The sequence below is a fragment of the Panthera leo genome, chromosome B3 (assembly GCF_018350215.1).
Source record: "Panthera leo isolate Ple1 chromosome B3, P.leo_Ple1_pat1.1, whole genome shotgun sequence".
NCBI lineage: Eukaryota > Metazoa > Chordata > Mammalia > Carnivora > Felidae > Panthera > Panthera leo.
Window position 1 is genome coordinate 121,220,428 of NC_056684.1, and position 243,793 is coordinate 121,464,220.

General features: G+C 49.6%; 6 protein-coding genes and 2 long non-coding RNA genes across 30 annotated transcripts; 4 read left to right on the forward strand and 4 right to left on the reverse strand.

Annotated features, from left to right (window-relative positions):
* Window positions 1-2,461: 2,461 nt before the first annotated feature.
* Window positions 2,462-6,208, reverse strand: LOC122222975. 2 transcript variants are annotated; one of them, XR_006203967.1, is made up of 4 exons: window positions 5,955-6,208; window positions 4,675-4,792; window positions 3,709-4,065; window positions 2,462-2,671 (listed from the first exon to the last, which is right to left on the reverse strand). It is a non-coding gene; the product is annotated as an uncharacterized LOC122222975 (long non-coding RNA). The 2 variants fall into 2 exon arrangements; XR_006203966.1 differs by lacking the exon at window positions 2,462-2,671 and having other exon boundaries at window positions 2,855-4,065.
* Window positions 6,209-25,540: 19,332 nt separating this feature from the next.
* Window positions 25,541-45,933, forward strand: CIPC (CLOCK interacting pacemaker). 3 transcript variants are annotated; one of them, XM_042943891.1, is made up of 4 exons: window positions 25,543-26,216; window positions 32,820-33,009; window positions 38,531-38,700; window positions 42,256-45,933. In XM_042943891.1, the coding sequence occupies exons 2-4, from the start codon at window positions 32,874-32,876 to the stop codon at window positions 43,147-43,149; spliced, it is 1,200 nt and encodes a 399-aa protein (XP_042799825.1). In that variant the 5' UTR covers window positions 25,543-26,216; window positions 32,820-32,873; the 3' UTR covers window positions 43,150-45,933. The 3 variants fall into 3 exon arrangements, with proteins under 3 accessions (XP_042799827.1, XP_042799825.1, XP_042799826.1); XM_042943892.1 differs by lacking the exon at window positions 25,543-26,216 and adding an exon at window positions 30,746-30,871; XM_042943893.1 differs by lacking the exon at window positions 32,820-33,009 and having other exon boundaries at window positions 25,541-26,216.
* Window positions 45,934-55,427: 9,494 nt separating this feature from the next.
* LOC122222979 lies at window positions 55,428-66,635 on the forward strand. 2 transcript variants are annotated; one of them, XR_006203968.1, is made up of 5 exons: window positions 55,428-55,530; window positions 56,570-56,777; window positions 62,440-62,927; window positions 64,761-65,749; window positions 66,220-66,635. It is a non-coding gene; the product is annotated as an uncharacterized LOC122222979 (long non-coding RNA). The 2 variants fall into 2 exon arrangements; XR_006203969.1 differs by having other exon boundaries at window positions 56,573-56,777.
* ZDHHC22 (zinc finger DHHC-type palmitoyltransferase 22) lies at window positions 62,839-70,733 on the reverse strand. Of its 2 annotated transcripts, XM_042943895.1 has the most exons (4): window positions 69,914-69,969; window positions 69,432-69,488; window positions 68,028-68,567; window positions 62,839-63,104 (listed from the first exon to the last, which is right to left on the reverse strand). In XM_042943895.1, exons 3-4 carry the CDS (start codon window positions 68,551-68,553, stop codon window positions 62,839-62,841), a joined length of 792 nt encoding a protein of 263 aa, XP_042799829.1. In that variant the 5' UTR covers window positions 68,554-68,567; window positions 69,432-69,488; window positions 69,914-69,969. The 2 variants fall into 2 exon arrangements, with proteins under 2 accessions (XP_042799829.1, XP_042799828.1); XM_042943894.1 differs by lacking the exons at window positions 69,432-69,488; window positions 69,914-69,969 and adding an exon at window positions 70,497-70,733.
* A 28,165-nt stretch (window positions 70,734-98,898) lies between these two features.
* TMEM63C (transmembrane protein 63C) lies at window positions 98,899-173,732 on the forward strand. Of its 11 annotated transcripts, none has more exons than XR_006203970.1 (28): window positions 98,927-99,065; window positions 118,099-118,225; window positions 118,559-118,631; window positions 119,112-119,255; window positions 133,039-133,101; window positions 138,320-138,481; window positions 139,018-139,097; window positions 139,514-139,595; window positions 144,366-144,403; window positions 148,709-148,851; window positions 150,242-150,290; window positions 152,264-152,372; window positions 154,346-154,419; window positions 155,043-155,123; window positions 155,236-155,359; window positions 156,099-156,232; window positions 157,670-157,792; window positions 158,187-158,340; window positions 159,538-159,644; window positions 160,617-160,703; window positions 161,269-161,334; window positions 163,275-163,437; window positions 163,680-163,785; window positions 164,191-164,358; window positions 166,374-166,483; window positions 167,848-167,916; window positions 168,093-168,334; window positions 170,744-170,832. XR_006203970.1 is itself a non-coding variant. In XM_042943899.1 (28 exons), exons 6-28 carry the CDS (start codon window positions 138,332-138,334, stop codon window positions 173,712-173,714), a joined length of 2,484 nt encoding a protein of 827 aa, XP_042799833.1. In that variant the 5' UTR covers window positions 98,927-99,065; window positions 118,099-118,225; window positions 118,559-118,636; window positions 119,112-119,255; window positions 133,039-133,101; window positions 138,320-138,331; the 3' UTR covers window positions 173,715-173,732. The 11 variants fall into 11 exon arrangements, 9 of the variants coding, with proteins under 9 accessions (XP_042799838.1, XP_042799833.1, XP_042799831.1 ...); XR_006203971.1 differs by having other exon boundaries at window positions 170,741-170,828; XM_042943899.1 differs by lacking the exon at window positions 168,093-168,334 and adding an exon at window positions 173,568-173,732 and having other exon boundaries at window positions 118,559-118,636; window positions 170,744-170,863.
* A 6,754-nt stretch (window positions 173,733-180,486) lies between these two features.
* NGB (neuroglobin) lies at window positions 180,487-185,900 on the reverse strand. Its single transcript, XM_042940679.1, has 4 exons — window positions 185,691-185,900; window positions 184,212-184,323; window positions 183,077-183,196; window positions 180,487-181,663 (listed from the first exon to the last, which is right to left on the reverse strand). Exons 1-4 carry the CDS (start codon window positions 185,777-185,779, stop codon window positions 181,529-181,531), a joined length of 456 nt encoding a protein of 151 aa, XP_042796613.1. The 5' UTR covers window positions 185,780-185,900; the 3' UTR covers window positions 180,487-181,528.
* A 3,436-nt stretch (window positions 185,901-189,336) lies between these two features.
* POMT2 (protein O-mannosyltransferase 2) lies at window positions 189,337-233,295 on the reverse strand. Of its 5 annotated transcripts, XM_042943909.1 has the most exons (23): window positions 231,659-231,707; window positions 230,658-230,783; window positions 229,457-229,520; window positions 227,238-227,322; window positions 221,605-221,709; window positions 219,488-219,596; window positions 217,647-217,755; window positions 215,560-215,719; window positions 214,132-214,238; window positions 213,155-213,237; window positions 210,256-210,365; window positions 205,860-205,926; window positions 203,231-203,303; window positions 201,418-201,496; window positions 199,911-200,062; window positions 198,887-198,978; window positions 197,708-197,784; window positions 194,734-194,805; window positions 194,365-194,424; window positions 194,173-194,278; window positions 192,957-193,097; window positions 192,690-192,804; window positions 189,337-191,850 (listed from the first exon to the last, which is right to left on the reverse strand). In XM_042943909.1, exons 4-23 carry the CDS (start codon window positions 227,295-227,297, stop codon window positions 191,745-191,747), a joined length of 1,983 nt encoding a protein of 660 aa, XP_042799843.1. In that variant the 5' UTR covers window positions 227,298-227,322; window positions 229,457-229,520; window positions 230,658-230,783; window positions 231,659-231,707; the 3' UTR covers window positions 189,337-191,744. The 5 variants fall into 5 exon arrangements, with proteins under 5 accessions (XP_042799843.1, XP_042799842.1, XP_042799841.1 ...); XM_042943908.1 differs by lacking the exons at window positions 229,457-229,520; window positions 230,658-230,783; window positions 231,659-231,707 and adding an exon at window positions 232,703-233,295 and having other exon boundaries at window positions 203,231-203,300; XM_042943907.1 differs by lacking the exons at window positions 229,457-229,520; window positions 230,658-230,783; window positions 231,659-231,707 and adding an exon at window positions 232,703-233,295.
* GSTZ1 (glutathione S-transferase zeta 1) lies at window positions 232,951-243,396 on the forward strand. Of its 4 annotated transcripts, XM_042943916.1 has the most exons (10): window positions 232,951-233,028; window positions 233,321-233,416; window positions 236,437-236,488; window positions 238,378-238,445; window positions 238,920-239,000; window positions 239,363-239,488; window positions 240,587-240,665; window positions 241,198-241,250; window positions 241,693-241,742; window positions 242,548-243,396. In XM_042943916.1, exons 4-10 carry the CDS (start codon window positions 238,407-238,409, stop codon window positions 242,672-242,674), a joined length of 555 nt encoding a protein of 184 aa, XP_042799850.1. In that variant the 5' UTR covers window positions 232,951-233,028; window positions 233,321-233,416; window positions 236,437-236,488; window positions 238,378-238,406; the 3' UTR covers window positions 242,675-243,396. The 4 variants fall into 4 exon arrangements, with proteins under 4 accessions (XP_042799850.1, XP_042799847.1, XP_042799849.1 ...); XM_042943913.1 differs by lacking the exon at window positions 232,951-233,028 and having other exon boundaries at window positions 233,327-233,438; XM_042943915.1 differs by lacking the exon at window positions 232,951-233,028 and having other exon boundaries at window positions 233,350-234,417.
* Window positions 243,397-243,793: the final 397 nt, after the last annotated feature.

A 243,793-nucleotide genomic window follows, 5' to 3' on the forward strand; every position in this document is an offset into this window, starting at 1 on the left:
CTCTCTGCCCTCCCTGGGTGGAGTCCCACAAACCTGACAGCGAGTTATGGGAGGTCACAGCTTTGGAGAAAGATAGGGAGCAAGAAACAGAGCGTTTTAAAACGTGTCTCTGTTATTTCCCTTCTTGGCCTCCATCATCTCCCCACCTGGCATATGAACTTGTTCTTCCCTTACACGGCTCTGAGAAAAGCACCATATGGCAGTTCATCAGGCCCATGGGCTAGTTTCCATCCAGCCTGCTCGGATTTCCGCCCAGGCTTGGGTCTACAGGATGACCTACCCTTCACGAGGCCCATGGAGGAAGAGAGACAGTAAAAGTGAAGACATACAGAGCATGAACCAGCAGCCGGGAGTTGTTCTGAGTACTGGCTTGTGGTGATGCTGGCAAAAACCCTCGCCGCTATCACCATCCCCATTTCACAGAGGAAGACACTGACGTGTGGAGATGTTCAGAGACATCCTTAGGTCGCATGGCTAGTGATGGCAGAGCTGGGATCTGAGCCATACTAGCCATCAGATTTTGCTGATTTGCTCTCATGGAAAAACCCAATCTTGGCTAAAAGGTTTTGGCAGGTAGGGGTGAGAGTTTAGAAGAAGGGGTCCTGCCCATGTGTCCAGGAGAGGGGATGCCAGAGGAAAGACTGGTAAATCCATGAGGTGGGCAAAGCCCGGCCTGCCCCACCTCCGATGGAGCAGGGTCTGAGCTAGGTAAGTGAAGCCAGCACAAGCCAGGAGGATCCCTGGAAGCAACCCCCTTGAGCTGGGTAGGGAGGTTCCAGGAGCCCTCAGGAGACCCTGGAGGCCGGTTTCCCCTTGGGCTCCTGGCCCAGCCTAGGTCCTTACCCCTGGCTCCCTCCATCACTGTTTTCTCTGCTCTCCAGGAGTGAGTGCCAAGCACACCCTCCTTGAAGCCTGCTGAGCCGTGAGGCTGCACCGAGGTGTGGTGGGACCAGAGGGACCTGGACGCAGATCTTAACCCCGTGTTTGCTGTGTGGCCGTGTGGCCAAGCAACACCCACCCCTGTGTCTGTGGGCCTCATCTACGGGTGGTGTGGTGAAAAGGTGTGAATGAGCTAAGTGTCGAGAACCTAGGTAGGCTCCTGGCACAGAACAGGTGCGTGATCCATGTGTCCTGCCCTCATCCCCTGTGCTTCCTTCAAGAACAGGAGGGAGGAAGCAAAGCCTTCTGGGCTTGGGGGCTGGGCCTACAAGTAGGCCAGGTGGACATACAGGGCCTGGCTTGACACTCGCCCCCCCACCCCCCAGAAAAAGGGGCTTTATTTGACACAGCTCTACCCTCCTAGCCCCCTCAGCCTTGTTGGGTTCCTTCCCATGTGTTTCCCCTGCTGCACATCTGCAGAGAAGGGCCTTCACATCCCCACGGGCTGTGTCTGCAGTGTCTCCTGGAAAACATGACCCCCACTGGACTTGGGTCAGAGGTCCAGGACAGATGTCGGGCTCCTGTCCGTCCCCTCCAGTGTCCCGGGGGCCTTTTGATGGGAGTCCAGGCAGTGCCCAGGTCTCCTGCCCAGGATTTCCCCTTTGAGAGGAAAAGCTGAGGGACCTTGGAGGGACTCACTGTCCCAAAGAGGATGGTAAGGAACAGGAATTTGGTGGAGGCTGTGGTGTATGAGTGAGTTAGGCAAGCAGCACACAGAAAAGGAGGACACTTTTCTTTACACTACCCTTTTTGCTTTCCATAAAAAAAAAAAAAAAAGGGAATACAGAGGTAAAGAAAGAAAAAAGTGAAAAGTTCCTTTTATTCCCATCTCTCATCAATTATCACTGCTTTCCCTGGCAGTGACCTGTATTAGCAGTTTGCTGTGTGTCATCACAGGCTTTTACTAAGCATTTACACACACGCGCAGGTACATCCATGCACGCATGTGCAGGGTGCCAGGATCTTTGTGTTTTTTTTTTTGCTTTTACGCAAATACTCTCCTGTTGACCATATTGCTCTGCAATTTTCTCCCCATAACAGTATATCCTGGACATCTTCTCATGTCAACATACACGGGGCATCCTTGTTGGTTGTTTTTTAAAAGCGTCTGCGTAATATTGCCTGAATGGATGTAACACAGCCGATTCAATCCTACCCTTTCCACTCACACCCTCACTCAGGGTCCCCATTGCCCGCCCAACTCTGGGAAGCAGGAGTCAAAAGGATTTTATGGTAAATAGTGCCTCTGCACAATCCCAAGGGATGCCCTTCACATTCAGAATGTGGCAGCTCCTCCCATCTCGCATGAACAGATAAGGCGGCTCCAATTTTTTTCCACGCAAACAATTCTGTAGCCAGCAACCTTGCCCATGCCTCTTGGTGCACGTGTGTGAACAGTTCTCTGGGCGTTGCTACCTCAAGGTGGAGTGAGTGGGCAGAAGTGCAGGCGTCCTACATTTGACAGACCCTGCCATGATGTGTGTCTGTGTGTGTGTGTGTGGGGGGGGGGGGTCGCTTACAGCTCCTATGCCCCGCTCGGCCGCACCAGTCCCCCAGCACATATCCATCATGTGGCTGCTGGCCGGCCAGCCGCTTCCAGGAAATCAATTGCAAAGACAGGCGATTGTCATCAGCTTGAACACTGGAGGCCATCCAGGGAGTAGATTCAATTGTAGGAGAAAATCATACTGGGCTCAAGACCGCTTGTAATGGAGACCCCTTGGTGACCTTTCTGGAGAAGTTAAAAGAACACAGGCAGACACACTCTCACTCTTGATCATCTACCACCAACCCAACTGCTGAGAGCACAGCCCTCTGCCCTTGGAGAACCTGCTCCTCATTAGTAGCCATACGGGAAAGGGACAGGGGTTGGTGGGGGGGGGGGGGGGGTGCTGGTCCAGGGCCCAGGCTGCCGGTGTGCAGGCAAGGCCAGCGGGGCACCTGCTCCCCGGGAGGGTGGACCCAGTTGACCATCAGGTCCCTAGTTGCTCAAGGTCACAGTACCCGCCCCCTTCTGCTCACTGGAGAGGTGGTCTGGCAGCCAGGCAGCGATCCTCCAATGACCACGCCCTCTCCGCCTATTCCCTTCGCCAGGGTCCTCCTGCTGAATACAACCCTCTCTCCCTCACCTGCACAAACACAGGTGCAGACATCATGACCTCTGTTCTTATTATCCAGGCTGAGAACCATGACCTGCACCCCCACCCCCACCCCGGGGACCTTTTCAAGGACAGTATCAGGGAGGGAGGTGCGATATGGACAAATCCAACATATTCCTCAAGTGGAAGGGTGACCAGAGCCTTTACCTGATTTCAGAGGAGCTATGATTATAAGCCCTCACTCTCCAACCCCCGGCCCCATTACTTCCTCTCTAGATCCCAACTACCCACACCCACACCTGGCCCTACACAAAAAAACTCAGCCATAGCTGTGGACTTGGGGAAATACACATTCATCTTCTATGTGCAGCTGTCCCCCAGCTCTCCAGGCCCACTTACCTAATAATGATCAAAATAACTCTGGCTACCATCAATTGAGTACATGCAGTGCAATTTGCCAAGTGCTTTACATGTATCATCTGACTTCATTTTCACAAACTTGATATGTGCCGCTATGATTTACAGGTGCAAAAATGGAGGCTCAGAGAGGTTAAGTAACTTGATCCAGATCACACAGCTGGTTGTACCAGAGCCAGGATTGGTAGCCAGGTCCTTGTCAGACTCCAGAGACTATGGGCTTAGCCACTGTGCAACCTTGGCTCCCACATACCGCACTTGTACCTCTCTCTCCATGTGGCCTTGCCCTCTGTTCGTCCCCGCCTCATCCGCTGGTATTCTCCTGTGTCAGGGGCCAAAGGGGTCAAGATCATCAGGGTTCTGTTGGGAAGGCATGTCCTTATTCTGCAACAGCTCTGTGCCTTGCTAGACTTTAACCTTCCCCAGCCGCCCAAGGACCGATGTCCAGTCCCAAGCCCGGTGCAGGCACCCAGGTCATTTTCGCTGCTGACAAAAGACAGAATGATGGGGGCAAGTCCCAACCACTAGTTTAATACCGCAGAGCCCATAACATCCATGCAAATTAAATATACTTATCTGCTGGCCTGAAAAGATGTCCTAGTATATTTTTCTGTTAAAAAAGACAAGAAAGCAGGTTTTATTTATTTATTTTAAAAGTTTATTTATTTTGAGAGAGAGAGAGCAAGAGAGCGAGCGAGCACGGGGGAGGGGCAGAGAGGGAGAGGAAGAGAGAGAATCCCAAGCAGGCTCCGTGCCGTCAGCGCAGAGCCCAATGCAGAGCTCAATCTCACAAAGTGAGATCATGACCTGAGCCGAAGTCAAGAGTCGCACGTTCCACAGACTGAGCCAGCCAGGAGCCCAAGATGGCAGGTTTTAAAGCAACATACAGCAAGAAAACATTTTATTGATGAAACAAAAGTATTCTCTGTGATCTAAGCATAGAAACGGGCTATTTGCCAAGATGTTAACAGATGATTTGTCTTCTCTTGGCTTATCTGTGTTTTCTATTTTTTTTTTTTCAATGAACATGTATTATTCACATGATTTTAAAAAGCAATAAAAATAAACCAATCCCGGGCCGATTGTACTTCTCCCTGTCCCTGTCCCTACCTCCAACAGTTCTGAAAAAACAAAAAACAAAACACCACACTTCCTAGTCCTGGGTCTTCCCTTCCTTCCCATCATTTCCACATCTCAGTAAAAGTGGGGTTGGCCCTACCTGCTCCAGGTAGACCAAGGGGAGGTGTGAAGGCTGCACCCCTCGACCGCCCCGATGATGTGATGCCTCAGTCCAAATGCACAGTGGTCGAGGCCGTCTTCCCTCTCTCCTGCTGACCCTGCACGGAGGAGAAAATGCTCTACTTTCTATTACGTGTTTGCTTCCCAGGCTGAGCCAACTTCCCTGAGGCCAAGGACCTCAGAGGCAATGCCTTCTGGGTCCTGCAGATTGGAGCCCCAGGGCAAATAGCTCCAGAGGCAGAGAGGGAATTCTGGCAAAATGAAGAGAGAGGGGAAGGAAATCACAGAGCTTGCGATCATCAGAAAAGAAAGAGCAGTGCCTCAGGATGGGGCTAGGATGGCCCCTTCCAGAAGGCTACGAGGAAATGAGGAAGGATGGGAATGGAGCTTCCTGAGCATCTATTACTATGACTACGACCACTGTACACGCAACGGACCCTCCACAGACAATGCTCTCGCCCTCACCCCTCAGAGCAGCCTTCCCTTTGTACAAGTGGGCTGTGACCTTTTTGTTTTTAGTGTTTGTAATGTTTAATTATTTTTGAGAGAGAGAGACAGAGAGACAGAGAGCGAGCAGGGGAGGGGCAGAGACAGAGGGAGACATAACGAAGCAGGCTCCAGGCTCCGAGCTGTCAGCACAGAGCCTGATGCGGGGTTGGAACTCCCGAGTCGCGAGATCACCACCTGAGCTGAAGTCGGAAGCTTAGCTTAGCTGACTGAACCACCCAGGCGCCCCCGGGCTATAACTCCTTGCATCTCTGGTGCTTCACTTCCAGTCAGAGCTCCTAAAAATGATTCTGGATGGAGAAATTTGTGTTGGCCGACACCATCCCCACCCCTGCCAAGAGCCTTAAAGACCCCTCTGCTCGGAGCCAGCATTTTCCTGAGGGGCTGGCTCTGTGAGCACCTGCCTTAAGGATGAATTGCTAATTCCATTGTTCCTGCCATTAAAATAGCAGAAATCAGAAGGCAGCCTAGAGGGCCCTGAGAGCTGGCCTAGGGCTCAAGGGAGAGGAGCAGAGGCCCTTCCATGTCACCCTGAACCCCCATCTTCAAATCACATTCCCTAAGGTGGCCGTCCCTCGAGACCCAGAAACCAGGCTCCTGTTCCCACCGAGCCTCTTGCACACACAGGACAGGTGTGGGGTCGGCACACCTAGCTGGGAGGCGGGAGGCCCTGGTAATCTACTAGCTCTGTACCTCACCCCCTGGGTCACCTGGGCCAAGTCACTCCTGGCCACCACACACCCTTCTACTCACAGTGTGTTGCGGTGTCAAGAAGGGTTCAAAGGGTGTTGCCGAAGATCGCTCAGCCCCTCGTAACGTCTTTTCCCTGAACGGGAGTCTGCTGTTGAGTTCCCAGCCCTGAACAGCTTGGTGTGGCTGCAGGTAGTCGAAGTGTGATTGTTAGCGACATCCTGTGGACATGATGGGTAACTGCACTCACCTGGATGGAAGCCACAGGTGACGTCCAGCTTTCCTCCTTAGGTGGAGAGGAGCCGATCGCAGTTAATCACACTCATCACCTTACACAGGGAGCTGTCTTGGAGCTGGAAAAGAATCCCTCCAAAAAGCAGAAAACAGCCTTCCAGCCACAAATTTCCATCAGCCTCCAGCTTTATATCTGTTTCACTTAAATTCGTCCCTTTTCGAATATCACCCTGCTAGAAGAGTCTCATGGCCATGGGGGGTGGGAGGGGGGACAGTCACATCAATAATAATATCAAAGGAAGAAAAACGTCGTGGGCTGCTTACTCTTGCCATGGAATTCACGCATTATCTCATCTAACCGTCCCAACAACCCAAGGAGGTACGAGCTCTTATCCCTGTCTTTCAGATGGGGAATCAGCAGCTAGGAGCATAAGAGGAAGCTAGGTTGCAAACTGGGCAGTCTGGCCTTAGACTCCTTCTTTTTTTTTAATTTATTTTTTTAACATTTATCTATTATTGAGAGACAGAGAGAGACAGACTCTGAGCAGGGGAGGGGCAGAGAGAGAGGGAGACACAGAATCTGAAGCAGGCTCCAGGCTCCAAGCTGTCAGCAAAGAGCCCGATGCGGGGCTCGAACCCACAGACCGTGAGATCATGACCTGAGCCGAAGTCGGACGCCCAACCGACTGAGCCACCCAGGCTCCCCTAGACTCCTTCTCTTTAACCACCACTCTGTGCAACCTCACTGCCCTGTGTCTACCCACCACGGTAAACCCTCGAGGCTGGAAAAAGTCCCAGTTCCTAGGGTCCTGGCTTTAATCCTCAGACTGAATGCCTCTTAGTCACCCTCTGGGGTAGTGAGAGGCAAGTGGGACATTATCCCCAACTGCCAACTGTGGGTCATAAGTCCTTGCCTTAGAGGGTGCTGTGAAGATTAGGGGAATCACTTGCTGTTGAGTAGCAGCTACAGAAATGGTGGTTATCCTTATCTGCAAGGTATGCAAGTTGACCTTGGGAGGGACCAGCCTGGAAGGTTTCTGTAGGTGGCAAAAACTGACTAAATCTCTCTAGAAAATAGCAGTAAGGAAGGCTAGGACTGGGAAGGGCCAGCCTTCTCACCCTTAGGCTTTTCAGAGGGAGTGGCCGATGTGTCATGGTTCAAAGGATCCCCAAAGGGAGGGACTTAGCTAAGTTGGCAGAGCAGAAACAAGATCCTGGGACTTTGGGCTCCCATCTTTCCACAGAGACACCATTATCCAAAGAACAGTGTCCCCGGCAGGATTTGAGTCTCTGCCTCCGAGGATCTGCAGAGACCCTGGTGCCACGAAACCAGCCTCCGTGCTGTTTAAGAAACACAACTCCAAGACCCCAAGTGGGGAGTCGAGATGCCAGCTCCAGCTCTACCTCCCACCACTCTGTGGCCCCTTGAACTTAGTGCTCTTCCTGTCTTCGAAGGATCTTACTGCTCAAGGCTTCCCCTCTTAAGGCCTCCATGTCCCCTCTTCCCCCTGGCTCTGCAGATGAGTGCAGTCTTTCTTGCCCATACCCGTCTACCAGCAGAGGTATGGCCATCATGGCAGCTGGCCGTGAACAGACTGTTCACACCTATAGCCCCAGCCCCTAACACAGTGCCTAGCGCATGGAAGGTGCTCACTGGTAAATGAGTAATTGGGACACCTAACCACAGATGGCCTGGGAGCCCGTTGCTGGAAATGTCCCTGAAGAGAATGGCACTGGGGTCCCTGACCGTTCCAAGTGATGTATGAGGATTCCACAGAGCACCTCTTCCTGTTTGAGGTTATACCGAAGCCCCAATATATAGATATCAGTGTTAGTTATCTATTGCTGCATAACAGATTACTTCAATGATCCGCAGCTCATATAATAATAAACGCTTAACACCTCACAGTTTCTGTGAGCCAGGGACTAGGGAATGGCTTAATGTTCTGGCTCCATGTTTCTTGAGAAGCAGCAAATGTCAGCAAATGTCAGCTAGGTTGCAGTCATCTGAAGGCCTGGCTGAGGCTGTAGGACCTGGTTCTAAGGCCTCTCACTTGCGTGGCGGCAAGTTGGTGCTGGCTGTGGACGGGAGGCCTTGGTTCCTTGCCCTGCGGACCTCTCCGGAGGTCTGCTTGAGTAACCTCGTGACCTGGCAACCGGCTTCCCTTGGGATGAGTGATTCAAGAGAGATCAAGGAAGAAATCACAATGTCTTTTATGACTGTATTAGGTTCTTAGGGCTGTTGTAACAAAGTAACACAAACAGGGTGGCTTAGCACAACAGATATCCACTCTCTCACGATTCTGGAAGCCAGAAGCTGAGGTCAAGGTGTCGGCAGGAAACACAATCCAAGACCAGAAGTGGGGAGTCTGGATCCTAGTTCTAGTCCTCCCACCAAAGGATCTAGGGGAGAATCCTTTCTTGTCTCTTCCAGTTTCTGGTGGCCCCAGGTGTTCCTTGGCTTGTAGCCTTGGCATAACTCCAAATTCTTCCTCTGTCCTCACATGGCCTCTTCCCTGTGTCCGTCTGCTCTGTGTCTCTCTTCCTATAAGTCATTGGATTTAGGGCCTGTCCTAATCCATTATGCCCTTGATTATACCTGTAAAGACTCTTCCCAACTAAGGTCACATTCACAGGTACTGGGGGGTTAAGGCTTCAACGTATCCTCATAGGATACACAATGAAGCCCACACAACGACCTAGCCTCGGAAGTCACATACCATCGTGTTTGTCATAGCAAATGGTTACAAGGGTCAGCCCTGTTCAGGAGGGAGGAGCCCACACAAGGTGAGAAAATCAGGAGGTGAGGACAACTGGGGGCCATCTCAGAGGCTGGCTACTGCAATGTCAGATAGCAGACGGAGGAGCAGACACACGCCTTATGCAGTATTTACAAAGGAAACAATGGAGACCCAGCTGCACAGCACTCGGGCCCCTCAGCCTATCAAGGATATGAAAAGGGCCAGAGTATAGAGAACAGCAGGGTTTGGAAATAGAAACCTTCCCAAAGAGTAAAGCTATCCTGTGAGTTCCACCCTCAACAAGGTGGGGGCCCTACCACCTTCACCTCAAGCCTCATGATGGGGGCTCCCACAAAGCCCTTCAGAGCTACGGGCCCCCACGGGTCTGTGCCCACAGGATGCATTGTACTGGGATTGGGGCAGGGGCCCTGTGAGTGCTTTCCAGGGACCAGATGCAGGCTGTGGGGGAAGAGGTCCAGCATGGGGCCATTTTAAGCCCCATAGCACCTCCTAAAGGGGCAAAGGGATCTCAGCAGGGAGAAGTTGGAGGGGGATGCTGGACTCCCCAGGGGGCTGAAGACGGAGTCACAAGTGGTTTACCTGTAAGGGAGATGCAGATCGGGACCCTCAGGAGAGAGCCTCAGAGATGGGAACCCCTGAAGAATCTGGGAGATGCCCCAGCCAACAGCTTTTACCATCTGCTGGGCCCACAGGGCTGGCAAATCTGCAGTCAGATAAGAATTGCCCTTTTCCTCTGTTCTCACTTCTTCCCCCAACAATCCCTCCCACTTAGACCTTGGAAGCCATCAGCAAGGAAGGAGAGGCAGTCAGGTGAGAAAACAGACAAAATTCTGCCACAGACCAGTCCCTGAAGGCCAGCAGTCCAGACTACAGACCTTAGAGCAGGAGGAGGAAGATGTTTTTCTCTGAAGGGAGGCAAGTGTCATATCTATGACAGATGAGTTTTTTTGTTTTAAGATTTTATTTTCTAAGTAACCTCTACACCCTACGTGGGGCTGGAACTCACAAGATAAGGTGTCACCACCCTGAGATAAGCACTCTCCACTGACTGAGCCAGCCAAGTGCTTTTAGTCTCTAAATGGATTGTGGAATGACCTTACCTGAGGCTGAACAGAGGGGACGTGCCTCCCTTGCTGAACAGTTCACGTGGACCAGGGAGAGGCCAAAATGGAGTGACATTTTGATTACACCCACATTCGAGGGATTGGTTTCACTGAACTCAAACTTTCTCGAGGGAAGTTGGGTCTTCCGTTCCCTACCCTCCACCCCCAACCGCAGAGCCCTGACCCACAGAGAGGGTCCTGGAGAAAATTCCATCTCCACTTTTGTCCATAAGTGAAGAATGTTTACTGCTTTTTTTCCCCTTCTTATCTGTCTGGAAGTGACACCAAGAAAAAAAAAAGAAGGGACTCCTTGTCCCCAGCCAAACACCCACACCCTCCGAATTCTTCACCCTGTGTTGGCCTGACTTCACCCTGGAGGGGGAGGCAAGGCATGAGGTCTGCAGGCTGCGTGCTGGAGGAAAGGTTCCTGGGAGGATACAGCTCCGCCTGGAAACAAAAGCTGTTTTTCGAAAGCTTTGTGCAGTCAACTAAGTGGGGGAGGGGTCTGGGCAAAGCCAGGCTGAACATCTGGGGGGAAAGTTCCTCTAAAAAAATATCTAAATTCCCAGGGTTGTTGGAGCTGTGATTTGATCAGTGCTTGAAGGGTCTTATTTGTTATTACTGGCGGGGGCGGGGGGAATAAAGTTGCCTCTGAGCCCCCCTCTCTCACTGTCCTTGCAGCAAGGGTGGGTGGCTCTGTCCCTTTATAGGAGGCAGGCTTGTAAAGAAGGGTGAGCCCTGGAGAGAGACACCCGGACCAGGCAGCAGCTGGGGGTCTGTGAAGAGTCCGGGGGTCTTCAGAGCATTGGTCTGCTGATCAGACACCCACTAGGAAGCTCTTAGAAAGGACCCCGCTGAGCAGAGGCGTGGGCTGCAATGCAAGTGGGGATGTGAGCCTGGAAGAAAAGGCATTCCACAATCAGGGCTTCTGGAAAAGCCCCCCTTCCCCAGCATAGAGGATTCAGAGAGGAGAGATCCCCGGTTCTATTTCAGTAAAAAAGCATTTACCCTGCAGGCTAAGGATAACAGCGGTATTTCAGACCTAAACAAGTCTCATTTTTCAGTCTGTTGGAGAGAGGGCTCCTAACACTCTTTAAAAGATGCTAGGCCTTAAATAAAATCTGTCACAGGCCACCCATTTCTCTCTCCTGGGTGCCAAGAAGCAGTCTTAACCCCCACCAGGCAATGGCTGCCCTCTTTGGATCAGTTTCCCAAAGAGCTTAATCATGAATAAGTTGCTGTCACTTCGCCTGGAGCTAACGAGCCCTGGAGGGTCTCAGGGTGAGGCCTTCCCTGGTGAGAACACAGCTCTTTCTGGGAGCTCACTTTCCCGAGTATGTTTGGACTGGGGAGTCCCTTCAGAGTGTCTGAACTCTGCATGGGGTTAGCGGGGCTTCTCAACTTGAGCACTGATGACACTTGGGGCTGGATGCTTCTTTGTTGTGGGGGCTGCCCTGTGCATTGTAGGATGTTTAGGATGTACCCTCCAGCCACAAGAAGCCGGTAGCATCCCTTCCTTCCCCTTCCCCCTCACTTTGACAATCAAACCCACCTCTGGACATTGCCCAATGTTCCTGGGGACAAAACCATTCCTGACCGAGAACCACTGGCTGAAAGCCAGCTCCAGAGATTCAGGGAAGAGGCAGGCTGCATACAGCCCAAGAGAATTTTCACTCTACATACAAAAGACCAAGTCTTCATGGTCCTTGTATCAGGACTCTTTCAGTTGCACTAAGTGACAGAATATTCAACTCAAAATGACTTAAAAGGGGGGGGGGGGGTGGAGGTCATCTCTTGTAACTGAGAAGACCAGGGACTTAGGCATAGTACTGGCTTAAGCGTAATCTGACCCAGGAACTCAAACAATCTATTGGGACTTGGTTTTATCTTTACCTCCTGACTTTGCTCTTCTGAATATTCTCTTCTCATGTGGGCAAGATGGCCACCCGTGCTTCAATCCTGTATGTTCCCAGTTTGAGATTTGTGGAGGAAAAAATGCCAAGTAGTTTTCTTTCTGTATTCCCAGCCAAAGTCCCATTGTACTTCATTGCTCTGATTTGGTCGTGGGTCCATCGCCAAGCAGTACACAATAGCTGGGGAATGTGATGACCTAATTGGTCAGGCTGTAATCACATGACCCCCTCTGGATCTAGGGGTGGAGTCAGCTCTGTGTGCAGGACATCCAAGACGGAAACGTGGGGGTTCCCAATAGGAGAATCAGGGTACAACTACCAGAGGACAGGTGAAAGGATTTGTGATGGCAAAAGGCAACAGATAGGTAGCAGCCTTTATACTAAAAAGAAGCTCATTGTTGGTAAATACATCAAGTTGAGAGTTAACAGTGTAAGGAGGATGTTGCTGAATGGCAGTACAAAGCTTGTGCCACAGTTGTCTGAATCAACTTCCAGGTGACAAACAAAAGCTTTCTTACACGTCTCTAGGACAAAGTAGCAACTGACATGGTTCATTCAAATGGGTTCTTAGGGCACCTGGGTGGCTCAGTCGGTTAAGCCTCCAACTTTGGCTCAGGTTATGATCTCACAGCTCGTGGGTTCAAGACCTGCGTCGGGCTCTGTGCGTGCTTCAGATTCTGTGTCTCCCTCCCTCTCTGCCCCTCCCCTGCTCACGTTCTGTCTCTCTCTCTCTCTCTCTCTCCCAAAAATAAAGATTAAACAAAATTTTTTTAAATGGGTTCTTAAAATGGAGACTATTAGAGTTTCACCAAGATTCTTCCTCCCTTTCTTCCATAGTAACCCATTTGTAGTTGGGCCCATAGCTGCCCAGCTGGGGACAGCATTTCCTGGCTTCCCTTGCAGCTAGGTGTGACCATGTGATTAAGTTTGCACTATCTGAATAGAAGGGACTATCAGACCTATGCTTGAAGATAGTGGGCTTGCCTCACTGACACTCTTTCCCCTTCCCTTAACCCAGAACATGAACTTGCCTGAGACCCAGCTTTGACCATGCAAGTGAGAAGGACGCCCTAGGGGCTGAGAGAGGGAAATGAAAGGTACCTGGATCCCTGAACCACCATGTGGAGCAGAGCCCCCTTCCAGCCCGGAATGAAGACTACCCCAAGTGAGAAAAAAGTTGCTGTCTTTTCTAAGCCACTGAATTATTGCATTTCACCTATTTTGTGATCAAGTTTTTTTCATATTCTAATAATTCTGAAATTCATTGTGTCACTGGCCATACAGCAGTGCTCCTCCGGGACCACCTTAAGTCAGGCCCCAGGAAAATATTTTCATGGGGGCTCCTGTCTATACAAAAAATGAACTAAAATCAGTGCATTACAAAATGCATAAGTCCATATGCAGTATAGCGATTTATCAATGATTTAGAATAATGGGTAGAGAATACCTGCTTGTGTATTTATTGTCCAACCAGTGCACATGAAGGTTCCTCATGGCCAGGCACCATCGCTTCGTGCTGAGATCCAGAAACCATCTCTTCATAATTTCCTATCCACCACTATGAGAAAACAACGGCAATGTATCATTACGTTGATTAAACACTGGGTACCTAATATTACCTTTTAAGAACACTTGTATCCACGCTCTATTTCAGCCTTTACCTGCCTCTGTCACATACTATTGATTTTTTAATGTTTATTGAGGCTTCCTCTCCCTTCTAGAAATTGCATATTGTGTAGAAGTGACGTTTTGTGTTCATTAGATAGAAATCCTATGAGTTTCTGGTCCCAGACACCCTCATTGACTTGAACAAGTAACAGTGGTAACAGAACTTTTGGTTTTGAACTTAGAAAATACTTAGACCACAAGAGCCAGTTTCTACAATTTCTTTCACCATATGAAGAAGATATAAAGTGAGTTGCTGACTTGTTTTCCAGACTTTGGGTAGGATCCAATGCAGAGGAATCATGTTTTCCAAGGCAACAGCCTGAGGGTCAAGTGCCTGCAGCCACCAACCCTTGTGCCTCAGTCCTGGAGACTGCTGTGCCAGAGTGCCTGCACACACCCACCTGCAGTTGGGCAGTCCTCCCCAACCACACCTCTACCCCCTAGCCCCTACTCCCTACCCCGTATAGTGCTCTGGGTACTCCAGGTGGTGGCCCTTAGGTCCACAACATCCAGTGGGACAGGGCCAATGAGTGGCCTGGGCATCAAGGAGGAAGAGGATGAGAAGAGCCTGGGAGGGATGGGGTGCAAAAGAGGAGAGGTACAGTATGACTAGCTAGCAGACTAGCTAGGGTGGGGGGGATGATGCCCCCCATCGGGCCAAGAACTTCACCTTGGGGACTGCTGAGAGACCATGAGCTAGGGGGACAGCAAGGTAGCCATGGGTGAGTGAGCAACAGGCCATAAGATGTGCAGGATAAATATTATACAGAAACAGCAAAAGTGGAGCGTAGGTGGCTCAGTCAGTTAAGCATCCAACTCTGGATTCTGGCACAGGTCACAATCTCACGGTTAGTGAGATTGAGCCCCGCCTCAGGTGCTCAGAGCAGAGCCTGCTTGAGATCCTCTCTCTGCCCCTCCCATGCTCTCTCTCTCTCTCTCTCAAAAATAAATAAATAAATTTTAAAAAAGAAAAGAAACAGCAAAAGAGACAAGTTTCTAAGTGAGAAATGGCAGCCTGTCAACAGACCCTTTATATCACAATTAATTTAAGGCCAATCTTAAAAAAAAAAAAAAAAAAAGCTACTCCATCTGCTACTGTAACTCCAATCATCATCCAATACACAGCGCTTCAAAGCTCTCCCTCTTAGATGGATCCAGCCCAAAGTTTGGGAGATGGGCAAGGGCTGCCTAAACTGAGGGCAGCCTTTGCTGCTGGGGTTGGATCTTTGGTGGAGCCAATCGCACCACCAAACCTTCTTAATGCCAAAGTCATGACCATTTAGTGACACCCGCTGGACTTTCCAAGGATAGGAAAGATAACATGCCTTTTGTTGTCATATTTTTGTGCCAATGGTGAGTGGGTTGCGGGCAGGAGTAGGAGCCCTGCTTTTCCTGGTTTCAGCAGTGCTGTTGTTTGTCACTCCCTGCATATGAAGGGTCCTTCTGGTAAGATCAAGAAAGTGCCAGCATCAAACTTGAAGAAAGAGTGTCCATGGCTTGGAAAAAATCCCAGACATAATAATGAAACACTCTTTTAAGATATGCTGCATCACGAGTGCTCTTGGTATGAAGAATGATATTGTTGGGGAAAACAGCAATGATTCTGAGATGAGCAGAGGTTCAGAAGAGTTGGCCTCCAATGGAAAAGGGGATTTGGTTGATGCTAGATGTCAGTGAGCACATCCACATCCACCAAGTCACTGTCATTCCCATTTTCTCTGGTTCTAGAACTGGCTTCATCAGAATGAATTTGCCACTGTAACTAAGGATAAGGTGGCACGTCAGGATGTGTTCTGTCAGTTCCAGGGCTCATATTTATGCTGGAGACACAAGGCAGCATGATGTCCGGGCACAGAACCACTCCCAAGAAAGACTCCGCCAGCCTACGAAAACCACATTGACGTGACTGAGCCGCTGTGATTTCTTCCAGCTCTCCCTTTAGGGAATAACAGACACATTATAGTTTGCAAAGCACTTTTATTTACATTTATTTTATCCCATTCCATTTTCACGACCCTGGAAAGGAGGGCAGACATCATCATTGCTCCATTCTATAAATGAGAAATAGAAGCTCAGAGAGGTAAAGGGACTTTCTCAGGGGACCCTAGCTTGTAAGTGACAGGGCCTGGATTCAAGTGAGATCTTTAGTGCCATACCTTGGGCTCTGTCCGCTGCACAGTAAGGTCTACTTTTAGGGCAATCCCATTGCTATTTTTGTTTTTTTCGATATCTAGATCTAAATACATTTGGCCCTTGAACTATGAGGGGGCTGGAGTGCCGACCCCTGCACAGAGATCAAGTATAACTTTTGACTACCCCCAAATTTAACTAGTAATAGCAATACCATTGACTGGAAGCTTTACCAATAACAAATTGTTGATTAACATATTTTATATGTTGTATGTATTATATACAGGATTCATACAATAAAGTAAGCTAGAGAAGAGAAAATGTTATTAAGAAAATCTTAAGGAAGAGAAAATACATTAATAGTACTCTACTGTATTTATCCAAAAAATCTGCGTGTAAATGGATTCATGCAGGGGTGCCTGGCTGGAGCAGTTGGCATGGGATTCTTGATCTCGGGGTTGTAATTTCAAGCCCACATTGTGTGTAGAGATTACTTTAAAAAATATAATCTTAAATCAATAAATGAAATAAACAAATAAATAAAAGGACTCATGCATTCCAAACCGGTGTTGTTCAAGGGTCAACCATAGTTTGTTCTGTGTTCACTTTTGAGAAGTGGAGGAGAAAGATGATGGTATGGATGCTTCTTGGGAGTCTACAGAGAAAATTCTTATAAAGAACCCTAACTAACAATACAATGCTAAAGTTTGAACTGTAACCATTGCTAATTTCTCTTAAAATGGCATTCTCACAGATTGCCCATGAGATGGGAGTTTATCATGCATTGTACCCCTTATGGAAATAAGAGGTGCCTTTAAGAAGGGGGTGAAAAGTCTTTACCTCATTTTCAAATTATACAAGAAACCAATACTCTTGAGTTTTATTAATTATGGGATGGAGTTTACAGAATACCACCAACAGCCCCCTCAAGTATTAGTATGTTTGCATCGATTGGCACACTTTTGTTATTTTTTATTAAAATAGAAAAGTTTTGAGTTTTCTTTTTTGAAGGCTTTTTTTAATTTTTGAGACAGAGTGCAAGCAGGAGAGGGGCAGAGAGAGGGGGGCAGAGGATCCAAAGCAGGCTCATGCTAACAGCAGCGATTCTGATGTGGGGCTTGAACTCACAAACTGCGAGATCATGACCTGAGCTGAAGTCAGGCACTCAGCTGAGTCACCCAGGTGCCCCAGACGCTTATTTGTTTTGTTTTGTTTCGTTTTGTGTGAGTTGGTTAGTTTGGGTGAGGAGCTCCCTGTGGAGAAAGAGCAAGGAAGGAACTGATGAACTGTCAACCCCCATCTTGGCCATCTTGGCCTGAGAGATTCCTTTCCAGCCCCAGTGAGGATGAGGTTGGGTGAAAGAGGAGTAATCAAGTAAGACTTTGAGCAACTGAACATACAAACAGTTTTGCTTTGGGACACAGGTAACAAAGTACAGCCAATCAGCAAGAAGGTCATTTGTTCCCCAGTGTTCCATCCTGCCCTCCACTTTGGCAAGTTGGTGACTTGGGAGAGAAGGCTGTGCCCAGCAGGTGACTTGGGAGAGAAGGCTGTGCCCAGCACGAGTGACCATTATAAAAACACTGTTCTCATAGGGGACACACATGCGGATGAGGTACCCTTTTGTAAGGGGTTGTGAAGAGTAGACCACCAATGGGGAGGTTGCAATGGGAGAGCATCATGGATCTGCCATGAACCAGATCCCTCAGGGGCATCAAATCACTGAGGGTGAGTTAGTAGGAGGAGGGGACCAGGAGAAAGTTCTATAGGCCTTCAAGAGGGCTCAGAACTAAGGAAATTTATGTCTGGATGTCAATATGACAACCCACAGGCTGGTGAAGGCTGGTGGTGGGATGTTGTAAACACTGGACTTTATTCTTCTAGTATGTCATTCAACCTCAAAAATTCTGTCTTTAGTGAAGATGCCCTGAAACATGTTTACAGTGCAGACTCTTCCAAGTGCAATTATTTGGGGCACACATCTCCATAGCTGATTGCCCTGTCTCCCCCCACCTTTCCAGGAAGCACCCTAATAGGGGGGCACCTCTCAGAAACTCTTCCCCGGGGTAGCAGCTGGAGAAGTCAAGCTGCAGGGTTTGGGGTAGGAGGAAAATAGGTTTTGTCCTGTATTAAGGTAGAGTACCAGAGATGATTTACTAAAGGCTTCTGACTGACTAGGTTACTAGGCAATGATTTTTGCTATTTCAACTGACATTGGAATGAGAGGCAATACAGGGTATAAACTGCAGGGGAAAGGATTTAGATCAGAGCAATAAAGGATTTCCTAACATCAAAGGGACACAGACGCTCTCCTCTTGGCCCATTCCTAAAGGTAAGTAGAGAGACCTCCCTGGTCCGCCAGCCTCCCGGGTCTAGTTGAAGGGTTAGACACATCTCTTCCTGAACTCCCACTCTCTACCTGAACTCACTGCTCTTCTGTCTCTGTTCCCAGTCCTCATTATAGCACCTAACAGAACCGACTGGTGACCCGCTCAGGGGTAGAAACTGTGTTATTCTTTACCATGTCCCTGACCCTTAGGAGACACACAGCACATGGTAAATGTTGGTTGGTTTGATCATAAGTGAAGAGCTGCCTTGGGTCAATATGCTCATGCTCAGTAGAATGGTGGGTGTTAGCCCTTCTGGAGTTTCATCTGCAGAGCAGGCCAGCAGGAACTACCGAGAAGACGAGAAGACGTGTGAGGATAAAATCAAGAACAAGAAGGCAAACATCAATACAGTGTCTCCTTTTGTCTGCTCCTCCTCTCCCTTCTGCCCCCTTTCTTCTGCCTGCCGTCGGATCTGGAAGCAAAGGTCAGATGCTCTGTGTGAACACAAGAGGTCTGGGTGATTTCTTGAGAATGGCAAAAGATCCGAGGGAACTAGATGGTGGAGACGATGAGTGAGACACCAGTCCCGCACTGGATCTGGGGAAGGCGAGCACAGAAACCACAGTGTGCTAACAGAAGGTGGTGGAGGAGAACGCTGGTGCCACAGCCCAGCTGCCCTCAAAGGCTTCCTCTTTTCTTTGTGGATTCCAGATGGAGTCCACTCAGGAGGGGCAGCTAATGAGGGTGCACAGGGTGTGCACCAAAGCCGTCAGGAACAGTTCCTTCACGCCAGGCCCTGGTACCTTCTTGAGGAAGATGCGAAACCAATCCACCAAGCAAACCAACTCAAGGGAAAGGGGCTGGTCAAACCCCAGGCTCTGTCTAGCAACCATCTTTCCGGTGGGAAAGAACTTCGCTCGAGTGATCAAAAGACTCCCTGATGCAAGATATGGAACATTCTAAAGTCCCTCCTTAAGTGGACAGAGGCTGATGGCACTGCTGCAAACTAGACAAAGAAAGGCAAGGGGCTTCTTTTAAACTGGAATGTGCAGAATAGAGGTGGGAAGGCTGTGAGCATCTCAGCAGCAATTATGCAGAAAGACCGCGGTACAGACGCAGGGCAGCGCCGCGCCAGCCGACAACACTGGTGGTGTCACATCCAACACGAGCTGGGTAAGAGCTGCTAATTACTGAGATGCCAATAAGAGTGAGGTCTTAAAAGTGATTTTGAACTGATTGCAGCTTTTTGAACGGATCGTCGCTATAAGCTATAAAGGAAGGAATCTAAATAAAAGTGAAAAATCCTTTGATCAAACACAAAGGAACCCTTCCAAATAAAAATACCTTTATTTTTCATACACATCATAGCTGTCTGTTTCACACGTGTAAACAACAGATTTATACACATCTACTAAACACAGACGTTCCCTGAGACAGGGCCCACACTTGTTCTTCCTTATAACTCTTTATAGTATCTGGTATAGTATCCTGTATATAGAGGATGCTTACTGAATTGAATTTAATCGAAGCAATTGCTATGTTAACAGTTTGATTAGATGACTGTCACTCTATAAAATGAGTACTAGGGTGAAGCAATACAAAAGGCCATTTTAATAACCTTAAATCCAGGAAAACATGCCTATTTTTCTGGAGGCCCCAAAGAAATATGCAAATACAGTCATTCTTGAAAGCCAACCACTCTACATTCCACAACAGAGACCATGTTGATTGTGCTGAGTTGCTAGGCAACCACTTGGCAATTCCGTGTGTAACAGAGATGAACCTGTCATCTGCTTTCTTGGCTATATGTGACATGAGGAGACAACAGGTAAAGGACAGCCAAGAACACCTGCACCTGGATGACATAATCACTCCTGAAGTCTGATGACACGAGAAAATCCCCATGCCCTGTCAGAAAGTGCTGGAGGGAGAATTTCGTTAAACTATCAGCACAAGACATTCTGGTGAATTTTCTTGGGTTTACCCTGTGGGTTACCCTCTTATCCCTGTCCACAAAGCAGGAGACCAAAAGCACTGCGGTTCTGCGTGTGGATGGCTGTCAATTCAGTCAAGGCTCCAGATCAGCATGTCCTGTAACTCCAGCTGGGATGAGATTTTACCAGATAAAAGCAGTCTTTTAAGTCTTAAAATGGGACACTCAACATCTCAAAGAAACCAAAGTTCTGGGTGAATAAACTACACTTTTTTATACCTGAAGAAAATGCTCTTGGTAATTTCTTTGTCTGGATGTGACTTCCCAGACATTTTAGGCAAATGAGTTGCCTTGTAAAGACTTCACTCCACTGTAGGTATTGACATCATTATCTTTGAAATAGGCTGAAAACCCAATGAAGCCCTGGAGAATGAATAAGAAATGCCTCAAAGCTTCTCTGGCATTAAGAAAAATGGAAATCAAATTTAAATGCCACTTCAAATTTGGAAGGCCAAGAGTACTCATCTTTTTCATGTGAAGTTTCAAAAGGACCACCTCCTAGATTAAAAAAAAAAAAAAAAGAATATTTGTCCACTCCCAACTCCCACAAATATATTTGAAACTTCTTGAGAAACTGTTTGCTTTTCAGTCGCCTGTTTAGATTGAATTTTAAGATCTTTGACTCTGGGATCAGGCAATCAGTTGGAGAGAGAAGAGATTCTGAATTGAGATAAAATCAACCAGGTAGTTTTGAAGAACAGCTGGGTAAGCCTTCAACCCAACATCTGGTGCCCATTTATCCAACCTGTTGTGATACTGACTTAAACAAGCCCAGCCGGCCAACCCTGTGGAGTAAAACACCAGCCGTGCGCATCCAGTGCCTGAAGGAGTGGTGGTGTGTGAGGTTCTGGGCTTGTCTCGGTCTGCAAAGTAAAGACACTACATGGGTCATCTCCACTGACTACTGAGTCTTATGAGGTTCTCCGTGGAATTCCAATTAAAACCAGCCATTCCAATAGAGCTCAGTCAAACCTCAGGCAGGATTCAAGGGTATTCTTGTGCAAATGCCCAGAACAGAAAAGACCTCCAATGACTGGGGAGGGGGTTGGGGGAGTACAGTAGGAACATTGAAGGCTCTGGAATTTCTTTGCCAGAATTACTAAGCGTGGAGCAGAACATACCAGCAACAACCTTCACTCCACCTTTCAACAAGCCCCAGTGACACATACAGTTGTGTGCAAGAGGCCTGGAGGTGGGGCAGAGCAGAGCATGTCAGGGAACTGACAAGAGATCTCCAGTCTGTTCTTGCACCAGTGGCCACCTAAGTGACTCACTTCCCTGGCTGGTAGAGTCTTCCTTTTCTAGATTCTGGTCAGTGACGTGTGAGCGCACTGTTAAATTTTCAGGCATCTGGGGGTCCCACTGAAGACAACTCGTTTGAATACTTAATATGTAGTGTTTTTTGCTTTTTGGGAGAAAAACATTAGATGTAATCTCTTCCCTGAAGGAGCTTAGACTCCAGTGGGGAAGAGATAGGTACCCAAGAAATTACAGTGCAAACCAGTCTTGACCAAGTCCTGAGAGACAGCAAGCGTTTAATCTGGGGAATAACTACTACTGTCTGTGTCGAGCTGCTCCTGATCTTGGGCTTTGTAGCCAGCTTCCTATTACTGAAGTGTCAGGTTCCACTAAAAGCCTCAGCTCCAACTGGCTTTCTGCTATGGTGGCCTGTGTGCCCTGCCTTTTGGCAATCCCGTGCCGGGGAACACAGCTGGGATCCGAGGGCTATTTACAGAAGGGAGGAGAGCTGATAAGGCAAGATAGGAGATGTGGCCAAGGAGAACCTACAAGTTAAAAATCAAATGGTTCCACACAAAGGGGGAAATTGAACGGCTTTCTGGGCCATCTAGCAAAAGAGAAGCTGTGAGTGTTAAGTCAAAAACTTCACATTCAGTGGGGGGGAAGAGGACACTTTTAAAATATTTCCACTAAAAGGATCCTAGATAGGAGATCTAATAGGTAAAAGGCAACTGCTGAGGGGTTTGGAAACATGTGGTTTGAAATCTGCATGACCTCCCACCCCCACCCCACACCAAATACCTGTACCACGTGCAGAGTAGAGGACCAGATGGAGGTGTTTTCTGCAAAGCTCGCCTCTGTGGTGGCCAGTCTCCATTCCTGGCATCCTTTCCCACACAAGTGCCTTCTGGCTCCCCACTGGCCTCCCCACAGCAGGAAAGGGTGTGGCGGTACCGCTTCCACATTGACATGGAGCCGTTCTAGCAGGATGGCTAAAAGCAAGGACACAGGAATTCAAATCCTGCTCCGCTACTTACTACTAGGGACCTGGGCAAGTGACATGGCCTCTTTACCATAGTTTCCTCCTCTGTAAAACGAGAATAATAATACCGTAACGGTCCATGGGACTCTGGGGATTAAATTAGTAAATCTAGGCAAAACACTTAAGACAGTGTCTGGCAAATAGTAAGCACTCTGTGTTAGCAGTTGTGAAAAACTCTGTCTTGGTTTCTAGAGTATTTGCATGTTGAGCAATTTTACTTAAAGGAATTTCAGGTACCAGCCAGAAGATGGACAGCTATTTGGGAGGGGCTTCCATTGCCCCTGAAATCAAACCTGTGTCTGTGTATCAACGTCCTGATTGTAACCAAAATGTTATCCATTGTTGTTCCCACTCTTCCAGATAGCCCCTAAGAACATGAGCCCAAAACCAGCCTGGCTGATGGGGGCCTAGTCACCTGACTGCTAAGAAAAAAAGGAGTCTGCATCCCTCTCTCACCCACTTCTGCCCCTGCCAGCCTGGGAACTCTGGATCCCTCTGCCCATGCACAGGCTGGAGCCCCCGACCTCTTCTCTTACTGACTCACGGCTCTGGGTCTCCGCAACATACACACGCCTACCATCCCAGCAAATCCTCTTATAACACTGAAGTGGCCAGCGCTAATAATGCTAGATTCAGACTAGAGGGTAACTACTTTACAGATGGCCAGACTAAGGTTTGGAAAAATAAAATAGATGGTTCTCAAACGCTAGTCCTTGGGATGATGTTTTCACTGATCCTCAGCAAATTCTGAAAAGTAAGAATCATGCAATGAATTCTTCATAAGGTAGAAATTATTTAGTTTTTAAATCATGAGATTATGGCCTATCTTCCTTCCTGTATATATGTGGGGGAAAATGTTAAAATGCCCTTCTTTTATAAAATGATATTGACAGGAGCTGGGATTTGAAACTCGATCTATTGAATACTTTCACTGCTATTACACCATTTTAATTACTTTAAAATAGGTTTAAACGAACTTTAATTTTATTTACTAAAAAAAAATTTTTTAAGTTTATTTTTGAGAGACCAAGCATGAGTCGGGGAGGGGCACAGAGAGAGAGGGAGACACAGAATCCAAAGCAGGCTCCAGGCTCTGAGCTGTCAGCACAGAGCCCGACGTGGGGCTCGAACTCACGAACCGCGAGATCATGACCTGAGCTGAAGTCAGACGCTTAACCGACTGGGCCCCTCAGGCACGCTCGAACTTTAATTTTAAATTCAACCTTAAATATTAAAATACGTATTAAAAACTATTTATAAATATTTTAAGTTATATGCCATACTGAATACTTGAAAATATCTTCAAATGAAACTCAGCACAAGGTTGGCTCTTCATGGCATCCTTATGGGATGTGGGACTCAAAAGGCAAGCCCTCACGTGGACGGGGGAGTAACATCTTAATGAAGCAGTCTGGGTCAAAGTGCAGCCTCTGCCTCCAGACTGGCACTCTGTGACAGGAGAAAGGATAAGAAGCCAGTTTGTGAAGCCTTTGAGTGTACCATTTAAGGGAGCAGGACTCCCCCTGCTGGCAGCAGTGGTGACAAAATGAGTCTTGAACTACAGCTGGCACTGAGGACTCCAATTGGAAAGGACTTTACTGCAAGAAGAAACCGTGCTTTGAAACCCCCTCTCTGTCCCAGGAACCTAAACTCACATTTAGGCTCACCTATCAGCAAAGATTAAAGAACTCATGGCACTAGAAAATTATCAACAAAGATGCTATAAACCCTGGTGAATTAACAAAGTCAGGCAATTTTTTTGCATTGGTTTGGCTATATAAAAATATTACCCATTTTCATGAACGGCTTATTTTGTATGACTTTATAGAACAACACTCAATGAAAATTAAGTCTGTCAGTAAATTGGTCTAATTCATTTGGTTCCATTAGCAAACGTGTCTTTGAAGTTCAAGTCATTGATACAGCATGGATGTCTGCTCATAAGATAGGTAAAATCAGAGAAGTCTGGTTTACTTGCACCTTTGGAGGACTAAAATTATCCTCATGCTTTGGCTTATTTCATTTATTCTCTTTTGCCCGGTATGCCTTATGCCCTCATCTACTTCCATTATTGTAAATCCAACTTTTATCTGTCCTTCTTAAAGCTTTACCTCCGGCTCTCTTCCTCCTCTGACAACAAACAAAAAGCTGAGGGTTTTTTTTTTCCTCCCTTGATTTTATTAATTAGATTCTATTCCAAATCCTTTGGCATTGATCACATTCTCATATAATTACGGCATGTCTCCCCCATATCAGATTCTAAGCTATCTGAAGACAAAGGATGTTTTATTCCGCCCCCAAAGAAGCAATATAGCTAATGGTTAAGATCTTGGACTTAGTAGTTTGTGTCATCATGAGCATAAACCTCAGTGCCCTCATCTATCAACTGCAAATACCAGCACCGACCTTATAAATTTGCAGAAGCATCATAAGAGAATGCATGTAAGGCTGGCTGGCTCTTAATTACTTGATAATTGGTAACTATTGTTTCCACTCCCTCCATCCTCTAAACAAAAGCTTTACATGCTGTAGTCATTCGATTATTATTTGTTGATGGGGCTTATGCTAACAAACACATTCATATGTAAACATGCATTAGCATGAACTGTGTCTAGAGGACTAACGTGATTAACCATGACCTAGCAGTGCTTACAAAGGCTTGGATTACCAACACAGGGCGATTTCCCCGTCCCGGGATCTAGATCAGCGGCGCTGAATACAACTTTCTGTAATGCTGGCAATGAGGTATAATCTGCGCTGTCCAATGAGGTAGCCATTCGTTACATGTGGCCATTGGCGGTTTGAAATGTGGCTAGCTTAATGTCCCCTAGTCATTAGTGGCTACCCTAGCGGACAGCTCTAGAACTTGCCTCCACCTGTCTCTTTAAATTCACCTGAGAAGGAATGTTTTTCTTTCTTTCTTTTGAGAATGATTTTTTTTTTTCTAATTAGTAACCCTCACTGATCTGACGCAAGAGAACCGATCCCAACCCCCCTCCCCCTTTTTTTTTCTTTAGGTGTTACACGTGTGCTCATTGTGGCACTTCACCAAAAGCTGGCAGGAGAGCCTGTACCCATATACAACCCGGGAGCTCGGACAGTAGCACCAGACAAAGGGACTCAGACGTCAAATGACATGAAACCATCCAACAGAAATACTGATTGCGTCCCTGCCTCGTGGAAGCCTGTCTCTGGAGGGAGACTGGAACGCTAGCCAACCGCCGCGGCAGGCGTGGCAAAAACGTGAGCAGCGCGCGCGCGCGGCTCTCAGACACGCCTCCGCCGGGCCCAGACGTCTGCAAGGGTGGCAACCCCTCCTCCCACGCCTGACGCCACCGCCTCCGCCTCACGTGCACGTCACCCGGCGGGTCCCGGTCCCCAACCCTAAGGGTGTCCCCGCGTACACACCGGGAGAGCCAGTTCCCCCTGGCCAATCTCCACCGGCTCCCACAGGAGAATCACGCCACCTGCCGTCTGCTAGAAGCCCGCCCACCCGCCGCTCCTCCAAACCCCGCCTCAAAGCAGTGCCCCCGCGGCTCCTCGTTCAAGGTCCCCTGTACAAGATGGCGGCGAACGCGCAGAATCAACCATAGAGACGCCCGCCTTCCTCGGAGAGCGCGCAGGCCTCTTAGGGACGTCCGCGGCCCTCGGAGAGGGGTGCCGGCCTCGCCTTCCCGCGAAGGGCCCTTCTAGGAGTACCGCCGACAGTCTCCATGGTGCCGGGTCCTCCGAGCCGAGTCACGTGGCTGGAGAATTCAGCCGAGGAGGCGCGGGGAGGAGAAATGGGCGGGAGGTGGAGGGGTAGCTTGAGACTGGGCGACGACGGGGTTGTCATGGAGCCGCGGGGCCGGGCTCGCGCATGCGCCACCTGACCCGCGGGTCCGGTCGTGGAGAGGCGACCTCGGCCCTAGGTGAGAGAGGGAGGGCTGGGCTCGGGGGCAGAGGGTTTGCGCGGGGTGCGTGGGGAGAGGAGGCAGGAGTAGGAGAGAGAGAAGGGGAGCGACGTAGGCAAGAGAGAGCACCCGGACTTTCAGGGGACTGGAGGGCCAAATGGTGGGAGCGGGAGGCGGTGCGGCTGTTCCGCTTATAGTTGGTGCTTTTGCTGCGAGGGGCGAAGCTGCATGGGAGAGGGGATCGCAGGTGCCTAGAGGCTGTGTGTGGGGAGAGGGTTTGTGTGGGGAACGAGTTGGGTACGCACTCAGGAAGGGTGGGCCCCCGTCTAACCCTGCTGAGAGTCTGGGCAGCGGGCGGAGAGCCTGCAGGCCTGCAGAGCTGTGAGCAGAGGGGCAGGGAATGGGCAGGTGAGTGGGCGCGAGGCTGGTGAGCCGGTGAGAGTCCTGGGCCTCCAGTTTGGGGGTGGACACAGTGCCCGGTCCTGGGCCTGGGACGCAGGTGTGCTGTCACCCACTTGGCTGGTTATTTCCCCTGGGTGGCCAGCTTGCCAGGTATGGTGCCAGGGGGTGGGGAGGTAGAGGAGAAGGTGGGTGTTGCCAAGTAAGAAGTTAGTGGGTGGGTTTCGGGGAGCGCTGATCCAGGCCCAGGGCACAGGCCGCAGCCAGACTCCGTGTTATTGCCCAAGTCCTGGCAGTATGCATTGCCTGGGCGTTTGCCCTGGGAGCCTGGTGGTATGCCAGTCACAGCACAGTCCTAGGGTCTGCCCAGTTCTGCCCTGCTGAGCTGGCAGGCTGTTGGATGCCTGGAGGGTGCTTCTGCTGTCTGGCACAGATGCAGCGTGGGCTGGTGCGAATGGGGAGGTGGGCACTGTTACTGTGAACCCTTCTGGAAGCAGGGGATTTGGAGAAATTCTCTAATCTCATCTCCTCTTTGAAGGAGGAGATGGAGTGAGCCATATCTGGTTCCAAACAGAGGACATTGTATGGAATTGGGGTTCAGGATCTTTGACATAAATTTGCAGCCAAGTTGGAGAATGGAAATGGATGCCAAGGGGAAAATGAATATTTGAGATTTAGGTAGATGGGTTGGTCCCCCACAGCCCCCTGTTAAAACACATAGACATTTCCCCAGAATGGTATCTTTGGAGACCAAAAGAAAACAAACCTCAAAAGAAAAGCTAGTAATGTATTTATAATTCTAACTGGGATTACTCATGATTTTGGGGGTGGTAAGGTCTTAGTTTTCTATGGCCTTGTCCTTTTTTGTATTTAAGCCTCTGGGCTTTCACCTCACACCTCTGTCCATGCACGCATGCTATGCACGTGACACATTTTAAAGGGAACTTGAGCTCTTGGGAAAGTTGCCAGGTGTCTATAAAAGGAAAGTCCCGAGAGCAGCATTTCAAATCCTTGTAAACATTGGGTCTCCTTTTTATCATAAGCCTAAATCTCCATAAAGATTGTTTGTGGATTAGACAACCTTTTAATTTGGTTGGTGGATTTTTTCCTAAGGCTTCACCTTAGAATAAGGAAGTTGGGTCTGGAAGGTAGGTCTTGAGGTGACCACGGTGTTTGGAGATGCACAGTCTTGACCTTCATTCAAGCTGTTCAGGTATTTCAGTGACAGCTAAGCTGCTAGGCTGTCCGCAAGACTCAGCAGGATGGAAGGTTTGTTGGAATGTTTTATTCTGTTGAGTACCTCACACATTAATGGGAGGGGGGTGGGGCTGAAGTTGCAAAGATGAAAAAAACAACTCTTGAGGTTGAGGAGACAAATAACTAGACTCCAATGTAAGAGGTATAAAAATAGAAGTGCTATGGCACACTTGTTAGAGTTTTATCTTATACACCTATTTATATCAATTTATGTATTTTATCGATTCACTTTCCCTTATGAGTTTTATGTGTACTATTCTGTCTGGGAACTATTTGGATAATATGTTACATACGCAGTTACCAAAGGTTCGATTAGGGTCCATTCTGAGAATCTGGGGAACTTAGGTTGGAGTCCTTTCAGTGCGGAGTCCGGCACGTGAGGATCTCAGATGTTTGTAAAGCAGCATTCGTGGTTTCCAGTCAGTGCCAGGAAGCAGGGGACGGCATGGTGGGTAAGGGCTTAGTAACCTATTTTTGACTGCTAGTCAGCTTATGAACACCTGACTTTGTGGTAAAATAATATTGAGGAGGAAAAAGAATCTTAAGGTTTTCAGACTGCCATTTGCATGGCCCTGGGTTTGACAACAGCGGTAGTAAATGCCATTACTCTGTGTTCTTCTCTCCTGCTGAGGGCCTCGTGGTGCTGTGTATGAGTGGGTCTGTTGTTCACTGGCTAATTGATGTCCCTGGTGCCACTCTCAGGAAGGAAGTAACGTTTCCTCGCAGAGAAGAGAGGTCAAGGTGGGATGATGTAACCTTTCATTGTCCATCCCGCTTGAACTTTCCTAAGACCCTAAGGCAGAACATTACTTAGGGCAGAGGCTTTCATACTTTTAGTCACTTTCACATCCAAAGTAGTCAATGGCTATTCTTTTTGGTTTTTTAAGTTTATTTATTGATTTTGAGAGAGAGAGCAAAGTGCACACATGTGCACAAACTGGAGAAGGGTAGGAGGGGCGGGGGAGAGAGAGAAACCCAAACAGTCTTCATGCTGTCAGCACCGAGCCCAACTCCGGGCTTGATCTCACAGACCATGAGATCATGACCTGAGCTGAGATCAAGAGTTGGATGCTTAACCGACTGAGCCACCCCAGCACCCCTCAATTTGCTATTCTAAAGTGGATTATGCGTTATTTCCAACGACCACTCATTCTCTAAGACTTAGTATTTTTGCATCTGTTCTCTTTTAACCTATTTCAACATTTGTGTTTTGATTCCACAATTAGTATTGTCCTGCACATTTCCAATGAGCCAGAAAATTCCTATGTATCTTTTTTTTTTAATGTTTATTTTTGAGACAGAGACAGAGCATGAGCAGGGGAGGAGCAGAGAGAGGGAGACACAGAATCCAAAGTAGGCTCCAGTCTCTAAGCTGTCAGCACAGAGCCCAATGTGGGGCTCGAACTAAAGAATCAGGAGATCATGACCTGAGCTGAAGTCAGACACTTAACCTACTGAGCCACCCAGGTGCCCCTCCTGTGTATCTTCTGTAGCTGTATTGGCTACACTTTAATAATAGTCATTTTTTTTTTTTCATTGTCGAAAGGATTGTAGACTAAATTGGGATGCTTTATCTAAAATACCTGGGGTCGCCTGGGTGGCTCAGTCAAGGTCTCCTGGTCGTAGGACCAGGCCCCAAATTGGGCTCTGCGCTGGGCATGGAACCTGCTTGGGATTCTCCCTCTTTCTGCTCCTAACCAGCTCTTGCGCACGCCCTGTAATAATAAGTAAGAAAGTAAGTCAGGCCTGAATAAGTGATTGCCCATCCACAAGCTATATCTACTTCCCTTTTGAAGAAGCTTCCTATTCACTTTTGGATGGTATTATTTCAGGGAAAAGAAACTGCACATTTGTTGGGTTCCATACAAAAGGATCCTGATTTAATTAGAAATACAGTTTTACATTTTGGTTTACTTTTTAAACTGGATTATTCATGCTGTCAAATTTCATAGCCACCCAATAGAGACATTGCTTTGCAAGATGGTGCTATGCGAGATGGGCGGGGGCCATTGTCTTATCTTTTATGTTCATAGGACTTAACTTGGGACCTGTGGAAGAGTGCTTAGTTTGACATGGGTTGAATGGGGAAGCCAGTCCCTTTACATGAGTTAGCTATGGTACAAAATACTTTTTACTTGTAGTCGTGTTTAAAATTCAGCCTCATTCAGGGGTGCCTGGATGGCTCAGTCGATTAAGAGTCCTGACTCTTGATTTTGGTTCAGGTCACGATCTCAGGGTTCATGAGATCTACCCCTTCACTGGGCTCCGAGCTGACAGCATAGAGCTTGCTTGGGATTCTCTCTCTCTCTCTCTCTGCCTCTCAGAGTCTCTTTCTCTCAAAAATAAATACATAAACTTAAAAACAATTTTTTTAAATAAAATTTAGTCTCGTTCAGATGTGTTCCCTTCAGTCCACTCTGTATGCAAAAGTATGAGCAAGAGGGTTGCTCAAGGATGCTTGTAAATACGTTTGTTTTTAATTTTTATCCTGAATCGCTCCTCTGCTTCTTCACTAGATCCTCTGCTAGAGAAGCATTCAGGCCTGGCGTTTCGGGGTATTCCAGATACGGTGCCCTTTGGCATGGAGCTTGTGTCTCTCTCCACTCAGAAGGGCAAATGGACTGTGAATTAAAACTTCACCAGGGGCGCCTGGGTGGCTCAGTGGGTTGAGGGTCCGACTTCAGCTCAGGTCACGATCTCACAGCCCGTGAGTTCGAGCCCCGCATCGGGCTCTGGGCTGATGGCTCAGAGCCTGGAGCCTGCTTCTGATTCTGTGTCTCCCTCTCTCTCTGCCCCTCCCCCGTTCATGCTCTGTCTCTCTCTGTCCCAAAAATAAATAAACGTTAAAAAAAAAAAAAAATTAAAAAAAAAAAAAAAAACTTCACCAGGCATTGTTTCCATCTCTTTCATGCTGCAGTAACGAAATACCACAGACTGGGTAGCTTTTAAACAACAAAGACGTATTTCTCACAGTTCTAGAGGCTCGAAGTCCAAGATCAGGGTGCCGGCACACTCAGGTGAGGGCCCTCTTCCGGGTCACAGTCTGTTTCACTGTCCTCATGTGGTGGAAGGGGAAAGGGATCTCTCCGGAGCCTCCTTTATAATCCCATTCGTGAGTGTCCACCTCCATGATGTAAGCAGCTCCCAAAGGCCCTGCCTCCTAATACCATCCTCTTTGGGGGTCAGAGTTGCAACATAGGAATTCTGGGGGGACACAAACATTCAGACCATAGCACCTCCCCAGTTTTCATTGTTATTGTCGTTTTCCCCATTCTCTTTATCCCTGAAGTATCCTTTGTGTATTCCTCTCGTGCCATCCTCACCCCTGCCATTCTGTGGGGACTCGGACAGCCTTGTTAAAATATCTGGAATGTTCCCAGCCTCTGCCAGCCCTTTGAAGGGCTCATTTGTCTCATTCTTTGCACTGTTAGCCAAGTTCTAGGTCTGCTGTGGACCAGTTGTGTGTCAGTGGGGCAAGCGTAGGCTTCTTCAGCTTTTCGGGGCTCCTACTTGTGCATGTGACAGCCCACCCGGCATCTCCACCTGGATGGCCCACAGCCACTACTCTATGTGACCAAGACTGGAACAGCCTAGCCACCCCACCCAATCTCTTTCGTGCTCTTCTTGGGCTGCTTAGCTTAGGAAGTGGTACCACCATCTACACCCCCAACATGCAGTCACCAAGCCCCAAGTCTTACTCCCGCATACGTCTCCGGTCTGTTCACTTCTCTCCATTTCCATTGCCACCACTTTAATCCACCTGGCTACCGGGGCAGTATCCGAATGACCTCAGCACCTCTCTTGCCTCTCTCCATTTGAATCTCAGTTCAGCATCCAAAATGCTTTTAAGATGCTGACCTGATCATGGGTCATAAGGCACTGCCTGTCTGGCCCTCACCAATCCGTCGAGGCACAAGTGCATGGCCTTCAACCTTCCCCCCCCCCACCCCCCCCATTCACTGTGCTCTGGCCTCCCTGGCCTCTCAACTCTTTGAATGTGTCAGACTCTTTGCACCTTTAGGGCATTCTCACTTCTACACCCCACCCAGCCCCCTTTCCCTGGCTTCTCCAGATCCTGGGCTACATGTCACTTCCTCAGGAAAGCCTTCTTTTGCCCAGTCCCCTCAGACTGTCAGCCCCTCCCTTTCATAGCTGTTATCAAATAGTAATTAAGTAATTGTAGAATTGGTTGATTAATGTCTGGCTGGCTATTTAGACCGCAAGCTCCAGGAAGGTAGAGACCATGTCTGTTCTATTCACTTTGTACTGGTCCTAGCCCAATGCCTGCTTCATAGTGGGCACCTGACAAGTATTTCTAAACGACTGAGTGTAACTTAGCTGAGCCTCACCTTCCTTCTCTGTAAAATGGAATAGCAACCGAGGAGGACATTAACAGCAATAATGTCGTGTGTGGACTTGTGTAGAATCGAAGCACAGTTATATATGATCTTACTTTTGTGCAGAAAAGTTCTTGTATGTAGCTTGTATGAGGAGCTGTGTTTACTCTGTTTAGTACCTCACCCAAAGAAGTGAAAGGTTCATTTGAGCAACTGTGTTACGGGAGGTGGCAGTCCAGAGCCCGCCAGTGCACGCTGGGAAAGCAAGCCTTGTCCGAGGTGGGCATTACCTCTCCTCACTCCCTCAGGGAGCAGGGGGAGTTGCCCCTTCCAAAAAGCCTAATCAAGTGTGCCTTTGTTCGCAGTTTACAAAGCTTCCACTGAGTGTGGTTTGTGTGCCCTGAATTCGTAATGGAATTTGAGGACAGGAGAGGACAGTGAACCTTCTTTTGGGTGGAAATCGTTCTAGTGTTTAGCAGACTTGAAGCCTTTGTAAGCTGAGACCTCTGGGAAAATACAGAGGAAGTGGGCGAGGCCAGTGTTCTTTGCCCTTCCTTTCCTCACCGTTTGGATCACCTGTTTCAGCTCTCCAGGCAGTGTCTTCTTATGTAATTGTTGTGTCTCACAGGGCAATCCAGATGAAAGACAGGACTTGATGAATCCACTTCTAGCCCGGTAAAACATGGAGAGGAAAAACCCACCCAGAGAGAGCCCCAGAAGACTCTCGGCCAAACTGGGCAAAGGCACAGAGATGAAGAAAGTGGCTCGTCAGCACAGCATGGCAGCTGCTGAGTCAGATAAGGACTCTGGATTTTCAGGTTAAAAATACCTTATTCCTTCCACATTGTGATGAATGATTTGCCTGAAAAACGCCCTCCCTAGAACTCATTTGTGTGATAAAGGTGGGAAGCTTTCATGTACAAGATAAATAACTCTCTGATCTCTTAAAATGGTAATTCTGGTGCCACCTGGTGGGCCACTTACCCAGCAGAGTCACTGGGGTTAGTTCTGAAGGAATGATCTGACATCTTTTTCCAGTGCAGACTCTCAACTTTAAACCTTACATTTCCAGCCGTTGCAAAGTTAGTGGGAAAAAAATATTTAAATACTGGCAATTCTGTTGTCTGAGCTCCTTTTTCATAGGAACAGCTACATTGCTGGGAAAAAAGTACTGCTGCATGCTGTCTCCATGTAGCAAACGAAACAGGAGTAGTATGTGATTTAAGACAGCTGTTTTTACCAAGAAAGTAATTTGCTGTGTTTAAAAACATTTCCCCGCCACAACCCATCCCTGCCAGTACCTGTGCGTTTGTATTTGGGCTTGGAGAGCCTCAGTTCCAAACTTGAGAATCTACTAGAGACAAGAAAGTAGAACGGTTTTCCTCATTAGTTTGTTTCAAACCTTATCTGAAAGGGCTAGCTGCATATGCAGTGAATCATTTAATTTTGTGCCCGGCACTTCTGTTTCCACATTTGAGTGTTTCAGTGACTTCAGTATGGCTCTGGGGTCAACATTTTTGGTCCAGAGGATGCAGAGAGATGAAGCCAGGGGATTCTGGCTGGGTCAGCATCCTGAGAGCAGAGCCCTCCCGAGAGGAAGATTTATGTTATCCAGCTTCACAGAGACTTATCAATCCATCTTGTTGATTTATTAATTTATAGTGAGAAATGCAGCTGTTAGGAAAATTAGAACTCTCTCATCCCTAGAGGGGTATGTTTTCTGCCTGTAGGCATGCTGCACGAGAAGCCAAATTATAAATAGACAGTTGCTCAGAGAGGAACAGAGCACCAGCCGATCGAAGGACTAGAATAGGGACAGTCCAGTGAAGGGAGGGCCAGCTTATAGCCCTTTGGGTTTTTCTTCTCTCTCAGCATTGTTTCCCAAGCTTGACTCATCACAAGGCTCATCTGAGGTTCTTGTTAAAAATACCAGTCACCACCACCCAGGTATATACTAATTCCCCTGAGGTAATCAATTGCTGAAGGAATTTCATCAGTGTTATTTATTTAATTAGCAGCATGCCTTCTCAGACTCACAAGGGGATCGGTGTACCTCCTGAGTAATGATAATGACGTTAACATTTATATAGAATTTACCATAGAAGTTCTATATAACCAATGGCTGGCCCTGATGAATAATGTTTGCCAGTCTCCATGATGTATGTACTCTCACCAGGACCAATTAATTTCAGGCTACTAATAAGATGTTACTGAATGTGGGGATGGGAGGATTTGGGGAACTAGAAAAGATGTATACCACCAGTCCTTATGAGCCGGTAAGAACCAGCTGCAGCCCATCGCTGCATAGATCACAGTTCACGTACAATAAATCATAATAACTATCCTGTGAGAAAGTATTATGTTCTCCATTTTACAGATGAGGAAACTGAGGCATAGAAAGATTACATAATTTTCAGGATCGTGCAACTGGTCAGTGGTAGAGCTGGGATTTGAATCCAGGGACATGTGTTTCCAGAGGCCCTACCTTTTGACACCATTGCCCAGTATTCTGGAAAGCTCTGGTGAAATTCTTTAGGTCAGTGTCAGCCAAATCCACCTCATTTATCATTTATTCACTCAGTGATTGATTAGGAGTAGTCAGTAATGGGGAATACACTTTGGCTGGGATGCTCACAGTTGCGACACTGGAATGCAAATATTCTGTGTGGGGACTAAAATAAACCTACATTTGGTGTGACTAACACGCTGCTGTGTGATAAAGTTGTACTTCCATAGGACAGTCAGAAGGTTCCGTTGCTTTGGCATTCCATATGTACTGAGCTTTGGCCAAAGCTGCTGATCAGGGAATGGGCTAAGCTTACGGTGGAAGTTTGGGTGGGCTCCTGGAAATGTGTGTAGTTCCTGTTATCTGGATGGTAAGAATATTGTCCTGTATTAAGCTGAGGTTACTCCAGCCAGACTTCTGTTGGTTAGGATAATGTATGAGTTTGCTAGGACTGCCACAACAGAGTGTCATAAATTGGGCGGCTCAGAAAACAAATTTATTGTCTCACAGTTCTGGAGGGGAGAAGTCCAAGATCATGGTTCCTAGTGGACAGGGTTCATTTTCTCGGGGCTGTGAGAGAGGAAAAAAAAAAAAAAAATACTGATCACCAGACCCCTCTCCTGGAGATTGTGATAGCAAGGGTCTGGGGGAGGGCCTTCAGGAAAGGTGGATTTTATTTTATTTTTTTACAAGTGTTTCTGGTGATTTCTGTGATCAGACTGGTTTGGGAAACATCGTAGGCCTAATACCTCTTACTTTTATTATCATGTTTGTTTTTCGTCCTTTTTTCTTACTGTGAAGGTAATGCATGCTCATTGAGGAAGCTTAGAAATTTAGGAACATGTAAAGAAGAAACGAAACATTCTCCATAATCCTATCACCTATTATTCCCAATATGTTGACATTTCAGGATACCGTTCGACAACCTCAACCTCGTCAGGCCGGTTGTTCGGTAGTATGTCCCAAAGTCTGGGGCATAGTTTTTCTGATAGTTTCCTTATTGTCTATGTAGAAGTGCTTTCAGAAGCATTGAGTTGTTCAGATACAAGATGATATTAAAAATAATCTAACTCATTATGCCCCCGAAAATGGCCCCAGTGGATGCCTCTGGCCGCTCCTGGGCCAGGTGCCAGTGAGTTAGTTCAAGGAGTTATTGTTCCAGTTACCTGGGAGTGTGATGTGATTTGTAAAACCAAGGTAGTTTTTCCCATTGTAATTATTTTTCCATATTTAATTATTCCCATTTTAGTTATTTCCCCAACTTTGTATTTTGAAAAACTTCAAATCTACACAAAAGTGAGTGTCACAAATGTCTTTCATTCAGATCCACTGAGTGATACCATTTTGCCATATTGCTCTCTCTATACACAAGCACACCTCTTTATACACACACATAAATATATATATAATATAATCTAAACGTGCATGTGTAAAAAATGTATTTATGTACTGAACTATTTGAAAGTAAGTCGCAAACACTTGACCCTTTGTCCGTAACTACTTAAGTACAAATCTCCAAAAAGAATAACCTGTATAATTATAATATCATTGTCGTAACCGAGAATTTTCACCTTGATGTAGTTATTAATGAGCTATAGTCCATATTCAGATTTTCCCCATTGTCTCAATAATGTCCTTTGTTTGTCTTTTTGTGTATTTGTTGGTTTTGGATCCAGGATGCAGTTGAGGATTGGGCATTTCATTTAGTTGTCCTTTTTAGTCTTATATAGTCTAGAACAGCTTTCTCATCTTGCCTTGTCTTTTTTTTCCTTCCCTTCTTTCCTTTGTTTTTTTAATCACAGTGACATTTTTTTCAAGTTTATTTTATTTATTTGAGAGAGAACATGAGCAGGGGAGGGGCAGAGAGAGAGGGAGTGAGAGAATCCCAAGCAGGCTCTCAGTGCAGAGCCTGACGCGGGGCTCAAACCCACGAACTGTGAAATCATACCCTGAGCCAAAGTCGGACTCAACCAACTGAGTCACCCAGGCGCTACAATGACAGTGACATTTTTTAATGAGATAGCCTGTTGTTTTGTAGAATGTCTCACTCTCTGGATTTTTCTGGTGTTTTCCCCATTATTTGAATCAGGATAAACATTTCCTTTTTACCAGAGTACTACATTTTTGATGTTACATCCTTCCCATCGCAACACATGATGAGACTCCTAAATTTGTCTTATTCTTGATGAAGCCCTGGCTGATCACTTGTTTAAGGTAGTGTGTAAGCCTGTACCAGATTTCTCTATCGTAAAAGTATCCTTTTCTCTTTGTAATTAGAATGTAATTTATGGGATGATACTTGGAGACTGTGTGACTCTCCTGTGTCCCCAAAACTCTTGACCAGTGGTTTTTGCAACCACCACTGATTATCCTTAGCTGAATCAGTTACTACATTTGTGGCTTAAAAAGGGTGATCTGATTTTATCGTTCCTTGTACATTTTATTAGCTGACACTCTTCTGTAAAGAAGAGTTTGTCCTCCTTTTTTGAGTATCGCTATGGATACTTGGAATTCTTTTGTAATTCAGTCTGTCAATCCTATATGATTGTTCTTTTTGATACTCAAGTTGTCCCAAGTTTGGCCAGTGGAAGCTCCTTCTTGATCGTTCCTGTGTCTTTTTGACTTGACCGCATTTATGTTTGAACATTTCCTTGCTTTTGGGGACAATAAGACGTCCAGGCTCATCTTGTACTTTTTACTGCCAAAGACTTGAATTGAACTCACCTGTGACATTTAGAAACCAAGATCCATCCACTAGGTATGCATTTTGCTTCTGAGGTCCTTTGTTTCTGGCCATGGTTCTTAACTAGAGGCACACGTTTGGATTACTTGTGCTTTGTGAAAATCCACTTCCTGGGCACCAGATAAATCAGTTCAGCAGATTGAGGGGAGGACCCCGACATCTGTAAATTCTAAAAAGCATCACGAGAGATTCTGATTAAATGCAAGTGTTGACAGTTACACTCATTTAAATTATAGTCACATTTCGGTCCTGCCTCATCCAAATTACTCTGAGATTCTTGATGAGCATTTAGTGTATTCCCAGACTCCTCACTAGCAGGGTTATAGCAATCTCTTGGTTTACTCTAGCAGGTAGCTAATTAAGTCTTTTTTGTATGGATTTCCCGTAGGGCAGCCTTATCTTCTTTACCGTAGAGAGCAGTGTCTTTCTATCACCGGTTGTGCAGGGTCCCTAGGAGGCACACTCAGCATGCATTTAGGACACCCACAAGAGAGGTGCTTAACTGGGTGGAGGTGGGTAACAAAGACACATTTCAAATTTCAGCTCTGATGAGCTTACCCAGAAGTGTACAATTAGAAAACTTAGGCTGGAGCTGTTTACATTTCAGCATGGATGTAAGTTTGGAGGTTTACAGGTTCATTTTGTTTTTATTATTGTAACTCTATTTTGTGGTGCCCAGAGCCTCTAAAGGTCTTAATCCTGCCCCAGGTCACGCATGTACTCCGTTCCCCTTTCAGCAACAGATGCTTGAAGGTAATGCTCTCACTCTGAAGCCTTCAACCCATTTCTCCTGTGGTGGTGATGCTTACTTTCACATACACCCTAACTGATGCAAGCTCTGGTCTGTAACAGAGTTAGAAGGAAGCCTGCTGTCCTAGGGCAGGGATTCTTAATCTTTGGGGATAGGAGGGATAATTGTGGATTCCATTGAGAATACAATGAAAGCTAAAGACCCATTCAGAAAAATTCGCAAAAACTTCTATCACAAATGTTCTATTCCATTTCAAGAAGTCTGTTGACTCCTTTGAAGGTCTGCTTAAGAGCCCCTCACCTAGATCCTAAGTGAACTGACCACTCTTCTGCCCACCAGATGGGAGCTCAGAATGTCTGAGCTCGGCAGAGCAGATGGAATCCGAGGACATGCTGAGCGCCTTAGGCTGGGGCCGGGAAGACAGGCCAAGGCAGAACTCCAAGACTGCAGGCAGTGCCTTCCCTGCACTGTCCCCGATGGTTGTCATGAAGAACGTGCTGGTCAAACAGGTGAGGGGGACTACTATCTCCTGCCGTCTCTGCACGGGAATGTTCCCGAGCTTCCTGCGTGCCCTGCCTCTCCCTATCTGCCCAAGAGAGATTTTAGAAGTAGACCGCCAGTGCCACACCAATGCACACTTCTGTCCTGGGGAGACGATGTTTCCTTTCAACTGCTGACAGTGTTTTCCACAGGACCACAGCAGTCATGACACGTGTTCCCATTTTCCAGATGGCAGGCCTACTTCATTTCTATATTCCTAGTTTGTCCAAAAGGACCCCAGCTTTCTTTAGTCACAGATAAAGGAATGAAGCAGAAATGTCATCACTTTCTTAATGTTTTCTTTATTTTTGAGACAGAGAGAGACAGAGCATGAGCAGGGGAGGGGCAGAGAGAGAGGGAGACACAGAATCTGAAGCAGGCTCCAGGCTCCGAGCTGTCAGCACAGAGACCGACATGGGGCTAGAACTCACAGACCGTGAGATCATGACCTGAGCCGAAGTCGGACGCTCAACTGACTGAGCCACCCAGGCACCCCTGTCGTCACTTTCCTGGTGCATTCTAACGTTTGACAGAAGTGAGGGTAGCAACAAAAGAATCTCTTTTTAATTTGAATTGCCCCTGAATTGAGGAATGAAAGGTGTATTTATTTGTTTGAGAAGTAGAGGCGATTTCCATGTTCTCCCAAAGCCATGTCATTAGTGAGAAAGCAGCTCTTTGGTTTGGGTATGGCCATCCCAGCAGCCTCCACACAGCATTGTTGTGGCATTGAAAAATACCCTGCTTTGGGCTTTATTATATAACTATGCATATTGTGTGATTATTGTCTGGCTATGAAAGAAGAGAAGATTTAGATGACAATGTAAGCTAAGACCCAGTGTTTGAAAGAGAGAATTCAATCATCTGAATTTTGTTAAAGAACATTTAACCTTACCCTCCTTTGCTCTAAAACATACCAGTTCTCGCATGGGACCATTCGTTGATGAGGCTGCTTGAGTTTGAAATCTGGCTTTGTGTTGTGGACCTTCCCACCTTAGGAAGAAGAACATGGCTAGAGCCTCACAGGAAACCCTAAGATCTTAACTGTTTACCTAGTAGTTGTTACAGAGGAACACAAACTGATTTTCAACAAGGCAACCTAGTGACTCTGGGAAAATAATTTGAAGATTTTTACTTGGCAGATCGTATCTCAGCTGGAAGCATAGTTCCCCTTACTGAAATGAAGAGAGAAAATAAAGACATGACATGGAGCCCAAATGAGACTGTCCAGGCCCCACCAGTGCCGCCTGCTTCTCAGGGCTTCCTTTCTCTGGGGCTCTTTTTCTCCCTGCCTTCCTCTCCTGTTCCCTTAGCCCTTTCTGCTGTGTCTGTGTTTATACGCCTTCTTTGTTGTAGGCGAGGCTGGCAGCTCCCGGAGCTGAGAACAGCCCACGGGTGAGGAGTGAGTAGGCTTTTCCGGCAGAGCTGCATTCTTCAGGACAAAGACCTCCGGGATGGCTGCTGGGCTGGATCAGGAGATTGGAGGCCCAGGAGGCAGGCTGACCTAGTGGAGTAGTCTAGGAGTTTTGTTTTGTTGTTTTTTCGTACGTGCTAGAATCTGGCACATTCTAAAATTAAAATAATTATACGCTTAAAAAAAAAATCTCCTCATATTGCATAATGTCTTGATTATTGCTGCTTGCTTTTAGGTATTTTTCTTTTGAGGGTCTGATTCCATTTCTGCCGCTGGCCCATGTGATCTTGCACGTAATTACTCAACCACCGTGGACTTCAGTTTGCTCATCTTTAACGTGGAGGCTTTATGTGAAATGTGCTGAGATCCTATCCAAGCTGAAAATCTTGTCCTGTGTTTCCTCAGATGATTTCAACGTGAATAATACATTGTAAAATCTGAGAATTAGGACAAATGAGCTACGTATCTATTAGGGCAGGGGGCATACAGCAGCGGTAAGAGCCGTCCACTGAAATCATCTTGGGAAAGCAATGAGTTAGATCTTGTCTGGATCCATTTGCCTTGTGGGGCTATTCTTAGGGCACGAGTGACTAGCGGGATAGCCTGAAGTTTTGCTTCTGACTGGGCTAGGCTGACCTCTACTTCAGAAGACCCCTAATTTTGGATCTCTGACAGGGAAGTGTGGCTGCTGGGCCTAGCATTGCTTACAGATACTCCCGGCTATGTTTGAACACCAAGTGGGCCCCAGAATGGGCTCTCCGGGTAATCCTAGCCTTTGTACAAATGAACTATAGTTGAATTTGGCCTCAAGTTCCTAGCCAGGCATCCAAGAAGCTGAAATGTGTGCAAAATGGTGGGCAGATGTGGGAAGACAGTCCATAGCTTTCTTCAGATAACTCAAATGACCTCACCAGGGATAAGAACCTTTGTCGGGTTCTCTCTCTTCCTAGCCTCGTCGCCACTCCTATCTTTGGGACCAAGTTGGAAGTAGACTGGCTTTTGAATATTAGAGACGAGTAGCCATGCCCTTCTTTAATAGGCTTCCATCCAGATCAGTACTTGAAGAATAAAAGTGTATGATTGAGGAGTAACATAACAAAAGCAGAGTAGAGAATGGTTAGGCTGGGTTTTAGAGTCAGACCCAGGATGGAATCCTAGCTCCGTCACTTAGTAGCTTGGAGGCTTAAAGCAAGCCGTTTCCACTTTCTGAGCTTCCATTTCTTATTTATGAAAGGAGACAGTAAGGACCACATAGGTTGTTAGGGAGATTAAATGGAAGCACCCCCAGAAACCATCACAGACAGTGCCAACCCCTAGTAAGTACCAAGTAAGCACTGTTCGCTTGAGTGGCTTTCTGGTTGCTGGGGCATCGCTGACTTCAAAAGCAGGGGCCCTGACAACGTGTAACTTTCTAATCAAAAGTCGGTTTCAGGGGGCGCCTGGGTGGCTCAGTCCGTTGGGCGTCCAACTTCAGCTCAGGTCACGATCTCGCGGTCCGTGAGTTCAAGCCCCGTGTCGGGCTCTGGGCTGATAGCTCAGAGCCTGGAGCCTGCTTCTGATTCTGTGTCTTCCTCTCTCTCTGCCCCTCCCCCGTTCATGCTCTGTCTCTCTCTGTCCCAAAAATAAATAAACATTAAAAAAAAAAAAAAGTTTAAAAAAAAGTCGGTTTCAGGTAGAAGAGGTTCCAGGTATAACCAAATGAAGACAGACTTTGGCGTGAAGACACATTTGTAGGCTTGAGACTAGCACACTTCAACTTACGCCAGGCAGTTGTACTCGCCCATATTTTAATTGCCTCAGTTGTGCCCTTAACCATGTCATGGCTTCACCTACCTACAATTTCTTTTTCTCAGTGATAGCACTTGAATAAAAACCGGTATTTCCTTCAGTGTTCCCGTAAGTAGGCTTAAAAAACAACAGCCCAGTGATACCAGACTCAGATGGATTTTCCAGCCACTTTTCCAGTCGGGTTCTCTAGAAGGGCTGCCCCCCCCCCCCCCCCCATGTGAGGAAGCCCTGTAGTTGAAATCGTTACAAGCATCCGGCAGAAGGCCGCAGCTCCTCTCCTTTCGGCGGGTCACAGTAGCGTGCCGCTCTTTTCCTTTGTTTTCAGGGCGGCAGCTCGTCCCAGCTCCAGTCGTGGACCGTCCAGCCCTCCTTCGAAGTGATCTCGGCTCAGCCACAGCTGCTGTTCCTCCATCCGCCCGCGCCCGCTCCCGTCAGCCCATGTCACGCCGGCGAGAAAAAGTCGGACTCCAGGAACTACTTGCCCATTCTAAATTCTTACACCAAAATAGCCCCCCACCCGGGCAAAAGGGGCCTTTCCCTCAGCCCGGAAGAAAGAAGGGAAAACGGGGTGCAGAAGAAAGTCTGCACGGAGAGACTTGGGCCGAGCTTGTCTTCCAGTGAGCCCACCAAGCCTGGTGCCGCGCCACCAGGGCCCCCCGCACCGGCACCCCCAGGCGCCAAGCTCGCCGCGGACTCCGCCCCGCAGGGTGTGCCCTCCCTGGTGGCAGGCGGGAGCCCACAGACTCTTCAGCCCGTGTCCAGCAGCCACGTGGCCAAAGCCCCCAGCCTGACCTTTGCCTCCCCCGCCAGCCCCGTCTGCGCGTCAGACAGCACTCTGCACGGCCTGGAGAGCAGCTCCCCGCTGTCGCCGCTGTCAGCCAGCTACGGCTCGCCTCTGTGGGCCGCGGAGCACCTGTGCCGCAGCCCCGACCTCTTCGCGGAGCAGCGGCGGAGCAAGCACAGGCGCTTCCAGAATACCCTGGTGGTCCTGCACAAGTCCGGGCTGCTGGAGATCACTCTGAAAACCAAGGAGTTGATTCGTCAGAACCAGGCGACTCAGGCGGAGCTAGACCAGCTGAAGGAGCAGACCCAGCTGTTTATAGAGGCCACCAAGAGCAGGGCTCCTCAGGCCTGGGCCAAGCTGCAGGCATCGTTAACATCGGGCTCTAGTCGTGCAGGCAGCGACCCAGAAGCGTTCTCTGACCACCCAGACATGTAACACAGGAGGCGTATTTCCCTGTTACTTGAGCGGTTCTTTTTAACTCTTGCGGTTTCTACTCCTGTTTCCCAGAGCTTATGTAAGAGCTTTTCCTTCTAAACTTAAACCGTCTGGCAGTTCACTTACGAAGCCACATGCCAGGACCTGGCTGTCTTAACCTGTGGTCTGTGCACAGTTTACACACGTCTCCGTTCTTCTGAGGACCTCGGATGCGGAGTGTCCTCGAGTCCTCCTTAACTTAGCCTGCAGGCTGGTAGATGGGTCACGGGGCAAAGCGGGCGAGCTGGTTGTGTGGGGCTCTTCTGGCTGCCACCTCCCACCATCCCACTCACTCACTGTGATCAAGGGCACAGTGACAGGGATGAGTCCACAGAGTGACATCTGTCAAACCAGGGAGTAGGTGACATAAGGATCCCTTTGTGGATCTCCTCATGGATATCTTATGCACAGAGAAAAATACGAGGTGTGCTCATGTTCCACAAGGCATCGTGCCACTTGGGTGAAAACTAAAATGCCATGGGCACAGGTTGGGCCGAGGGTGTAGGCGCTTAATCATGTGAAGCTTTGTCTTCCTCAACTGGAAAGTCAAGGGGAGAGAAGGGTAGCACCATTGAACTCTTACACTTTAGTTCCAAGCCAGATTTCTCTTCACTTAAACTGGTAGGCAAAATACTTCAGATTTTTAAAGTATGGAATAGATTCGGTACCATCTGGAATTATAATTGCTGAATTGCTTTTTTTTTTCTTTTTTCTTTTTCTTTTTTTTTTTTTTTGACTTAGACTCTGAAGAAAGTAGACATGGCCAGCATCTCTTGATTGGGAGCTGGAAGATTCTGGAAATTTGTGCTTCCCCCACCCCCTCTTTTGAAACAGTGCAACCTGTTGTATGTATGAAAATCTCCAAGGTAGCTTCGTGGTTCCTAAGAATGGATGTAAGTTAACCCCTCTGCTGCCACTTTTTCTTTTTCCTTTTGTTTTTGTCAAACAGGAAAGAAATGATTACTAAGCTTGGTAAACTTTGAATTAAAACCATCCTGAGGTCATGACACAGAAGTCCCCAAAATATTGGAGACCATTCTTCGTACCGATTTTATTTTCATACCCAAAGTTTTCGTTTGTCGCCTGTCACAGTGACGTGGAGCGATGTGGGGCGGAGTCTTCTGTGGTGCCTACGTGCATTAGATATCGGCAGCAAAGCCAGAGGTGTGGTGTTGGTTATTTGAAGTTCATCTAGAAATGGAGGGTGTGATAAGAATTTCCAGATGATCCCGATTCTTTCGGCTTCGTGCTAAAGGTAAATGGGATTTCTAAGTAGTAGCATTTCAGGCTTTTTATCCTTTCATCTAAAAATGTTGAAAAATCTTGAAATTTTGAAATTTGAAATCTTGAAATTTGAAATGTTGAAAAATCATCTTGAAAAATCTATGTACAAATTATCTTAAGAAGAAGTTCTGTATGACCAGCTTCGTCTTTTCTGCACTAAAATGTTCTTGAAGTTTTACCAAGGCCAGAAGCTAATGCTCAGATTTACCTGGTAGTTGTTAACTGTAACATAGTTTTGAAATGACAAGACTTCAGATTGCCCACACTTTGTTGTCCACCATGTATGATTTACATATGGCTGACCAATTTAGAAATAGCTTGGTGAAATCTCTACACTCTCCTGATCCAGTGCAGAATTATTACCTGCCATTTACTTCCTGAAAAAGAGTTTCAAAATCCCAGCAAATGTGTCTTTAAGCAGACCCTCGGCTCCTTTGAATATTCTCCTCTTGGCCCACTCCCTTTGCCTCCCCTGAATCTGTGCTACTACGACAGCCCTGCTCTGCGCACCATGCTAGGAAGCTTCCTTTTTGGCAGAATATGTTGGCAGCAAAGCTAGAGAGACAGGTGGATTCAGAAAAGCCTGGGCACCAGTCATGAGTCTTACTGAGTGTCAAAAATCTGAACATACTTGCTGAGAACCAAATTTATTCCATCAGAAAAACCCTCTGTGGAGCTATAAGCCTCTTGGACTCTTCTTCCTAGATCAGGGTTTGCATTTCCCTTCCTGTTATGGTAAAAGATGATGAGAGCCATCATCGATCTGCACTGCTGAGTGGCAGGGCGAAGCAGCACCTCCCCGGCTCTTCTCTGATCGTGTGACTTAGTGTTGGAAGTCGCTCTAGGCTGTTAGCATGGGTGTTCCTTCCCTCGTGGAGCTGTAAGCAGATGAAGCCAAATAGGGAAGCTAGTTCTTGGAAGAAGAAGTCCGTTGAGGCTCCCAGACGTTTGGGGCCAGGAGCCAGATCGGCAAATGGAGGAACCTCGGAGTAGACCAGAAAGATCTCCATTGGTTGCACACGGCTGTAAGTAGGAATGGTCTTAGAGAGCATGCTTTGATCTGGTATGAACTACTGTGGCAGGGCTGCTGGCTTCTGAAGGCGAGAAGCAATTCTTAGTTCAGACCAACCCTTAAAGAGAACTTTTGGCAGATTTTTTGGCCATGTTGAAACACATCTAGAAAAAGCTGCTGGTTGAATTGGCTATGGGAATGGAGTTTAATAACATTTGTAATTTATTACAGTCGTTGCTTTTTATTGATTATAGTATTGTCTGACTTTACTATGAGTCCTTCAACAGAAAAGTAACCCTTGTGCATATATTGAAGTGTTTTTCCTGCTATGAATTCTTTAGGGTAGAGATTTATTTACCAAATGTGAATTCTTTTGAGGAAGTATGAAGTTTTGTAGAAATCGACTGTGAAATGTCAGAGAAAAATAAAAGTCACTTACTTGAAAACTATCCGGCCTTTTTGCTTTATAACTGCTTAAAAAATACTAAGCGAAATCTAGAGTAAGTGCATTTGACCCTTGAATAACATGGGTTTGAACTGACCCGCTTACCCACGGATTTCTTTCGATAAGTACAGTACCGTGCTGCAAATGTCACTTCCTTGTGGTTTTAATAACACTTCCTTCCCTCTAGCATACTTAATTGTAAGAATACAGTATATAATACATATAACACATAAAATAGGTGTGAATCGACTCTATTACTGGGAAGGCTTCTGGTCAACAGTAGGCTTTTAGTATTTAAGTTTTGGGGGATGCGCGGATTTTCAACTGCGGGGGGGTCGGCACCCCTCAGCCCCATGTTGTTCAAGGCTCAACTGTATTTGAATTAAGTTTCAAACATATGTACTCCTGTCATTTGGGAATGTTGGGATCAGATACTGAACCGGTGTGAACTTAAAAGGAAATGAAGGCGATCTTAATGCATATGAAAGTCCCATGTTACCTGGCATCTTAGAAGTTTATGTTGGGTGGGTTGGGAGGAGTAAGAGGAGAATACAGTCCAGTGGTTTCTTTCTTCCTTTTTAATGTTTGTTTTTAAGAGAGAGAGTGTGAGTGGGGGTGGAGCAGAGAGCGAGGGAGACACAGAATCTGAAGCAGGCTCCAGGCTCTGAGCTGTCAGCACAGAGCCTGACACGGGGCTGGAACCCACGAACCGTGAGATCATGACCTGAGCCGAAGTCGGATGCTTAACCAACTGAGCCACCCAGGCACCCCTCCTTCTTCTGATCTGACACTTTCACAAATGTCAAAACTACAGTTGCCTGCTGGGATAAACTAAAACCACATGAAATGAAGTTCTTCCTACAACAGAAGTCCTTAGCAAGTACAACTCCAGGCCTCCCTCTGTGCTTCTTAGAGTTCATTCCTAACGCTCGGCTCCTCCCTGTTCCCCAAGGCCAGTCAAGCCGTCCCTCCCCAGATTTTTAAGACGCTGCAAAACTACGAGCTTATCCTCATGTAAAGGCCTAGAGGGTTGATGCCAGAGTCTAATTCTTAGAGCATTATTTCTGTCCTACACAATTTTCTAAGTAACTTTAAAATATACAGCTATACGACCCTTTAAATGAAATGTCAAGATGGCTAGAGGAGGCCCCTCCTGAAACTGACAGCCATCCTTGCATCTGAGTGGCACTGAGAGAGGCAGACCACACACAGTGGATCTCAGGAGGCTAAGGTAAGTGAGGTTATTTGAGTTTGTGGCCCTGGTCCCTTGGCCTGATTCCTGTACAGGGAAATATCTGTCCACCTAGGACATCTGTTTGGTCCACCTTGTGGATGGCATCACGGTAGATTGTAGCCCAGTGTGATGGGGTCTAAAGACCTGCATGCAACTGTCCCCTCTGTTACTCATCAGCTGGGTGGCTTTGGGTAAGTCACTAAGCCTCTCTAGATGTCACTCCTGGCTGAATAATAAAGAATTGTAACTACTAGTTCTCCATGGTTCTTCCCAGCCCTCACCAGTCGAAAGATCTCTAGCTGTTATAGGTGAGCCATAAAATTAACAGATTTTTAAAAACCTGGGGTGCCTACAAAGTAGCTCCCTAGTGCTCTGATAAGATGACTTTATAAAGTGTTCCGTCAGATTTTTAACTTCCGTGTGGCTCTAAGAGAAGCATTTTGCTGGTCTGCCTTGGTTTTGCCTTTCTTATGATTGCCTGGTTGCAGCTAAAATGGATTCACTACTTCCCATATAAAAGCCTGCTCTCAGAGATTACGAGCCCCATAGCAGAGTTGTTTGGGGTTAAATCAAATCACCGCCTTCCTAGTCAGTCATCTGCAAACGGCTCCTTCCTTTCGTCTCTAATGAAGGATAACTCATATATTTTGGAGGGCATGTCAATTAGCTTTTATTTCAGTACAGATTTCTCTCTCCCCAACCAGGGAAGATGTTTCTGTGAGTGTTATAAGGAGTGTCTGAGGTTGACTTAACATTGTTTTTAAGGTAATAGTCATAGACCATGTAAATGAGGTGGTACTTGATGAGGACTTTATTCTGTTCCCAGCCTCCTGGGTATCACTTGCATCTGCGTGGAAGAGGGGTGGAGATGAGGTCCTCCTGGAGGCAGCCCGATCAGAAGGGCAGGAGGAAGAGGCAGTAGGAAGCAGCCTTTATCTCTGCTACCTCAGTTTCCTTTATCATAGGAGGGTGTGATCTTGCTGTTCACTTGGCATCCCAAGATGTTGGTGAGGTGCAAAACAGTGCGTCTCTAAAGTGTTTTGAGATCGCAACACAGAGCCAGGCAGCGTCCTGCAACTCGAACCCATCAGCAGAATGCAAGTGAGGGCATTACACCCTTACGAGTTGTCATTTGCTTGGAATAATTATGACTGTCTTTTACCAAAGTCTCACTTCCAACTAATGGGAAGACAGCAAATATCAACCCAGCCTTTGACTGGCTTCCCGGAAGGAGATATTCTGTGGGTCCCTGGCGTCCTGCGACCACTACTCCGGCCTTTTCCACTCAGAATTCCTGCCTCGTTCTTAGAGCACGTGGCTTTCCTCCCTCTCTCTCGGAAGGACAGTTATGCAAACCGTTAGAGAATTGCTTGGAAGAACAGTCTGTATGGTTCCTGCCTCAAATTACAGCAGCTGGAGGAGATGAGCAAGAAAGAGAAAAGCCTGTGGAGCAGGAAGTTAACGCAGCGAGTGGGCGGAAGCCGTTAGGAAAGGAAGGGACTGAAAATTGGAAGCAGGATCCCGAGGCCAGCCCGCGTGAGGGCCCAGGCAGCTTGGAAGATTAGGGTTTGGAGCCGGGCCTTCCTAGTGGCTTGAGAGCAGGAGTGAAAATAGCTGCCTTTAGTTTTCCTAAAGACTCTATCTAAGGAACTGCAGTGGCTTGGAGGAGGGGCTCGCTACTTCCGGTGGAAGTCTAACAGGCGGCCGACTGTTCCGGCAACCCTCCCCCCACCAAAAGCCTTGACCGCTGGGGGGCAGACAGGAGCACTTGGCCTGGAGCCTGCCCTCCATTTGGGGTTAAGAGCACGGCAGCTGCTGGGTGTGAGGCTGAGAAACCAAGAGCTGCTGCTACCTGTAGATGGCAAAACGGGAACCACCCCTACGACAGCCAGGTTGCAATCACCCGTCTTTACCCATCCCATGTACAAATGCATAATCTGTTGCAAAGTCAAGGGAAGAGAAGACATTTAAAGATGCCCACAAATAAAAAACCTGCACCCTCAGCGGGCCCTGCATCATATTTAACAAATGCGGGAAGGCCTGGTTCCGGAGGCCTAGCGGTCCTCTAGCCAGTGTTTAATTCCTGCTCCCCTCTGTTCTTCAGCAAGGCTCTGGGCTTCTTATTACTGAGCTGCTCAGGAAATGCAAATGAGTGTTCACTTAAGCAAAACACACAGAGGAAAGGCAGTGAACCGCCAAAACAAACAGCCCAGGATGCCCACAGCTGACGGGGAAGCTAAGGCAGCGTTTAGACGTGGGGTTTTCACTGACGGTTTTCACGCTCCAGCAGGCCCGAGAAGGGCCAGAATAACTTGAAGGTGAAAACCCTTTTTTTTAAAAGCCTTTCAGTTGATCCTTGTCTACTCAAGATATATTTGGAAGTTTGTGCTTCACAGTCTATGCTGCTTTCATTCTTGAAGCATTTTCCAAGCATCAGTTACACTGTGAAGCCTTTAGCTACTAAGTTGCTAATGTTGCTGGTTGTACCAGTCAGGTTGGGCCATGGTGACAGGTCTGGCTTCCTGGCCCCCGCCAACTGCAGGACTGGGGGCATTGTGGGAGCTCACACTCAATGGTAAATGCCTGCCATGCTGATGTTTTGGTTTTGATTTTGGTTTTTGAGAGGAAAAGGGCTCTGGGACCCTGAGGCTCAGAAGTGAGCAGGCCCCTGACATCACAGGTCCGCCCTAGAGGCAGGTCCCACTTTGGGGACCTTTAAAAATCCTCAAACCTGGGGTCTTCACTACTTGATTTGTCACTCCTGCTCCTCCCTCCCCTCAAATTTGTATTTTTCTCAAACCCTGATCATTTCTGCTTCTTGTGAAAGTTTTAATGATTCCTGAAGCTTACCTGATGTAGACATTGTCGTGGTTACTTCAGAGTAACAAATACATAAAGTTGTCAGCACGTTTATGTCCCAGGAACTGACCTAGTTGTGGGTGGTAAACAAAACAGGCATCATCTCTGCTGATATTCTAGTGGGAGGGTAGCAATGACCATCAATTAAGTCCATCCACCCTTTGTTGGTTTGGGTCTCACTAGGTCTTATGGATCCAAAGTTGGGTGTGTAAATCTGGGCAAGGTGATATGTCCTACTCACTTCTACTTTTATTTTAAAGATTAACATTTTGATAACCTGGGGGTTTATCATCCTTCGATTAGGGCAAGGAAGGGTCCTTAACATTAAGCTACTAACTGAGAACAGAAGTGTTGATACAGGCACAATATATTAGTTAAGTCCACCCCAACACCCGCCCAGGCACACTAGGAGAGAGTTCTCACAAGTGGATTATCTGTTTGGTGACTCACCTTCAGACTTTTTGTTTTTTAATTAAAGTATAATTGACATACAATATACTGTTAGTTTCAGGTTTAATCATAGTGATTTGATATTTTTATACATTATGAAATGATCCCCACAACAAGTCTAGTTACCATCTGTCACCACATTCCCAGATTTTTGAGCTCACCCACAATAGCACCTGCGTCCGCATTCTCACTGCATTCTCGCAGCTGCGGCCGGCAGGAACATTCACGTGACCCCAAGCGTGAGCACTTTCTGAGGTTCTGTACCATAGGCACCTCACTTGCCTCACCCTAGTCCCGGCCCTGGCAGCACCAAACACTTACGAGGGCCCAGGGCCCACAGAAAGGCACATGAGGTCCCGGCCCTGGAGCCCTCAGAGCTGAGCCAGGAGATGTGACTCACCGGGAAAGCAGCGACACTGGGTAGTGTGGCCTGGTGCCCAAGGCCACCTACAGACCAGAGCTGCAGGAGCTCTCCGAGGCCTGAAAAGGAACTCTAGGGGAGTTGAGATTTGAGCCCAGTCGAGGCATATGGTGCAGTTTAGATTAGCTGAGAGGAAGGGGCCAGCATTTTTGGCAAAGGAAAGAGACTGAGTAGAGGCATCATATCATGGTGGGATGGAAATATCATAGCTCTGGGTCTGGATCCCGTTGGTTTCTGTATGATCCTAGCAAGTTGGATGACTTCTGTGGGCTTCGTTTCCTCATTTGTTAGGTTACTATCTACTCTCAAAGATTATTATGCCATAATGTATAAAGTATCTAGTCCAGTGGCCCCACATGGTGGGTGCTCAATAAACAGTACTCATAAGATTGTTACTATAGGTGAAACGTGAAGCTCCAGGAGTGAGGATAGGGCCAGCTGAGCCCGCCTTGGTTCAAGGTCAGTCTTTCACTTTGCACAAGGAGTAGCAGCAGACCAGGCCAGCTCCCTGCCTGCTCCCACACCCTGCTGCACCCAGAACAGAGCCCCTCCTGAAGTACACACCCTGCAGAGTACTTGGCAAACACATTCTCCCCAGCCTGTCCCAAGCCTCACCCTTGTTCAGGGCTACACAGTCAGGGGGTGGGGAGCTCTAGAGGAATCTGGAGTATTGATTGTCGGCCCCACCCTCACCGGGAGCCTCCATTTCATACCTGGCCCAGCTTCCTGGCTGGTGACTCTGCCTCCAGGCTCAAGTACAGTCCACCTTCCATGCTGCATCAGGTGAACTTCTGTAAAGCCCCACTTGCTCGCACTGCTGCCCTCCTCAGGCACCCCACTGCAGCGGCTCTCTGGCCTTGGCTGCACAGTGACAGCCTCTCGGGAGCTTTTAAAATCCAGATGCCAAGGCCACACCCCAGACGAATCCTAGTAGAGTCTCCAGGAGGTAGGACTTCCCCCTTTCCCACCCCCATCAGTAATTTTTTCAAGCTCCTCAGGTGACTGCACATGTGCAGACCAGGCTGGAATGAACTAGCAGGGACTCCCTATCACGGGACTGATATTGGGCTCGGGGCTGGTGGGGAGGAGGGACTAGTGCCGGTGCCAAGGAGGGGCTCTGTTCTGGGTGCAGCAGGGCGGGGGAGGCAGGCTGGGAGCCGTGCTGGTTTGCTGCTCACTGTCCCTAAGGACAAAGTGAACGGCTGACCTTGAACCCAGACCATCTCAGCTGGCCCTCTCCTCCTGGTGCGATCAGTAAGTGATCAGAAGCAGCGCCATCCCCTGGGAGCCTGTCAGAGCGCGGAATCATAGGCCCAGCTGACTCCGAACCCGCGTTTTCACCCGATCCCCAGGTGATTCCCGCACACTGGCAAATTTGAGAAGCACTGGCACCAGTTTTGACTAGATGCTCACAGTGGTCCGAGTGTGGTGCCAGGTGTTTTACACACACGGTGTCATTTCATCTTCCCAGCCTCTCAGCTGTTAGCACCGGCTCTGACAACCAAGAAAACACCTACCATTCATTCAGCAAATCCTCACTGAGTGCCTACTATGAGAGAAGCGTCATGATAGGGATTGGGGATCAAAACCCGGTGTTCCCCTGCTGGAGAAGAACTCAGAGGCCAATGGGGTGTGATGTCAGTGTCATGACTTACCAGCTGTGTGTTCCTGGGCGACTTCCTGGGCCTGTCTGAGGAATTGCACCCGGGAGGGGGCGGGATGCGGACAAGGCTGCCCGGTCCTCGAACTCTGTGACTCCATTTCCCTGGATGAGTCTCGGGTCAGACCACTATTAGCACGGGACCCAAATCTCGCCCTTTTGCGCCCGCGAAGCCCTGTGTGGCTCGGCGAGGCAAGACACCCAGCAGCCCTTTCAGTCCCGGGTTTGGTTCTCCCAGGTCCTCTCCGCGCCCACCTTTGCCGCGCGCGGGAGCGCGGGCGCCTGGATAACAGGGCTGTGGCCCGGCGGCGCCCCCTTCCGGCGGAGCCGGGCCACCGCAGCGGGTGCCGGGACGCCAGGCGCCGGGTAAGCCGGGCGGGAGAGGCGGCTGAGGCCCCGCCCCGCGCGGCCGAGTCCCACCTGCTGTGGTCCCGGCGCACGTGGGGGTCTGGGGAATCGGTTTAGGCGTTTCGTGTTCCTCAGAGTGCACCACTGTTTCCTGTAATTTAATTTTCTTTCTTGAAAGCGTTGCTAATTAAATTCTTTCTCCGGCGAGCCGCGCGTCCCCTCCCCTGTTCCTCTGTTGATTAAACTATCCCGCAGCAGCGCAGTCATTCTCTGCCTGGGCTGCGGGTGCTCAGGTGGAGGGACCTCGATGGCCGCTCACCTGGCTGCCCCCTCGGCGGGCGTCCCTCCTCGGGTCTCCTGGCTCCCTTTCCACCTGGACCATGCGAGCAATCTTTGTAGCCTGAATAAAAGCGGGCACAGCCCTTCCCCTGCCACTGGTGACCTCTGCTGGCTGGGAATCCATCAAAATCAACTTCATGTTATTTCACGTTCCCTGTCCTCTCATCTCTGAATCCTACCCCTCACTGCTTTTTTCTCTGCAGCACTATTCCTACCTTCTCCCCCACCGTCCACAGCACAAAATGCTAAGCAGTTTTGCCAGGCTGCCCAGAGACCTGGGAAGGTCATACAGCGTATGGCGTAGGGCCTAGGTGGGACTAGAACTTGGCTCTCCTGAAGCTTAATCTCTCAAGAGTCACAAATCAGAAACCTCCAGGTGCCAAACAGGCAAGGGAAGAGTGTGGGGTTGCCCTCTGTGGGGTAGTGGGGAGGGGTGGGGTCTGTGGCAAAGCAGAGTGGCTTGCCCTTTCCGGAGTCATTCAAACATCATGCCCCGCTGAAGGCCAAGAGTGTCCAATTCTTGGTTAAGTCTAAGAGGGAGTCCAGTGTCTGAGGATGGCAGTGACTTGCCCAGGGTTACAGGGACTCAGCAGCAGCAGCAGTGGGCACTCTGGACTCAGTGTGGTCATCTTTCTAAGATACCACTTCCTAGGTGGGGATGTGCAGCCCCTGCTCAGTTCTGCCCACTGAGGCCTAGTTCCTACTGCTCCTCCTCTCCCACGCTGCAGAGAAATGTCCCAGGACTGCACCCTCCCTCTGCTCATGGGGGCCCCCTGTCCCTCAGAGTATGGGGGGATGCCATGCTCCCCTACTCTCTATCTGAAATCCCTTATGCACACCGCTCCTGGCCTAATTCTCAACTAGCTGTCAGGCAGAGGAAGAAGGCAGCTCAGGCAAATCCCAGAATTTGCAAGGAGGAGTTTGGGGGACCAATGCTATTTTTAAGGAGATATTACTGGTGGGAATTTCAGGCATCACAAGCAGGCCAGAAAGGGGGCATTTGGGGACAGGGACTCTGGGAAGAAGCCCACACATGGGACTGCCTCCTCCCCAGAAGGCCTCACGGCTGGTTCTCTGTTGCTCTCAGCTCAGGGTTCCAGGTCAGTGCCCTGCTCCCTGCCAGCAGAGCTTTGTGCTAATGCTGCTTAAATTGGGGGAGGGGCATTAACACGTGATCCCACTTCACCAGCCATCGCTATGGCCCCTCCAGAGGCCTCTCTTCTCCCATATGTCATAGATGAGCTTTGGCAGATGTTTTTCTCCTCGGAGCCTGCTCCATTTTGGGGTCTTTGGTGGCCCCCATGCCCTGGTCTCCAGGGGGTGGGTGTAGAGACAAGCCAGCTGTGCTCAGGCCTCTGGCAGTGTCTGGTCCCCTCCTGCGGGCACCCTGACACTGCCTGGGAAGGCAGCAGCCCAGAAACAGCTCAGGCCTTTTTTTTTCCCTGGTTAGACATCATCCTTGTGACCTGGGGTAGGGTCCCCAGCCGGGACTGTCTTCAGACGTCCACAATTAGCCTCTGGAAGAAGCTGCTTCATCCTGGGCAACTTGCCCATAATCATCAGCCTGGGAAGGACCAGATACATCCCAAGGATCCCAGGGTCCTGAAGCCAGCCTGTTTGCTCCCGCAGTCACCTTAAGCAGCTACTGTGAGCTCTGTGAAGGCAGAGGCTGTGCCTAATTCCTTTCTCTGTACCCACCAGGGCCTACTGAATACCAGGTGCTGAATAACAGTAGGTTAAATGAATAAATTGATCAATGAATTAATGAATGAAAACTTGACTGTTACTTGTCAGCAGGGAGTTTATTGGATGTCTACAATAGTCCACAATACAAAGACAGTCTGGTGTCTGGGTTCACAAGATTAACTCAGGAGCAGACAGCCTGAGTTCGAATCCCAGCTCTGCCACTTACCAGCTGCATGGCTTTGGGAAGCTTATATAACTTCTCTGGGCCTCAGTTTCTTTACCTAGAAAATAGGGGTAATAAAAAAGCATACCTCGAGGGGTTGCTATGAGGAATAAGTAGTTACTATAGGTAAAGTGTGTATGACAAGGGCCTATTCACATAGTGAATGTTCAGCAAATGTTGGTCATTATTACTCATTGTGACTCATGCATCAACAATGGTGTCAGTGCTGTATACTATATGCTAGGTGCTAGGGGAAACCAGAGAATTCCACCATTGCCATTCCTGCCCTCCAAGGTTCAGCTGGGGGACAAAACCCATACAGGAGGGACAACTTCCCTGGACCAGTCAGGGCTAACGGAAGAAACATGCGGGGGCCACTAGGTGATGGTGTGGGGAGAGGGCAGTGCAGAGGGCCATGAAAGGAACATGGGCCTCGCCAGTCAGGATGAGAGGATTGTACATCATGAAAGGTCGCCCCTCTTCCTGAGCCCCTGGTAGCCATCTTAGTAGAAATGACTTCCTTCTAACCCCCTTGCTGAAGTTCTATGGGAAGGAAAGAGTGATGGGGAGTTCTTCCCAGAGGCTCTTCTTTGAGCCCAAGTGTCTCTGATGTCCCCAGTTTGAGTTCTCCAACAGCTTTGGACTGAACCATGGGGAAACAAACGTGACCCTCTGCCTTTGGTCTCTAATGTGGAGGATCATGCTGATCATTAGAAAAAAAGTAGACATCAGTTTGTACTTGACTCACCCAAGCAGGACAGCCTGTAAGAAGCGATCAGAGGGAAGAGGCAGGTCCATGGGGAACGTGGCCTGAAGAGTAAACTCTGACTGTGACCACAGGATGCTTACTCATGCCCTATCACTCCTAATGGAGACTCACAACTCCCAGGAATCATCTGGCATTCCAGCCCCTGCACAGTCCCTTCTACTTGTACTCCTACCTGCAGCCCTGCTTTCCTGTCTGGCAACTCCTAATCATCCTGTATAAATTTGACATTGCCTCCTCTGGGAAGTCTTCCAGTCTACCCGCCGAGAGGGTGCTCTCCTCCTCCTGTGGCACCCTGTCCTCCCTCATAACTGTCCGCAGTTGGTCCTCGTCCCTTTGGTCTTCCCGGGGTCAGGTAATAGGTCTCATTAATCTTTGCATTCCTGGTTCTTGGCATCATTCCTGGCATGGAGTCGGCATCAATGAATGCCTGAGGAATGAATGGAGGAGCTGGGCCAGCACTACCCACAGAGAGAGGAATGAGGACAGAAGCAGAAACCAACATCAGGAACTATCCCAGACCCCCCAACCCCACCAACAGGCTCACCCTGGTTGGTGACCAGGTCCAAGGTTCTGCCTTATCTCCAAAGCATCTCAGATAAGGCAGGAGCAATGCATCCTAGCTCCCTACTCATCCCCTCCCTTTCCCCCCAGCAGGAGGAGCTGCCTTCCAAGCATCCTTGAGAGCATGCCCAGAGGAGGGAGATGTGGGGAGCAGTGAGGCCAGTTGCAGGATTCTGAGTACAGAGAGGAGCCAGGAGGACCAAATTCATGAAGTGACAAGACAACCATGATCCTGGGAAAGGAGACTGGCTAAAAAGTGGCTGCTGGGACCTAAGGATTGGTTTCTTCATTATAGCAGGTGGGGGCTCAGGTTGCTTCAAGGACTCGTGACCTCTATTGCCGCAGGCAGATGGTTTCTCCCAGCTTTGGCAGCCAGAAGGTTGTGCTGCATGGCACGATGTGCAGATTGCCATGAATCTCTTCCTCCAGCGCAAGGTTACGGAGTGGTTAGTTAAGAACAATAGCATCAATCACCAACAGATGGGCCATTGACAGAGGCAAGTGATCCCCATTACCTTGAATCCCAGGGTCATGATCTTCTCTGCTCCTGATGGCCTTTCATTTGAGGTCACCTTGACCATTCTGTCTTCACCTTCAGGATCATCTTGGGCCTTCTCCCCAGGACCCCTCCATTCATGCTCCATGTCGGTGAAATGGCTCTGATACTTTCCCTTCCTTACCAGCCCACAGCCAGTATTCCCACCCAAACCCTGGTTATGTCACCCTCAGCTCATAGCAAATGCCTCCTCTTGAGTCCCTCCACCATCTCCACTTCTGGTCTACCCACCAAAGCCCTACTTTCTGAAATATATTTCTAATCATGTAGTTCCCTTGCTCACAACTTTCAATGGTTCCCCTGTCAACTTTGGTCCAGATCTCTTAGCTTGCCATTCAAGGCCCCCTCTGCTCAGATCTCCAATCCCAGATTTTTTTTAATGTACATCCAAGTTAGTTAGCATATATAGTGCAACAATGATTTCAGGAGCAGATTCCTGAATGCCCCTTACCCATTTAGCCCATCACCCCTCCCAAAACCCCTCCAGCAACCTTCTGCTTGTTCTCTATAATTAAGAGTCTCTTACGTTTTGTCCCTCTCCCTGTTTTATATATTTTTGCTTCCTTTCCCTTATGTTCATCTGTTTTGTATCTTAAATTCCTCATATGAGTGAAGTCATATGATTTTTGTCTTTCTCTAATTTCACTTAGCATAATACTCTCTAGTTCCATCCATGTAGTTGCAAATGGCAAGATTTCGTTCTTTTTGATTGCCGAGTAATACTCCGTTGTATATATATATACCACATCTTCTTTATCCATTCATCTGTCGATGGACATTTGGGCTTTTTCCATACTTTGGCTATTGTCAATAGCGCTGCTATAAACATTGGGGTGCATGTGCCTCTTTGAAACAGCACGCCTGTATCCCTTGGATAAATACCTAATAGTGCAATTGCTGGGCATAGGATAGTGCTATATTTAATTTTTTGAGGAACCTCCATACTGTTTTCCAGAGTGGCTGCACCAGTTTGCATTCCCACCAGCAGTGCAAAAGAGATCTTCTTTCTCCGCATCCTCGCCAATATCTGTTGTTGCCTGAGTTGTTAATGTTAGCTATTCTGACAGTTGTGAGGCGGTATCTCATTGTGGTTTTGTTTTGTATTTCACTGATAATGAGTGATGTTGAGCATTTTTTCATGTGTCTGTTAGGCATCTGGATGTCTTCTTTGGGGAAGTGTCTATTCATGTCTTTTGCCCATTTCTTCCCTAGATTGTTTTTTGGGTGTTGAGTTTGATAAGTTCTTTATGGATTTTGGATACTAACCCTTTATCTGATATGTCAGTTGCAAATATCTTATCCCATTCCCTGGTTGCCTTTTAGTTTTGCTGATTGTTTCCTTTGCTGTACAGAAGATTTTTATCTTGATGAGGTCCCAGTAGTTCATTTTTGCTTTTGTTTCCCTTGCCTCTGGACACGTGTTGAGTAAGATATTGCTGTGGCCAAGGTCAAAGAGGTTTTTGCCTGCTTTCTCCTGGAGGATTTTGATCATTTCCTGTCTTATGTTTAGGGATTTCATCCATTTTGAGTTTCTTTTTGTGTATGGTGTAAGAAAGTGGTCCAGGTCCATTTTCCTGCATGTCGCTGTCCAGTTTTCCCAGCACCATTTGCTGAAGAGACTGTCTCTGTTCCATTGGATATTCTTTCCTGCTTTGTCAAAGATTAGTTGGCCATACATTTTGTGGGTCCATTTATGGGTTCTCTATTCTGTTCCATTGATCTGAGTCTCTGTTCTTGTGTCAGTACCATACTGTCTTGATGATTACAGCTTTGTAATACAGCTTGGGATTGTGATGCCTCCAGCTTTGGTTTTCTTTTTCAAGATTGCTTTGGCTATTCGGGGTCTTTTCTGGTTCCATACAAATTTTAGGATTGTTTGTTCTAGTTCTGTGAAGAATGCTGGTATTATTTTGATAAGGATTTCTCAACTCCCAGATTTAATTCCACCTGCTTCTCCATGATGGCCGCTATGCTCACCATCCCATGATCACTCCAGGGCTCCAGGCCAGTTCCCTTTTCCTGGAAAGCCTTCTTATCCATGTCTGCCTTCTCAAATCTCATCCATTCCTCCAAGCTCTGCACACATGGAAGCTCCCTGGTCCCTACAGCTGGACATGCTCTCTTCCTCTTCTGGGGCTTCCCAGCAACCTCTCCCAGGATGTGAACCCCTGGAGGACAGTGTTGTCTCATCTGTCTTCCAGCCCCACAGTGTGCACAGCAAAGAAGAGATGTGGAGTGAGCAAATGAGCACAAAATCTAAGCATTCATTTAGTCAATATTTACTGAGCACCTACTATATGCCTAGCCCCTGCTAGGCATTTAGGATACAATGGTGAAAAGGCAGGTGTGTCTGCCCCATGGAGTGTAGACAGCCCATGCTCTACAATGTGCCGAAGATTAGTCACAGCTCCATTCATCCCCTCCCCACCCCACCGCCGGCATATCTTGGGTCTGCCTTTTTGGTTGCTCGTTGGCATGTGTCCAGGGAACACAGACCTATATACAACACTGGCCTAGGCTGAAGGCTCTTCAACAGCCCAAGAAGAACTAACACTTTGTAGTTGTGCCTCTACTAGTCCAGGCCTGCTCATCTTTAGGATGCATCAGAGGTCATGCCCATTCATCTGCTCAGGGACCACTCCCTCCCTGCAGGGCTTAACCCACTCTCAGCTGCCCTCAGGACTGGGCAGCCTGAAGTCTTCAAGTTTTGTAGGGGCTGAGAGGTCAGGGGGCCCTGTCTGATCCTCAGGGGGCAGTCAGCTCTACCTGTGATGGAGGATCAAGTGGCTTCTCCTCTTCATTCTCTCCCCACCTGTCCTCTGACATGGGAAGGAGTGGGAGGAGGAAGAGGAAGGTTCCTACGTTACACATTCTACCCCTGGCCCCCATGGGTCCATGATCCCAGCACATAGACCTGCTACCAACAAGGGGTGGTATCCACACATTTACCAGCCACACAGCACAAACCCTGACCAGTCACAAAGGACACTGACTGATGGGTTGGAATAAACTCCTGAGGGTTCCATGCAGGTAACAGGCATTGCCCTTTTCATTGCTGGATTTTGAAGCTAGCCAGGAGTCCAGGGGAGGAGCAGGAGCAGCTGGGGCAGCAGGAGTGGGTTCTCAGGGAGTCTGGACAATGGTTACTTACCTACTAGAACAGAAGTATTTTTAATACTTACCTTAAATATTTCAACAGCTTGTTTGACTGTGTTGGTGCATTCCAGCCTTGCCTGCCCTGCTACCAACCACAGTGCCCGTGTGATCACATCAAATCCAATTTAACACCACATGTTTTATTGATGCTCTTCATCAACAATACAGGGACATGTGTACAAATGCTACTCAAGTCCCACACCTGGTAACCCCCCCCCCCCGTCACCACCCACTGACCAATTGGCCAGAAGCCGACTCCTGCAGGTCTCCCTTTTAGTTCCTCTCCCCATGTCAAGTCTCACAGTGCTGAGCCTCCAGGAGGCTGGGAATGGCATGGCTAGCTTCCAAGCTTGAGCTCTGCAGTCAGGGAAGAGCCAAGGTCTGGATTTCCCAAGGAATCTCTTCCCTTCCACTCCCACTTTTTCAGTATGGCCAGAAGTAGGGGGTGAAGATGCTCCCCAATGATTCCTTCATCCAGCCAGCCCGGGCTCCTCTTCAGCCTTCTCTGCAATATCCTTCCCCTCCAAGTGACCTGCCCTGCTGACACCAAGATGGCAGAGTAACCATTTTCCAAGGGGTGGGATTCAGTGGGTGGGGGCAGGGACAAGATGCCCCTGATGGCAGAGATTTTATTGTCTTGCTCATCATTTTTGTTTGTTTCAAGTTTTTATTTAAATTCCAGTTAGTTAACATATAGTGTAATATTAGTTTCAGGAGTAGAATCTAGTGATTCATCACTTACATATAACACCCAGTGCTCATTACAACGAGTGTGCCTTGTTCATCATTGTATACCGGTGCCCGGAAGAGACTTGGCACAGAGTTGGCACTCAAGAAATATATGTAGGATGCATGAATGAATGAAAATGGGAGGGAGTGTGAGCCAGTGGTGCCATTACTACATTAGCCCTGTAGGGGGCATGAAGGCAGGACCAAGGTAAAGTGCTCCTGAGCTCTGCTCAAGAACTCATAGTGTTGTGTGACAATGCTTGGGGTGCCTGTGGCCGCCAGCTGGACACTGTAGGGCGTGGGCTTCAGCTCTGCTGCCTGCACGGGTGGTAGACTGGCCTTGGGATCCAGTCAGAAGGGGCATTTGTGTTGTCCCCACTCCCAAATATGCCCCAGAGGTTCGATCTTCTGGGCCCCAGAACACAGAGCAGTGCCCCCATCCAGAGCCAATTAGATAACCAAGGCTGGCCTCACAACTGCCTGACCTTCCAGCCTTGCTCTCCCGCTACGGCCCCTACCTGCCCCTGACACTGCTCCATCTCCCTTTCCTCAAATGCCAACCCCCTCGGCTAGCATTAACACCCAGTCTGTCCTGTCTCACCAGAGACCCCTCCTCAGTGGCAAAGTAGGGTCCTGAAGGTTTGCATTATGATTTTCAGACCCTTCCATGCCTTCTTCCTGCTTCGTGAAAGCAAATACTTCACAGGCATCTCTACAGGTCTTGCCTCTGGACCTGGCAGTCACAAAGAGGACATTAGACTCTTGGGGGTGGGAAAGGATCTTCCCTTTCCTGACCCTGTGCAGAAATTCTTTCCACAGCATGCCTGCCAGATGACTGACCAGTCCCTGCTGGAATACCTCCAGTGGGACACTCTTTACTTCCCCAGGCAGCTTTTCAAATACTGAACAGCTTTAGATGCTAGAATGTCCTTCAGAAATGAGCCCCTCATTTGCCCCTCTCATTCTCATCTCCCAAATATCCCAGTGCCCAACCTCTGTGTGACCTCTCTCCTCCTCTCCTCTAAGCATTTTCTAATTTCACAACACTCCTCACCACCACCCCCCCACACACACACACATGCACACATCCCCTTCTGTATAGTCATGCAACCACATGCTTCTCCCACTTATCAGTATTTCTCCTTTCCTTCTTCCTTCTTTCTTGCCTTCCCAACATCTAACAAAGACCCCAAAGACTAGACATCAGAGGGAAAGCTACAAGAGTGCCAAGGAAAGGAAGCATCAAGGCAGGTCCCAGACTGGGCTGGGGTGGACATATGGGGCAAGATGGAAAGACACAGCACCTAGAAAATCCAGGCTATTGGCTGCTGTCTCCCAGAGAAAAGGTTTTGCAACTTGGGGGTGGGGCAGTAAGCTCCTGAGTTTCCCTTCCACTGCTCACAAATCCACAGAGAGAATAAGAACACACCCCTCCTTTTTCAACCTCCCTAGCAGTTGGCAGAGCTGACTTGGCTATCTCTCACACATGGTAATTTTAAACATTTTTGCCTACCTCTAGGTCCTGGGAGCATCATACCAACAGCAAGAATCCACTCTCCATCCTAACATGGGTCTGAGAGGAAGAGCTCTAGCCAATAGCAGTGATGACATGAGACATGGGAGAGAGTGGATGAGCCCGGCAGAGGGGGAAAGCAGGGGCTCCAAGGGGGAAGGAACAAAAGCAGAGCCCTCCTAGCAGTTGTCTGGCTCTTGGGAGCCTAGCAATGCCTGAGTGGCCATTTTTCCTTCTAGCCACAATCCACCAGCCAACGCTGTTCTCTATATGTCACAGACCAGGGATGGATGCTAGGACCTTACTGGCTCAAGGTTGTATTGGGTCATGGGCGGAGACAAGAGTGCCACGGTCTTATGTTCAGGAGGAGTTAAGACACACACACAGAAATGATGGGAATGCCTGCTATTTGTCACGCTGCTTGGAGCTCTCACCTCCAACATTGAACATGGGGACCAGCAGGCCCAGCAACCACCTCTTCCCGAAGACCTCCTGTAAGTTCTTGCGCCAGGGCCGGGCCCTCACCGCCACCCCCTTCCGCACCTGGTGGCGGGTTTGCCCCCTCAGGATCAACAGCAGCTGATGGCAGCAGAAGCCCGCGCAGGCCAGGCCGATAGCAAACCAGAGGTAGAGCATGAGGATGACGAACATTTCAGAACCGAGGACAGCTCCTGCAGGGGGGAGGGGAAAGACCAGAATCGCTTTACACCCAGGCCACGTACTGAACTGCGATCCATGCAGGCGCTTTCCACTAGGGAAGGAGGGAGATTAATGAGACTGAAGCTATATGCTGTAGCAATCTCAGCGCTGCAGCGAGGGAAGGAAGGATGAACTAGTTGCCCTAACTTTTTCTTAGTGCCCACGGCTCCTGAAGTGAGAGGGGAGAACTGGGGGACGTGGGGGAGAAGAGAAGGTAGCTTCTTCTCCTGGCAGTGCCTAGATGCCACCATTTCCTTAGAGTCAGAGATGCCGTCTTGCTCTACCTTCTCTTTGTGATCTGGAAACAGGGAGAAGGTGTTTTTTCAGGAGCAGAGGGGGGTGAGCTGAGGATGCAAGGGAGGGAGCTGGCTCCTGGGCAGTTGCCTTGACTGCAGCCCCATCTCCCTACAGAACTGGGAACACTGGCGGGGAGGACTCTGGAAAATGACAGCATGATGGAGAACAGGGCCTAGTCATCAAGAAGAAGTCACAAGCTCCAAGGGCAGTGCAGAGCGCTGACTTAGAAAATAATTCAAGTCATTAATGTTAACAAGAGGACAGTATGGCCACGAGAACATTTGGCCAGAGCTGTCAGCCAGGGCCTGCTAAGGCTGGAAGAGGCCCCCAAGATCATCAGTCTAGCTCCCTGCCTTGGGCAGGACCTCTCCAAACCCCTCCAAACTAGCATTCTCTATCATTGGTTTTAAACATCCACTGAATAAGAGATCCCACACTCTTCGTCAGAACTGGGGTGGTCAATCTATGCTAAGTTTGACTCTCCCGGCTCTGTGGCCTTGTATAAATTATCTAATCTCTCCAAGTTACAGTTTGCTCATATGTAAAATGGGCATAATAACAATGACTCCATAAGGTTGCGTGATTCAGGGAAATGGTGTACAAAGTGACCAGCATTCTGGTTCACACTCAGTGCAATGCTCCCTGATGAGGGTCATTTATAGATGAGGAGACTACATCCAAGAAGGGCTCACATTTAACTCCCAAGACCAGCCAGCTTTCTCCTTCTTTCCAGGGCTTTGAGTCCTGGATGGGCTGCAGCTTTGGCAGCCATGGTAGAGACACCTACCTTGACCAGCCTAGCAGCTAGGGCATGGGGTCCAGGAGAGAACTCAAAAGCCCTCCTCAGCCCCTCTCTCCCTGCAGTGCAAGCCAACCTCCACCCCTTCCAATGAGATGAGGGTGCCTGTTCCAGAGACCCCACCTTACAATCTATTCAGCCTCTGCAAATCTCAACCATATCCTTCTTCTCCAGCATTCCCCTGGCTCCAACCCACCTCTTCCCTGGTTTCCCCAGTCCTCAGTTTCCAGACCTCTGAGGGTTGGGCTTTTAAAATTTGTCCAGTCTGAGCAGCGGTGGACTCCACAGCCAGGAGGATGTGGGCCAGATTCAGGTTTGCTCATTAACAGCCTCATCTTGCCCTCAGCCCTAGGAGATTTGAAAGGTTTCTCCTTGCAAAGTTGGAGACAAATAAGTCCAGCTGCCCAGGGGATGGAGAGCTCACTCTAGCTGGCATTTGGAGCAGCCCCTCAGCTGGCATGGGGCGGCAGTGGGACAGGGCTTACATAGGGCTGTTCCATCCCTCTGACCCACTTCTTCCTTGTCAGCACAGGTTAGCTCAGGCAGCCACGTGCAGGATGCAGGATCCCGGGACCATGGTGCCCTCCAGGCTCCAGGAATGCTGACAGGCAAAGATGGCCCTCCAGCTGTGATGTGAGAACATCAGAGCTGTCAAGTGCAGGGCCTGCCTTGCAACTCAGCCGCAAGGATAAGCCTGAGTTGATGGAAGCTGTTTTCCATAGGCTTTTTTCTGGCACTAAATCAAGACATGCGGAAAAGACCTCGTGGCCTTTTTCTGGCCCCTTGCAGCAGCTACAAAAGGCTATTCTGGGGATCTGCTTTCTCTTGAAGTGTTTGAAGTTGCTCAGCCTAGCTGCCTCAGCTCCTCTGAATTATTTAATAATAGTTCTTCTTTTAGAAAATCACAGAATTTTCCTAAAGGGCCTGATTGGTCACACCATCCAATCTTTCCATCTCTGCTTCCTACCAAGCATCTATAACACCTTTGACAGATCATCACCCAGCATCTTTAATAGACAGCCAGGGACAAGAACCTCTTTTCCACCCAAAGTAGCTCGTTCATCAAGAAGCAGCTCCAGAGGCAGTGTGGTGCAGTGGAAAGAGTATGAGCTCTGGAGGCTAGCAGCTCTGAGTCCAAATCTGGGGTTGGAGTCACACTCGTGTGGTTTGGAAGCAACTTAACCTTGCTGAGCTTTTGGCTCCTGAGCCTTTAAAATGGATGTGATAATCCACATACTATGTGTTCAGCAAATGCTAGTCCCCCTTCCCTTCTACTGGACTTTCTGGTGGCACCAACCACGCTGGCACACTTATCCCAATGACACAGGTCAGATGGTGTCATCTCCATTTCCCAGATAAGAGGACTGAGACTCAGAGGGCTGACACAACCTGTACCAACCCCCTGAAGCCCAAAGAAAGGACAACTTCCAAAATTGAACTGGCTAGTCTCCCACCTCCTTGGCATAAGCTGAGGGCCAACACTCCCAGCCATGCTGTGCTCTTGTGGCAGATCTGACTCAGGTCGGTACCACAGTTGTGGACAGCTCAATCTATTAAACAGCTTATCCCCTCCTCTTCCCTCCTGTCCACCTGCCCTCCTGAGCAGATGAGAGAGGGTGTGCCCGCAACCATTCAGGTTGAGAATAGAAGGAGAAGACATAGGAAGGGAGACACTGATGGGGTCAGGTGCATGCGTGGGCGGGGAGGGAGAAGGCCTGGTGAGGGGGAAGAAGGAAGGTCAGCAAAGGAGGACGATGGGTGGGACGGGAGAGTTGGAGATTAGAAACCTTGGCCCCCTTTTCCCAGTGGGTATGGGGAGGAGGTAAAAAGCGGTGCTGCAACAAGGATCTGGGCCCCAAGGTAGTCACCGACTGGCTTTGTTCTCCCCCAGATCAAAGTAAGAGCCCCTCTTCCCTTCTATCCTGTCTCCCAAACCTAGCACATATGGACAGGCCTCAAGCCCAGGCTTATCTCAAATCAAACCATTTCAGGATCCTCCCTTTGGAACCATTCATTCTGATGTGATGATGCTACTTGGAAAAGAAAGTGTAATCAGGCTCTCTGGCTCTCCTCATCCCTCCACCTGTCTGTGCTCACACTCCACCCCCTAGCCCGCCCACCTCCCCTCCCCCGGTCTGGTTATTTTGGTCCCAGCAGCCTCCTAGGCCGGTGCCAAGATCCAGAAGGCCCCAGAGTTCCAAGTTCTGGGCCGAATTCAGCCACCAGCCCTCAAGGCAACCCCACAGCTGTGGCCTTCCTGAGTTTCTGAGTTCCCACCACCCAAGGACACAACAGTTCTGCTCCTGTGAAGGACCGGGCTGCAGACCCAACAAAGACCAAAATGGTGGCTTCCCCCAGAATGGAGCAGAACTTTTATGAAGGTCCAGCCCAGGTACATCAAACTAAACTTGGGATCTCAATGGATGTAGCTGCAATGTCTGTCTTTGTCCCTGAAAGGCCAATGGTGTGCGAGATTCCCCGTGCTGCTGGGGGTTGTTTAAACACCTGAGCAGGGGTGGGGGCGGGGCAGAGGCTGCTAGTCAGTAATAGTAAGATCCTGGGCAAGCCATTCAATCCCATATGAGCCTAAGTTTCTTCATCTGGGAGGTGGAGATAACAATCTCAGACACACACATGCATGCATGCTAGCAACTGTAAGAAACAAGTCAGCTGAAGTCAAAGGCCAGGGTAGGGATGGAAATGAGGTAGGGGCGAATTTCAAGGCCAGGTAAACTGCCAGGAGCCAGGTCCCTCTGTGCCAGGAATCATGGAGCTCTCCTTGGGGGCACACTATAGAAAGTACAGTCCCCACCAGGGTGCTCAAGAGAGTGCTGGTGTGAAGGCCCACATGCCTGGCTCCTGCAAGCGTGAGAGTCTCCCTGGAGGGTCAAATCGCACGCCAGTGCCACAGCACTGTGATGTGAAGGTGGAGCCATTAACCACGGCTGCATCTCTAACCAGGGTGGCCCTGCTCTGCGCCATCTGCAGGCTAGAGAACAGCCTGGTGGGGACAAATTTAGTGGGCAGGAGGGTAGGGCTTACCCTTCTGCGGGGGCTGGCCTGGCACCCTGGTCAGTCTCACTGTGGTTGGTTGGCGAGACCTTTGGAAGGCAAAATCCTTGGGGGAATGTGTGAACAGGACTGGAGTCCAGGCAGAGGAAGGTCATAGCATGGGTGTACCTCACAAACTGCATGGAGGGATGGCCAGCACCCAGCCCTGTCTGGCACAGAGCAAGTGTACTGCCTGGATTGCCACACAATTCTATGAGCAAATAGTGGCAAACAAGGAGGAGATGATGAATGAGGATGGGTGGGGGGCGGCGGTTGGAGAGGGAGGTGGCCGGGTAAAATACAGTATGCCCAGTTAACCTGAATTTCGGCTACATAACAGAATATTTCTTTATGTATTTCTTTATTTATAGAGAGAGCATGAGCAGGGGAGAGGAGCAGAGAGAGAGAGAGAGAGAGAGAGAGAGAGATTGAGAATCCACAATCAGCACAGAGCCCAACTCGGGGCTCGATCCCACGATCCTGGGATCGTGACCTAAGCCAAGATCAAGAGTCGGATGCTTGACCAACTGAATCACCTAGGCACCCCGTTAACAGAATTTTAAAAATAATATAAGTATGCCCTATGTAATATTTAGGACATACTTATATTAAAAGAGTTATGCATTGTTTATCTGCAGTTACAATTTAACTGGGCATCCTGTATTTTTCTTTACTAAATCTGGCAAACTTGGGGTTGGGGTGGAGGGTCCCTATGTAGGGCACAACCTGCCTGCCAAGGCCCACTCACCGGAGAAGAACTGGCTGATGGAGGTGGGAAGGAGCGTGAGGAAGGCCAGGGGGTGGGCGAAGGAGATGGAAAGGACTGCTGAGATGTAGGCCACCCCGGCCACCATGGAGTAGAGGCAGGCAAGGGAGGTGTAGAGGCAGAACAAGACGAAGTTGCGCATGTTCCTGCCGCCGATGCAGTTGCCGGTGAAGAAACAGTGATGATCGTGCCTCAGGGTGACTCTGGCGCACACGCGGCAGAAGTGGGTGCTGGGCGGGGGGCACGGGGCCCTCCTGGTCGAGGGCCCCTGGCAGGCATCCAGGTCGTCCGGGGAGTTCTGGATGACCAGGACGTAATTGCCCAGGGCATTGGTTGAGAGGAACAGGAAGAGCGCCCCGTGGAGCAGCGCGGGAGAGAAGAGCCAGGCGGCGGAGGGGTCCTGGCGCATGCTGGGCAGGAAGAGGAAGAGCTGCAGCACGAAGGTCACCAGGGAGATGCACAGGAAGTAGGCGGGGGCCACCACGTTGAGCAGCCTCAGGGCCAGCATCCTCGATTACATTCCTAAGGGGCCCAGGGTGAGAGGAAGACTTACTGCAGTGTCCAGGGGGCGCGGTTGGTCGCTCCCGCCCCACTGAAACCCAAGCTCCCCACCCCTGTCCCTTGGATCACGCCTCCTCTCTTCCCCAATCCGAGCCCAAGCAGGTGTCAAACCCCAAGACCCAACTGGCCTCTGGGGGTCAGGCCCTATCTCCCAGTGCCCGCTTGGTTTTTGAGCAACCTCTGAGGCTCTAGAACCCTGGAATCAGGCACAACGAGGCAGTCTGGGGGGTAGGGGGTGGGGGGAATGAAGGGCGTGGGGCCAGCGCTCCGCTCCTTTATGGCAGTGGAAATGAGCCCAGGTTTGGGATTTCTCCTCCAGACTCCCTTGGAGGAGAAAGCAAAGAATTTGGAGTGGGGCAAAGAGAAATGACCTGTTGGAAGTCCTGCTTTACCTCCTTTTCTCTGACCCTCTGGCCACCCCCCTCCCCCAATGTTGGGCAATACTCAGGGACCACACCCCTAACCTAAGGCTCCTTGGAGGTATGTGTGCTTATAGGTCTGTGATGTGTGTGTGTGTGTGTGTGTGTGTGTGTGTGTGTGTGTGTGTTGTGTGTGTGTGTGTGTGTGTGTGTGTGTGTGTGTGTGTGTGTGGTGGTCGTGGTGTGGTGAGTGTGTGTGTATATGTGGGGGGCATTCCTTGTGCATGACTCTGTCCGTGTAATCTGTGTGTGCCTGGGTATCTGTGTTTGTGTATGTATATATCTGTGTATCACACACGCAGCCGCTGCCACCTGGCTTTTAGAAAAAAAATCAATTAAAACAATCAATACATTCACACACGCGCTCAGGCACCAGGTGAGGTGAAGGGGGGAGCAGTCGGAATACCTGTGTCAGCCGATCCTGGTCAGCCCATCTCCCCGACGCTGGCTGCCCTGGCTATTTCTTTGCAAAGAGCGTTTTCATTTGAAGCGACGAAATTAAAATCCCCCTTCGCGCCCTCCCCCCACCCTCCTGAAGCGAGAACCCAAACAACCCCGATGGCGCCGAAACCCTTTCGATGCCAACAAGCCCGCCCTGGGCGAAGGAGTGGATGTTTGGCCAGCCTTTTCGGCGGATCTACCCCCTGCTGCCGAACACCCCCACCTCATTCCCCACTCTACCCTGACCCCCAAAGCCCTGGTTCTTGCCCAGCTTCGGAAGCCACCGGGAAATAGGATTCCCGGCGCCCGAGAGAACTTTTCCAGGGGCTAAGGAGCCGGCGAGCCCTAGGCGCAGGAAAAGTTCTGGGAAGGCGGCTGCACCCAGGATGGGCAAATGCCACGAGGCCTCCGTCCAGGCTGTCCCGTCCGGATTGGGCGATCGATCACCTTGGAGTCCCCTTTGCAGGTGCCAGTGCCCCCGGGGACCTGCGGCCGCTACCGGGAGCGCGAGCCAATCTCCTCGACAGGAACTCAGCCCGGAGCAAGCCCGGGGGTGGTCGCTAGAGGCCGGGCACCGCCCCCACCCAGGCGCCCCCGGGGGCTGCGGCGGCGCTGCCCACCCCAGAGAGCCCTCGGCTCCGGTCTCCGGCGAAGCAAGTGTCTTCCCCACGCCGGTCGCCAGGGGGGCGCGGGAGCAGCCTCCAGATGCGCCGCGGCGCCTGGCAGGCGGATAGGGGCTGGGGGAGCGAGGGGCGCTCGGCCGGCGGCCCCCGCGCCCTGCACCTGATCAGGGAGCGCGGAGACCGCCCGGGCGGTCCGGGGGCGCGGGGAGCTGTCCGCTCCGCACTGGCGGCCGCCTCGCCCGCGGCGGAGGGCGGCACGGCCGGGAGCCCTAGCGAGGCTGGCGGCGCGGGCGGCCGCCGGCGTCTCGGCCACCGCCTCCTGGACGCCGGGGAAGCCGCCCCCCGCGCCGCCGCCGCCGCCGCCGCCGCCGCCGCACCGCCGCAGAGGGGTGGGGAAATGAACTCACCGAGCTCGGGTCGCGGACAAGAGGAGCCCCGGACGCCGGCTCTCACGCTCCCCGAGGCTGCAAAGTTGTGGGCTCGGCCCCGCTGGCTCGCAGCCTCCTCACGCTTCGCTTCGGGGACTGGGCAGGTAGCGGGGACGTGGGGAGGAGGGAGCGGGCAGCTGCCGTCCTCCCACTTGGGCGCCAGCGAGTGGGGGCCAGGAGGCGGCGGGGATGGCAGCTGGGCACCCCTCAACCCCGCCACCCCTCCCTCCCCTCCTGGGGGCGGCGCTCTGGCCACCCCTCTCAGCATCGTAGACTTGCCCCCCCCCCCCTTTTCCCCTGGAGTGGGCTGGGGCGCTCTGCCGGACTTCAGCCACCAACTGGGGGGATCTGGATTCAGCGCTGATGTGGATGTGTTAGCCATCATCTGCTCCTTCCTTCCCTGCTCCCCACTCTCTCGGAAGGAGGGAGGCCTGGGGGGGGGGGGTGTTGAGAGCTCAGTTTGCCAGGGGCAACACCCATAATGATCCACGTTGTTGTGTACAGAGGCGTTGAGAGCCCCAACTCTGGAGCCTGTCTGCCTGGGTCTGAATATCCCCCATCCACGGCCGTGTGATCTTCACATTCCAGTTTCCTCATCTGTAAAACAGAGATGTGAGGATTATGTGACAATATATGTAAAGCCGTTAAACAGGGCCTGCCCGTGGCAAGCTCTATTTGAGTATTAGTTCATAATTACTGCCACTGTTTACTGGGCTCTTGTTACGTACCAGACACTGTGCTAAGCCTTTAGCATAAGACAGCTTTGTTAATCCTCAGCAGAAGTTCAGTCATCCCCATTGTGCGGATGAGGAGGTTGAGGCACAGAGAAGCTAAGTCACACACCCAAGGTCATACAGCGGAGAAGTGACAGAGCCTGGGTTCGAACTAATGCATATGCCTTCAGCCTCTAGACACCCGGAATCACCCTGAGACCCAGGGGGAGCTCTCATTTGGGAGAAGGGAGGACAGCAGAAGGTTTTATCCGGACCAGAAGCTCATGCCTAGAGCCCCACCCCTTGCCCCCTGTTCCTATGTCCTTCCTCTTCCTGACTCTACTATTCTGAGGTGGGTACTGAGAGGCACCAAGAGGGTGGGGACACCTGGCCCCGTGCATTTCAGTAGGGATGAGGAGGAAGCAGAGAAAGCTTTAGATACACTGCAGGCATAATGGTGTCACCACTACCCCAATTTCCTGGGCTGTCATAGCTCACTCATCTGGCCTATTCCTCTCCTCTGGGTGAAGGCTAAATTAATAAATAAATGTTTATTGCTTTCTCATCTGGTTGATTAATACAAGGGCAATCCCTCAAAACGAGGACCGTATGTTTATCAGCTCGGCCTATAGTTTTGAATCAGCAGACACCGTTTTCTCTGTGTTTTATCAGTATACATCAAAATAAAAAGGGGGCCAGGAAACCTTTTTATATTCTGAAGGGGTCTTACATGTAAGCAAAAGCATAGCTTGCTTGGTCTCTGAGAATCTGGTAGCCCTGTGACTCTGGGGGCTACAGGGCAGACACAGAGAAGCACAAATAGCCTTTTTCCCTTTAGAGCTGCTTTGTGTAGAGATCATGGCTGTCTGGGCCCTCTTTGTAAGCTCTGCTGGCCCCCGCCACTGGCTGGGGAGGGAGGGAGGCCGGAGTGCTGGGTTTGGGTTATATTGATTGAAGATCTCCATTCCTTAAATACCTTGAGAGTCGCGCAGTATTTCTAATTTTATTTTGCATATGGGTGTGTGGTGGGAAGGTGTGCGTCTGGATTTGCGTGTGTGTGTGTGTGTGTGTGTGTGTGTGTGTGTGTGTGGAGGAAGGGAGAGAGAGAAGATGTCAGTGGGGGAAGGGAGCACTCAGCCAGGAAAGAGTCTGGCTGTGGAAACGCAGATGGGCAAGAACAATTACTTGTGTAGAAATATAGTTTATCAACAGGAGAAGACATTAAAGCTTCAGATCTCCAGCTAGCATCTCCTCAGTGCCCCCCACCTTAGTGAACTGAGTAAGAGGACGTACAGCCAAATGTTATTTTGTTTTTCTAAAATTGGTGCTTATCCCTGACAAAATCAGTAGGGAAGCCAATTTGAAAACCTCACCTCGATTCTGGACCCATCGGAATTAAGCAGACCAAGAATGAACAACTTTACTGCTACTTCCCAGCTGTGGGACCTTGAGCAGGTCACTTAACCCCTCTGTTCTCAGTCTTCTCACCCATAAAATGGGATGAAGATGTTACCTCGTGGTGATGATCAAATGGAATAATGTAATTTAAGCACTTCTGTCCTGGCAGGAGATTGGACAGTGTTAGCTTCTTCTCTTCCTATCTCTCTTCTGGGCCCTTATCTCTACCCACCAGAATATCTTGCCTTTCCAGCTAAAATGAGAGCTCTCTATATTGGAAATGTTTTGGGGTCTCTTCCATGTCTCCTAAAATGGTTATTTGCCTCGCAGAGACACTGAGTAAAAGTGTACTGACTGATGAGTTGATACTGGTCTCTCTCTGAGAGGAAAAGCTGTGTTCCAAGGTCTTTGGAATATCTGCTAAGGACACAGACGCCATTGATCTTGCGTCCTGCCACTACCCACGGCCCCCCCCCCCCAACTATGGTCTCATCGTCCATAAACAGCATCAGAAAATAATTTATAAACTACACTCTCCATTGCCCTTGTCATATATTCTTAGAGTTAAGCTATGACTATATCTGCGGGCGGGCCCAAGGGAGCGGGAACAAGACAGGCATCTGATAGCTGCCGACCACTTTCCCAGAAATACGTGCCATAAATCTTGCTATTTGGTGCTATTATTTGAATAAAATGAATTCCCTCCCAAGTGGCTATCTTCCATTTTGCCTCAACATGTTGTGTACCCAGAGAGGAACTCTGTGCAGCAAGCGGCATCTCCCCTGGGTTGGGAACCCCACACACGTGTGTATCTGGCCCTATAACTCCCAGCTGTTTGGGATGGAAAACATTCCAAGATGCAAGGGGCCACAAAGAAGGAGGCCGTGGGGATTTTCTTTCATTCTCATACCCTTATATCATATTGATTAGGGTGAAGATAAACTGGGGTCTTAAGGTTAACTGGTACCCTGAAATTAAGATTTTAATAGACATCTTCAGACAGGATGTTTTTTGCTGCAGATAGCAAGTCATAGCCAGGGGCAACCACAAAGTGCTCCCCGAGTCTCAGAAGGCTTAGTGAGACACCATCCCTGCCTGCCTGGATCCAAAAAGCATATAAGGGTCATCTTTGTCTTATCAAACCCAATACATGGAATTTGGATTATCACAGAATTTCTATTTGGAGGGGGTAAGGTTCTTGGCTGACGATGTCTTCATTTTAGCAATAACACGTTACTTTGATGTAGTAAAGTGCTTTGCAGGTTGTAAAGTACATCCACAAAATTAAAATTTTATTCTATGAGTCTCTCAACAGCCCTGTAAGCTAGCTGGGACAAAAATTATTAAGCCCATTTTTCTTAGGAGGAAACTGAGTTCAGAGACTTGCTCCGTGTTAATTTGCAAGCCTTGCCTATGTTTGATTTAAAATGTAACTCAACATGCAAGAATCTCACTAATACTCAACTTTTTTGGAACATCTCAAGTGCATAAAGGAAGCAGGTATATGACACAGTCCTTCAGAATAAAAGACCTGAATGATCTTCCTTTACGTGAGATATTTATATAAAGCTACATAAATAAAATAAGGCAAAGTAAGCCCTCAGCACATTAATCAAATGTTCTCAAGCATTCTGCTGTTTGTGGTGCTGGAGAGCGTGTATGGAATTAGGAGCCTTGATGCTCTTCGGCAAAGCCTACGTGTCAAGGTGAGAACAGCAGGTCTGAATGTCACCCTTGGGGTGACGGGCAGCCCCGGCAGTCTCCCTGGTGATTGATGCATAAGAGTGGAATTCTTGGCTTGGCTTGACAGCACCTCCTTTAGAGTGTTCAGGCGGTGGAAAAACAAATGTGATCTTTTACCAATTAGGCATGGTTTCCGGGTCCTGGTAGGGAGGCCTGTGCCTGTGGGCCAGTGTGCAGCTTAGCCAAGGTGGTGGCAGCAGGATTGATTGGTGCTTTGGTCTCAAAGTGTGCAGGAGGTGGGGGGCGGGGAGCGGAGTGGAGGGGGAGGAAGAGGGGGCATAGGCAGGGAAAAGAGGAGGTGGGCAGAGAGCAGAGGGGAGAAGAAAAAGAGAGGAAAGGAGAGGGGCTGAGGGAGAGCACACTCATTTGTCTGACACAACCTCAGTATGTCTTCATGATGGAGGACGCTCAGGGGCGCGGGGGGGGGGGGGAGATCCGCTGTCTCCATGGAGAGCGCTGCGAGGCCAGGTGTCCAGGATGGGAGGGAATGAGGCTGAAGGCTGACATCTCAATCAGAGGAGGAGGGAGGTGAGACCAGGAGAGGCACTGCAGTGCCCTTGGCTGCTTGTAAGACTCTCGATATGTTGTAATGGTTGTAGAGAAGCGGGCAGCCCAGACCTCACACCCCTGAACCCCTCTGCCTCCGTCTCCCCCAGTGCTCCAGCAGAGATGGCCCAGGGCCCAGGGCCCAGGAGAGAGGCAGTGTGGTGTGATTGGAAAAAAAAACAAAAAACAACCATGACCATTTGGTGTGAGCTTTCCGTGTCCACTGGCCTTGGCCTAAATCCCTGTGTTCCTATTTACTTGCTGTGTGATCTTGAGCACCTTCCTTAGCCTCTCTGAGCCTCAAATTCTCTGTCCGTTCTTAACTTGCATTTTGTCATCAATTTTACATGACAAAGATGCCAACTCAATAGGCCCTGGGCTTTCTACTTAAATAATCCAACTACCGAATCATCTTGCATGCTTCCTAACACTACTGCCTCTGCGATGATCTTGTTTGTGTGTTTCTTTACTTGTTTACTGTTTGTTTCTTTTCATCTGATAGACTATAAACCCCTTAGGGCAGGGACTTACCCATTAGCTTTGCCTCTGTAGCTAGGACCCAGCACAGAGCCTGGCACACAGTAGGTACTCAGTAAATATTGGAATAAATAAGAGACAGTCTGGGGGACAAAAAGCATGAGGGACTGACATGGGGTGTAAAAAATACCTTGATTGTGGTGATAGTTACAGGACTATATGTTTACCAAAACTTATAGAACTGTACCTGTCAAAAGGGTGGATGTTACTATATGTAATTATACCCTTAATATCTGATCTTTATTTTCATTTATTTATTTTTATCTTAGAGAGAGTGTGTGTGGGGGGTGGGCAGTGAGAGGGACAGAGAGAGAAAGAGAGAGAGAGAGAATGCCAAGCAGGCTCCATACTCAGCACAGAGCCCGATGCGGAACTCTGTCCCACAACCCTGGGATCGTGACCTGAGCCAAAATCAAGAGTCGGACATTCAACTGGCTGGGCCACCCATGTGCCCCCTGACTTTAAAAAATAAACTATAGGGAGCAATGGATCAACAGAATTCAACTAATAAAGACTCATTTTTACTGACACTCATTACGTGTCAGGCTGAGAGGGGGCCAAGTGCCTTTGCATTGGTTAACTCATTAAATCCTTGCAACAACTCTGCCTCACGGAAGTCTGACTCTACGTATTTTGTAGAGGGGAAATGGAGACTCAGAGTGGTTACAAGATTTGCCAAGATTGCAAAGCTCGCTGGCGGCAGAAATGAAATCCAGGTCACGTGACTCCAATGCCCAAGTCTCACCCAATGGGGTTTCTTCTGTCTCTCACCCCTAAACCCTCACACTGACAGAAATACAGAGGCTGTTTTCCTTATGGCAGAGTCACATATTATGCTGATGTTTACGATGTTCATCTCTTACGCTTTCGCATGAATTAGCCAGTCAAAATCTTTTCTTAGTGAAACAGGGCGTAGAGAGAATGGGCTTTTGTCTGGAGATCAGGATTGGGGTGGGATGTGGCATAGAGTTAATACAAACAGGCCTGCAGGAGGGCGTGGGAGGGTCTGATGGGACCAGAAGATAAAAGGGAACCAAAGGAGAGGGTGTCCAGAAGAGCGGTGAGAAGACAGTCTCTGGGGTCCGATGATCTGGGTTCAGATTTCAGTTCCACTAGTCACCTGTGCAACCTTGAGCAAGTCAGTTGACCTTTCAGTGTCTCAGGTTCCTGATCTGTAAAACAGGGTGAATTGTAATTCCCACCTCATAGGGTTGCCATGCAGATTAAACAAGATAACATCTGCAAAGCACTTACGATAGTGGCTGGCATAGTAAGTATGAAACAAGTGATAGCCATTGTACCTGATCTTAATTAATTAAACACTGGTGTAAGCCAGGATGGAAGTTCACTTCAGTCTCACATAAATGAAGTTTAAAGGAGCCAGTCCAAGGCTGCTATGGACATTTCATGATCATGTGGGACCCAGATTCTTTCTCTTGTGTTGCCCTGTCATCCTGATGTCCGCTCCTGCCTCATGGCCCAGGATGGGCCAGCCATCATGTCCATATTCCAGCCAGCAAGAAGGAGACAAAGAGAAAGGACATACCCCTCTCCTCAAGGACATTTCCTGGAAGTTAGAATACATCTACTTACCTCTCACCAGCCAGGACTTAGTCACGTGGTCACACCTAGCTACAGGTACCTATGTAACCAGCTAACATTTCTGAGTTGTACTGATAAAGAGGAAAAGGAAAATTAATTTTGGGGCCAACTTTTGAAAAGTTCTGAGGGTAAAGCTGAAGAGCATATTTTGACCAGACACTAAGCTCAAAGCCAGATTTCGTCTTCTACTATGGAAAAGTTTAGACACATCAAGTTGTCTGTCCCCCAAGTCCCAGGACAGAAGCAAGAGTTTCCTGGCACTTTCGGTCACTTAAAGATTCCTGTTTCCCGGGGCCCCTGGGTGACTCAGTCGGTTGAGTGTCTTACTTCGCCTCAGGTCCTGAGCTCATGGTTCATGGGTTCGGTTTGTAGGTTTGAGCCCCCCATCGGGCTCACTACTGTCAGCGCGGAGCCTGCTTTGGATCTTCTGTCCCCCCTCTCCTTCTCCCTCCCTGCTCACTCTCTCTCTCTCTCTCTTTCAAAAATAATAAATACATTTTTAAAAAGATTCCAGTTTCTCATTGGTCAAATGGGGCTACGACCTCTGCCTTTTCCCACTCTCCCACTGACCCTTGCCTTCCTCTGGGCATTTCTCCTCATAGAAACAAGCCCAGGAAAAGCAGCTCCAGCCTGGCAAAGGCTTGACCTCAAATGAACATAGACAATGGGTGCTACAGGCAGCTATGGTCAGTGTCCTAGGCCATCTGGCCAGCTCAGCAAGCAGGACATCTGGCCCTGATGATACAGAGAGAGACAGAAAGGATGTACTTTAAATATTTTTTTATTTAAAAAAAAACCATATGAGTGGGGTGCCTGGGGTTAAGCGTCTGACTCTTGGTTTTGGCTCAGGTCATGATCTCACATGCGTGGGATCAAGTCCCATATCGGGCTCTGTGCTGACAGAACTGATTCTGCTTGGGATTTTCTCTCTCTCCTTCTCTCTCTGACCTTCCACCACCCACAAGCACACGCTCTCCCTCTCTCTCAAAATAAATAAGTAGACTTAAACAAAAAACCTATGAGTAACATTTTTTGCATGAAAATTTGAAGTTGTAATTAAAAATAAGTCAGAAATCCTTTGATCCTAAACCTAAAGATAATGATCATTAATATTCTGTATGTGCCTTTCAATCTTCTATTTATTCAGATTTTTTTCCTTTTAATTATAAATTTGGGCTCACATCTTCATCCTCTTTTATAACCAGCATTTAAAATTCCACCATAGTGGGGCACCTGGATGGCTCAGTTGGTTAGGCGTCTGACTCTTGGTTTCAGCTCAGCCATGATCTCAGGTTTTGAGTTTGAGCCCCACGTCAGCCTCTGTGCTAATGGCATAGAGCCTGCTTGGGATTGTCTCTCTCTTCCTCGCTCTCTGTCCCTCATCTGCTCATGCTGTCACTGTCTCAGAATAAATAAATAAACTTTAAAAATAAATAAAATTCCACAGTAGTAAGACAATCTTCCCATGTTGATAAACACACTTCTCCCACATCATTTTTAACAGACAGCTTGATTGCTTCTCTTACAGAAGGGACACAGTTTAGTAGGGATACACCAAAATTTGGCTTTGAACTTAGTGTCTCGTCAAAATATACTCTTCAGCTTCAGCTTCAGTCTTGGTCTTTGAAAGGCTGAATAGCTCAAGTTCAGACTTCAGTGTCATTTCTGAGTTCCCTAGACTTGTGTACGATTCATGATCCCGTGACCATATTACATAATCTTTGTATCCAAGAAACATAATAACCTCTGTTATACACACATGGCATGTCATTTGGATTTACTGTTAATAATTAGTTTCAAATGTAGATAACCTTCCACATGTGGCTTGTAATGAATATCTTCTTTTATGCTTTATTTGTTGAAATCCTATCAGCCAGCTAAAGCTTAAATGTGTATTTATTATTACAAGGGTGAAATGCTGTATTGCTTATGACAGTTATAAACACTGTCCCTTTTATGTTAAAATTTTCCCAGCGTTAAATATAGAAGGAAACATTGAAAACTGATACAAATATTGAGATGCATGCCCGCCAGATGCTTTCAGAAGATACTTTTTTGGGGCAACAACAATAAAACATTAAAGTAATAATATGAAGCAGATAATGGAAATTAGATTATATAATAGTTCTAATCTTTGTAGAATTGCTTGGGATGCTAGCATTTGTAACACTGAACAAAATAATCTTTACAAATGTCAATTTTTTAGTTACTGTATTCTAGTTAGGCCATAAGGCTTTGGTAAAAAAGCCCAGTTGTGGATATCTTTACAATTCGTCTTGTAAAGATAAACTAAAAGATATCTGTAAAGATAAAAACAGGATGTCAACCAACCTCCCAATTTCATAAGGAAGAAAGCCTCTATCACATGTAACAATATCCATGGTGAATCATATTTGACCCAATGTGGAGAGGAATATAAAGACTTTGAAGAGAAGAAGAAATTATTGGAAAAAGTGAGGATCCCACTCCTTCACCATCATCAGTCAAAAAGAAGCTTTGATTTATGAACACAAACATGTCTATAAGATACAGCGTAGGAGCAAGCCAGCAACTACTGGTACAAGGGGACAATTGTGCCTGCCCTGTCGTGTTAAACTGCACAGCGTTGACAGTGCAATTCATCAATAATGAAGTTATCATCAGGAACAGTCTCCGATAAAATTTTAGACGTACTCCTTTATCGAAAATATTTGCCCCATGAAGGCGATCGTAGGCATTGGCCTAGACTTCGGCTGAATACTGATCTTAACACTCGGCCACTTGGCATCCAGCCAAAATGTGTCTTGAGCGCATCTCTAACTTCAGATTACTTCCGGTTTCTCACTATTATTAGCAACATTGCAATGAGTGTCCTAGCACAAACAACTCCATGGGGCTCTATGATTATTTCTTTGGCTGGGTTCCTAGTAGTAGAGTGGCTGGATCAAAAGGATCCCTATTGCCAAACTACCTTCCAGAAAGTTTGCACCAACTTGCCTCCCGCAAGAGGAGGGGAGTAGGGAGAGATCGTATCCTGGCTCCTCATCAGCTACGGCACCTGCATTTTCAACCTCCCGCAGCGGTTGGCAGTTGGGTGGTTGAGAGTAGCATCCTTCAGACGGCTCCAAACCCTTCTGGACCCCATCATTGTGATTACAGCTGTAATTCATTTTGTGTTTATCTTCTCTCTGGCATTATGGTAGACTCCTTGGGTGCCTTTTTGGACTTTTTTGGGTCACAACGATCACGAAAAGTAAATGTTGCTGGCCTAAATTTATAGATAAGGAAACTGAAGCTCAAGGGTTGGGTGGCCCTGCTCCTAACCCTGATGGAAGTTTCCAGAAGCCTGACGAAGCAATACTCTGAAAGCCTTCTCTTGTAGGTAAATGAAGCCTAGAAGGTCCGATCCCCATGACGCCAGCTATTCAACCCCAGGGGAACTAGAGCAGTCCCCAAGTCCTCCTAGCTGTATCCATTTCCGGCCAGGGTTTGAATGTGGAAGAAAGGTGAAAGCCAGTGCTTACTGAACCCTGCCTCTGCTCTGGGCTTGGCTGTGTGCTAGGCACTTTACATGGATTCACGTCCAGGGCTTCTTGGTGGTTGCTGAAGGAAACTGTGTCCGAGTGTCTGCCCTCCCCAAGTGAGCTGCCCGCCTGCCTGGTGTGTGTGTGTGTGTGTGTGTGTGTGTGTGTGTGTGTGTGATAACAGACTAACAGCACCAGGAGCAGGTCAAGATTATTGGCCACGGAGTCCTCCACCACAACAGGTTGGCAGCTGACCACTTGGGGGGACGGGGTAAAAAGAGTGACCACGTGCCAAGGACTTGCTATACATTATCTCATGTAGGTTTCAAACTGCCTGGTGAGATAGGATCCACATCTTATGCAGGTGGAACCAGAGGCTTAGGAAATGTTCCAGAGCTCACAGCTAGTAAATGGTGAAGGACCCAAATAATCCAGGATAGATGCACATACTTTCTCTGATCCAGACAGGAAAACATACTTCGATACATTTCTATAACCCTTGTAAGAGCCTGAAGCCTTGAGAAAGAAACAAGGAGCCTTCAGAATCCCCCCAGGAGCAGGAAGGCTGTTGTTCTGAGGCCTTGCGGAGGAAGAATGTACTGTCCCCGAGCTGAGGGGGACGCACGAGGGTAGACAGCCTTGGGCAGGTGCTGCAAGCGACCTTCTAGCCTGAAGCAGAACTGCCTGGGCTGCGTGGGTGGTGGCAGAGGAGTGTTGTCCTTGCACGTGAGGACCTGCCTCCTCCTTCCTTCCCTTTTCCACTTCTGGAACCCAGGAACTGAGACCTGAAAGCCTAGAGGCCTGAAAGCCTAGAGGAAGGAGCCAGCCTGCTGTCCTCACTGGCATCCTTCAGCAGAGACACACACAGCACCTGTGGGCAGCCAGACCCCAGAGTCAAACAGATCTGGGTCTGATCTGATTCAGTCACTCTCCAGTTACGTGACCCTGAGAAAGTTACTTGCTCTCTGAGGCTCAATTTAAATCACAGAATGTGGGCAGAGTCATCGTTCCTCATCAGTGGCTATAAGACTGAGTGAGCAAAGGCTCCCACCCCATTGCTGCCTCAGTCAGAAGCCAGCCCCCGACTCTCTCTAGTCCCCACCTATGCAAGGAGCCTGTCCTGGGCAGCGTCCTGGGACCCCTGGAGCTCCGAGGACCCACCTGGGTGGGTGGGTCCAGATCCTATCCAAAGTCTTGTAGACTGCACACTCACTCTAACCTTCAGACTAACCACAGCATGTGCTGTGGCCCCACCTGGAACACACTTCCTGACCCTGTGTCTGCCTTATTGTGCTCACACTTTATGCTTCACATAGCTTCATGCTTCTCCAGGAAACCTCCCCTAAGCCTCCAAGTCCAGCTGACACATGTCCTACCACCATATCGTACCAAGTTTTAATGGCCTGGTTGATTGTCTTCCATTGGACTGTGAGCTCAGGAAGAGCAGGGACTAGCTTCTGCCTATGTTGTACCCGCAGTGCCCAGTGGATAGATGCTCAGGGTAGATGTTCAGGACATGTGCACAGAATAGCAGAATTGAACAGAGGATGAATGGATGCTTACACGGTTCTGGATGGAGTACCTGTGGGAGAGAGACCACTATAGACTCTCTGAACCAGGGCCTCCCAAACAGGAAAGAAGAGGCCAGGACTTGAACTATCATGGTAGCAGTGACCCTGTCTTTTATTCTTTCCGGCAAAAGAAGATACATCTAAGTTCTCTCTGTCCAGTTGTTCAGGTTCTGTACTTTACAATTCCGGGGGCACATTTTTCACATTTCATAGATCTGTGTGGCTATTGCAACAATTTTCCAGCAGATGGCAGTAAAGTATCTTAAATTAAGGGTGCTTTTTGCTGTTTGTGCAAATGCACTGTTTGGGCTATCTGTGGTGCTGGGTGCAGCTGTCTCCTGTCCCTCCAATCTGCTGAGAAACTGCCTGACACCCTTTCCCAGCCTTGTCCCTCCTCCTCTTCGCTTCAATGTTTTACAAAACCACACCCAGGACCTCAGCTTTGGCCTGAGAACTTCAGCAGAACTTCTGATATTAGAGTCAGAAATCCCACCTGCACCCGTCGCTCCAGAGAAGGTAATGTTCGTGATTGGAAACCTTGGGCTCAAGTCCCAGCTGCTGTATTTCCTAGTGAGTGATCTGGGGCAAGTGACCTTGCGGTTCTGGGACCTAGCTTTCTCTTCGGCACAGAATGCAGTAACATCCCTGCCCCTGAGGCTGTGAAGAACAAACACTACCCTGAACGTGCCCACACTTCACCACCGGTAACGCACCTCTGCCCAGGAGTATCCTGCATTGATAAAACGCTGGACTCTTCACACTACCCTGGGAGGATATATTGGGGCGGGGGTGTGTCACAAGCCACGTGACTCCTGTCTTGTCACTCTCCCCCCACAGGGTCGTCTTCTCCTAGGGAATCCCTTTCCCAGCCTCCAGCACCAATCCATCACCCTTCAGGGGCTTTGGCCACCACTGCAGTCTCCGCTCCAAACTCCTTAGTAGAGTCACAGTCAGTAGGCCAGTGAACAAATATTTATTGAGCACCTACTATGGGCCGGGCTCTGTGCAAGTCTCTACCCTCTACTCCCTTACGGTCGCATGACGGGCAATAAAATTAGTATAGTTGCCATCTTGTTCCTGAGTCATCAGACCCCATCCCATTCCTCTGGGACTCTAAGAAGAAAGAATTCTTGCCCAGTCTCACCTGTCTAGTTCTCAGGCCACGTAATGACTGGGTTCTGTAAATACCATTTTGGCCCCAACCACCACAAGTCTCCTCCGAGGTCCAGACCAAGAGAGGCTCAGCTGGGGTTTTCCGTGCCCTTCTCATACTGGGGCAAGGTTTGGGAAGCAGCAAACAAACTCACCATGGGTTTCACCTCAGTTTGGTCTGGCTGTGAAGAGACAAGAAACCCAAAGTAGTTGTGGCCTAGACGAGATAGACACTCATTGCTCTCATGTGCAAATGAAGTCTAGAGGCAGGCAGTCCAGAGCTAACATGGCCATTGTACAGTGTCAGGAAGGACTCAAGCTCTTTCCAGTACCCTGTTCTGTCATCTGTCAGGGGTAGTCCTCACAGTGGAGGTAGCATTTCAGGGCTGGCAAAGCCCTTCCTTTATGATATCAGGACTCAGGCCCCTTCTATAACATTTCCCTACCATTTGTAGCATGCAGCTCCCACTTCATGGTCTAAAATGGCTGCTTGAACTCCAGCCATCAAGTCAACATTCCACCAGCAGGAATTAGGAAAGACAAGTGAGCAAGGACATGCCCTCTCTGCCTAAGGACACTCCCTGGAACTTATTCATGATACTTCCATTTATTTCCCATTAGTTAGAACTGAGTCACATGATCGGATCTAGATGCAAAGAAGGCTAGGAAATAGTCCTTATTTCAGATGTGTTCAATTCCTAAGGGAGAAAAAGAGCATGGTTATTGAGGAACCCTAAGAATTCTCTAGCACATCTTACCTGTGAAGTACCAATTCCTGCCTACAGGAGGTCCCTGGCATAGATTAACCAGGACAATAACTCAACAACCATAAGATCACAGAACAAGAATAATGGAAAGACAGTAACGACGTAACTTCCTCTCTGTGTGTAAATACCATTTACATATCCCTGTTGCCAACATTCAGCACCGCAAACCCCCAGCTCTCAGCTGCCCAGTCCTGTTCCTGCAGGTTCAGCTTTAGCATCCCTTCCCCCACCCCTGAGACAAACCCTCCCATGCACCCGACACTGCCCCTCCTCCCTCCCTAGAGTGGAGTTTGGCTGAAGAGAAGGTGTGGGGCGCAGTGACGGGGAGGCCCTGTGACAGCACAGGAGCGGTGGCGGTTGCCTTGGTGAGCTGGGCAGAGGTTTTTAGAATGCTGCTAAATGTGTTTTCCTGACCTGCCACCGCCTACTCTTTCTGGCTTAGGAGAACTTCTTGGGAGCTGAGGCCCCCTGGTCCCACCTTGTTATCTCCCCCTGCCACCCTTTTGAAATATTCATTTGCCCGTTGACTACCTCTTCCCTTAAGAAGGGGCTCTCAAGCCCTCAGACGCCCCAGGGCGAGGAATGAGGAAGGGGACAGTAACAGTTTTCCCTGCACCCTCATGCCAGCCCTGTGCCTTAGGAGCCTCATCCCCATTTGAGAGATCCAACCTCTGGGCCCGAGGGCCGCAAGGCAGTGGCCCCGGTCAGCCCGCTCACGGTGGAAGCACTGAGACTAGAGCCAGCTCTGTGACTCCCAAGCCACTGCATCTTCGTGAGTTATGCGTCCCAGGTAGGGTTCTGATGGCGGAATTTTAAGCAGACTGTCAGATGTGTTTGCTGTACTGACTGTCCCCTCCAGCTCTTCAGGGAGAAGTCTGAAGCAAGGAGAGAAAATATGACCCAGCTGGGAATGTTGGCAAAAAGCCACGGGCCCGGCCTGTGGTTTGAGCGGTCACGGGACACAGATTGCTGTGGGCACCCCTGCCTGCTCCCCTTGCCTGTCTGCCCCACGCTCCCCGGGCATCTTGCCCACACCCTGATCCCTGATGTCCAGGGACACTGGCTCTGCCCCCTCTTCAATCCCTCCAGGCCCAGAAAAATCACCCCTCCGCTCAGCAAAGGAGGCCGCATCCACATACCCTTGCATTCAGCTCCCTGTTCCTCCCCGCAGGCTGGTCATCCTCCCTCCCTGCATCTCAGTCCCAGGGCTGCTGGGTCAGGGAAGTGCCTGGAACTTTCCAGAAGGCCGTAGAGGGGAGGGTACTCTCTCGCCTCCCCCAGAGCCAACTCTGCAGAGTCTGCACATGGAGGCCCGTCCTCGTGGCCCGCTTCTCTATCGGCACAGTTTGTGCAGCACTCCCTCCCGGAGGGGGCAGGGGGTGAGGCTGTTAGGGGTGGAGGCCATCTCAGCCCACATCCTGGAAAACCCACTTGGGACCAGGAGTTGGATGTTCTTGTTTGGGAGTTGGATGTTCTTGTTTGTTTGTTTTATTTTATTTTAAAATTTTATTTTTAAGTAATCTCTAGACCCAGTGTGGGGCTGAAACTCACAATCCCCAAATCAAGAGTCACATGCTCCACTGATTGAGCCAGCCAGGCTCCCCAAGAGCTAGATGTCCTGCTAGTTTATCTGCATAGCCCCGCTCCCACAAATACACTCTTACTCGTGCACACAAGCATGCTTGTACTCCAACATTCACAAACAGACCTGCACACACACACACGTGCACGGGACCCTTAGTTTAAATTCTTCTAAGACAGTACACTCTTGGGTGTCAGAGTCTGAGCTCTGAAGTCACATACGAAGTTTGCTTTTATATACTGCATTGTGGTTTTTAAACAATGACTTCTCATTTTCAGAGGGCAATATACGAAATTGGAACCACACATAGATGTAATAAGGAAGGGTCTTCCTCCCCCTCACTGTTCCCAGTCTCTTGCTCCCCTCCCCAGAGACAGCCATTGTCACCACTTCTTTGTGTCGCCTTCCAGAGCTCGTTCGCAGATGAGAGTCTATAAGGCTGCTCACTCACACGCGGGCGCACACACACACACACACACACACAGGGGAGCCCACGGGCGCACTGCTTTGCACTCTGCTTTATTTTGTTTATGCAAATGCACCACTTGGGCCACGCCGGGTGCATCTGTCTACCAGCCCTCCAAGCTGCCAAGTTGCCAGTTGCCCAGCACCCTTTGCCAGCCCGATTGCTGTACCTGGTGATTGCTCACGTTTAAGGCCACACAGAGCACCTCAGCCTTTTTAATGGGGGCATGGTGTCCCATCATGCAGATACACCATGATTTATTTGATGCGCCCTACTGGGTGAGCATGAATTGTTTCCAGCTGTTACCCACAGTTTTTTTTTAAGTTTATTTATTTTGAGAGAGAGGGAGAGAGAACGAGCAGAGGAGGAACAGAGAGAGGGAGAAAGAGAGAATCCCAAGCAGGCTCCATGCTGTCAGCAGGGAGCCTGATGTGGGGCTCCAACTCACAAACGGCGAGATCATGACCTGAGCCAAAAACAAGAGTTGGACGCTTAACTGACTGAGCCGCCCGGGCGCCCCTCTTTTTTCTACATATTTATTTATTTAAGTACTCTCTACACCCAATGTGGGGCTCAAACTCACAACCCCAAGATCAAGAGTCTCACGCTCTTTCACTTGAGCCAGTCAGGTGTCTCTGTTACCTACAGGGTACGGTTCTTTAGTGAGTGCCTGCCTGTACAATTCAGCCCGCGTGGGTGTGTGTATCCTTCAGAACTGGGTAGGAAGGAGGGACCCAGCCTCTTGTACTTCACTTTCTGAATCCATAGGTGACAATAGTTAGAACACCGGCCTCACCACGTGAAGACCAAATGAAATCAGCATGCTGAATGCCTAGCACAGCATCTGGCTCAGGGACCCAGACGTGTTAGCTCCTGAGGAGGGGAGAGGAGAGGGTAGGAATGGGGTGAGTAGGGGCCAGCTGCCCCCCAGGAGGCTGCCCAGTGCCTCTCCTCAAGGCCACCAAGTTAGATGGCAGTGGGCGTCAGCCTGGGAAGTCCCCTGCCCTGATGATGGGGTGGGGATGGTCAGGGAGATTCATACCTAGGGTGCCACAGGGAGAAGTAGGGGGCAGGAAGCCATGAGTGGCTGGGGGCCCAGCTACTGCCTTGGAGCCAGAGTGAGGGGCAGGCCTGGCTTTCCTGCTGAGTCATTCCCACTGGAGCTTTGGAGGAGGGGGCAGGCCTGCTTCCAGAGAGAGTGAGAGAGAGAGAGAGAGAGAGAGAGAGAGAGAGCTCTATCGTGGTGAGAGCTCTCAGGCACACACACACACACACACACACACACACACGCACACACCCCTCCCGGCTTAGAAAAAGGAACCCCTCCCAGCAGAGAGAGGCTTTGTTCCTCACAAGATGTAAAAGCCAAGGAGACAAAGGAAAGGCAGCTCCCAGGGCCTCTGTCCCTCAGCAGCCATTTCTCCACCCCTCTCTCTGTCCTCACCCCATTTCTACCAGCTTTCTCCTCCATCCAACCCACCCCTGCCCCTAGGGTGACTAGCCATCCTGGATGGCCCAGGATGAGGGACAAGTTGATCCCCCGACTTGTCCATCTCATTTCCCCTCCTCATCTTGCACCTGTCCCCTGGCCCCGGGGTTACCTGTAAATCGCACCTCACAGAGGGTAGAAGCCTTCCTGCCTCTGAGGTGGTGTTCTGATGTAACAGGCCTTTATGAGACTTGTCCCACACTGTGGGGGACAGAAGTGAATGAGGCTGGGGTCCCGGGTCCAGAGGGACTCACACTGCGAGGGTGAGGAGGCTAAGGTTGGAGTCCTGCCCCCAGAGCCAGCACCTGCTGGGCCCTGGGGGGCGGGGCAGCCTGTGAGAAGCAGGGTCTGGCTCGGAGGGTGGGCTGGTTGGAAGACCTAATGCTTCCTTCCATTGAAAGTGACTCTTTGTCTTAGTACAAAATCCCCAAACCCAACTGTGGTCTAACACCTAGCTCTATACCCTTCCAGACATATTGCTATTCATGTGCACCTGGTTTATGGAAAAGCCTGAAGCTGACAGGATCCAAACAGGAAATGTGTCTGCTTTGTCTCTCTAACCACAGCCTTCAACCTGATTTGCTAAATCTTTTCTGGCCCTGAACAATATTCCAGGCAGATTCCTAGTTTTCTGATCAGACTTCCTGTTTGTTTGTTTAATTATTAAAAGCCCAGGCTAATCCAGTCCAATTTAGAAATTAAGCATCAGGGCACCTGGGTGACTCAGTTGGTTAACCATCTGACTTTGACTCAGGTCATGATCTCATTCATGGTTCATGAGTTTGAGTCCCACATCAGACTGTTTGCTGTCAGCAGGGAGCCTGCTTCCGATCTTCTCTCTCTCTCTCTCTCTCTCTCTCTCTCTCTACCCCTCCCCCACTTGTGCTTTTTCTCTCTCTCTCAAAAATAAATAAACATTAAAAAATTAAAAATTAAACACCATATGCAAATCTAGGGTGATTCTCCTCCCCTGCCCCCATCAGAAGGCTTTTACCTCCAGGGTCTGGGGTTGGGATGTGATGGGGGGGGGGTGGGGGGATGAGAGCTGGAGAGGGGCGCAGTCACAGGTCTTGTTTTCTTGGCCAACACTCCCTGATGACCAGTGCTTCCTGGGGACAGGCTTCCAAGTGGGGTGCAGCTGAGTTGTCTGGGGAGAGGCCCCTCTGCCTGGACTTTTTCCAACACACCCTGTCATCTTTAGCCCCTGGAGGCTCACCACTAGAATTCCTCCCCAGCTACACCTCCCACAGGAAACTCCTGCACCTTTGCCTGGCCAGATGGAGGCATGTGGGGTGGGGGGTGGGGTGCCCTGCACTGCCCCCAGCTCTGCTCTGCTTCTCTGTCCATTCTTCTTCCCAGGAGGCTATGGGTGGGTACCCAGCTGAGGCATGGGGTGCCAGTCCTCCCGTCACAGGTACCCTACTCGGGGAGTGATCTCTAGCAGACCCCCTGCACTCCCAGAAAGTAGAAGGGGAACCCCTGGAGCACTCCTGCCCCAGTCTGGGGTCACGTGACTTGTGCAGTCACACAGAGTCCCAGGACCATCAGTGCCCCCCATGCTTGGTCTAATGCTCTGCTGTCTTGAAATTCTTAGTAACTTTCAAACAAGGAGCCACTCAATTACGTCAAGAATTAGGGAGCTGGTCCCACCTGGGACTGAGGGCTCAGACCATCCTCATCTGTTGGCAGAAAGAGGGAGGAACGGAGGCTCTGGTTGGAGTAGCAGGGCTGGTTCTGGAGCCTGTAAATGCCTGGGGAGTGCCACATGCCTCCCTGCTTTCCCCCTCTCCTGGGAGTGAGGGAGCCTGTCCGTGCCAGCCCCACTCCCCACCCCCCATCCCACCCTCCATTCGGTCTCCAGTCATCATCTCCCAAGCAAATAGGATCTGAACTAATCAACATCCTGTTAGGGATACAAGCATCCTTCCACATCACACACTACCCAAATCAGGAATTGAATAGATTCAGATTAAGTGCCTTTTTTTTTTTCACAACAGTGAAATCATGTTGCATATATTGTTTTATAGCCTGCTTTTTTTCACTTAACAACACACTGTAAATACGGAGAAAATTTTCGTCTACCATCTAATCTCCAGCATCTGTTTTAGTTAAATATTGCTGTGCAACAAACCACCAAAAACCCAGTGGCTCAAATCAACCACGGTTTATTGTTTCTCATTACCCTACAGGTTGCCCAGGTCCTCCCCACCATCCACGAGAAACACAGAGTCTAGAGAGAGAAAAACTCTGGTCCAGAGTTGGCTGAGCCACTTCCTGCTTGTGTGACCTTGGCCAAGTTACTGAACCTTAGGTTCCTCATCCATAAAGTGTTCTAGATGAGAACCGTGATGTCTCCCTTACCTGAGATATTTTGAGGATCAAACGAGAACTGTGAAGAATGGGATCTGCCACGTAGGGTCAGCAGGAAGATTAAGAAGTCTACCAAAGGTTAGCTGCTATGTAGGCTAGTGAGGGAATTGCTGGGGCAGGGAGGGAGCGGGGTCCCCAGCCCATCAGACCGAGAGGCACAGAAGAAAGGGAGGATTCTGCAAGGACTAGAAGCATCTGAAAGGCTGCAGTGAACAGAGCTAACAGTATGAAGCATTGCTCAGCCAAAGAGGAAATGAAATCTGGGGGAAAGAGTCGCCTTACCACAGCATAAAGGCTCTCATGTGTTAGCCATATTTTCTGCATTCTAATAATATGCTGGTAATAAAGTCAGGAGTAAAATATACTAGAAAGCAAGTAGTGCCAGCCTCGAGGCACCAGAGTCAACAAATGACCCACGGGTGCCCACCGCCTCTATCCCTGCTCACTCCATCATGGGACCCCCTTCGGCTGCTTCAGGAAAGAGAGAGCTGAGGCAGAGAACCAAATGCATCTCGGAGGGACAGGAGAAACAGTGCCAGGGAGCCAAAATCTAGACCCCAATGTTTTCTGTGCCCCAATATCTTATTTCAACGCTTTCATTACACTTTCAGAGATTTTAACACATACAGATTCATGTCTTTGGGCTCTTTTAAAATCTGGTAATATTTAAAACAAACAAATATAGAGAATAGCACAACAAAAACCCCATGTTCCTGTCACCAGTTTAAGAGACAAAACATGCCAATACAGTTAAACTTGCCCTGGTGTGTTCTTCCCGTCTCCTTTCCCCACCTTCTTCTCGTGGCAAGGGGGTGGGGGGGGGTGGGGGGGACCACTATTCTATTATGTCCTTGCACTCTTTACTTTTTCAAATACACAAATAAATCCAAAGGAAAGGATAAGTTGCTTTATAAAGATTTGAGTTCCAGTTAAAGGCCTACAGGTTTGGATGACTTCTGGAGAGGCTGCAGGAGAAGCAGAGAGAGAAAAAAAAAGTCTGAAAAAAAAAGGAACAGAATGTCAGTAACCTGTGACTATACCAACTGGAATAATAGATATGTAATTAGACTCTGGGGGCTGGGCAGAAACACATTTGAAAACATAATGGCTGAAATTTTTCCAAATTTGATGAAAAATCTAAGCCCATAGGTCTGAAAAGCTGAATCAATGCCAAGCACGAAGAGAATCACACCAAGGCACAGTATCTTTAAGTTGCTGAAAATCAATGATAAAAAAGATTTAAAATTTTTTTTTATTTCAGAGAGACAGAGTGGGGGGGGGCGGGTAGAGGGGCAGAGGAAGAGAGAAAGAGAGAGAGGGAGAGAGTCTTAACCAGTTTCCACGCTCAGTACAGAGCCTGACACAGGGGCTTGATCCCAAAACCTTGGGATCATGACCTGAGCCAAAATCAAGAGTGAGATACTCAACAGACTGAGTCATTCAAGCACCCCTGAAAAATATTTTTTAAGGAGCCAGGGGAGGGGGGAGGGACATTATACACAAAGGAAAATATAAAAATAATCTCTGACTTTTCATTAGAAATAATACAAGTCAGCAGACTATGGAATTAAATCTTTAAGACTTATTCATTTTTTAATTAATTAACCAATTAAAGTTTTTAAAAAAATTTTTTTAATGTTTATTTATTTTTGAGAGAAAGAGAGACAGAGTGTGAGTGGGGGAGGGGCAGAGAGAGAGAGGGAGACACAGAATCCAAAGCAGGATCCAGGCTCTGAGCTGTCAGCACAGAGCCCTACGAGGGGCTCAAACCCACAAACTGTGAGATCATGACCTGAGCCGAAGTCGGACACTTAACCGACTGAGCCACCCAAGCACCCCTAAAGTGTATTTATTTATTTATTTATTTGGAGAGAGAGAGAGAGAGCACAAGTAGGGGAGGGGCAGAGGGCAAGGGAGAGAGAGAATCCCAAGCAGGCTCCACACTGTCAGCATGGAGTCCAATGCCCTACTGGAACTCATGAACTGTGAGATCATGACCTGAGCCAAAATCAAGAGTTGGACACTTAACTGACTGAGCCACCCTGACGCCCCTAAATCTTTAAGATTTAATTGAATGGAACAAAAAACTGTCAACCCAGAATTCTGTAGCCAGTGATAACGCTGAGGGAATTCATTGACGGCAGGCATGTTGAAGGCTTGAGGGAAATGATACCAGGTAGAGAAACTCAGATCCCCACAGAGAAATAAATGGAAAGAAATAAATACCAGACATGGTAAAAGTAAGAGATGTTTCCCCCTCATTAAAAAATTTATGTAAAAGAAAAATAAGAGTTTATGTAAAGCAAAAAAAGTAGCAGAGTACTATAGAGTTTATAACATATGTAGAAGTAAAATGTATGACAAAAAACACAAAGGACAAGAGAAGAGAAGGAGCTATAGTGTTGTAATTTTCTTCTGTAATCTGTGAAGTGGTATAATATTATTTGAAGGTAGACTGTGAGAAATTAAAGATGCATATTGCAAACTTTAGAGCAAACACTAAAAAAAAGAGAGAGGAATAATTATTAAGCCAACAAAAATAAAATGGACTCTTGGGGCGCCTGGGTGGCTCAGTTGGCTAAGCCTCTGACTTCAGCTCAGGTCTTCATCTCACAGTTTGTGGGCTCAAGCCCCACATCAGGCCCGGTGCTGACAACTCAGGGCCTGGAGCCTGCTTCAGATTCTGTGTCTCCTTCTCTCTTTGCCCTTCCCCTGCTCATGCTCTGTCTCTCTCTCCCTCAAAAATAAACATTAAAAAATTTTTTTAAATTAAAAATAAAATGGACTCTTAAACAATATTCAATCCAAAGGAAGGCAGGAAAGGAGGAAAAAACCCAAAGAACTCATGGTACGAATAGAAAGAAATAGCAAGATGGTAGACTTAAACCCCACCACGTAAACAATGATATTAAAAGTAAATGGAATGCATGGATGAACTTTGAAAATATTACGCTAAGTAAAAGAAGCCAGTCTTGAAAGACCACGTATTGGATGATTCCATTTATATGAAAGGCAAAGAATAGGCATATCTATGAATACAGAAAGTAGTTTAGTAGTTTCCTAGGGCTGAGGGAGGGATGGTGAGGGGAATGGAAATGACTGCTAGCTGACATGAGATTTCTTTTTGGCATAACAGAAATGTTCTACGATCAGATTGTGGTGATGATTGCACAATTCCGTGAAGATAGTAAAAACCATTGAATTGTACACTTTTTAAAAACTGAAGTGTAATTGATATGTGATGTTACATTCATTTCGGGCACACAAAATCTACTGGTTATGCTGTGCTCACTAGTGTAGCAACTGTCTGTCACCACACAACACTATCACAATACCACTGACTACATTCCCAGTGCTGTACCTTTTATCCCTATGACTTATTCATTCCGTAACTGGAAGCTTGGACCTCCCACTCCCTTTCACCCATTCTGCCCATCTCCCCACCTCCCTCCCCTCTGGCAATCATCAGTTTTTTCTATTTATGGGTCTGTTTCTGCTGTTTGTTTGTTTGTTTGTTTATTCATGTTTTATTTTTTAGATTCCACATATAAGTGAAATCATATAGTATTTGTCTTTCCCTGTCTGACTTCTTTTCCTCAGCATAATGCCTCAAGTTTCAGCCACATTGTTGCAAATGGCAGGGTTTCCTCATTTTTACATCTAAATAATATTCTATTGTGTGTGTGTATGTGTGTGTATTCCATTGTGTGTATACACATATACACATATATGTGTATATATATACAAATGTGTGTATATATATGTATATACATATATATATGTATATATATTTTCTTTATCCATTCATCTGTCAATGGACACACACTTAGGTTGTTTTCACGTTTTGGCTACTGTAAATAATGATGCTATGAACATGGGGGTGCAGATATCTTTTCAAGTGTTTTCATTTCCTTTGGATATATTCCCAGAAGTGAAATTGCTGGATCATATGGTAGTTCTATTTTTAATTTTTGAGGATCCTTCATACTGTTTCCCATAGCAGCTGTACTAGTTTACAATCCCACCAACAATGCACAAGGATTCCCTTTTCTGTTGGAAGTTTTTTGATTACTGATTCAATCACTTTACTTGTTATTGGCCAATTCATATTTTCTACTTGAGTCAGTTTTGCTAGATTGCGTGTCTAGGAATTTATCCATTTCATCTAAACTACCTAGTTTGTTGGCATATATTTGTTCACAATATTCTCTTATAATCCTTTATCTCTGTAGGGTCAGTAGTAATGTCCCCACAACTTTTTTTTTTAATTTTAGTAATTTGGGTCTTTTCTTTCTGTTCAGGCTAGCTAAAGGTTTGTCAACTTTGTTGATCATTTTCTAGCACTATTTTTTGGTTTTGTTGATTCTCTGTTGTTTTGCTACTGTCTATTTCATTTATCTCCACTCCAACCTTTATTGTTCCCTTCTTTCTACTTTCTTTGAGTTCATTTACTTTTCTATTTCTAGTCTCTTAAGTTGGAAGTATAAGTTATTGGTTAGAGATCTTTGTTCTTTTTTAATGGAGGCACTTACAGGTATAAATTTCCCTTTGAGCATTGCTTTCACCACATCTTAAGATGTAGTAGTTGTATTTTCATTTTTATTCATCTCCAATCATTTTTTAAATTTCCTTTGAGATTTCTTATTTGACCCGTTGTTTATTTAAGGGTGTATTGTTTAATTTCCATGTTTTTGAGTTTTCCAGATTTCTTTGTTATTGATTTGTGTAATTTTATCCCACTGTAATCAGAGAACATATTTTGCATAATTTCATTCTTTTTAAATATTGAGACTTGTTTTGTGGCCTAACTTATGGTCTATACTGGAGAATGTTGCATGTGCACTTGAGCAGTATGTGCATTCTGCTGTTGTTGGGTGGAGTGTTCCATAGTTGTCTCTTAGGTCTAGCTTGCTTATAGCGTTGTTCAAGTCTACTGTATCCTCACTGATCTGCATCTAGTTGCTGTAGCCATTATCAAAATTGGCATTATTGTCAAACTGTTTATTTCCCCCAATCTTGTCAGTTTTTTCTTCATATATTTTGGGGATTCTGTTGCTAGGTGCATATATGTTTACAATTTTTATATCTTCTTGAGAGAGTGACCTTTTTATATATTATTACTGTATATTTATATATATAATTTTTATTTTCATTATTATATAATGTCATTTTTCATCTCTTCTAACAATTTTGTCTTAAAGTCTATTTTTTCTGATATTAGTATAGCCACTCCAGCTCTCTTTGGTTACTGTTTGCATGGAATATCTTTTTTCATCCTTTTAATTTCAACCTCTTTGTGTTTTTGAATCTAAAGTGAGTCTCTTGTGAGCATATACTTGGATATTTCTTTTTATTTTTTTGAACATTTACTTATTTTTGAGAGAGAGAGAGCGTGTGCGTGCACAAGCAGGGGAGGGGCAGAGAGAGAGAGAGAGAAAGGGAGACAAAGGATCTGAAGTGGGCTTGTGCTGACAGCAGAGAGCCTGATGCAGGACTCAAACTCATGAACCAGGAGATCAGGACCTGAGCTGAAGTCGGATGTTTAACTGATTGAGCCACCCAGGTCCCCCAGATATTTCTTTTTAATTCATTCTCCCAGTCTCTGCCTTTTGGTTGGAGAGTTTAATCCACTTACATTTGAAGTAATTACTGATAAGGTAGGACATACTTCCATTAATTTGCTATTTATTTTCTGTATGCCTTATGCTCTTTTTATTTTCTCCATTATCATTTTTGTGTTAGACATTTATTTTCATTTTAATTTCTTTGTCATTTTTATTATCATATATTTTTGAGTTATTTTCTTAGTGGTTGCTCTGAGGATTAAAATTAGCATCTTAATTTAGAATAATCTAGCTCAGATTAGTTTCAATAGTATGCAAAAAGCTTTGCCCCATATAGCTCTGTACCCACTTTTATGTTGCTATTGTCACAAATTACATCTTTATATATTATGTACCTATTGACATAGATTTCCAATTTTTGTTTTATGTAGTTGTCTTTTAAATCAAATAAGAAAGAAAGGAGCTACATAAACCAATAGCACATTAATACTGACTTTTATATTTACCTGTGCAGTTACATTTACCAGTGTTTTTTATTTCTTCATGTGAAATTGAATTACTATCTACTGTCCTTCCATTTCATCCTGAAGGATTTCCTTTAGCATTTATTAAAGGGCAAGTGTACTAATGGTGAGCTATATCAGTTTTTGTTTATCTGGAAACGTCTTATTTCTCCTTCATTCTCGAAGGATAATTTTGCTGGATAGAGAATCTATTGATTGACAGTTCTTTTCTTTCAGCACTGTAAATGTGTGATCCCACTGCCTTCTGGCCTCCATGGTTTCCAACAGTAAATCAGCTATTAATCTTCTCAAGCCTTCCTTGTACATGATGTGCTGCTTCTCTCTTGTTGTTTTCAAAATTCTTTTGTCTTTCAACAGCTTAATTATAACATGCCTTGGTGTGGATCTCTTTGAGTTCATCCTGTCTGTACTTCATTGAATTTCTTGGATGTGTAGATTGTTTTTCATCAGATTTGAGAAGTATGGAGCCATTATCTCTCCAAATTTTCTTTCTATGCACCCTCCCCCCCCCCCTTTTCTTCTGGCTCTCCCATCATGCACACCTTAGTATTCTTGATTGTGTACCACAGGCCTTTTAGGGTCTATTCATTTTTCTTTTTCTTTTTTATTTGAGGGAGAGAGAGAGCATGAGCAGGGGAGAGCGGGGAGAGGGAGAGAGAATCTAAAGCAGGCTCCATGCTCAGCACAGAGCCCGATGTGGGGCTTGATCCCATAAACCTGATCATGACCTGAGCCAAAATCAAGGGTCAAATGCTCAACTAACTGAGCCACCCAGGTGCCCCTATTCATTTTTCTTTATTCTACCCAGACTGGATAATCTCAGTTGACCTATCTTTAGATTTGCTGATTCTTTCTTTTATCTGCTCATATCTCCTGTTGAGCCTGTCTAGTAAATTTTTCATTTTAGTTATTGTACTTTTCAACTGCAGAATTTCTATTTGGACTTTAAAAAAATTTTTTTTCTCTTTTTTATAATTTCTATCTCTTTTTTTTGTGACACATCATTCTCATGGCTTCCTTTACTCTTTGAGCATATTTTAATTGGTCAGCTTAAAATCTTTTGAGGGAAGTTCCATGTCTGGGCTTCCTCAGCAACAATTTCTATCAACCATTTCTTTTCTTGTATGTGGGCCATACCTTTTTGTTTCTTTTTTTTTTAATTTTTTAAATGTTTATTTATTTTTGAGAGACAGAACATGAGTGGGGGAGGGGTAGAGAGAGAGGGAGACACAGAATCTGAAGCAGGTTCGAGGCTCTGAGTTATCCACACAAAGCCCAACACAGGGCTCCAACCCACAAAACTGTGGGTTCAGATCATGACCTGAGCTTTGGCTCTGGTGCTTAACCAACTGAACCACCCAGGTGCCCCATACCTTTTTGTTTCTTTTCATGCCTCATAATTTTTTTGTTGAAAACTAGACATTTTGAATATTATAATGTGGCACATCTGGGAATTAGAGGCTTTCTCTCTCCAGGGTTGTGTTGTTGCTGGTTGATGTAGAAGTTGTTTGCCTAATGTCTTTTCTGAACTAATTTTGCAAAATCTATATTTTTTGTTTTCCGTGGCCACTGAAGTCTCTATTCCAGTAGCTTTGTGGTAAGCTAGTGATTTGATGGAGGTTTATTTAAACATCTGGAATAACAACAACAACAAGAAAAAACATCTCCCAGTCTTTGGAGATGGACTCTATGTTTGTGTTGGGGCAATCCTTCAAAACTCAGCCAGGCAGTTTACAACTCTGTTTTGCCTTTTATTTTCTGCTTGCACAGAGACACAAGGGCAGCCAACGGTGAGAGTTCAGTGCATACTATACAGTAATAATGAATAAACTACAACTTCATGCTAAAACATGGAGATATGTTAAGAGAAGCCCAGTGTAAAGTATATAGAGACTCTGATTCCATTAATGTTCACTTAAAAAACAGACCAAACCAGGGCACCTGAGTGGCTCAGTTGGCTAAGCTTTGGACCCTTGATTTGGGCTCAGGTCATGATCTCACGGTTTTGTGGGTTGGAGCCCTGTGTCGGGGCTTCGCACTGACAGCTGACAGCACTTCCAGCCCGTTTTGGGATCCTCCTTTGCTCTCTGCCCCTCCCCCGCTTGCACTCTGTTTCTCTCAAAATAAATAAACTTAAAAAAAAAAAAAGACAGACTAAACCAAACTATATGGATTGGAGATGGCAAAAGTGAAAAAAAAAGAAAACAGGATTGCCATTAAGGTCAGGATAGGGTTGGTTATCTCTGGATGGAGGTCTGATGGAGGCAGAAGGAGCGTGATTGGGAAGCAACACAGAGAAATGTCTTGTGATAATGTCGTATTTCTTGATTTGGGTAGTGGTTACACAATTTTGCTTTACGATTAATCATTATAGTGCTCATTTGTATATTATATATATACGTTTTTGTATGTGTATTATATTTCATGAAGTTAATAAAGGCTATAAAACAACAAAAAAAAGGGCTCATATACTGAAAAAGATGCCAACTCCCAGTGGAATGGATATAACAGAGTTGATTTCAAGAACCTCGAAATGAAGAGGGGATCCTCTCTCTGTAGCCCAGAAAAAATAGGAAAGCCATATTTCCATCCTGCGAGGATCCACCTGGATGGTCTTTAGCCTTAATATCAATATGAAGACTCAACTATTCTTATTGACCTAATCTTGCAGGGCCTCAGCCAGACTCAAGACAGAATTGAGGTGAATCTGCACAGGCTTCCAACACTCAGATCTGACTGGTCATGCTCAAGCTTATTTCAATTCTAGAGACCCCTCCCTCTCAAATGCCTCCAGAGTTCCAGCACAACAGAGGTGCTTCCTTTGTGACATCATCAACATCTGCCTCTGACCGGGCCGCCAGAAGTTTCTAATATTGGTAATTGGTAGTGGCTGTTGGTGGTGGATGAAAGTGACCTCCCACCCGTCATGAATTTCCCGTCATGAATTTCCCCTCTTCCGGGAGAGAAGTACTAGTAAAAGAGGCTGCTACTAGCTAAGAGCATCTACCTGGTGGGGCGTTGGTGAGTGGGGCTCCAGCCCGAGGCTGAGGGGAGGGGAGGGCAGGGAGGCCAGGCTGTGCCAGCACAGGGGAGGCCTAGATTCTCTGCTATGGAGGGCCAAATTGTTGTTGGGACCTGGCTTCTCTATTCTGGCCCCACCAACCTGGGGAATGCCAGCTTCCAATGAGGGGTTTTTGCTATGTTTCTGGACTGCAGTCTGAGACCTTATTTTATCTTGAAATCTACAACCTTATGTCTGGATAGATGGAAGACACTGGGAAAATAGTTTTCCCCAGTGCTTCTCTGCCTTCTGCACAGGAAAGCAAATTCCTTTCTCTTCAGAAAAGCAGATTAGAGTGTGTGACAGAAACCCAAGTTCCAAAAATGGACTCACATTCTCGGAGAGCTTTGATTTGGTCCTTGGGGACAGGGGATACCCTAGAGTATCTTGATTATCACTTACAGTGTGAATAGTGATGTGGTTCTGCCTTAAAATGAGTTTACATTCTGGGTCCTATAGCAAAATCTGTGGAGTCTCGTGCCCATCACCTCTGGACCCGCTGCCCCCCGCCCCTGCTTACTCCCTCATAGTCTTATCTAGCACCCAGCAGTCTTAAACTCACACCAGGCCTGGGGTGATGGGGACTCTAGTGTAGCTTTCCTGCCTTGAAGCCTAAAACCAGTAGAGTCAAACTTATGAAAAACAGGCAGTGAGCACACCTAGATGACTCTTTCCTGGGTCTCCCACCTTTTTCCTGTCATTTCGAGTTTTCCTGAACATCTCATCTGGGCAGTGCAGAAAGGCCATGAACAGTTGTGTAGGTTGTGTAGTTGTGTTTGTTTTTAGCAATTACATTCAATTCTGCCATTGAAGTCCTTGTGCATGTAGGCCTTTATCAGGGGAATGTTTCTGATGCAATGATCTCTAGACAACAGTGGGGAGGTCCCAGAGTCACCATGAGTCCATAACACTCTGGTGAGGGCTATGTGCTTGGACCCCTTCATGAGAATGGTGAAGGACCTCAGGAAATGTCACTGATTAATAATCCAAATCAGTAAGACCTTGCTAAGCTCGGGGATATAAGATAAGATAACACAGACTTCACCCCCATTGCCATTAAGAAGTATTTATTGAGTCAGGGCACTGTGCTAGATACTAGGAATAAAAAGAAAAAAAAGATATAATCTGACCTATAATCTAGTGGGAGAGAATGTAAGTATCAAAAATCAAAATTCCTGCTTTCTGACTCTTAAAGAAAATTATCATTTTAGATGGCTGAATTTTCTGGATGCTGAAGGTTCCAACCATTAAGCATATATTTTATTTTATGTTAATCATTTTTTATTAGAAATACTTTCTAGGGGCACCTGGGTGGCTCAGTTGGTTAAGCATCTGACTTCGGCTCAGATTGTGATCTCATGGTTCATGAGTTTGAGCCCACATCAGGCTCTTTGCTGTCGGTGTGGGGCCCACTTAAGATCCTCTGTCCCTCTCTCTCTGCCCCTCCCCTGCTTTCTCTCTCAAAAATACATAAACATTAAAAATAAAAAAAAATACTTTCTAAATAGACCGTTGCTTCCATTTTAAAATAAAATATTTGCTCAGAATTAATCTTCCCTAATGATTCAGCACATTTCCAACACTACCCTATAATACAAGGATGTCCCCAAGCCTCTTGGAGCAACCCTGAACTAAATGACTTTGTTTCACAGTTGTTCTATGTCCTCTTACTCTTGCTTTCACTGTGCTTGCTTTTTTATGAGTCCTTTCTTCTTCCTGCCCCTCCGCTGTGGGCTTGAAAATCAGGAGACTAGGTTTATCAGTTAAGCTATTGGTTCAGCTGTTGTCACAGAGACAACAGTCTCTGTGGTCAGCAGTCCAGGGCTCTTCTCTTCCGGGTCATCATGAAACAGGTTCTTAGTGTCTGATTGACTGACCAACCCTAGGATGTTGCTCTTGTCAGCTTCATCAAAGCTGCCCCCCCACCACCACCTCCATCCCCACGCCCATGGCCCAGTCTACGCAAGGGGAAAGAGGAAGCTGGGAGCAGGCAGCCTCCTTTTAAGAATGTCCAGAAGTGAAACAAAGCACATTCACTCATATCCCATTGGCTAGAACTTAGTCCCATTGCTGCTCCTGGCTGCAAGGGAGGCTGGGATATGTAGTCTCTGGCAGGGGAGCCATGAATGCAAGTTTTAATCTTGAAAGCTCTAGTGCTAAAAGGAAATGGGAAGGAGAGATTATAAGGGGGCCCTTGGCAGTCTCTGCTACACTGGGTCTGTTAAAATTGTGTGTAGAGTAAATGTAGGTGGGCTCTCACTGAAGATACAAGGTGCTCTTCTGCACAGAGAGCACCCAATGTTGACAGTTTGATGGTTCCAACCCCAACTGTTTGGGTTGCTCAGAGGCCCTTGGTTTCTTTGCTGTTGTTCTGGATTATGTCCCCAGACAAGATCCTGGAGGTTAACAAAGCAATCATAAAGACAATAGCATAACAGTTATTGTCTTTCAGGGAGCACCTACCTCAATCCACATGAGAGCATGAAAAATGTTCTCAGCATCCACGGTTTGGAAACACCTCTCCTTCAAACGCCTCCCAAATCCACAAAGTCTCAGCTATTCATTCTTATCCACCTTTACTGAGTACCTTCTACTGGCTTGACACTCATCTAGGAGGTTGGTGTTCAATTGGTTAGGACATTGGGGTCATCTCTTTGATTGTGTCACACACAGGCCATGTGGCATTTTCCTGGGTCCTCCTTCCTCCTCTTTGCGGGTATATCCGTGATGCCTTCCAGGTCTTGGGTCTTATCAGTCTTATCCCTTGCTTCTGCTCAAAAACTTTCCATAGCTCCCTTTGGCCTAAGTAAAGTCCAAACTTCTGTGCCTTGTCTTGGAGGTCTTTGAAGACCTGCTTCCAGCCTTCCATTCTGGCCTCAGCTCCCACCAGAGGGCATGTCCAGGGTCAAGCTCATCTAGGGAGGCTGGTTGCACCGATTCTGTGTGGGTAGCACCTTGGTGAAGGGGTTGGAGAGCTGAAACAGCTCTTGGTCTGGGCTAGAATACCCACAACTCCGTTTCCTCACAGGACACTTGGTCCAGGATGCCTGGGAATTTCAGTGTAGGCTCTTCCCTTCTTTTCATCTGGGTCTTTCTGACACTGACTCAGGTCTTCTGTATGTGAAAAACTGAGTTAAGCACCTTCCAGGCACTTTATACTCCTAGCCACTCTATGGGAGTAGGTACTATTATGGGGCTCCTTTGATTTGTGTCCGGGCACCTCTCTGACAGATGGGGAAGTTAATCTCAGCGTGGTTAAGTGACTTACACAAGGTCACAGAGAGAGTAAGAGACAAAGCTCAGCTCTGAACTAAGGTTCAACTGGGTCTGAAAACCATGTTTTTTCCCACTTAACACAGGACCTTTCTAAAGGAACAGCTATTAGCCTCATTACACAAGATGCTTAGTCCTTCCACCCTGGGGTCAAGACACTAGTTCTGTGATGAGGAAGCAGAGAAAAGAGAGGGCAGGCTTTTCTCTCTGCACCAGCACCATAACAATGGCAACAACTACTACTCTTCACTGAGCACGTGTTTTGTACACAATATCTCATGTCGTCCGCACAACCAGCCTTTAAGGTTATTATTATTTCCCTCATTTTATATATGTAGACAGTGATGCTCAGAGAGGTTAAGCCCCATATTTAGATTCAAATCCAGGAATCTAGGCCTCTTCAACACTGCTCTTGGATTTATCGGGGTTATCTTTGTTCCCACCAGCCCTTATCCTAGGAGCGGTACCAGAAGTGTTAGGGCCAGAGAGGCCTTAGACTCCCGCTAGCCCAGCCCTCTCAGGATTACAGATGAGAGGGGAAAACAAAGTCAGAGGGACTGAGTGAGCTACCCAAGGTCACACAGCACACTAACCGCTGGGCCTAGGCCTGGACCCTAGCCCCTGATGCCCTGTTGACACTGCACAGTAGACGTCCCAAAGCCTTCCTGTCCCATAAATGAAAAACGGATGAATGAGTGAGTGAAGAAATGGATAGATGTTGAGAGAATCTGTCTAGTGGCTCACTTTGGATTTTCACAGGGTGGCTGGGTAAGAAGAAGCAAGTTGTGAGGTGGGGAGTAGGTGCGTGGCTGGGAAGGACATAACCAAGGTGCACCAGTCTGGGAGGGGGCCATTGTGCAGCGTGTTAGGGGTAACCAGTCCATGGAAGCACAGCTACCCTCCCTCCAGCATCCCTCCAGCCTTGTACTCAACTGCTTCCTCTATGGCCTTCTCCGCCTGTTGCCAACAAGTCCTACCAAGCAATATCTTAGTGTCATAAAACTGGGGAGAGTCCCTTTCAGAGACTGTTCCGCAGCCCTCCTCACCCATTAGCTATTGCACTGAAAGCACCCATAACGGCTAATGTCTATTAAGTTAATGTGCCTGAGCCCCTGCCTGGGCAAGTGAGGGCCGCGTTCACTATTACCCCTCACTCTGTATACCGATCTTTAGGGATTCAAACACTGGTATCTGCCTCCAGGCCCCCTAAGCAGTTGTCTCCAGCAGAGTAGCCAGGACTTGAATGAAACTGGAGACATGCAGGACTGTGGCTCGAACACACTGGAAATGACCCAGCACATTCCTTTTGGGTCTCCTAGGCAGGGCTGTGGCCAATTTGTAGACCTCTCCTTTGCTGGGGAAGGAGGCAGAACTGGGTACCAGGCACTGGGCGCCAGGAGCTGGTCCCTGGGCGGGGCAGAACCCTGCTACCTTTGTGTGGCTGTGCATCTTTTCTGGCTTTGGCTGGCATCCGTGGGGAGGGGAACAAGCCTCGGAGGAGAGCCTGGAGTGGCGGTGAGGCTGTAGGGTGGGCCGAGAGCAGCGAGACGGCTGCCGGCTGCCGAGGCCCAGGGCAACAGAGGGTGCTGGAGCCATTGCAGCAAGGGACCAGCAGCCTTGTGCGTTTGCAATGGTAATTTGCAGATGGTTCCTGGTAGCTACAGGGTCTCTGAGGCGGAGCCTGGAGCTTCGTATAAGATAATCCAGCCTGGGTTCCCCCGTGGGTCAGAGCAGTCTTGGGGCGGAGCCAAGGTTGGCTCCTGCCGGGGAGGAGCCGGGATGCCGCTCCCGCGGTGATGCAGAGGGGAATTTGCTGACAGTCCCTTGCCAGGTGGGGCTGGCTTCACCAGGCCCGCGACGAGGACCGGCTGGCTGTCTCCTCCCAGGTAAGGAGCGTGTTGCCTGTCACCGTGTCCCGGCGGCCGGTGCACCCTGCCTGGGGCTGGGTCGTGACGCCCAGGGCGCAGATGCGGTGAGCACGCGGGTGGTACGAGCCAGGAGTGCTCCGGCCGGGAGAAGGGGCGCAGAATCCGGGTCCTGGACAGGGGAGGGGGTGGGGAGGGACTGCTTGCCCTCAGCTTTCCGGGACCTCGGACTGGGAGGGGTGGGGGTGGGGGAGACTGCGCCACACACCCTTGCCATGCAGGCTGTCTGCCGGCCTGGACCCAGGGAAAGGTGGAATGAGCCGCGTATCCGGGAGGGCCGTGGCTTGGTCGACCATCTTCACTGGGTTGGGGGGAGGGTGGGGCAGGAGGCACCCCCCCCCCTCCCCCGCCGCCGCCGCCGCCGCCTGCATTACGGCCAGGTGGGGTTGCCTCTCTGGATCACCCCCACCCAGGGATTCCCCGGGGCTGTGCCGCCCACTGGCTGGGCTGGGAGCGGTGTGCTCTTCCCCCGCAGTCTACTTCACCGTTATGAGTTATGACAGCGTCACTGCTGCGCGGCCTGGTGGAGGTCTCATTCAGTGCTGGTGGGCTGGGCTCCTGGGCCCGGGGATAGAGGGTGCCACCTTATATTCTTCCAAGGAAAGGTTCTTGCCTCCATCCTTATCTTGGCCTGGAGAGAGGAGCTTCGGATTTGGACGATGGACCTGGGGAAACTGAGGCCTGGGGTGCTGTGGCTTCACCAAGGTCACTTAGCAGGTCCTACAGCTGGCCTGCCAGGCACTGCCTTGATCTGATGTCCTCTGGAGGGGCAGGGGCCAGTCTTGCTCTCTAGTTCTCTGGTCCAATTTGGGGAGCACCGCCCCACCCCAGCGCCCCCCTTGCCCCATCCCTGAGAATGGAGGAGGTTGCAACTTCTGTATGGGGCTTGGGGTGTTCTGGGTGTGAACAGCGCAGGGATAAGAATTGTCCGGGGACGGGAGAAAATTACTCCCAAAAAAAACGTTCATCTGAGCAGATCGAACTGTTGGTCTCTACTATCCTCGTGGGTTCAGGGAGAGGAGAGTTGGCTTCTGGGAGAGGAAGGCCCGAGGGGGCAACCCAGTTCCGGCTTTAGTCTCTGTACCAGCCTTGATGAAAACCTGCACGTTCCCAGGCCACAGTGGGAAGGACAGGGGATGAAGAGATGGACTTTTTCTCCTTTGATGGCCTGTGTCTCACTGGAGAAGAGGCCGGGGAACCATGTTGGTAAGATGGCCTTCTCCCTACACCGCCCTCTGTGGTGTAGCATCCCACCCTTGGCCTCTCCCCAGCTCCTGTCCCCGGGAGAAATGGATGGGCTGCTGTTGGATCTGTGGCTCTTGGAGGTGAGCTTTTCCTGAATTCACCTTGTCTTCCTTCCGCCTGAGGCAGATGACTTTCTCTGGGGGAAAACTGAGGTAGGGGGAGAGCTGTGTTTTATTTCAGAGCTGGAGCCAGCCAGCGCCATGGTGCAGGTGAGGAAACCGAGGCACAGAGGGTGCAGCGAGTTGCTCCAGGTCTCTCACCTACACGCAGGTCTCTTACTCCCTGGCCCACCCTGGGGCTGTGGATGAGGCCCCTTGCTCTCTCCTCTGGTCCCCCAGCCCCCAGCCCTGGTAGGGTGAGGCTGTGAGTACCTCCTAAGGGGTGAAGGGGGGTGTCAGGGAGAGGGGACAGCTTCAGCACTTTCTCCTTTACGAGATGTTTTCAAGTTACTTGGAAAAGAAGCAGCTAGAAGAGCCAAAGTCACTTGGTTGCCTTCCCATCGTGCCCCCACAGGAAAGACACCATTTCTCTGGGCCTCTGGAGCCAAGTGCAGCTATCCCGCCTGCCCTGGTACCAGCAGCCGTGGTCGCCCCCGGGAGATGACCCGTGGGGCCAGTGCCTTCAGTTACTTCTCATCACAGGAAGGGAGTTTCTGCTCAACCCAGCCTTATTCTGAGTGAAAGGGAGTTACCTTGTGCCTAGCTCATGAGTTGCTGCTCTTCGGATACACTATCTGAGCACAGGACCCCTGAAGCTGGCCCCTGGTGATTCTGCCTTGGGCTACCTGATGATGAATCGCCAGCAATCCCTGGGACGACCTGTGGGAAGCGATGATGTTCCCAGTAAACCGAATCAGAACTAGCTGTCCATGGGGTGATGGTACAATACCAGAGAGAGAAGAGGACCCGCCATGCATCTGGATGCTCCGAGGGTCCTTTCCAGCCCTTTACCAGGAGGAAGGCCACTGCTCCATAGTCCTGGGAAGCTGGTGGTTTGTCCTTCCTGGTTAGCAGGGGCAGGCTGCAGAGAGGTTCCTGGCTCACGGCAGAAGAACCACCAGCAGAGGAGCATGGCACCTGGTTCTGGACCAGAGTCCCTGTTGGCTGGCGCTCTGCCCTTGGTTTTCCTACCTGACAACTGGGCATGAAAACACCTTCCCCAGTTGGGTGGGAGGGCTCTGGAAACATGTCAAGCATTTATTACAGATGGGCGGTGTTATTCCTGGAGTCTGTGGTGTAGATTGGAGCTATCTGTTTCCAGCCCCTGTGGGGAAAACGTGGCTGTTTCCTCTGTGGAGGGCACCCTCTCCCCCGTGGCCAGTCGAAGCCACCCTTCTAAGGCCTGGAAGGCAGGCCATCCCTCCCCAACGTACCTCAAGTTGTGTTTTGGCCCTTGAAGGCTCCATTCCCCTTCCTCGACTGCCTGTGCTATTTAACAGGATTCCCACACACTAAAATGCTGGTGACTGGTAGCACAGTGGACCTTGCTGCCGGCCGGTATCTTCCCCACTGACTCTCACATCCCAGAGACTCTCAGCTCTGCTTCCTCCTGGGAAGCAGCTGGTGGAAGAACTGTGGAGATAATAGGCATAAGAGCTCTTTGCACACAGCGTCCAGGGTGCGAGAGTCCACGGGGGGCCTTCAGGGCCTTGGGCAGGCTCGCTCTGGGACCCGCCGTAATGAAAGCACTCTGAGGAAGTGAGATCAGCAGCTTTTAGTGCACTGTGTTGCCTGTGGCAGGGGCCCGTGTCCTCTCCTCCCCTCTCTCCTGGGAGAGACTGGTTTTCCTGGCTTACTCACACGCCAGCACGGGTGGTGTGGACCGGACTCCTTGTTCTTGCCATGAGTTGGCGGGTGGAACTGGTGCAAAATAGGGTCCCAGGGGGAGCTGAGATGAGAACCCGGACAGCTCATGAGGTACCGTGTGTGTCCTTGTTCTAGATCTGTCTAGACGGCCATGGGCAAACCAAGGGTGGCCCTTCAGAAGAGCACCCGTTGGCCAGAGCTCTGTGTCCCGTGTTTCTAGGGAACGGAATGCAACCGAGCCTCCATGTTCCTTCCCAGCACCCTGTGGCTGGTACTGAAGCATGCAGAGGCAGGGTTGGGCGGGGGTGGAGGGGATGCCCACTTTCACCTCCTGCCTGCTCCTGGTGATTCGTCATGTTCCGAAAGGGAACTGAAGCCTGGACCCGCTTGCAAAACCAGGATCCAAGTGTCCTGGGATCCCACTGTCTGCTTTTCCCACCCTTTCACTCTGCTGTCTTGCATGAACACCCTCAAGACGGGGTCGGAAGAGCTGGGCTGGGGGTGGCTGAGGTAGGGCATGGCCCTGTGCCTGCAGACCCCTGTTCATGCCAAGCCAGGGCTCTGGCATCCAGAGGACCAGGGGCAGAGGGGCCAGGCCAGCCTCCAGTGGGAAGCCAGACGAGTGCTCCCTTCACCGAATGGCCTCGGCAAGGAAGGTGGCCCTGGAGACAGGAGGCCGCTCTGCACTCTGGCTGAGTCTCCTTAGATTGTGCCCGCCAGAGGGATGCTGGCCTCAGGCCATGAGATCCTGTCAAAAGAGAAAGGCGTCCTGAGGTCTTTGGAGATACAGATGAGCAAGATGGCTGGTTGGCAGGGGTATGGCTGTTGGTTGCTTTTTGATGTGGAGGTCTCATCACCTCAGGCGTCTGAGTGGCGATGATTTGACAATAGGCTGGAAATGCTTCAGAGGTCAGCTGAGCCCCATGGGGAAACTGGCTGCTTTGTTGGGGGGGGGGGGGCACGGGAGCATGAGAACAAGGCACACAGAGACATCTTGTCCAGGGGGCACTTGGGAGCTGAGTTTCCACCTGCTTCATTATCTGCTCGCTTCACCTCTGTGTTCACAGCGAAGTGAAATAGTCCCTACTGCAAAGGGCCAGCTGGAGGATGAATGGCCATAAGGAGAAAGGTGCACGTGCCTGCACGTGCCTAGTGACCAGGAGCCCCCTTCTTCCCGTGTACTCCCCCTTTACTTGCTCAGTGGTGGGTTGCCCAGGGACTCTGGGCTGTCTGGCCACACTTTTGTGACAGTGCTGATCAACAGTGTTGACTGCCTCTGGCACTGTTTGAACTGAGATGTCCCCTCCAAAAGAGCTGGCAGATGGGGAGGTCTTCTCAGAAGCAGAGGGTGTGTGTGGGGTGTGGAGGGCAGGCGTGGGGGGAATGTCTGTCCTTCGGTACCGCAGACAAGCTGTTGTTGGGCCCAGGATCCCTTCTGAGCTGGGACCTTGTGTGCGCAGGCCTGCAAACTAGGCCAGGCTTTGCGGAGAGCTTCTTAGGCAACGGAGCAACAGCCTGAACCACGTCCCCGCTCTGAGGTCCTGGTGCCACTCAGTGACCTCACATTCCTCGTTACTCCTTTTAATCCTCTGCACGCCCCGGGGGAGGGGCAGAGCAGGTGTGAGGAGCCCACTTGATAGATGAGAACACTGAGGCTCAGAGAGGTTTTAATGGCCACAACTGCACACACCCACACGTAGGCACAAAAGCGCCGAACCCAAAGTGGCTCCAGGCCAGTCTGACTCCAGCGGAGTGTCCCTTCTCCCCAGAGCACAGCCGGCACATCCTCCGGTCACCTGCTATTTGCTGCTGCTCATGGTTTTGCTGAAGTAGCTTAAGACAAAAGGACTTGGAAGTGAAGGTCGTGCGTTTCTCCCCTTCCCCTCCACTCCGGGCAGGGTGCCCAGAGCTGGGCTCTGCTGAAGGACAGCAGGGGAAATGGAAGAACGGGAGGCCCTCTCCACCCTCCCCTCATGCCCCGGGACACACAGTGGGCTTGGTCAGAGGGGCTGAGTGAGGCAGGGAGAGCAGATTCGGTTTCCTATCTTCCTGGAGGCTCTCCCCAGCCCCCTGGCCTGGGGAACCGGTATGGACCAGCCCGGATGGAGGGGACAGGGAGCCATGGCCTGGGCTCCCAGAGCTGCAGAGTGGAGGAGGCGGAGGGGCCCAAGTCCCAGTGCTGTCCTGTGGGTCTGGGGAGGAAGTCCAGGTCTGGTGGCCTGATCTGTCCCCAGAGACAGAGGAGGGAGAGAGGTTGGGTGGAGCAAGCCTATTCCATGGCCTGGGTATCACAGCTATATGCCTGCTTATCAGGGGAATCATCTTGAGCCCAGCTCTGACCTAGTCACTTTTTTTTTTTTTACGTTTATTTATTTTGAGATTGAGAGAGAGAGAGTGTGTGTGTGCTGAAGGAGCAGAGAGGGAGGGAGAAAGAGAATCACAAGCAGGCTCAGCGCGGAGTGGATGCCGGCTCGAACTCACAAACTGTGAGATCATGACCTAGGATGAAATCGAGAGTCAGACACTTGACCGATTGAACCCAAGCGCCCCTGACCTAGTCACTTCTTACTGGCTCCCAGGAGCCTGCCATTGAAGATTGAGCTTGGATTAAACCCAAATTACCTTTCTTTGCCTGCCTTCCTGCTTCCTTCCCCCTTCCCACACACTCTGCTCTGGCTCAGAGTCTCTTCCTGCGCGGGGTAGGGGATGGCTCCGATCACCTTGAAGATTACCAAATACACACACTTGGCTTTGTACCCCTCCTCCCCACTCCCGCTCACCCAGCTCAGCTAAGAACCACCCACCCTGGCAAATCAAAGCTTCCACCCACCCCCTCCTCCCAGCCCAGTCCTTGGCCTCATCCCCATCCTCATCTGGTCAGGCCCCCCCTGCCCTTCAAAGTCCAGCTCGAATGCCACTGCCTCCATGAAGCCTTCACTGGATCCCAGCCAGGGCCAGTCTCATGGCCTTTAATGCACTTGTCCCATTAGAGTCCGTCTCTTGTGCTAGACAGTGAGCTCACCCTTTCATTTGTCAAGCATTCACTGAGTGCCAGCCAGGCACACACATGCCCTCCGGTAACTCGTGGGGAGGGGGCAGGTAGGCAAGTCAACCGATAATGATGACAGCTGCAGAAATGCTGTAATAATGGCAGGACAAGGCACCAGGGGACATTTCGGCAATGGCATTTAAAGCTGAAAATGTACACACTTGATGGCCAACAGTTTTGCATCTAGGTGTATAATTACCTAGAGAAATTCACATGTATGCGTGAGGAGACAGTCCCAAGGACATCTAGGGCAGCAATGTTGGAAAGACAAAAGAGGTCTCCACCTCAGTATTTTCAATAATGGAGTAGACAACTAAAACTGTGATGTTAGGCAGCAGTTAAAATATATGTAATTGGGGACTTCTTTGTTTTGTAACTTATACCACAATAAATACACACAACTATCTGTGTTAACACAAGTACATCTGAAACAATATTGCAATAAATAAGAAATTGCAGAATAATGTCGTTCATGAACATTTAATTTTAATGGAAATAACACTATTTATGATTTATGGATACAAACATGTTGCAATATTCACACTTGTGGTCTTTGGCAAGGGAAAGAAGGAACTGGTGCTGGCGGGTAGAAGGAAAGACTTTTAATTCGTCAGTAATGCTGCTTTGAACAAACAAGATCTGAAGCAAAAATGATAGAATGTTACCATTGGTTAATTCCATTGGTTTTATTCTTTTAACTTTCTGTGTTTAAAATTTTTCAAAATTAGGGATGCCTGGCTGGCTTAGCAGGAGGAAAGTGTGACTCTTGATCTCAGGGTTGTGAGTCTGAGCCCCCCCACCTTGGGTGCAGAGATTAATTTAAAAAAATAAAGTCTTTAAAAAAAAATGTCAAAAATTAAAAAAAAAAAAAAAAGTAATCTTGAATGTCAGAGGAAAGACGTCAGCTTTTCCCAGGGAAGCCAGGAAAGGTTCCAAGAGGAGGTGACAGCTGGGCATTGAAGGCAGGGTGGGGGTTGTCAGGTTCTACCAGGTATGGGGACTTGTGACAAGGAGATGCAGAGTGTTCAAGGACAGGGTATGTGTGCATGGGCTGTCTGTACTTTTTAAATGTTTATTTATTTAAGGAGAGAGAGAGAGAGAGCACGGGGGAGGGGCAGAGAGAGAAAGAGAAAGAGAGAATCCCAAGCAGAATCCTTGCTGTCAGGGCAGTTCATGACCTGAGCCAAAATCAAGAGTCGGATGTTCAACCGACTGAGCCACCCAGGCGCCCCTCTCTGCACTTTTTAATACTTTTTTTTTAAGTTTATTTATTTATTTTTGAGAGAGACAGAGAGAGATAGCACAAGCAGGAGAGGGGGGCAGAGGATGTGAAATGGGCTCCATGCTGACAGCAGAGAGTCCGATGTTGGGCTCGAACTCATGAACTGGGAGATCATGACCTGAGTCAAAGTCAGGTGCTTAACCAACTGAGCCACTCTCTGTAATTTTTTAAAAATTTTATTTATTTTTTAATTTACATCCAAGTTGGTTAGCATATAGTGCAGCAATGATTTCAGGAGTAGATTCCTTAATTCGCCTTACCCATTTAGGCCATCCCCCCTCCCACAACCCCTCCAGCAATCCTCAGTTTGTTCTGTACATTTAAGAGTCTCTTATGTTTTGTCCCCCTCTCTGTTTTTATATTATTTTTGCTTCCCTTCCTTTATGTTCATCTGTTTTGTATCTTAAATTCCTCATACGAGTGAAGTCATACGATATTTGTCTTTCTCTGACTGATTTCTCTGTCTTTCTCTAATTATGCTTAGCATAATACCCTCTAGTTCCATCCACGTAGTTGCAAATGGCAAGATTTCATTCTTTTTGATTGTTGAGTAATACTCCATTGTATATATATACCACATCTTCTTTATCCATTCATCCATTGATGGACATTTGGGCTCCTTCCATACTTTGGCCATTGTCAATAGGTACTGCTATAAACATTGGGGTGCATGTGCCCCTTCAAAACAGCATGCCTGTATCCCTTGGGTAAATACCTAATAGTACAATTGCTGGGCATAGGGTACTGCTATATTTAATTTTTTGAGGAACCTCCATACTGTTTTCCAGAGTGGCTACACCAGCTTGCATTCCCACCAGCAGTGCAAAAGAGTTCCTCTTTCTCTGCATCCTCACTAACATCTGTTGTTGTCTGAGTTGTTAATGTTAGCCATTCTGACAGGCGTGAGGTGGTATCTCATTGTGGTTTTGATTTGTGTTTCCCTGATGATGAGTGATGTGGAGCATTTTTTCAAGTGTCAGTTGGCCATCTGGATGTCTTCTTTGGAGAAGTGTCTATTCATGTCTTTTGCCCATTTCTTCACTAGATTGTTTTTTGGGTGTTGACTATGATAAGTTCTCTATAGATTTTGGATACTAACCCTTTATCTGATATGTCATTTGCAAATATCTTCTCCCATTCCCTGGTTGCCTTTTAGTTTTGCTGATTGTTTCCTTTGTTGTGCAGAAGATTTTCATCTTGATGAGGTCCCAGTAGTTCATTTTTGCTTTTGTTTCCCTTGCCTCTGGACACGTGTTGAGTAAGATATTGCTGTGGCCAAGGTCAAAGAGGTTTTTGCCTGCTTTCTCCTGGAGGATTTTGATAATTTCCTGTCTTATGTTTAGGGATTTCATCCATTTTGAGTTTCTTTTTGTGTATGGTGTAAGTAAGTGGTCCAGGTCCATTTTTCTGCATGTCGCTGTCCAGTTTTCCCAGCACCATTTGCTGAAGAGACTGTCTCTGTTCCATTGGATATTCTTTCCTGCTTTGTCAAAGATTAGTTGGCCATATGTTTTGTGGGTCCATTTCTGGGTTCTCTATTCTATTCCATTGATCTGAGTCTCTGTTCTTGTGTCAGTACCATACTGTCTTGATGATTACAGCTTTGTAATACAGCTTGAAGTCCGGGATTGTGATGCCTCCAGCTTTGGTTTTCTTTTTTAAGATTGCTTTGGCTATTCGGGGTCTTTTCTGGTTCCATACAAATTTTAGGATTATTTGTTCTAGCTCTGTGAAGAACGCTGGTGTTATTTTGATAGGAATCACTCTGCACGTTTTAAATGTTTGTTGAATAACTTGTGTTCGTCAAGCTGCCCCTTCCTTCCTCATTCTCATCCCTGATTCCAGCTCCTGTATTTCTGGTCTGTGTGCATAGTCAGTAGGCTACTGCTTGAACAGCATGTGTCAATTTGGTGATTTTTTTTTAAAGTCTAAGTAATCTAATGGGGGTTGGGGAGGAATGAGCCAAATCTATAAAATTGAACATTAAAATGGGGAAATACCCCACTAAGCCAGGGAACAGAGGAAGAATTCTTGGGGGATACTGTCCTAGACTACATGTAAATTCAGTTGAAAACAAGCTGAAACTGATAGTTTTCTGAGAAAATATAAATCACCAGTTTGACCCCAGCAGAAGAACTAACTAGAAAGCCTCAACAGACCAATAATCATGAAGAAAACTGAGTTTTCATAAAATCCCAAAAACCTGAGGTTTATCAAACCTTCAAGAAAGGGATGATTCTACATTATTTAAGGGTGATCAACCATACCAGACCATGAGAAGAAGAGGTTCCAAGTTATTCTATGAAGCCAGTGTGACACTGACAAAGAACACAGAAAAAGATAAAAATTACTGGAAAAAATTGAATTTATGAATATAGGTGCAAAATTCATAAATTAATGTTAACAAATAGGATCATACAGTGTTATGTTTAAAAAACAAATACACCACAAACAAATATCTTAAACAAAGCAATAGGTCAAAAGAGGTGAAAAATCATATAAACAGCTCCATAAATGCTAAAAAGGCCTTAAAGGCATTTTATGACAAGTTCAAAATATGTCCCTGATAGTAACTCTTCTTTTTAAGTGTTTTTATCATGTTATTTTTTTTTCATTTTAGTTTATTTCATCATATAAGTGTGCTCTTTAATCTGCATTCTCTATTTCACCCCCCACCTACCTCCCCTTTGATAACCATCAGTTTGTTCTCTATAGTTAAAAGTCTGTTTCTTGGTTTGTCTCCCTTTTCCTTTTGCTCATTTGTTTTGTTTCTTAAATTCCACATATGAGTGAGATCATACAGTATTTTGTCTTTTGCTGACTGATTTATTTAGCTTAGCATAATACTCTCCATCCACATCGTTGCAAATGGCAAGATTTCATGCTTTTTATGGCTGAATAATATTCCATTGTGTGTGTGTGTGTGTGTGTGTGTGTGTGTGTGTATACACACACATAGTATTATATATATACTATTATATGTATATATTATTGTATATATGTATATATATGTATATATACACACACAAATACACGATGTAATATATATAATGGAATACATATACACACACACACACTGTATATAATGGTATATATTGCAATGGTATATATATAACACAGATATATGTATACATATAAATATACCACATCTTCTTTATCCATTTATCTATGGATGACACTTGGACTGCTTGCATAGTTTGGCTATTGCAAATAACGCTGCAATAAACATAGGGGTACATGTATCCCTTTGAATTAGTGTTTTTGGGTTTTTTGTTTGTTTGTTTTGGTAAATACCAAGTAATGCAATTACTGGATAATAGGGTAGTTCTATTTTTAATTTTTTGAGGAGCCTCCATACTGTTTTCCACAGTAGCTGCACCAGATTGCATTCCCACCAACAATGCAAGAGGGTTCCTTTTTCTCCACATCCTCACCAACACTCTATTGTTGATTTTAGCCATTCTGACAGGTGTGAGGTAATAGCTTATTGTAGTTTTGATTTGCATTTCCCTGATGATGAGTGATGTTGAGCATCTTTTCATGTGTCTGTTGGCCATCTGTATGTCTTCTTTGGAGAAATGTCTGTTCATGACTTCTAACCTATTTTTTTAATTTGATTATTTGTTTTGGGGGTATTGAGTTCTTTGTATATTTTGGAGACTAACCCTTTAGTGGATATGTCATTTGCAAATATCTTCAGTAGGTTGCCTTTTAGTTTTGTTAGTTGTTTCCTTTACTGTGCAAAACCTTTTTATCTTTGATGTAGTCCCAGCAGTTTATTTTTGCTTTTATTTCCCTTGCCTCAAAAGATGTATCTTGAAAAATGTTGCTACGGCTGATATCAGAGAAATTACTGCCCGTGCTCTCTTCAAGGATTTTTATGGTTTCAGGTCTCACATTCAGGTCTCTAATCCATTTTGAATTTATTTTTGTGTATGGTGTAAGAAAGTGGTCCAGTTTCAATCTTTTGCATGTGGCTGTCCAGTTTTTCCAACACCATTTGTTGAAGAGACTACCATTTACCATTGGATATTCGCTTTTCCTTTGCCAAAGTCTAAGTGGCCTTATAATTTTGGGGTTATTTTAGGGGTTTCTGTTCTATTCCATTGATGGGTGTGTTTATTTTTGTGCCAGTCCCATACTGTTTTGATTACTTTAGCTTTATAATATAACTTGAAATGTGCAATTGTGATAACTTCAGTTTTGTTTTTCTTTTTCAAGATTGCTTGGGCTACTCCAGGTCTCAATTTTAACTCTTATTTAATAGGAGTAGATGGATATTCCTTAACATAATTTTATGCATGTGTATGTGTGTGTGTGTGTGTGTGTGTGTGTGTACAGATATACACACATACAAGGGGAAAAGGACCATTATTACCTTGAGCATTCTTTAATACTTCTCTAGAAGTATTGAACAATCCAATACAAATTTTGAAAATAAAAGTTATAAAAGGAGGCCAATTTATCAATTAAAGCTTTAGATGATGAGATTGACCACCTGAAGGAAAAAAGAACAAGATCATCCACTGAAAAACTAGGAGAAATAATAAAAAAATATAGTAAGATGGCGGCTAATAAATATTAAAGACAACAATGTATAGCTCTATTACATATAAACTTTAGCGTCTTATATAATGGAAAGAAGCATTTATAATATCAGTAGAAGTGCTAAACATAATTAGAAGTCAGTCTAAGCAGAGGTGGCAAGAGCAGATTCTTACTACTGCCGTTCACTCCTGGTTCCCCAGCACTTAGAATGGGGCCTGGCAATGGTAATAAATATTTGTCAAGTGGTGGCATGGCTCCCAGATCAATGGAACAGAAGTTTATCCAGACAAAGACCCACGCACGTCTGATAGACAGCAGGGATGACAGTAATCGCTGACACGAAGTGGTTCCCATGTGCCAGGCACAGTAGGACGCCCTTCACCTGTAGCCTAGCACGTGACCAGTCCTGGGACAGTCTGTGCACTCCAGAAGAGTGTGTGTTCTGCAGCCGTTGGGTGGGGTGTCCTGCACCTGTGTGCTGGGACCAGTTGGTCTGTAGTGTTGGGTATATTCAAGTCCTCTGTTTCCTTATTGATCTTCTGTCTGGTTGCTCTGCCCATTATTGAAAGTGGTTTATTAAAATCTCCTACTGTTACTGAGTTACTCTTTCTCCCTTCCATTCTGTCTGTCTGCTTCACCTATTTGGGTGCTCTGCTGTTAGATGCATATGTATTTATAATTATTATAACTTCCTGGAGAATTGACCCTTACATCAATATGTAATATCCTTCTTTGTGTCTTGCTGAAGTGTTGGACTCTTAGTCTACTGTGTCTGATGGAAGTATGGCCACCCCTCCTCTTTTTCAGTTACCATTTGCATACAGGGTCATCCCCCATCCTTTTGCTTGTGGCCCATGTGTGTCCTTACAGCTAGCTGAGGTGAGTCTCTTATAGACAGCGCATACTCGCATTTTTCTGCACCTTTTACCTGAAATAACTCACTTAATCTTCACAATAGACGGTGCTATTGTTATTACCATTTTCAGATGAGGAAACCAAGGCACAGGAAGGTTAGGTAACTTCTCTTAGATCCAGTGAAGCTAGAATTTGAACCAGCACTTGACTCAGAGGTCATGCTCTTTGTATCCATCCTACTACATAGTTAAATGAGATTTTAAATTTAGAAAGAGGGTGACTGGGTGGAGGGAGGGAAGAGATTATTCATACGTGACTTTGGGACAACTATCTAGCCCCTTGGGGGAAAGAAAGAAAGCTGGGCCGTACTATACTCCTTACACCAAAATATATTCTAGAAAAAAAAAGATTAGAAAGAAGGAAAGATTAAAAAGAAAGAAAGAAAACCCTAACAGTACTAGTGGTAAACAGGGGCAAATGATTCTTAGGATGCTCTAGTAAGAAATATTTTTCACTACAGAAAAATCTGAAATTTTGTGCAAAAGATGGCATAAATAAAGTAAAAAAGAATATGACAGTTTGCAATACACATGACAAAAAGTTAATTCATTGCCTTAGTTTAGAAAAACCTTTTAAAAATCAGTGAGATAAATTGGAAAGGACATAGGCAGTTCACAGAAAAACGCAAAGGCCAGTTAATCAATAAACATGAAGATAATGTCTGCCCTTTCTGATAATTAAAGAATTACACACTGAAACCATAACCATTTTTCAACACTCACACTGGCAAACTTTAAAAAAACTGGAAAACGCACAGTGTTGTCGAGGTTGGAGGCAACAGGCACTCTCGTGCGTGGCTGGGCAGTTCAAACTGGCTCATCCTCTTTGGAAGACAATTTGGAAACAGAATTTCAGGCCCACCTAACCTTCGGCTCCTTACCCCTGGGGATTTATCCTCCAGCTAACCTCACACACGTGCACGACGATTATAACCGAAGACGTTTTTTGCAGCTTTGCGCGGCAGAAAGGTAGAAACAACCTAAGCATCCATCGACGAGGATGGATTCACATAAATTATAAGTGCATTTTTCAGCGGAACGCATGAGCTGCCGCAAAAATGAAGGCTCTGTCTGTGCTGGTATGTGGGGACGTGTGGTGTATGTTAACAAAGCAGAGTACTGGAAATATGTTCCTGGCTGAGTTTAAAATAAAGAGGCAGGCATACATATGTATTTGTCATTATTTATGGGAACATTTTTGCAGAAATGCACAGCAGGAAGTGTGGCTCTGTTTGGAAGTGGAGCAGGGGTTTGGGGTCGCAGGGGGAGGTTTCACGGTGCATTTGATTTTTTTTTTCCCCTACAACCGTGTTATTTTCAGAATTTAAAAAGAAAAAGAAAGCAATTAGAAAGGGAGAATAACATTTAAATGCCTCACCCTGAACTATCTCTTTAAATTTGTTTCTCGGTAGGTTCCCTCTTGTTACATCTGTAATTTTAAATCTGGAAGGGCTGAAGAGATGTCGCCAAAGGAAATGAGGCCTAGTGAGGTTTCAGCGGCTGCCCAGGGCCCCTGGCTGGGGGCAGAGCTGGGGCTCCTATGATGCTACTTGAAATCCCCTGCTGCTTATGGGCCCCCCTGAGCTCCCCAGCTCAGCGCTGCTCGCGGTGTCTGGGTATCTAGGCTGAAGGCCCCCGTGTGGGAAAGTGGGGGTGCTCCAAGTCACCAGGAGGGAAGTGGCAGAGGGGACCTTGGTGCTTGGACTCCTAGAACAGTGCATCCCCAGGCTCATGCTCACCTGGGATGAAGGGTGGCTCCTGGCTCACCCACCTCAGGGATGGGCAGCTGGATGTGGAGATAGGGCAGACTGGGGGGTCATGGCTTCATCTGGGGTGCTCCTCGCTCCAGGAGAACTCCCCTGAGGCAGGCCTCATGAGAAGACGCTGACGAGCATGTTGGGTGAGGGTGCTTGGCTTGGGGAGGCTGGGGAGACCTGAGAGTGCTTTGTTGTCCCTATGCCACAGAGCCTTGGAGGAACCACCTTCGTTGTCAGGAACTGAGCAGGGACAAGGCTGGGCCGGTCAGAAGCACCTGAGGACGGATCAAGAGGAGGGAGGGCCAGTGAACCACCCATCTGCCTGAGCCACAAACCTCACCTGCTGGTCCAGGTAGGTGCCCTTGCAGCCATCCCACCCAGCCGTGCTAAGACCCTCGTGCCAACTCTCTCTCAGGCTCAGGAAATGTGACCACCCCACTGCCCATGTCCTGTGGCTTTCCAGTCAGTGCTTGGGTGAAGGTTCTCCCTAAACCCTCCTAAACCCACAACCTGAAAGAGGTACAGGAAAGCCCAGTCCTCTCTCCAAAGGACACTGCCCCAGGTGACCTTGACTCCCAAAGCCTGGGAAGGGGGCCAAAGGCTACTCTGGCTCCGGTAGGATGTCCCCTGCCTGAAGAAACACCCACTCTGAACCCTTAGCTGGGTCTCGACTGGCTCCTGCCCAGCTGAGCCTGGTTTGGGACAGGCCTAGAACGCAGCCAGACACAGGGATTGGGACAGATGGTATCTCCATAGACTCTTAGAACTGGAAGGGATCTTAGTGATATAATCCAACCTCAGTGTCTTTTAACCTCTCAAGCATAATATCAATAGTGTTGTTGACAATGTTGTAGCTGAACATGTCTAAGGAACCAGCTGTAATCTCGTCAAAACAGCACCGAAAGCCCTTGGGTCTCAGGCAGCCCTTCGTGGTTCAGCCCCTTCCTCCCTGCCCAGCCTCAGCCAGGAGGACCCCCAGTCCTTTCCCCTCCTTCCACCTACCCAGTGATTCGTAGCAACTCATCCCCCTTTGTGACAGGGACACTGGCAGTGATCAGACATCCCAAGCAGAGGGCATTAAAGCCAAGTTAGCATCGCAGTGAGGCTTTCTCCCTAGTTTATTTAAGTAAGTTAATAAAATCAAGAAGGAGGGTGCCTGGGTGACTCAGGTCATGATCTCACAGTTTGTGGGTTCAAGCCCCATGTCAGACTCTGTGCTGACAGCTCAGAGCCTGGAGCCTGCTTTGGATTCTGTGTCTCCCTCTCTGCCCCTCCCCTGTGTGTGCTCTAGCTCTCTCTCAAAAATAAATAAACATCAATCAATCAAATCAAGAAGGGATTGGGTAGTCAAGACAGGCTCTCACAGTAATAAGATCTATCTGAGAGTCTCTAAAATCTCTTTTCTACCAAAGAAGTTAACCGCCGTGTAAGCTATTGGCCAAGAACACTGTGATTGTTGCCATTATCGATAAAAGCGATCATAGATAGAGTTCCTTTCTGTGTCTCCCTTATAATTTCCTGGCCCGGCCTGTGAGAGCTCTCCAGGTCAAGGAGTCTTAGCCACAGGCGAGTAGTTCACGTCCATCTTTCTGGCCATGCGCACCCCCCAGCCCGCACTGGACCCTGGTCCGCCTGGTCTAGATTGCCCCGAGAGGCAGCATCGAATTGTGGTGGAGAGCGCAGGCTCGGGAGCAAGGAGGGTGCAGGTCCCAATGCCACCACCCACTAGCTTTGTGATCTCTGTGTACGCCAGTCTTTTCATCTGTGAAATGGGGATACCAGCAGTCCCCCAGGGTGATGTAGAGATTAAAGTTAATATCTGTAAAGCGCTTGGAACAACCTCCAGCACTCAGTGAGTGCTGACCCATGTTAGCCCTGGTCACTACAGAAGCCACACTCTGCTTCCTGATTAACCTCCCTAAAGCAAAGTAGTCATCTCTCTGCCCTGCTCCAAAACCACCATGGCTCCCCATTGCCCATTCAGTGACTGTCTAACCTGTCTTCTAAGGGCCTCAAAAGCAGCAGCTTTACTGTTTTCCTTGCACATAATAAGGAATCAGTAGTGTTTGCTGAGAGAGAGGGTTTCCACCCTCAAGGTGGGTGAACTGAGTCCCTAAGGAATGGAAGCACAGCCCCTGGCAACCCCACAGCTGGGGGCTTGATCCAGGCTCTTCTGCCTCCCCCGTCATGCCCCGACAGGAGCAGCCCTGGTTGTCTGTCGCCGCATCTGCCCAGGGGGCAGATTTGGTTTCCCCCGGAGCTGCGGGGGCCTCACGTGCAGGGGGCGCCATTCGGGCTCCAGCCCTCCTGGTACATGTCAGAGTGAGGAGGGGATGCCCGGCCACAGGCTAGAGCAGGCAGTGACCACAGTTACAACTCACACTCGGATGAGTTCCAGCCAGGTGGCAGACGCGGCGTCTTTGTCCTCATCCATCCCTGGGAAGTGGCCAGAACCTCAGCTCCCATAGCTCAGGTGGGAAGCCCAAGGCCAGCAGAAACCACCCGCGACGTGGCACCTTGGTCAGGAAACCTGGCAAGCCCCGCATCCTGCACCTCACTGCTTCCCTGGCAGAAGAGAGGCTCGTGCCACAGAAGAGCGGGCACCAGGTTGAAGTAGGACAGACTCATGTCCAAAACCGGACTCCTCACTGGGTGGGGAGACCTTGGCCATGTCAGTTAGCTTCTCTGAGCCTCTATTTTTCCATCTATAAAACGGGAGAACAGTACCCATTCCATTGGATTGATGGGAGGCCAAAATGGATCAAAGTGCCCAGGGGGCACCTGTACAGTGCCTACAGGGGGCGGGGCACCCTGTAACTTGTGGTCATTTTGCTCTGTCTGTCAGAGGTGTTCTTCCAAGCTGCCAGGTGCAGCTGCCTCTGTCCTGCAAGCCTCTCACTTTCCTTAGTTGAAAATCTCCTCGCTTGGCCTCCACTCTAAGATGAAGAAAAGCGGTGGTATCTTTGGCAAGGGAGGGGAGAGAGAACAGTCGAAATCTCCGAATCCTGGCAAGGGCGCGAGGCTCGGTGGAGAAGAAGCAGAGCTCTGTCTGGCTTTCGCAGAGATTTTCCACGCCGGTGCTGCCACGCTCAGGAAGCCAGGAGTGAAGTGACAGAGAGGGAACACAGTAGACCACGCTGGTTCCTGCACGGAGGCCTGTTTTTCTTTATTCATTCAACAAGTGAATGAATTCGTTGGGATTCCAAGCGGTATGCTAAACACTGGAATATTCAGCAGCAAGACAGATAGACATAGACCCTGCCCTCATGGGGCCTTCATTCTAATGAGGGCGAGGACAGACAATAAACAGCATAAACTATGGGCAAAGGGTGGTAGGAGATAAATCCAGTGGAAAAACAGGGGAGGAGAGGGGATGGGAGGGCCTGGGGAGTTTGATTATTAAATATGGTCATCAGGACAGGCCTCACCAAAAAGGTGACATTGGAGATGCCGATTGTCTGCTCCCCTTGGGAACCTCTGAGAAGCCCTTGAGCTCAGAATCGGGGCCAAGTGCCCTTCACGAGATCCCAGGATAGGAGCTAAATCTAGAAACCCTCCTAGTCCCAGCCCAGATAATGTCATGCCCTTCCTCTGAAACCTTCAATAGTTTCCTATTGCCTACGCAATTAAGTACAAATCATTCATTCTGAAATTCACGACCTTCCTTTTATCTCACCAGACCCTGCTCACCCCACCTCTGCAGCCTAGTCTACCTGCCGTTTCTGGAATATTCCACTCTCTGCTTCTCTCTATCACTCATCTGTTCTCTCTGCCCCAAATGCCCCTGTCTCAATGGTTTCTGTCTGTTAGCCTGCCGCCTCTCTGAAGACTTCCCTGACCCTGGGGAGCTATGGTCTCTGAGCCCCATTACCTTGGCTTTACCTTTCTCATGGCCGTTACTCTCTGCCTTTGGTATAGGCATTGGTTTAACTATGTGATCTTTCCATGAGGCAGGTGTAGGGCTCAGCAAACATTGGCTGAATTGAGTATGGCCAAGCTCAAAGGTCCCCAGAAATACTGGGACAAGTGGTTGTGGGGGGGGGGGGGGTTTGTCCCACTCACACAAAGAAGGCAGAAGAGGGAGATGAGCAGGAAAGGAGAGAGGGAACCAAAATGTAGGTGAGACAGGATGGAGGTACTAGTGAAGAAATGGGACAGAGGTTCCCCACCATGTTTCTTCTAGTTGAAGCAGGTTGTCAAGAGACAGAGGGTGGGTTTTTTCTTCCCCAGAAATAGCTACTACCCCCTTCAGCATCCCAGACCAGTGTTTCCTGGTGTCTAACTAGAATACGTCTTACCACAGTTGGGGCTCATTTCCTCTGGTTCTATCCTCTGAATTCAAGGAGCTCTTTGAGTCCTCATTCAGTGAGGATCAGAGTGACTTTCTTGACTCCCCTGTCCAAGAGGCAGGAGCCAGGTCACGATGAGGCTGGCCCGTGGCCTGGGAGTTTATGCTCTAGTTGAGGAGGCCAGGACCCCTCTCAGAGATTGCTTGGGGGCCAGAGTACGGGGACCACCCTATGTCACAGAGGCTGTGCCAGCCCGTCACTCCTCAGCCACTCTCCAGGGCTGGCCTTCATCATGGTCAAATCTGTAACCAGAGAGCCCCCACTACAGCAGCACCGTCATCCTCAGGCCACTTGTGCCCTGGGCCTTCTCTGTCCCACAGGTCCCGTGAAGCCACGTGAGCCAGCCCTGCAGCCTCTGCCATCTGGCTCCCCACCATGGCTGGAGCAGCTGTGCTCTGGGCTCTCCCTCTACCTCTCTCCAACCCCCTCCCCCTGCCACCACCGCCTCCCCCCGCCCCCCCTACCACCACCCCTGCCAGCAGCCAGCCTGGCTCCTGCCCTATTTACACAGATGGGAACAGAGCTGGGTGTCCCTCCCATCTCTGCTGCCCCAAGGGGTGGTGCGTTTCTATATGGGGACCTGAACTCCCTCAGGGGACAGTCCTAACGTAATCCGAGCCCACCTTCCTCTCCACTTTTGTGTATTCCTGGTCTCCTCCAGGAATGTCGTGTGCCCTCGGGAAGGCATTCCCGTGGCTGTAACCCCAGCTCCAACTCCGGGGCAGAAGCCCCATGTGCACCCAAGGTTAGGAATGTGGCTGCTGGACTCAAATCTCTCTTTAGTGACAGTAGTTCCCACCTTGGAGTAGTGAGATTAAAAGAGCCCACGCTTACAGACTCTGAGCACAACATCTGGCAGTAAGCCCTCAATTAACGTGACTACTGCTGTCCGACTTTGAAGAGCCGCCTTGGCCAGCACCACCTCCAGGCAGCCTTTCTGGATTGTCCAGGGCTCCTCCTCTGTGCTCCCGGCACCCCTTCACCAGGCCTCTGGAGTGCACTTATGCAGACCTGTCACAGTTTCTTTGGGGTCTTTGTACCCACTAGAATCTTGTGCTTTGACTATAAGCACCTTGAATGCAAGGAACGGTCTGGCCCATTATTTTGCTGAATGAATGGTTTCATGAGTGACAGGCAGCCGAGAGAGACGGACTGAGAGAATAGGATTGTGCCTTCCAGGACTGACTTTTCCAGGGCCTGTCCTGAAAGACCAGGATGCCCACACCGAGGCCTGGGGGTAGGGTGAGGAGGCTGAAGACTACCCCGCCCCGTGTCCCATGGCCCAGTGCAGTGATCCTCGAAGCCCCATTCAGCAATGTCAGCATCACCCAGGAACCCAGGAACTTCTAGACTCCACCCCAGACCTGCCACATCAGAAACTCAGGCAGGGAGGCAGCATCTGCGGGAAACAAGCCCTCCAGGTGATGCTGAGGCACCAGAGTGTGAGAACCACTCTCATGTTTCAGAGTAACTCAGGTCCATAGGAGGTAGAGTCTCGGGGTCTCTGCTCTGGTGAAGGCTTCCAAGAAAGCTGTCGGCTAGGTTCCCAGGACATAGCTCCTGCTGATCCCACGCTCCTGAGCTTGAGACCCTTTTGCTGACAGGGCAGGTGCGGGGGAGAACACTGTCCCCACAGACCTCTCCTTTCCCAAGCGGCACTAGACCAGAATGGGTCCAACCGGGTCTTGGTGTTAGGCCCTCCCCACTGCCTTCGAGGCCAGCCCCTGTAGCAAAATTCAGGGCAGACTTCTGGAATATTAGGGCTAAGAAAGACCCTAGAGAGCATTGGCTACATCCATGAGTTCTCTCCCCCTCCCCCAACACACATGCACACACACATACACAACTCAGCATGCCCACATACAAATACATAAACACGCATGCTCCCCAAAGCACACACAAGCACACAAAACCCAAATAGTCATAAACACATTCCCAAGCACACCCAAACGCCACTCTCCCTACGCAGATGCACACACACAATACACTGATACACCTCAAAATACACAAACATAAATGCGTAGGTCCACTGGATCCATTCCGAGGGCAGCTGTAGCAAATTACCCCAGACCCTGCAGCCACAAACCACAGACGTTCATTTTCTCAGAGTTCTGGAGGCCGGAAGGGTGACATCCAGTGTGCTGGCAGGGGCTGTGCCCTCCTGCAGGCTCTCGGGGGGAAGCCTCCCTGGCCGCTTCTGGCTTGTGGGAGTGGCCGGCACCCCTGCACCTTGGCTTGTGTGGTTTCATGTCTCTGTCTTGGCCTGTGTTCTCGTGGCTGTCTTGTCTGTGTCTCCATGAAGACTTCGTGTGGGGACACCAGGCGGTGGCCTTATGGCCCACCCTAATCTAGTACGACTTCACTTTAACTAGTTCTATCCACAGAGACCCTATTTCCAAATAAGGTCATATTCTGTGGCTCCAAGTGGACAGAATTCAATCCAGTGCATTCACACATTCCCAAATGCACAGGTATGGAGACAGACACACACACACACGCACACACACACAGCCCTGGCAGATGAGAACCCTCAGATCCTGAGGGGAGAAGAGTCCTCGATGTTAGAGCCCCCGCCTCTGGAACCAGCACAATGCAGGTCACACCCTGCTACGGCACTTATCCCGGCACGGCTTTTCATCTTGGTTTGGTTTTTGTTTGTTTGTTCGTTTTGCTTGGTTAGGTGTGCCCAGTACAACATTCAAAAAGCGAAAAAGAGAATATAATGAAAGTAAGTCTTCCTCAGGAGGCTTCAGCCTCCACCTAGTTTCCTTCCCAGAAGGCAACCACTTAAGCGTGTCCTGGGTCTCCTTCCAGAGACCAGGCAGACGTGCAGGGGGTGGCGTTTTCCCTGCGCCATCGTCCGTGTCTTGTTTTCTTCGCTCAACAGAGCATCTGTTACTCTTTATTCCGATTACCTGCTCTCATGTTTTGGGGCCTCTCCCACCTGATGGAACGAACACTCACTGCAGCCAGGTCCATGGACCACTCACTGAGGCCAGGACCACAGACCGCTTACTAGGCCAGGACCATGGACCGCTCACTGAGGCCAGGACCACAGACCGCTTACTAGGCCAGGACCATGGACCGCTCACTGAGGCCAGGACCATGGAACACTCACTGAGGCCAGGACCACAGACCGCTTACTAGGCCAGGTCCATGGAACTCTCACTGAGGCCAGGACCACAGAACTCTCACTGAGGCAGGACCATGGAACTCTCACTGAGGCCAGGACCACAGACCGCTTACTAGGCCAGGACCACAGACCGCTCACAGAGGCCAGGACCATGGAACTCTCACTAGGCCAGGACCACGGAACGCTCACTGAGGCCAGGATCATGGAACTCTCACTAGGCCAGGACCAGGGAACGCTCACTGAGGCCAGGACCACGGAATGGTCACTGAGGCCAGGTCCATGGAACACTCACTGAGGCCAGGACCATGGAATGCTCACTGAGGCCAGGACCACAGACCGCTTACTAGGCCAGGTCCATGGAACTCTCACTGAGGCCAGGACCACAGAACTCTCACTGAGGCCAGGACCATGGAACTCTCACTGAGGCCAGGACCACAGACCGCTTACTAGGCCAGGACCACAGACCACTCACAGAGGCCAGGACCATGGAACTCTCACTAGGCCAGGACCACGGAACGCTCACTGAGGCCAGGATCATGGAACTCTCACTAGGCCAGGACCAGGGAATGCTCACTGAGGCCAGGACCACGGAACGGTCACTGAGGCCAGGTCCATTGAACACTCACTGAGGCCAGGACCATGGAATGCTCACTGAGGCCAGGACCTCAGAACTCTCACTGAGGCCAGGTCCATGGAACTGTCAGAGGCCAGGACCATGGAACTCTGAGGCCAGGACCACGGAATGCTCACTAGGCCAGGACCATGGAACGCTCACTGAGGCCAGGACCATGGAATGCTTACTGAGGCCAGGACCACGGACCACTCACTAGGCCAGGACCACGGAATGCTCACTGAGGCCAGGACCACAGAACTCTCACTGAGGCCACGACCATGGAACTCTCACTGATGCCAGGACCACGGACTGCTTACTAGGCCAGGACCACGGAACGCTCACTGAGGCCAGGACCATGGAACTCTCACTGAGGCCAGGACCACAGACCGCTCACAGAGGCCAGGACCATGGAACGCTCACTAGGTCAGGACCACGGAACGGTCACTGAGGCCAGGATCATGGAACTCTCACTAGGCCAGGACCACGGAATGCTCACTGAGGCCAGGATCATGGAACTCTCACTAGGCCAGGACCACGGAACGCTCACTGAGGCCAGGATCATGGAACTCTCACTAGGCCAGGACCAGGGAACGCTCACTGAGGCCAGGACCACGGAACGGTCACTGAAGCCAGGCCCATGAAACACTCACTGAGGCCAGGACCATGGAATGCTCACTGAGGCCAGGACCTCAGAACTCTCACTGAGGCCAGGTCCATGGAACTGTCACAGAGGCCAGGACCACGGAATGCTTAATGAGGCCAGGACCACGGACCGCTCACTAGGCCAGGACGACGGAATGCTCACTAAGGCCAGGACCACAGAACGCTCACTGAGGCCAGGTCCATGGAACTCTCACTGAGGCCAGGACCACAGAACTCTCACTGAGGCCAGGACCACGGAACTCTCACTGAGGCCAGGACCACGGACTGCTTACTAGGCCAGGACCACGGAACGCTCACTGAGGCCAGGACCATGGAACTCTCACTGAGGCCAGGACCACAGACTGCTTACTAGGCCAGGACCACAGACCGCTCACAGAGGCCAGGACCATGGAACTCTCACTAGGCCAGGACCACGGAACGCTCACTGAGGCCAGGATCATGGAACTCTCACTAGGCCAGGACCACGGAACACTCACTGAGGCCAGGACCACGGAACGGTCACTGAGGCCAGGTCCATGGAACACTCACTGAGGCCAGGACCATGGAATACTCACTGAGGCCAGGACCACGGAACTCTCACCGAGGCCAGGTCCATGGAACTGTCACAGAGGCCAGGACCATGGAACTCTGAGGCCAAGACCACGGACTGCTCACTAGGCCAGGACCACAGAACGCTCACTGAGGCCAGGACCACAGAATGCTCACTGAGGCCAGGACCACGGAACGCTTACTGAGGCCAGGACCACGGACTGCTCACTAGGCCAGGTCCATGGAACGCTCACTGAGGCCAGGATCACGGACTGCTCACTAGGCCAGGACCATGGAACACTCACTGAGGCCAGGACCACGGACCGCTCACTAGGCCAGGTCCATGGAATGCTCACTGAGGCCAGGACCACGGACTGCTCACTAGGCCAGGACCACGGAACGCTCACTGACGCCAGGTCTATTGTAGTTTAGCTTTCCTCCCCACTTCCTAGCCCAGTGAGGGCACAGAACAGGTGTCCAGTTAAGGCTGGTTCTAGTTACACATTGACCAGTCATCGACAGTGGGTTGGGTGTGCATGGGCTGGGGCTCAGCCCCTCTGTCTCCCCAGCATGTGGCACGGTCCACCAGAGGCCATCCTAGCAGCAGCAGGAGCTGAGGGGGACGGCACCCAACAGTGCCTCCTGCCTGTTAGCTCCTGCTGCCGGGCACCTTCATCCTGCTCTAACTGGGGCTGTGCCTCCCCTCCGGAGCCCTCCCCTCCCAGCCCACTCAGGACTCCCTCAGAGAAATCCAGCGGGCAGGAGGCTGGGGAGAGAACAACAGTGCTGGCCTGACGACGACGAGCCCTTTGCCCAGTCTTTGCTAGCCGAAGGCTCAGTCCCACTTGTTACCACAGAGACAGGAATTACGGCAGTAAATCAGGGTCGAAGTGAAGCCTGCAGCTTGTGGAGGGAATGTGTTCGCTCCACAACACTCAGATAAGAGATGTGCCAGGTGTGTGTGTGTGTGTGTGTGTGTGTGTGTGTGTGGCTGCTCAGCCTGAGATCTCACCGTGCCCTCTACTGATTGAGCTGAGCTCCAGGGGGGATGGGGTGGCCAGGGGCCACCCAGCCCTGTGAGACTGAGGCCAAGGACATACTCGGCTGCAGCAAACCTCTGCTCATCTGTGGGAGGAAGGGCTTAGATTCGAGAATTTGTAGGAGCCCCTCCAGCCAGACACTCTGGGTTGGAGATCGGGGGGCCAAGTGAGACCCACCCCGGTCTGCTGCCAGTCATTCCTTTCTTCCACAAATATTTGCAGAGAGACAGAGCATGAGTGGGGAGGGGCGGAGAGAGAGACACGCACAGAATCCGCAGCAGGCTCCGGGCTCTGAGCTGTCAGCACAGAGCCCGACACCGGGCTCAAACCCACGAACCCACGAACTGCAAGATCATGACCCGAGCCAAAGTCGGACGCTTAACCGACTGAGCCACCCAGGGGCCTCTTTTCCACAAATATTTGTAAAGCACCAAGCTCTAACCAGCACAGCAGAGAAAATACTAAGCAAACGTAGCCATTAAGGAGCTTTGCATCCACTGGTGGAGCCAGCCATTTAGTACGTCATCTTGTAAAGGAACGTCAAATGTACTAGGTTCAAACAAGGAAAATAATACTTAACTGTATTGAGCCATTGCTATATAGCAGTACCGTTCTAAGTGTTTTATGTGAATTGGTTCATACATTCCTAACACCCAGCCAATAAGGTAGATGCTATTAACATTTCCATGTTACAGATAAGGAAACAGAGGCACAGGGAAGCTGAGATATTTGCCCAAGGACATGGAGCTTATAAATAGCAGAGACAGGATTTGGGACCCACTCCTAAATGTCATACTGTGTCTGTGACCCAAGATGCTCTGAGGCATGGAATGTGGGGGCTTCACCTGGTCTGGGGTTCTTCCCTATGGAGGCAAAAACCGAGCTGCAATTAACTAGGGGAAAATGAGTTAACTAGTGGGAGGGAGGAATATTCCAGGTGGAAGGTCTAGCATGTGCAAGAGACCTGTGGTGGCAAGAGAGAAGGTGGCATGCCACTTACTAGCACCATGACCTTAGGCAAGTGATTTCACCTGTCTGGGCCTTAATTGTCCTCTCATCAGAGGATGATTTTAGTACCCTTAGGTACTTGTGAGAGCTACATACTTAAATGGGAAGTATTTCTCTGAGGCTCCATAGTAAGTGCTCCATAAACATTAGCTATTAATAAGATCGTGCCCCTCCCACACACACCAAGGGCTTCCTGGGCTGCCCTAGCTGCGGGATCTGGGCTCCTCACACAGAAGACTTGGCCTTGAGATGAGGAGGGCCTGGCCTGCTGGCCTGGCTGGTTAGGACAGCAGTAGCTGAAGCCAGGCCAGGTCTGGAAGGAAGGAGGTGAGCACTGGACCAGGGGGCTGACTAATAAAGACAGAGCTTGTTCTTTTTGAAGCTTTTGCCCACTTCCCCAAGCAAACCTCGCCTGCGGCCTGGGACTTCCCAGCCTCCAGCTTCTGCCACTAGAGGCCAGGATGGGGAGAAATGGGAGGGGAGGAAGGCCACACACTTCCCCGTCAGATAAGATGTGCAGCTGAGGAGGGGACTGAGGATCCTGATCCCCCAGCCGACATCCCCACCGTCACTCACTGCCCCTCCTTGGCCCAAAAAGCCAGGCTGACATTCGTTTTTCATGCATAGGAAGAACAGAGGCAGCAACCTCCAGGCTGCAGTTTGTGGGGTCTTGGACGGTCCTCCCCTGGTCTGTTCCAGAACAGAGTAGGCGGGAAGAGACCAGGAATGGTCCAGTCTGGGCCCTTCACCAGCACGTCGCAGATGACCTGGTGCCAGTGACGGTAGTACTGGCTAATGGCACTGCTTCTCAAGCATTTGCAAAGGGGTTTGTGTGAGTTAACTCATTCCGTGTTCATAACAACCTTGTGAGGCAGTGCCATTATCCCCGCTTTCCAGAGGTGGAAACTAAGACCCAGAGAGCTGAGGTCACTGTCCTCACAGTGCTGTCACACAGCGAACAGGGGTGGACCTGGGATTTAAGCCCAGACAGTCTGGCTGCAGACAGTCCACTTCTTCCCACCGCCCTGAATAACCTCCCTGTGTTCATGCCTCCCTAAAATACATGCCCGAAGAGAAATTCCCTGATGCCCCTGCACCGGGCAGGTGGGTGCCCCTGTTCTGTGTTCCCTTGTAACCCTCAGATTTCAAGTTGCATTCTTTCCACTGCTGCTACTTTGGTCTCCAGAAAGCTCTCTACCCCTCTTCTTCACACCCAAGAGCTAGAAAGAAGGAAGAAGGAAACCTCTCCAGCAAGGAGGTCCAGTCGTGGTTTAAGGGTGAGGACAAAAGGCAGGACGACGCTCTGGGTCTCCATGACACTGTCTCTGCTTGCTGCTGAGGAAGCTGAGGAAGGTGCTGAGATGGGGGCGAGGCTCTCTTCTCTCTTCTCACCTCCTTCCTTCACCTGCCTCACCTTCCTGCAGGCTGCACCTGCCCAACCCTGCTGATGGACTGCATCCCACTCCAGGTTAGAGGCTCGGCCTTGTGTCTGGAGGCCCTCCTAGGCAGAACGGCAGCTGGGCCATGCCTCTCCCAACAGCAGTCGTCTCCCCAAACCCCAAAGACTGGGAACCCCCTGAAGAGGAACTTGTGTTTGTACTTCCTGGGAAGAGTAGATTTGCCACGAATTGTTGTTGAACGAACAAATGAACAAATGAAAGCATAAACCAGTGATCCATCCTGCACTCGAGCCATGACTACTCGTTTTCACATTCCCAAAACACCATGCTCTGTCCCCCCTCTGGCTCTTGGCCAACATGGTTCCCTCTGTCCATGCTCCCCACCACACTGCTGATTCGAATTCCTCGCATCTCAGCTCAGAGGTGACTTCCTTGCAGAAGGCTTCTCTGACTGCTCAAGGTGGGCCCTCCCCATGACCCCCTTTACCTGGGTTACCAAAGTGTGCCAGAGTGTGTGGTAGCTCGTGCCTGGCATGCTTACAGGTCTCCCCAGTGAGTCTGGGAGACTCATATTGGTGGGAAATGGAACTGCCAGGCCCCCAGGGCCTCTCATGATGGCTGGTGCATGGTAGGTACTCAGCCCTTCTTTGTGGAAGGAAGGAAGGGAGGAGGAGGGAGGGAGGAAGGGGAGTGCTTTTGGAAGGAGAGAAAATGAGTGTGTAGGAGTTAAGTGGAAAAGAGCAGCATCCAGGACTCAAACCTCCTTAGAGCCAGATGGAAGGCAGAGCTCTTCCCAGCCCGGGCCCACCCCCTTCCCTCATCATGTACGGTATTAACCAAATAAAAGTCACACGTCCTTCTGGCTGTGCTGCTGGTCACCAAGCACTTGCACATCCCTGCCCTGGTTCCAGTCCCCCTGACAGGGGCTTCCCAGCTGTTCCCCTCATTTTAAAGATGAGATCCAGCAAAGGGTGCTGGGCAAGTGCATAGCCACTCGCCAAAAGATGAACTTAGACGCTTACGTCACAGCCTCTGCAAACTTTAACTCAAAATGGATCATAGACTTCAGTGTCAGAGCTAAAACTATAAGATTTTTAGGAGAAAACAGGAGTAGGCAAAGATTTCGTAGACACCATCACCATCCCCAAAGCACGGTCCATAAAAGAACATTTGATAAACTGGACTTTGTCAAAATCCAAAACGGTGGTGCTTCAAAGATACCATGAAGAAAACAAATAGACGAGCAACAGACTGGGAAAAAGTATTTGCAAAATACACGTGATAAAGGATGTATATCCTGAACATAAAGATGTTCAGGAGCCCTGAGAGATGATGCCGCCCTGGAAGACCGCCTGGGCCCCTAGGCCTTGTGGTCTTTAGATTGCATGTGTTCTTTTGCAGCTTCCGGGTAGCTGAGCGAAGCCCCCAGGCCTGACTTAGACCCTCTCTGGAGAACTGACGCAGGTAGGGAATGGCCCTCCAAGGCCTTCAGATCGCGCCTGCGCCTCCCGCGCCCCGCCTTCCCCCGCGGCTTCCTCAGCGCGGGCTCCCCCAGGTGGCCACCAGGAGAACTGTACCTTGGTGCGGCAGCTGCCAGAGATGCCAAGAGAAACGCTCCTCGGGCTACTCTGGCTTTTCCGGCAGAAGGCTTGCTGTTAAACGGTAGCGTGTTCAGGGCGCCCAGGAGCTCAGTGGGTTAAGCCTCCGACTCTTGGTTTTGGCTCAGGTCATGATCTCACACTTCGTGGGATCGAGCCCCGTGTCAGGGCTGTGCACTGACAGTGTGGAGCCTACTTGGAATTCTTTCTCTTCCTCTCTCTCTCTCTCTCTGCTTCTTACCCCACGCGCTCTCTCTCTTTCAAAATAAATAAGTAAACATTAAAAGAAAAACTATAAAAAAGGGTACCATGTTCAGTGTAAGTCCTTGTAAGTTTATATTTAGCTAAACGTGCTTGTGTCAATGAGTTAAGCAGTGACCTGGGGTAGTAAAACCGTGGGCAGCCCCTGCAGAAAGAGAGGGGAACAGAAGGATGCTGATCTGGCAGGTAGAAGGATGAGTTCGTGTGTTTCCCTATTTTTGTGAGTTAGCACAGGGAGCCCCGGACCCGTCCTGCACACCACCCTCTTCTTTATTCCCTTCTCTATCCCCATCTCCAAAGCCTCCCCAACTCCAGACAGCATTCCGCTGTGCCCCTTGGAGCTCTGCGCCCACTTTTCATTTGACAAGAGTCTGTGTGATACTTCTGTGTCCCAGGCATTGCTCTCCATGACTGACAAATCTTAACCCAGTTATCCATCTTTTTTAAAAAATGTTTATTTGTTTATTGAGGGGGAAGGGGCAGAGAGAATGAGAGGGAGAACCCCAAGCAAGCTCCATGCTGTCAGTTCAGAGCCCGACATGGGGCTCCACCTCACAAAGCATGAGATCATGACCTGAGCTGAAATCAAGAGTCAGACACTTAACCGACTGAGCCACCCAGATGCCCCCACTTACCCCTCTTAATAGCACTGCAAAGTGAGTACTAGTTACACCACTCCCCTTTTGTAGATGAGTAAATGAGGCAGGGAGACCTTAAGTAGCTTGCTCGAGGTGACTAGTAAGTGTTGGAACCGGCATTCAGTGCCACAGAGCCCAAGATGCCCAGAAACACCCCCAGCTCCTGCAGCACCTCGCCTGCCCACTGGGAACTGAAACCTTAGACTCCCCAGGACGGGGCCTCCCTTACCACCCTCTCAGGCCTGGGGACGAGAGAGATGTATTCCTTGCTCCTCTGTGCATCTTCCAGACTCTTCTTCCTTCCTTCCTTCCTGCTGAAGCCCCCATCTTGGACCCAAGGTGTCAGCCTAGACATCTCGCTCCCCGTCTTTGGTACAGGCGCTGACTCCCCCCCCCCCCACCAGATCACTCCCCTCCTTCCCAGAAGAGTTCATTTCTTGCCTCACCGTCACGTCAGTGCTGTTCCCATCTTCATTCTTACCGATTTCAAGATCCACCTGTCCATAAAGGACATTCCAGCCTCCCAGTTCCTTGACACCACTCAGTCGCTGACTCTATTTTCATGCCCTAGACCTTCTCTCTACCCATAACCAATCCCTTCTTAATCTCAGTGCCACACAGCTCATTTTCGAACAGCCACGTCCTACGTGTCGGCTCACAGCCTGTGATACCCGACAGTTCTACCTCCGTGGACCCCTGTCACGATCCCTCGCCCATCTCGCGTGTCCTTTCTGTCCTTACCTGGCCAGTCATTAAAACGACTCCCTCATGTACAACTCCAGCCCTCTCATTCTCCTACTTACTTGGGAAAACGTCTGCCCTGGTTAGGTCGAGCTGTCTGCCTCTTCCACAGCGGCTCACCTGCATCCACACCGATGAGCACAGCTGGGGGAGAGGCCCAGTGAGTCTGGCTACTCTTGCTGCAGATTCAAGACCATGAACCTCAGTGGCCCCTTAGTGCTGCGCGACAGTCCCACCATGTTCTCATAATACATTCACCCCACCACTTCTCTAGACTTCTATTTCTGCCTTGCGTCCTGTCCTCAAACATCCCACATCTGCCCACCACCTGCGTCGCTCAGCAACCTTGAGACTTGTTCCCCCTGCATCTGAGAAAATAGAAGCCTTGGGCGGGCGCACCCGCGAGCTCCACCTGTGCGCCTGCCTCCCTCCTGCTGCCGTGGGTCGGTACCCAGCTCTCGGCCAAGACCAACGTCTGCACTTGTGCACCGGTTGCCGGCCCTTCTCACATCCTCGCATTGCGTCGGCAATGCCCTGTCTCCCCCGTATCACCAGCCTTTAAGTTCCCACCGGCCCGTTCCCACCGGCATTCCGTGCTGCTGCACGGGTTTTTGTTTTGTTTTGTTTTGCCTATTCACTATTGCATCACCAGCATTAGTCTGGCACAAGGCAGTTGTTCACTAAATACATGTTGAATGAATGAATGAATGAATGAATAACGAATGAGCCTACTTTTCTTGTGCTGCTGCTTCTCCTGTCCTAACCGCCTCCAAACTCTCATTCCTGTTCAAAGGAATCGTTCATGCCCACTGGCTCCATTTCTCCGGCCACCATTCTCTCTCGCACCTGTTCCAGTCTGGCCACCGACTAAACCTCCACGTTGCTTCAACCATGGCTGGTTCTCAGTTGTCATCTTACTTGGCCGCATCAGTGCAGCCGATCCCTCCCTTCTAGAAACATTTTATTTAGCTTCCAGGATACCACCCACTCCTGCTATACCTCCTCCCTCTCTGGCCCCTCTTCTAGTCCCTTTCTCGTTTCCTCCTCATCTGCCTCACCTCCCCGTGTTGGGGCCTCACGCTGCACTCAGACCTTGAGCCTCACTCTGCGCTCACGCCTTCGGTGACCCAGTCCTACGCCTCTAACAGTCACCTGTCTGCTGGTGACTCTCACAGTTATGTCTCCTGACTCTCCTCTGAGCTGCGGGCTCACGTGTCCAGCCACCCGCCTGGCATCTCCACTTAGCATGTCCAGCACCCAGCTCCTGACCCCTCCTCCCGCTCCTGGTCTGTCCCACCCAATAAAGGCACTTCTGCTCTTCGGCCCCAAAACCTCAGGGTCACCCTGGACTCCTCTCGTTTACACCCCGCCCCCCCCACCACCCATTGTATCAGCACATGCTGGCTTCACCTTCAGAATACTTCCAAAATCTGACTGCTTCTCACCGCCTCCTCCCCTTCCATCCCAGGCTTGTTACCTCTTGCCTGGATTGCTGTAATTTCCTCCTAACTGACCTCTCTGTGTTTACTTCTCAGCTTGCCCCGCTCCCATTTATTCTCAAACCAAGGGTCAGAGTGATGCCTTTAATACATAAGTCATTTCACGTCACTCCTTGGCTCAAGCTTCACCCCCCTCACTCTCCCCTGTCCAAGCTTCACCCCCTTCACTCTCCCCTGTCCAGCCACATGGGCCTGTTTGCTCTTCTTGGAGGCTCCAGGCAAGCTTGTGCCCCCAGGCCTTCTGCTGTGCCTGCCATGCTCCCTCTGCAAGGGAGGGAGCTCCCTCTGCTGTGCCTGCCTTGCTCCCTCTGCAAGTCTTTGTCCAAATGTCATCCTCCCAGTGAGGTCTTCCCCGTCACCCTCTTTACCCTTCTGACCCACCGTCACCCCTGCACTGCCTCTCCCCACCAGGATCCAATGAGAGAGGGTTTTTTTGTTTTGTTTTGCCTATTCACTATTGCATCACCAGCATTAGTCTGGCACAAGGCAGTTGTTCACTAAATACTTGAATGAATGAATGAATGAATGATGAATGAGCCTACTTTTCTTGAATGGGAGTGAAGAGTTTCTAGGATGAGACAAGGTCTGGAGACAAAATGAATGATTTTTTTTTTTTTTGTAATGTTTAGTTATTTTGAGAGAGAGAGAGCTCGAATGGGGGAGGGGTAGAGAGAGAGGGAAAGAGAGAGAATCCCAAGCAGGCTCCATGCTGTCAGCATAGAGGCCAACGCAGGACCCTATCTCATGAACCATGAGATTATGACCTGAGCTGAAATCAAGGGTTGGATGCCCAGGGCGCCTCGGTGGCTCAGTCAGTTGAGCATCTGACCTCGACTCAGGTCATGATCTCAAGGTTCGAGCCCACATCAGGCTCTCTGTGGTCAACACGGAGCCCATTTCAGATCCTCTGTCCCCTCCTCTTTCTGCCCTTCCAGCTTGCACATGTTCTCTCTCTCTTTCAAAAATAAATAAACATTAAGAAAAAATTAAAAACAAAAAGAGTTGGACGCCCAACCAACTGAGCCACCCAGGCGCCCTGAAATCTTAGCTATTCTTTTTTTTTTTAATAGGCTCCATGCCCAACATGGGGCTTGAACTCACAACCCTGAGATTAAGAGTCACATGCTCTAGCTACTGAACCAGCCAGGTGCCCCTGAATGATCTCTTAAAACCAGAGCACTTTGCAGATAAATTTAAGCAGCTACCAGTCACTTCCAGTTTTCATCTGTGCTTCCCACTCTTTTCTGAGTCTGGAGACCTATTGATGCCCATGACCATGAGCCCTACATTTGAGTCTCACCAAAATGCTCAGGCTCACGGGCTTGGCTCAGGCTCTGGGCAGGTGCTGATCTCCCTGGTTCAAGTTCGACCTGAAGACAGTGACGTTTACTGAGTCACTGCTATGTGCAGGGCACTCTATAGCTTTACCTCATTTAGTTTTAGGAAACTTCCTTTCCTGGAAACTGGATCAGAGAATCATAAGATGTTAGACCCTATCTGCACAGGCTTCCCATGAATGCAGTTCTGTTCTCCAAACAGAATATTTCCACTCTGGGGTCCTACCCACCTCTGTGAAGTTTGTTCATTTATATACAAGAAAAGTTTCACAAAGGTAGAAATAGGAAGATCCATTTGGATGTGCATCTCACAACTCTTGGTAAAGGGAGTGAGTGGTACAAAATAAAATCTCTTCCAGGGGATCTGGGACCTGGGCTCTTCTGCCATCACGGCCCTGGGTTTAAGGCAGCTGTGCTCCTCCCGGGTAGGGCTCTATGCCCTTTCAGGGCTGAGCCTCCCTGCCTTGACCTGCTACAGGCTGGCAATGGACACCGGGTCTGATGGGTACTCAGTGCACCTACCTCCCCCCCAACTCCCCGTCAGCCTTCTGCATTTGCAGAGTGAGAGGGATTCCTTGTGTCTGACCTGAGCACCCCTCTGTCACCAGGAAGATCCCAGGATGGCTGCCGTGCAGGGCAACCTGAATATGGTGAAAGAGGCACAGAACATGACAGCACACAACTGCTTCAATTCTCAGAGCACCGTCCTGCAGGGGCAGCCCTTTGGGGGAATCCCCACTGTGCTGTTCCTCAACGTCATCTTGTGGGTGGTAAGTCCTGTGCCCCACGGTAGGCAGTGAGGCCTCAGAGGGGCGGACCGTCACACTGTCACAGGTGATACAGCAGGGGCCTCAGCTCTCCAGACAGACGTCAGCCACAGTGGTGGGGACTCCCTGAATGTCAGTCACGCCCAGGGCAGCCCGGCAAGAGGGAACTGCAGGAACAGGCAGAATTCCTAAGATTCCCTTCCATGCGCCACTGTCCAGGGACCTACCCGGCCAGTGCCCTCGGGCCTCCCTTCTCTTTCCTCTTGCTGATTTCTTCAAGGAATGTTCTTGTTGCATCGTTCTAAACATGACACCGATGCCTTCACTCTGCAAACTCTGAGAATCCACTCTGCTGGGAAGTTGCTGGGCACTGGGGATCCAGAGTTTAGAAAGGCATGGCCTCTACCCTAACAAAGCTGGCCATTTGTTGGAGAGCCCGGGAAGCCCCTGGGAACCTGAGGGACAGGATCTCCCCCACGGAGTTTCAGGGACCAGCCGAGCAGGAGACATATTCCCACATTCCCTTTCCCGGCCTACAGGTCATCATTTTGGTTTATTCCTTCCTCCGGAAAGCTGCGTGGGACTACGGGCGCCTGGCTCTGCTCATTCACAATGACAGGTGAGGAGAGGCCGGGGGTCAGGGCGAGCCAGCTGCTTGCTCCCTTGGGGGAGGTAAGGCCACAACCAGGATACAGCAGATGTCATGCCATCACCCACTCCTGCCCGGCTCTGGCCCTCCTCAAAAGAAGGGAACTTAGTGGGGGCAGTCATCTCTGGGCACGAGCCCACTTTTTTCTCAGATCTCAGACTTTCTGGATCCCGTGACTCCCCAAATACGTTGGGCACCTGGCAACAGGGGTGATTACCGTCTGTACCCAGAGCTGTGTGCTCAGCACACGAGCTGAGATGTGTCTGGTACTGTATAAGAGGGTGTGGCGGCTCTTGGCTTGGGAGCTGGAGAGACAGCAAGGCGGGTGGCCGAGGCCTTTTCTCTCCTTCTCCGCCTCCCTGCTCACTGATCTTCCTGGCCGGCAGCTTGACTTCACTGATCTATGGGGAGCAGAGCGAGAAGACATCTCCCTCGGATATTTCCCTGGAGATGGAACACAAGGACAAGGTGAGCGCTGGGGTGGGCCTGGGCCCAGCGGGTTCCTGGCTCTGCCACGTGCAGGAAGGAGCCCGCTCATGATCAGGGGCTTTGCAACCAGCTGCACCCAACCTAGCAGTGTGACCTGGGACACACTCTTCAGCCTTGCCAAGCCTCAGTTTCCCCATCAGAAAGACGGGGATATTAACCATTCCTAACTCCTAGGATGCCAAATAAGAGTTAGTTGATTCCAATATTTTAAAGCGATTTATTTATTTATTTATTTATTTATTTAAGAGGATGAGAGACAGTGTGCAAGAGGGGGAGGGGGAGAGGGAGAGGGAGAGAGAGAGAGAGAGAGAGAGAGAGAGAGAGAGAGAATCTTAAGTAGGCTCCACACTCAGCACAGATCCTGACTTGGGGCTCGATCTCACGACCGTGAAATCATGACCTGAGCTGAAATCTAGAGTCCGACCCTTAACCGACTGAGCCACCCAGACGCCCCCTTAAAGGAATTTCTAAAACTAAATTTCCTGCTTTTCTCAAATCTCCAACCCTCGTCACAGTCCTGGTCCTGCCCCAGCCCCGCCTCTGAGCCAAGGACTCACCTCCCCCTTCATAGAGGAGAGTCCAGACATCAGGCAGAGACTCCCTCAACCTCCCGCCTCCCAACTCTGCTCGATGGAGCCCAGTCTTCCTTCTCTTGCCTGTCGGATGCCAGGGCTCCACTCAAGCCTCTTCATTCACTTAGCTGGCTGCCGTGGCACACCTGCTGTGGGCCACCGCTGGTCTGGGACCTGGGCGGTGAACTAAATGGACCAAGTCCTGCTTCATGGGACTTTCTGTCTGGGTGAGAGACACCCAGACAGATGCACGTATTGGTGGTAAGTGCATGAACTCAAAAAGCGGCAAGGAAGGCACTACACAGTCATGGCACAGAGCTGGAGAGTTCCAGATGGTGTCAGGGACGATCTTGGGCCCTCCCTGCCACGGCCCACACTGCCTGTCTCCCTCTGCGCCTGTGCTGCCCACTTTCTCACTCCCACTTACTCCTCCACCCCTCCAGAGTGGCTCCCACCCCTCCGTTCCACCCAGACGAGCCATCGGTTGTCCCAGGCCATGAAATCCCAAGGGCTTTGCTGAGTTCTCATCTCATCTGGTCTCTCAGAGACATCCGGCCCTGTAGACCGCCTTCCCTTCTTGAACAGGCACTTCCAGTCGCTTCTGTGCCATCGCACTCTCTGGGTTTCTCTTCTGCCGCTCCTCTGTTCCTCCCCATCCCCTCTGCAGGCTCCTCCGCCCCAGGGGTTTCCCTCAGCTGGTCCCAGACCTCCTCCTCTCTCTGCTGGGCGACGTCACCCACACTCCCAGCCTCGCCTGCCACCTCTGCACAGAACCCTCCTAAATTTCTGTCTCCAGCTAACCCTCTCTCTGGGCTCCAGACACATTTATCCAATGATCCTCAAAATATCTCCACGTGGAGATTGTAAAGGCGTTTGGAGTTCAGTATGTCCAAAACATGCCACGACATCCCTCCACCCACCTGTTCCTAGATCCCTGGTTTCAGACTCTGCCCACCACCCACCCAGGTGCACCCCCTGGGTCTGGCCCAGGCCCCCAGGTACAGCCAGTTCATTACCAAGTTGTATTGCTGTCACCCTCCCAGTCTTGTTTCTCTCCACCTCTCCCACCACCCCCCAGGCCAGGCCCCCATCAGCCTCTTGTTGGATGAGGCAGGGTGGCCTCTAACCAATATGTCCACGCCTGTGTCCTGCCCCACCCATTTTCCACCTCATCTGTCCTTGCCTCCCAACTCCCCCATCCCTGGCCACAGTGACCACCTTTTAGATCCTTAAAAGTGCCACCTCCTTCCCTCCACAGGGCCTTTGGCCTGTCCTTCCCCTCCCCCTCCCCGGTGGCCCCCCCCTCAGGTTAACACACTCACCCTTTGTTCAGATTTCAGCCCAAACGCCACTTCCCCAGGAGCCCCATCCCTGCCTTGTGGGTCCAGATCTTTGGTTTTACATGCATTGCTTTTCTTCAGAGCTCTTAACTCAGTCCGTAACAGTCCCTCATCTACCAGATTGGTCCAGGGTCTCTGCTCCCTCAGCAAGAGCAGGTGCTGACCTGGGCTGGCCCACCACTGTCCCCACCCCACCCCCCCCCCCACCCCCAGCCAGGCCAACCTGCCATGTAATTAGCATCTGATTTGTGTTTGTTGGAGGCAGTGAGTGAGTAAAACCATATTCCTTCCATTATCATCCCTCTAAGAGACCTGGTCCCCTTATCTGCCAGGATCTGCCCCAAGCTGTGTGGAGAGCCTCAGACAAATTTGTCCCTTAGAATTCCTCTATAGAACAGGGACAGTCATGCCTACCTTACAAGGTTGACTCTCAGGTTTATTTTCGGAAGCATTGCTTTGGTTGGGGTTTTTTGTTGTTGTTGTACAATGGCAAAAAGATCATTTATTTTAAAATATCTGAGGAATCATTACAGCAGCAGTGAGGTGGTCAAACTGCAGAGGTAGAAATGAGACGGGCAGGGAGAGAGTCTGGTGAGGTGGCCCGTGGATGCCCCGGCCAGGATGCCGGGGCCTCAGCCAGGCCGAGTGGCGTGGGTAAAGCAAACGGGTCATTACCCCATGTGGTGGGAGTGAGGAGCTTGGGGCCACCAAGCGAGGTGCGATGAACTGATCGCTGTCACTCAGTCTTGTCAGCTGAGCTGGTTCCTAGGACCTTGTGGCTATTTCCTGCAGGGATGGGACAGGAGGAGAGGCGGTATCTGCTTCTCAGGCCTGCTGTTCAGGTGCTCTGTCTTCTGAATGGTTTGCGCCTTCCCTAGCTGCGGTGTAAACCCAGGGGAGCACGTCCGCATGTGTGGGCCTGTCGTCCGTGAGAGAAGAGAGATACTGCACACATGCTCACTCACGCATCTACGTCTGTGCAGTTTCTACAGGCACATAGGCCACACTTTTTCTCACGACCTCTGCCCTCTCAAGGACAGTCCTGTCCTGTGTGAATTCCAGGACTTGTACATGCCATGTGGGGTATACACCTTTGCACCTGCCATAGAAGGGATGGAAGTGACTCCCAGGAAGGTGTGTCCCCTGCTGTGCACAACAAACCTCCTCACCCACTAAATAAAACACACCCCTGTTTGCCCATAGGTGGTGGTGCGAAAAACTCTCCGATGCAGAGAGTGGAGTTCAGACTCTCAGCCCAACTCCTGTTTAGCAACTCACGACTTCCCTGGGGACTTTCACAATCAATGCCACCAGCATGCTAGTCCCCTTCATTGCTGTGACCCATACTGGGCATCTGTATTTTAGTTCTTCAAGACATAACTGAGGACACGGTCCCCCCTAAGGTGGATGTCTGCCCATCAGGCAACCCCATACAGGGGAAGGGTACTTGGTGGGTCTTATACTGAATGGAGCAAGGAATTTCCTTCTGTTTTCCTATCACTTCCTTTTGGGAAATACCCTTCCCCAATCAGCGTGGCGCAGGGGAATGTCAGCCAGGAAGGCTGCCTGTTTCACTCACGTACTTGTGATCAAATGGGGTCAATCAAGAGTTAAACATTTTCCAAGATTTTCCTAAACCCTAGAGTATCCTGGAAGGAATCACGCACCGGGCAACTTCACCAGCTATCAGATCTGGCCACTTTTAGGGCCATGGGCCCCAGCCCATCATCATGCACACTCTCCCCAAGCAGACTTCCTTTCTAGGCCCCCCCATCACCTCCACGGCTGAGGCTGCCTTTCCCCACCACCCAGAAACCCCAGACAGCAAGACCTTGAGAGAAAGCCATAATCAACAGGACTCTTCAAGTTTATTTATTTTTGAGAGAGAGAGAGAACAAGTGGGGGAGGGGCAAAGAGACAGAGACACAGAATCCAAAGCAGGCTCCAGGCTCTGAGCTGTCAGCACAGAGCCCGACGCGGGGCTCGAACCCATGAACCATGAGATCATGACCTGAGCCGAAGTCGGACGCTTAACTGACTGAGCCACCCAGGCGCCCCAGTAGGACTCTCAGATGTAGGAGAAGAAACCCATCTCAAACTAGTGTTTAAAAAAAAAAAAAAAAAGGTAACACGTGGCTAGAGTGTGGGGAAATCCAGAGAGAAGTGGCTTCTTTGGGTACAACTTGATCCAAGTCCTGTGATGCGACCAGGATCCTCTCTCCAGGCTTTTTTTTTTTTCCTCAGACAAGCTCCTGCCTGTAGCATCGAAGATGACACCAAGCCACTGCAGGCTCCATGGTGTTCACCAAGGTGCAGGAGCTCAGACGGAGAGAGACCCTCTCTCCCAATGCCCCTCTCAATCCCTTTAAGAGAATTTTGATTGGCCCCACTTGCATCATGTTCCTGTTGATCAGCTGACCACTGGTGGCGGACCCCTGCTTGACGGACAGCCCACCGGGCCACATGCATTTGGGGGGGGGGGCATTTCCCAGGCAGAAGCAATGAGGGACAGACAGAAACCAGCCAACGTCCACCCTACAAACGGTCCCTTCTCTCCCTCCGGTCCAAGACCCACTAAGCCCCCATTTCCTGTAACAGGATGCCACATGGCAGGAATGTGAACTCATAGCTCACTTCCGGGGAGACCTCTCCCTGGACAGTCACCACTGATTCCAGATGGAGCCCACTTCCTTCCAGGACCCATGCCCTTCTCACTGCCATCTCTTGCCTGGAAGGAGGCCCCTTGCTGACGCTGCCTCATGTTTCCCAGGTTCCCACAGCTGAGGAGGGCAGGCCTGGGCCTGGATTTTCTCACATGTTCTCTCCTTTTTCCCCAGGGCTTCTATTCCTGGTTCTTCAACACCATCACCATGAAGTAAGTGCCTGAACTTTCCGAGCTTGTGATAGCAGCTGCCATATTTGGGTGATGATGGGGGTGGGGCGTGCTGCCCTGCAGGTCTGGGCCCCGGCCTGCGTTCTGGACCCTCTTCCCCACTCCCCACTGACTGCCTCAGCCCTGCCCAGGCAGGGGACGCTTCCTGGGTCACAGTGGGTGAAATGGGACCTGGGCACAGCCCACAGCCCTCAGGAAAGGACCATTTTCTCATGCTTATAAAAATGCTTTTATGGATCCCACACTAGGAAAAAGAAATTCTTCTTGCATAGCTATTTGCTTTCTTTCTGTGAACACCATTCATCGTGTTGAAATGGAAAAGAAAATACCAGGCAGAAGGGCATACTTCCTCTTGCCTCAGCACTGATTACAGAGGGACAGCCCCTTGTCCGCTTGCCTTCTGGATCTCTTTAGGGCCAGACCCCAGTTGGCAAAGAGAAAGACCCCAAGTCACCTGTTTTCTCCTAATTACCCCACACTTCATGATTTTGACTGCACCCTCCTGACTCTGCCCGGCTTCAGCTGAGCGCTTACCAGAACTCTCTGTCCCCGCTGTGTGTATGTGTGTGCATGCACACCTCATGCCTGTGCACATGGCTCTGCCTCCACCTCAGAGCCCTGTACATTCCTGGGTGCTCCCTAAATATCCCCCATCTGTCCTGCCCTGTCCACCTTTCAAAACCCTCCTCCAGGGTCCTTTCTTGCCTGGTGATGCCTGCCTTAGGGTACAGTCTCACTGCCCCTCAAAGGCCACCTGCAGCAAGGGGCCTGAATGGGCCTGCTAATTTGCTTTTTTGGCAAAGGTTCATAGAACTTCTTCTTGCGTGTGCCTCCACGCCCACCAGTCAGGCCCTGGCTGGGAGCATTCACACATTTTTCCAAGACCCCATCCTACCCCCTTGGGCCACCTCAGGGCACCCCCCCTTCCTCCAGACCTGCTGAAGGGGGCACGAGGCACCCTGACTGGGCCCTGGGAATCCTGAGCTGGGCTTAGTACCACTGGCCTCTGGTGTTTGAGCTCCAACCCCACTGATGGGGGAGTCCCCGTGGCCTTGCCTCCCGGGCTGTCTTCATCATCCATCAGAGTTCCTAGTATCCAGAAGTGATACAGCTAGTTTGTGTGTGTGGTTCAGGGATCTTAGCCACATGTAGGGGGAGTGGAAGGGAAACATTTTATTTCTTGGCACCTTGTCTGGTTTTGCTTGGGTAAGTTTTAAAACATGCACAAGCTCACATTAAATATATTTTCATTACGAGAGACCTGGAAGCCACCTCCAGGCCTCCTGCAGAGAGGCAACCCTTGTCCACAGTTTCAAGGGAATTTACTTTTTTCCTTTCCACAAGCATTTGCCGATTTAAGACATGTTTAAAAAATCAATAACGTGTCTGAACACTTGGAGCTGGTTACCCTGGGAGGCCATACGAGCTGGTTGTGGGTCCCTGGGCTTAGCAAGTTCGTGAAGGATGGGCCGGGGCAGAATGGCACATTAGCCAGCTCTTTACATGGGGAAGAGGGAGGGAAACCTGGGGTACATAGGCCGGCCTGAGCTGACCACACCCTCGGTCTTGGACAGCTGACTTTCTGGGTTTTCTGTTGTCTGCCTACCCATCAGCGGGTATATGTGGGGGCAGGGGGAAGTGTGGCAAGAGAGTAGCGTACGTGTAAAACTTAAAACTTCATGCAGTACGCATCTCTGTGGTGCACATGTGAATATGAAATAAAAGAGGCATGTCACTATGTTGGTGCAAATCCGTGTATACAGCTATTCACGTGTGCATACCCAGACCTGCGGGTCAGTGGGAGGTCAGTGTGCACAGTAGTGTGTGTTTCCGGGTGAGAATCCTCCCCACCCCCCCACCCTACTCCACCCAAAGGTTCCTCCATGGGGAACTCATCGTCCAGGAAAGGAGGAAGGCTGGGCATTGTATTATGCATCCCGCACCCTTTGAGAACAGTGTCTAGATGACAGCTTAATACATTTACTGATCAGGGACAAGGAAGCCCAAGTGCCAGTGTACAAAGCCCACGGAATCTAGTTGGAGAGGCAAAGGTTAACAAGACTCACTGTATATAATTCATAATGGGAAATTATCATTGCTGTGCAGGGGGTATTTGGGGGACAAGAAATTAATTCCAGCTAGGGCGTTCAGGAGAAGCAAGCTTTGAGCCAGGCCTTGAAGGATGGGGAGAATTTCCACTCTATGCCAAGTGCAGGACCCATCACAAATAAAGGACTACATGAGTGAAGGTTTGGGGCAGAGATGGGCAGGGAGCATCCAGAAATGGTCCGTCTAGTGTGGCTAGAAGCAAGGATACATGGCAAGAGAGAAGCTAAATGGTTGGGCTGGAAGGATCAGCTGGGATCTTGACTCCCATGCTGAGAATTCTGGGCAATACATCAAATGCTGTTTATGCTATAGTCACTAAGTTAAACAAGCACAACAACAAAAAACTAAAGGAGATTAACCAAGATGCTTAATAGTCATTATCTTGGGTTGGATGAGATTCTGCATGAATGATTTTCTTCTCCTTTGTATTTCCCAAGATTTCTTTTTTTAAAAATTATTTTAATGTTTATTTATTTTTGAGAGAGAGAGTGCAAGTGGGGAAGGAGCAGAGAGAGAGAGGGAGACCCAGAATTTGAAGAAGGCTCCAGGTTTTGAGCTGTCAGAACAGAGCCTGATGTGGGGCTCGAACTCACAAACCGTGAGATCTTGACCTGAGCCAAAGTTGCAAGCTCAACCAACTGAGCCACCCAAGGCAAAAGTTTCTATAATAAAATTTCACTTTTCTTTCTTTCTTTTCTTTCTTTCTTTCTTTCTTTCTTTCTTTCTTTCCTTTCTTTTCTTTCCTTCTTTCCTTCCTCCTTTCTTTTTTCTTTCTTTCTTTCTTTCTTTCTTTCTTTCTTTCTTTCTTTCTTCTTTTTCTTGAGAGAGAGAGAGAGCATGAGCAGGAGAGAGGGGCAGAGGGAGAAGGAGACAGAATCTTAAGCAGGCTCTATGTTCAGTGCAGGGTCCCATGTGTGGCTAAATCCCACAACCCTGGAATCATGACTTGAACTGAAATCAAGAGTCAGACACTCAACTGACTGAGCCATCCAGGCGCCCCATACTTTTAAAAAATTTTTTGAAGTATAACACACACATGGAAAAGTCCACAAAAAATAAATGTCCAGCTCAATTACAGCAAAGCAGATCAAGAACTGGAACATTGCCAACACTCTATCACTTCCTCCTCTCCAAAGGGAGAGTATCCTGACTTCTAACTCCATAGTTCTATATTGCCTATTTTTGAACTTTGTGTATGAAAACATACAATATGTACTGTTTGTCCCTGGATCTTTCACTCAACATTGTGTTTGTGAGGTTCAGCTATGGTCATTCATTTTTATCTCTGTATAGTATTTCGTTATATATACAGTGTTTTATATATATATCATTATATATATATATATATATATACACATATATATATATACACACATATATATGTACATATATATATATATCATGTATATGCATACATTATCTCACAATTCTTGTGTCCATTTCCACCTTCGGTAGACGTTTAGGTTGTTTGAGGCTGTTATAAACAAGGCGTCTATGAGATTCTTATACATGTCTCTTGATATGTGCATGTGTTTCTACTGGAAATAATACTAGACCCGGAGTTACTAGGTCATAGGCTGTGCATACATTCAATTTCCTTAGATCATACCAATTGCTTTCCAAAGTGGCTCTGCCGGAGTCGTACCCATGAGTGTGGGAGAGCTCCCAGTGCCCCCATACCCTTGCCAAGACTTGGTATTGTCTGACTTTCTAGCTTTGGTCAATCTGGCAGTATGGAGTGATATCTCTTTGTGGTTTTAAGAATTCCTTTTTAACTGACACATTAAAAGAAACAACTTTTTAAAAAATAGGGTGCATCTTGATCTCGCTGGTGGTTTGTCTGGTGCACGCACCATGGCAAGCACTCAAAATGTATGAAGAAGCAATAAAAGATGGAATGAATGCTTGATTTCAAAAGTGCTTCTGGATTCCCAAGTGAGTGTCTGTAACATAACTTCTGCCTTCGATATGCCTGTGAAATTCAGTGAAATACATTTGAGGCATAACAGAGGCTTTGAGATGAAGGGTGATATTTCTAAAAAAAGAAAAAAGAAAAGAAAGAAAAGAAAACTTGGGGGTAGGTTGATAATCTTCTCTTCCTTTTCTCTACCTCCCTCCGACTTAAGCTGTGGCCACGCTGGCTCCTGAGGAGTGTCCTTGTCTGTGTGTCTCTTCCAGGAACGAGGATCTAATTAGCAAGTGTGGAGACGATGCCCGCATCTACATCATGTTCCAGTATCATCTCATCATCTTTGTGCTTATCCTCTGCATCCCCTCCTTGGGCATCATCTTGCCCATCAACTACACTGGAACCGTTCTGGGTAGGCGGAGCTCAGCGCGTCCTGCGCCTGGGCCACTCGACCTAACGGGCGGCCTGGTAGGCGGGGCAGAGCTGGGGTCTTGGTAGTCTAGAAATCTAAAATTTAAGTCCGCATCTCAAAACTAGTTATGTGACCTTAGGACAACCCAAACTTCTGTCCTCCCATGTGGAGACTGGACCTGGGGCGTCCTTCATCACACGTGTGGCCCAGGACCTGGCCCATGGCAGACACACAGTAGTAATTCAGTCTGGAGCTGAATGTTTACCTGCAGCCCCACCCTACATCTTGCCAGGTCTTTGCAGAGGCCTTTTTATGGCATGTGACCTACCGCAAAGATCCCTGAACTTGATCTCTCCCCATCCCCTCTGTGACAGACATAGCACTGGAAGTATAAAATTGGTCTCATAGGAAGTCTAGCCACACTCGTTATAAGAGGGTCCTTTTGACAGAATGACATTGTGGGTGTAGACTTGACCCACGTCTGCTTCCCAGAAAATACCTTTGCTCGATCTAGCAAATGACTTCTTATTATATTAAGCACATCAATCCCCCCAGGCCTCGGATCCTCAGCTGTCGTGGGGATCGGGAGACGATGCCAGAGCCTGGCACGTAGTGAGTGTCCGGTGAATAATAGCCAGTACTTCACTTAGAAATGTGAAGATGGACGGAGCCGAAGGCCGTACAACTAAGTGGTGTAGTTTAGCACCTTAAGTGCCCATGTGGCAGCCAGTGGTACCCTGATTCCTCAGGCGTCTGTTTCTCCTCAGCCAGAGGCAGACCTCAGTTAATTCAAGCTAGCACACAATGTGCCACGAGATACCACTGCCACAGTAACTTCTGTCTTTCCAGATTCCCTTCCTAAGAGCTTGTGTGTTGGCAATGATACGTTATATTACATGTAACATAGATATGTATAGTATATCAACGCAAGATTTCTGGACACATTTCATAATACCCAGAGATGTCCAAACTGACAAACTTAATACATTTTGCCAGAAGGCTTTACTCTGTCGAAATGAGGCAATGTGACATTCTTGTGATTGTTGCCAGGGGTAACAGTGTTACTGATTTCTTCCCTCCACTCGTGCTGGGGCCCTGGGCTCCTTCAATAAGCATTTACTGGCGTCTGCTTGTTCCAGTTGGGCACTGGGGATGCCTCATCAAGACCTGGCTGGTAGAGCCCCAACCAGCAGTCTCAGGAAGAAGAAGAGGCCGCTTCTGGTTTTTTGGGGAGGTGGGGGCAAGTTCTGGGGAACAAGAGGGGAGGGTAGGATGTGGGCAAGCATCTCTAGACCCCAGGCATTCATCTGGGAACCTCGAACGCAAGCAGCTCCCACACTCACTCAATCAAGGAACCAGCTTTGAGATCAGTCACTTTCTTCTCTTTCAGATTGGAATAGTCACTTCGGTCGGACCACCATTGTCAATGTCTCCATAGAGTAGGTACCTGATCGTCTTACCTCCCATTTTACTGGCTCAGGGTTATTGGTGGGGAGAGAAGGTCCAACTTGTGGGTCAAAAACATGGGCACTGCTCTGCTGCTAAGAAAGGCCTGGTTTCCTTGGGACCCATGCACTGAGTAGGATGCCAGAAGTTGCATTCTCTTAGGGGGCAGGACTCCTGCTGCCTCAGTGTCCTCACATCTGTAGTAGGTAGAACTACCCAAACTGGCCACTCCTGAAGACTTGGAAAGATGGTCCTGTTTGTTTAATATGTCCAGCCCCCAAGTGGCAAAGACCCTGTAGCAAGCAGAGGCTTGAGGTATTATTTCCTGCTCACAAAATAGAGCAAGTTAACCCTCATATAACCGAATAAAGTGTAGACCTGATTCCCACAGCAGGGGGACTGAGGAACCACATGACCTGAGTTTATGCCCCACCTGTGCCATTAGCTGACCCTGGGTCTGGGGCAATGCACCGCCACCCTGAGCTTTATTACTAGTCTAGTCTGTGGTGGAGAAAGAACTGTTGGACGGGACTCGTGGATTTCAACAGCAGCCAACCTGATCAGATCAACTTGTACTGAGCCAGATGTGGCCCTGCCGGTCCTTGCTGAGAAAACAGGCCCCCAGGGTGTCTCGGCCGGGTGTGGCTGACTTCCTGACAAAGCTGAAGCAGCAGGTGTGAGAGGGGGTTCACACGCTCCTGCCCCACCCCGGCCCCTCTGCCCCCGCACCCTGCAATCCATCAAACTCCCAAATCAGCAGAATGGGGCTGTGGCATCCTCTTAGCACCCCTTCCAGCCATCTCCTCCCCCGGTGCTGCCGACACCACAGCAGAATTCACCACCTTCTCCCCGGCCAGCCACGGTGGGGGTGCGGTGCCTACACCTTCCCAACAAGATGTTAATTTTTATTTTTATTAAAAAATTTTTTTTTAATGTTGGTTTATTTTTGAGACAGATAGAGCATGAGTGGGAGGGGCAGAGAGACAGGGAGACACAGAATCCGAAGCGGGCTCCAGGCTCTGAGCTGTCAGCACAGGGCCCAACACGGAGCTTGAACTCTTGGGCCACGAGATCATGACCTAAGCTGAAGTCGGAAGCTTAACAAACTGAGCCACCCAGGCGCCCCCAAGATGTTAATTTTAATAGGGCAGGAAAGACCCTTCAAAATCCATAAATCCGTATTGGCAGAAAGCAGGAATGTTCTTTAGAGACCGTATAAACTTGCCGGCTCTCAGGAAAGGAAGATTGAGACACCTAGCTGGAGGGGGATGTTACGTGAAATGTCAGGCACTGGGATGAGTGGCGAGGAGACGTTTTGAAGCGACACAGCTTTTCTCTCCTCAGACCGCACCAAATAAGGTGGGCCCTATTTCTGAACAGTCAGCTTGGCCAGATGCCCCGGGACAGCATCATCTGAGCCCAAAGCCCGCGTGCTACCACCCTTCCTACCCCATAGAGGCAGAGCAAACCCACCGGGCCCTCCTCCCTCTGGACGCGAGTGTGACCCCCTGTCCCTCGCCACAGAGGTCAGATGACCCCTCCGCGTGGGCTGCTGGGCAGCCATGGGAGCCTGAGCTGCGGCCGCCAGCAGCACAGCACAGCAGTGAGGAGTCGAAGCGCTTCCCCTGCCCGGGCTCACCTGCCAGGGCTGCCCCGGCTAGGAGTGACCTCGGGCAGGCCACCCGCCACTCTGATCAAATGAAGATAGTCACAGTACCACCCTCGTATGGTGTTAGGGTCTAGTGAGAAATGTACATAAAGCATCTAGTCCCAGCCTGGGTCTGCCATATAGGAAGCACTCAACAAACGTTAGCCTTTAGCAGCCCACATGGGGCACCCGCTTCTTACCATGGCCGTCCCCTTCCAAGGTGCCCCAGTGTCTGGAGGCACCAGAGGGTGGCCCAGGGGAGAACCGGATGGGGTGGGAGAGGGTGGTCTCACCCCTCCTGTGTCTTGTTCTTGGCAGGAGTAAGGTCCTGTGGCTGCATAGCTGCTTCTCCTTCCTCTATTTCGTCATTAACTTCGTCTTCATGACCCATCACTGTTTAGGGTTTGTGCCCAAGAAGAGCCATAAGGTGAGTAAGCGAAATGGACTCCCGGAACTGCTCCCTGCCAGCCAGAGCCCTCCCCAGCTGGACCGTCCCACTGCCAGCCTGCAGAGGCACCCCACATGGGCACGTTCTGCACACCTGTAGGGGGCAGTCTCACCTGAGCGGCGCAAGCCCCCTGCTCTTAGCCCGGTGAATCAGCACCTGGCCCCTAGCACAGCTGTCCTGGGTGGTAAACCACTGAAACTCTCCCAAGCCAGCTGGCAAACAGCTGTTCCCAGGTGCCTCCTACCGCTACACCCTGCTGCCTGGCCCCTCTCCAAAGACCCCCGGATCCCCACCATCCACAGACTAAAGGATTAACGAACCCCTGGGCCAGCAGGGGGGCTCCCATCCTCAGTGTTCAGTGCCCCCTGCTGGGGAATGCCCAAGTTCCTTGCCCTTCCACAGTCTCTGAGGTCAGAGACCCCAGGTCCTGGCGCAGTATCCTCCCTGTCCTGGTTTGGGTCACCCCACCCCACCTCCCAAGCAGGCACTGCGATAAGGAATAGCACAGCACTTGCCTGTTTTGAAGGTGATTCTAGGAAAAACCACTGGGCTGGGTGGGGGGGAGTGGGAGGGAGAAGAAGATGCAGATAAGAGGCAGCCGTTAAGGAACGGGCACTTTGGGCAGCCTGGGGATCAGGCAGAACATGCCCCCCCCCGAGTTTTCCCAGCCTGAGTGGGGTGGGGGGCAGTCGGGCACCTTCCCGCCAACTCCCCATCCATCAGCAGTGGAGCCTGCACTGGGGCCCTGACGCTTCACACCTGCTCCTGCTACTGGCAGTCCAGGCGTTTGAAGTGCACAGCTGCCCTGAGGGTGTAGACGTGAGGCCCAGGGGCGGCAGGTGGGCCCTCAGCGCTGCCTGCCTGAGCCGCACCCAACCCGCACCCTCACCCGCACCCCCACCCACACCCCCTCCTGCACACTCACCCTCACTCGCACCCTCGCCCGCACCCTCACCTGCACCCACACCATAACCCTCACTCGCACCCTTGCCCTTGCCCTCACCTTCACCCCCACCCTCACCCTCACCGCCACCCTCAACCTCACCCTCACCCGCACCCCCACCCTCACCCACACCCGCACCTGCACCCGCACCTGCACCAGCCCAGCAAGGGAAGGGGTGTGTGGGCCGTCCAGACCGTGGCAGGGAAGGGGAACCATGAAGACTAACACCCTTGGCTCTGGTGGAGTAGGACCAGCTCCCTCGACGCCATCCATCTTGAAGGACTGATGTGCTCTACCCCACCCCAGATCGCAAATCCACATACCCCTGAAAGGTTACTCTGAATGCTTTGGCCTGCAGGCCTAGTGGCTTGGGCACCCCTGAGCAGTGTGGACTCAGCTACATCAGCTTTCCTTTTCGTCACCAGAAGCATCTGCTGAGACTCCTGTCTCTTGCAGCTCACTGTCACCCTGAGGGGATGGCTCAGGAAGACATTTGAAGGGCTTCCCCATCACCTCCCCAGAGTCTAGCTCACCTCCTAACCCCCTGCCCAGTGTAATGTTGGAGACGGCCCCACTGACTTCTCGTGACATCCCGTGGCACAGCAGAGGTGCAGGGAGGCCAGAGTGATGGCAGGGTGAGGCCGTGCTGTCAGCCAGGAGCGGGAGCAGCCCCTGCCAGTCCCGGAGCTCCAGGCTCCCTCCCCGGCCCTCCCTGTTGACAGCTTCTGCCTCTTTCTCCCTTGACCTCAGCTTTCGTTGGCAGTTATTCTGGATCAGGATCACGGAGAATAACAGAGGCGTGGCATGCCTGCCTGCAGCTTCCCACAGCCCACAGCCTACTGACCTCAGGGACACAGGCCAGGGAAGCTGGTACTGAGCTTCCCCAGCAAGAGGGCAGCCTGGTTGAGTAGCAAGCCTGTTCCAGACAGTTCTGGGCCACCAAAGACCCAGACATCCAGGAGTCCTGTGTAAACACACTCTTCTCTCTCCATTTGCCTTCCCCACTTAGGTCACCAGGACACTAATGATCACCTATGTCCCCACGGACATCCAAGACCCAGAAATCATCATTAAGCATTTTCAGTAAGTCGGTCAAATGGACTGAAGCGTGGATTGCCTCTTCCCGGTAACCTTGCCTGATTCTTCATGTGGGTAGTAAGCTGGCATAGGATGGTGGAGCGAGAGAGACACCCCAAGTGATAGCTCATCCTGGGCTTGGCTCAGGATTAGCTTTCCAGAAAGGGGGAGGCCCTGTGACCAGAGCAGGCTTTCTGAAGTCAAGGGATTTCCCGCATGGCATGTGCGTGGTGGGTGTAAATTTCCCTTCCCTTGCTGCTCCAACCAAATGCCTGGCAAGCTCCTGGACCAGTTATCTAGAGCAGGTCATCTTGGAGCATCTTTCATGACCCAAGGTCCTAGCCCCAGGAGATAATTATCACTCGTGGGCAGCGATTTCTAGCTCTGTCCCCACCTGGCTCTATTCTGGACCATATGGGAAGGATGAGGCAAATCTTAGATGACCAGGGATCAACTCTGAAATTTGACCTTAGGCACGAGTAATGGGGTCTCCCATCCAAGAGCCAGGGACCACAGACAGCTGAGCCACTCAGCCCTGTGGGCTATAGTTCTGGGGGGCGGATAGTGTGGGGAGGATGGCATATCCCCAGCACCATAGGCTAGTTCAGCATCCATGTCTGTGGCTACAGTGAGGCCTATCCAGGATGCGTGGTGACCAGAGTCCACTTCTGCTATGACGTCAGGACCCTGATCGATTTGGATGATCAGAGGTGAGTCTGCAGCGGGGTCTGTCTGGATCTGGGGTGGGGGTACAAGGGGAGGATGTGGCTCTGCTGGTCCCCAGCCACAAGATCCCTCCTCCCACTGCCCACCGGCCAATAGGCGCCATGCGATGCGGGGCCGGCTCTACTACACTGCCAAGGCCAAGAAGAGTGGGAAGGTGATGATCAAGATCCACCCCTGTTCCCACCTGTGCTTCTGCAAGTGCTGGACCTGCTTCAAAGAGGTACCTGCCCCGGGCATCAGGGGACACAGCAGAGGAGTGGGGCTGGGGCACTGGGTCTCCAGCTCTGTCCAGGCCTCTGGACCCTTGGGCCCCATTCAGATCTGCTCTGGTGCTGTGGCACCCAGCTCCTCCCTTCTTTTCCCTCCTCCCTCCTGCCTCCCTGTTGAGAATGTAGAGGAGCTGAAGCCTTTCTTGGGTGATCAGGGAGGCTTGCTCATGCCCACTTCTAGTCTTGGATGGGAGGACCAGAGAGAACACAGTAGACTGCTGTAGGGTGTCAGGCCTTAGGCTCTCAAAGGGCTAGGACTGAAACATTTGAAGGCACTGGGCTCCATCTTCTTACCCAACCACCGTGGCTAGGAGGAGGCCACAGGGTAGGACCGAACTCTAGCCAGTCCAGAAAAAGAATCATCCCTCTTCTCCAAAAATGCCGCAGACACATTCTAACGCTCCTTTAGAGTCCAGCCCAAATCCAAAAGCACCCCCTAACCCCCAGGTGTGCCTTACCTTTCCCAGATCTAAGAGCAAGGAGCTAATTTCAGAGTCACAGCCTCTCCCTGTTCTCAAGTTGGGATCTTGGAGCCCACTGGGATCCTGAGCTCTTTGCCAGGCTTTGCAGGGGGTTGGGAACGGTACTAAGGCCTCAGGCCCACCACTCAAGTGGAAAGAGGCCAATGCCCAGGTGAGGTCTTCCTGGAGCTCTGGCTTCCCCAGCTCTGAGGGCCAAATCTCACCCCAGGTAGATGCAGAACAATATTACAGTGAGCTGGAGGAGCAGCTGACTGATGAGTTCAACGCTGAGTTCAACCGCGTTCGGCTGAAGCGTCTGGACCTGATCTTTGTCACCTTCCAGGACTCCAGGATGACGAAGCAGTAAGTGCCAGGGCCAGCAGCTTGCTGTGCCCAGCCCAGCCCTGCGAGTGGGCTTCTGCTCCTCTGAAACCATCCTCTTTCACCTCATTCCAGCCAAGGGGGGAAAGAGAGAGAACCTCCCTCTAGTTTGCCATGTTCTGACCGCCCTTCCAGCCCGCTGTGTTCTCCGCAGGCAGCCGCCATCTTGCTTTCCAGAGCATATCTGCATCCATTTCCCCACAGCTGCCAGACTCAGCTTGTCTCCAGAGATACCCAGGCCCTGGGCTCCCCATTCCCTAGGTCCTTGCTTCAGCACGGAGGTGTTAAGAGTAAACATCTTGGTTCCTCTTCCAGGCCTTGACAAAAGTGAATCCATTTTTCCCCCATTACATATTACTCCTGTCCTCACCACACGTGAAAGAGTCAGAGTAGAGACGCTCTGCTTGCTCTTTCTCCTCTCCTGCTGCAGGTCTCCCCTAATTCATAGCCTTACAGCCTCCTCCCTCCTCTGCCCCAGCCTCTGGCAGCTCTACCTTGATAGGGAGTGGATTAGATGCACTCTGGAATGTTCTGGAAGGATCCTAAGGACAGGGTCAAATAGATGGGAACCCCAGAATCAGTCCCTTGAGGATTGTGGGGGCCCTCCTTTCTCTTAGGGAGACTGGTTGTACATAACACTTGGTCTTCACTCACCCATACCCTACAAAGGAGCAGTGGAACAGCCTAGAATTTAGTCAGATACAATTGTGTGCGATTTTGCAAGTCACTTATACTCTCCAATTTCTTATCTGTCACATTTGGTTCCTTATATCTTCCCTGTCCACCTCCCCGAGGGATACGAAGGGATATGTGTTCTATTTAGTATATGTGGTATATCAAACAATATACCAACGTGAGACAACACTGTTTCTTTTCCGACACACTGTCATTCGGTAGAGATGATCTGAGGTTTAATTACAGCAGAGATGTGAATTAGAAAACCAAAGACCCAGGGCCAGCATCTGCCCCTCTTTGGTTGTGTCTCAGGCACCTCAATTTAGTAAGCCGTGCAATTGGGGCTATATTCATCAACCATTAGCTCAGTGTCAGGCATACAGAAAGAACTCACGTGGTAGCTATTAATACTAAGATGAGGCTGAAATTAGTACCTCTGGCACCAACCTCAAAGAGCATGTCTTTGTTCTGTCACTGCTATTAAGGGGGAAGGACATTAACTGAGAACCATGTGGTCCCCTCCCTTCCGGGCTGGTCCCTCCCTCTGTGCCCCTTTTCTCCAGGGACTAGGCTTTAGGAACTGCCCACCTCTAATGTCCTGAGAGGCATATCTGAGGCTTCAAGAGTCCCTAGGAAGTGGGGTCCATCTCTCTAGGACCCTGGCATGAGACCTCTCCTAAGTCTGTTGTCCTCACACCCAGACCTCTCTCTCCTGCCCATCCCCACCCCCCACCGTCTCTGCAGCATCCAGGAAGATTACAAGTACATCCAGTGTGGCGTGTCCCCCCAGCAGTCCTCGGTGTCCACCACCGTCAAATCCTACCGCTGGAGGGTTGCCCTTGCCCCACACCCTAAAGACATTATTTGGTAAGCGCCCCCCTCCACTGCTCTCCTCTTCCCCGTTCCTTTGAGCTTCACTGAGATTGAAGAAGGGGTGGGAAGGGAATCGGGACCTGTTCTCCTACTCTGTTACCCACGTATGGCTCCCACTGGGCTGGCAGGGCCCTGTCCTCTCCTGAGCACCATGGCCTCTGCTCTCCCCCCCCCCCCCCGCCAAACCCAGCCCACCACAGGTGCCTTTACAAAAGGTGTGACTGAGGGGAGGATCTGGGCCTGTTGCAAGCAGGTCTGGGCCCAGGGGGCTGAATTAGACCAGGGCAGTCTGGGTCTACAGCTGGTGTGCAAGAAACCGCACGTGGGGCCTGTCTAATGGCTGGGACCCGAGGTCCTAAGTGCATCTCCCTCCTCCATCCCTCCCCAGGAAACACCTGTCCGTCCGCCGCTTCCATTGGTGGGCCCGCTTTATCGTAATCAACACCCTCCTCTTCTTCCTCTTCTTCTTCCTCACCACGCCTGCCATCATCATCAACACCATCGACATGTACAACGTCACCCGCCCCATTGAGAACCTGCAGGTGCCACCTCTGCTCAGGCCAGGCATGGGGGCCCCAGGGAGATGAGGGAAGAACCCAGGCGAGGACGGGATGGGGGGCCCCTGGAACGCGGCTCCAGAGCCCTTGCACCACCACCATTGTGGAGGTGGCCACGGCTGTGTAGATGGTGGTGTAGAGTTTCCTTTGTTCTAAAGGGGACGAATGCACAGGTCGTTGCCTATCTTGGGGACTGGAGCTGGCAAGGAAGGAAAGAGGGGGTGGTGGTGCTGCAGGCAGGTTCTGGGGTGGGGAGTTGGGCAGGGGATGGGCGGTCCAGTCTTTAGATTGGGCCACCCAAGACTAGCTGGAGGCACAACAGGTGCAAGGGTGTGGCAAGTGTGACTGCTCTGCACTCCCCACTTTCTCTCAAGCTGGGGTCCCTGGTTTGAGGGGTAGGGTTGAGGGTGGGGAAGTGTGAGGTCAGCTCCCATGCAGCCATCCAAGAGAAGCAGGACTTCCATTTCCTTCATGCCAGGCACACCCACTCCAGGCTGGGGGCGGTAGGCCCTGGAGGGGCCACCCCTGAAGTTAGAGGATGCTTCATACTGACATGGGACATCAGAGAAACTGGACTGGCCCGTCTCCAAATCCTATAGCCTCAAGGCCATCATAACAGGCCTAGAAGGCCTCCACTTGCATATAATCCCCATCCCTACTCCAGCAACACGTGCACACAGGCCACACGCCTGCTGCTGCTTGCTCCTGCCCTCTGTTGTCAAGCTCACAGAAGGCCCACAAAGCACCACCCTAGGGATTCTTCCTTCACACCTTACCCATTTCTATACCTCCTTTCACACGACATCACAGGGAAAGTAGTGTCTTCTCTGTGAGCTCTGCCGTATCAGTGACAGCAGCTGGCTCTGGCCCTAGGGCGGAGTCACCAGGAAAACCCCAGGCCATCCCTCTAGGGACCTCAGCCTAAAACACCTGTGCCCCTTGAAGACAGAACTTGACCTTGGGGTGTCAGCCTCTGCCCGCCACCAGCCAGGCAGACCCCTGGCCAGGAAGGCTGACGAAGAAGGCCAGGTCTGCTGCGCAGCCTCAGGGAAACCAAGCCTGCTCTGGGACTAAGCTGGGAAAGACGAGGCCAGAGGTGTGGGAGAAGCAGGGGTGGCCCGGAAGGGGAAGGGGCGCTTCTTGCACTGATGTGTCTCTGCCCTCCTCCGCTCTACCCTACAGAGCCCAGTCATAACCCAGTTCTTCCCCTCCCTGTTGCTCTGGGCATTTACAGTGATAATGCCTCTGATGGTCTACTTCTCTGCCTTCCTAGAGGCCCACTGGACCAGGTGAGATGGGGGGCCTCCTCTCCCAGCCCTGCTGTTTGCTCAGCCCCGGCCCCTTCCCCCGCCCACTCCCCCACCAGCCATCTGGCCTAAGGAGTGGAATTGACATAGGGGTGGATTTGATACCCAGAACCATCCCAAAAGACTAACTTTTTTTTTTTTGAAAGAGGGGTCTGAGTTGTCTCTGGGCCTCTGGTCTCAGAGACCCTGAGATAGGACCACCATGTCAAGCATGTGAGGCCCAAACCAAGCCCTTCTTGGGCTGCTCCCACAGCCTCCAGCCATGCACTGAGGCGATGGAGCTGTAGGCAGAGCTACAGTGCTAGGAACTCCAGACAGAAGGCACCGGGGGAGGAGGAAAGAGCAGGACTCATCCGAAGAAGGTCAGGAAGGCAGTTGCAGAGGAGCCCATGAACTCAATCTGACTGTAGACACCTGTGGCCCGGGCCGTGCAGCGCCAGCATTTTAAACAATAGGAGCTATTTGGCCCTAATTGTTCTATGGTGGTAGCTGGTGGGGTAGAAAGTATGTACCACATCCTGGGCTTTTGCCAGAAGGCTGTGTGGGTCTCAAAAGTTATTTCCTGCACCAGAAGCTCCTAGCATCCTACCGGGCAGTAAGCCAGGGGGTTTGTCCTGACAGAAACCCTTACTGGTCTTTTATCTGGCCAAGAACGTGGCTTATGTTGATTATTAAAACTGCAGGGATCCTGATTATCATTGGTAATGTCCCTCTAACAAGGGTGTCAAGCACACAGCACATGTGTGCCCTTCCTCCCAGTCCCGTGCCCAAGGCAGACATCACTAGTTGATTATGCTACTCTTCCCTGCTGCAGCATAGCTCTCAGTGCTCTGTGGGGATGGTATTGGATGCACTGTTCAACCAATTTTCTATCCCAGGCAGCTGCCTCTGTCTTTTCCATCATTTTATAGTTAGGTCCCTGGTTCTTATCTCGTATTTCTTTGTTCCCTTTAGATCAAGTCAGAATCTGATCATAGTGAACAAGTGCTACATCTTTCTGGTGTTCATGGTGGTTATTCTGCCCTCTATGGGACTGACCAGGTACCTCACCTCCAATTATCCCTCCTCTCTCAGACAGGCTCACCCTAGAGTTGGAACCTCCTGTTTCAGATACTGTAGGCCTACCTGTGCTTGCGGCAAATCCATTCCTCAAAGGACAGTCTGGTGCCTGTCATGAGCCTAGCATGAGCCAGGTATCATGTGAACTCTAAGGTGTCAGCTGTCAACTCTGCCTTCAAAGAGCTTATCATCCAGCTGGGGAGACGAGCCACACCTGTCAGCTGAGAGCCCAAGGTGGAAAAAACACAGCCAACCTGCAGTAGAAATTTGGAAGAGGGAGAGAGCACTGTGGGAGAAATACCTGGTGAAAGTTTGCTAGAAGTGGCCTTGAGATGAGAGGCCAAAGGGTTAGGGGTAGGGGTGGCCCAGCACGAAAAAGGCAGAGAGGCAGTATGGGCTGTCCAGCTGGAATATTAGAATGCAAGAGTGTCTCTAGGGATTGAGAAAGGGAGGACAGCAGGAGGGAAGCCAGGCCAAGAGGAACTGAACCCCAAGCCTCAGCACGTAGGTTCATTGTCTAAAGGACCTACCTTGTTCTTGTTTCTAGTTTGAATGTCTTTTTCCGCTGGCTCTTTGACATCTACTATCTGGAGCAGGCATCCATCCGGTTCCAGTGAGTACTAGACTGCATGCTACAGGTGTACTCCCAGCGTATATGCTGGGGCTTCCATGGGTCCATACTAGGGAGATATGTGTGTCCTTTATTTGCTCACATGGCTAGAGATGAATGCATACACAGGCTCTCATTAAGAGAGCCCGGGCCATGGACCTATTTGGCAATCTGGTAAAGCCCTGGGATCCCTTCTCTGAATGAAGTTTTGGAAATAATTGTAGCTTTACAGGAAATGGCCCCCACAATGTCCTGTGTACCCTTTATCCAGTTTCCCCCTCTGGTAACATTTTGCATAACCATAATACGGTATCACAGCCAGGAAACTGACATTGATGCAATCCACAGAGCTTATTCAGATTTTTCCAGTTTTACATAGTCTCTGAATAGATGCCTGTAGATGCACAGAATACCTGGATTACAAAGAAAACCAATTATACTGAAATGGGTGTTATCAAAATATTTTAAAAGTCAAATTTGTCATAAAATCTTTATGCACACATTTCCTAACAGGACAGTGGATTTTAAACACAAGCAAGCTGAAATTACATTTTATTGTTTTAGTTTTTGTTAATTTAACTTATTTATTTTGAGAGATGGGGAGAGAGAGAATCCCAAGCAGACTCTGCACTGTCAGCACAGAGCCCGACGCAGGGCTCGATCTCACGGAGTGTGAGAGACCATGACGAGAGCCAAAATCAAGAGTCGGATGCTTAACCGACTGAGCCACCCAGGCGCCCCCATATTTTATTATTTTAAAGGCATTAGTGTGATACCGTTAGCTAGCAGAAGAACATTAAGTTGGGGTGAGGTGATGGGATCTTTGACAAAGCAACATGTGGGTCAGGTTGGACATCCGGCCAATTTCGATTTTGTTTTGTGTTGTTTTCAGGTTAAAAATATTGAAAATCCCAATTTTCAAAGATGTCATGTTGCAAATGACACGCAAGCTTTCACAGCCTGCTTTATAGGGCAAGGACCAGAATTCTGTAAGGTTTCTACAGTTAAACTATAATTGTGATAAGTTGGACTTTTTTTTTTTCCTGAGATGAGGAAAAAAGATGAGATTCATCTTCGGTGAGGTCAATATCTTCAATACAGTTTCTGTATGAGAGAGTAGCTCTATGGCTCAACTTTGAGGCCATCAAGAAAGAATAGTTTTTGAAGGAGTTCTGAAATATACCCAGGGAGCTCACAGATTTCTCTTTTCAAACAAGTGGACAGAATTGTGTAGATGGGGCGACTGGACAGCCACAGAGATGCCTGGGTCACCAACGTGAGAACAGGCAATGTGGCCATTCATTCAGGTGGCTGAACGACTCCCAGCTGAAGCTGGCCAGCCATGCCAAGTACGCAGCTGCAGACAGGAAAGTGTCGATCCCGTAAAGTTAGCATGTGTCATTCAGCAGCCTGTTTAATAACTACCCTTATTTTGAAGTGAGTGCAAATAGCATTGTCATGTATCACTAGCAACGGCAGCGTGATATGAAAATATCTGATGTCAACTACTGACAGAGTCACAGCCATAGCTGACGTTGCTGTGATTTGTTGCCCACGTTCTCTTAATGGGAAGAAATGCTACACTGCAGTTAGAGGTTAGTGAAAATAGAGACGTAATTCTTTTCACTCTTCAAGGTCACAGACCTCCAAATTTCTACTCATGGACTCTCCTGGGGTCTGTGGACCCAGGTCAACACCCCTGCTTTAGATTTTGATTTTGTTTTGCATGTATTTCCCGGTTGCATGTACTTCCCAACACATCCATACTTGTACACCAACCTCATCCCTGCTCAGAAGGCCCCACATTCACTTAAATTGGGCCCGGGGCACATGTGTACATGAAGCTTATAATCCCCATCCCCACCCCTACCCTCTACCTCTCTTCCGACATCCCTGCCCTTTCCCTCTCCCTCTGGCTTCTGTGCTGTCCTCCGCTCTCCCAGGTGTGTGTTCCTGCCAGACAATGGCGCCTTCTTCGTCAACTATGTGATCACGGCAGCTTTGCTTGGCACGGGCATGGAGCTGTTGCGCCTGGGGTCACTCTTCCTGTACAGCACCCGCCTCTTCTTCTCCAGGTCGGAGCCAGAGAGAGTCCACATCAGAAAGGTGGGGGCCGGGCCCTTCCCTGAGCACAGCCTTCAGAGTTTCCTTTGGGAGGGTGTCAGGAAAGGGGGCTTGCTGGAAGCATGAGGGACTCGAGATGAGAGGCGAGGTGTCCTGGGGCTGCAAGGGAGCCTGCCCCCAGGCCCGAGCTGCCTTCTGGCTCCCATGGGATAGACAAGAAGCCACAGAAGCAGCCGAGCCGAGGGGACCGAGCCACCTCAGGTAACCCCTGCCTTCTGCCCTAGAGCCACGCCATGGACTTCCAGTATGGGCGAGAGTACGCATGGATGATGAACGTCTTCAGCGTGGTCGTAGCATACAGCATCACCTGCCCCATCATTGTCCCTTTTGGTGAGTCTTCCCTCGGACACCTCCAGGGCTGCCCACCCTCGTACTGGGCGGAGGAGCTGAGCCCCGCAAGGTCAGGCCACCTTCTGGAGCATGAAGAGACCTGGGACAGACTATCAGCAGAGCGAGGAGGGGCCTGGGCCAGATCAGGGGAGGTTGGGTAGCTGCAAATGTAGGATGTTTCTCGAGTGAATGACCCTTCGCCAGACTGGCAGAATAGGCTCTGGGGGCCCAAGGGAAGCTGATGGTCCCAGGGGTCGGCACCACAGAACTCCGACGCCCCGTCCTTGGCCCTCACTGCCGCGACAGACCTGAATCTGGCTTCCCAGGCCTGGGGAGCCTTGGGACAGCACAGGGCCCCAGCTGAGGAGTCACCACTGAATGTGCCTCGGTCTTCCTGCCCCGCAGGCCTGCTGTACCTGTGCATGAAGCACATCACGGACCGCTACAACATGTACTACTCCTACGCGCCCACCAAACTCAACGAGCAGATCCACATGGCTGCTGTCTACCAGGCCATTTTCGCGCCACTCCTGGGTCTGTTCTGGATGCTGTTCTTCTCCATTCTGAGATTAGGTAGGTACCAGGCCTGCCGGGCAGTCCCGCCTCCTCCTGCTCCCCACTGCTGCAGAAAGCCCTCAACAACACCTCTGCTCTGTTAAAGCAGAAAAGGCCCGGGAGGAGCAAGCTTGCTCACGGATTACAGCCACCCAGGTGGCTTCTCTAGGCTTAAGGGGCTTGTACCAGAGTCCCAGCAGACCTTTGAGGCTAAGAGGAGGGCTGGGACTGACATGGACCAAATAGTATGCATTTGGGTTTATGACCACCGGAGCAAGAAACTTCACATTCCTTCATTATTCTTTTTTTTTTTTTTTTTAATGTTTATTTATTTTTGAGAAAGAGAGAGAGAGAGCGTGAGCAGGGGAGGGGCAGAGAGAGAGGGAGACACAGAATCTGAGGCAGGCTCCGGGCTTTGAGCCGTCAGCACAGAGCCCGATGCAGGGCTTGAACTCACAAACCACGAGATCATGACCTGAGCTGAAGTCAGATGCTTAACTGATTGAGCCACCCAGGCACCACTCAGATTCGTTCATTCTAACTCAAGGCTGGCAGGATAAAATATTAGCTCTCAGGCTCAATTCCTGTGGCATCCCCACTGGGATCCTGGAAGATGCGTGGTCTTACAGATTGCCGAAAAGCTGGAGGAGGATTTGGGGTGTGCCCCAATGACCAGCTTTTCCCCTGCTCTTGGCTCCACAAAGCTGCTGTCCTGTCCCCTGAGGCGGGAAGATCACACTGACATCCCCATCCTCTCCACCACCAGACCATTTCCTGCCTTCTCCCTACACTGTCCTGTCCTCAGAGACACCGGACCTTAATCCTCTCAGTGGAGCAGAGAAGGCAAAGTCCGTATTTTCTTACTTCCTGTCGAGGTGGCAGCTGGAAACAGCTCTCAGGATACAGGACCCAAACGTTATAAAATGGAAATTACAGGTTCCTGATTTTGAGCTGATGGGTTGAGAAGGACATGTTTAATGGGCACTTGAGCGGATGCTTATGGCAATTAAATTTGTGTGAATTATCCATTTGTTGTCCATTCCCAGTGTCTTATCCCCCAGCCTTTCCCCACCGCCCAGCGGACTTCAGTTTTTAAATAATTTTTCCCCTAACTGTAAAAGATTATATTATCAAAATTGGAATGACCCATAATCTCACCCAGGGCCTGACGTCTGCCGCTCTCAGACCTCATTCTCTGGGCATATTTTGGGGGAGAGGGCAGAACAGGAGGGAGTTTACTGGTTTAGTCTTACTTTGCAAAATTGTGATTTCTGTTTTATAACATTCTTTCATCGCTCAGCATACTGTTCTGAACAATTTCCTGCGTTACTGCAATTCTGTTGGAGCACGTGACTTTGAGCAGCTGCATTAAATTCTACCCGTTTCAGTCAGCTCTCCATTGTTGGATACCGAAGCTCTTTGCCACTTTTGCTGTTATAGAAACACGATGATAAGCATCACTACGTGTTAGCCTCTGACTGTAAAGACTGATTTTTAATCTTTACTTCTGTAGAAAACTGGTAAAAAAAAAAAAAAAAATAAGTTACCAAATATCCCTAAGCAAAATGTCAGCGACTTAAATTCTGGATTGCTCTTCTGTGCTGTTAGCAGAGATAACTGAGCACGCCAGGAGCTCACAAAGACAGGCGTGGGTCAGAGGTTGTATTTGTGGGCAGTGGCATGAGCGAGTAACTCAGAGATACTGCCCAGGGACTGTGATGTGGGAGGTGAGCTGATGGGTCGAGAAGGACGTGTTTAATGGACACTTGAGTGGATACTTAAGGCAATTAAATTTTTTTCATGGAATCCATAAGATGCCAAATTCTAAACTGGTCAGATGGCACTGAGAGATGGTCTCATGGGTCAGGCTCATTGACTCCAGTTGCTAGGAGGAAAATTGGGGCAGGGGCCTCTCTGCCCCCATAGAGGCGCTGGGGTGGCCCCTAGTGACCCAGGACCTCGGCTGGCAGACTCCTGCCCACAGCTCCCGTCCTCAAGCACGGAGCCCCACGGCCTTGTCTTCTCCTTGGCAGGTTCGCTCCACAACATCACCTTCTTCTCCCTTTCCACGCTCATTATTTCCATGGTAGTTGCCTGCCTTAGCACTCTTCTGGGGAAGCTCCGGACGGTATCTTACTATGAGGTGAGTTGCCCTCGCTTTCCTCTCTTCATTCTCCCCGGCCCCTGGGGACACGGCTCTGGGCTGCTCCTGACCTGGGCACCCACAGCACCACGGAGACACAGGTCCTTGCCTTTCCGATGATGGGGTATGCAAGCTCAGCGTGCATGGGTGTGTGCCCGTGAGCCAGCCCCGGTGCCGGGCCCCCCCACACTCTGCAGAGTTTTAAAAGACAACCGTCCTCTCCTCCTCTCCCTTCTGCCGCCCCCTCCAAACAGCGGGCTGCTGGCACATCCCTCCTACAATGTGAGCCTGTCGAGCCACTGAGCTGTGAGTGCCGCTCCAAGGATGGAGGCTTGAGAGAGGGAGGATGGGGGGAAGGACAGGAGCGTGGGGCATGGAGAAGGACGATGAAGAGGGAAGGGGAATAGTCAGCACACTTTGAGGAGCCCCAGGCTGTTGAAGTTGAGGCCTGGCTCTCTGGGAGCCCGTGACTCCTTCGGCTCATTGCCAGTGGGGTCAGCCTCATCATTAGAGACGGGAGCCAATCCCTGCCCACTGAGCACCCTGCCAACAAGGGTCTGTGCCCAGAGTGGCGTGTCAGTACAGGTGTGCTAGAATGATTTCCAGGGACCAGAACATTTGTTATTTTTCATGGTTACCCGTTTTTCTATTGGCTCCCATTTTCTGTTCATAATAGTTAATTGTGTCCTTTTAAAATGAAGTTATATAAAGAGAAGAAAGTAAGTTGATTTAAAGTTCTGGTATCCTGCTGAGTTAGAGGAACAAGCCTCTTGGAAGAGGATCCTTTTGCCTATAGTGGCCTTATACCTGGGGGCCCTGAACTCAGACCCCCACCACCCTCTCTACCCGGCCTCCTCCAACCCCCGGCTCCAGTGCCATGCCAGTGAGGAACCAGAGTGGACGATGCCTCTGGCCCTGTCTTCCCGATACAACAATGCCATGTGATCTGGTTGCCCAGGTGTCCACTCTAGGGAAGGAAGGTGGCAGAGGACCTAGACCGTGATCTCAGACTGGTCTCAAGATCGAGGGGGAAACCCCAGGAGGAAAGAAGAGACTGCTGAAGCCAAGGCTTTTACTAGAGTCAAAGCAGGCTCATCTTTGAACCCCAATGCCAACTCTCCTTACTCCCCCCCCCCCATTATGGTCCTTGGGAATGGAATATTCTGGAAGGGTCACCCAGCATCCCGGTCCTCTTTCTGTCCCCCTGGGCTTCAGCCCTACCAGCTGGGCCGTAGTTCATGGAAAACAGAAGATGAGTTGCGTTCCGGGGGAGCAAGAGGCCCAGGCGCAGATTCGGGGAGGGAGCGGGCAGAGGGCAGACACCCCCACTGTGTGACCCTCCACATCTCTCCCTACTGCTGCAGCCCGAGGAGGAGATGGAGACTGTGTTTGACATGGAGCCAAGCAGCAGCACCTCCACACCCACCTCCCTTGTGAGTCAGTGCCTTCACCCCGGGGGACAGGTCAGGAGGGGGGTACCTGTAGGAGTGGGCTACTCCAGCAGCAGGGGCGGGGGCCGCTGGCATTTAGTACCCTCCCCGGGTGTTGGGGAGGAGATGGGGGGGGGGACCCTGGGCGCCCTCCCCTGACACAGCAGGACTTGGCCCAGGTCAAACTGCTGCCATGGCCCTGGCTGAAGAGCTGGGAAGATAGAAGAAGCAAGACAAACCCTGAAAGGATCTCAGAGAGGAAGAGAAAGGTCAGGGCGAACCCAGCCACAGCAAGCTCAGTCGTGTAGACGCAGGGACGTGCTGGGGCTCGGCCTCAGGACCGAAGGCTGCCTCCAAGGGCACAGATGCCAGGCAGAGCTGCGCAGAGCTGCAGGGAGCTATTGGAGGCCCGCGCTGAATGGTAAGGCAGGGGTGGCGCCACACGAGTGAGCCCATCAGCCTGTGAAGAGATAAGGCCGACTCAGAATGCAGGGCTCTGGCTGGCTGGGCCTTGGCTCCCACGTCGTGGCTCAGCCTGGAGGGGCCTGAGCACTCACCCACGTCCCTGCCACAGGTGTAGATGTGGGGCCACCGATGCACGCACTGAGCTGGGTACCGGGTTGGCCCATGCCCCGATGCCAAGGTGCCTTGGAGGAGCACTGAAGAAGGGCACCAGCCAGCCTGGGCACTCAGGGAAGGCTTCCCGGAGGAGGGAACATCTAATCCAACTCCGGGAATGGGAGAAAGGGTTGCTAGGTGGAATAGGTTGTGGGGGAAGGGCATTTGAGGAAGAGGAGCAGCCTGTGCAAAGGCCCAGAAGAGAGAATCTGGAGCGTTTGAGCACCTGAAGAGTTTTGGGCCTGGTGGAAGTGTAGAGTGGGCGGCAGGACCCAGTGGGAGAGGAGACTCTTTAGTCGTGGCAGAGTTGGGGAAAAGTGCACAGACACAACAGTGGTGGACGTGCCCACCCCCCGTGCACAGAACTGCAGGTCTGTCTCACACTGGGAAAAACTCCTGCACAGAGGGGAACATTTCTTCTGGGAGGCGACGGGAAGTTGCTTCACATAGCATCTCCCCTCGGGGGTCCTCCCAAGATGAGCCCTCTGGAATATTGTTAGCAATCGGTTATTGAAGTCTTCTTAGGAACCTGACACTTCGCTGTTAACGCTCCTAATCTTTATGATACACCCACATAGTAGGTGTTTTAATCCTCATTTTATAAATGGGGAGACTGAGGCTCAAAAGATCATTTAATTTAGACACCAGGGCATTCCTGAGCAAGGAAGTCACAGAACAAAGTTTGAACCAGGTCAGTCGCACTCTAAAGCCTGGGCTTTAAAAAACATTACTGGAATTGATTTTTTTTTAATCTTTCATGATAATAAGCAAGTAGCATATGAACATTGCAGATAATTATGGGCAAAAAACAGATAAGCAAAAATAAGAAAATAAAAAGTTCATATTCCCACCACCCAGAGATGACTGCTGATAATTTAGCAAATATTCTTCTGAGTATATGTATAAATTTTGCTAAACTGAAATAATACTGTACATACTCTTTTCTAATCTGCATTTTTAGTTAACAAGCTCCATCTTTCCATATATATACATTTCTGTGTCTTCCAAGACCCAGTCCATATTCAAGTTGTCCAAAGTGTTGCAGAAATATCTTTTACAACATGTCCAAATCAAGATCCAATCCGATCTCTGTGCTAGATTAATCTGGTGCCTGTGCACGTCTCTAGTATTTTAGCCCAGGCTCTTTCTTGTGACTTGTCAGAGACTCCAAGCTGGTTGTCCTGCAGAATATCCCACCTTCTGGATATTTCTGGGTATTTCTTCCTGATGTCTTATAACGGGTTTTACTGTCTCCTGTATTTCCCGAAAACTAATTAGATCCAAAGGCTGGACAGATTCAAATTCAGCCTTAGGGGCTAAAACACATTCTAGGTGGTGCCGTGCACCACACCGGGAGACGCGTAACATCCCATTTATTCCCACTTATGACACTGGTTACTCCCAGGTTAGGAGGATCACAGCTGGCCTCTTCCATTGTTCAGTTACCATCTTACCCCTTATGACCAAAAGGTTTACAGGGGGTTTGCTTTGGCATTATACAAGTATCTAGATTCTTTCTACGGAACAATCCATCAGGGCGCTTTGGTTTCACTGAAATGAATACACAGGAAAGGTTTAATTCTGTCCCATAATTACCTGTTTTCAAAATAAGGAGTTGGTTTAAAAGCCACTTCGAAGGATGACAAACAGCTCTGTCCCTAGTACTTCCTGTTTTTCTATTCTGCCCTCCTGTGCATTTCTGGGACCATTCCTGGGTTTCACAGACACAGTTTGTAAGACCTCAGATAGCAATCTGTTCCAAATCCTGATTCCCGGGCCAGCCGGTGATCCGCGCCACGGCGGGTATGGACATGCCTCGTAAGCTGTATTGGAAAGTGCGCTAGCCCGGGCAGGGGGTCTCTCCAGACCCCAGCAGAGGGGAGCCTCGCATCCTCTCTCTCCGGGGTCAGCCTGACCTGGAACCAACAATGAATGGGGCTGCACTGGAGGAGCAGTGGGCTGGGAGCTAGGAGGCCGCACTAACTCACCCTCCGAGTTATAATTGCTCATTAAATGGTTAAGGGCCCCTCAGCAGGTGGGGATGGCCAGGCCCCGGGCTGCTGGGGTAGAAGAAAGGATCCGTGGCTCGTGGCTCTGGCTCGTGGGTCCAGAGAGGCAGAAGCTCTGGGGGTAGGGCTTGAGGGCAATGGCGTGCTCAGGGCGTGGCCCCAGATGTGACCTTAGCTCTTTCTCCCCTCTCTGTCCCAAGCAGCTGTACGTGGCTACTGTGCTGCAGGAGCCGGAGATGAACCTGTCCCCTGCCTCCTCCCCTGCTCGGCATACCTACGGCACCATGAACAGACAGCCTGAGGAGGGAGAAGAGGAGAGCAGTGTGAGGGGCTTTGCGAGGGAGCTGGGTTCCGCTCAGTTTCAGGACGGGCTGGAACTGGAGGGCCAGAGCCAGTACCACTGACCAGGACCGGAGGCCTCCACCTGGCGACTCCAGCGGGAGCAGCAGCCAGGGGAGGGCCCGGCGAGTAGGGGGGAGGCAGGAGGGCCACCCGGACCTCCCCACTACCTCCCGCAGACTCTGGGAAGGCCCCAACAAGACACCTGCGCCCTGGGTGTTGGCCACATGGACACCCAAACCTGCTGACCAGCTAGAATGGAAGGTGCTGGGCAGTGCAGAGGGCAGTGCCGAGGGCCCCCGGGATGGGATGGAGGATACAGGCAGCGCCACGTCTTGGGAACAGCCGCCAAAGCCCTGGGCACAGAGACTACAGGCTAAGGGACCTTGCTGGGGTCGAAATGGAGAAGGTATGCATAAGGGAGGAGGCAGAAGGAAACCCACCGAAGACTCTTCAGGGTCCTCTCCACGCTTTCACCAGCTGCCCTGCCAAGGAGCTTCCACCGCTGCTCCCACGCCATCCCCCACCCCTACTCCAGTCCCTCCCCTGCGGTCTGAGGAAGCCCAGGTATTTGTGCTAAGCCTCATCAACATCCCCAGCGTGGGGATCTGTAAAGAGAAGTTTCTGCACGCACCTGGGGCATACGGCAGCTGAGACCATAGACCTGAGGGGAGGCAGTGGAGACCTGTCCTATTCCTCTGTCCCTCGGCAGACATCCCCAGGAGCAGCAGGGTGGAGACCCTTATCCTTTCTATTCTCACAAGGGCAGCTGGGACACAATCACTCGGGGCTCATTAAACGGGACCTGTGTGCATTTTGATGAAGGCAACCTTGGCTGGTTACTATAAGGTGGGAGGGGCAGAGGCAGAATTCATGGAGAGGGGTGCTGTCCCAAGATACTGGGTTATGGGAAACCAGATACAGCTTCCCCAACCCCCAGGCCTAATGAGAGGACCCTCAAGGTCAAGGATGTGGCCACTGAGAGCTGCTCCTGCCTCATACCAAACTGAGTGCCTGAGCCCCCAGCATAACCAAGGTAGGCAGCAGCTTGGGGTGAGAAGTCCATGCTTCAAACGGAAGGCGACGGCCATCCCCTGGCCTCTGAGTAGGACCCTTCCTCTCTTGGGGCCACCTGCATGCTGGACTGAAGACCACTCAAATGGCCTCCAATATGGTCCTGGCCCAGACACTGCCCATACCCTGCTGGGGATGGGGTGGGAGTGGGGCTGTGTCCTCCATAGAGAAGCCCTTATCTGGTGGAGGCCTCCTTCCCAGAGCTGCCACCACCCGAGACCTGGAGGAACCAAATCCTGAGTAGGAACAATGCTGGTGACACCCTTTGCCACAGTCGGGGGTACAGACCTCTGCCTCTGGGGACAGGCCCCCATCAGGACCACCAGGCAGTGCAGCATGTTAGGATACAGACAGGGGCCAGCTGAGGCCTCAGGGACCAAAAGGAGCTAAGGTGAGAGGGGTCTATGTGGTCCAGAACTCTCCTGAGTTCCCTTCTGCAAAGATCTGGGTCCATGTGGCCAACCTGCCAAAAGGAGGCCCCAAGCTCGCCTCCCCCGGGCATTTCCCACCACCTCCCAGGCACACGGGCGGCCCTGAACTCAGACCACCTGGGTCTTGTCCCTCTTCCACCTGTGCCCACATCTCAGCTGTAGAAGCTCCAGGCTTCACCAGAGGAGAAATAGCGCTCAAGAGACAAACATTGCCATACCCCCGGGGCTTGGCCCAGACTTGGCATGAAGGATCTTTCCAGAGAGCTTGGGTCAGCCGGGGAGTCGGCAGTCTCTCCCACTCCTTGTCCGGCTAGGAATAAGGAGGAAATTATACCCAGCCAGTCCCTCCTGAACCCAGGCCCCTCAGGGTCCCCTCCTAGCATTTCACCAGCCAACAAGGAGAAGGGGCCTTTCCCAACAGGGAGATCTGCCCATGCCATGGGAGGTGGCCAGCTCCAGGCCCTCCGGTCCCCAGAAGGTGTATTTGGTGTGCGTGTGGCTTTCTTGCCAGAAGCTGGCCTGCAGGCTCACGTTCACCGGGCACTGCTTGCTGGGCGCCTGCCCCCCAACCCTGCAGCCCCTGCTGGGTTATTCCTGCCGCTTCTGCCACTGTCCCTCTTCTGTCTTCCCCCTGCCCACCTGGCAGTGTATGGATGCTGCATATGGAAGGGTCCCAGCAGATTACATGGCAGCATGGCTGCGGGTTTCCCCCTCTGCATTTGGGCCAAGTGCAGCTGGTTCTGAGAGAAGGTGGTGCAAATGTTGGGGAAGTTCCAGAATCCATTCACGTCTCGACACTTCCTGGAGACCCAGGGCAACTGGCCAGCACCCTCGGCCCCACCCTGACACACACACAGCCGCTCAGCCTCCACAGTCACTGTGAGGGTGGGATGGGCGTGCTCTGGCTCCTTAGGGCCTACGTATCACATCCAGGCCCTCTCCAGGCACCTCCCCTCTGGCCTGCCCTCTCGGCCCACCCTTGGCCTCCACCCATCACTATCTCACCCCACCCCACAGCCCACTTCCCAGCTGCCCTTCTCCATCCTTCCACCCAAGCACCACCTCTCAGACTTGATTCTTTCTGGAGGGGGCTGCCTCCGAGGGAACCCAGGATTGCCTAGAGCCTCTAAGAAATGCCCCACTGGGCCTAGAGTAGCTCCATGCCTGCCTGCCTCTTCCTCAGATGCTTCTGGAAGCAAAGTGCCTATCAGCAGCATTGCATCCTCTGGGGACCCCGGTGCGCGGTGTGGACTTCCCTTGGCCACCACCACTAAAGGAATGTGCCAGAATGCCGAAACTTCTCGTTATTAATGCTATGATTGTGCCTTGAATAAACAAGTTCTCCCAACCTCTGCTGGCCTGTACCTCTGCATTGGACCGGCCCAGCAGGGTGTCCCCCATCCTGAAAGAGCTGGAGATGCTAAGGGATGAACCTCCCTATGGCTACCAGGCTGGAGCACCGTACCTTCATGGCTTTAGCCCCTGAAGCCTTCCCAGGCCCCTGTCCTCACAGGGAAGGCCTGGCAAGTGCCTCCTGGTCTGCTGGAGAGACAGGAAGTGGCTCTGCCTCACTCATTCTGCTGTGAGTGCTCTCAGAGCCCCCTGGGCAGTAGCAGAGAACTTCCTGGTCCTCGAGCTACCATGCAGCTGTTGGAATAGGCTTCTCCTGGGCAGCAGAAGCCCCAGGGTGAGTGCTGGGCCCCTCAGTGGGTCGCTGGCCGGACTTGCTGCTGGGCTTGAAAAGATGAAGATTTCAGGAGGAGGCCACCAGAAAAAGTGGCAGACAAGGCTCAGGCCCGTGCTGGTCTCAGCCCGCAGCACAAGGGCAGGGGGAAGTGGAGGAGAGGCTGGCCTCGGGGAGGTATGTGCGGCTGCCAGGTCAGGCCCGAACGGGATTAGAAACACCCTGTAGCAAAGGCTACTTATGCTTGCTATGTTGGACCCGCAGTAAGTTGGGGAAAACGTCCCTGCTCTGGGGAGTGTGTCCTGGCCCAGGAGACCAAAGTTCTGGCCTTCCTCCAGCCGTGACCCTAGGCTGGTCACACCACCAGAAAATAGGGGTAGGGGACAATACTCTGCCCTATTAGTGAGTAGAGCAGATTCAGCAGACCGAGTGGGGCTGCAGGGGGAGGCTTCCTCCCTCACTGCTCCCTGTGAATACACAGGACAATCTCAGGCTGCTCCCCAGCCCCCATCACTAGACCCTCTCCTCAAGCTTTCATAGTCCATTGACAGGCATGGGTTCGAAGTGCCCCACTGGCATGAGCCTGGGCATAGGGCCAGGGCCCACTCCCTTGACCCCTCTCACCCCAAAGCAATTCTTTTCCAAGTCAAGTCAGATGAGAGCCACAAGGGCTGCTTCAGAGGAGAGAGAAACATGAAGGCCATAGTGGCTGGGTGGCAGGGGCTGTGCCCTGAGGCCTGGAGACAGGGGTGGGCTGATGGCTGATGGAGGACCAGGGGCCTTTTCCTAGGATCCTCAAAGCCCTGCCACAACAGCTGCCCCTCAGGGTCTCCTCCCAGGGGCCAGCAGCCTCCAGGGTCCCCCAGATCACAGGCCCTGGGCCATCCCTTGGTTCAGCAGACCTTTCAGGGGACTTTGCTCAGGGAGAGACAAAGACACAGATAGGCAAGCTACAGACGGCGGGTCCTAGCCCCAAGCATGTCAATTCCCCCACAATGGAATTGGTCAGTCTTCTCTCAGCAGGCCAGGAGCACTGGAGGCCCAGGAGGTCCATATAGCTGGGCTGGAGTGGGACTGGGGCACAGGCCAAGAGGGAGGCCAGGTGCCAGGGAGGCCCAGGATCCCAGTCTGACAGGACTCTGCCCAACAGGGCACTGGAGCACCTGACTGTCAGCTACACTCTGTGGGGCTGGGGAGGAAGCAGAAGAGCACTGGGCTCCAAGAGGCTGTGCCCGGAGGCCAAACCTTGGGGTGGTTTCAGGCACCTCCAGGGCTGGCTCCCCACCACCTAATCCCGTCGTGCTGGGGGTAGCTCAGTTCTGTCCCGAGAACACTCCAAGCTGTCCAGAGCCAGGTTTCTAAGTCCACTCTGGGGCAGGCCCTGGGGGCGGTGGTGTGGCGGGGATGGAGGAGCCTGGCTTATGGGAAGGCAGTGCACAGTTTTCTCAATAGAGCTGTTTCCTAAACATCGGATGGCCCCTGGGCCTTGACAACCCATAGCTGCCCAGCATATCTCCAGCCTCAAATGCTGGGGTTCTCTATCTTAGCTGCAAATGAGAGTCTCCTGGGAGATTTTAAACAATCCCAGTGTCCAGGTCCCATCCCTAAACAAATCTGGAATGGGGCCCAGGCACCCCTATTTTACAAAAGCTCACCAGGGGACTCTAGTGTCGAGGAGGGTTGAGTGGGCAAGGCTCTTGTGGGTGGGGAAAATAATCACAGCCTATCACCCCTGGAGCAAGGGAAACTGGTCTCAGCACCTCACACTGTCTCTAGCCTTGGGGAGGAAGTAGGGGGCCCCCAACCTGTACATAAGTACAAAACCACAGGCTGAGAGGCCGCTCCTCCCCTCACACTGCCTCCGGGGAGCTCAAATATCAGGCAACAGGTAGGTAATCAACAGGCCCAACGTTTGCCTTCTGTCTTATAAGCCATTAATACCCAGTGCCCACACAACTTCCATTATAATCATCTTACTTTGTAATTGTTGTTTGGGCTGGAGAGACACACATGGGGCCTCAAGGGTCCCTTCCGGCTACCCTGTCCCCTTCACCAAGGGTCTGAAGAATCACCTCTTCTCTCTCCTCTAAACACAGAGCCCAAAGTCTTCCTGTTTTGTTTGCAATAGATTATAAGTGCTATAAACCAATGTATATGGTGGGTGTCAGGTAGGGGCAAGGGCTTTGAGGAAAACACAAAGCTGGAGGAGGGGAGTGACTGTAGATGGGAAGGATCTGGAACGAGCTTTTCTGGGGATGAGGCATGTGGGGGCTGCATGAAGGGGGTGCTGGGCCGATCTGGCCCGGGAACAAATACAGGGCCCTGGGGCAGCGGGGGTGGGGGTGGGGGGTCAGGGCACACAGCAGAGTGAGGCCATATCTGAGAGGGCAGCAGGACCCTGGGCTTTATCCCCATGATGTGGAGGCTACTGGAAGTTTCCAAGCTGGGGGTGGGGATGGGGAGGGAGATGTGATCACCTAAGGTTCTGAAGCAATCACTGCAGCCTCTGGGTGAGAACAAGGTGGAGGTGAAAACCTGTTGGGGCTCTGTTGGAAGCATCCAGGAGATGTGGCATGGTAGCTCCAACAAGAATGAGGCGGGGAGCGAGGAGAGAGATGGAGAAGTTCGGAACAGGTCTGAGGATTCACGGATGGATTAGATGTGGTGTCTGAGAGAAAGCAAGGAAGTGAGGACGGCTCCCAGTTCTTCTGCCTGAACAGCTGGGTAAACTGGTTTACCAAGGCAGAGGATGCTGGAAGGTGCAGGGAAAATACCAGGCTCTACTTTGGTTGTGTTACGTTTGAAATGCCTAGTAGGGACATTGGGCAAGGGTCTGGATACCGGGGTCTGGAGTGGGGGGCATTAGGCTGGAGATGCAACCCAGAGTCATCAGCATCTAGGTGTTTAAAGCATGGGACTGGCTGAAACCTGGGCAGGAGCTAAGGGGAGGTCCGAGGGAGATGAGAGGGGGTCCACAGGGAGAATGAAGAATGAGAAAGGAGGAAAACTAGGAAACCCTGGCATCCGGAATCCAAGGAAAGGAAGGGATTCAGAAAGTAAGCAGGGAGCCGCAGCACTAACCACACTTGACAGTGAATACAGGGCAGAGGGGAGTGAGTTCAAAGACGCCCTGAGGAGGCATCAGCCAAGTCAGAATGCTGGAAATGCCACTGGACAAGTGAACTGGTTTCTCCCACACATCAAAGGCGTGGGGGGAAGGGAGAGGGGAGGGAAAGTTTAAGAGACACAACCAGATGCAATGTGTGGCCCTTGACTGAATAAACCACCTGCAGAAAGACATCAGGGAAATCTGAACGCAGACCGGGCATTAGGCAATGTTGAGGAGACACTGCTCATCTCTATAGGTATGCTGATGGCGAGGATGAAAGCGGAAAGGGAATCAGCTAGATGTCCCTATGGAAGACTTTACAATGGCATGAAGTCTTAGATTTGCTTTAAAACTTTCCAGCAGAGGGCACCTGGGTGGCGTAGTCAGTTGAGCCACTGACCCTTGATTTTGGCTTTGGTCACGATCCCCAGGTCATGGGATTGAGCCGCCTCGGGTTCCCCCGCTGAGTGTGGAGCCTGCTTAAGATTCTCTCTCCATCTGCTCCTCTCCCCAACTCGTGCGCTCTCTCGCTCTCTCTCTCTAAAGTTTTTTTTATTATTATTATTTAAAAAAACTTTCCAGGAGAATAAAAGAGGTGGGGGAGATCTTGAGCTGCTCACACGGATGCTGGCTGAGGTACACAGAGATTCACTAGGCTCAGGTTTTTGTGCGTGTTATATTTTTCCATAATAAAAAATTAAAAAAAAAATTTTTTTTTTGGTGTTTATTTTTGAGAGAGAGAGACAGAGTGTGAGCAGGGGAGGGGCAGAGAGAGAGGGAGACAGAGAATCTGAAGCAGCTCCAGGCTCCGAGCTGTCAGCACAGAGCCCGACGCGGGGCTCGAACTCACGAACCGCGAGATCATGACCTGAGCTGCAGTCAGATGCTTAACTGACTGAGCCACCCAGGCGCCCCCATAATAAAAAATTTAAAATGAAGGAGTGATCAACTCTTCAAAGGGCTACTGAGCCGAAGAGCAAGGTGAGGAGTGGGACTCAACCTCTGAACTGGGCAGGACAGAGGTCCTGGGTGACCTTGGTGGTAGCAGATCAGGGGCGGGGACGAGAGCCTGGGTGAAGGAGGCTCCCATTCTCTCATAGGTGTGAGGAAATGAAAACAGCGAGGAAAGACACTTCTGTAGACTTTTGCTATCAAAGGAAGTAGAGACACAGGGCAGTAGTTGGAGTGGGAAGGGGCCGAGGGAGGACTGGCTCCTTGTAGAAGATGGGAGGTGGCTGGGAGAATGCGGAAGAATACAGGAGAGAGAGGGTTCAGGGCCGAGACTGGCACCGAGGAAGAAGGAACCACCCCCATCCCACATGCACGCACGCTCAAATGCACGCACACTCACATGTACACACACACACTTGCATGCGTGTGTGCACACACAAGTAGAAAGGCAGCCTTCAAGAGAGGTGAACGCACCCATGCTTACAATGGTTCAAGACCCAGGTCAAAGGAGGGTGTTCGGCCTTTCCAGAGGCAGGTCACCCCAGACAAACATTCAGGAGCCTGGCTGCCTGAGTCTCAGCTGTTAGGTCTCGTGAAGGAGGCCTTCTCTCACTGGAGCCTTTGGGGCTCGAGAAAAAATGCTTTTGGTGCCATAGGGAGAAAAGCATCCTCAGCATGCTCCAGACCATGTCTGCAATCACACAGCCTGGCAGGCCGGGTCACCAGAGCTTATCCAAAATGAGGCCCCAGCCGGGAGCTAGAGAGGCCCTGCGGGTACCAGCAACATTGGTCTTGGCGGAGAAAACCGAAGCCTCAGGGCAAGGGCAGTGGGCCCAAGCGGAGCCCCTCCAACCCTTCACAGCCCAGCCCCAGGGCCCCACAAGGCTGTTCACATGATGCCCACTCTTTGTTTTTTAAAAATGTTTATTTAGGGGCACCTGGGTGGCTCAGTCGGTTAAGCGTCCGACCTCAGCTCAGGTCATGATCTCGCGGTTTGTGAGTTTGAGCCCCATGTCGGGTTCTGTGCTGACAGCTCAGAGCCTGGAGCCTGTTTCAGATTCTGTGTCTCCCTCTCTCTCTGCCCCTCCCCCACTCACGCTCTGTCCCTATCAAAAAATGAATAAACGTTTAAAACAAATTAAAAATGTTTATTTATCTTTTTTAAGAGAGAGAGACAGAGAGCAGGGGAGGGGCAGAGAGAGAGAAAGGGAGAGAGAGAATCCCAAGCAGGCTCCGTGCTGTCAGTGCAGAGCCCGACGCTGGGTGAGATACACCATGAGATCACGACTTGAGCCAAAACCAAGAGTCAGTCACCTGGCCAACTGAGCCACCCAAGTGCCCCCATCATGCCCACTCTTAATGCTGCTGCACGTTCCTGGCTGGGTATCTACCCTCATCTGCTCGCTCTTCCTGACCACACACACATTCGCACACACTCACACATTCTCACACTGGCTCTTCAACTCCAAGGTGCACTGCAGGCAAACCCATTCAATCTCCTTAAAAAAGCCCACCCTGGGATTGGCACCTGCCCAATCAGGGAGGCTCTAGAAGTTTTCCTCAGAGACCCTATGAGTCTTTGGTGCCCTTTGCTGCTGTCCTGGTGCCTGGTCCATTCCTATCCCTGGCCTCACTTTGTCCCCTATGAGGTGGGCTCTCAGACCCCTGACCAGTGAACTGCTTCAGACTCTGGATTAGTGTGGGTGCATGTTGTAACAAAACAACCCCAAATATATAATGGCACAAACACAATAGATGTTTGTGTCTCTTTCCTGGAAAATTTAAAATGGGCCCTTGCTCCACAGGATGGAGAAGTTCCTTGGCCCTACCAGGCACTTCCGATTAGTGGGTGCTCTCCTCCAAGCAGCAATTCGGGGACCCGGGCTCCTTCCATCTTGTGGCTCTGCCACAGTCAACACATGGCCCTCAAGGTCACTGTAAGATCTCTATCCGGCTGGCAGAGGGATGACAGAGCACAGAGGAACTTGCAGGAGTTTGGAAGGACCAGGTCTAGAAGTGGCGCACAGGTCCACACATTCCGTTGGTCAGAACTAGGTCACATGCCCCACCTGTTTGCAAAGGAGGCTGGGAAATGTAGTCTGGCTGTGTACCTAAGAGGAAGAGGAACCGAATTTGGTGCCCTGCCAGCCAGTTTCCATCACAGACCCCTAGGTCCATCTCTGCCATTGGCTTCTTGCCTTCCCCAAGCCTCTCCTTTCTTTTATATCCACTCTCTGGCCTTGGCCCTCCTGACCCCATCCTCCCACCCTGCCCTAGATCCCCCACCTTACAGCTTCATCTGGCACAAGCTGACACCCAAGAAAAGACCAGTCCCAGCAGGTCAGAGAGGCACACAGAACAGGTTTATTCCTCATGAGTTTATACAACCACAGCACAGAGCAAGAGGTAAAAGTGCAGACAGCTTGGGCAAGGGCAGAGGGCCCCCCCTGCTGCTTTCTCTTCTATCGCAGCCTAAGTACAGACACACACCAGGTATTAAACGTGGGGAGCTGTGCCCGGCAGTGGATGTGGGCAGCATCAGAGAGGCAGCGTGGGGCAGGTGAGCCCCAGCCCTGCTGGGGCGGGGTGGTGAGGAACAGCCACCAGAACTCAGGCCTCTTTGGAGTGAAATCCCCCTCCTTCCGTGACCTTCCCCAGCCCCGCCCCGCCCTGGCTGGCTAGCTGGCTTCTACAGAGTGGTACTAAAGGAGCTCCCAGCAGCAGCACTGAAGGAGGGAACTGGAAACAGCAAAAGAAAAACTACTCTGTCACGTGACATCTAAGCAGGCCCCTGAACCCCACTGAGCCCATCACAGACCCAGGTCAGCTCTCCCTTCCCCAGCAGTTCTCTTGATCGCCTGCTCCTACCACCTGTGATTTCACCATGAAGGCTAAAATGGTCCCTCTTGTTTACTTATGAAAGGCAGACACCCCTGGGAGAGAGAAGAATGGAAAGCAGGCAAAATGGGAAGGTGCCTGAAGCTCAGCCACCCACTCCCTGCTTGGCCCAGCTCACCTGAGAAGGATGGCTGACCAGAGCCCATGCTCTCAAAGATCTCCACCTTCCCAGCCCCGTGCCACCTCTGTGACCCAAATATTGCTCCTCTCTTAGCAGAGGAGGGGATGCTAGAGGGGGAAAAAGGCAGGCAGGGAAAAGCTACTGGGGACACAAGGAAATCCAGAAGCCCCTTCTTGAAGGAAAAGCCACCCCTGTCTGCAGTCGGAGATGAGGAGGACTGAGACCCAGCCCTGCTCCATCACCTCTCCAGGGTGGTCAAGGGGACAAGGGCCTAGGTGCAAGGAGGCCTAAGGGGAGCTGGGCTACGACAGGCACAGAGCAACAGACAGACACAGACAGATGGGGGCCTCCAGGTGGGGGCTGCTGGCCAGGGGCTGCCTCTTACTCGCCATCCCAGCCTCGACTCATGGCCTGTACCACGGCCCCGTAGAGCTGGCTCCAGGCGGCCCGCATGGCTGGTGTGAACGCAGGGCCCAGGCACTTCTCCAGCATGTAGAGCAGGGACTCACCCACCGTCTGCAGAGGCAAGCGGCACCTTGTCATTCCTGAAGGCAGGAAGGCATCGTTCCATTCCACAGGTGAGAAAACTGAGGCCTGGACCTTTCTTTTCTCCTGCACAGGGTCCATGCTTCCCGAGCAAGATTCTGCCCCAATCCTTGGGTGCCACATCGGGTCCCCTTTTCCCTTAAATGTGAGGCCTTATAGTGAACCAAGCATTTCATTCCACTCAGCCTTGCAACCATCCCATGGTTGCCTGGGACCCCCAGCTCAGACCAAGCAAAGTCACTGCCCCCAGGACTCAGTTTCCTCCTCTGCACGGCAGCACTCATGGTATTAAGATCCCAGACTCTGCAACCAGACAGACCTGAATTCACTTCCTGATTCCACCATTTATGAGCTGTGTGGCTTCAAGCAAGTTTTACAACCTGAGCCTCAGTTGCTTCATCAGTAAAACAGGGAAAGTAAAAGTTCCTACTTACCAGATTGCTGGCATGATTAAATGAGACCATCTATAAAGAGCCCTTAGCACAGCATCTGTACACAGTGAGCCTTCAAGAATAATAATGGCTCTTGTTTGTTATTAACCATAACAAAATATCGCTTACTTATTCCACAAATGTTTACAGAATATCCACTAAAGACCAGGCACCGCACCAGTGCTCTAGTTAGAGAAGCCAAGGTGAGCGTGGTCCCTTCCTCGGTGTGCTGGCCATCTGGCAAGGTGACGGGACTATGGGGTAGGCTGTCACGTCCGTGGCCCCCAGTGAACCACACTTCAAGGATTCACGCCCCCTGAGTGGGGTCCCTCCACCTGGAGCCTGAGCTCATCGCGTGCCTGGCTTTGGCCAATGGGCGTTACCAAGGGGGCTGCAAGCGGAGGCAGGAAGTGTCCTGGCACATTGGGGTTCTGCCCTCTTGGAACTCAGCTGCCGCTCTGCGAGGAAGCTCAGCTAGGCCACCGATAACGAGACACCACAGGATAATGAGACACCACAGGGAAAGAGGCCCCAAAGGATGACAGGCCAACTTGGATGCACCAGCCCCAGCTGTGCTCTCGGCTGAGTGCAGTACATGAGTGGCTCCAGCCCCACCATGCGGAGCAAAAGCACGGCCCCGCCGAACCCAGAAATCGTTTGCTTGGGATGGTTTTATACACAGTGATAGGAAACCGGGCAGACTGGCGAGTCCCAAAGGCTCCTTAAGTTTCCACGGTTCTAAGAGAAGCCACACCACGGAAGAAGAATTGGAGGCTCAGAGAGGTCAAGGCAGTGCCGGGGGTCACATGGCGGGGGAGACACAGATGCAGGCCCCCAGCCCTAGTCATCTCAGGGTATGGAATGGGGAGAGAGAACAGGTGGGCAGGGAGGACAGGGAGAGTGGTGGCCTCAGGTCAGGAGCTCCAGAGAGAGGGGGAGCCCCATTACCCACCGAGAAGGAGCTGAACTTCACACCCACGGCACGGTGCTTCTTTCCCAGACCAGCAAGGTACTCCTCCAGCGAGGACAGGTCCTCTACATTGGTCACCGCAGTGTCAATCACGAACATCACCTGCCAAGGCAGAGGAGCAGTGAATCAGAGAGGTCAGAGCAGTGCCACCTGTTCACAACCACAGTCTAGATGGGGGTTCCAAACAGAAGTAAGAGAGGTCACCAGGACCCTCAGTTTTCCAGGATCAGAAATGTAAGGCAATCAGGGCACCTGGCTGGCTCAGATGGTAGAACGTGCGACTCTTGATCTTGGGGTTGTAAGTTTGAGCCCCATGTTGGGTGTATTGATTACTTAAAAATAAATAATAAAATGTTTTAAAAAGAAAGAAAAGGAAGAAATCAAAGGAGGAAGAAAGAAAGAAGGAAGAGAGGAAGTGAGGGAGGGAGGGAGGGAGGGAGGGAGAAAGGAAGGGAGGGAAGGAGGAAGGAAGGAAGGAAGGAAGGAAGGAAGGGAGGAAGGAGGGAAGGGAGGAAAGAAGGAAGGAGGGGAGGGAGGGAAGGAGGAAGGAAGGAAGGAAGGGAAGGAGGAAGGAAGGAGGAAGGAAGAAAGGAAGGAAGGGAGGGAGGGAGGGAGGGAGGAAGGAAGGGAGTGCAAGGCAATCTGAGTTTGCATGCAGGAAGTACTCAACAGTGGCCAAACTACTAATGTTATACTGTGAAGGCAGCTCCTCCCCTCTAAGGGTCTCAAAGCCCTAAACTTGGCAGCTGGATGGTGCTGTCCACCCTGGACAAAGAGAAACTGAGGCACTGTGAGAGTCACAAGCCTCTAAGGGGAACCCCAGCTTGGTTGTCATAGGCAGATGGTCCTAGTGGATCAGTGCCGACACCACCCTCAGGAGCCAGGGACAAGGCTGAGGGCAAGGGTGGGGCTGGGACCAGCTGGCTGAGCACAGGGTGCCCCAGACTCTGCCCGGCTCAGCACAGAAGGCAAGGAGCAGATGCCCCTGGCATGGGGGAGCAGCAGGAGGGGAATGAGACCAGGCCAGGGCAGGAGGAACTTTCCCTATCCCAAGTCTCTCATTCTCTCCCAGGAAGGCGTTCTGCTGGATCTCAGAGGCCGCTCTCCCTTGTCTCACCTTCCTGATGTGGTCCAGGAACTCGGGGGAGGACAGGCAGTCCTCTGGGCTGGAGAACTGGCGGCAGTTGTACTGGAAGAGGGGCAGCAGGTCAGGCTCCAGGTCAAACAGCCTGTGGGGGGAGGCCCAGGTGTCAGTCCCTACAGGCCCCCCCCTGGCTCCGCGAGCCCTAGCTGCCCAGCAGTGGCGGCGGGCGGGGGAGGGGTGCAGGGATTCAGCCGAAACCTAGAACACACCCACCAACCGGGTACTGACCCCTTTGCCATCTTTGTCAGTGCTCCTTTCCCTCCTCCTCCACCGGCTCTGAGGGGCATCCTCAGTGAGTCTCTAGGCCTCTCACAGGACCCAGCATTGAGAAGCCCCTCCATAAACAGTTCAGAGGGCTGGGACAGGGAGGGGTCCTCAAATAGGAAAGCCCTTCTCTCTGTCTCTGTCTCTCTCTGTCTTTTCTCTGTCTCTGTCTCTCTCTCTTCCACTCTTGGGTCAGAACGTCTGAGTCTCATCATGTCTGGCGGGGCTTGGGCCAGTGATGATAGCCATACTACTGAGAATTCCTTACACCTACTGGTCATTGAATACTTTACACGTAGTTAACTTCTGTATCCCTCACGATCCTAAGCAGTAGGTATAACTGTTATCCCAGGCTTACAGCACAGAGACTCTAAGTAACTTGCCTATGGTCACACAGCTTAGAAGCAGCAGAGCCACAGAGGGCTCCCCTTTTCCCTTTTTGTTGGTGTGGGAGGTGGCGGGGGGAGGTGGTGGTTTGCAAAAGCCTCCTCAGAAGTTCCCGGCTGGCTTTGGGAGCCAAGGCTCCTGAAAAACCATGGTGACAGAGCATTGGCTCTGGTGATGACAGAGGGGTTACCTAGAGACTCTCGAGGTAAGGTTGAAGATTGGCCTCCGTGCCCTTGGGTCTGGGCAACCCCTTCCCCCTCTCCCCAGGGGTGAGATGTGGGCGTGTATCGTCCCCTCCCTGGCTGTTCTCTCCTCCCAGCCTGGTCCTTTCCTCCGAAAGGTTTATCCTTCTGTTGGCGGCCTGAAGTGTGCACTCCTAGGGCCTGGCCAGTGCCTGCCCTCTGGGAGCCAGGCACACCCTCCCCTCACGGGCCCTCGGGGCACCCCTCAGGCACCACCCAAGGAAGGAACACTCAGGAACAGAGCCAGGGAGAGGGCGCAGCGCGGGGAGCAGAGCCCGCTGGCCAGAGTGTAAGGAGATCCTCAGGGGAGGACAGCCGCCCGCCCCCGGGGAGCGCCACCCCCCCTCCCCACGGCTGCGCCCACCGCCCCGGGAAGCGCAGGAGGGACTGCGCCAGCCGTCGCCGCGCTCGCTCCTTTGGCGCACTTCTGGAAGCGCCCCGGCGCCGCCGAGGCAGAGGGCCAATCTTCCCTCCTCCGGCGCCGGTGCAGCCGCCGGGAGCCCGTTTCTGGCGAGGCACCCCGCCACCCGCACCCCCGGGGCGCTCGGGGAACCCTCACCTGGCGAACAGCACGGTGCCATGCTCCAGCGGGCTGCGGCTCACCGCCCGCCAGCTCTGCCGGATCAGCTCGGGCTCCGGGCGCTCCATGCTGGCCCGGGGACGCGGGGCGCGAGGCTGGGACCCTCGGGGCGCGGGCACCGTCACCGCACGTGCCGCGCCATCTCCGCGGCGACGCGGGCCACTCCGCACCCCCTACGGCCCCCCGCGCCTCAGCCGGGCGGGGTGTAGCCGCCGCTCCTTCCCCGCCCTAGGTGGAGGCGCCCCGCCGTGCCCGCCGGGCTGGCGCTTCCGGGGACCCCGCTCCGGCCGCTGCGCCCTGCGCGCCCCGAGGCTCCGAGAGCGCCCCGCCCCGCGCCGCCCGGCTGGGGCGCTTTAAAGCAACCGCGGCCCCCGCCCTCCTCCGTCCGTCAAGGCGCTCATCTCTGGGCAACCGGCTGTGGCCAGGGACGACCTGGTGGCCTGGGAAATGCCTGGGCTTCAGAGCTTAACAGAAAACGTCGAGCCTCTCTGGGCCTCAGGTTTTCATCTGGAAACTGGTGATGATTTCACCACTTGCTGGTTAGGGCACCCAGTGGAACTCGATCACCTTAGGAGGCTCTGCATGTGCCACCTCTCCACAAGCTTCCCTCAAGCCCTACCCGGAGGCATTAGACTTTGTCCCCCTTGGCACAGGTTCTCCTTCCTTCCACCCAGAAATCAGACCAGGGGAAGCCCAGCACCTGCCTGTGTGACCAGGCCCAGGCTGGAGAGGCTCTCTGCCCTAGCTCTGGGTCTGAGGCATCCTCACTCCCCAGCCCTGCACTTTGGGGGCCACCAGGGCTCTCAGCCTTAGGGACAGGGCTGAGACTGCAGCCATTTCCAGGCAGGGCTGGGTGTTCTTGAGACATCATCTTTAGCAATCTGTGAGCTCCAGTTCTAACCCCAGCTCTGCTGGCCAGGGCCAGGTCTGGGGTGCAGCGGGAGTGACCACTGCAATACCCGGACATTGAGGGAGTTAAGTGCCAACATGCTATTCCACGACTTTCAATAGACTTTCAAAAAACTTAAACTGAAGTACTACTTCATCCTCTAACTTGAAGTTCAGGTAGTGCGATCTCTTGCTTGCCATTCAGGGTGTGAAGCGGACCACTTGCCAGGCCTGAGCCTCTCTCTTTCAAGCACCAAAGTTCCCCCGGTCCCACCCCAGTGTGAGTGGCCCGGGCTTTGCAGGGCAAAACCCTCGTTTATCTTTCATCATTTCCAGTCTCAGAGCCCAGCTCCTCCCGGCCTGCCTGCCTACTTCTCTTTCAGTGTCCTCAGCATATGGTAAGGGGGGTGAGTAGTGAGGTCTCTAGGGGCCTTTTGGCCCACCTCCTTTCATTCCATGGACACAAGACAGTGCTCAGGGCCAGTGGTAACGAATAGCCTGAGGCTCCATGCCCAGGAGTTTGTGGGGGTGCGTCCCATTCCTCTCTTCCCCACCTCCCCACACATCTCTGGGGTCTCTGGGCTGAGCAGGAGAGCCAGGCTAGAAGGCCTAGCTTGTGTCCTAAAGAGTCTGAGATCAGGGACTAGATTTCTCATTCAGTATCCCATGATCCTGCAGCCAGGTCAGCAGGTCAGGGGGGAGAAGGCCATATTATGTCTCTGGTGAGCTTCACCTTTCAGTCCCCAGATGTTCTTTGCTCTGTGCAGGCCACCTGGCTTATCTAAGGTTTCCCACTCTACCCAGTCTGCATTTCCTGGCAACAGTCTCTACTTGAGAACTTCTTGCTTCCTTTCTCCTTTGGGAGAAAGTGTCTGGGTCTAATAAGTTAGTTCATGGCAGTTAATGGTTTTAGCTGGTAAGTGGTAGAGTCAGCACTCACTCTGCCTAGAATTCTAGAGCCAGGAGAAGGGTTGCTAAGTGCACTGTAATCCCTGCTTCCCTGGGAGAAAAGGCTGGAGAAACCAGCTGGGCCTCTGCAGGGCCAGCGGGAGAGAGGGGAGAGGAGGTTCCAGGAGACGGAAGGTCTGAGTCCGTATCAGAAGTTCCCAGGATCTCCCCTCCTTGCCTGGCATCTGCATGACTCAGGCAGGAGGTGCTAACAGAGGAGAGCTGAGTGCTGTCCTAGAGCCAGTGCTGTCACTGAGTGGACTGTCAACAGTAGACAGTGACAGAGCTGGCATTCATGGAGCACTCCTGTCCCAACTCTGTGCAAGGCTCTTTGTGTCATTTACTCCTTGTCTTCACGCTGTCTCTGCCAAGAAGGTACCATTTGTTTCAATCTGGTTATACCGTTGAGGAAACAGAAGCCCAGGGGTTCGGTAACTAGCCCAAGATCACATGGCTGTAAGTGGTGGGGCCAGGAGTTGCCCTCAAGTCTGACTCCAGCCTGTTCTCTGGACCTCTGTGCTCCTCTGCCCCCTTCACTTTAACGGACCATGACCAAGAGCTCTATCCGTAGTTCAGACCAAACCAAGGTCACTGGGTTTGGGTCAGTGGTTACTGACTGGTGTACTGGTACTGGTATACTGGAGCTGACTCTTAGATCGCCTCTGAGAGCCAATGGTGTGCACTGATCTTTCCAGATTCTCATCTAGTGACGTCAGGTTGCTAGCCTGAAATGGGCCATGGTGAGAATATGTACACCATGGAAATTGGCAAGTGCAATACCCCAGGCCTTTTTTCCCCTCCCAGAAAACCACTGGTCTGGGTGCACCAGGAAACACTGGGCCCCAGGTGCACTGTGGATGCGTTAAGCAGAATGCACAAAGGAACGTGCTAAACGTGGACACCTCTGAGCTGAGTCCAGGCCTTCTCCCCGGGGACCCAGGGTTGTCTGTTGTTCTGGGAAGGTGCTTCTATCCCAGAACCAAGCCGGAGAAACAGAAAAAGCCCAACTTGGTGTCCAGTCCTGGCCCTGATATTGACTAATCACAAGAGTTGAGGCAAATAATTTAATCTCTCATGGGTAGAATGGAAACAAAAGCAGCATTGGCTTCACTGTGCCTTTATGAGGATGAAGTGTCACTGATGTGTCGGTGCTTAGTAAACTAAGCTGTGCCGGTCAAATGTGTTTGGTCCCTTCCTAACTTGCCTGGACTTGGCATCTTCCCGCCCCTGAAGCACGTCCCCTTCCCTGCCTCCTCCAGCCCCTCTTGTCTCAAGGGGGAGGGGGAGTCAGGCCGCCTGCACCTCACAGGGCAGTGCCACTCCTCTCCTCTTCCACCCACTGCCCCACACACACCAGCGCTCACCTCCTTGGGACGCTCGCCATCGCTCCTGATGACAGAAGACCCCTGCGAGATGGGGCCTCTGGCGAGCACAATGGCAGCTGCTACAGTGCTGGGCTGTGTGGCTGTCTCAGACATGGACACTCTTACTCTCCACTCTCCTTGCCCTACTGTGTGGCAGGTTACCAGAGAAACAGTCCAGCTTCCTACTTATTTTGGGATAAGTTTAAATAAAAGAACAGCCCTCATTACTCAAGTCACCTTGTACGTGGGAGGGCCCCAATGTCCCTCGGGGTGACGGGGCTCACCTGCCCAGCCAGGGCCTCTGCTGAAATTAGAATGGCCTCAGACACCGGGACACGGTGGAACGGTTCTTGCCCCCAAAACATTCCTCTCTTTCTGGGAGCCCGAGGGAAAGTCAGGTTCAATTAAGTACAACAAGAACACCATGGCTTTCAAAATAAGCGCTATTTATTACAAAAGTAAATGGCCTCTGATTATCTGTGGAAACCTTTTTTTAATATAAAATTGTGGCTCAAGAAGCTGGCTGGAGGTTGTGCTCACAAACATCTTCTTCCTCCACCAGCAAGTTTGTGGGGCAGATCACATTTCCGCCGATTCCTGGGCACTGGAGCTCATACTCAGGGCACCACCCTGACAGCCCCTCTCCCCAGCATCTGCCAACAACAGAACCTGAACACTTGCAGCTGCGTCCACCCGCACAGCCTCGTCCCCAGAGAAAGGTCTGTTCATCTGGGCTAAGAGGAAGCGGGGGGAGTGAGCAAGCAATTCTCTCATCCTTGGAACACAGTAGAAGAGACGGAGGAACCCTTCGTTCCCAGTGTGGCCAAATGAGGAGGGAGCCACGGGGAGGAAGCTGGCTGAGCTTTCTCCTTCCCCACCCTCCCCCAGAGTGGCTGCCCCTCTGGCTCCTTCAGGGTTCCTCCCTTCCAACAAGTTCCTATTAGGAAAGAAGAAGGTGCAAGGGAACAACGGCCACCTCCCAGTTGTCATCAGGCCAGTGCTCTCAGCTGAGAGGCAAGCACAGATTCCTGCACTCGCCCTGGGTGGGCAGGAGAGCCCACCCAAATGGCTGTCCCCACCCAGCTCAGAAGAAACCAACTCTCTGCCTTTGGAGAGGAGAGACAGCGGTGCGGTGGAAAGCGTAAGCAGAGGTTCTCCATCCCTGTTCTTTCCTTCCAGAAATGCAATTAAGCACACAGCCCAGACTCAGCACACAGGCAGCACTTCCTGCCAGGGGAAGTCAAAAGGGCTGCAGCCCTGGGAGAGGGAGGTCATCACACCCCAGATCTAATTAACAAACCTGCCTTGCTTTTGACATTGCTGCATTTCCTCTATTAACATTAATGATGGCTGGTCCGAACGGCTAAGGATGGCCAGAAGCTTCCCTCCCCACCGCCCAGTAGGTAGCACAGTCTGTCCCTGGGACCAATTTCCAGTCTCCGTGGCAACCGCCTCCCAGAGATGCTCTAAAGAGCTCTGACCCTGTCAGAATTGGTGGGGGCTACAGAGGAGGGAAGATGAAGTGTGGCAGAGCCTCATCATTAAACCTGGAAGCATCACAGCCCTCCGAGACAAAATACTCTGTCATGTACTTGCGGGAGGGAGGCAGGCTGAGGAGCTGGCCTTGGGCTGGTTCGGTTCTCACCCAAGGGTTTCCTTAATCTCTTCTATTTGGGGAAGAAGTGAAAGGAACAGCTAGCTCTGAGCTTCTTCCTTGGGCTTTAAAGTGGCAGAGAGTAGAAGCTTTGCTGCATTTCTAGGTGCTCTGGGTCCTTGGGGAAAGAGATTAGTGAAACAGTGACACAGAGAAAGGGGAATGAAATGGAAATGGGGTGTCAGCAGGGGAAGACTAGAGAAGTAAAAGGAACACCTCATGAGTGACAGGGACATCAATCCGGACGGGCCGCACGGCCTACTGGGACCCCAGCCCGGCACCACAGATCCCTGCCCTGCTGCCCATCACCCTCGGCTGCTAAGAAAGGGGCCCCAAAGGCTCTCCCAGCCATCAGGAGAGTGCGTCTGCCCCACTGTCGCAGCCAGGCTGGATGCAGAGGGAAAAGGATGGTAGCAAGAAACACCTCTGGCGAGCAGGCCCTGAGAACACACAGCAGCCCAGGATAGGGTGCCATTCCTCCCACAAGACATCACTTAATACTCTGAGAGTGAGGAAGCCAGGGCTGGTGAGCTCTCAGCGAGCCGCCTTGCTCTGGAGACTTCCCAGCAGCTGCCGCCCAGGAAGCAGCTGGGAGGCCGGCCCTCCAGCCCAGAGGTGCTCCGCTCTGTTTGTTGGGAGGAGAGCGGTGCAGCGTGGACAGTCCCGTCTGCTCTGCCCTTGGTGATATCCCAGAGTGGGGTCGGTGAGCTCAGCCTTCTTGGAGGTCAGAGAATTTATGATGGTCTTACTTTCAAACCAAATCCAGTGTGAAGGAAAATACCAGAAAATACTACTGTAGCCCTGGACTATTTCTTGAGTTTATGACACTCAGCTGTCCACAGTCACAGTCTATATTCCACAGGTATATGGGCACATGTACCCTCACACCCCCACACACATCCCTCCTTATGTTGCACACTTGGGGAAACAGACCAGAGAGGTGGTGTCCTCTATTGCTGGGCCATTCCCAGTGGTAGGACCTCTGCAGACAGAGCCGTGGCTCTCCCTTGTGTTGGGTTAAGTTCCGGGTGTGCCCCCAGAGCTCGGTCCTGGAAGGCAGCAGAATTCCTCAGGCTCCTCGGGCAGCTTCGCCCACAGCTGGGAGGGTCCAAGGGCTGGCTGCACAGCTGGCTATGCCCAGAAAGTTCCTGGACTCAGGCTGAAGTCCTTGCAGTAGCCTCAAAAGTCCCATGATTCAAGCCACCTTAGTCCTGCCATGGGACTTCGGGGATCCTGGGCTAGGGGACCAACCATCCCGTAAGCCAGAGGGTGGAAGAGGTAGAAGCTGTGAGAGAGAATCCAGAGGGGGGCAGGTGGCATCCAGTGCCTTGGCATCGGCAAGCAGCCCTACAGACCCTTGAAATTCAGCCATCCCCCCCCCCACCCCCCCCGCTAGAGTTCATTAGGTCTTCTCCACCTACAAGATCTGCTTGTTCTTGTCACCACAGTCTGTCTGGGTTCGCCGTTTGGGCACACTGTAGTCTGAGAACTTAGCAGATGCTGACTTAATGACAATGAAGGAAAGGGCTCCTCCCAAGAGGCCCCAGGGAGAGACCAGCCCAGGGGTCTGGTCATGGCTGTTTGGCTCAGAGTATATGTTGTAATGTGCATGTGCTCTCAGGTCACAGACCCACCATTTGCAGTTCATGCTTTAATGCTGCCTCCCTGGCAGCACTAAAGGCCAGTGACTCTCAACAGGGGATCTGTGAGACTGGCATGAAGGTGGGGAGAGGAGGGGAGGCTTGCCAAACACCCTCCTTCCAGTTATTCTGAGCCACAGCCCACACCACTCTTCCCACCCTCTCCCTCAACCTGCCTCCTCCAGAGCTGTCTGGTAGGGAGCCATGGCCATATGAAACCTGGAACCCACTGGCAAAAGGAAAGAATGCAGAGTTAGCCCCTGTTTCTCCTATCTGGCTGCACATTAGGGTCACCTGGGGAGCTTTGAAAAATGGAATCAGAGCCTCTGGGGGTGGGGCCCAGTTACCGGAGTGCTTTAAAAGCAGAGTTTAAAAGCAGAGTGCTTTAGAATCCCAGGGGATTCTAAAATGCATCCAGGGCAGAGGCATCAGACTTGTGGGTGGAGAGTGGGGGACAGCTATGCAAGGAGTGGGGAATACTCACCTGTAGGCAGTTCCCAGGAGCAGGCTCAGGTTTCCCACCACATACAGGCCCCTGGCCAGGAAAGAGGAGGCCAGGCTCCAGGCCCAGAGCCGCAGGAGAGTGTCCCACAGAATGCCTAAGGGAAAGAAGAGACCTAGCGCCAGTCTGTCAGAGGATGACTTCTGGGGATGCCTCACGAAGGAGCCACTCCAGGTCAGGAAGCAGGGAGACCCCCCTCAGCATTGTTCCTCTGCCCCTCTCCCCCAGGTCCAGGTAGGCAGTGCTGACCTGTCAACATGCTGGAGAAGAGCATGGCTGGGAAGTAGTGGTGGAAGTAGAGAATCCGGCCCATCAGGAAGAATGGGAAGTAATGGAGAATCCAGCCAAGCAGGAGCTGACCGCCTCCTCGCAGCAGGACCTGGGACAACCCTGGGCCCCAAGCAGCACAGCCCAGGTTAGCAGCCAGGGAGAGGGCAGAGACCCGGGGTCCTTGTCCAGCTCTGCCCCTTCCCTGCTGTGTGTCTGGACCGGGCTGCCTTTCCTCATCTGGAGAATGCTGAGCAAGCCTAGGCAGCTGGAAGAGAGGAGCAACTGGCCCTCGAGAGCCTTGCACATTACCCACTCAGGGAGGCTGGCACCCATGCAGGTGCACCAAATACCAACAGGAGGCAGCCTAGCCTCTAAAGAAACCAAGATGCTCACATCCCACAGGTAGCTGCCCCCATCCCACCTTCGTCTCCCACACCTTTGCTGCCACACAGATCTTTGCAGCGGCCGACAGGAGAGAGGTGAAGTTGGAGATGAGGATGGAGGGGGACAGAGGGGGCCTAGGACTGTGGCTGTTCACAGAGGGAGCGGCACAGGGTAAAAAGAGCCTGCGGGAACGTCTCAGGGGCTGCAGTCCGTGCCCTAGGGGCTCCTCCCTACCCCACTAGAAGATGGGCCATGGAACAGGGAGGAGGCAGAGGAGAAGAGGTGGGTAGCTCTCTACAGAGTGTAAAGGTTAAAAGCGAAGTCTCTGGGGACACCTGGGTGGCTCAGTCAGTTGAGCATCGAACTCTTGATTTCAGCTCAGGTCATGATCCCAGGGTTGTGGGATCAAGCCCCCATGTGTTGGGCTCCATGCTGAGCATGGGAGCCTGCTTAAGATTCTCTCTCTTCCTCTGCTCCTCTCCTCTGCTCTCGTGCTCATGCTTGCACTCTCTCTCTCTCTCTCAAAGAAAAAAAGTGAAGGCTCTGAAGTCAGACTGCTTGGGTTTGAATCTCAGCTCTACACTTACAAGTGTATGTTCTGGGACAAGTCTCTTCTCTTTGTGCCTTTGCTTCCTAATCCATAAAATGGGGGTAAGAATGTTCTACTCTACAGGGCTGTTGGGAGGATAGGCATTCGGTGACTGAGCTTTAAAGAAGGGAGAGAGTGGGGGCTGAAGGCAGAATGGCCCAGCAGAAGTGTAGGCCCCAGCCAGCTGCTAGGTCAGGGGAGGGAGAGCCCAAGGGACCCAACCTTCAACCTCCGCAGGCAGGTGTGCCCCTCTCTGCACAGCTACAGCAATGATACTCCCCAAGAGGAGGTAGAGGGCAATGCTCAACAGATTCAGCCACCAAACCACCTGCATGGAAAGGAGAATGGGCAGGTGAGAGGAAAGCCGCAGCCCCCAGGCTGAAGGTCTACACAGGGAGAGGGCTGGGCACTCACCGGGTTGCCAAGCAGATACACACGGAAGTCTGTGTCATTGATCCCTGAGAAGCGCAGGCCCTGTGGGGCAGAGGACACCCTGCTGATCCAGGGCCCAGTGCATCCAGGCCACACGTGCTCCGGTGGGGGGAAGACCAGTTACCTTTCACAGATAGGGAGCCCGGGCAGGAGGCTCAGAAAGTGCCAATTCTACATGAGCTCTCGGGGAAGGTGGGTCAGAATCAGGACAAAAAACAGAGCCCTGTCGGCCAGCCACCTCATGCCAGGTAAGGCCTTGCCTAGTTACCCTAGCTCACCCCACCCAACCAAGTCTCAGTGATCTCCTTTTTGGCTCCATTTCCTGGGATAAACTCTAGCCTTGAGCCCTACCTGATAGTTGATAGGCCAGTGCCAGGGTTTGGACGTGAACTCATTGTCCTTGGGTTTGAGACCATTGTTCCCCTGCAGGAAAATGGCAAAAAGAAGCTAGTCAAGGCAGAGATCTAGAGAGCTGACAGAAGTGTGAGCAATGGGCATCTCTGACATATGGCCAAGTGTCCAGAGGAAACCTCCCCCTACCGTCCCCCTCCCTGCAGGGAAGTCAGGTGCTCATTCTCAGTCACTGTTCACCTGCTTACAACTGCCTTACTTCTCCCAACACACAAGCTTCCATTTCCACCAGAGACAGTCCATTCAGACCCACTATGCTTGAGAGAAAAGAGAATGAAAGACTTGTTTCCTGTGAGCACAAAACATACACCCATCTTTCAGACCAAGGAGAAGGTGTGAAGAGAGCTAGTGGGGATACAAAATCAAGCCGACTTATGTGTTCCCTCAGGAACCCAATTTCAAACACAGAACCAGAAATCTGATGAATTCCCAGACTTGGAAAAAGTTACTTTAACCTAGTGTTTCTCAACTTTTTTTTTTCATGATTGCCCCTCCTGGAACTTTTCAGACATTTTTTCCCTAAATGCCTCCAATGACATTTTAATACCACAGCAATACTGTAAATATGTCAATATACTGGATGACTACCTATGCTTCATACATGAAAAAGTTAAGGGTTTTCTGCCCTCCAAGAACACATTTTACCCTCTGGGTGATATTACCCATTGAGAATACATACTTTAGCCTGAAGGAACAAGATTCAGCCCCTTTAATCCAGTAGCTAAGACTGTCCAACAACCTGCCTCTACACAGCAAAATCAGGGCTTTTCAAAGGCAAGAAGGAAAGGATCAGGACCCTGGATACTAAGCACAGGCCTGGTGTCAGCCTCATTATCAGAACAAATTGAGAAGGCACTTCCTGAGAACAGTTGTAAGATGCTGTGAGTTAGGTCAGGGTTTCTCCATTGAAGGGCCTCAGAATGAAGAATGAATCTGGACCCCAAAGGAGCTGTGGAGGGAAATGAATTCCTTCAAACCAGTGCAGTTCAGTCCCAGGCTCAAGGACTCCAGCCAGAGCTATAACAAACCAGGGGCATCCTATTTACTACCTTAATGTCAGAAATCCAGTTCCTTTACTAAACCAAGAAATGGAAGGAAGGAAAAGTCTGTAACCATTAGAGGCATATACATTTGTACACCGTTCTCTATGCTTAACACCTTGAGTGGGCTCGTTCCAGCTGACCTCACCAGACGAGGCAGCCTTCTCTGCACAGGACTCAGGCCCTCCACTCAGCTGGCAGAAAAGCCCTCTCCCATGCAGTTTCCATCATCTGGACTATTTTGATCTCTTTCCCCATCTTGATGCTACATTGGTTGAGTAAGAAAGCTCCTTTATGCCCTTTTATTCCTTGGCTCTACCTCTTAGATAATGAAAGAAGAAACGAGACTATTCAGACTTAGTCTTAAAATTCTACCCAGACGAGGACACCTGGGTGGCTCAGTTGGCTGGGAGACTGACTCTTGATTCCGGCTCAGGTCATGATCTCACGATTCATGATATCAAGTCCCATGTCAGGTTCTGCGCTGACAGTGCAGAGCCTGCTTGGGATTCTCTGTCTCCCTCGCTCTCTGCCCCTCCCCCGTTTGTGCGCATGCACACACACATGTGCTCTCTTTCTCAAAATAAGTTAACAAAACTTTAAAAATAAAAAAATTCTACCCAGACCTAGAATGATATTTTGACTGACAGGCACATATTCAAAGGAGCTATGTCATCAGGCCACAGTGACAGCTACAAGCAGAGAGTCAGAGAAGAAGTGACCCAGAGATCACTTGATGTGAAGTCATCACCTCGCAATGTGCAAAAATGACAAAATCTGAATTTTTTAATTTAATCTGGTGGAAGAAGTCAACTATATTTACTGAGTACCGCCTATAAAATCACTTCCAGGGAAGTCCACTTGACAACAGCTCAGCAGGGGAAAAATAACAATCACTACACCTCTCTGCTGCCCTGTGGGTGGAGTGATAATCACAAACCTGACTTGGGATACAGTGACTCTTAAACACCATTCCTGCAGAACACTGGTTTCCATAAGCCAAAGGAAAGGGGTCTCTTCTATACATCCACACTGCAGCAAGGTTTCTCTAACACACCGGGAGAAGTTAAGATAATGGGTAGAACTTTCTCAACTTAAAGCTCTCTTCTCTCAATTGTTCTTACGCCTTTGAGCTACGACTGCTGTCAGATACCAATGATGGAGAGTACAAACAAAGAATCTTATAAAACCTGCAAAAGACTCAATCAGGCCCCCTAAATAGTTCCCATGTCTAGGAACTTGAGGGGGCTCATGGTAGGGATTTTATGCTGCAGCTAAACAACATGCTCAGGTTAGCTATTCATCCTAATTCATTCTAACCTCAGGTGATGGAATGAACTATCAGCATCTCATGCTCTTCAAGCAAGAGCACTCTGGCTTTCAGGAGCTCTGCCATTTGAACAGATTTGAGAATCACTTAGAAATGGAAGAGTGTAGCAGTAACCAGCACTGACTCTGCCAGCCTCGCTGTGAAGCCCGGATCCACCTCTTACATTTAGCTGTGTGACCCTGGGCAGCTTTAACCTCTCCGTGCCCCAATTCCCTCATCTATAAACTGGGGACAATAATCTCCATAGGACTGTAATAACCACTGAATAAGTAGTTCACGTGCAGTGCTTAGAGTGGTGACTGGCACATAAGAGCTACATACATGTGCACTGGTGTCTGTTGTCATCATCATTATCATCATCACCACTATCATCATTCTGTGATAAGGGAAATGCCTTTGAAAACCAAGTAAACTGTAAGTGAAGACCCTTTCAAAGTCCTCCATGAGGGGGCAGTGGATCTATACATGGCTCCTGATCTGTGATGCAAATTTGTGGATGGTAAGAGCTCGTAGAGAAGCCATCGAATGAGAGGGGCCACAGTACCCGGATCATCACCATGTGGGACTCCAGCAAGACCTCAGGAAAACTGGGCTGCAGCACGTCCAGGCTGATGTTCGGCACTAGGCAAAGAAATGACAGAGAAGAAAACCTTGGTTGCACATTCTCCCAGCTGTCCACGGCATCCACACTGTGGCCAGAGTCTGAGTGCAGCCTTCCTGATGCTCTGGCTAACCAGTAGGTAGGAGTGTTGAGGAGACAGAAGAAAGCTTGACCCAATTCTTGATCATCCGCCTTCAGCTTGTGTGAAGCACTCATGAGGCATTTGGAGAAACACAAAGGCAACAGATGATGAGGCCTGTCCCCGGTCTGTCCCTGGTGTGGCTACCGCTCTCGGCACCACCACCCTTCATTATGGTACAGCCTCAAATGCTGCTCTCCCTGCCAGGCAGGTCTGTGAGGACAGGGGCCAAGTCCACATCATCCACCAGTGTCTTCCCGGGGCCCCCAGTCTTCCCATCATACTCACTGAAGAGTTGTTTAATTGGTTAATTAATTAGCTGGTTGGTTAAATTAGGTAGTAAGAAGAATGGAAAATGGGAAGCATGGAGAAAGGAAATCAAGCAAAAGCTTGAAAGGGGTGGTTGGGGAGGACAGATGATGAATCCAAAGATTCACTGAGTTGAAGATGACACTGATGTAGAAATGTCAAACAGGAGCCTGGGAGTACAGATATGGGGCTCAGATCAAGGGCTGTGGCCATCGCTTTCTGTACAAGTGTTGGCTGGCTGTGGGGAGGGGAGGAGCTCTGCATAGGGGCATAAAGGGAAAGCACCAGCCTGCTCTAAGCCTTGAGAGTGGAAAGCACCCCTGGTACAGGGGACAGAACAGCCCAGAAGGAGATGAGAGAGGTGGGCCTGCACTGCAGGCAGTCAAGGCGAAGCATTAAATCCAGAGAGAGGCAAGGAAAATGAAAAGAGGAAATTAGCTGTGGTCCTGAGTGAAGTCACTGGTCACTTTAGGGAGAGTTTAAGGAAGACGGGAAGTTCACATGGATGGGAAGGGAAAGGAACTACCTTCATACAAAAACTCGTGTGAAGAGATTCAGTTTAAAAAAGGCAAGAAATGGCAATAATGATACAAAGTGATGGCACAGTCTATAAAGGTTTATTTTTCTAAGATAAGAGTTACTTATAAATGTTTCCAGGAAGTAAGTTCACTCACGTTTGGGGTTGATATGGTCCTCCACATTCCAGATAGAGTTGAGGGTTTCCTTTAGGTATGGGGTGCAAGTAACCTCCAACTGCTCCCAGCCCCTGTGAAAAGCAGTCACAGATGTCTCTCAGAAGATGTGAAACTCACCAGAGTAGCACTGTTGAATCTCTTAAATACACAGGACTCTGTTCTTTTCAATCCAGGGGCTATGCTTTTATCAACCTCACTCTTGTATTCCACGACTATCACAGAAGTCATCTAGCATTGAGCATTCCCACTTTAGGAAGGTCCAGAGCAGTTAGAAGGTCCAAACCAGATGAACAAACATTGAACTCTCAGTACACATAAAATACCCAAGGGACTCTGGAGTTCTCTGCTCTATAACACACCCGATGCCTTTTCTCCCTCTATTTACCATACAAAAACATGAAGGGCGCCTGGGTGGCTCAGTTGGTTAAGCGTCCAACTTCAGTTCAGGTCATGACCTCATGGCTCGTGAGTGTGAGCCCTGCATCTGGCTCTGTGCTGACAGCTCAGAGCCAGGAGCCTGCTTCAGATTCTGTCTCCCTCTCTCTCTGCCCTTCCCTGCCCCACCCCCACCCCCATGCTCTCTCTCAAAAATAAATAAGCATTAAAAAAAAATTATTTTTTTTTTTAAATACAAAAACATGGGGGCGCCTGGGTGGCGCAGTCGGTTAAGCGTCCGACTTCAGCCAGATCACGATCTCACGGTCCGTGAGTTCAAGCCCCGCATCAGGCTCTGGGCTGATGGCTCAGAGCCTGGAGCCTGTTTCCGATTCTGTGTCTCTCTCTCTCTCTGTCCCTCCCCCGTTCATGCTCTGTCTCTCTCTGTCCCAAAAATAAATAAACGTTGAAAAAATAAATAAATAAATAAATAAATAAATAAATAAATAAATACAAAAACATGAGGTAAACATTGACAATGGAGAAACAGAAGTTTCTGGTATACTGCTTGTACTGTGAAAGGAGAAGCATGAGCCTCAACTGGGACATCAATACCCCAAAGACTCACCATTTGGGCAGGACCTTTCCCGAGGAGCCCAGGACACAACCTGTGACGAGATGGATGAGTCGAATTCGACTTCTCAGCACTTTGATCCGGTTTCCAAATTTTCTGTTTATAACCTCAATCCGCCAGAAATCATTGGAGTCTCCTGTCCCATTCTGCCATGTAAATCAAGGAAAAAATACAAAGAAAGCAAGATGACTTTAGAGAATGCATGTCGCATGTCAGGAAGGGGAAATGGCCAGCCTTTCAGATGCCACCATGTTACAAAGGTCAAAGACTAAATGGGCCTCAATGGATAAGGTGGGAAAGGGAACACAGCAACACCCCAAGTGATACACATTCCTCAGCACTCACTATCACAACCAAGAAAAGTAGTGTAACTTCTACAGCCTGCAGTCCGATTCTTCACTTCATGGGACTAGAGTTTAAATTCTAAACATATGTTTTTACTCTTAAACTAAACTCAAGATATCACCCTGAACCAACAGAAATAGATTTGGGTCATTTGCACCCATTACTTGGCCATCTGGACACTTACTCATCTAAGCCAGAAATTAAGACACTTATGTCTAATTCTCCTCAGTAGATACCCGCAAGAAAAAGATGAGTTGTGGCTCCAGTACTGTAGGCTGAGCAAACAGAAAGAGGGTTGGGAAGTCCACCTAGCAGAATCGTTACTGATTCTGCACTAAAGCCTCTGCAAGGGAACATAAGGTCCTAAGGGTCCTAAGTCTAGCTGACAACAAGTTGTTTTGTTTTCAAATTACTCCCCAAGCCATAAGTATAAAGCTTCTTCTATTAACTACATCACCCCAAGGTAGTAAAAATCTCAAAATAACGTGGTGATTAACATTGCTCTGCAGAACAGGCAAGTAATCCTTAAAAACAAAGCCAATGAAGATTTGGGATCTGGCAAAGGATAAACTTATATATTCACCTAGGTTCATATTGCGGATCCACGGCTTCTATGTCCAATGTGATTTTATTTTATTATTACTTATTTTTTAATTTTTTAATGTTTATGTATTTTTGAAAGAGAGACAGAGCACAAGCAGGGTAGGGGCAGAGAGAGAGGGAAACACAGAATCCAAAGCAGGCTCCAGGCTCCAAGATGTCAGCACAGAGCTCAATGCAGGGCTTGAACTCACAAACCATGAGATCATGACCTGAGCTGAAGGTGGACACTCAACTGACTGAGCCACCCAGGCGCCCCCTCCAATGTGATTTTAAAAGAGACCCAAATAGTATTCATATGTAACATTTATTAAGTGTCAGAACATAAGAATGGCCTGGTTATCATGGGAGGAGAGAGATGGAGACAAATAGAAGCATATGTTACTTTTCCCACAGCAAACTTAGCCAAAACGTTCCCAATATTAACAGAGTCCCTGTGCAGCCCCCAATCCTTACGAACATTGCAGAATTCCAGGGAGGATGTGCTCTGCCACATGGCCCTGAGCCAGGCCTCACAATTTTTTACATCCTACTCACACTCCAGTTGCTCACTTACTATGCCATAGCCAGTGACCTGATAGTGCTTTCGGGTCAGGGGGGCCTCATGATAGTGACTGTGCAGGTTCCGAGAAGTCCTAGAAGTTAAAAGAGAGAGAAATATCATCATCCTAGAAAAAAGAGACATGCAGTGTCTCTTCTTTTACTGAGGATATTCAGAATCATCTGTTAGGGCAAGAAAAATTAGAATCTGAACTATGAAATCCAACTTATCAGAAATGTCTTGCCTACTTACTTATAAGAAATACCCAGAGAATCAGAGAATCCCAAACCAGGAAGGACAGATGGTAGGAGTCCTGGACTACATGCCAAGAAAGGGGTTAACTTCAGCAGTCAGAGGGATGACTTATCACATTTGATGGCTTTGAAACACTTAGCTTGCCTGACTCATGAGGCAGCTTTGGGGAGAAGTTAAAATCTGTATTCTATACCTGCCTGAGCCAGCTAAGCCTCCTCCTTCCCATTTACTCTTTCTACCCTCATTACCAGTTTTACAAAGTGGGGAACTGTGGGGTAAGTAGGGGGATTAATTTAGCTTTTATTTGCTTTGTGCCTCTTATAATAATTCTTACTTTTATCTACAATAAGTGTTCATTATAAAAATTTTGGAAATTTCCAAAAATAAAACTTAACAATAAATAATAACTTTTAATTTGTTTATAAAACAAAATGAAATTTAAAAGTGTCTATAATCCTACCGGATAGGAAAAAAAAAAACAAAAACAAAAAAACACTGCTTATAGCTTTTCTATATACATAATCCCTGATTTTCAAAAAAAAATGTGTACCTGATGATTCTTGTATACATAATTTTTGCAGGGTTGCTTCTGCAATCTATTGTTCCTGTTCGCTCTTGCACATGGTGCCCTATTTCCTTGTGTGCTTAGTTATTTTTTACTATGTACTATTCACTGTCACTGAAAAGCTATTTATGGGAATGGATGACAATGTATTTCCCAAAAGCGGATTTATATTTGCTTTTAGGCAGGTACCTAGGAGATATTACCAGTCTAGGATTATGTTTGTTTAAATTCATGGCCTAAAGATATCGAGACCATCCAGATAAAATTAATTTGGGCCACAAATTCATGTGAGGATCAATTGGTAGTTACAACTTTTCAGGAACCAGAGATAGCCCCTCTTCATCCCTGCTCCCCCTGCTCAAGCCCTTTGGGGTTCCAAGTTTAGGGGAAGGATTACTTAATAAATTTACCACATTGGGTGAGCCTAGAGCTTTGAATTTACAACTCTTTCTCTCAAGGCAGACAAAACCAAAGATCGAAACTCAACATTGTGGGGTCAAGGCAGAAGGGGCTGCAGCACCCCACTCATTTCTCTGGATTCCCACTTTCACTTAGATTTTGGCCTGGTAACTCCCTACTGTCTGTCAGCTCTTTGATGCTTTAAGATGTTTTCATATCATTCCAGCATTTTTAGTCATTTCCAGTGAGAACATTGCTTAAATAAACTAGCTTGCCATATTCTCAGAAACAGACTTCTATGTTTTCCTAAAGGCAGCCACTTGAGAAGAAGCTCTGGATAACTCAAATATATATATTTTTTTTTCTCTAGAAGAAGGGAAACTCAACAGTACCTTCAAAGTTCGAACTCCCCAAAGCCAAAAGAGGTGGACAAACTGGCCTGCTTGTTTGATCAGCCTTCATAAAATGGCTCTCCCATTCTAGCACAGCAGCCTTGTTCTATTTACTAGAGCCTCATCCAATCTGACTTCTGTTTATTTCCAGCTTAAAAGAACTCTCTACCTTTGGTGCCCATACCACTCATTCATCCCAGACAGCAAATTTACTTACTCTTTGTGTTCTAGCCGAATGATGTCTCCATGTCTTACAAACTCCACTGGTAATGAAGGGTCTAGGGGATCTGCCGAGAAGAAACAATCACTGATATCTGAAATCATTCACTCATTAGTGCCAATTGAGGGCCTACAGGTAAAGAGTTATGGTACAATATGGTATAGGTTAGAGGTACAGATAGAGTGCTGGGAGAACAAAGAGAAAGGGCCCCTCACTGTCTCAGAGAAATGCTTGAAAAGACTCTTCAAGGAGGGGAGAATTTTGTCAGGTGAACAAGTGGGGCACAGTTGTATGAAAGAACAAAACACTTTTGATCAATGGTAAATGGTTTCATATGAGTGGGAGAGTGGGCGGGAAAGACAGTGAGAACAGGTGAGGGTGTGAACAAGTAGGGCCAGACAGTGAAGGACAGGCCTGTATCTGACAGGTACCGAAGCCCCCACAGGAAGATTTTTAAGCTGAGAAGGCAAATAATAATATTTTCCTTTTAGTAGTAAAAATATAGTATTCCAAAAATTAATTCCATGTAAACGACCATATTTCCAGCTTTCCTCAGAATCCAATGTTAAACCTACAAATTTTGCCAGTCATTATCTTGTCTCTGGCAAAAACCTGCTAAGTGTGAGGCAAAGAAAATGATGAGGTAACAAAAGGAAGGGGCCACATCTTCCAGAAGCCAAGAGCAATCAGGTCTAGCAAGGCAGTGACAATGGCAAAGTTGCTGGCAGTAATCAGCAACACAAAAGGATCTTTGCAAACTTCTGTCCCAGACAGTGAGACACTGACACTCAAGGTCAGGAAAGAGAAATGTGCCAGAACAAATCACTGCCTCTCAAGAGAAATAGAGAATTCAAGTGTAGAGATGCCCATTCGTCTGTGGACTTTAAAGTCTCTGAAAAAGATTAATCAGCAAAGTGACAAAATAAGTCAATGGGGAGGGAATAAGGAAGTTTCAGCTCACATGGATTTGGCGGGGTGGGGACATTTACAGCCATCAAGAACACAGAGACCTAAATAAATAAAATCACAAATGAGAGAGGAGAAATAACAACTGAACCACAGAAGTATCAATCATCATATGAGAGTATTATTTTAAAAAACTATATGCCAACAAATTAGACAACCTAGAAGAAATGGATAAATTCTTAGAAACAAATAAACTATCAAAAGAACACAAAGACCTCAGTATATACGACCCCCACTTCCCAAAGTGCTTATACCTCTCTGTCCTCACACAAAGCCTCAGTTGCCTAGGTGAAATGCAACCACCCTAATCTAGAAGCCACAACGAATAACAGATCCTAGATGTTCAAGGATTTGGTCGATGCCCACATAGCTTTAGAAGTAAAGAGGTCTTGGGGCGCCTGGGTGGCTCAGTCAGTTAAGTGTCTGACTTCGGCTCAGGTCATGATCTCACGGTTCGTGGGTTTGAGCCCCGCGTCGGGCTCTGTGCTGAACGCTTGTTCAGAGCCTGGAGACTGCTTCAGATTCGGTGTCTCCTTCTCTATCTGCCCCTCCCCCGCTCACGCTCTGTCTCACTCTCTCTCAAAAATTAATAAATCTAATAAAAAAAAAATAAAAATAAAAAGAAAGAGGTCTTGCCTTACAACCCCTCATTGTGATAGACCACTTATGTTTATCCTGTTGGATGAAAACAATCAATACTAGTACTATAAAGGGATAGAAACAGACTCTGACGTGTCACATGTTGTGGTGTCACAACATATATCACTGAGGAGTAGGAGGCAAAAACAGTGGTTGTGTGTGCCACATTTCTAGTCTCAAGACCACAGCAAGAAGAGGTGGGGAAAGGAACAAAGAAGGTGAGTTTAGATGAATAGCCGCCCACTGCCACACAAACGCTCAGGAGCAGCTGACTCAAGACAGGCTGAGCCAGGTGGTGTTTACTGAGGAGTCACAGAGAACGCCTGTGACATAGGACAATCAGCAGGGGCTCAGAAGGTGAGCAGGAGATGCCCTCTGTTCTCTTTCTAGCTGTAGCAGAAGGCACAGCCTGCAGGTAGCTAGATCACTGACCAAAGAAAGATCCAGATATAGCCCAAGTCATAAAGTCCTGAGAGCCCATTAAGTGTGCTTCAGAGCAGCTCTGCCCAGGCCAATCAGGGGCAGGCCAGCAGGTACTGAGTGAGGGGCTAAGCACCAGGCTAGACGAGCCCAGCCACAGGCCCTCAGATCAAGACAACTTGAGCTGCACCATATGCTGGGGTCTGCAAGGCTTGGTGTGCTCTCAATTAGGAAGGACAGCAGCTACCATGTGCCCTCAGTTGGGGCTACTCGACCAGCCCCTGGCAGCAAGTCCAGGCAACCAGTTCTGGATTAAGCCTGAGCCTTGGCCCCGCTCTCTAGCTTCAAAATGACAGCTGCCAAGAGTGAGATCTTATCCGTCTTGCTCACTGCTTATCTCCTATGTTGACTGCAGTGCTTGGAACATAGTAGGTGCTCAATAAATAACTGTTGAAAGGATAATTGACCTCAGTAAAGGTATTGCCCAAGAATGATCAGGAGAGCCCACCTCTGTACCATTTGAAGGCATGAGAGAAATGTTAAAAATGGCTCAGAGTGAGCAATAACACAAGAGACATCACTCAGTTCCCTACCGTATTACCTGCATTTGTATTATGTTTCTTGATAATCCACAGATTGTTGTAGTCCTTGTGCAAATAGGTGGTGACCTGAGGGGAAGGGGTGGGAGGAGGTAGGGGGGAGAATACCATCACTATCAGCACAGCCACAGGACAATCAACAACAAATCAACATTGCCTAAGCCTCTTTCAGAATCCCGAGCTGCTGACCCGAGGGGCCATGTTTCCCAATGGGGTTCAGAAGTAACACTGGTAAGATTCTCTTCTTCCATCTGCATTTAGAGGTTTCTCCCACAACAGCCTTTTTGATTTGTCCCTTCATATCTTTCTGCATCTTGTCTTTAAAGTTTCAGCCACCTAGAGGAGGAGCCATGATATCTTGTATAACATAGTCTCCAGCATACAAAGAGGATTTAGTGCATTTTAAGAAGTAATTAAGGGATACCTGGGTGGCTCAGTCTATTAGGTGTCCAACTTGTGATTTCTGCTCAGATTATGATCTCACTGCTCGTGGGTTCAACCTCCACATCAGGCTCTGCAGCACAGAGCCTGCATGGGATTCTCTTTCCCTCTCTCTCTTCTCCTCCCTCACATGTACACACTCTCTCTCTCAAAAAAAAAAAAAAAAAAAAAAACACCTTAAAAAAAAAAGTAATTAAGACCATGCCTCAAACTTTCTAAATGAAAAATTCATGCTATATTTTCTAGAAAGTGGCCAAATGAAACTAAAAAGCTCCATAAAGATCTCATCCTAGAAGCCTGAAGTTTTAGCCCATAGTCATCCTATATACACTGATTTTTTAAAAATTAAATGTGTATGTATGCATGTGAACATGCCTGTAACACTGTGATGAATCTAACAGCAAAAATTTGAAAACAGTATAAATGTCACTAGAGGAATAGTTAACATGATGGTATGTCCCAGGACAGAATATTACACAGCCACAGGAAACGTCTCTGAGCATTTTTTACCAGCATAGGAAAAGGCTTATAAAATGCTGATGCTGAAAATGGCTGCCATTTATCCCTAGGTACTATTCTAAGCACCAGGCACGTCTTATCTCCATGCTATAGGTACTGTGGTTATCCCCACCTTAATTATAAGGAAACTAAGGTTAAGTAATTTGTTCAAGGTCACCACAGTCTATCAATGGAGAGACATGATTCAAACCAAGGCAGCTAATTCCAATGCTCCCAGGATAGAGACCATCTAACAAACAATTATGCCAATTATGTAAACAAGAACATAAATACCCAGAAACAACAGAAATACTTACAAAGTGAGTTTTTATAACTCCAATTGGACAAAACATGACTGATTTACTTGCAAAGAGATTTGGAATTAGCATTTAAGGAAAAAAATATGCATGTATTATGGCCAATTTGTTTTGTTGGCTTTTACATTCTCAGGAAAAAAAATTAGGACTAATGGTATTAAGAATATACAAGAAACTAAAATATTTTGGCAGCCATAGAGAAAGTAAGTCCATACTCCTGAACACAGATATACAGAGTCCACCTTAGATTTGCTTATGGATCTTAAGATTTTTCTGGTGGTTATGTGTGTGTACTCTGTGTATTTTTTTAAATAAAAACTATTATTAGTAAAATTCCTGTAAGAAAAATTTCTTCTTTATTGTGAGTATAGTCCACGGCCTCTTTTTCCCATTCAAACATTTGTTTTTACAATGCATTTTTCAATAACACGAGGTCTCCAAGAAACACTGGTGTCCTCTAACAACAGAATGTTGTGCATCAAGTCATGTGGATAAAAACTGATCTTCCAGAATTATGTGTAGCTTTTGTCTTTTGGGGGTGTTTTGGTTTTGTTTTTTACTTTTCTATATTTTTCAATTTTATAAATGTTATACTTTAAAAATATTTAGGGGTGCCTGGGTGACTCAGTCAATTAAGTGTCTGACTGCGGCTCGGGTCATGATCTCGCAGAACATGAGTTCAAGCCCTGTACCCGGGCTCTGTGCTGACAGCTCAAAGCCTGGAGCCTGCTTTGGATTCTGTGTCTCCCTCTCTCTCTGCCCCTCCCCTATTTTCATTCTGTCTTTCTCTCTCTCTCTCTTAAAAATAAATAAAACATTAAAAAAAACTTTTTTTTTTAATATTTAAAAATGGACACTTAGAGTTGTTGACAAGACATTAAATCCCAGGGCAGTGAGGGTCACTAGAGGTGATTTAGTCCAATCCCCCAGTTGGCAGATGAAGAAACAGGCTCAGAAAGGCTTAGTGTGATTAGGGCATGACAGAACCAGACTCGTCCACTCCTTGGCCCCCACATGCTCTCTCCACACCACCATCATGACATCACACCTCCATGTATGGGCCACAACTGTGTAACCCTAGGACTAGCATGACAGGGTCCTTCTCTCCCTCTGTGCAGTGTAGATGTTCCTGGCCACCATATCTGTAACTTTACCTTGTACAAGATAGCGGCAGCTCCCCATAGAAGGGTGAGCTATGGTTTTCTGCCCTGACTGTACATAATGACTCTTCTGGAGAGCCTCAAACCAAAACAAAGGCACAACGAATGGGCTCCATCCCAGATTAATGGAGTCAGAGGTGCTGTGCGGTGCCCAGGCATCAGAATGTTTTAAAAGCTCTCCAGTGTGTTCTAAAGTGCTAGAAACAAATGGAGAATCAGGAATGAGAAACTGATACTAACACCCAACACTCTGGGTCAACTTTCTGGTACACTAGTAAATTAAGGAAATAATAATAAGGAATTTTGAAAAGCAAAACTTTTTTGCAAAGTAAAGATACTGGTCATTTTTCAAGAAGAGAAATGTCACTCCCAGCTTCTCAGAACAACAGCCTGCCCTGGAGCCTGCACACCTCCCCTCCCCTCCACTCCCCGTCCCTGTGGCTGAGACTTCTGGCCCCACCACTTTTCAGAAGTGATCTCAGTTAGTTACGAGGCCCTTTACTGCCATCCAAAGACCTCTTTCTTAGCCCTCACCTTCTCTGAGGCCTTTGCAGCACCTGAGCTGCTGACCACCCCTCCTCCTGGGGACACTGTCTGTCCTGTACTCTCCTCCAACCTCCCTGTTCACAACTTCCTTCTCAGCCTCTTCTACTAGTGCCCCTGGGAGCACCTCTTACCACTGCCTAAGTATTGCTGCTCCCTAGGGCTCCTTCGCTGGCTCTCCTCCCTCTGCACACCTTTTTTGGGCAATGCCACACATCCTTCTGTGTTGCTGACACCCATGTGCTACACACTCAGATCTCCTTCCTGAAGACAAGCCCACAACCTAAAATACACAAAGGAAAGTCATCTCCAGAGCTATTCTTCCTCCTCCATTTCTGACTATGGTGAAATAGCATTATCACACACACACCTTGACCAACCTACAGACTTAGACATAGCTCATCCCTGACAGCCACCAGTTTGGGGGCTCTAACACTTGACCTGTAAAGTGTTTCCTGAATCAATTCCCACCTCTATCCATGGTCTTTGCCTCCATTCATCATCCTCTGTCATGATTATTGCGCCCTAACTTGTTCCTTGCCTCCAGTCTGCTCTTCCTTTCAATCCATCACCCTCCTGCTGGAGTTACCTTTCTAACCTAAAAATCTAATCACATATTATCATGCCTTAATAAATCTCAACGCCTCACCAGTGTCCACAGAACAAAATCAAATCTACTGTAACATGGAAGGCCTTTACACAACCTGGCCTCCCCAAACTCTCCCGACATCCTGCTCCTCCCTCTCAGGCACTGTCCACCACAGCCACACCCAACACCCTGACATGGACACAGTGTCACTCACTCAGGTAATAGTCGTGGCTAATCCCCCAGTGTGCATGTCACACATATTATCTCGTACTTTTAACCTACACAGCAACGCCATGATGGAGAAAGGCACTATTTATTTTCCTCAGTTTAAAGATGAGGATACTGAAGCACAGAAAGGTTAAGTAACTTGCTCAAAGTCATATTCTAGTGGAACCAGGATTCAAACCCAGATAATCTAGTCTGGTTCCCAGGTCTGTGTTTGTAACCACAATACTTGACTCATCATCCATGGCATGCCAGGCACTGTGCTAGGTGCTTGCACCATCAGGAAGTGGCCATCAAATAGCAGAGAGACGGAAGGAAGCACTCACAACTCAATGTGGAGAGAGTTATCACATAGGCTTACAAAGCATGCCAGGCAAGCCTCTCATGCGAGAGGCACCTACCACAGTATCGAGTGGAGGTGGGTCATGGTAATCAGAGGGAACACCTACGCTGAAGTCTCAGGAAGCTGGAGCTAGCTAGAGGAAAGAGCAGGAGGGTGCAGGAGGAAGCCTGTTTCAAGTGGGGAAAACAACAACGAAGGTAAAGGACAGTGGGGCAAGAAAGAACAGCGGGTTCAGTCACGGGAAACACTCTGGTATTGCTGCAATACAAAAGGCTCTCTGACCTGCTGCTGGCGGGCGCCAATGCCCTCGGGGTAGAGGTGCCTGTGGGAGTGGAGATAGCCGATGGCCATCCGCAGGTTCTTCACGGTGATCACAGAGCCATAGGCCAGATCTGGGAGGAAGGAAGACAGTGAAGGGTGTGAGCAGGCACAGTGGCTCGACTGCCCCTGACTGGGAGGAGCCCCTGAAGCCAAAGAACTCACCGACCCTTTAACAGACTCCACTGGCCCCGCGACCACCTAAAGCAGGATGCGAAGTTACCCTCCAATTTCATCAACTCAAGTGGGAGTTCGCTACAGGGTCTTACCAGTGCCCTCACCCCCCTTCCCTCCTCAGGACTTCAGAAGCAGCTGGTATTAACAGTGCACTATAATAATCAAAGCACTATTTCTAACAGCAAAAGATTAGAAACAGACTGTCCTTCAGTCAAAGTCTATACATACAATCAACAGAATAAAGAAGAAGACATTTCATGTCCTACCTAGAATATTCTTCAAGATAGGTATAATGTTATGATAGACTGTTAAGATAATTTTCACTTTGGATCTTGAGAAACTTAACAGAAGACCATGGGGGAAGAGAAGGGGAAAAATTTGTTATAAACAGAGAGGGAGGGAGGCAAACCACAAGAGACTCTTAAATACAGAGAACGAACAGGGGGATGGGGGCGGGGGAATGGGTGACGGGCACTGAGGAGGGCACTTGTCAGGATGAGCACTGGGTGTTGTATGTAAGCCAATCTGACAATAAATTATATTTTTAAAATAATAAATAAATAATTTTAAAAAATGTTTACTTTTGCGAAATCCTTTTGTGTCTTTTTTTTTTTTTTCCTTTTGTGTCTTTTGAATCTAATACTATATAATAAAGTTCAACGGTGTTCGTTGTTTTTCTTTTTAGCTCTGAATTGAAAAAAAAAAAAAAAAACAAAAAAACAGAGTAAATAGTTTACCCAAGAACATCCCCTCTCCCTGCAGGCCCTGGATTACTGAGAAGCCTCTTTTCCTTCTTACTGTCCCTCTTCTCAGTCCCTTGTAATCTGGCTGCCCTGCCAACCCCCGTCCACTGACACAGGTCTCACTCTGCCAGTGATAGGCTACTCCCATCTTCCTTTGTTCATTCTTCCTTTGTGCCAATTACACAGTGGATCCAAAGCTGGAGGAGGCCTGGCTGTGGCCCTGGGAGGGCCCAGTCTTGGGGAAGGTGGCTATACACACTAATCAACACAGGACAATGGGCAAATGCTCCAGTAAAGGAGTAACAACATGTGACATTGGGGGAGCCCAGAGCAGAGTAGGATGAATTCTCATCCAAAGAATAAGAAGAGTCTGGCTCGATGGAAGAGATCACAGCTGATCTAAGCCTTTTAAATACCGGGTAGGAATCTGCTAAACCCCACAACTCCATTTTTCTATGTTCTCACTCAGGCTAACATATGCAGCCCTATACACTGATGACCATCTTTGCTTCTTGAAATGCTCTGTTCTCCCTTTTCAATTCACACTCCCTCATGGACTGTCCTCTACAGACTTTCCTAACCCCCTTCTTCCTGCATTCCCCGGTGACCTGACTTCAACCCTGTTCTCCTTCTCTTTCTACAGTTTCCGTACAGACATTGGCCACTGTCACAGTATCAATTACTCCTTTAGTTGGCTGATTTCTGCTTTGAAAGTATCAGCTCCAAGCCCACTGGCCCCATTGCATGGATTTCTCCAAACGTCTCAAACTCTCTACAGCAGAACTCAATGTTTGTCTTTCTAAACCAATTTTTAACCTGCTTTCCAATCTCTCATTCTATCCATGGTCTTGGTGGGCCCCCTGTGTTCTAGGCACTGTACAAAGCACTGGAGAGACTAAAAGACAGTTATGCCTCCAAGAGACAATTACCTGGGCTCAAGTCCTCAGTGACATCTTTCCTTCTCTTTCCATGTCCGATCTCCCCTCTACATGCCCATCGGCCCTACTCCTATGGCTGCTGCCATGACGCCCAGCTCAAGTCCAGGGGGTATCCTCTGCCTCCAATTCGCCCCGTCCCTAGCCATCCTATACTTTGTCATCAGTGTCACCTCCCTATAGCACAGCCTTCCTGTCCTCTTCCCTACTCAAAGGCCCCCACTGAATCTCCAATGTCTGTTTATGAAGTCAAACACCCAAATGTTTCAAACCCTCATAACCTGGGCCCAACTTATCCTTTCAGCCTGATCTTCCAATCCTTCTCTGTGGATAATCTGTGCCTTATGTTGTGTCCTGTTCTTGGCCTTGATCATGCTATCCCCTATGCCCTATATGCCCTCTCCTCCCTTTCCACCCATTCAAATCTACCCATTCTTCCAGAGACTGACTCCAAGGCAACTCAGTCTATGAGCCCATGATGCCCTCCAACCCTCTAGCAGAAGTGATCTCTTGCACCCTTCAATTCACATAGCTCTGTGTTCCCTCTTTATATATTTAACACATACAGTCACCAGATCCTATCCTCTGGAGGGCGTCTATCTACAGCCTCCAATGTGGCAAACATGTGCTCAGTTCTGATCTGTGAATAACTGGATGGATGTGAGCCACAGGATACCATGGTGGAAACTGACCACTAGCACTGGACAGCCTTGCCCTTTCACCAGATTCTCTCTGGCTGGCTTCCCACAGAGCTGACTTGGATGCTTCCACAGTCACAAATAAGTCATTCTTTAGCAGCAAAGAGCTCGCTACTCAGGGTGTCTTTCTCCACCCTGTGTCCCTAGTCACTCTCTTGAGTGCCTGCCTGTACCGGATCTAACTGGATCTTTCTCCCAGTTCACCATCTATAGGCTAAAATAACTCAAGCTATCATACATGTCTTTTCCAATTCACCTCTCCAGAAAGGCTTCTGCCCTTCTACTTTCATAAAGGCCAAGAGATACTCACGTTCAGGGATGGAAGCATTATGAAGGTTGTTGCCTGAAAGCCGGGCCTGGAAGGCAGAACTGAAGAAGCCATCACCAGGACCACTGTGGGGAAAGGAGAAGAGAGACAAGTTCATGGAGGGAAACTGCAATTTCCCGGGAACACTAGGAAGAGTTCTGTACAATCGGTTTAAGAGAGGGGCGCCTGGGTGGTTCAGTCGGTTAAGCGTCCGACTTCAGCTCAGGTCACCATCTCGCGGTCCGCGAGTTCGAGCCCCGCGTCGGGCTCTGGGCTGATGGCTCAGAGCCTGGAGCCTGCTTCCGATTCTGTGTCTCCCTCTCTCTCTGCCCCTCCCCCGTTCATGCTCTGTCTCTCTCTGTCTCAAAAATAAATAAACGTTAAAAAAAAAAAATTTAAGAGAATTACAATGGAGTGGTGATGTGGTATCATGGGAATGACACAAATAATGGAGGTGGAGACATAGGGGTCCAAATCCCAACTCAGCCACTTGCTAGTGAGGTGATCTTCAGAAGCACCTCACTTTGTTTAGCCTCAATTCCTCATTTATAAATTGGGTTATTTAAAAAAAATCAAAGAACTCAAAAATGATCGTGATTGAAATAATATGTACAAAATGCTGACATTTAGTATCTACTTATTAAATGGGAGCTGCTGCCGGTGTTGCTGTGATAATTATCCTCCAACCACACGACTTACTCTGGCCCATCCCTGTTAAACATAGGGACTCTGTTTAGGGATAAGGGGAAGCTTGGCTATTAGGAAATTCTCCTCTTCCTTCAGGTCAGGGTGCTTGCTTTTCTGAGCCCTCTGGATACCCAGAAGATAGAACATAGGAGGAAACAAACAGGTAAAACCTATCCGTCTCTTTAATATCCCAACCACAGACCCAGGAGATCACATGCCCCCCCCTCTCCCCACCATGGGCTTAGAGGCAAGAGGAAGACTATAAGCGAGAGGCTAGAAAGGCTCTGCTGTACCTTTTGTTCAGCACCATGAAGTGAACAGCGTAAGTGGCTGTGTAGAGAGTCAGGGGCAGCACTATGAGGCACAGGATGCGAGCAGTCAGGTGTTTTCCCACGGTCACCTGCAAACAGAGCCAGTGAGGGGTGCTGGGCAAATGGGGCTTTATTCTACCTTATACCTTATATGCACATTATACATGGGTTTTTATGTATCAATCAAAATCATAAAAGATGGAAAAACTAACAGCCAACGAGAAAGAGTATGTGGAAACCCTAGCCTTTTCATAACACCCCACCACCTAAGCACTGCAGGGGGTTGAACATGGGCCAGCCCTCTGCTACCTGCCCGGGCCCTCACCCAGGACCTCAGCCCAGCACTGTGCCAACACCAAGACACTGCGTGCATCTTCAGCCTCATCACTCATTAGTCCCCTCTGCACGGTCACCGTGCTTCCAGTACTATGCCAGCCCCACCCATCACACACATAATTGCTCCTTATCTTAACATCAGGTCTCAGCCTCCTCCCAGAAGTCTTCCTAGACCACATGACCTGGGCTCATACCCTCCTCTGTGCTCTCACAGCACTTTTTGGCTGGAGTAATTGCCTGTTTAATTATTTCTCTCTCCATTGTCTCTGGAGAACAGGAATCCTTATTTTATTCATCTGCACATTCCATGCTTCACACTTAAAGGGGAGTCTGTCTGTATTTTCTGAATGAATAAATGAACTTGGAACTTTGGCTCAGAGGTGATGGAGAAGCATTATAGCAAAGTAGTTCAGGCCTGGAATCAGCTTCCCCTAAGTCTGAATCGTAGATCTACGTTTTACTCTTGTATGGTCTTGGGGACATAATTACCTCTCTAGGTCTTGATTTCCTCACTTGTAAGGAGAAGGTAATAACTACCTACTTCATAGGACTGTTATGGGAGGTAAATGAGATAATAAACTAAAGCATTTTGCACAGTGCTTGGCACAGAATCAGCTAATAAACTCTAAAGTAATAAACTCTAAAGGCCCTTATTGGCCTCCAAATATGGAGACCCTGGGTGAGAAAAAAAAAATTGTGAGTTCAGAAAGTCATCCTACCCAACTGACCTAACATCCCATGCAGCCAGCGTCTGCCATATATTTGGCATGAGCCCAGCTGGACAGAATCCCCTGGCTAGATAGTTTGTAGAGTATTTGAAAAATATCGCAGAAACAAATGCCAAAAGAAAATTCCAAGGATGTTAGTTCATCCTCTCCCTTTACACCTCTCCAGCTTCTCAGCCATGGCCTACTTTCTGCTGTCACGCTGCCTATGGACAGTGGCCAGATGGATCCCACCTCGGGCCCAGAATACAGTCACTCCATCACCTGCACCAAAGGCAGAGAAAGGCCCCTGGCTCTGCTGAGCAACACCACGGAGCAATGACATTTCTACAAGCACTTGAGTTCTCACCACTGAAAGACTGAGGTCTCCAAACAGGTGCCAAAGGTCTGAAATGGTGTTCCACCCCACTTGCAGGATGATAAAGAGGCCAACAAACTTGACCCCTAAAGCACCAGCCAGATTAATGCCAGTCAGGCTGAGCCAGAACCACCAGGGGGCAGAGAAGGGCCTGAAAACCAACAAGACACAGAGTTCAGTTTGGCAGCTGGGACCAAACTCAAAAGCAACAGCAATAGTGGGGAAGGGCAGAGGTTCTGTGACTCTGAGAGGCTGTGCCTGCCATCCTTCTTGAGGGCCTCTAACCTCAGGGGACCATGACTTGGCTCCAAGGAGGACGTGGTCACATGCAGGAAGCCATGCGACAGTGAGGAGGATATTTTTCTGGGGAGAGGGGTCATAGCTTTCAAAGTAAGCAGGCTTATTCTTTAGTAGTGACCAGTCAAGAAGAAAGAAAAAGAAAATCCAGAGAATCCCACTGATTCAGTCAGCCATCTCCTTGGTGTCACCTGTGGACCTTGAAAAGCCAGCAATTACTGAGTGCTTACTATGTGTCAGGTGCTGTTCCAAGTACTTTATACGTATAAACTCTTTAACCTTCACTATAAGCACATGAAGGTAGATATTATTATCTTCTTTTCACACAGGAGAAAACCGAGGTACAGAGAGGGTAAGCAGTACAGCCAGCAAGTGGTGGATGGAGCATGGTCCTAACCCCGGCAGTCGCTTCCAAGGTTTGTCATACTTACAGCACTCTGTGCTGTGATTTTCTGATTAGCTGGCTGCCTCCCCAGCCAGAGTGAAGGTTCCTTAACTGCGAGACCTGTGTACCTCTGTACCTCCAGCTCCTCACACAGTAACCTGGCACATAGTATGTATTCAAGAAATGGCAGGTAGAAGTGTATGTGGTAGAAGGAGAAGATAACCCAAAACCACAGGGAGATGGTAGTCACTGGATCCAGCTTTATTAGCATAATATAATTTAATGAGCCTGGCCATGGTGAAACCAAGTTGACTCCTGGAAAAGCCTAGTTAAAGTCAGCTCTTTTGGTTTGAATAGAATGAATAACCTACTCTACTCTCTAGGGGCAGAAGGATGATCTGGAAAAGACTATTCTAGAGGAAGACCAGACCCTCCAGAACAGCTCCAGAACTGACCAGTCCTCTTGATGGGTATGGATCATTTAAGTCAAACTTTATATATGTTATTCCCATTGGTAGGTTGGGACTGGATGCAACCACTGAGGGTAGAGACACAAATAGTTCCCAGGCAGCTTATGTCCTGATGCCCTCCCCTCTGGGACAAAGAATGTGAAAGATAAAGAAGAAAAGATAAAGAATAAAGATAAAGAAATGCCCTGGGATCTCCTAACCATCTTTGGTGCCAAGGGGTGGCTTAGAAAATGGTGGGGTTAAAAAAAAAAGAGGTTAGAGTGGGAGAGAGCCAAAACATAAGAGACTCTTAAAAACTGAGAACAAACTGAGGGCTGATGGGGGGGTGGGAGGGAGGGGAGTGTGGGTGATGGGTATTGAGGAGGGCACCTGTTGGGATGAGCACTGGGCATTGTATGGAAACCAATTTGACAATAAATTTCATATATTTAAAAAGAAAGAAAGAGAAAGAAAGAAAGAAAGAAAGAAAGAAAGAAAGAAAGAAAGAAAGAAAGAAAAGAAAAGAAAAGAAAAGAAAAGAAAAGAAAAGAAAAGAAAAGAAAAGAAAAGAAAAGGAAAGGAAAGGAAAGGAAATGGTGGGGTGGGGGAAGGCATTAGGACTCCTCCATGATATCCACAAACCCCTACCCAAATCTACCCCCATTGTAAAAATAATAATAATACTCTTAAAAAAGACAACTGACATTTTCTTAATCTCATGTAAGGCAAAAATACATAGAAAACATTTTAAAATATATTTTTATGATCTAAAATGGGCAATCTAAGTTCTAAAAAAAAAAAAAAAAAAAGTATGCTTGCCTTAAGTTCAGCTTTAAGACAAGTCCTGAAGGCATCTACCCTGTCTCTGGCCATTATAGAAATTTTGGAGCTTCCACAGCTTCTGACCCCACCCCCATGCCAACCCCTGAAAAGATGGTGTTTCTGACCTGTTGGCACAGGAGTTGTACTTGACCATGCTCAGCATAGCAGCCATGATGAAGAACATCAAGATGGGGTCAAGGAGGATGTACTGGGACAGAGTGAGGCATCCTGTGTCTGAAAAACACGAGCTCAGTGGTCAAAAATGTAGAAATCAGAGATGGGCCCCTCTGAGAACCAAACACCCCAACAATAAGAAATAGTGCCCCTTACACTTAATTGCATGTAAGCATTTATGCAGTGAAGACCAGATAAGCCACTGAGTCACCAGGGAGGTGGAAGGCCACAGCTTTGGGGTACACCGAAGCCCAGGAGTAGGAAACTGTATCTCACACTGCTTTCAGACCCATGACCCAAGAAAGGACCATGTCATTCAATCAGACGGAGCAGTCGTGAGACGAGGGCTCTTCCTCATTTCCACCAGCAAACGGGGAATTCTGCCGCCCTGCTTATGTAACCGCAAACTACCTATACCTAGGGTAGAGTCTTAGGATTTACATGAAGTCTCTGTTGGGAGCTGATCCTCCACACAGGCACCAAAGTATCGTTTTTAAAACAAAATTTCATTACATCAAGCCCCTGCTTAAAGCCTTCAAAGTCTTGCCATCTCACTCAGACTAAGCAACCCCTCATGACAGCTGCCAAAGCCGGCACGGTCTCCCTCCCTGTGCAACCTCCTCTCCCAGCACTCTCTGCCTCACAGACTCCACTATGGCCACACTGGCCTCCTTACTGTTCCCTGAAACCACTAAGTGCTGCCTTGTACCAGGACCACTGAACATGCCGTTCCCTCTGCCTGAACACTTTTCCCTCAGATCTCTCCATGGGTTAATCTTCTGCTTCACTCAGGTCTCTGCTCAAGGAGGTCACCTCCTCAGGGAGCTGCTCACTGGCCACCCTACCTACAACAGAATCCCTCCCCATTACTCTCTCCCTTATACCACTCTATTTTCTACATCGCACCATTGTTGAAGTTGTTACATTTCAGACTTACTAATTTACTTGCTTATTTATCATCTGCGCCACTTGAAGGTTAGCTTCATGACAGCAAAGTGTCTCATCAGCATACCCTCTGAGGCCAAAAAAAATGGCATGGCACAGAGGAGATGTTTGAAAAATAGTTATGGAACGAAAAAAGAATAAATGCTGAATGGGTGAATAACTGAAAAAGGAAATCAAAGACATAATCCTCTATAGAAAGGCCCTATAATCTTGCAACATATCTGTCAGAACAAAGCCAGATTCACGCATGAAATACCCACCTAACCTGGCCTGGACTTCTTTAAATGTAAGTTCTATGAAGTCATGAACTCACTTTCACAAAAACAAGAACAGCACAGGATCAATTTCTGTGGATCGGCTCTCATTTATCCATGTGAGAAATAGCCACAGAAAATATTTAAGTTCTCATTTTGCTATCTCCTGCCACCCAGCTACTTCTGAGACATCTGTACTTGCATTCAGTTGAAATCAGTTACCGAATGCGAACTTATAGTAACCTGAGAGAAGCAGAACTAGAATCATAAGCCTCCTTCAAGTACATAAATGCACACACGCACACACACAAATTTATCTTCTTATCTACACCAAAGTCAAATGTGGATAACTTGGAGGTAACCTATTCCTTGGGATTATGTATGCGAGCTCTCTCCTCTAATAATATAAAGGCTTGCTACATACAACTATTCATATATGTAAATATTACTGGTGAAGAAAATAAGATTTGTAATACTTCACCCAATCCTAAAGTTACTGGGCCCACGGATAGGATCCTTAAATATATTGATTTCTAACTATATTCATACTGTGGCAGTCAATTTCCTAAGAAATATGGTATAAGACAACTTACCAAAGGTGAGAAGGGCAGCAGTGAGCAGTGCTGCTGGGAGGGACTTGGACAGCTCCAATACAATGAGGTAGGCAAAGGGGACCAGCAAGGAACCAAGGAAAGCACAGAACTATGGAAGGAAAAGAGAAGCAGTCAAACAGCCAACTAAGCTAAGTATCAGAGACCTACTTGACTTGGTACAAACTAATGTTTAAAATGAAGGACTTTGGGGCGCCTGGGTGGCTCAGTCGGTTAAGCATCCGACTTTGGCTCAGGTCATGATCTCACAGTCCGTGAGTTCAAGCCCTGTGTCAGGCTCTGTGCTGACAGCTCGGAGCCTGGAGCCTGCTTCAGATTCTGTGTGTCTCTCTCTCTGACCCTCCCCCATTCATGCTCTGTCTCTCTCTGTCTCAAAAAATAAATAAACATTTAAAAAAAACTTAAAATGGAGGACTTTGATGCAGGCGTGACTTGGTGACCTGAAATCACCTGGAATATCTATAAATAAGAAAGGGCTGCTGTGACAGTGAATCGTCATATCAAGCAACATTCATGTGCCTACTGAGCACCAACTTGAACACTGATATGAAATCAGCAAAGTTCAGCCAAGTAGGTGTGGGCAGGATGGCACAGTGGTTTCAAGTAGGGGACTCCGAAGTTGGACTGCCCCATCAACTGCCAGCTGTGACCTTGAACTAGTGTATCTCTGAATCTCAGCCTCCCTATCTGTGCAATGTGAAAAATAAGGGTTCCTACCTCATAAGGTTTTCTCTGGAGATTAAATGAGCTAGTTTTAGTAGCACACACAAGGTACTCAATAAACATCAGCTTCTATTACAAAACTGCAGGTGCAAGTTTAGAAAGACTTCTCTAAGGTGTTTTCATATTCTAGAGAACTCTAATGTTATTTTTGTTATTTCTCCCTTGGCTCTCTTCTTCGATCACACCAGAAATCACTCTTTAATCTACAGGTTGCATTTTGATTCTGGAAAAAAGATTACCTGACACTTAAGTATCCGGAGAGCTGTGTTTTGTTTTGTTTTGTTTTGTTTTGTTTTGTTTTGTTTTGTTTTGTTTTTTGTTTGGAACCACCAGCCTTCTCTCCAACTCCCTACCCTGTCCATCAAAAGTAAATAGACAAGCTGGGGGAATGGAAACTCTTACATCTTGGTTGCCACTTTTTATCAATAGAAAGCAATGTATCCTAGTGTGAAAGAATACAAGGCTGTTATATTTGGCCTTCTCAATTTCCACAGTAAGTCCATAGTGAGTCAGACCTATATCCAATTACGTACGCTATGTGATGTTCAAAAGTCACTAGGAGGACACAGAATCACTTAAGAATGTGAACTTGAGGGTAGGGGAAAACCTTGTTTAATATGGTATGACCATGCAAATCATCCAATGGTTAGCCCAAATAAGCATATAGCATTTATCCAAAGCGTTTTGAGCTCCTTAAGGAGCTTGTAAATAAATACAACCTGTTTGAAAGCTCCATGTCAGAGGTCAGATTTTGCAGGTTTCATTTAGCTACAGATAAGGGTCCCCACAGAGTTGGGTATTTAGGCCTGGCCATGCTTCATCAAGGCTGGTGCTGGGACTGGGGACAAACATATAGCCTCCCTAAAAGACTGGAAAACCCCTTTTGGGTGCCTGAACCCTTCACAGGGAAAGAAGCAGGGGCCTGATGGCAGGGGTGTAAAGATGCTAAAATCTTAAGAAGGGTCCTCAGAGGTAGGCAGTACTCTAGCAGTTGTGGCCATGGAGAGGGATGATGTGTAGCGTGTCAATGTGCTGAGGCCAATGTCAGGGCTGCAGGAGACTCCTGGCTGCCTGGGTCCTAGGTTACTCTCTAACTCAACATCTGAAGCCTCACATGGGCTGGGCAATAGGTGACACTGTGTGTTTGCTCCTACCTATGCAATCTCGGTATTATCTGCAGCCTCCCTTCCCTTCTTACTTACCCAGTTCTGAATCTCTATGCCTGAATATCTACTACAGGATGTGGGTCCAATCATCCTCCCTTCCACTGCCACATAAAGTCCCTCTGTCTACACTTGCTACCCTCCAGGGCTTCCAATTATTATGTTCTGAGTGTGGCCCCGGGGTTCAGTCTAGAGCAAGTCAGGAAGCCTTACTCCTCTCATTCCCATGTAGTTGTGATGCTCATATTTATCCCCGGGCTTCTGGAACAAAAAAGTACCATCATACCCACTCAGGTAGCCAGCAAGACCTATCAGCATCTGAGGAGAGAAGGAGAACAAACAAAAAGATGATGAGAGACTTTTAAGATTCCTCTGTCCCCTGAATTTCCCTCCAGCTGCACCCAGACTTGGTTTCCCTTGACAACTGTCCACAGGAGTTGCCAATGTGACATTTTCTCCTGCAGCTGTTGCAGAGCAAAGAATCGTTTGTCCACAGAGCTCTTTGCTTGAAACAAATCCTCTCTTGTGTTGAGGCCAAGTTCTTGGGAATAGGGCAGATTGAACATTTAGGAAGAAAAATCCCACAAAGAAAAATCCCACTGGCAAGGCCAGTGAGGGGCTCTCTCGTTCAGCCTTCTTTCATTTGCTATGAAATAAAATGTGACAGCTCATGGGGGAAGCCATTGGCAGGGGCTGATTCCTGAAAGACCGATCCACTGAAAGGGAAATGAGATTCCAAGTCAGAATGAGGATGGAGAAAAGTGGCCAAGGAGTTACATACTAGGAATGGGCAGAAGGGAAAAAAGAATGCTAAGACAGACAGACTTTCCCAGAGGAGAAAAGTCCCAGTGGAAAAAATACAAAAAGGCCAGAGACCAGTTTCTCTTATTTGTAATATTTCAAAGGAGGGCAACCTTGGCACGTTCCAAACCAGAACAAATCAACTATTATACTAAGACTGAGATTTGTGAGTCCTTCAAAACGTTCAAGAAGATCAGCTCCTTCATGTCTATCTTTCCATGGCTATCGACAGTGTAAAAGTCTAGTTTCCACACAAGCAATCAGAAGCTCCTAAGACCTAAAAGGTGTCAGCAAATACCAAGCATTTTTAACAGCCCCAGAATGCCCTAGCTGGACCCCTATGCCCCAGTTAGGCTGTGTGGAAGGATAGAGTACATTGGCTGTATTGAGAAAGTCCCTCCCTGAGACGCTGCTCGTGGGTCTGGACCACTGGGTCTAGATCACTAACCAGCTCCTGTTTTACTTTAGTTCTAACCAGTTCCACTCTCTATAATTCCATGGCAAGGAACAGAAGCCAAAATGCTTATAAATGATTATAAAGCCTTGTTAAAAAAAAAAAAAAAGAAAGAAAGAAAGAAAAGAAAAAGGAATCCTAGGGCTCAGAAGTTAACATAACTAATTTAATATAAAATAAGAGAAGGAATTGAAAAGACGGAACTATCCAAATACCTAGATGGACAAAAACCAACAGGTGGCAATTAAATGGATGCCCCTTCCCACCTGGGATTTCAGAAGACAAATTCGCCTGGAGCTGGTATAAATTCCCAGACTGCTTGGCTGGTCTGCTAGAGTGAAGAAATGCACAGATGGTTTGCATCTCAGCTCTCTGATTGCAGACAACACTTAATATCTCTGAGCTACAAGTAATAAAACCTTCCTTGCAGGGGGTTGGGAAGATTAGAGACAGGGCAATAAGTCAAACGCTGGCACTGTGCCAAACACCAGTTCCCTCACAGTTAAAAGGGTAGCCCTTAAGGTTAAAAGTAGCCCTGAGCTAATTTTCTAACTAACTCGTTCAAATCAATAATAATAATAATAATAAAAATAATAAAAACCCTACTAGAATAATGGGAAAATTCATAGAAAACAAAATAATAACGGCTAATTAACATACGAAGAAAATGTTCAACTCAACTCATAAAGACATGCAAATGAAAACAGTGACACACCATTTTTCATTCTCAAATTGGCAATGTTTTGAAAGTATGATCATACCAGCGCTGGCAATGGTGCGGGGAAAACAACGCTCAGACACTGTTGGTAGGAGTATATATCACTATAATATTTTTGCAGAAGAACTTAGCAATAAGTAACACAAATTTAAGTGTGCCTATCCTTTGACTCTTTAGTTTGGCTCCTAAGAAACTTTTAGATACACCTACATAAATAATTACGAAAAGATAAATGTACAAGGATGTTCATTGCAAAATCTTTTGTAATGTCTGAAAACTGGAAGTAACATAAATGCCCACCAATTGAAGACGGGTAAAATAATTCATGGCACATCTGTATAATAGAATAATATACAACATTAAAAAGAATGGACTGCAACAGCCATAAGGAAGGATGAGATCATGCCATTTGAGACAACATGGATGCACCCAGGAAGTATTATGCTAAGTGAAATAAATCAGACTAAGGAAGACAAACACCATATGATTCCACTCATAAATGGAATCTAAAAAAAATGAACAAACAAAAACAGAATCAGACCGATAAATACAGAGAACAAACTGGCAGTTGCTAGAGGGAACGGGGTGACGGATGGGCAAAATGAGTGAAGGGGAGAAGGAGATACAGGCTTCCATCTATGGAACGAGTAAATCATGGGAATAAACAGCACAGCATAAGGACTACAGTCAATGATATTGTAATAGCAGTGTAACACCACAGCTACACTTGTGAACACAGCATAATGTATAAACTTGTCAAATCACTAAGTTGTATACCCGAAACTAATGTAACATTGTGTGTCAACTATAATCAAATTAAAAATAAATTAAATAAATTTTTTTAAAAATGGAGCACATTTTATGTACTAACATGGAAAGAAGTTAAGATCTATCATGTTTAAAATAGAAGTTGCTGAACAATTTTAGTCTGGTCTGATTTATACATGTCAATTGTTCGTGTATATGTATAAATATACACACACTTACATTTGTATAAAGAATTTCTAAGAAAACATTTAAGAAACTAATAGAAATATGGGGAAAGGTAGCTTGTGACCTTTTACTTTCTTCTGTGCAGATCAAAATTTTCACTACGTGCAGGCATTTTTCTTTAACCCAGGGCTGGGGGCCAGTGTGGAGTAGCAGGTATCAGCCTCAGTACTGCAGGAGAAAACTTCCCATTTGCAACTTCAAGGGGCTTTCTGAGTCTTTGACTGGTTTGGCCTTAGAACCTATGAAAGCTGCTGTGTTCATCACTCTCTTTCAACCAGGCAGAGCACAGGACCATCAGGAGATAAATCGGTGGGGCAGGGGTGGTTTAGAAAGAAGCCTCACATTTCTCCCTTCACACAGGGACCAGATGTGAAGCAAGGAGGGCTTAAGTAAAAACAAATCAACCAATATTCCACATGCTTCACTGTGCTTAGCACTGGGGGACTCCAAAAACACACAGGCAGTCCCCAGCTGGAAAATTGTGCTGGCTCTCCTAGGAAAAATCTCCTCCACTGCTAGCCCAGTGCAAACATTCAACACATTCCACTGCTTAATTGTATGGTAGTAACAGATGTCATCCGAGTACTGGGGCAAGGCCAGTTTCATGAGGCAGTGTGGTAGAAGAGTTGAGAGTAGACACTAAGCCAGCCTAAACCTTGACTCTGCCACTTAGGAGCTTTCCTCCCTATGGCGAACTTCTTTTCCTCCCTGTGCATCCAGTTTCCCCACTGGCAAAATGGAGATACAATGGTATCTACTTCATAGCTTATTCTGAGGATGACATAAGATAATGTATGGAAAATAACTAAAACAGACTAAGTTTTCAATTGCTCTGATTTTTATTGCTGTTATCTTTAAAAGGAGACAGAAAGAGGCATAATATTTTCTTTTTTAAAACTTTTTTGAATGTTTATTTATTTTTGAGAGAAAGAGAGAGTGCAAATGGGGGGGTAGGGGGGTGGGACAAAGAGACAGGGAGAGAAGAATCCAAAGCAGGTTCCAGGCTCTGAGTTGTCAGCACAGAGCCTGATGCGGGGCTGGAACCCACAGACCACGAGATTACAACCTGAGCCGAAGTTGGACACTTAATCAACTGAGCCACCCAGGTGCCCCAAGGCATATTTTCCACTCTGGCTCTGGGCTCAGAGCTAATTTTGAATTTTTATTTAATATTTATTTTTGAGAGAGAGACAGAACATAAGCAGGGGAGGGGCAGAGAGAGGGAGACACAGAACCCAAAGCAGGCTCCAGGCTCTGAGCTGTCAGCACAGGGCCCAGTGTGGGGCTCGAATTCACGAACCATGAGATCACGACCTGAGTCGAAGTCAGATGCTTAACTGACGAGCCACCCAGGTGCCCTGTGGGCTCAGAGCTAATTTTGAAATAAGCCACCATCCCACCACCCCCTCCAACCCTCCCTGGCCCCTACCCAGTGCTCTTGCGCCCCTAAGCCTGCCTATCACAGCCTACCACCCCTGTCTCTCCTCACCCATGCCTTCATCCCCAAGTACTCCATGCTCCAAGATGACTCCCCAACTTCCTAACAGACGAGTTCCTGTCCCCTTGGTGCTAATGATCTCAGCCTTCATTTAGGAAGAAAAGGCTGATCCATTAGCTTTCTCAGAGGTGGTTGTTTTTAAAAGACTAAAATGAATTCGGATTGTGGGATTTCTAATTGTAAAACATGTGAGAGGTATAGGTCAAAGAATGTGCATGCTGGGAGTGGGGAGGGGGAAAGGTGTTGTGCTCCCTTGTAGACAGTCAGCTGCCCTAAGCAATCTCTGCTTTATGCAATATGTTCCTTTTCTTCATTTCTTTTAGTTTTTGGAATTGAGATAAAATCCATATACCATAAGATTCACCATTTTCAAGTGTACAATTCAGTGGTTTTCAGCATACTCACAAGGTTGTGTAACCATCACCTCCACCTAATTCCAGAACATTTCATCACCCCAAAAGAAATCCCATACCCATTTGCAGTCACCCTCCAGTCCTTCCCCACCAGACCCTGGCAACTACTAATCTGGTTTCTGTTTCTGTGGATTGGCCTATTCTGAACATTTCATATAAATGGAATCATACTATGTGGCCTTTTGGGTCTGACATCTTTCACTTGGCATAATGTTTACAAGACTCATCTATGTTGTAGCATGTATCAATACTTCATTCCTTTTCATGGATGAATAATATTCCATTGTATAGCTAGCTGTACCATATTTTTAAAATATCCATCCATTGGTTGATGGACTGCCTCCCCATTTCTGAGCCCAGAGGACTCCTAAAAACACCAAAGATTTACCATGTAAGCAGCTGGACTGGAATGTCAGGGATTTCTTTCCACAAACCCAAGAATTATTTTTTTTTCAATATATGAAGTTTATTGTCAAATTGGTTTCCATACAACACCCAGTGCTCATCCCAAAAGGTGCCCTCCTCAATACCCATCACCCACCCTCCCCTCCCTCCCACCCCCCATCAACCCTCAGTTTGTTCTCAGTTTTTAAGAGTCTCTTATGCTTTGGCTCTCTCCCACTCTAACCTCTTTTTTTTTTCCTTCCCCTCCCCCATGGGTTTCTGTTAAGTTTCTCAGGATCCACGTAAGAGTGAAACCATATGGTATCTGTCTTTCTCTGTATGACTTATTTCACTTAGCATCACACTCTCCAGTTCCATCCATGTTGCTACAAAGGGCCATATTTCATTCTTTCTCATTGCCACGTAGTACTCCATTGTGTATATAAACCACAATTTCTTTATCCATTCATCAGCTGATGGACATTTAGGCTCTTTCCATAATTTCCACAAACCCAAGAATTAAATACAAGATTGAGACTCTGCTCCAACCATTTGAAGACAGCTGTCAGGCATCACACTGCTTACCTTCCCCAGAGGTGGGTGTACATCAAAGAAAAAGGTACGGTTGATATAATAACTTCCCATTTTTCCAAAGTGAGTCTCATCCCAACTAAAGGAAAAATAGACAGAGAAATGAGAATTTTTAAATTATCATACAATCCAAATAGCCGTAATACAACATTGTTAAAATTACAGTTAAAACCAAAGGCTATAAGTTTTAATCAGTTAATGAGAAAATATGGATTAAAAATTTTTTGACACGTTGGGACATGTAGCTGGCTCAGTTGGTAGAGTATGCAACTCTTGATCTTGGGGTCATGAGTTTGAGCCCCATGTTGGGGGTAGAGCTTACTTAAAAAAATTTTTTTTGACACAAGTAAGTGGAGAAAGACATTACACTGATAATTAACCTTTATTGAGATAGATGAGAAAGGTTAGCAAATATTTACCAACCAGTTATAAATTTAAGTGAAATCTATACTTATTCTGTAGCTTGAGCTTCTATTCATTTTAATAGAACAGAGTTTTCCTATAAAATAAAAAGGCTTGAGGTAAGGGTTTTCTCTCAAGTCTGTTACCTTCTGACTCCGAGACTACTTTGCTACTAGAAAGCAGATTACTATTGCTATTACAAACTACACCGTGAGGCTATTGAACAGTAAAAGACTACAAACTGGTTGTCACAGGAGTCTAATTCCACCCGTTAACCCTCTGATACCTAACCTGCTGACTATGAACTCACTGAGCTTATTATAATGAACTTATCAGTATATAAAAATTGAGTTAAGAGCCTACCTAGAAGCTATCCTCGTTGCACAAATTATTAAGCAAGTAAATAAGTGATTCTAATATGTTAGCTTTTAAACACAATGCAGAGATCTTGTTCTTCTATATGACCTTTTCACATCCTGCACAAAGACTTTACGGAAGCAGCCCAGTTAATCCGGTACAACCTGGCTATTTCTGTCAGTTCCTCCCTGCAGCTCAGAAGAACGGTTGCTTTCTAGGGACTAGCCATCCCCAGAACAGCTTCCATAAGCAGTTATTACCAACCTACAACGTAAGGGGCAAAACATGCTTTTCCCCAAAGTGTAGGGCTCTTTTTTTTTCTCTTTAACTCAGTGGGTCCAATAGCAAGGCAGAAGAGTAAATCTATTTCTGCATCTGTTTGCTTAACGCTCTGCTTGACACGAAGTGAGAACAGTGGCATGGAGATGTCAAAGAGAGAAGTAACTTCTGAGCAGTGTGACAAAATGGATTTTCAGAAAGAAGAGAAATCAGTCCCAGTTCCACCACTTACCAACAGTGCAACCTGGCAAAATCACCCACCCTCTCTGGATCTCTGTTCTTCTCTACACAATGAAGACAATAATATCTGCTATGTGCCCTTCACAGGGAAGTATTAGGACTCAATTTAGAAAACATGTGAAAGAACTCTGTAGACTATAAAATCCCATACATTTATAAACTGTCCCAACTGGGCACTATTTAAACTGCCCCAACACCTCTGGTTAGTGTTGAGGTCTGTTTGGAAACGTATTGACAAAGGGGTATGAGATTTTTACTTCAAAAATTTCCCAAGTAAAACTAGTAGTAACATTCACATCTCTTCTTGGCTTTTATTGTGTGTTTGTGTTGGGAGAGACGATCCTCCCTGACTCTCTCTTGCTCCTACAGACCTTGCTGGGTATGCCAAGAATGCAAGGTCCTGGCTGCTCTTCACTCAGGCCATTTCTCAGGATACGTTTGCAGAAAGGCAACCTTGAGAGAAGAGTTAGCATCTTCCTCCGGGACAGAGGGCACTCTTGTTTACTGCTTGTTATAAAACAGTGGATTCCCCAAGCTCAGTATCCCTCAGCTGTGAGGCAACCCACTGCACGTGCAGGCATTCATTCAGATCCATGGCATCACACGGGAATTTGGGAGCAAGAGGAACAGATGCCCACCTGCTGATGCTCTCATCCTGCTTGCTGTGCCATGAAAAATAAAGTCTTTTGTCTCTGACCCAGTACTTCGTCTTCTGCCAGCATCCAGAAAACAACGACAGGCTAACTTACTAGTTTGCAAGTTGGGTAAAATAAAATCCCAGACCCTGACTGTGGTCACAAGCATAAGATGCTGAGACATACCTTTCCGTAAGAGAAAGGACAAGGGCCCCATAAGCCGGGAATGGAATCTGGTAAATAAATGCCCTTATCCAAGTGGTGGGCAAGGAAGGTAGTAAGAGTCTCCCACCATCTTACCTATTAATGAGGCTGAATGGAGAAAGAAACAGTTTGAATGCTGCCTTGGTTACTGCTCACTCTTCTGGCAAAATAAGAAAGAGATGTAATCATGACAATGGGGCAGCAAGCCTAGCAGGCCCAGCCAAAAGGCAATATGCATATGGCTGCTGAATCAAGGAGTCTCCAAAGCTTACATAAGTGGTGCCAGCAGTAAGGAGATCTTGCTATTCAATATAGAAAATTGGGGCAAAATGAACACATTGAAAGCTCCTTGGGTGAGCTGTGTGCTCAAGAGTAAATGTGCCTTGCTTAGTGGCTCAGAACCACTCTCTCCCTGTGTCCCATGATCCCTCCTCCTCTACCACAATCTCAGCTGTGTTAAAACAATAAAATAAAATAAAATAAAATAAAATAAAATAAAATAAAATAAAATAAAATAAAATAAAATAATTAAAAACCAAGGTCTCCCTCTCCCTAAAGGGGACTGAAGGCCATACACATGTATCCTACCCCCTGCATCCAGCACTCCACAGTCTCCACTGGGGAATGGCATAATCTTTGGATGGCTGTCACTATAATTACCGATGCAGGCCTATTAGATTTATAAGTTCAAGGGGGAAAAAGCACCCAAATTCAACTGGTAGGGTCTGAGCCAAGCTCCCAGTGGGGAAGGAAAGGTAAAATGAGCTGTGGGTAAGGCCCCTATATTACTATTGTGGTTCCCACAGTGGGATGTATACTGGCATTGATCCTGTAAGTGTCAAAGGGGATTATCCCATTCCGGGACTGCTGCGTGTTGAGTGGTGATCCTATCCTATCCTGGGTGGTCCAGAAGAAATAATATAAATCCCAAGAAGGGAAAGTGAAATCACAGCCATAAAGACATAGGGCAGCTAGAGCCAGGAGAGGCCATTCTCCAGGATTACAGCGCCATCTGCTGGACACAGGTACCAAGCACATACTACTTAAAAGGGACAGCTATCAACCCACTAAGCCTTTATTAAAATTGAGTGCCTGACTCATGAAGGCCTTAGGACTCTTTGGCTTGATATTGCCACTTTGGGGTGAGTCAACTTAGAATCGAAGGCTACAAGGGAAGGGCTCAACAGGCTTGCTGGTCAAATGGAAGTGATATAGCTGGCCTGGCCCTAGGGGCATCTTGATTTTTTATAAGAGGTAGGAGCTCCCACTTTGGAGAAACTATCTTCCACTCCGCCACCTGAAGCAAAACCACTGGCTCAGTGGAGTCTTGATTCACAGAGGTTCCTCTCAAGGCCTGGTTCATTGATAGCGTCCACTGGGCAGCAACAATCATCCGGTCTCAGTGACAACTCTGGAAGGCCAGCTGTAATAATGGTTGATGGGAACAATTGGCTGAATTGAAAGTCATCGCTCTTGCCTTACACAATAGTTTTGAGAAACAGACAAGTTATACTTTTATTGGCTCTTGGGCTTTTACCATTAACCTAGCTTCTGTGTGCCACCTAGAAGACTATATACTGAGAAATTTAAAACACTCCTCTTCAGAGCCAAGAACTGCGGGGGAAAATGTCATGGCTTCCTGTCAATGGGACAATCTGGATCACTCACACAGGTGCCCACAGTAAGGACCAGTATTCTGATAAGACTGACTGAAATCAAGCTGCAGATCAAGCTTGTACCAAATAGACTCCTGCCATTGCCACCTGGATTCATGAATGCCCCAGGCATGGAAACACATCTATCATCATGGACTGGGCACAAAGTAAAGGACTATATGTTTCTGAAGCAGAAGCCATCACTGCGTTGTGGTGACTTGTGACTCCAGCCAAAAGCTGACCAGTTTGTCTTACAATAAAGGAGGCCACCTCGCACTGGGCATTGACTCTGCCCACTCCAAGGAAACTAACTGTTTTAGGACTTTGTTCCCCTCTCCGGGCTATCACTGGTGCCTTACTGTTATGGACACTTTTTCAGGTTACAGTGTTGATGATGCTGTTCCAGTCTAATTATCTGACTCCACATATGTCATTGGGGTCCTTGAAACTACACAATGTCATTCCAAACCATCCACAGTCTGACAATAGTGCACTTTTTTTCCCTAATGGCCACATAATAATGAACCAATAGTCAAGGTACTTGATGACATTCCATACTCCCTACCCTCCACAGGCATTTGGTATTGTCAAGCACAGAAAGATTTCTAACTCTGCTTCCCTCACCTCCTCCTGGTTCACACACCTTAGTTAAGCAGTTTGGTCACCTAATGCAGTCATCATCAGAAAGGGCTCATCTCCTCTTGGCCAACAACTGGGTAATGATCAGGATAAAAGAGGTGGAGAGTTATATAAACCTACATTTTGAAAATTTTAGATTCTTCCTGGACTATTCCTGAGCATGATTTGTCCTTCTTTCCCCTAACAACTCCAGACCAGCAGGGGAGAGGGAGTGGGAGATTCAAACTTAAGCCAATATGCTGATGTTCATCCTACTTCCTGCCCCATGAGTAAGTCCTTTATCTCTGACCCAGGAGTCTTGTGTCCTCTGCCAACACTCATGAAACAATAATAGGCTAATTTATTCACCTCCCAGTAGGATAGCCCAGATAGGTTGATAGCTGGCTTTTTGGTCAAAGAGTTCCATTTCTAACATTCCCTACACTAACTTTCTTGTCAGGGATACTGACAAAACATGGTATCGCTTGTTCGCTAATAAATTAACCATTTTCAGATTGTATAAAACTTTTTCTCCTTCTAGTTGGAGACTTTTTAAACTTATCTCATGAAATTTGAGTCCAACAAAATAAAGCCTTTAAGAACACATGTCTCTCCTCACAAAAGGGCCCCAGACCTGCTTCCTGAGACCCCTGTCATCATCCCTGGACACACAAATTGTCGTCCCCTCTGCCCAGGATGATTTTTGCCTCCCATGATGCCTGGAAATCCTGCAGATTAGGAGCTCAGGCTTTAGGGAATTCTATACTAAGAATTTCCAATCCTCCTTGAAAGTTCAAAGCACCTTTAAAAGCCACAATCTGAAAGACCGCTTTATCGGATCTTAAGGAATCCCACTGCCAAAACAAATCCCACTGCCAGAGCAAAAAAGACTTCTCTCACAGAGACTGCGCCTGGCCAAAAGCAACCTCCAGAAACCTGTTTCCCACTCCAGCGCAGCCCCGCCCCTCCTCCTGTGATTCCCGCCCCCTTCGTGCCCCCGGGCCAATCAGAGGGCGCACCCCTCCCACCCGGTTGCCATGGGACCCGCCAAGTCCCTCCTGTCACTCACCAGACGTGCGGCGGCTCGTCCAGACGGTGGAAACGGGTGGCGAAGGACAGCAGCGTGACCAGGGCCAGCAGGGCCCACCGGCCGGCTGCCTCGAAGTGCCGCGAGCCCCAACCAGCCCGTTTGGGGCTCCGCGCTGCAGGCTTGGCGGTCTCGTCCGGGCCCACAACCCTAGCAGTCTGGGGCCCACAACGGCCCCGCCGGGGACGCAGCTCGGACCCTGCCGGGCCTCCGCCCACCGCTGGTGGCATCCTGCCCCTCCTCAGGATCGCCCTCCGGCCCACCGGCACGCTCGGTCTTGCGAGCCGCCCGGTCAAGAAGTCATCCAGGTCCAGCTCGGGGTGCCCTGGGAAATGTAGTTCCCTGCGCCGGCAGCGGGCCCCGGGGCCCCGGCCTCTGGGCTGGGCAGGGAGTGCGGTCGCCGTCCGGGCCGCTAAGAGGCGGCTAGTGGCGCAGAGCATGACGGACCGCGCGGGCCCGGCGGGCCGGCCAGGGAGAAAACGAGCTCAAGGAACTGCAACTCCCAGCAGCTCCGGGAGTGGGGGCGTGGCGGCAGGGCGGGGCGAGCCAGAGGAGACCTTAAAGACCATTCTAGTCCAACCCCTAGCTTTACCACAGCAGGTTCTGACGTGTCGGGGTCTCACAGGGCCGCAGCCGTCGACGAGTCGGAGAGTCCCAGGCGCGAAGTCTCCGGGCCTGGAAGAGGGGTGGCCCGAGGTGCGAGATGCAAGCGGGGAAGGTCTGTGCCACGGATCCAGGGAGAGGGAAACTACTTAGAAACACTGAGAAACCCTGGGGGGAGAGGGCTAAAGGTGAACTTGGACAACGCACGCTCCCGGCATGCAGAGCGCCGCACGGGCGCCGCTCTGCGCCTGCGCGCTGCCAGCTTCTTGTTGCCCGCTTGGGGCCTGTATTCTAGAGAGGATCGGGCCCGAGGCGGCGCGGGTTGGTGGACTGTGCCGGGCGCTGTGGAGTCGCTGTACCCTCGCGCTCCACCTGCCTCTTACCGTTCTCTCAGCTAGGTTTTCCTGCTGCAGGTTGTCCCCTGCTTCCCTCTTCCGTACAGCCCCGTGTGGTCTTTCCCAGCCGGTCGGCCCGACGGGTCCTAACACTTAACCTAGGGCCTTCCCGGGTGGTTTGCTTTATGAGAGACCTCCTGGACGCTTTAAGTCATTGCCAGCACCTGGGGAGCGCCTCCCCGCTTGGCCCAGAGCCACGGTGTCATCTCTGGGGGAAGGGGCCCGAGAATCTGCATGTTTAATAAGCGCCCCCGATGAACTTTTAAAGTCTTATTCAAGTTTGAGAACCACCAAGGAAGGTAGCGGGCATGTCAGATGGGATACAGCATCCCCGTAATAATGTATAGCTCTCCCACTCACAAATGGGATTTTAGGAGTCGTTCTCTCAAAACATGCGTGAGAAATGGTTTCAAAATAAAATCTGCTAGACTCGTCAGAATCCAGATTTGAATTGGGAACAAAGTTCCTCCAGGGGTAGTGATGAGACGAATTCTTCACTTGGGCTTAAAATCTAGCTCTACGAGTGCACAAGGGAACACAGGGTAGTTGACGCAATTATCATTGGTAAGAGGAAAAGCAGAAACTGCTCTCCGCTACGTTTCCTGATGGCCCATAAGTAGGAAACCTGAGGGCAGTGGCATTCACAGTGACTCTGTGGTCACCCTCAGCACAGGTGAAGATGTAACATTCAGTAATTAGGTAAGACATTTCGTTAAGGATTCTGAGCTAATGTCTGAGGCTCTCTAGTGGTCCCGGCCCTCACCTGCAGCCCCTGCCTCTTGGCCCCAGGAGCCCCTCCAGCCTGACCAGTTCCGGAAAGGGATGTACCTCTGAATAGGGTTCATCTAGTTGTGGCCACCTAGTTCCTCTGCTTCCAAAGACACCTGCGGTCTATCACCTGCCCTCTGCACCAGAGCCATCTTTACTTTCCCCACAAAAGGTGCCTCCAGTACCGGCTGGAACTCCCAGGCTCAGAAGCCAACCTGGGAAGGCCTGGTTGATAGTTCAGGGATGTAGTCTAGAGAGGATTGGGCCCTCTCTAGAAGACGGAGTTGATAGTTCACGGACGGTGAAGGCAGGGCCACAGAGCAGTTTGGTGTGCTCGGGGGTGCAGAAGGGAGAGGGAACTTGGGGGAAGTGTCTGTAGTCAAAGGGATGGTAGTCAGGGGTGATCTAGAAATCCCGTTGTGTTCTCCCTCATCCATATGGATACACATGTGTCCGCCTGGAGATTCATGAGTGCTAACTAATTACTAGTCCTGGGCCCTGCTTTGAAATGCTGACTGCCCAAGAAGGACCAGAGAAATGAACTTTGAGTCTTTTAAACTTTAGAGGAGAGATCACACACACACTCAGCCTCCTCCAGGTGCCTCCTCCAGGGTAACAAAAATGAGAGAAGAGGGCCAGGTAGGGAACATGGCAGACCAGAGAGGGCATGCCCTGACTGAAGGAGGCCAGTAATTGTCTCCAATCAATTGTTGCTACTCAGGAATCCGAGTCCACGGTCTCCAGATCTTTTTAAGAAAAAACAGACAATAGGACTTATATACGAAACATCCTGATTTTTCAATGTTGGCAACCAAGTAGAAACATTTTTAATTTTTTTAATGTTTATTTTAGACAGGGAGACAGAGTGCAAGTGGAGGAGGGGCAGAGAGAGAGAGGGAGACACAGAATCTGAAGCGGACTCCAGGCTCTGAGCAGTCAGCACACAGCCCAATGAGGGGCTCGAACCCCCGAACCGCGAGATCATGACCTGAGCCAAAGTCAGACCTTAACTGACTGAGCTACTCAGGCACCCTGAAACATTTTTAAATATAAGTAGACCAAACACACTATAGGCTCTCCTTTTGTGACCTTAGCTTTGGAGTCCATGGGCATATCCCCCAGCTATTCTTATGAGACCAGCTGAGATCCTGAAGGACTGGTGGGTGGGTAGTGGGTTGAGAGAGACGGGCACTGCAGCATGAAAGAACTAGAATTCCTGGTCTTTCTGTCGCTGCTGGAAGGAATTATGCTATCATCTTACAGCAACCCCTCATTTTACAGATGAGAGAGAAAAGACTAGAGAATAGAGAAGGCAGGGATCTGCCCAAGGTCACGCAGAGCTAGTTCCTGCACTGGAACCAGACCCTAGGTATGCCAGCATCCAGTGCACCACACTACATGAATTACTGCTTCCAAAACCAGGCCACCTTCTCTGCCCAAGACACCAAATCTGGCTCCACCGGGAACATAAAAAACTTCCCACAAGTTGGAAAGAGATGTCCTTTCTGACCAGAGTCAAAGTTTCCCCGGAAGCCTATCTAGCCCAGCTTCCCCATTGGCTCATGGGATCCACCCCTTCAGGGTTCCTCCCCCTGCTCTGCAGCTCTGGGAGAGGGGACATTCCTTGAGAGGCCAAGGGTCACCACAACACCATGACTGAGTCTGGCAAGGTAAGGAAGACATGTGCAGGCTGGCTGCCCTATCGGGGGCCCCTTGGACCTCAGGGATGCACGATAGCACAGTTTGGAGCTGAGGGACCCCACCTGACTCCCAAGGCCTCTGACCCAGAGAGCTCGGAGTCTGGCCTGAGTTGCAGACACGGGCCCGGGAGAGGAGGCCTGCTGACTTGGAGCCCCCCGGCTGAGGGCCGTTGCCTCACCAGCGGGCTTCTGGGGCTGAGAACCCCCACGAGCATGGGTTAACATGTATCTTCATGCTGTCTCTCCTCAGCCCATCCTGTACTCCTATTTCCGGAGCTCCTGCTCATGGAGAGTTCGAATCGGTAAGAACTGTGCTCCCACCAAGAGCCTGGGGGGGATGGAGGTAGAGAGAGCCCTGCGTGGAGAGCTGGCCTGGGACAGAGGGGTATTCTGTCAGACAGGGCACCACCCCCAGCAACCAGTGTCCCCAATGCCCTGGAGACTTTAGCACCTGCACCTTGAATGGCACCTCCACCTAGGAAGTGCCAAAAAGAGGAGAGTGGGGGTGGCAGGGAGGTGGGTTGTTTTTTCCCTTGGACCTGCCACCTCTCCCACCCTGCTCTCCAAAGCCACTTAGCAACCACACTTAAAGCAGGCTCACAAAACCCAGAGGTGCTTGGTAACTGGCAGGGAACAGCTGGCCTTTCTCAGTTCTTATCTTATTTGATCTGGCAATTAAACGGAAGTGGCCAGTGTCAACCCCAGAGGCTTCAAGGAAGCAGAAACCAGGGCCTCCGGTTTAGTCCCAGCTTGACCCGTCCCTCCCTCAGCTCAGCACAGCCCGTGGCAAAGATCATAGTCCCAGCTCATACTGCGGGAAAACCGTGCTGGATGTTTTTATGTGCATGATTCCATTTAAACCTGGGCAACCCTAGGAGGGAGGGATTATTGTTGCCTTCATTGTACAGGTGAGGAAACTGAGGCACGGGGACATTAAATAACTTGCCCAAGACTAGGTAGCTAGTAAGAGGCAGAGCTGGAATTTGAACAGCTAGTCTGCCTCCAGAGTCCGTGTTCTTAACTACTCTACTGTCAGATGAGGAAACCAAGGCACAGGGGCTCATTAGGTTTCTTGCCCAAGGCTGCACAGCTAGCAAATGAATGTGATGAAATCTGAACCCAAGCAGTCTGCCTCCGGTAGTCTGGCCCTAACTGGGAAGCCATCTGCCATGACCCTCCCCCGCCCCACAGTCAGTTGGCAGTTGCTACAATCAGTAGGCAAGCGCACTGGGGTGCCAAAGGACACAACCTCTCCAGGCACCTCCCCTGGGCCCAGAACCTCTGCCCTAGCTGGGCCAGACAGGAGCCACAGGACCCATGTGCAATGACCTCTCCCTCCTGGCCCCAGCAGCCACTTTGTCCAGAGTGGGGCTGACCAGCGCTGAGGAAGAGCCCCATGCCTCCCAGTCTCTCTTCAGACCGTGACACGTCTCATCCCCTCCCCTCGCTCCTTTGCCTTTGCCCAAGACTAGCCATCACCATATTTCAGTGCACATGCGCACACACACACACACACACACACACACACACACACACACACAGTCTTCACTAGGCTGGCCCAGTGTTTACCCTCACTTTGCCAGGGGAAATTATCAAAGGGCACAGAGAGGAAATCTGGTCACTGGGAGTCATAGCAGATACTGTGAGGCCACTAAAGAGCCCTGGTGCCCTGCTTGGAATGGGTAGTAATCAGCTCTGAGAACAGAGAAAATGGATGAGAAAGGGACTTCTCTGGAGAGTGTCATCTGCTTGTGTATGCACTTTGTGGTCACTTGAGCACCTGCCCTGGGCCCTTGGACACCTTCATGAGAGAATAATTGCAGGTCTCCAACAAATAAGCCCTGCTTGCCACTGTTCAAGGCCCTGGAAGGGACAGAGGTGACCAGAACACTTCCCTGAGGCCCTCCAGGAGATCCCAGGGTGCCAGGGCACACGCCTGTAGGCACCACTTGGGTGCGGGGACCCTGTGCGGGTATGGAGAGGATGGCCCTGAGAGTTTGGGGGCAAGAAGAGCCTCAGAGACCTGAGGGAGGAGAGTGGGTAGTGATCAGGGAAGCTGGAGAGATGAGGACAGGGCCAAGTTGGGCCTTGGTCACCTAGCTGCCTGGAAAAAGAAGACTCCTTCTGGAACCTCACGTAGCCCTTGGAAGTATAGCCAGAAGCTGTCCCCTGACTCTGCTGTCTCTCGTAGCTCTGGCCTTGAAAAGCATCGACTATGAGATGATCCCCATCAACCTCATAAAGGATGGAGGCCAGCAGGTGAGGAGGCCGCCCCCGGACCACCCATGTGAGAGTTGGAGGTCTGGTAGAGGGACCCAGAAGAGGGTGTAGACTTCTTCCCCGCAAGAGGTGAACCTGCTGGCTCTCCCTGGAGGGACGGGGTGACAAGCTGTGCAGCATGAGGAGTCATGGGAAGAGCCCCGGTTCCAGGCTCTGTGCCACAGCCTGGCCTCTCGGTGCCTGACCCCAGGAGGGTGAGTGGTGAATGGGGGTCCTTGCCCCTTGCTGGGCCATCTGGATGTACCTTGGTGACCACAGTGTGAGGTACAAGGGGACACACACAGCCAGGCCATTGGGATGAATCCTGTAGTTCAGCAGCCAGTGGATTTTGGAATACTGCCTGGATCCCTCAGGCCTTGCCCAGGGGAGGAGAGTGCAGGTGGGCCGCAAGCCTGGGGTCTTCCTGTGTGCCCAGTCCAGGCCACCTCGTCCATCAGGTCCTTGTCTCCACAGTTCTCTGAAGAATTCCAGGCACTGAATCCCATGAAGCAGGTGCCGGCCCTGAAGATCGATGGCATCACCATTTGCCAGTCAGTGAGTGCAGGGCCTGGGAGGCCCCTTGCAAGAGGGGTGCCTTGAACAAGAGGACCTCACAGCTCTTCTTTGCTTGTGTGTGGCCAAGCGCCTAGGCCTTAGTAGGGACATGATAAGTTCCTGGCAGAGGGAGGGAGCTCGGCTGGTTGTTTGGGGAAGTGACGGGAGACTCGAGCATATGGGGACCAAGTTCTGCAGGACAGGGGGCCACAAAGAGCTCTTCCCTGGGGGAGTGTCAGCCTCGCGGGCTCCAGCTGAGGAGGGCGAGGAGGAGTTTGCTGGCCCCGTCACTCTGGTCCAGGGGTCTGCGGCCGGGTCTGCGGCCCTCCGGTCCCAGTGTCTCGCTGCTCCCCTCCCAACAGCTGGCCATCATTGAGTACCTGGAGGAGACTCGGCCCACTCCACGACTCCTGCCTCAGGACCCGAAGAAGAGAGCCCTCGTGCGCATGATTTCCGATCTCATCGCCAGCGGCATCCAGCCCCTGCAGGTGTGGCTCTGGACTCGCACCCTGCACGCCTCTCATATGCCTCCCCTCACACGCTCTTACCTTCAGAGGCACACTGGGTGTGGGGCCTCATAGTGGGGTACCCAGCTTGGGAGTGGGGGTGGCAGGAGGACAGGAGGGCTCCTCAGGGGCTTAGACCCAGACCACGTGGCAGAGGGGCGAGGGATCCCAGAAATCACCTGCCCTGCGGGGCCCCCAGCTGCATTCTCAGAAGCCCCAGGTTTCCAAGGACAGCCCAGAGGTTCCCAAGGAGGGGAGGGGCCAGGTGGCAGGGGAGAGGCTGAGTGCTGCAGAGCCAGACCCCTCCCCACCTTTAACCAGAACGGCCTCCCTCTCATCTGTTCTGTAGCATAGATTGGGAGTCTCGAGAGATTTTTATCTTTTAAAATTTTCCCTGCTAAAAAATAAGTATTAAAGCAATTCATCTGTGCTAACCCCTGGCTTAAATGAGGAAGTAGCCCCAGAAAGGTGGAGGGACTTTGCAGAGTCACTCAACTAAGAATGGCAGAGCAGGGGCCAGGGCCCAGGACCCCTGACTGTACCTGTGCCCTCATCCCCATGTTACCTTGTTGTTTGTAACAAGGAGATTGGAGCAGACAGATAGCCCCATTTTATAGATGAGGAAACTGAAGCCCAGAAGTGAAATGGCTCCAGGGGTGTAAGGATGGAACAAGGGTCCAAATCTCCTGAAAGACATCTATGCTTCTCCCCCATCCACCTCTCATGTTGCACCCCCCCTCTCCTCACAAGGGGCCACATAAGGGAGACTGGTTGCAGGGGAGACAGGCCTCAGGTCATGGCCGCGTCCTGTGCCCCCACCCTTCCACACCTCTGCCAGGGTCACAAGCTTCCAGACAACAGGGGGCACTGGGGAAACCTGAGAAGGTGGCTGCTGGGATCAGTCTCCGTCCCAGCCACCATCCACCCTCAGTGCCCAGATGGGAAGAGGGGATTCATGGAGCCCAGGAGGGGACAGATGGACAACCTGGGGCAGAAAGGGAACTGAGCTTCCCTGAGGGGGCTTGGCAGGCCCAGGCGGTTCCCAAAGCCAGTCACAGATTATCATCTTTGGTTGCATAGAACCTGTCTGTCCTGAACCAAGTGGGACAGGAGAACCAGCTGACCTGGGCCCAGAAGGTCATCACTTCTGGCTTTAACGGTGAGTCCTTACTCCTGGAGCCATCCCAGGGTGACCTCTCAATGACACAGCTCTCGTGCCTAGGGCCGTGGGCATCTGAAACAGCTTCCCAGGCTCTTTGGTCTGACAATGGCATGGGTGAGGGTAGGGGGGCAGAGCCAAGGAGGAAGTGGGACTGGATAGCGTCCAAACCTGGCCTCAACCTCTGGTACCTGAGGCCCACAGCCCTTTGGAGCTGGATGGCCCAACCTCTGCTTCACTGCCCGCCCCAGCCAGGAAACGAAGGCTAGCAAAGCACCAGCCCATCGTGTGAGAGCTGCTACCTCGGCCAGTGGCCGGTCTTGTCCCTTCTTGGGGAGGGAACGGCCGCTGGGCTGGAGGAGCCCGGGGAAACATCATCTGCCTCCACATCCCCGGCAACTCTCTCCAGATCTGGTTGTCGCATTCCCTCCAACACACATGCCCCAGCCTGTCACTCAGCTGCCCATTTCAGAACTATGGGGGCCAAGGCCCAGTCTGTGCCCCGAGTAAGATTCATGTGGCCTCCCCACAGCTCTGGAGCAGATCCTGCGGAGCACAGCAGGGAAGTACTGTGTGGGAGACGAGGTAAGCTCTCCCAGGCCTTCCTACAGCGGCCTTCTCCCTCCACCCTGGGGCCAGAGCAGGCCAGAGAGATTCTGGAGAAGGCATAGGGTTGGGGTGGTTTCAGGGCCCCTCACCTCATCCTGAGGCATCTCCTCCCTGCTGGGTGCCCAAGGGAAGTGCCTATGATGGTGGTTTTTAACAAGCACGCTAAGATCCACTGAGACCATCAAACCTTTTCTGGCCCCCCACAGAGTCGGTTGTCAGGACAACGATCCTGGCCTGGGAGACACATGCTCTGGGGACAGATGGGGGAGAAGAGGAGGGGGATGGGGCAGTGGGGATGGGGTGGAAGACCCAGGAGCAGAAGGGAAATGTCAAGGGCTGGCACCCCGTGGACACAGCCAGCCCAGCCTGTGAGTCCGGGGCACACACCCTGATGCAAACCCACCCGACCCTCTTTCAGGTGTCCATGGCTGATCTCTGCTTAGTGCCTCAGGTGGCAAACGCTGAAAGGTAAGAGAGCCCCACTGCCCACCCTCTCCCACCTGGCTCCTCCCCTCTAAATGCCCAGCCTCCTCCCGCCGTCAGGCCCCAACTTCATCTACCGAGGAAGCATCTCATGCGGAGACTCCCTCCAGCTGGCCAGGGAGCCCCGTGTGCCAGGCCACACCAGCCACTGTGGCCTGGAGGAGACAGGCAGAAGAAATCAGGGGAGCGCCCCCGACCATGCCCGTCTTAGCTCATACAATCCCGTATAGCCCCTGCTCCTAAGAGGAGGTGGCTCACCTGGGGGCCACCCCTAGAAGAAACCTCCCGCAAGAGCCTGCTGCCCCCGACATGGTATGTCTGTGCCCAGCAGTGAGCTCTACTCTGCTTTCCTCCAACAGCCCTTCAGTGAGGCATGAAAGAGTGCCTCTCTGGAAGGCATCATGTCAGGCACCATCAGGATACAGAGAAGTTATGACACATTCGCTGCCCTTGAGAAGCTTAGGATATGGGTAGAGAGATTATCTGTATATGTAAATGCCAAGCACTGTGCCTTATGTGTAGTAGGTTCTCAATGAATAGCCATTGCTTGGAATAGGAACAGTAGGCAACAGAGATGCTAGACAGTACTGCATGAGACCCGCCCATCCCAGAGCCGCCTGTGAACAAGGCCCCCACGTGGCAGGGCCACCTTCCTGGTCCTTCTCTGGTCAGCTCCAGGGGCCCCATCCAGCCCACCTCTGTGCTTCCCTCGCTGCACACAGGGCAGTCTGCCTGTTCCCCTGCACACCTGGTGTTGAGATGGTGTGAGACAGGTGTTTCTCTGCTACAGGTTCAAGGTGGATTTCACTCCCTACCCTACCATCAGCCACATCAACAAGACGCTGCTGGCCTTGGAGGCTTTCCAAGTGTCTCACCCCTGTCGGCAGCCAGATACACCCCCTGAGCTGAGGGCCTAGCCCTCAAGCTGTACCCCGTGGGTGAGGGGGCAGGAAAGGGGTACAGGAGCAGAAACTAGGTAGGCTGAACAGGCCTGGAAACAGCCAAGCCCTAGCTGGAGAAGCAGGAAATTTGAACTCCTAGCCCTTGAACTTGAAGTCTAGCCCTGGACCTGCCTTCCCACCGAACCTCTTTGTGCTTCCAGTACCTACAGTCTGTCGAATGTGGGTAGGGTGGGGGAGAGGATGCTGGAAGGGAGGAAGGCAGGAACATTACCTATTACCTATGTCATGGGGCAGTCATGAAGATGCAGGGACAGTGTAGACTAAAATGCCTCGCAAGTTCACCGGAGAGAGGTCAGGATGCCCGAGCGCCTCTTCCCTTCCCTGAGACTGTACCTGACTGCAAAGAATGTCCGCACTGAAATATGGTAATTAAACTGAAGCCCAGGCCTCTAGGTTATATTCAGTTAAGATGCTTTCCAGAAAATGAACATTCTTCCTAGCTGGAATCCCCCTGTGTCTGGGCCAGGAGAGGAAATCAGCCAGCCACTTGCCCACCCTGTGGTAGGCCTGGCCCCTGGCACTTAAGAGCACTGGAGAGAAAGAAGTTCAAAAGCCTGCCTGAGAGAACCAGACCCAGATGCAGAAGAGAACAGATAGAAAAAGCAGAAGGGCGCCTGGGTGGCTCAGTTGTCTGAGCGTCCGACTTCAGCTTGGGTTATGATCTTGTGGTCTGTGTGTTCGAGCCCCGCGTTGGGCTCTGTGCTGACAGCTCAGAGCCTGGAGCCTGCTTCGGATTCTGTGTCTCCCTGTCTCTCTGCCCCGCCCCCACTTGCGCTGTCTTTCCCTCAAAAAGAAATAAAACATTAAAAAAAAGTTTTGGTTTTTTTTTTTTTAAGGAAAATTAGGAAAGAGACATTTTGTGACCAGCTAAGTTTCCAGGGCTAGAATGGTACTGTTAAGTGTTGACTGGAACATGGAGAGGGAAGTTGGCCCACATCCTCAGGGGCAGCATTCTCCGGATCAGTCCCAGGAGTAAGCGCTTCAAATAAATCCAGTCGTGAATGGCCTTGGGAATTGGAGGCAGGCTCCTGCGTGGGCAGTATGAACAGCCACTGATCAGGATGGCTCAGGACC

Bases quoted from the DNA above. Each gene is read 5' to 3' on its own strand.
- CIPC (XM_042943891.1), top strand. From the start codon at position 32,874: ATGGAGAGGAAAAACCCACCCAGAGAGAGCCCCAGAAGACTCTCGGCC. The intron at 33,010-38,530 runs GTTAAAAATACC...TCTGCCCACCAG, and splicing joins TAAGGACTCTGGATTTTCAG to ATGGGAGCTCAGAATGTCTG. The intron at 38,701-42,255 runs GTGAGGGGGACT...CTTTGTTTTCAG, and splicing joins AGAACGTGCTGGTCAAACAG to GGCGGCAGCTCGTCCCAGCT.
- ZDHHC22 (XM_042943894.1), bottom strand. From the start codon at position 68,553: ATGCTGGCCCTGAGGCTGCTCAACGTGGTGGCCCCCGCCTACTTCCTG. The intron at 63,105-68,027 runs GTGAGTGGGCCT...TCCCCCCTGCAG, and splicing joins CATCAGCCAGTTCTTCTCCG to GAGCTGTCCTCGGTTCTGAA.
- TMEM63C (XM_042943904.1), top strand. From the start codon at position 138,332: ATGGCTGCCGTGCAGGGCAACCTGAATATGGTGAAAGAGGCACAGAAC. The intron at 138,482-139,017 runs GTAAGTCCTGTG...CCCGGCCTACAG, and splicing joins TCAACGTCATCTTGTGGGTG to GTCATCATTTTGGTTTATTC. The intron at 155,360-156,098 runs GTACCTGCCCCG...ATCTCACCCCAG, and splicing joins GCTGGACCTGCTTCAAAGAG to GTAGATGCAGAACAATATTA.
- NGB (XM_042940679.1), bottom strand. From the start codon at position 185,779: ATGGAGCGCCCGGAGCCCGAGCTGATCCGGCAGAGCTGGCGGGCGGTG. The intron at 184,324-185,690 runs GTGAGGGTTCCC...CTCCCCCCACAG, and splicing joins GGCACCGTGCTGTTCGCCAG to GCTGTTTGACCTGGAGCCTG. The intron at 183,197-184,211 runs GTGAGACAAGGG...CTGCCTTGGCAG, and splicing joins TCCTGGACCACATCAGGAAG to GTGATGTTCGTGATTGACAC.
- POMT2 (XM_042943907.1), bottom strand. From the start codon at position 233,160: ATGCTCTGCGCCACTAGCCGCCTCTTAGCGGCCCGGACGGCGACCGCA. The intron at 205,927-210,255 runs GTCAGAGAGCCT...CCTTCCCCTCAG, and splicing joins TTGGCGCCCGCCAGCAGCAG to GTCACCACCTATTTGCACAA. The intron at 191,851-192,689 runs GTGAGTATTCCC...TCTCTCTCACAG, and splicing joins CTCCTGGGAACTGCCTACAG to CTTCTACCTCTTCCACCCTC.
- GSTZ1 (XM_042943912.1), top strand. The intron at 239,001-239,362 runs GTGAGTGCAGGG...CCCTCCCAACAG, and splicing joins GCATCACCATTTGCCAGTCA to CTGGCCATCATTGAGTACCT. The intron at 241,743-242,547 runs GTAAGAGAGCCC...TCTCTGCTACAG, and splicing joins CAGGTGGCAAACGCTGAAAG to GTTCAAGGTGGATTTCACTC.